Source organism: Rana temporaria, chromosome 1 (genome assembly GCF_905171775.1).
Source record: "Rana temporaria chromosome 1, aRanTem1.1, whole genome shotgun sequence".
NCBI classification, from domain to species: domain Eukaryota; kingdom Metazoa; phylum Chordata; class Amphibia; order Anura; family Ranidae; genus Rana; species Rana temporaria.
The window spans coordinates 449094849-449383206 of record NC_053489.1 but is presented as its reverse complement, the minus strand read 5'-3'; the positions used below and the strand labels follow the sequence as shown (position 1 = coordinate 449383206).

Below are 288358 nucleotides of genomic sequence, written 5' to 3'. Positions count from 1 at the left end.
TTTTTACTTGGTGGGCTCTAGAAAAGCGCAGTGACGTACAACACGTACGACGGCACTATAAAGGGGTAGTACCATGCGAATGGCGCCACCCTTTGGGCTGCTTTTGCTGATTTAGTGTTAGTAAAAAGCGATTTGCACTTTTCAGTCTGTTACAGCATGATGAATGTGCTTACTCCATTACGAACGCTAGTTTTACCAGAACGAACGCTCCCGTCTCATAACTTGCTTCTGAGCATGCACAGGTTTTTCACGTTGTTAAAGCCCACACACGATAATTTTTTTCAAAACACGGAAAACTACATTGTTTAAAACGTCGTGAAAAAATAAAGCATGTTCGAAAAAAAAATTGGTCGTTTTTCAGAACCCGAAAAATGCTCTGAAGCCCACACATGATCGTTTTAAATGACATTTTTAAAAAACGTTGTTTTTTACAACCCGAAAAATGATCGTGTGTACGTGGCATTAGGCCTCGTACTCATGACCGAGAATCTCGTTGTAAAAGAAACGTTGTTTTCCTTGACGAGGTTCTTGTCAAGCTTGACGAGATTCTTGTCAAGCTTTCCTTGCATACACACTGTCGAGGCAAAATCTTGTCGTTCTCAGACGCGATGACGTACAACACGTACGACGGCACTATAAAGGGTAAGTTTGATTCCACTGGCGCCACCCTTGGGGCTGCTTTTGCTAATCTCATGTTACTGCGTGTTAAGAAAAAGTTTGGTGAGAGACGATTCACGCTTTTAAGTCTGTTACAGCGTGACGAATGTGCTATTTCCATTACGAACGATACTTTTACCGAAGGTGCGCTCCCGTCTCATACTTTATTCTGAGCATACGCGGGTTTCTAAGCATACACACAAGCATGTTTCTCATCGTAAACCAGCCCGACGAGAAACACGACAAGGAAATTGAGACTCCCGATGAGAAAAAAGAGAGCATGTTCTCTTTTTTTCTCGTCGAGATCCACGACAGTTTTCTCGATGAAAAACATACACCAGACCGTTTTTCTCTTGTGTACGAGGCCTTAAATCTTAATCCAACTGATTCAGTGCTGACCATACAATATTTTTGCATTCTGTCTCTGACATTATCTAATGCAATTTTATCTGGATAAAAGTGCCCTGTATCTTCCTGTTTAAATGCAACCTACTAAAAGGACTTACAAGATTTGCAGCATGTCTCTGTAATATCTCTGCTTAATGTCTCTGACATAATCCAGTGCAATTTTTATTTCCTGATGAAAATTGCCATGTCGCTCCATCTGCAAAAGCAGCTTGTACAATCTATCTCTGCAATATTTTTGCCTCATGTCTTTGACACATTGCACTGTAACTTTTTTCTCTGTATCAAACATGCCTAGCCTCTCCTCAAATGTGGCCTAGTACAGAAGCTTACATGATGTGCTGAATGTCTCTGACATAATCCAAATGCAGTTATTAATTCTGGTGCCTCATATCTCCCTCTTCAATTGTTATAAAGTTGAGGGAGTTAGCTTTATTTTATTATGACGTGTAATCCTTTCAATAGTTCTGTTCTGTCTATTATTTCAGCCACAACATTGTAGCCTATTACTCCTGGATAAAAAAAAAAATGCATGTCACAGCAGAAACAACTTAAAAATAGATTTGTAATCAAGTTACAATTAATAATATAGGAGTCTGCTGCTTTTTGAAAACAAAGAATCGTGCAATTTAAAAATAAATTACAAACTCTCCCACTTATTACACATGCTGATTAGGGATGAGCTTCGAGTTTGAGTCAAACTCATGTTCGACTCGAACATTGCCTGTTCGCCTGTTCGGCGAACAACGAACAATTTGAGGTGTTCGCGGCAAATTCGAAAAGCCGCGGAACACCCTGTTAAAGTCTATGGGAGAAATCTAAAGTACTCATTTTAAAGGCTAATATGCAAGTTATTGTCCTAAAAAGTGTTTGGGGACCTGGGTCCTGATTTCAAATTTCATTTGATTTCAGATTTCAAACGTTCGAGTCCCATAGACTTTAATGGGGTTCTAAAGTTCACACGAACGTTTGGTGTGTTCGCAAGTTCTGGTGCGAACCAAACAGGGGGGTGTTCGGCTCATCCCTAATGCTGAGCTTAGATATATCCCTTGGTATGACCGTAGTGCAGTTATTCTCCTTTTAACATCCCTTCTCTCATGGAATACAGATACTAACTGGAAAATTTGCTGTTATTGACTTAGCTTTTTGTTCTGAAATCCAACAAGCTTTCTCTGAATATGTACAACACAGCACAGGCTCTTATATCACCCTTATCACCCTATTGGAAGTCCACAGACCCACCATTTGGGGGTCACTGCATTCAGTTAGCAACATGTAAAATTAACCTTCAATAAACAAAAACCCACCCAATATCTTTAAATTGACACGCTTTAGAAAAAGCACATCTTGAATGCAACACAATCTTAACAGAAGATGCAGAAAAACAACTCTAGGGGGTTAGGCACACTTTCTGCATGAAAGGTAATAAAGAAGTTGCCCTAATGGCTCAGTAACCCTACCGAAATCCACTTTGAATTCTGCTCTCAACTATCTAAATTATACAGTACTCAGACTGATACATGGTGGGTCAACCCGTATCCAACATCCTCTTCTCTCCCTCTCCCCAGCTTCCAGATCCAAATTAGAATGGCCTATCTCCTTTGTCCCTGCCAGCCCCTCTAAAAACCGAGCGTTCTAAAAACCGAGCGTTCTAAATACTGAATTTGAACTGTCTTGAAGCTTTTTACATGACTCACGGCCACGTTACAGCTACGAGACAGAGCTTCTGCTGATGAGACGAGCTGCCACATGAGCTCCCCAGCTGATGTCAGAGAGAGATCACGGCTCCTCCAGAAGACATCCATTGGAGCTGTGAAGCGGCCACAAGTCATGTGACCGGCCTGAAGACAGCTCAATTTCAGAATTTAGAATGCTTGTGTTTGAAAATTACTTACATAGTGTGCTATGCCAGCCTCTAATAGAGGGTCTGGCATAGTCTTATATAAATAGGTTAACAGACCCTGGCTAAGTTCACCTTCTGGAACGAGTTACATGTTCACCCATATTTAGAGTTGAACATATAATATGTTCCAGCTCCTGCCACCAGTTCACCAGATCTCAAATTCTGTGTGGCAACGGGAAGGGGAACTTCTGCACTGGAGATAGTCTATTCACACCCACATTATTTTATGGTAACCGTCCATCATAACTAATATGTTGATTTTTAATACCTATTTTTCACAGTTTTATATTTTAATTGTATTCTACTATTATCCTCTAATGCAAAAATGAATTAACAAAATAATAGTTAGAAAATGCATTCTACATACAAACTATGTGATGCCAGAATACAGTGTGGTTGATGCTGTCCTGGAGAATTGTACTGTTCTATAAACCTGCGTATAGTTCAAAGGTGTCTCTGAAGCATTTACATAAGTTTGAAGATATGGTGTTTTCCCTATGTTGTTTCCAAAGTCACACAAAATGAAGGACCCTCTTTTAGGCCAGCATAATGAATATGAGTTGGTGGAGAAGTGGTTGGTCCTATTTTGACTATAGATCTACGTTAAAGCAAACCAGTAATTTTTCCCATGGAGACAAAGGCCCCGTACACACCATAGAATCCATCCGCTGAAAAATCCCAGCAGATGGGTTTCAACGGATAGATCCTATGGTGTGTACACGCCAGCGGATCTGTTTCCGCGGATATTTCTCCCCTGGGATGGATTCCAGCAGATCGAATATTTGCTGACATGCCAAGCAAATCCATCTGCTGGAATCCATCCCAACGGATGGATCTGCTGGTCTGTATAGACTCACCGGATCCATCCGTCCGAAGGGATCCCCCGCATGCGTCGTAATGATTTGACGCATGCGTGGAATTCCTTATATGACAGCGTCGCGCACGTCGCCGCGTCATAATCGCGGTGACGGCGCGACACGTCATCGCCAGAGGATTTCGGCGTGGATTTCAATGCGATGGTGTGTACACTCCATCGCATAGAAATCCGCGGAAATCCTCGAGAGGATTTATCTGTGGAAACGGTCCGCTGGACCGTATTCGCGGATAAATTCTCTCGTGTGTATGGGGCCAAAGAAGCTGGTTCACTGCCCTTTCAACAGGGCAAAGTGCATACTTTCCTTTCCTTCATTCTGCCAATGCTTTCTTTAGCTGCAGGAACAAAATAAAATACCTAATACTCTGGATTATGGGAGAGTATGTGACCTTTCCTCCTATGTGGCAGAGCTGGTGCATGGAGACTGACCACTCTGGCATTGTCAAGTAGCAGCAGAGAGCGTGCACTCAGATTGGGACACATGTTGAAACCTACACAGGTTTGTTCCTACAACCTCCTGCAGTTATGGAGGGGTAAAGGAAAGGTCAGTTTGTCAGTTTGTGAGGCATTAGCAAAGCACAGGTTCACTTTAAAAAGCAGAACTCCAAGCAAACATTTTTTCTTAAAATCTGCTGTGCAGAAAAAAAAAGTTTACTTGCATGAGGTTCATTCCACTTTAAAAATTGCAGCCCTTTCTCTACTATTTACTATGTGAATCATCTCAAGGCAGTTGGGACCAGTCACCAAACAAACAATTGAAAATGCAATACGCCGCCATGGATTAAATGAAATCCTGCAGTGCCCGCAAGGTCCACCTCCTCAAGAAGATTAGTGGGACTTTAAATATCCCAAATAAGAACGGAACCAGAATAAAATTATTTATATATTTTATTAAATTACACATACATTTTTTTTATCATAGACACAATATTAAAAAACATTGATATACGTAAAGAAACTATGCAATCAATACAAAAATATGTAAATCTGATGGATACATGTACTTGTAACTGGTCCTGACTATATTGCATGTAGGAAAAACATCTGAGACTGATCTTGTATCCTCTCCTCTGTTGTTTTAATGATTTGTGATATTAAGTAAGAAACTTTGTACATAACACACTTGCAATATATGTATGGTCCTGGACAAGCGGGGATCCCATGTAACACATAGTACATGTATCCATGAGATTTACATATTTTTGTATTGATTGCAAAGTTTCTTTATGTATATCAATGTTTTTTAATATTGTGTCTATAATAAAAAAATGTATGTGTAATGTAATAACATTTATATTAGGGCTGTGGAAATTAAAGATGAATTCCTCGGTTAATCGTTAATTTTTTTTGATCGATTACATTTCTTTTGATCGGGACTAGTGGTGCAACTGATCATAAATGATCCGTGATCCGAACGGGTCACCAAATGCTGATTGGCACACCACATGATCCACGGAGCTCTGCTGCTGCCTCAGCCATAGGAAAGGCCGCGGCTCCAGCCTAGCTCCGGGAGTGGTGGCCATCTTGGTCCACCCGGCGGCAGCCTATGTGAGCCTAGAGCGACGCGCTGATGTTATCACCCGGCCTCAACTGCTCATGTTCGGCTGGCTTCTCTGGTAAGACTAAGCAAGCACTAATCTTCCTATACAGTGGGGGAGATGTGGACCATATTACAGTGGGGAGATGTCTGTGAATTACAGTGGGGGTGATTGTGTATATTACAGTGAGGGAAATGTCTGTGGATATTACAGTGGGGGAGATGTCTGTGGATATTACAGTGGGGGTGATTGTGGTTTAGACATTAATGGCTGTGTGTTGAGTTATTTTGAGGGGTCTGCAAATTTACACTGTTATACAATAAGGTGACCAGATTTTTAAAATGAAATCCGGGGATATGTTTTTTTTTTTACTAGTAATGGCGGCAATCACCGACTCTCTGCGAGTCGCTGCCTGCCTCATAGCCTGTTAAGTCTTGCTCTCCGGGCCCCGGCTACTACTGGGTGGGGAGTGGAGGAAGATCACTCCTCCAGGGAAGGCAAGAAGATAAGCAGACAGGCGGCTGGCCGGGATTTGAGTCAAGGCAGAAGAACATGCAAGCGGAGCTGAATGGGCATGCGCCTGGAACTGAAGAAATATTCCCTCCGCTCCGACCAGCACATAATAATCAGAAAGGGGCACAGATAATGGAAAAAAAATACAAGCTAGTAGGATCGGGGAGGGGGGTGTAATTCTGATATTTTTTTTTATTCTGCACTGACTGTCTTTGAAATTGTCCCAGCCCCTGTTCAAATCCAATCTTGGGACAAAACCGGGGACAGTGTCCTCAATCCGGGGACTGTCCCCAGAAACCGGGGATGTCTGGTCACCCTTTTATACAAGCTGTACACTCACTACTTTACATTGCAGCAAAGTGTAATTTCTTTAGTGTTCTCACATGAAAAGATATAATAAAATATTTACAAAAATTAGAGGGGTATACTCACTTTTGTGGAAACTGTGTGTATATGTATGTATATACTGTATATATATATATACCTGTAGCACTACCCCCGAAGGAGCTGCTGGTTTGTTTTGGGTGGCATGTTACCTCTGTATCTCCGCCGTCTGGGGGAACTTGATGAGAGTTGTAGAAAAGGGAATGTCCACATGTCTTTTCTGTGCTTTTATTACCCAGCCGGGTAAAAACGATTAAACAGTAGAAAGGTCAAGGGATAGCAAGTAGGAGACAGCAGATTCAGGTGTAACTGCAAACGGGGAAACAGTCCTGCTTCTAACAACACTTTACTTCGCCACTCCAGCCGGAGTGGGTGTAACGCACCTGGACAGGCCTGACAAGCGACCAACATCCAGCCTATCAGATCCCAGGTAGTCCCCCGATGAATGGACAGGCCCCTCCTGGAACACCAGCCTCGTGCTTGGTATCCTTTCGGACAGACTCCTCATCGGTCAGCCTCCTCCAATTGGACAGACAGATTGGGACCCCCTCCAAATTGGGGACCCAGTCAAACAATGGGGCCCGCACAGCAGATCAATTGCTCCGGGCCAACGTGGTCCTGGAACCAGGAACACTGCTAACCACGCACACCCCGGCCAGGAGGGCCATATGCGGGGGTGTCGTGGAATGGCTACCCCAATGGTGGGCGCCACACAAGGAAGAACCCAGAGGCGATGGCGTCTGCCCCCTTTATACCCCTCCACAGCATGCACAGCGAGGCGGCCCACCCCTGACTGGCCGCCAAGGAGAGATACTCATTCTCACTTGACCCCACTGCTGCCACCTACCTACCGGGGTGACGGGAGTCCCCGAGCAAAAGGCTAGCCCACAGTACAGCCAAGCTAGAGCAGAGACCCAAATTTAAACAATCAAACTAATTCAGAGCCAACTATTTCTCTGAATTCTCCCCCTAAATTTAACATAGCAGCTGCTCTGAAAGTAGCCAGGCGATACATATAATTTATATCTGTGTGTATGTGTGTGAAAAACTGCAGTATGTTTATGTGCCTTGTTTTCAAGCAAATGTGTTCTTGCAATTGTCCTTATAGTAATATATAGAAAAACAGTTTTGGTGTTTAAACAACAGTTCACCAGTCTTAGAATGTTGATTAAGGCTTAGAGACTTGTGTTCCTGTTCTACAACTTTTCCTTTCACAGCATATATAATTGTAGTAAATATGCTCCCTTACCAGGAAGTCAGTGAAAGGTTGAAGAATTGCATTCAGGTTCAGATATTGTCCAGGTGTTTGTCTGATGCTGGTCACCCATAATATTTTGGAGTGGTATCTAAACTGCACATTTCTATTCAATTACAGAATAGCACATATCTGTTTTTCACAAATATTTTCTGTCCAATTTCATCCACTTTATGGAAAAGTAATGTATGTTTGGACTAATTGTACAATTCCCTGTCTAGCCAGCAATTTCTCTTTAGTGGCCTGTTCAGTGTCATTCTGAAGTTTTTCTATTAGCAAAACTGACCTGCTCAAGATTATATTGGAAAATTCTCATTATACATGGTTATACATTTAGCTGAAGAAATAACATTTTTGCACATACGATAAGCTGTACCATATTATATTAGGTGCACTAATGTTTTGTTCTCTCCTATTTCCCATGTTCTTTGTTCTCTAATGTTGATAATAATATGCATCTCTCATATTCCTCTAATCTCAATGATTGACTAAATATTTTAAAGTGATAGCAAAAATAATAAAAGAACAGCTGCATCTGTGCTGCATATTCAAACTTCTTTGTAGCAAAGTGCATCTGAACTCAAAAAGTAAAGATTTAGAGCAGCTTCACACTGATCTCCCACTCTATGGTACCTGTGGTTGTTGTGTGGGTAAAGCCTCATACACACGATCGGACGTCAAACAAACTTTCTCTTGGAAATAATGTTTGTGGACAAATATCAATATATCCAAGCACCTCGTCCCAATAATTGATCAAAAAACAATAAAGAAGGGAAGGGTACCTGCGGAACCCAGGGACTATTGATTGGTGCTAGTAGGAAATCAACAACAAGGAAGTATAGAAAAAATTGAAAAATATTTTATTTTTAACAATTAGATATATATAAAACAACATCAATCAAGATGGATAAATGAGATCTCCAATAGAGTATAGAAGGAAGATCAATTGAAGCATTGGCTTGTATACTTGCTCGACATGTTTCGCTCAATGTGGAGCTTCCTCAGGAGCTTAGTAAGCAATGCTAGACATCAAAGAGAACACGAATAATTAATTAACTGTAATCAATACATTGAATATCAAAAATAGATGCACAGATTGAGTGCATAACATTATATCAAAATGCATTTTACATTGAGTGAAACATGTCGAGCAAGTATACAAGCCAATGCTTCAATTGATCTTCCTTCTATACTCTATTGGAGATCTAATTTATCCATCTTGATTGATGTTGTTTTATATATATCTAATTGTTAAAAATAAAATATTTTTCTATACTTCCTTGTTGTTGATTTCCTACTAGCACCGATCAATAGTCCCTGGGTTGCGCAGGTACCCTTCCCTTCTTTATTCTTTTTTGAAACTTTCCCTTGGATTTTTGTCCGAAGGGAGTTGTCCGGTCACACCCATAACATACACACGCTCTGACTTTTACGGCAACAAACACAAACGTAGTGATGTTTTAACGCACTGACGAGGGTTTAAAAGAGGAAGTTCGATTCTCCGGCGTCACCCTTTGGGCTCCTTCTGCTAATCGAGACATGTCAAATCGCATCTCAAATCGGCGGCAATTCTTGGCAATGGCACTGTCCTAATCAGTGCGACGCCGCATCTGCGATTTAAAAAAGTAGTTCCTGTACTACTTTTTGCGATTTCGGGCCGCGATTTACATTAAATTGCGGCCAAAATCGCGGCCGCAAAATCGCGGTAAAATCGTGCATTTTACCGCGATTTTAAATTCGCAGCAGTGTGAACCTAGGCTATAAAGAAGAAGAGAATGTGCGCTGCTTTTCTTGATTTTAGAACTTTCCGTGTCACGAATGTGCTCTTTCAAATACGAACGCTAGTTTTACCAGACAGAACGCTTCCGGCTGGTCTTTGCTTCTCAGCATGCGCGTTTGTACTTTGTCCAAAAGTACGATTGCTTGCTGTACACACGGTCGGACTAGGCACCATTGGACTCTTGTTGACGTAAAGTTTGTCCGTTTGCAGACCGAACTTTTTGTCCGATGAAACCCGAAAAAGTTTGTCCGATGGAGCGTACACACGGTCGGACTATTTTGAAAACTTGCTCATTTTGAAGTTTGTTGGCAAAAAGTCAGACCGTGTGTACGGGCCTTAAGCTGCACTTTGCCACAGACTTCTATTATGTGAGGGGTTTGGGGTGCTATCAGAAAACACATGCAGGACTTTTAGTGCACTTTCAGAAAACACAACAAAACCACAGTGTGTAATAGAAGACTAAGGCCATGTACACACAATCGGAATTTCCAATGGGATAAAATCCGATGGAATTTTCCGTCGGAATTCCGTTTAAATTCCGTTCAAATTCCGACCGTCCAAAACGCGGTAACGTAAAAAAAACACAACAACGAGCCCAGAAATATTAAGTTCAATGCTTCCGAGCATGCGTCGACTTGATTCTGAGCATGCGTGGCTTTTTCTCCGTTGGAGTTCCACACAGACGATTGGAAATTCCGATACGATTTTTTTCCATCGTAAAAAAATAAAACATGTTCTATTTCTGAACTCTAACAGAAAAAAGTCTGATGGGGTCTACACGGTCAGAATATCCGATGAGAAAATTCTGTCTGACTTTTTTCATCGGAAATTCCGATTGTGTGAACAAGGCATATGGCAAAGCACAGCTAACCCACACCAAAACCACAAGTGCACTGAGCTGTGCCTGTGCTGCAGGCAAAGCACAGCGGGGAACTGTGAACCCTCCCCCCCCCCAATTATGTTATGGTACCGGTGCTAGTTAAATTTAAGGGTAGATCAGAGTATAGTTAAACTCTGATCCAGATTGTTAAGTGCAAAACAGGGTCTCTGTCTCAGCTGGGCTGTGCTGCAGGCTATTCTGTTGCGCTGGGGTGTTCTTCCAACCCCAGTGCTGCAGGTGGCAGCAGTGGAGTCAAGGTTTGGGTGCTCTTTCCCAGCAGCCAATCAGGAGGGTTTAACCTTGCTGTGCATGCTGGGGAGGGGTATTTATGAGGCAGACCCCGTTGGTGCTGGGTCTTCTTCTTCGAGTGTGGCACCCACCTTTAGGGTGATCACATCGCGGCGCCCCAGCGTTATGGCCTACCTGGCCGGGGTGTGTGTGCCATGTGGTGTTCCCGGTTCCAAGGCCATGTTGGCCCGGAGCATCTGGACAGCGACGGGGACCCAGTGAGTGACTGGGTTCCCACCTTTGAGGATCCCAAACTGTACTGCTGTTCGGTGGGAAGTCCGTCTGAGGAGCGCCATTGAGAGGCTGACGATCCAGGGGGGCCTCGACAAACCACCGGGGATCGGGGTGGCCGGACACAAAGGGATTGATCACCTGTCAGTCGGTACCTGGGCGACAAGTTGAAGGAGATCCAGGCGTAATTCATCTAAGGAGGGATATCTCCGTGATTACAATCCGGAGAGGGCCTGTGGCAGAGGTATCTTTCTGAGGCTCACCAAGGAGGGTCTGTGGCAGAGACTTTTCCTACAATTGTCCAAGTGATACTCCAGCTTCCAGGTCAGTGAGAGAGGCCTGTCCGGGTACACTAAACCCACTCAGGCTGGAGTGGCGCAGAGAAGTGTTACGCTTGGGAGCAGGACTGTTTCCCTCATCACGCCTGAATCTGCTGTTCTCTCTTCTTCAACTTTACTTTCCTCACCATACGTTTTTACTGTTTTTACCCGGCTAGGTAATAAAGAGCACAACAAAGAACACCTGTTGCGGACATTCCTTTACTTCTACCTAATGCAATACGCATCATTTACCCCAAGGAATTTGGGGGAGCCATGAGGTAAATGTGCCACCCAAACAACCAGCAGCTCCTGTAATGCTACACGGGGAACATCTACAGTAGAAGTGTTAAATGTGCCTAAGCACTACCTTTTGCATTTAATACTCCCTGAAAAATAGCAGTGTATTTCCTGATTATAGATAAGGTTTGGGTTCTCTGCTGTGATGGGTTTGTATTAAATCCTGTAGGAACAAAATTTGTGGTCCTGACACATTAATATCTAAATTCCCGTGAGCAAACTTTTTAAATCGTAATGCACTGCATGGCTTTTGAACTATTGCCAGCAGGCTTAGAAGGACCAATAAGGGGGCTTTTGATAAGCCAACACCCTCACTGTAAAAGAAGGGGGTAGGGGTGCACAAAGCAGCTATAGTATCAATGATTTGAAAAAAAATGGATATGGAGAGTGCATAAACTACATATGGAGAGATTAGTGTCAGTTAGGAAATTTTACTTTTATTTTGATTGCTACCTCTTTGAGCAATAAATGCCTTTGACATCTTTCTTCCCTATTATTGGGGGCTTTTTTGCATACAATTTTTATGTGTGGTCAATTTTAGCTGTTGTTCCGTCCATAGCAAACTTTTTTATTCCTGGCCAGGCTTCCCTTAAAAAAATAATAGATAAGAATGCATTTTTTTTTACAAGGGATGGTATTTTGGGAGTTTCATCTATTTTGGATGTATATTGGGTGTACATTTTTGTTGATATAATTTTAGATTTAAGGGCTCTTTCACACGGAGCGGACCGTTTCTGGGTCCGCTCCGTGTGTCTCCGTCGGCTCAGCGGGGATCCCCGCTCAGCTGTCGGCGGATAGGGCGGTCCCCGCACACAGTGCAGGGACCGCCCTGTCTCAGCTCCGCTCTGCCCTATGGGGAACCTGATGCAGACGGACCGTCTGTCCTTCTGCATCAGTTCCGCTCCGCCGGACGGAAGAATAATAGGGTTTTCTTCCGTCCGAAAACCGGATCCCGACGGACGCGGACGCTAGCGGATGCTCCATCCGCTAACGGACGCGATCCCATAGGGATGTATTACAAGTCCGTTAACGGACTTGTAATACACGGACGAGCGGAGCGGACGTCTGAAAGGGGCCTAACTGTTTTTGCTGGAAAACTAATTTTTTTAACTACTTGCACACATTAAAAACATGCTATGGCTTGCGATAATTACACTACCATACCTGTGGTCTCAATTGACAGAAGTTGGTCAATGGTGGGACAGTTTTGCATCATCAAGAACGGGAAAAAAGAGAGCTGGTTCTCTTTTTTTTGCCGGCAGATTTTGGCAATTTTCCCTTCTGAAAAACTGCGAGGGAGTATACACAGGGCCAGGATTCCCAGCCAAAAGCTCTCCTCGCAGTTTTTCCGTCTGAAAACCTGGTCGTCTGTACGAGGCATACTTCACACAATAGCAGGGTCAATTAGCACAGAGAACAGACAGATGACTGGAGGTGAGGACATTAGCATCTAACAGTATGTGTCCCAACAGTATGAATGAGTCACTCTTACAATTAACCCATTGAGTTCATAATCAACAATCAGTAAATATTTCTTTTCAGATATCCTGGAATATATTGTGGATAATAATTACATAATAATGGACATAGGATGATTTTGGACATAAGAGGGTCCGGGGATGTCCCGGGTGAGTCTGTCACATGTGGTAATGTAAATTCTGGGCTTCTCACTCTTCTCCTTGTGGGACTAGAAGCTGTACCTGAGGCCCAGTGCAAATATAACATTATTAATCAGGATTAAAAATTATGTTATTAACAAACTGTTGATGGCATTTGTTTGCCACCATGAACTCAAACAGGAAAAAAATAATCTAATACTGATGTAGCACTACTCCCGTAGGAGCTGCTGGTTTAGATTTGGGTTTTGCACATTACCTCTAAGTTCGTTGTCAGGGGAAGAAAGTCTATAGAAATTGCAATGTCCACCTGTACCACAGTTCACCTCCCACAAGAAATTGTCACTTGTTAATTTACAAGCATAGGAGTTTCCATGTCTTATTCTTATTTAGGTAATGCCTATACTGTAACAACTTTACACTGTAGGTATAAAACTTACAAATATGTCTAAATAAAGATATTTTGACAAGGAAATTGCAATGTCCACACAAGATGTAAAACCTTCAACTGTTAGGTTTTATTTTTGCTGCATAAAACTTGTGAAGAAAGTAGAGAGTATAGAGAGATGGGGAAGGTTCAGGTACGCGGTACAGAACGCACAAAAATACCTAAAGTTCCAGAATTCGCCACTCTCCCTTGAGTGGGTATTGGTCACCCGGATAGACCCCTCTCACATGGCCTAGCAGCCGGGATGATGCACGAACAGTATGAGAACAGTCTCTGCCACAGACCATCTGAGAATGAAAGATGGATAGTCAGGGATCCTCTGCCACAGAATTTAAGTCCCGAACTTCCAGCCTTACAGTAAAAGAGCCTTTAAGCCGATTCGGCGGGCTGAAGTAGTGGATCCCTTTATAACGAAGTCACTAGGCCTATCCCGAGACATTAGCTTGCTTTTCTTGGTTCCTTTGTTAAGCAGCTTCCCCCACTTGGATGGACAGCTTGGGATCCCCTTTAGAATCATAGGCCCCAGCCAGCATAGCTGGGCCTACTCAATAGAAATGCAGCCTCGGACCAATGTGGTCCCGGGCTGGAAGCACACACACATACCTCGCGTCAGGAGGGCCACGAGGCGAAGGACCCTGAAAAACGGCGCCTTCCCCTTAAGTACCTCGTCATGCACAGCGGGGCACCACTCCCACTGGGCTGCTGCCGAGAAGCGTCACTCAACACACCATGGTTCGCTTGTGTTCCAACATGGGCCTGAGGTGGTAACGCCACCTACGGGCAACAGGGGAAAACCCTATCAAGCACAACCATAGCCAGAACAGAGGCTAATTTCAATGGAATTCAATAAAGTCTGAGCCCACTATTGGCTCAGATGCCCTCTAAATTTAGAATAGCGGCCCAGTCATTGGGAGCAGAGCGCTACACTGAGTAATCACAAAAGAATACCCCAGTGGCCTGCAAGATGCTGCTATATTTACTATATGTGTATTGATAGCAACGGCTTTTACCAAGGTGTTGACAAATCCATAAATAGAGTAATTAAAGAAATAAAAAAGGTTAAAGTGGAACTTCAATATTTTTTTCATTTTCCATCTATAAAATCCTCTGCCCTTGTTGTTTTAACTTTGGGTAGTAAAAACATTTTTTTCTGCCAGTAAATACTTTATACAGTCCACTTCCTGTTTCTTGTCTGTAAAAAGCCTAGGCTTATGACATTGTGCACAGCTCTCTTACGTTTGAGAGAGTTTGCCAGGAAGGGAGGGGGGGTGAGTCATAAGAGGACCAATGAGAGCTGCAGGGATGGAGGTGTGTGTCTGTGTAAATCCAGGAAGTGAACAGGCAGCAGCTTCAGCTGCCCACAGTTAAAATGGTTGCAGCCAGACTTTGTGGAGGGAGATTTCTGCAGAATGTTTGGCAAGTACAGAATCACAATATATATATATATATATATATATATATATATATATATATATATATATATATATATATATATAAAAAATAACATGCAAAGTGGTTGGAGGGAGGTTTCCGAATAGCAAAGATGTTTTTATTACAAATTATGTGAGCAGACAGCAGTTCCTCTTTTAAGGGGAAAAGCATTACTGCCATTTTTAGTTGTCCATGTTATTGCCAGTATTTGTCTCTTTATTCATTTTCAGGACAGCCCTCTTTACTCAAAACCTAACTCTAATTCTAAGTTGGATTAGCTTACATTAGGCTTTTTTTTAGTTTATGTTGCCTTAGAAAAATGTGTTGGTAAATCTTGTTGAAGCAGCAGATAATAGCATTAGGACAATTTTCTTACAGTGCTTGGCACAGCTAGAATCAATATTGATTTACACTACCTTCTCCAAAAAAATCTCTATTTTGCCACATAATAAAATGACAACCTTATTTCTGTGTTTACCAGTTTTTCAAACATTTGTACATATTCTGGCAAGCCTGTTAAATATTTGAAGATGGAGAAGTTCTTAAGTGTTTATGACTGGAAAGAGAACATATCAGTAGTGCAAAGTGGCAGGCGAAGCAAAATACTCATGTCTGTTCTGATTCATGCTCTATGTTGAGAGATGTTTTTAAACGAATATTGTACTGAGAGAATATATTGTCTACAATTGCTGACCTCTCCTAGAAACTCTAGCTTCATAGCTTTATGAATTCAGTACTTTAATCGATGTTCCAATTCAAGTATGTAAATAAGAAACTCAGACTTTATTTGCTGCATGCTTATTCTATGTCAATGACTCAGAAAGTGCTGAAACCAAAGACAGACAGAAAATAACATTTATAAAGGAAGGTCAAAAATTGCAATCTATAGACTTCAGGTTTCCTTTAACCACTTCTTGCACATGTATATGGAGTCCCAATTAAGTGATTTGGCATGGGACTTTATGGATGCATGTTGGGTAGTTCAAATATGTATATAGGGCTGAAAATTATATCATTGAATTCAGAACCACAGAAATCATTCAGAGATCATGGTACTATAAAAATATAAATGTTTAATAATAAATAAATACAATCTGATTGTACAAAAGACACAAATATGAAGATCACAAAAAGGAGAATAACAACACTGTGCAGAAGCTTATATACGTATCCCATGCTATTGGTCCTACATGTTTCGCCCTTGAGGGCTTCTTCAGGGACACATGGATATATATAGCAATCTAAAATAGATAAAAGCTACATGAGTAAACATATAGGGCTAGATTCAGGTAGATTGGCGCATCCTTATTCCGGCGTAGCATATCTCTTTTGCGCTACGCCAACGTAATTTTGAAAAAGTAATGTATTCATAAAGCATTTGCGTGTAACGTTGCGCCAGCGTAACATCAATTTGAAGGCGCAAGCCGGCGCAAGTGTAAGTGGGTGTGCCCTTATGCAAATGATGTGCTGAACTTGGAGCAGTGGATTGCGCCCGGCGTAACACAGACGGAGCATGCGCAGTCACGTGGACTCTTGGTAGCTTTCATGTGAGCATGCTCACAACTACGCCGGCCCAACTTCCTGGGATGCGCCGGCTTACGGAGAGCGCATAAATACACCCAGACATGCGCCCGTCCGGCGCAAAATTACATCCTGCTTTTCCCCCCCCCTGAGCAAGGTAATTTTGTTTGATCTTGAGATGGCACCTCCTCAAGTGGAGAAGGAGAAAAAGAGGAAGCATAATTTCAACCCAGCGGAGATGGAGGTTATGTTGGCGGCACTGACCAAGTACGATGCCAACCTGCATGGTGCCAAACGTAAGGATACCACCAAGGCACAGGTGAGGGCGATTTTGGCCAAGATCGCCCTGGATATTAATGCCATTGGGAATGAAAAACGCTCCTCTGATTACATACAAAAAAAATTAAATGACATGCGGCGTCGGATCCGGGGCAAATTGGCCCTTATTAAAAAGCATGCCAGTGGCACGGGAGGAGGACCAGCCTGTGCAGTGCGATTAACACCTGAGGAGGAGATCATTGCCAGGTGTCTGTCGCAGGAGCAGGTGAATGAATGAATGAATGAATGAATGAAAAAACTTATATAGCGCGGCACATGCGAACTGAATCCCTTCTGGGCGCTGGTTGTTAGGGTCTCATGCCATCAGAAGAGCAGGGTTTTGATCTGCTTTCTCAAAGACAGGTGGTTTTGCTCCAACCGAATACTGGTTGGTAAAGCATTCCATAGCCTGGGACCTTGGAAAGCAAACCTTCTTTCTCCTTTGGACTTGTATTTGGTTTTTGGAACCTTGACCAGATTTTGGTCGGTGGATCGCAGAATGCGGTTGGAATTGTGAGGTTTGATCTTGTCGCATAGATATCTTGGAGCCTTCCCATGGATGCACTTATGTGTCAGGCAGAGTGCTTTGAATGCAATTCTGTCTTTCACTGGCAACCAGTGAAGGGATCTCAGTGAAGGTGAGATTGATTCCCATGATTTTTTCCCAGTCACAAGTCTTGCGGCCGTATTCTGTACGACTTGTAGACGCGCGATTTGGTACTTAGGGAGCCCGAGGTAAAGGGCATTTGCATAGTCCAGTCTGGAATTCACGATTGTTCCCACCACGACTGCTACGTCTTCTTTGGGGATGAATGGAATAAGTCTGCGTAGTAGGCGCATCAAATGGTGCGACCCGCTGACTACTGACCCTATTTGTGCGTCCATTGTCATGAAGGTGTCAAAAGTGACTCCTAGACTTTTGACTTTGGAGCTAGGGGAGATAATTTGTCCCAGAATGGGCGATGGTGTCCAGTTTGTTGCCAGTTGACTCTTCCGACTGGCGTGAAACATAAAGAGTTCTGTTTTAGAGCTATTGAGTTTAAGATAACTCTTAGTCATCCAGTTTTCTATTGAAGAGAGACATTTCTCTAATCTGAGATGATGATCCTTTTTGTTGCAGATGCGAAAATACAGTTGCGTGTCGTCTGCATAAGAGTGATAGAGTAGTTCTTGGCTACTGATAATATCAAAGAGAGGACGAAGATAGATGTTGAACAGCACAGGTGATAGGGGGGATCCTTGGGGGACCCCACATGGCACCGTGCGTTTTTCCGACGTGAAAGATCCCAGTTTCACTGTTTGTGATCGGTTTCCAAGAAAAGAGGAAAACCATGGTAAAGCATCTTCTGCGACTCTGGCAACTTCTGCTAGTCGTCTCAGTAACAATTGATGGTCTACTGTGTCGAAGGCTGCGCTTAGGTCCAGCAGAACCAGGAGACAAGATTCTCCTTCGTCTGCGGCCTCGAGCGCATCGTCCCATATTTTCAGCAAGGCCGTTTCTGTCCCGTGTCCGGGACGGAAACCGGATTGAAATGGATCAAGTAGGTTGTGGGTATCCAGATGCTGTTGCAGCTGTTGTACCACGACTTTCTCCATTATCTTGGAGAGAGCATTTAGACCTGTTATGGGACGGCGGTGAGTTGGGTCCATAGGATCCAAATTAGGTTTTTTCAAGATGGGCAGGATTGTGCCCTCTTTCAGCAGGGAAGGCACTATGCCTTCCTTAAATGACTGATTTATAAGCTGTGTGATTGGAGGCGCCAGGATGTCGGCACATTCCTTCAGTAGCTTGGTGGGAATGATGTCATTGGGTGCTGTGCTGTTCCGCAGGGGGCTGAGCGGAGTATTGTTTTGCAGAATACTTACCCGAATTCTTTCAATTTTGTTGATGAAGAAATCCGATAGTTCATTACAGAACTCTTGGGTGTCTGAAGTGGGGACTTCAAGACATCCCGGATTCATGGTCTGGGTGACCATCCTGAAGAGTTCTCGTGGGCGATTCAAGGCGCTGTTTATCACCATGGAAAAGTGATGTTTTTTGGCTTTGAAGATTTCTTTGTGATATTGTGTTGTTATTGCTTTGTAGATGTTGAGGCGTTCAGGGATGGGACTCCACTAATCGGCACTTGAGGACAGGTAAGTGTGTTTTCACCTCCATTTGGTGTGTAGCATGTGAGGGGGTGGAAGGGAACATGTGACAAGTGTGTGGGTCCACCAACATGTGTTTTTTTTTGTGTCATCCGTAGATGCGCAGGATGAAGCTGGGCCGTCGTCGGCTGTTGTGCGACCCACCACCGCTCAGTCCGACCCCCTTGGAAGCATAGGCTTGTTGATGGAGGGGAGTGCCCATAGGTCAGCCCTTGAGGTTGTTGTGGAGGAGTCCATTGACCTCCACCAGGAGGACTCCATCTACCTAGAGGAGGTTTCCAGCATCCCTGGACTCTCCACCACCTCCCCGACCATCAGGTCTACCCCATCCAGGGAAACCCCATCCAGGGCAACCCCATCCAGGGCAACCCCATCCAGGGGAACCCCATCCCGGTCTTCCCCATCTGGACGGTCCCAAGCCTCTCCTTCTCCCATGAAGGCTCTTAGGAAGACGAGGGTGTACCCGAAGCCCTCCGAGAAGGGCTGCAGGAGGAGCAAGGCCGGCAGACCCGCCATATCGGGGCTATGGTGGGTGACCTGCGACGTGTGGCAGACAGCCTGGCCTCCTCGGCCAAGTCCCAGGCTGCATGTGCAGCGTCATTACAGCAATACAGCCCCGTGAACACGTCCTTGTTGAGACGAAACGTCGGGAGGAGTCGCTCTGACGTCACCGCGTTTGCACGTGTGAGGACCCGGAAGTTCGGGACGCACGCTTTTCCACAGTCCGGCCGGCTGTGTTTTTATGCCCGATATACGTTTATTTTTAAAAGATTGATGTAAGTACGCAATCTGCTGTTTTTTACAATAAATTCCTACATACAGTATTACGCTATTGTGCTCTCCTTGGTTTTCTTCATATGTTTTGGAACTCTACTTTGGGCCATTACTGAGTGGGGATATACACCATTGAGACTTCATTGTGAGAGGAAAGGATTGAATCTAGCCCTGCAGTGGAAATTGGATATCTGTGTTATGCTGATTTTAATTTGACTTGCGGTAAGAGTCAGGCCCGGTACACACGAGCAAACATGTACGATGAAACCGGTCCGTCGGACCGTTTTCACCGTACATGCCTGCCAGAGGGCTTCTGTACGATGGTTGTACTAACCATCGTACAGAAGTCCGCGCGTAAACAATACGCGGGGCGTGTCTGCGTCGTCGCCGCGACGATAACGCGGCGATGACGCGGAGATGTGGGCGGGCCTGCCATTTAAAGGCTTCCACGCATGCGTCAAAGTCATTCGACGCATGCGAGGGACGGCGGGCGCCTGGACATGTACGGTAGGTCTGTACTGACGACCGTACATGTCCGAGCGGGCAGGATTCCAGCGGACGGTTTTAAAACACGTCCAGGAATATTTGCCCGCTGGGAAAAGGCCCGGCGGGCAAATGTTTGCTGGAATTCGGCCCGCTCGCGCCTACACACGACCGAACATGTATGCTGAAACTGGCCCGCGGACCAGGTCGTGTGTACGGGGCCTTAGTGTTACCCGTGGGTGGAGGTCTCCTGTCTTTACTGATCACTACGCCTGTGGATTTCTTTTTGCACCTTGGGATCTACTGCTGTTTTCACTAACATATTTTGGGACTGCTAAAATCTTTTTGCTCTTTTTCATATTTTGTATTTTTATTTTTCTATATATTTTTTTCTTTCATTGCACTATAGTTAATCATGTCATATTGATAGTGCCATGAACATTTATGTCACCACTTCAATTCATTGAATGATTGTCATTTTTTTTATTTTATTGACACTTAATTTGTGTCTTTTCACAATTTTAGAAGCGCGACTCCCTTTTGTTCCATATTTGTCTGATGTTGTATGACATCTTTGAGACGCAGCTAGTTTGGTTAGGTATTGGGGTATGCGCAATAATCTTTTCTGTGTCATTACAGTTGACCCTGACCCTGCATGCTGATCTGGGCAGCAAAAATAAAGAGAGCCTGCAGGATGTCAGCTCCAACAGTGTGGGGATGGTCACATGCATGGTGGAACAGCAGGCCACCACAGCAGTGCTCACAGCGGAGGTGAGCACAGCGGAGGTACTGCTGTACATGCGGAGGGGAGGCAAACCCGGTGGCACCAGCATCTTAATACAACCCGCCAGCTTAGGATGCTGGCACAGACCAACTCTGTGCTCACCCGCCTTGCCATCGCTATGGAGGGCAGGCAGGCACCACCTGCCAGGAGTGATCGAGCAGGGGATGATGCTCCCCCCCTCCCCCCCACCCCAGGCTCCCTCCCGCCAACTGAGGAGCCGGAGCCGTGGCACCCGTGGCACCAGCCTTGGCCCACGGCAGAGCAGATGATTTTTTGTTTTTTTGTGCGATTCTGCTCTGTTTTTTCTTTTCGTATTTATATGCTGCTCAAAGTCTGAGCTTTTTTTATTTATTTATATGCTGCTCAAAGTCTGAGCTTTTTTTTTTTATTTATATGCTGCTCAAAGTCTGAGCTTTTTTTAAAGTTGTAGTTCCTACACAAGGTGAAACTACAGTGTGACTGGTGTATGAATTTTGGGGGGGGGTGTCACTCCTGCCAGCAAAGGGGTGTCACCCTCTGCCGTGTGAATGGTGTATGAATGTACAGCAACATAATTGGAGCCTTGGAGTGGCGTTGTTGCTCCCAAGTCCTGCATGGTGGACACCACAGTGGTGTGCATGCATGCATTCTCCTTGTGCCATGATGAATGTGAGTGTTTTACTGTGGGGCATCTCCTGACTGCTCTTCCCTCAGCAGACCGGGTAGCCTCACTTCAGGGGGGATTGTGGGGTTGGGGGGTCAGGTCATCACGTAGGTCAATCTCCAGGCCCTTTCTCATAGCGTAGTTGTGTAGAATGCAACATGCACCGATGATCTGGCACACAAAGTTTGGGGAATACAACAGGGCCCCCCCCCCCGGACGTATCCAGGCATCGGAAACGGGACTTCAGGAGGCCAAATGTGCGTTCCACCACTGCACGGGTACGTGTGTGTGTGCATCATTGTAGTTTTGCTCTCCTGTGGTTTGGGGATTCCGGAATGGAGTCATGAGATGGGGTCCAAGTGCATATGCCGCGTCACCTGGAAGGGAAAAGACAGGAGGATGTTAGTCGTGCATGTGCCCCTCGTGATGTCTGCATCATGGGGGCGGACAGTCATGCCTGACTCCCATGTCACTCACCAACCAGCCAGCTGTCCCCATACATGTTCTGTTCAAATTCTGTGGAGATGTTGCTTTGACGGTATATGTAGCAGTCGTGGCTGGACCCTAGGTGTTTGGCACGGACGTGCCATATGAGGCATTGGGCATCGGCTATCACCTGTACGTTGATGGAATGCCAGTGCTTCCGATTGCGGTATATGTGCTCTGTGTCACGGGGGGGCCGTAGTGCCACATGTGTGCAATCAATGGCCCCCACGGTGCGTGGGAATCCTGCAATTTGATAGAAATCCACCATTGCCTTATGCCGCATATGCTCCTAGATGGGTTTGTTGATGTGGTGGGACATGCGTCTGAGGATTGCGGGGACAACCTGGTGCACACATCTGCTCATGGTGGATTGTGACATCCCAGCCATGACTCCACTTGTACGCTGAAAAGATCCACTGGCGAGGAAATGGAGTGTTGCCAGTACCTTGACCAGTGGCTGCACTGCATGTGAGCGATGTGTCTTGCTGGTGATGTCATCCTGCAGGGTTGTGGCAAATTCCTGGATGGCATCAGGGCTGAATCTGAAAATGTGAAAGACTTCCTAAAGCGCCCCTGCCCATTGAAATCAAAGCAGTGCTTTGCAGGCGTTTTTTTTTAACCCTTTCTCGGCCGCTAGCGGGGGTTAAAAGCGCCCGGCTAGCGGCTGAACAGCGCCGCAAAAAAGCCAGTTAAGTGCCATTAAAAATAGCAGCACTTTACCACCGATGCCCCCACCCCCCCAGTGTGAAAGAGGCCTTAAAGTCATCATCAAGTGCCATTGTGCGTGTGTGCTAAGCAGACAGGGCCGCTGGTGATCCTATTTCCTCTCTCCCTCTGTACAGTGTCAGAGGCGCTGGAGAAGCAGTGGCGGAGGACTGTATCCATTATGAGGAAACATCCCCTGCACCGCTGCGTGTCCCTAATCATCACAGTGCCACTGCCAGTGATTGTGACCTGTCTGTGTTCCTCTGCGCACAGTCACTGTCTCTGATGTTCCGTTCCACTCTGCCTTTCTGCCCAGTGCTGTGCCCGCACACGCACACCACATGATCCGCCCCCATGGAGGCCACTCTCTCCCTCCTGCTAAGTGCCCATACACCACACGATTCCTCCGCATTTATCGGTGCTGGTAAGGCTGCATTTATGGGTTCTGGTAAGGCCTCGTTTATGGGTGCTGGTAATGCCGTTTTTTTGGGTGCTGGTAATGCCGTTTTTTTGGGTGCTGGTAAGGCCGCTTTTATGGGTGCTGATATTACTGCAATTATGGGTGCTGGTAAGGCCGCATTTATGGGTGCTGGTAAGGCCGCTTTTATGGGTGCTGATATTACTGCATTTATGGGTGCTGATATTACTGCATTTATGGGTGCTGGTAAGGCCGCTTTTATGGGTGCTGATTTTACTGCAATTATGAGTGCTGATATTACTGCATTTATGGGTGCTGGTATTACTGCAATTATGGGTGCTGATGTTACTGCATTTATGGGTGCTGGTAAGGCCGCTTTTATGGGTGCTGATTTTACTGCAATTATGAGTGCTGATATTACTACATTTATGGGTGCTGGTAAGGCCGCATTTATGGGTGCTGGTAAGGCTGCTTTTATGGGTGCTGATATTACTGCAATTATGGGTGCTGATATTACTGCATCTATGGGTTCTGGTAAGGCCTCATTTATGGGTGCTGGTAAGGCCGCATTTATGGGTGCTGGTAAGGCCACTTTTATGGGTGCTGATATTACTGCAATTATGGGTGCTGATGTTACTGGATTTATGGGTGCTGATATTACCACATTTATGGGTGCTGGTAAGGCCGCTTTTATGGGTGCTGATATTACTGCAATTATGGGTGCTGATATTACTGCATTTATGGGTGCTGGTAAGGCCGCATTTATGGGTGCTGGTAAGGCCGCTTTTATGGGTGCTGATATTACTGCAATTATGGGTGCTGATGTTACTGCATTTATGGGTGCTGGTAAGGCCACTTTTATGGGTGCTGATATTACAGCAATTATGGGTGCTGATGTTTCTGTATTTATGGGTGCTGGCAAGGCTGCATTTATTGGTGCTGATATTACTGCAATTATGGGTGCTGATGCTACTGCATTTATGGGTGCTGGTAAGGCCGCTTTTATGGGTGCTGATATTACTGCAATTATGGGTGCTGATGTTACTGGATTTATGGGTGCTAATATTACCACATTTATGGGTGCTGGTAAGGCCGCATTTATGGGTGCTGATATTACCGCATTAATGGGTGCTGGTAAGGACACTTTTATGTGTGCTGATATTACTGCATTTATGGGGGCTGGTAAGGCCGCATTTATGGGTGCTGCTAAGGCCACTTTTATGGGTGCTGATATTACTGCATTTATGGGGGCTGGTAAGGCCGCATTTATGGGTGCTGCTAAGGCCACTTTTATGGGTGCTGATATTACTGCATTTATGGGTGCTGGTATTACTGCAATTATGGGTGCTGATGTAACTGCATTTATGGGTGCTGGTAAGGCCGCTTTTATGGGTGCTGATATTACAGTAATTATGGGTGCTGATGTTTCTGTATTTATGGTTGCTGGTAAGGCCGCATTTATGGGTGCTGGTAAGGCTGCATTTATGGGTGCTGATATTTTTTTTAAAGCCCATAAACTGATTTCTATGTTAGCCTATGTGCCCATGCACACCTGGGCATTTTTGTTAGTGTTAATGAGCTTAGGAGTTTATTGTCTTTTTTCTGAACGCCCGAAATTTGCGTTCAAAGTGCCGTTTTTTGGCAGGGAAAAACGCTAAAAAACAAAAAACGCTCATAAACGCTCAAAAACTCTGGCACCAGCGTTTTTTAGCTTTTTTTATCCATTGGAAAAAAAAAGCTACACTGAACAACGCTGATTAAAGCTATTGCAAAACGCTAAAAAACTTTGAAAGGCTCTCTGCAAAGCTACTGGAGTTTTTTTTATAGCTTTTCTTAGCTTCAGTGTGCATGGAGCCTAAAGAGTTTGACTTGTTGATTTGTCAGCAGTTTTTTTTGTTAAGGTTATCTGAAAGATAGGTTTCAAATGTTTTGACAGGGGCGCAGTTTCAGTGCTTGCCATAGGCGCCATTTTCACTAGATACGCCTCTGCTATCAGCGCAGCCTCATCAGCACACATCAGGGAAGAAGAAATATTTGCAAACATTTATAACAGAAACAAAGAAAAACTGTATTTATTATTATTTATTACCCAGTGGTGATTAACCTCCCTGACGGTATGATTCTGTCTGGAATTACGTACCAAAAGCGGTACAATTATTTGCAAGGAAATTTGGCGTTTTATACTGTAGGCCTGTAATTCTTAGGAATAACTCACTTAAATCTGACCAAACAAGAATCTAATAGGCATCCCGGGTATGACATTTTTTTAAAAACAAAATTATAAATTATAATATAATAAATAATTATAAATAATTATAACAAATAATAATATAATTCTAATAAAAATTATTCAATAATGTAATCAAATCAAAATCACTGAAATTTTCTCAGTTGCAGAATTGTCGCTGTCATTACTTTTATTTTTTTTATGACGAATTTCCCCACAAATCGCTATCGCACAATTCTGCAAGTGATTATAATTTATTATTGCTGTTTTCTAGCTGCTCTAAAACCATTTTTGACATAAAGGGACACTTTTGGTTGCTATGGACAATCTACAGTTTGCAGGCAGAAAGAACAGTTTTTATTATATAAAAGAACATGTAGGGCACTGGGCAGACCACTAGGGACAAGGGGGTGTGTATTTTTTACATACAGTACTGTAATCTATAAGATTACAGTATACTGTATGTAATGTGTTTGTTTACGTTTTTGAATTTGGCGCCGATCTCCGCTCCCGTGCGTCGTAACGTCGCAGGGAACGGAGATCGGCGGCACAGTAGGACGCTGTGTGAATCGAGCGAGGTCCCGCTCGCTCATACAGCGCGGTGGCATCGCTGGATCCAGGAGAAGGTAAGCCAGCGCACGCTGCAGGCTCTGCATATCTACCCCGAGCGTGACTCGGGGATACCGATCGCAGCCTAAAAAACCCACCCCGAGTCACGCTCGGGGATACCGCCAGGCAGGTTAAATACCACTAAAATAAATCTCTATCTGTCTCAAAAAATGATAACATTTTCATTTGGGTACAGTGTTGCATGACTGAGTAATTGTAATTCAAATGGAAAATTGGCCTGGGCAGGAAGGGGGTGAAAGTGCCTGATATTGAAGTGGTGAAACAAAAAACTCCTTAAATTTGCATTACACAATAAATGCTGCAGGGTATTATTTGTCATTAATAATAAATAATGATAATTTAGTGCATTAAAAGACACTTTCTAGGTAAGGGAGGTATCACAGTGCAACAGGTCTGCCCAGGGTTTCCTTTGTTATAAAACCAAGTTCTTTCTGGGAGATTCTATTATAACCTCTGGTCATTTGGAAGGTATAGTCTTGCTGGTAGGTTAGTCACTTATTGCACTTAATTTAACCACTCGCCCACCAGCCGCCATCATTATACTGCGGCAGGTCAGCTTGTTCCTGTGAATCATCATACCACTACGTTGGCTCCTTTAAGAGCTATAGCAGGTGTGCATGCCCGCTCCATAGCAGGGGAGCCGATGCGTGTGGCCGGCGGCCGCCGGACACCCGTGATCACTCCACAGAGAGCTCGAATGGGAATCTGTCAATGTAAACAAACAGATCCCCGTTCTGACAATGATCAGGAACAGCGATCTCTTTCTCCTCCAGTCAGTCCACTCGACCCACAGTTAGAAACACCCCCCAGGGAACACATTTAACCCCTTGATCACCACTAGTGTTAACCTCTTCCCTGTCAGTGTCATTTGTACAGTAATCAGTGCATTTTTATAGCACCGATCGCTGTCTAAATGTCACCTGCCCCAAAGAAGTGTCAAAGTGTCTGATCTGTCCGCTGCAATGTCACAGTCCTGCTAAAAATCGCTGATCACCACCATTACTAGTAAAAAAATATAATAATAATAAAAATGCCTTAAATCTATCCCCTATAACTTTTGCACAAGCCAATCAATATATGCTTATTGCGATTTTTTTTTACAAAAAAAAATATGTAGAAGAATACATATTGGCCTAAACTGATAAAGTTTTTTTTTGGATATGTATTATAGCAAAAAGTAAAAAATATAGCTTTTTTATTTTTTAATTGTCGGTCTTTTTTTGTTTATTGTGCAAATAATAAAAACCACAGATGTATTCAAATACCACAAAGCTCTATTTGTAGGAAAAAAAGGATGTCAATTTTGTTAGGGTACAATGTCGCACGACTGCACAATTGTTAGTTAAAGCAACACAGTGCCTTATCTTAAAAAATGTCCTGGTCACTAAGGGGGAAAATCTTCCGGTACTTAAGTGGTTAATGCATTGAAAGACCTTTCTAGGTAAGGAAGGGATGAAAGTGCAACAGTCATTAAAAGTTCTTTCTGGAGATTCTATCATAATCCCTGGTCATATGTAATGTATAGTCTTGCTAGTAGGTTAAGCATTCATTTAATGCAATAAAAAAAAAACTTTTCTTGGTAAAAATACAAATTATACTGAAAGTGCACTTGGAAGTGCAGTCGCTGTAAATCTGAGGGGTAGATCTGAAATGAGGGGAAGTTCTGCTGACTTTATCATCCAATCATGTGCAAACTAAAATGATGTTTTTTATTCTCCTTGCATGTCCCCCTTGGATCTACAGCGACTGCACTTCCAAGTGCACTTTCAGTGCAATTTCAAGTGCACTTGTAGTGTAAAGTGGATTTTCCTTTAGTAAATCACCCCCATAGTGTATTTCGACTTAACGCCTACATTTTAATTGTGACATGCTCCCATTCCCTCAAAAAAATTACATTTGCTGTTTACATTTTACTTTCTTTTTTCTAAAAATGCACAAAACCTATTGGGGTTTCCTCTTAGATTTGTACTAATCAGAGGGTATATACTGGTGGCGCAGGCAGTGGGAAAGGTATTTCCTCTTTCATTTTTCACATACTTGTTAAGCACATTTTTATTTCATGACAGTGTCACTTTAACCACTTCAGCCCTGAACCATTTGGGTGGTCAAAGACCAGACCATTTTTTGCAATTCGGCACTGCGCCACTTTAACTGACAATTGCGCGGTTGTGCGCCGTTGCACCCAAACAAAATTGACATGACTTTTTTTCCCACGAATAGAGCTTTCTTTTGGTGGTATTTGATCACCTCTGCGGTTTTTATTTTTTAAACAAAATAAGTGCGACAATTTAAAAAAAAAGGCATAGTTTTTTCGTTTTTGCTATAATAAATATCCCCAAAAAATATATAAAAAATATTTGTCCTCAGTTTAGGCCGATATGTATTCTTCTACACCTTTTTGGTAAAACAAATCACAATAAGCATATATTGATTGGTTTGCGCAAAAGTTATAGCGTCTACAATATATGGGATAGTTTTATGGCCTATTTATTATTATTATTTTTTTACTAGTAATGGCGGCAATCTGCAATTTTTATCTTGGCTACGAAATTGCGGTGAACAGAGCGGACACTTTTGACACTATTTTGGGACCATTGTCATTTATACAGCGATCAGTGCTATAAAAATGCACTGATTACTGTGTAAATGACACTTGCAGGGAAGGGGTTGACCACTATGGGGCGAGGAAGGGGTTAAGTGTGTCCTAGGGAGTGATTTTAACTGTGAGATGGCTGGGTTATAAGTGACACTACAGTGATCACTGCCCCCGATCACAGGGAGCAGTAGATCACTGTCCTGTCACTAGGCAGAACAGGGAAATGCCTTGTTTACATAGGCATCTCCCCGCTCTGCCTCTCAGTGACACGATCACGGGACACAGAGTCCACGGGTCCTACAGGCACGGTCACGGAGCTCACGGTGGGCGTGCGTGTCGACTAGGAGGCAGATTCAAAGCAACGTTACGTCATGGGTTACTTACCTCAGGGATAGGAAAAGATGTTTCAGGTGAAGGATCAATCTACCTGAATGGCCTGAATCTACCAGGCCTGCATGCAGCCTGTGTAACCCCCTATGGCCTTTGCTTAGGGCATGTTACCTCTATCTTCCAACTCATAGGTGTCATTAGACCTTTGGGGCATGTGCCCCAGATCTAGGACAACCTATGTACCCTCTCAAGTTGGGGCCCCCCCCCCCCCAAACCAGGCAACACGCATATTTCTTCTTGGCCTCTTGTCTGGCATCTTGACAGTTCTTTAGTGTAGGTAGCGCTGGGAGGAGTAATATCCTTTTAAGGGTTAACTGACCACCACCTTTGAAGAGACCACCAATTAATAAAGCACTGACTACCACCAACATTTAATGGGCATGGATGCACAAAATTAGCAATTGCCAACAAAGGGAGCACTGGCCTGCACAAACAAAGTGGGCACAAACCAACAGAGGGAGCATTAAGGCCTCGTACACACGACCGAACATGTCCGCTGAAACTGGTCCGGCGGACCAGTTTCCGCGGACATGTTCGGTTGTGTGTAGGGACGACCGGACAATTTTCCGGCCGACCGGACAGGTTTCCAGCGGACAAATGTTTCTTAGCATGCTAAGAAACATGTCCGCTGGAACCATGTCCGCCGGACATGTCCGATGGTCAGTATGACTCATCGGACATGTCCGCTGGCCCGAGAACCCGCGCATGACGTCGAAGTGATTCGACGCATGCGTGGAAGCATTGAACTTCCGGGTTTGCGCACGTCGCCGCCAAGTCACCGCGTCGCAACCGCGTCGTCACCGCGACGTCTGTCCGCGGGAAATTTGGCCTGATGGTGTGTACAGCAATCAGACCAAATGATCGCAGCGGACATGTCCGATGAAAATGGTCCGTGGACCGTTTTCATCGGACAGGTCCGCTCGTCTGTACGTGCCTACAACATAAAAGGAGAAATTAACCACCACTATTAAATAGGGCATTAACCACCAATAAATAGGCACACCCACCACAAAAATAAAAGCAGGCACAGAAAACTAGGAATTAGCTTTGGGTTCAGATTGAGCATGGAATCACTGCAAACCAAACCTATTTGCTGTTAGCGGACACGACAAATTAATGCCCGCGGTTTGTTGCTATCTTAACCAACCAACAATATTGCACTTGTTGGCCTCTGAACTTAGAATGGTCAATAATTAGGGCTTTGTTATGTGGCAGCCCCTCGCTTTAAAAAGGCAGAGTTCCCAACAACCAAATTGACGATATGATTGGCTGAGTTAAGGAAAGCATAAGGAGTGATGCTGCTAATGTGCATAGAAACAGATTATTGTAGGGCTTGTACAAACTGGTGTCTTGGGGTGCTTTTACACTTGTGAATACACCCTGCCTGCGATTAACTGCAGGAACTCTACTGGGGGTTTGCTTAGTTAGCTGCAAGGAAGCAAGCCCATTGAAAGCAATGGGAGTCTGCCAGCTCTCATAGCTAATCACACCCACTCACATGTAATTGCTCATGTAGCAATCACATGTAAGCGATCGGCCCTGGGTGCAGATTGCCTTTTTCCAGGGCCAATCACTTGCATTGGATCCCTGCTTGAGAAATTTAAAAATATCAAGACAGTTCATCACCACTGGTCTACAATCATAACAGAGAGTTGTCACCCCATAACACAAAGTGCCCAAACAATGACCCTTTTATTTTACTATCAGCATCTGTTAAAGTTTAAAAATACTTTTTGACTGGCTGTTTTATACTTTGTGATTCACTGACCAGAGTAGGCTTTCTACACTTTCCTTTCATAATGCTAAGTGTTCACTTATTAGTCTTTTTTTAATGTCACACGTGTTGCCCTCTGTTTCTCCACTCATCATTGTAACAAAATAAACTAAACAAGGGGAGTCTAGCAATAAGGCACGACTCTTTACAGATGATGAATAAATGCACTTAGTCTGTTTAATGTCAATTCAGTTTTTGATTTTGTGATATCTTGATACTATGCTCACAAAGCTGCTCCCAGGTAAAGCTCTTTGAAGCTCTTGTTGCCATGCAAAGCATTCCATCTGGCCATCAGATGTGTACTTCTAGAGTTGGCATATATAGCCACATGTGTGTGTACATATGTATTAGGGGAGACAACAGAAGGACCTTCCCACATTTTAGCTGTTAGTTTTCACTATATAAAATGTTCAGTCATCCAGCTAAGTAGAAAGTTAGTTAGGACACAGAACCAGTAAAGAAGCAAATGTGTATGACGTGGGAGTAAAAAGTGGAGTATTATTCCCAATATATACTTTTGTAATAACACTGTTTTCTACCTATATGTGGATTAACTATCAACATTTTACCAGTTCATTGAATGGCTAAAATGTATATAATGTATTCACATTATATTCATTTGAAGTATGTCCCATTTTGTCTAAATATGGCAGTGTCATATCATGTAGTTATTTGAGAAACAGCACTGTCAGTATAAATCAGTTAGAACACTGGAGACTTCAATGTGCTTCATGTTTACAGCATGAGTGGTCATGTCACGTACCTGGTAGAAGAGCCTGATACGTCTCTTAGGCCTCGTACACACGTCCGAGGAACTCGACGGGCAAAACACATTGTTTTGCTCGTCGAGTTCCTTGTGAAGCTGCCGAGGATCTCGACGAGCCAAAATTACCCATTGAACAACGAGGAAATAGAGAACATGTTCTCTATTTCCTCGCCGAGATCCTCGTCGGCTTCCTCGGCCAAAAGTGTACACCCGCCCGGGTTTCTCGGCAGAATTCAGCTCCGACCGAGTTTCTGGCTGAATTCTGCCGAGAAGCTCGGTCGTGTGTACGGGGCCTTACACATCTAACTCGGGGCTCCTGATTGAGTAGACAAGTAGCGCAGGAGTGCAGAGTGGCACGAATGCCTGATGGTCTTGCTAGCCGCAGGGCTGGACAGGATCTCCAAGTCAAGTAGTCGATGGTCATCAGCATGCAGAGTTGCCAGGTAACCGCCGATAAACAGTAAACAGGAACATGCTGTCACTGGAGGCAGGAGAACCACTGGCAGATAGCAGGCAGATGAAAAACAGGCACCAGAGGGTAACAGACAGATGCTTGTAGCTTGGAAATCCAGTAAAGACTGGAACATACACAGGGTTAGACGAGCCAGGTCATATACAGGCAGACAGATCAGGTACAGATGTTGAAGCAGGAGCAAAGTCATGGCACAGGCCAGGTCAGTAACAAATTAGCAGAGTTGCAGTAATGGGCACAGGCAGAAGCAAGGTCAGGGACAAGCTGGTGTCCCAGCACAGGAATTGTCAAGGCAAGCCAGGTCAATAACTGGAGACAGATGCAGAGTAACAGGTTGCAGGTTAGCATGGGAATGCTGTAGACAAGAACGCACTGATCCCGAATACTGGCCCAGTTCAAATAGTATATTTGGAGCCAATATCTTTCACGGGTTGTGCATGCGCATGCACATACCTATAAACTTTCTTAGGCCCCGTACACACGAGAGGATCCATCCGCTGAAAAATCTCAGCGGATCGGTTTCAGCGGATAGATCCCCTGGTGTGTATGTTCCAGCGGATATTTATCCGCGGATATTTCCGATTTCCAGCAGATAAAAATTTGTTAGCATGCTAACAAATCTATCCGCTGGAATCGGCTCCAGCGGATCGATCCGGTGGTCTGTAAAGACTCACCGGATCGATCCGTCCGAACCCGTCCCTCGCATGCGTCGTAATGATTCGACGCATGCGTAGATTTCCTTATATGACAGCGTCGCGCACGTCGCCGCGTCATCATCGCGGCGACGGCACGACACGTCACCGCGGTTGAATTCCGCGCACATCTGGATCCGATGGTGAGTACATGCCAACGGATCCAAATCCGCCAGAGGATTTATCCGCGGATACGGTCCGGAGGACCGTATCCGCGGATCAATCCTATCGTGTGTACCAGGCCTTATGCACATTGGCAAGCATATGTGTACACAAATGCTCATGCATGTGAGCACAAGCTTGTGCACATTGAAGAGCCATAAACAGGAATCTGCCTGAGGGAGGCATTTTGTCTGCTGGCATGCCTTTTCTGACAGGTCATTTTGCACAGAATTCCCCCGGTAGTGACTGGGACAATGTGCAATGTATTCAGAATGTCCCTAATAAAACATTTTTAGTGTTATGTCCTCAGGGGTGTCTTCACATGCTTAGCATGGCTTTAGTAGAGGGTCCCTTATGTGCTGCTTAAGTCCCTTCAGTCAATGCTTTACTTCCCCCAGCATGCAATGGCAGGGACTGGAACATTAAAAGAACAGAAAGCAGCAACTCAAAGTGAAAAAATGATGAACCTATCTCCACGAGCGCTGAGCTCGCAATAGTCCCGCTTGTCTTCTCTCCTAGTCTCCTGTATTCACACTTGCAGCAACGAATGGCCCAGAGAGTGGCAATGGAAGTGAGGAAGAGAGGAAGAGAAGGGCGGCACATCGCATAATCCCGTAGGAACACGTTTATTGTAAAAGCAGTATATAGAAAAACTCACATTTGGCAGCTAAAAACGGTGACATACATCCACGAGCTGCGTGCTCGTCTGCCGACCGTCAGAAAGTGCAATGTCCAGTGCTCCAATCCCAAACAGGGATATTTATGTACTTACACTGTAATATTTGCTACATTTGTGGTTTATGATCTATAGTCGTGACACACATACATCTTATTTTCATTTAGTGGTCCCCTCAAGCTACCCTTTGTTTATGCATTCTGTGCATTCTGATCACATCATTCCCCTTCCTCCTGCACGATCCCCGCCCCTTTGTAGCACAGCGCAGACACCATCACTTTTTTAATTTTATTATATTGTTGTCTATCAGGTAGATCACTAGGGGCCTAATCCTCAAAAAAATGGCGCAACGTAACTTTTTCCATTTAAGTTACACCGCCGCAAAATCTCTAACTAAGTGCCCGATGCACAAAGCACTTACCTAGAAATTTTGAGCGGTGTAACTTAAATCGGGCCGGAGCAAGGCGTTCCTCTTCTCCAGGGGGCGATTACCATTTAAATGAGGCGCGCTCCCGCGCCGGCCATACTGCGCATGCTCGTGACGTCATTTTCCCGACGTGCATAGCGCAAAATTACGTTACGACAGGCTTTGTGGATTGCGACGGGACAATAAAGTTGCGTCGGGTAAAAAAAAAGATACTGCACCAAAAAAAAAAAATTCAAATTTAAAAAAAATCGCGTCGCGAGCAAGAAAGGTCTGTTTTTACAAGGTGTAAACAGTTTACACCTTGTAAAAGCAGCCCTAATTTTGAGTTTGCAAAATTAAACTTACGGAGAAAAAACGAAGCTGAAAAGCTTTGTGGATCTCCGTAAGTCCTAATTTGCATACCCGAGGCGGAATTTCGACGCGAAATGCCCCCAGCGGCGGATGCGGTACTGCATCCTAAGATCCGACAGTGTAATTCAATTACACATGTCGGATCTTCGTCCTAACTATGGGAAACTGATTCTGTGGATTAGTTCCATAGTTAGGACCAGGGATACGACGGAGTAACAGCAGTTACTCCGTCGTATCTTTTTTGAGGATTTGGCCCTAGGTGTCTGCAGCAGTACCCCCCCCCCCCTCTCTCTTTCCCCATCATTTTAGTCCACTGACAGCGCGGGAGTACTTTTTTATACATAGTGCAATGCCATGCTTGGCTGTAGCACCAACAAACATCTCGGGCAGTTTTAACCCCTTCTTGGGCCACTAGCGGGGGAATAAAAGCACCCCGCTAGCGGGCGAAAGGCGTTGCTAAAACGACAGTAAAGTGCCGCTAAAATGAGCTGCGGTTTACCGCCAATGTGGCCGCAGTGTGAAAGTAGCCTTAATTTTTTGGGGTTTCTTTGTTGTTTTTTCACCTGGTGATCTGGCTCATACAGAACAGAACAACTTGTTCTGCAGATATAGCAGTTGGAGGTTTGAGACAAACCCTTTAAAGGGGTTGTAAAGGTTTGTTTTTTATTTTATAAATAGGTTACTTTAAAGCGGATCTCCACCCTAAAGTGAAGTCGCGCTGATCGGCACCCTCCCCCCCTCCGGTGTCACATTTGACACCTTTCAGGGGGGAGGGGGGTGCAGATACCTGTCTACAGACAGGTATTTGCACCCACTTCCGGCCACACTATATGGGCAAAGGACGGGTTTTTTCCTGGCATTCCTTCCGTCCCCCGTTGTATGCTGGGAACACTCGGCTCCCAGCACACAGCGGGAGCCAATCGGCGGGCGCAGCGCGACTCGCGCATGTGCTGTAGGGAACCGGGCAGTGAAGCCGGAGCGCTTCACTTCCTGGTTCCCTCACCGTGGATGGAGGGGGGAGCAGCAGGGTGACGAGCGATAGCTCGTCATCTGCTGCGGACGGCGCTGGACTCCAGGACAGGTAAGTGTCCTAATATTAAAAGTCAGCAGCTGCAGTATTTGTAGCTGCTGTCTTTTAATATATTTTTTTAGTGGCACATCCGCTTTAAGCTAGTGCATTGTTGGTTCACTTACCTTTTCCTTCAATTTACCTTCTAAGGGCTCTTTCACATTGAGCGTCTGTACAGGTCCGCCTGTCAGTTTTTTAGGCGGACCTGTACGGGCGCTCCGTGCTCCTCTATGGAGCCGCGGATGTGACATGCCCGCTGACATCCGACCCGCTCCGATCCGCCAAAGTGTGACTGAGGAAAAACCTACTTTTCCATCCGTCTGGCGGATCGGATCGGGTGAACACGGACAGACGGTCCGTGTTCATCCGATCCCCCCATAGGGGGGAGCGGAGAAAAGACAGGGCGGTCCCTGCACAGTGTGCGGGGACCGCCCTGTCATCCACCGGCTCAGCGGGGATCAACGGAGCGATCCCCGCTGAGCAAACGGAGGTGCGCGGGGCGGATCATTACTGATCCGCCCTGTGTGAAAGAGGCCAAAATGTTTTTTTTCTTTGTTTTCTTTGTCTGAATTTCTCACTTCCTGTTCCTCCTCAGTAAGGTGTTCAGTAAGCTGTTCTATTCGCTCGGATGATGGTGGAAAGCTTACTGAGGAGAAACAGGAAGTGAGAAATTCAAACAAAGGAAAAAAACATTTAGAAGGGAAATGGAAGGAAAAGGTAAGTGAACCAACAATGCACTAACTTAAAGTGGTTGTAAATCCACTATTTGGACTTTTGCCTACAGGTAAGCCTATAACAAGGCTTACCTGTAGGTAAGGAGAATATCTCCTAAACCTGCACGGTTTAGGAGATATTCCCCCCGCAATGCGGGCGGCGCATGCGCAGGGGGGAATCCACGGCTGAAGGACCGGCATCCGCCGGACCCAGCCGATTTTAAATCTCCCGCGCGCACGCGCGGGAGTGACGTCATCGCCGCTCCAGCCAATCACAGCGCTGGAGCGGCGATACCCGGAAGACACGCCGGAGCAAGATGACATCCTGCTCGGCGTGGACCAGGTAAGTGGTACACACCTCGTTCCGAGGTAAGTATTTCATAATAGGCTAGTATGCGGTGCATACTAGCCTATTATGCCTTTTGCATTGCAGGTTTGGGGAAAAAAAAAAAAAAGTGTATGCGGTTTACAACCGCTTTAAAGGAACCTATTTAGAAAATAAAAGACAAACCTTTACAACCCCTTTAACACTAATAGGGGTGCTTACAATAATCAGCTTTATTTTATTATGTAAAACCTTTATTCCAAAAGAAAAAGAACTGGTGCTGTAACTGCTTAAAGCGGAGTTCCACTCTAAAGGAAATGGCGCGATTTAGGGCGGATCACAGTGCCGAGATGTGTTTATCTATGTTGCCATTACAAAGGGGCGCTGCCTGTTGCTATGGCAACTGTACAAACAATCTGTGCTACGGCTGCCATTGAATAGCGCGAGATCGAGAGGTGCATGCTGGTTGCCCAGCATGCACCTCTCCATAGCAAACCAAGAAGACATCGATTGGGCTTCACATGTCCACAGTAAAGATGAAAACGTCCAGAATAGGAGGGAGAACATATTCAGTAAGCGAATTAGATTGTTATTAAATACATAACATACATAAGGAACTGTGCATAAACATTATTGTATGTACATAGTACTAATGCTAGGATCAATAAAAAAAACAATGTAAACACTTTTTAAGATACAAAATTTGTACAACTGATTCATACTGAAACTACTAAATTTAGTCTCAGTATATAGGCTTCAATGACCTCTGGTGAGGTCATAAGCGAGTTAAGAACCCATCAGACCATCATTCAAGAGATATAAATGCATGCACTGCTACAAATCTCTCTATCATGTATAATCTTTTTTGATTATTTTATAATTTTTTCATATTTTTTATTCTTAATTTTAAATCATTTAAACATATCATTATTAAATCTAAGTAAAGAGTAATGTGTTCTACAAGTTTGATCAAAATCTCTACGCTGACATTGTAGATATGCCCTTAACATAAAAAAGTCAAACAATATGTCATAGCTCTGGGGATGTATACAAAGGTGAATATGAATATTCATAAGACAAGTTTCTTTAGTATCTACAAAAAATTATACGTTTGCCAGGTTTTTAGGCTGCCCTCTTGTGGAAGTATTACACCTTTTTTAGGATTGATGCAGAAAGTATTCAGAAAATGTCTGTCTTTTTAGAATCCTTTAAATAACGTCTTCAGTTCTTACATGTAGAAATGTTAAACAGAACAACCAGCAGTGTTTTATTAGATGTGATGTCATTTAAAAACTGACTGAAACAGTTTATCAAAAAGAGTCAACAGGCCTAAACGGATGGGGGTAAGGTAATTCTGGTGTTTTTATATGATTTAACTTCATATAACTCTCAGAAGTCTGGCACAAGAGACTCAGGGTCAGTTTTAAATAAAATGAGACCTGGGAAAAGATCACGAGGGGGGACCATATGCAATATAGCATTACATCACGAGTACCTTCACAGCACTATATTGCTAGAGTTACAACATGAGGGAGGACAGAGGGGGTGAGACGGGAAGTGACATAGAGGGGAAAGAGGGACGATAAAAGAGGGAGTGAGAGAAAAAGATGGGGGGGAAAAGGGAAAGGAGAAAAAAACAGAGAAGACAGAAAGAGGGGAGGGGGAGAGAGATAGAGAAAAGAAGGAGGGAGAGAGTCAGAGGGAAACGGGGGGGGGGAATAGAGATGGAGAAATGGAGGGAGGTAGAGAGAGCAATAGGGAAGGGAGAAAGCGGTAGAGGGAGAAAGAGAAAGAAAGGGGAAGAGTGTTCAAAGTACAGAAGGTGTATTTTGGTTTTGTGTTGCCCTAGGCATGACTAAAGTCAGGCACCAACTTATCTAAATTTGTCCCACCCCTTCCTTCTCAAGTGGTTATTTGGGGTCTCTGGTGCCTATGTGGGGTCTCTGGTGCCTATGTAGGGTCTCTGCTGGCTATGTGGGGTCTCTGGTGGACTGTGGGGTTGTAATCCCCCTGCTAGTCTGCCACAGTGCTCCTCCCAACCCCCCCAGCTAGCCTGCCACAGTGCTCCCTACAAACCCCTCACTAGCCTGCCACACTGCACCCCTCCCCCTCTCGATAGGAGAAGAGATAAAAATCGGAAGGAGAGAGAGATGGGGGACATGGAGAAGGAGAAAAATGGAAGAAGGGGAAAGAGGAGGGGGGAGAGTTGGGTGAGCGAGAGGAAGGGAGAGTGAGAGAGAGAGAGGGGGTGTGAGAGTGGGGGGTGAGAGAGAGGGGGGTTGAGAGAGAGGGATGGGAAAGAGGTGAAGGGAGATAGAGAGAGAGAGAATGGGTGAGAGAGAGGAGGGTGAGAGAGAGAGGGTGAGAGAGACACCCCCAGTGCCCACACTCACCTCCACCTCACACTCCGGCCCTTACCAACTCCATACACCCCCAATGCCCACACTCACACTTCTCCAGAGGAAATTGTCGGCTAGGTGCTGTATAGCTGTAGAAAAGTACAGCCCCCCCCCCCCCCGGGACAGGGAGCTTACCTGAGTTCTGAGCACTTATTGAAGAAGTGTCAGAACTTGTTGTACAGAGTCCAAATACTGTATGCAGGGATGGATCAGGAAGCCCTCTGCAAATGGCTGTGAATCTGTAGGGCATGCCTGTCCTCCTGCTTCCTCCTTCTTCCTCCTTTTCCTTGATGGTAAAACAGTGCAAGGCAGGTACAGTGCCGGGAAGGAGGGCAGGGTCTCAGGTTACACTGGGGATGATTGACAGCTCCACTCAGCCTGCTGTCAGGTCCAGCGTGAAGTCATTTGTGAACAATTGTAACAGCACTGGTGAACAGAGTGAACCACAGCTGCGGTTAGCAAGGATTTCAATGCACTTCTCTATGTGAGAATTCAGTATTGGACCCCAGGCGTCACTCCACACAAACAGGAGTTTGGGGGTTCTCTACATTATCTCTCTCTCACAAAGAAAGGCGTTGAGTTACTAAGGTTGGAAGTATTACAACATGTGACCAGACCTTAGAGTTTAAAATTATAATATACACTTGAAGATTCGAATGCACAACTGTATACAAGCGATTATCAGTATTACATAGCGTTGTGCATTAGGGGACTAAGGGAGAAGATATTAAATACGTCAACCCTTAGCATAAAAAAGTTTAGGTGAACATGTTTCGCAATTTAGGGCATAGGCCCATAAACAAGTAGCACTTATGTCAAGCACATAGTAAATAGGAGTTGTAGAGACAACTAATAGTTGCATACGAGTGGCAAATATAGCTCAGGTAATTTGAGAGTACACGTAGTAAATAGGCATTGTAGAGACAACTAATAGTTGCATAAGGGTGGCAAATATAGCACAGGTAACTTCAGAGTAAATATCCCTTTAAGATATTCCTTACAAACAGTCATAGGCACAACCATCTATCCCAAGTAGTATGTTAATAGCCACAAGCCATAATGAATAACAGCAATTGTTTTAGGTGGAAAGTATGCAGCAGATCTGTCTATAGAACTACAAGTGACACAATTGCTACTTATCTGTTTGCAGGGCTTCAGTGTAGTGACAAGGGATTCCGTAGTGTAGGGTTCCAAGAAGGAAGTTATCTTCTATGGAGGGTCTCCTTGTGGGGGATGGCTTTTAGCATCCGCAGCCACTCTTAGCAAAGCTGGCAGCGCAGCTCCAGGAGAGGGATTTCCTCCAGTTCAGGGATGGATGGTTGCAGGGGATGCCATGCAGTCCAGGGATTGCTGGTAGCTATAGATTGGTTGTAGCCTAGCCGGCTATGGCCGACAATAATAGAACAAGCTTCCTATGGCCTATGAATGCCTTTATAGGCAGGTAACAGGTGCAGTGCATAAGCACTGAATTAAAAAACGCAGATTTGCAGCGCACTTCCGCGTTCCACGGTGGAACTCATGTGGCGCCACTGTGAGTGGAGTGAAATAATTCATCGGGAGTGAAATAAGGGGGGCAGACAAAGAGGGGGTGGGGGGTAGAAGAGATAGAGATGGGTGTGAGAGATGAGGTGAAAGTGGGAAAGGAAAGAGAGAGAAAGATGGGAGATAAAAAGAAAAAGGGCAGAGAGGGAAAAAGAGAAGGGGTGATGGAGAGAGAAATAGGGGAGATGGAGAGAATAGGAGAGAGAGAGAGAAAAGGAGGAGAGAGAAAGAGGAGAGAGAGAGAGAAGTGGGAGAGTGAAAAGAGGGAAAGAGAGAGAGAAGGGTGAGGAGAGAGAAAGGGGAGAGAGAGAAAAAGAGAGATGTATGGGAGAAGGAGGGAGGAGAGAGAAAAGGGAGAGAGAGAGAAAGACGTGGGAGAAGGAGAGAGAGAAGGGAGAAAGGAAAACGTGGGGGAGGGATAGAGAGGTGGGGGAGGGAGAGAGAGAAGGGGGAGAAGGATAGAGAGAGGATTGGGAAGAAGTAGAAAGAGAGAAGGGGAGAAGAGAGAAAAGGGAGAGAGAGAGATGTGTGGGAGAACGAGAGCGAATGGGAGAAAGAGGGAGAGAGAGAAGTGGGGGAAAGAGAGAAGGGGAGAGAGAGGGGGGGGGGAGAAAGATAGTGATAAGGGGAAAGGGAGAGGGAGGGAGGAGAGAGACAAGGAAGAGAGAAAGAAAGATGTGGGATGAAAGAGAGAGAAGGGGAGGAAGAGAGAGAGATAGGGAGAAAAAGAGAGAGGAGGAGGAGAAAGAAAGAGAGAGAGGGAGAGAAAGAGAAGCATGAGAGGGAGAAGGGGGGAGAGAGAGAAGGGATAGGATTGATAAGGGGGAAGAGAAAGAAGTGGGAGAAGGGAGGAGAAAAAGAGAGAGAGAAGGGGAACAGGGAGAGAGAATGGGGAGACGGAGAGAGGGAAGGGTGAAAGGGAGAGAGAAGGAGGAGAGGGAGAGAGAAGGAGATGAGGGAGAAGGAGAAAGAGAAGGGGAAGAGAGGAAAAGAAGTTGGGGAAGGAGAGAGAGAGAGAAGGAGAGAGAAAGAGAGAGGGAAATGGGGGAGGGAGAGAGATAAGTGAGAGAGAGAGAGATGGGGAAAAGAAGGAGAGAGAGAAGGGGAGAGAGGGGGAGAGAAGGATAATAAGGAGAGAAAGAAAGTGGAGAAGGAGAAAGGAAGGGGGAGAAAGAGAGAGAGAGAAAGAAGGGGAGAGAGAATTGAAGAATGAGAGAGAGAAGGTGGAGAAAGAGAAAGGGAGAGAGAAAGAAATTGGGAGGGAGAGCGAGCAGAGGGAGATGAAGAGAAATAAGGGGGAGAGAGAGAAGGAGAGAGGGAGAGAAAGAAGGGGGAGAGGGAGACAGAGAAGTGGGTAAGGGAGAGAGATAAAATTAAGAGTGTGAGAAGGGGGAGAGGGAGGGAAAAAAGGGAGGGAGAGAGGCCAGAGAGGGAGATAGAGAATAGGTAAGGGAGAGAGATAAAAGGAAGAGTAAGAGAAGGGGGAGAGGGAGGGGAAATAGGGGGAGAGAGAGATAAAAGGAAGAGGGAGAGAGTGAAGGGGGGGAGAGAGAAGGAAGGAGGGAGAGAAGGCAGAGAGGGAGATAGAGAATGGGGTAAGAGAGAGAAAAGGGAGAGGGAGAGAGAGAAGGGGGAGAGGGTGGCAAAGAAGGGGGTAAGAGAAAGAAGTGGGAGAGAGATAACAATAAGAGGGAGAGAGTGAAGGGAGAGAGAGGGCAGGAGAGAGAAAGAAAAGAGACAGAGAGATATGGGTTGGGATGGAGAGGACAAGGAGTAGAGAGAGAGGTGGAAAGAGGAAGTGAGAAAGGGGAGAAGGAGTGAGAGAAGGGGGAGAAGGAGAAAGAGAAGGAGAGAGAAAGAAAGAAAGGAGAAGAGCAGTGGCGGCCCGTCCATAGGGGCGCCCGGGCGCCGCCCCCCATCCCACAGTCAGTAAAAAAAAAAAAAAAAAAAAAATTTTTTAAGTCTGTCCCTTTAAGAATTTTTTTTCCCAAAAACGGGCTTTATGTGCTCTGTGTCCGCGCGCCGGACGCCGGGAACAGTGCTGTTGGAGTAGCGCCACGTCTGTGCAATCACGGGATTGCAGACGCGGCGCTACATTGGCACAAAAAATATGCCATTGTGGCGTTCTCCATCGCGCCACTCGCTTCCGGCGCGATGGAGTGTATTGTTATGGCCGGGCGGGTGTATACACTGTCTGTGTGCACCCGCCCCGTCTCTGTGCTCGTTCTGACGTCACTGGAAAAACAGGAAGTGACGTCGGGTCAGCTCGAGCTCAGTGCGCCCGACCGTGGAAGAGGTAAGCCTGCCTGTCTCTACATCGGCGGCCGCTTCACAGCATCCAACCCCTCCCGCTATTTCCACAAACTATTTTCGTATTCGGCGGCCGGCCCCCCCCCCCGCTTATTGAAACATTATTTTCTATTTAATATTCGGCGGCGGCCCCCCCCCGCTTATTCAAACTTTTTTTTTTATCTAACATTTTAATATTTTATTTTATATTAGTTAAATATATTAAGCTTATTAACAGTTTATTTTTTATATTTAATTCAATTTAGCATTAAGTATAAAAAAAGTTTTTTTTTTAATAACTGGGGGGGGGGTGGTCTGGTGGGGTAGTGTTACCGCCCGCTGTAGTGTTACTTGTGCTGTAATGAATTTTTACATAGAAAAGAAATGTTGTTAATAAATGGGTAAATGAATTATAAAAAAAAGATTTTTCCAATAACGGTTATTAAAAAAATCTTTTTTTTATAATTAATTTACCCATTTATTAACAACATTTCTTTTCTATGTAAAAATTCATTACAGCACAAATAGCGGGCGGTAACACTACCCCACCAGACCACCCCCCCCCCACAGTTACTTAATGTGCAGGGAAAATATCGGCCGTCAACACCACCCCACCCCCCGCTTGCAAATTGTCCTGCGACTTGGGACTGGAAAGTTGCAGGATAAGTTGGACCCGATGATTTCCAATGAGAACTGTTCATATCTGTGCAACTTTGAAGTAGTCCCTGCATTACTTTTGTCCCACCTTGATGTGACTTGAGGTCCATAGACCTCCAGAATACATAGGCATTGCTTCAAGTCGCTGCAAAATCGCACCAAAAAATTGTGGCAGAATCTTGCGACTTTCAGGCTAATGCAGTCTGAAAGTTGCACAATTCTACTGCAATTCTGATGTGACTTAAAGGAGTTCTCTGAGCTAAAACTTTTAACCCCCGCTGTGCCCGGGCTGTAAAACTATACAAAATAAACGTTCACTTACCTGCCTACGATCCCCCGTTGTTCCGATATCGCCGTCCCGTTCTCCGGTCCCGGTCTCTTCCACTTCCTGGGGGTCGGTGACTCACAGTGCGCTCAGCCTATCAGCGGCCGCAGCAATGTCCCGTCGCGACCGCTGATAGGCTGAGCGCACTGTGAGTCACCGACCCCCCAGGAAGTGGAAGAGACCGGGACCGGAGAACGGGACGGCGATATCGGAACAACGGGGGATCGTAGGCAGGTAAGTGAAAGTTTATTTTTTATAGTTTTACAGCCCGGGCACAGCGGGGGTTAAAAGTTTTAGCTCAGAGAACTCCTTTAAAGCAATGCCTGTGTATTCTCGAGGTCTACGGACCTCAAGTTGCATCAAAGTGGGACCAAAGTAATGCAGGGACTACTTTGAAGTCGCACAGATATGAACGGTTCTCATTGGAAACGACTTATCATGCAACATTTAAGTCCCAAGTCGCAGGACAAGTAATTCCTGCAGTCTCTGGTAATCTTGTGCAGTATGTCCGCAGTCTCTGGTAATCTTGTGTAGTATGTCCGCAGTCTCTGGTAATCTTGTGTAGTATGTCCGCAGTCTCTGGTAATCTTTTGCAGTATGTCCGCAGTCTCTGGTAATCTCCTGCAGTATGTCCGCAGTCTCTGGTAATCTCCTGCAGTATGTCTGCAGTCTCTGGTAATCTTGTGCAGTATGTCCGCAGTCTCTGGTAATCTTGTGCAGTATGTCCGCAGTCTCTGGTAATCTTGTGCAGTATGTCCGCAGTCTCTGGTAATCTTGTGTAGTATGTCCGCAGTCTCTGGTAATCTTTTGCAGTATGTCCGCAGTCTCTGGTAATCTCCTGCAGTATGTCCGCAGTCTCTGGTAATCTTCTGCAGTATGTCCGCAGTCTCTGGTACTCTTGTGCAGTATGTCCGCAGTCTCTGGTAATCTTGTGCAGTATGTCCGCAGTCTCTGGTAATCCTGTGCAGTATGTCCGCAGTCTCTGGTAATCCTGTGCAGTATGTCCGCAGTCTCTGGTAATCTTGTGCAGTATGTCCGCAGTCTCTGGTAATCCTGTGCAGTATGTCCGCAGTCTCTGGTAATCCTGTGCAGTATGTCCGCAGTCTCTGGTAATCTTGTGCAGTATGTCCGCAGTCTCTGGTAATCCTGTGCAGTATGTCCGCAGTCTCTGGTAATCTTGTGCAGTATGTCCGCAGTCTCTGGTAATCTCCTGCCCATTTCGAGTCCTTCATTACTAACAGTGTCATATTTTAGTTTGTTTGCACCGATCTGTAAGGCTGCGCTATATACCATGATTTGTGATGCTGGGGCTATATACTCTGTGCTGTGACGCTGAGCTGTATACTCCTGACATTGAGTGGAATACAGGGGACGGAGTGGTGGATTATATAAGGGGTGTGGCTTATGAGAAGTGGGAGGGACCAAATGTGGAAGGGCGGGGTATTGCGCCCCCCCATCATAAAACTTCACCAGCCGCCACTGGAGAAGAGAGGGAGAGAAATATTAAAGAGAGAGTGAGAAGGGGAGAGAGAGAAAGGGGGAGAAAGAAAGAAGTGGGAGAATGAGATAGAGTGAAGGGGAGAGAAAGAGAGAAGAATAAATGTGGGGGGGGGGGGGGACAGACAGAATGGGAGAAAGAGAGAAGAGGAGAAAGAAGGAGGAGAGAGAGAGAATTGGGAGAGTGAAAAAGGGAAAAGAGAGAGAGAGAGAGAGAGGGAAAGAAGAGAGAGATAAGAGAGAGTGAGAGAAGGGGGGAGAAAGAGAGAGAAGTGGGAGAAGGAGAGAGAGAATGAGAAAAGGAGAAGGGGAAGGGGAATGGGGAGAGAGAGAGAATATGAGAGGGAGAGAGAGAAGGGGAAGATAAAGAAAAGGGAGAGGGAGAGAAAAAATGGGAAAAAGAGAGAGAAAGGGTGAGAGGAAGAGAGATAATGTCCCTCTGCCCCCTCTCTCTCTCCCTGCCCCTCTCCTCTCTCTCTCTCTTCCCTCCCCCGCGTTCTCTCTCTGCCCGTTCTCTCACCCTTCTCCCCTCTTTCTATCTCTCTCCCTGCCCCCTCTATCTCTTTTCCCCTTAAGCTTTTATATCTCGCTCCCTGCCCCTCTCTTTCTCCCTGCCCCTTTTCTCTTTCTCTCTCTCTCCCTGCCCCCTCTTTCTCCCTTACGCTCCTCTCTCTCACTCCCTGCTCCTCTCTCTTTTCCCGCCCCTCTCTCTCCCTGCTACCCCTCTCTTTCTCCCTGCCCCTTCTCTCTTTCTCTCTCACTCCCTGCCCCTCTCTCTCCCTGCCCCACTTTCTCTCTCCCCCTGCTCCCTCTCTCTCAGTCCCCTCTATCTTCCCCTGTTCCCCTCTCCCTTCTCCTGCCCCCCTCTCTTCCCCTGCCACCCTTTCTCCCCACCCTCTCTTTCTTCCTGCCCATTGCTCTCTCCCTGCTCCCTCCCTCTCTGGCCCTGCTCCCCCTCCCTCTCTCCTTGCCCCCCTCTCTCTACCTGCCCCCGCCCCCTCTCTCTCTCTCTCTCTCTCTCTCTCTCTCTCACTCTGCCCTTTCACTGTCTCTGCCCCTCTCTCTTTCTCCCTGCTCTCTCTCTCTCTGCCTGCTCCCCCTCTCTTTCCATCTCTCCCCCTGTCCTCTCTCTCTTTCTCTGCCCCTCTCTCTGCCAGCACTGGAAATAGTTTTACCCCATTCTGTTTATTAAACTCCTACCTTCTCCTACCTATAGATGTGATGTATAACAGTATAACAAAATGACATTACTAACGTCATCCACTTAAAGTGGTATTAAACTCCAAAGCAAGCATTTATTATATTGCAGCTTACCAATTTTTAGATGTGGTGGCTGCATTAGTTTTATTTTTAGGTTTTCTTTTATTTTCACCTGGTGATCCTGCTAGTACGTCTATTGTTTTTTTAGAAGAACGAGCTGTCTTGCAGATGTAGCAGTTGGAGACTTGAGACAAACTGTTTGACACTGGCAAAGTTGCTTACAATGATCAGTTTTAATTTATTTATGTAAAACCTTTATCCCAAAAGGAAAAAAAATGTTTGCTGTAACTGATTATAAAGTGTGAGCTGGAGTTTGACTACAATTTGTTTAGTGTACCTAAATCTACTAGTACAGCTAACTAGCTCCATGCCCCTCAGACTGCTGTCCAAATGTGTCTCTGTTGCTCCTTCATCCTGAATGGGGGCACTCTAATATAAGAGGTGTGCTACTGAGCAGACCACCAGGTGAAAAAAAGAAAATTAAAAGCCTAAAAAAAAAGAAAATGAATGCAGCCACCACATCTAATTATTGGTAAGCTGTAATATAATAATTTTTTGGTTTAATACCGTTTTTGTTTGTTCCATGATGTTGTTAATATTTGCACTGGATTTGTATTTCTCTCCATTCACAGCCTGAGCCCTTGTACCCTAATGGCTCAAGGTGAGGGGGCAATAAAATATGAGGAAAGAAGGGACACGCCTCCCCTCCTCCCATCCCCAGGTGTCTCTTCTTTAATTGCCCCTACCTTATTATTGCCTGCCTGCTCTGCTGTATATAAGGGCTCCTCGTTATTTTCAGCCTGAGCTTCTGATTGGCTACCCGCAGCTTTTTTTATTATTGGTTGAATCTGAGAAGATATCTCTTTGTCTACTGTAGTCAAAGAGATATCTCAGATTTAACCAATAATAAAAGAAAAGGCTGTGTGCAACCAATCTAAGGCACAGGCTGTGAGTGGAGGAACCCTTTGCATTTCCACAGACACAGTTTAATACTGTACAAGTGGAAGGGACTCAGGGAGTGCTAAAAGTCCACTGGTTATGGGCACAAATGACTTTCCTTGCCCAGGCGCTGACAACCCACACTATGTCAATGATGGGAACAAGCAATACTAGGACCTGTATACTATAAGGTCCCATTAAACAAGGTGAGAGTACAACTGGTGATGTGCGGGAATCATGGTGAAGAGCATATAAGTGAAATTGCAGTTTTGGGTGAAGTGTGTTCCAGAGGAGTGGGGGTGCAAGGTTTTTCTGACAATTTTGGATAAATTAAAACATGGAATACACATGGGCACTGCATTTTTGAACATTTCTTTTCGGATTTTTGGACTAACGGTTTATTTATGCTATATGCACTATATATTAAGTGGGATCAATTTAAGTTCTTCCTGTGCGATTTATACAGATACTATCAAGGACATGTATCAGAGCGTTTATGAAAATGTATATAATAGTGACATTCATGGATTCATTGTTCTCTCTCCCTTTCTCTCGCCCTCTCTCTCTCTCTCATGCAGCCACTCTCTCTCCCTGCCCCTCTCTCTCTCTTTTCTCCTTCCACTCCTCTTTCTCTCTCCCTGCCCCCTCACTTTCTCCCTGCCCCCTCTCTTTCTCCCTGCCCCCTCTCTCTCTCTCCCTGCCCCCTCTCACTCCCTCCCTGCCCCCCTCTCTCTCTCTCCCTTTCCCTGCCCCCTCTCTCTCCCTCTCCATGCCCCCTTTCTCTCTCCCTCTCCATGCCCCCTTTCTCTCTCCCTGCCCCATCTCTTTCTCCCTGCCCCCTCTCTTTCTCCCTGCCCCCTCTCTCTTTCTCTCTCTCTCCCTGCCCTCTCTCTCTCCCCTTGCACCCTCTCTCTCTCCCTGCCCCCTTTTCACTCCATCCCTGCCCCCTCTCTCTCTGCCCCTCTCTCCCTCTCCCAGTCCCCCTCTCTCTCTCCCTCTCCTTGCCCCACTCTCTCTTCCTGCTCCTTCTCTTTCTTTCTCTCTCTCTCTCCCTCTCCTTGCCCCACTCTCTCTTCCTGCCCCTTCTCTTTCTCTCTCTCTCTCTCTCCCTCTCCTTGCCCCCACTCTCTCTCTCTACCTGACCCTCTCTCTCCCTCTCCCTGCCCCCTCTCTCTCCCCCTCTCCTTGCCCCACTCTCACTCTCCCTGCCCCCCTCTCTCGTTCTCTCGCTCTCTCTGCCTGCCCCCACTCTCTCTCTCCCTGCCCCTCTCTCTTCTCCTGCCCCCTCTCTCTCCCCCTGCCGCCTCTCTCTCCCCTCTCCTTGCCCCACTCTCATTCACCCTGCCCCCTCTCTCTTTCTCTTGCTCTCTCTGCCTGCCCCCACTCTCTCTCTCCCTGCCCCTCTCTCCTCTCCTGCCCCCTCTCTCTTCCCCTGCCCCCTCTCTCTCTCCCTGCCCCTCTCTCTTCTCCTGCCCCCTCTCTCTTCCCCTGCCCCCTCTCTCTCTCTTTTCCTTCCCCCTCTATTCCCCTGCTCTCGCTCTCTCTCTCTCATATATACTTTAATTTTAATAATATCATTTTTACTTAATGGCAGTCCTCTTATCCTGAAAATGCTAATTGCCTGGCTGTTCTGTTGATCCAATATTAGTATTTCTGAGTAGTATTTCTGAGTTACTGACCTAAAGCAAGCATTCTATAATTGAATTCTGACTTTATTCTGCCTTTACTTGCTGCATGCTTGTTACAAGCCAGTACTGCAGCCAGAGACAACCAAGCAACTAGCATATGTAAAGAGAGGTCAGCGAATGGCAGTGTCTATATTTCACTCGGCACAGATTTCCCTTAGTACAGCAAATCTGACAGGAATAGCTCTTGTTCATTTTAATCAAGGCTGATGTGTAAATACCAATACAATACGGTAATGGTAATGTAAACACAGTATTTCCTAGTCATCAGATCTAATGTTCAATATTAATTAATTGACATGCCATCCTCTAGGGCGCCAATGGGGGTTTGCAAACTGATTGTTGCTTGTCAGCTAGAATTTTTTTCTTTCTGTACTTAAATATATTTTACATATCCTGGAGTTGTAGCTGGAAGTTTACTCTATAGACGAAACAAAGACATTTTAGAATTATTAAAACATTGTATTTAAATTTTCTGTGGCACTTAGAGAACGTCTCCCATCAGACCCTATCATAGAAAAGTGTGTGACGCACTGCTCAAGTGCATAGTGACACAGAGGGGTTTCCCGGGCTAAAGAGTGTGAAATGAAAGAGGTAACATGTATGCCCTGCAGGTTGAAGAGGGCAAGTCCTGTCAGGTGAATAAGAACAAGGCCTGACCTATCTGAATGTTGGCACAGGAATACAGAAATGGCTGCCAGTGTGTTCCCTCCAAGGTTTAACCCTTAACAACAAGTATTAATAGGACTTATGAGTAGGTGTTACATGGATTTACAGGGATGGGTTCTGAGAAAGTTTACAAGGAGCATAGGGAGGTGATATAAGGATATACCATAGTAATCTGCAGATATATAATTTGATGCTGTGACACATGTTTGTTTATTCATTAAGCATTGGATTAATCAGCTCAAATAATTGATAGGATTATGTTTAGCCTATCTATCTATCTATCTATCTATCTATCTATCTATCTATCTATCTATCTATCTATCTATCTATCTATCTATCTATCTATCTATTTATCCAACGTACTGTAAATAAAACATTTACTCCTTTGCTGTGCGTTAACGCATGTGTGTTAAAACATGTTAACCTGTGCTGTGCTAAGGCAGCCCATTGAAAATTATTGGAATAAAAGGAAATCTAAGGTCACATCATACACTTTCATAATTATAAAATCAACATTGTAATACCAATACAAACAATAGTTATATTTGACAATCCAATATAAGCTTACTTAAAGTGGTTGTAAACCTAGTTACGCCACTTGTACCTACAGTTAAGCCTTATTAGGAGCACGGTTTAGGAGATATTTACCATATATGCTTGCACCAATGTCATTGGTGCCTGTCCTGTAAAGAAACGGCCCTTCACTAGCAAGTGCCATGATTGTCGGCTCCCACATGCATGTGTGGGAGAGACGTCACACGACTCTGGACAGTCACAGAGTTGGAGTCCGTGGCCCCAGAAAGAAGAGGGGCAAAGATTAGTGTGACCACCAGCGTGGAGAACGCAGGTTTTGTTTGACGGTAAGTGCCACATAATGGGCTAACCCATTATGCTTTTACTTTGTAGGGGAAAGCAGGGGAAAAAAGGAAGAAAAACCCATCATCTTCTTTCATGTTGTGAGTTCTGCCTGTCCGCTGGTCATCTCTTTCCACAACTTCCTGGATTCCCTGCATGCTTTGCAGTTTCTCCTCTGTTGTTTACTTTCAATGTTTAAGAACTACATATCCCATGGTACCTTGCTGCCTGCAAGCATTGATTCCTGTACTAACTCTGCCTCCTGAAACTCCTCCTCTCAGCACCTCTGTAGTTTTTATCAGGCAGGCACTGTGATTTTCATGACACAGCAGTGTCTACCGTATATACTCAAGTATAAGCCGACCCGAATATAAGCAGAGGCACCTAATTTTAACAAAACAAAAAAAATTAAAAAGTCTATTGACTCGAGTATAAGCCTAGGGTGTCCATCTGCATGCCTCACTGTGCCTCACTTTGCCTCACTGTGTCCATGTGCATGCCTCACTGTGTCCATGCCTCACTGTGTCCATGCCTCACTGTGCCCATGCCTCACTGTGCCCATGCCTCACTGTGTACATGACTAGACTGATGTTTAATATGGGAGTCTATGGAAGGGGTGCCCGGCTTTGAAAAATTGGTGCTCCCCAGCTGTAGATCTCCCAGACAACAAACTTAGCATACTTGTAGAGAAGAAATGGGGCTACATGTGTGCTAAGTTCCGGGTCCAATGGACCTACGACTGGCTGGTACCGGGTCCCCAAATCACCAGAGAAATTACTGTTTAACATGGGAGTCTATGGAAGGGGTGCCCAGCTTTGAAAAATCGGTGCTCCCCGGCCGTAGGTCCCCCGGACAACAAACTTTGCACACTTGTAGAGGAAGAGTGGGGCTACACCCGGTACCGGGTCCTCAAATTCCGGGAGATCAGGCGCAAAAATGGGGCTCGAAGGGGGCATTTTCAGCACAAAAAAATGTGCTGAAAAACTCAGCTTATACTCGAGTATATACGGTAATCTCAGGGCTTAGTGAATACATGTCACAGAATTTAAGGAAGTAAATGTGTAGGGATCTTCACAAAAGTAATTTACAAACTTCAAGCTTGTTCAAATCTATAGGAGTAGGCTAGAAATATTTAAAATACAATGTAGAAAATATTATATGATTGTAGATTTGATCATAGATGCACTTTAAGGTGATTAAGCTCATAAGAGCACAATGTCCTACCATGAAGTTGTGGCACACTACATCCCAGGTGCTCTGACGTAGTGCATTGGAGTGCATGATGAGCCCTACATTTTTGGATTTTTGGGACTATAGTAATCAATAAAAATTGTAAGGTATTTTTAGCTTTTTTTGGTTAGCATGTTTTTATTAAGGTATCCATAAGATAAAATATAGTTTATTGATTAGAAATAAAATCAGTTTAGATGGTAAAACATTGCACTTGTTTGATACTTCTGCATTTCATCTAGGTATTTTTACAAAAAGTCTGATGAAAGCGGTCAGTGGTATTAGTAATACTGAGAATAAATAAGCTACAACCACTATAGGGGTTATTTACGAAAGGCAAATCCACTTTGCACTACAAGTGCAAACTATGGGGGTTATTTACTAAAGGCAAAGTGGATTTGCCTTTCGTAAATAATTGCACTGAAAATGCACTTGGAAGAGCAGTTGCTGTAAATCTGAGGGGTAGATCTGAAATGAGGGAAAGCTCTGCGAATTTTATCATCCAATCATATGCAAGCTAAAATGCTGTTTTTATTCTCCTTGCATGTCCCCCTTGGATCTACAGCGACTGCACTTCCAAGTGCACTTTCAGTGCAATTTCAAGTGCACTTTGCACTTGTAGTTTGCACTTGTAGTGCAAAGTGGATTTGCCTTTCGTAAATAACCCCCATTGTGTGCATGATATTTTGCATTGGTCCATGCCTGTTACAACATCTCTTTAAGCACGGTATTGACTTGGGGGGTTATTTACGAAAGGCAAATCCACTTTTGCACTACAAGTGCAAACTACAAGTGCAAAGTGCACTTGAAATTGCACTGAAAGTGCACTTGGAAGTGCAGTTGCTGTAGATCCAAAAAGGACATGCAAGGAAAAGAAAAAACAGCATTTTAGCTCACATGATTGGATGATAAAATCAGCAGAGCTTCCCCTCATTTCAGATCTACCCCTCAGATTTACAGCGACTGCACTTCCAAGTGCACTTCCAGTGCAATTTCAAGGGCACATTGCACTTGTAGTATGCACTTGTAGTGCAATGTGTATTTAGTAAATAACCCCCCTGGACTCGCTGATTATGCTAAAAGAATGAACAGCATTAAAAAATAATGCCTATAAAAACAGCAAATGATCTTTAAAACAATATTTTCACACAATTTTCACCAATGATTCACACATTTTTCAATAAAATTTTGTTAAAATGTGTGTGAAATAATTTATAACTAGATTAACAATGATAACGATAACATTTGCGTTTTATGTCTAAAAATAATGTTATCATTTCATTAAAGATTTTAATGCATGGATCTACCTTGATATAATAAGTATGTAATCAAATAGATTTTTCACTAATTTGTATGTATAGATCAATTGGCAAAGATTATCACACTAACTTTCATTCCAGAATACACCTTCTGGTTGGTGTTAACTGTGAGGTTTTATGAGGTGTCTACTGAGGAGGGCAGAAAACAAGTTCTTTTCCAGGTGGTGCTAAAATTACAATAATGAAACAAAATAAGAATTTATGAGCAGTAAAGGCTTACAGTGATTACGTGTCTATTTCATATAAAAAATATATATATAATTCCACACTTGTACAAATTTATGGTATGTAAACTAGAACACTTTGATGAGAAAAATGTTTGTTATAAAATTATAAATGCAATTAAAAAATGTACCCTACTGTGTGTTACAAGTACTGGTACCCTTTAAAATATGCACTCATACAGTGTCCATGCAGTGGCCTCTCAATAAAGTTTCCTTAAAATGTATTGTAATATTTTTGAAAGTAGACTGACATTGTTATCCTGCCAGAGCATAAGGCTAGGTTGACACTAGCCTGCACTGTAAAATGCAGCATTCTCTGGCAGAGAGCTGAGCACCTCATCACACTGCTTGTTTTTTTATTTATTTGAAGTGTCACCTAGTGACACTTCATTCATGCCACCGCTCAGCAACGCAACACACCATGGCACGGTGGCATGCAGTGCCATCCTGTGCAATCCGGAATAATGTTGTACCAGCATTTTGGTGTGAATATGTATTGGTTGAGGTATGAAGGGTAACAACGAAACCATCAACGATCGCGCATACTATCTAAATGGGACTTTGAAAGCACTAAATACAAAATATAAGATTATTGTTAAAATAAAACAATTGTACTTTATTCCATATACAATTGTTTTCTATGTGTTGCATTAACCTGCAATTATCCAGTGCTAAAAACCACTGGTCATCACACATAGTGTGAATGAGCCCTAGGAGGTAAGATGGTTTTATGTGTGCATTACACAGTTTACTGATCAGGTGGGGATGGGGCAGATCCTCAAAGAAATTACGCGGCGTATCTCTTGATACGCCGCGTAATTTCAAATTTTGCGCGTCGTATCTTTGTTTTGGTATCCCCCAAACAAGATACGACGGCATCTGTGTTAGATCGGACAGGCGTACGTCTTCGTACGCCGTTGGATCTTAGATGCAATTTTTCGGCGTCCGCTGGGTGGCGTTCACGTCGTAATCCGCGTCGAGTATGCAAATTAGCTATTTCCGATGATCCACGAACGTACGAGCGGCCGTTGCATTTTTTTACGTTATTTCAGTTCAGCTTTTTCCGGCGTATAGTTAAAGCTGCTATCTGGTGGCGTACTCAATGTTAAGTATGGCCGTCGTTCCCGCGTCTAATTTTGAAAATTTTACGTCGTTTGCATAAGTCATCCGTGAATGGGGCTGGACGCCATTTACGTTCACGTTGAAAACAATGACGTCCTTGCGACGTCATTTAGCGCAATGCACGGCGGGAAATTTTAGGGACGGCGCATGCGCAGTTCGTTCGGCTCAGGGACGCGCTTCATTTAAATGAACACACGCCCCCTACCCGCCCAATTTAAAATCCGCCGCGAGAGATACACTATGCCGCCGTAACTTACGGCGCAAATTCATTGAGGATTCAAACCAAAGCCAGGTAAGTTACAGCAGCGTAGCGTATCTCACATCTGCGCCGGGCGCATCGGAGGTACGTGGATCTACCCAGGTATCTTTAACTAAAGAGAAATAGGATATCCATTTTGCAAGAGAAATGTTCTAGGTGAATGAATTTAAACTCTGCTGGCTTCCATTACTTCCATCATCCAATCAGGTGCAAGGAAAAATGTTATGTTTTTTTTTATAATTTTTTTTATTTCCCTTGCACATGATTGGTTATTCTTTGCAAAGCCAAGCTAAATGAAAATTCCCTTGCAAAAAATACTCAATCAACTGCAAAAAACACAGGGGCAGATCCACATACATCTGCGTGGGCGCAGCGTATGTGAGATACGCTACGCCGCTGTAACTTACTTTGCTATTCTTTGAACCCTGTAAGTTACGGTGGCGTAGGGTATCTCTCGCGGCGTAAGGGCGCGGAATTCAAATGTGGCGAGTAGGGGGCGTGTTTCATTTAAATGAAGCGCGTCCCCGCGCCGAATGAACTGCGCATGCCCCGTCCGTCAAAACTCCCAGGGTGCATTGCTCCAAATGATGTCGCAAGGACGTCATTGTTTTCCACGTGAACGTAAATGGCGTCCAGCCCCATTCAACGGACGACTTACGCAAACCACGTAAAATTTTCAAAATTATACGCGGGAACGACGGCCATACTTAACATTGAGTACGCCACCAGATAGCAGCTTTAACTATACGCCGGAAAAAGACGAACGTAAACGACGTAAAAGAATGCGACAGCCGCTCGTACATTCGTGGATCGTCGGAAATAGCTAATTTGCATACTCGACGCGGATTACGACAGGAACGCCACCTAGCGGATGTCGAAAAATTGCATCTAAGATCCGAAGGCGTACGAAGACGTACGCCTGTCGGATGTAACACAGATGCCGTCGTATCTTGTTTTGAGGATTCAAAACAAGATACGATGCAGGAATTTTGAAATTACGCCGGCGTATCAATAGATACGCCGGCGTACTTTCTTTGTGGATCTACCCCACAGTGTGTATATATATATATATATATATATATATATATATATATATATTGCTTTAGACAAAAATGTTCCCTTGCAAAGGATACTCAATCAAGTGCAAAGAAAAAAATTTAAGTAAAAAAATATATTCATATATAAAGTCAAGCTAAATGAAAATTCCCTTGCAAAGAATACTCAATCAATTGCAATATATATGTATATATATATATATATATATATATATATATTGCTTTAAAAAAAATGTTCTAATTTCAAATGATTCTCTCTCCGTCACTAGGTCAATTGCTTTCATGTAAAATCGATCTGGTTTTATTCTGTGCATATTGGATTCTTCAGTGTAGCATTAAAGTGAATAAGCTAATTTTTTTTTTAAGCATCGATAAGCAATACCTTAAAGCATATATTCCTCTAATAGTCAATTATGTCGCTGATGCACATCAGACATAATTAGGCAATTCTGCAATCCATTAAGCATGTCAATGTCGCTATTGCGTTTGATCTTTAGGATGCATTTAAAAGAAGTCCCATAGTTATTGGAAACGGAATTTCAAGCACAGTGAGTTGCAAGACACATAAGTGGCTCAGGGGTTAAAATGTCATATTTTCTGTAACATGATATTGGCCAGCAGGAGGAGTTAGTGAGAAAGATTAAAGTTGCGGAAAAAAGTCAGGAACCTTACACACACAGATACACACTTACTATACACACACACACACTCACCCTCCCACCTCCAGTCCTCCCTTCAAGAGAAACTCTTTTCCTCCTTCCAGCAAGGTTCTGGGTGGCTGAGAGAAGGAGGAAGATTAAACATTAGACTACTGCTAAAAATAATTAATCCTACAGCAAGGGAGGCTGACAATCCTAAGGAGGAATATTCCTAATGTCTTTGGCATGCCAATAAAACCAAATTACCCAGAAGAAGAAATTAAGAGGGATTTATAATGAGCTTATTACAGGATCTTTTCTATTGATGGCTGAACTTAATATTTGGGGCATTTCTGCAGAGCTTCAATTTCATGTGAAGGATAGATCAGCTTAAGAGGGAGAAGTGAGTGTTGCTTAATGTGTTAGACACATGACATGCCTCCAGAGACACGTATGCTAATCAGCTGCACTTATATAATGAAGCTGCGATAACTTCTGACAGCTCTTGGATGGAAACAGCAGACCGGAGAGAAAAAATTCACTGGATTTACTAGGAGTTACAAGAAGACTAAACAAGGATTTAATATATACCACGAAACAGAATTGCTGATCGGATTTTAAGAAAAAAAAAAATATCCTTGAGATTATTCGGCTTTTATAGAGTCTCGCATCAAAGGCAACGTTAGAGATGATGGGCAGTAAGTGGCTGTCATAATGAGAAGTTTCTCCTTCAAGATTTTATAACCTCTGTAGAGGTGCCCAAGCAACCTTTGCAACTGCTCACTTGACTGTCCCAATGGAAGATACAGACCTATCCAAAGTCACTCCATCTTTATGGCTTGGTGTTTACAATGTTGGATCTGATATAAGTACAGGAGACCCCAATATTCAATAGCAGTCTGGAGGGTCCAGCCTAAAGGTAAGGAAAAGTAGAAGAGAGGCAAAAAAAAAAAAGCACACTGTTCTATTTGAATCTTGTGCTTTCACACTAGGACTATCCTAGCAGCTCTGCAAACAATAAGTTCTGCTTAAGAATGTGTGTATGTTTAATACAAACCATGTCCTAGCTATATATATCAGGTTTCTGTGTGCACGTAATAATTTACAACATGAAAGGACTGAAAAACATCTTTGCATTCTCCAAATATTCAACGCAAATGCTGCTGTCTTAAGAGGATTTCACGTAAAGCTTTTTATATATCAGCCTACAGTGTTGGTCTGTTTGAACTCCAAAAGGCATTGTGGTTTAGGCTGATTATGTGTAGCCTACTATTAATTATTGTAAATCTCATCACCTTGTAACCAGTCTTATAATTACTCCTGACAAAGTGTACTGATTTAGTTGTCACTTGTCATCATATGTTAAACAGTTGTCTTGTTCTGTCTTGTGGCAGCACTTGTGTTCTCAGTAAAAACCCATTTTCTCAATATCTATACATCCCTTACCTACAGTGACCTAGGTGATAATCTTCACTTTACATTACGTAAATTTACTTAAGCGCAAGTATCAGGAAAAAGCTAATTCTACCATGATTTATTTAGTAGAATTTATAACAAATACTTTCTTTTTTTTCATTCAATGACATTTCTAATATTTCTTAAAACTGAACGCAAAGATAATTTAACCAAGATATTGTTATATTTGCCAATATTTTGGAAATAATTCTTAAAGACACTTAGCAGCTGAGCCGATGCATGTGGACTTGTTGCATGCAATAGTCAGAGGATCATACTTTTGAGAATATTGTACATAGTCTGGTAATTTTACTTCATTCTAAGTTTAAAGTCAGTTTGAATTGTGCACAACTTGTGTTTGTATTTTTAATAAGCAACAATGCACTAGAGTGGCGTTAGTATGTACTACAGCTTTGACTTACGTAAAAGTCAGTATTTGCATATTGCAGGTGTACAACAAATGTCATCACTGGCTGTATATGTTTATTAAAAATATAAAAGTTTTCTTCAAATGCGCTATTTAATAGATCTAAAAAATGAAAAAATTATAGATGTTAAAAATTCACATAAAGAAAGTAGGGTATATTTGGGCCAGGGCTAACATTTACACAGATGATATCCCTCTAAATTGAGAGGAGTTTTAGATATTAGTCGCTGTTTTTACAAATGGCAGAGCTGACACAATTTTTTTTTGTGACTGAGTCATACTAAACTGTTTTATTTATTCAGGCAAATCCATATTCCACTCATCAAATAGTACAAACTTGGGAGAGTCTGAATATGTAAGTCATTAAAACCAGCAGATCTAAGTAGATGTCTTGTCACAAAATTGATGATAGCTAGGGAATTAGATGAGACACAATCAGAAGTTCAATGTTGTTAAATGAATAGGCATAAAATACATTTATCACTTTACATACAAGTATGGGTATAGTATAGTATATCCTTGGATATACTATATCCAAGTATATATCCTTGGATAAATCCAAGTATATCCTTGGATAAATGCTGGTTCATCTCTCTATGCTTTCTGCATGGACTTCACCTTCAAAGATTTTATCCTTTAGATATGTTACCAAAATGGAAAGAAACAACATGAAATATGCCATTGAATATGCATAAACTTTGGCTAGTAAAAATTTAAAATGATTCTGCCATATTAAATTTCTAAACCAACCCAACCTGATACACCTGCAATATGCAAATACTGACTTTTACGTAAGTCAAAGCTGTAGTACATACTAATGCCACTCTAGTGCATTGTTGCTTATTAAAAATACAAACACAAGTTATGCACAATTCAAACTGAACTTTAAACTTAGAATGAAAGTAAAACTACCAGACTATGTACAATAATTCTCAAAAGATTACATGTGTTAGGCCAGCTGTTAATATTTGGTCTTGCAACAGTAAAAATTACTTGTTTTAAATGTTGGGTGCCTCCAGCAATGTTCACTGGATCGTGCTCCTACCTAGTGAAAAAAATATTTCCAAATGATAGTGACTGAGTAACTGAGTATCTGAGTAACATACACCTCTGTCCCTATGTGACTGTATTATAGCCAGTATTGGTCTAATCATTTGCCTTAGTGTATGGCTAGCTAAATGTACACTATCGGAAAAACAATTATATATGTACATGTGGTTAACACATTAAATTAAAAAATAAATATATTCTACAAATGGAGCCATTAATATTTTTACCAAGTATAGTATCTTTAACTAGTGAACACATTGTGGCTCAGTGCTCCTATGACTGTATGTGGTATCATTAGCACCTAAAGAGTATGATTAATGGCATTAAGCAGAATAGGGAGACTTTACAGAAATAAGAGATTAGATATGGCTAGCATACAGTACTTTGGCTTATTCCCCTGATAATATTCAAAAACCTAATGCAAAACTAGTCTTGTTCCTGTGTTTTGCAAACCTGTTATGGTTTAAGTTGTAAAAGTCCATCCACTACAGTAAAGGAATGCTAGAATAGCGTGAGTCTGACAAAGTGCATCCAGATCATTTGGATACAGGCGATGTAAAAGGTAGCATGCTTTTGCATCTGTCCTGATAATCTGTAGCAAGAGGACACATTCCATGGAAAACCAGCAGACTCTCAACCGGCCCTCATCTTTAGAGTCAAATTTTAAACAAATGTACAATATCCTCAATGGAAAACATCAATGCAATAGTCATTATGTTACTTAGAAAACCAGCATTGTTATAAGGAAAGTTTAAAACAAATGGACACATTTAAAAAAATCTGTTCCTAACAAGTGTTCACTAGTTAAACAACATAACGTGTTCCACTAAGAATATCAGTATTTGGATTAATGTTAAAGCCCATCTAAGGGAAAATATTTGTGCCACCCCCTTTCCTCCAATCATTTGCATTTAAAATTCCTGAATCAACCATCCTAATCAGCCATGTGCAAATCAATCTGCGTCCAGGAAAAAACATCTGTACCTAACCACAGGTAACCCTTGGAGGTGCAGATAGATGCATACAGATGCTTAAAGCATTGGAGAGCTGCGGCTCCTGTCAGCTTGTCATTAAGTTGTACATGCTGAACACTGACTACTGATCGAAACACCTGGGGTTCCAGCCGCAAGTATCCACAGTATACTGTCTGCATGAATCTGTAGGAGGACACTTTTTCCTAGCTTTTATATATATTTATTCAAAGGGATTAAAGGGTAGTAGGGCGGGGGGGAACGGAATTCCCAGATTCAAGAAATCAGCTTTCAAATTTGGTGCTAATTTCCCTTTGACTACAGCCATGGAGAATAATTATCTGAAGCGCTCAAGTGTATCTAAAATCAAAAACTGAACAATTTATTTTCTATAGGAAACTTCTAGAAAATTAAATGAGCCTACCTTATATACTTTTTGGGCTAGATTCACATAGCCCGCCCTAACTTTGCGGCGGCGTAGTGTATCGTGTTTACACTACGCCACCGTAAGTTAGCGAGGCAAGTACATGATTCACAAAGTACTTGCCTGCTAAGTTACGGCGGCGTAGCCTAAAGCGAGCGGCGTAAGGCGCCTAATTCAAAATAGGCTGAGGGGGCGTGTTTCTATGTTAATTTGTGTTGACCTGACTGAAGTTTTTTTGGAACGGCGCATGCGCCATCCGCCTACATATCCCAGTGTGCATTGCGGCAAAGTACGCCGCACGGGCCTATTGGTTTCGACGTGGACGTAAATCCCTATTCACGGACGACTTACGCAAACGACGTAAAATTTTCTAATTTCGACGCGGGAACGACGGCCATTACTTAACATTACTATTCCAGCCTATTTGATTTAGGCCTAATAATGTGTTACGTAAACGGCGTATCTGTACTGCGTCGGCCGGGCGTACGTTCGTGAATAGGCCTATCTAGTGATTTACATATCTACGCCGACCGCAATGGAAGTGCCACCTAGCGGCCAGCCTAAATATTGCACCCTACGATAGGACGGCACAAGCCGTCGTATCTTTGATAGGTTTAAGTGTATATCTGTTTGAGAATACACTTAAACTTAGGTCGGCGCAGATTCCGAGTTAGGTCGGCGTATCTACTGATTTGCCGGCCTAACTCTTACTGAATCTAGCTACTTGCCTGCAATTCCAAGTATCAGTGCACTATCTCTGTCTAACGTTTCATGGCTGTATATCCGCAGTGGTGGAATCAACTAAGGCATTGTAGCCCATGAACATACTAGTTGTGCGAGATTTGGGGTGAGATTTGGTGATGTCTCTGCTGTGTTGCTCATTGCTTTCCTGAGGAGTTGCTGGAGAGGAGGCTGTAACTGAAGAACTGCAGTGGTTTATTTATTCTGTGGAGCTATGCTTTCTGCTTCTCTCCTACTGCTTCTTGACCATTGCTCAACCAGTCATCGAAGGGCAGTTTTGACACGAGGAAACAAAGCTGTGCTTCTCTACCAAGAAGTACAGATACACAGCTTAGACAAGGCATGATAGGTTAGTAAAAAAATAATGATCAGGGAGTCTATAGACAATGCTGGTGACTGTTTCTCTCCTCTATGTTTGCCATCCTTAGACAACTTTATTAAAACGAGTGCCTCAGAACACTGAGCATGTAGCTTGCATTAGACATGTGCACATTGAAATATTTTGTTTCGGAATTTCGTTTTCGTATGAAAAATACATTTATTTAGTTACTCATTTTTATTTATTTTGTTTCGTTATAAATGCATTTTGTCCAAAAATCCGAATTAATTTGGGTCGAATCTGTCAATTGAAGGCTTATGGTGTCTGTCGAATGTTCTAAGAAGATTTGACGGAGCAGCCAAACTGTACGATGCCGAAATCATACATTCCGGTTGAATGTTCTGCCTACAAGCTATAGAAGAATCTAATGTTGTATGACACTAGTAATAATTATATTTATAAATTATTATTACTAGTCAACTAATATTTGAATTCTTCTATAGCTTATGAGCAGAGCATTTGACCGAAAATGTATGATTGCGGCGTCGTGCAGTTTAGCTGCTTGTCGAATCTTCTTAGAACTTTCGACAGACACCCTAAGCCTTCAATGACAGATTTGACGTTTGTATGTTTTACTCTGCTTCGGCCGAATCTTCGTCATTCATGTCAAATAGTCTAACCCCCAACACTGTCTCTATAATTCGAATAATTTCTCTCTATGGTCGAATCTTTCCTCTCTATGTAGAATAATCTTGGACTAATAGAGTCAAGGTTAGGCACATTCGACCAACAGGTTTGATAGACACAGATCTATATCGAAACTGTTGTAGCCACGAAAACAAAAATAAAGCATTTTTTATGTCAAATGTTTCGGATTTTGGATTCTGCACGTTAGTTTTCGCTTGTTAAAACGAAAATACCCAAAATTCGGATGAAAATGCATTCGGACGAAAACAAATACACATGTCTAGCTTCCATACAGTTATGCAAAACGGTTAGAGATTTAAATAAATCATGACTGAACCTGTACATGTTTGGCAGTGGCTGCACATTGTGCCTGATCACTCAGTTGGCAATTCATCTTAAAGAGGATATGTAACAGGTTTGCTTTATAGAAGCCTATCGATACCTTTGTCCTGCTCCCTACCCCACAACAATCCCCCAAAATTCCTGTGCAAGCCAAAATCTTCTCAGGACGCAGAGCTTGAAGATGGCGGAGGTGGAATTCGGGGACCAGGAGCTTTTTGAGCAGCTGGACGGGGGACGTGAAGCCTCAAGCGAAACATAACGCTTCGACGACACCGAGGACAGTCACTTGGAGCCCGACGGCTTACAGGAGCAGCTCGCCCGCTATGGGGACACAATAGAACAGCTGCGGGCGGAGAATCTAGAGCTCAAGAGAAAATTTTTTTTCGTGGCCAAGTGGCTTATTTGAGGACAAGTTTGATGGACCAATGTTACAGATTCTTTTCATGAATCATGCTATTTCAAAGCAGTTCCGTCAAGAAATTGAGGATTTTGTTTCAGGCCTGCATCAAAAATATGAAGAACAGAAGAGGGCTAACCCTGAAAAAACAACGTTTAATATTAGTCCTCAGCCATCAAGTTTTTCGTTGAAGGAAGATGGGAGTTCCAATGAAGATGCAGATAAAAACGAAGCATTCAGTGTTGTTGGAAGTGTCCTATACGTTACCAAATTTTGTATTGACAAGCTTGGGCAGCCGCTCCTAAATGAAAATCCCCAGTTGACCGATGGATGGGAAATACCAAAGTATCCTAATATGAAGCTTCATTTACACCCACTCATGGGTAATTCTCTTATTGTATTGGATGCTTTTGTTTAAAAATCTAGAACGGCAATAAAATGTAAACCTGTAAAAAAAAAAAAAAAATCTTCTCAGGAATGTGTACGTTTCCCATGGGACAAAGCTTAAACCTAGTGGTTGGCACCAAGCATTGTACTGTGGAAAGCAGGGGGAGCATATTTCCCCATACTGAGAAGTACCAGAGATTTGCTTAGCTCTAGTGGCAGTGGTATCTCGTATCGACCAACGGAAAACTGCGATTGTGTCGGGTCCAGGAGAAGATCATCACCCAGAAGGCAGAAGTTGAGATCAGGATTGGTCTTTTTGGTCACATACAGTAGAAGTAAGAGTGAATGGTAAAGCTGCGGCAGAACAAAAGCATTTTCTGATTAGGATTCCCCTATGTATATCTGGAGGATTGATCGAGTGATTGCTGGAAACTCTTCTTGATTGGAATGATGCCCAGTGCTGTTTATCAATAGCGTTCTGGTGAACGCATACTGGTAAAGGAAGTACACTGGATTCACTTTATATTTTTTTATTTCCGCACTGGGAAGAGTCACTACCAGAGGACTTTTCTTCAATTGCTATAAAAAATGTTATACTTTCATATAAGATACAGGATAGAAATCGGATGAGCAAACTTAAATATACACTATATTGTCAAAAGTATTGGGACACCTGCCTTTACACGCACATTAACTTTAATGGCATCCCAGTCTTAGCTTGCAGGGTTCATAATTATGTTGGCCCACCCTTTGCAGCTATACCAGCTTCAACTCTTCTGGGAAGGCTGTCCACAAGGTTTAGGAGTGTGTCATAGGGAATATTTGACCATTCTTCCAAAAGCGCATTTTTGAGGTCAAGCACTGATGTTGGATGAGAAGGCCTGGCTCGCAGTCTGTGCTCTAATTCATCCCAAGGTGTTCTATCAGGTTGAGGTCAGGACAGTGCAGGCCAGTCAAGTTCCTCCATCCCAAAATCGTTCATCCATGTCTTTGCATGTTCCAGTCTCCATTCCAGTCTCCAAACAATGCAGTTCCAGTCTCCATTCAGTTTTCCATCCCTTGTGTAGCTTTTTTCTTGCTCATAGCACAAAACTAGTAAAGCTAATTAAAACGGAATGAAGACAGATCTTTTGTTTTCCATCTGCTCCCTATTGACTACACTGTAAAAATGCAGAAACCAGCATAAATATTTTGTGTTTTAGAACAGAAGAAAAAGAATGAAAATGTATTGCTAGTATAAATACTATATACATAACAAAAAAAGAGAAAGATTGTCCCCACTATAGCAGTGGGAAACCAAAAGACCAAATGAGTAACACAGCATGCAGTGTAGGTAAAATAGAAAAGATTACCGTATTTATTAAATGATTAAAATTTCTGTAAATTCCTCCATTGGAGGTGACAATTGGAGCACATAAGCAAGATATATATCCAGTTACTACTGCGCTAAACAGTCAATTAATATGGCAACACACATAACAATGCACATAGACAAAAAACGACCATAACACATAAAACACATAAACAATCGTCCAGATGCCACATAGTCTATGCACAGCTGTTCATGCCACGACTGATGTTGTCTAAAGCAATGTATTAAATGTGGGTGTTTATACAAAGAACAATGTTCATCAATAGGTAACATACACTTCCACTGTGATTGAACTTCTTAATGCCAATGGTATAGAACTAGAGTCCCAATCAAGGCTCAATGGAGGACTTTGCGGGATCCTGCACTTTTGCAATTAGAACTATGCAGCTGGGGAAGGAAAGGGTGAAAGAAGAAAGACCATAGGCCACTATGCAATCGACCTCCTAGAGCGATTTAGATTGATGCTGCACATCCACATATCCTTCAAAGCTGCAGTCAATATTCAATATGGAGTATTGAGTAATCAGGGTAGTCCGCTTTCTCACTTCACCATACATGGCATAGCATGCTAGGCAGTGTTGGATGAAAAAGCCAGCTATACAATACCCTCCTGAGACAGTGCCCTCCTCGATTCAGCGTCTTCAAATAGTGGACTCCTTCACTGTTTCTACAATGCCTCCAGTTGTCCTACGGTGTAAGCGCTGAACTGTGCATATATACTCCAGTCCTCAGTCTCATAGCACACTTCGTGCTGCTCAACAGTACACCAGCCTCCCTGGCTCGTGTTGCTAGTATACAATTTTTCTTTCTTTTTTAAAGAACAAGGACTGAAAATGGATTAAAGACCAAAATAAAAAGAAATATTGGCACATACCCTTAATTTTTAATTTTTAGGGTCTCTGAATATCAGTTTGTCATTGTTATGTCCCCCTAGAAGTGTGTCTAACTACTACCCAGTAGAATAAGGAACATGTCTAACAACTCTGGGAGACCTCAATATTGGATCTATCCCCCAACTGAAGGATAGGGATGAGACGAACACCCACCCCCCTATTCGGTTCGCACTAGAACCTTCGAACAGACCGAATGTTCGCGCGAACATTTAGAACCCCATTGACGTCAATGGGACTCGAACGTTCGAATTCAAAAGTGCTAATTTTAAAGCCTAATATGCAAGTTATTGTCGGAAAACGGATTTGGGGACCCGGGTATTGCCCCAGGGAACATGTATCAATGGAAAAAAAAGTTTTAAAAAGTGTTAAACAGGGGCAGACAAATTGGGCCTTGGGCACTGGTGCTGGTGCCACAACACTGAAACCCCTCACAGATACTCTAGTTGGAGCGCAGCAATGAGCCCGCTGTAAAGTATTGCATCAAATTTTTTTATTACACACAAAAAAATTGGGCCTTAGGCACTGGTGCCACAACACTGCAACCCCTCACAGATACTCTAGCAAAGTATTGCATCAAAAATTGTAATTACACGCCCCTGTTTAACGTTGTAACGTGGATTAAGAAGAGTTGCCAGTCAGTAATGATCCCTCTCCTTGATAGCACGAATACGAGGGTCCTTCCGCAGGCTTTGCAGGATCAGGGAGGCCATGCAGCGTAGGTTTGCTGAGGCATTCGGTGTGGAGTCCTCTGGGTCACTGAGGATGACATGATCCGCAGCCACCTCATCCCAGCCACGTACAAGTCCATGGGTTCCTTGGGACTGTAATTGATCCATTGAAGACTGCTGCTGATGCTGAGTGCTAGGCTCCACCTCCAAGCTGACACAATCCTCCTCCTCCTCCTCGTCCCCTTCCTGTGTGATAGGCGGGCACGTAGGAACACTGTCTGGATAAAGGGGGCCTTGAGAGGTAAGAAAGTCCTCCTTTTCCTCCCTCTGTTCTGCCTCAAGGGCCCTGTCCATTATTCCACGCAGAGTGTGCTCCAACATGTGAATAAGAGGGACAGTCTCACTGATGCATGCACTGTCACTGCTCACCACCCTCGTGGCCTCCTCAAATGGTGACAGGACAGTGCATGCATCCCTGATCAAGGCCCACTGGCGTGGGGGAAAAAAACAAGCTCCCCTGACCCAGTTCTGCTGCCATATTGGCACAGATACTCATTGATGGCCCTCTGCTGCGTGTGCAGCCGCTGCAGCATGGCCAGCGTAGAGTTCCACCTGGTGGGCATGTCACATATTAGGCGGTTCTTGGGTAGGTTGTATTCCCTTTGGAGGTCTGCCAGCCAAGCACTGGCATTATATGGCCGTCGGAAATGCACACAGACTTTCCTGGCCTGCTTCAGGACATCCTGTAAGCCCGGGTACCTGCCCAAGAACCGCTGCACCACCAAGTTAAGGAAATGAGCTAAACAGGGCACATGGGTCAGTTGTCCCTGTCGCAGGGCGGAGAGGAGGTTGGTGCCATTGTCGCAAACCACCATTCCTGGCTTAAGCGTCAACCACCTCTGAGCCTGCCCCTGCAGAGCTGACAGAACCTCTGCCCCAGTGTGGCTCCTGTCTCCCAAGCACACCAGGAAGAGGCCACAGAGTAAGAAGAAGAGGAGGGGGTGGAGGAGAGAGGTGTGTCACAACCAGTAGTAGCATTTTGGAGACGTGGTGGTGGAACAACCTCCAACACTACTGTACCTTGTCCTGCATCCTTCCCAGCTGCCAGCAGAGTCATCCAAAGCGCCGTGAAAGATAGGTAACGTCCCTGTCCATGCCTGCGGGACCATGAGTCAGCGGTAATATGCACCTTACCACTGACCGCCCTGTCCAGCAAGGCATGGACATTGCCTTCCACATGGCGGTAGAGAGCGGAATCACCTTCTGTGAGAAAAAGTGGCATTTGGGAACTTGCCACTGAGGTACCGCACATTCCACAAACTCACGGAAGGAGGCAGAATTTACCAACTGAAAAGGCAGCAGTTGAAGTGCTAGCAATTTAGCTAAGCTAGCATTCAACCGCTGGGCATGTGGATGGCTGGGAGAGAACTCCTTTCGGCGCTGCAGCAGCTGGGGAAATTTGCCTGGTACAATCTGCCATTGGTGTACCAATAGTAGATTGCCTGCATGTACTAGGCCAGTGTTTCTCAACTCCAGTCCTCAGGGCACACCAACAGGTCTTGTTTTCAGGATTTCCCTCAGATGAAACTGCTGTGGTAATTACTAAGGCAGTGAAACTGATAAAATCACCTGTGCAAAATAATGGAAAGCCTGAAAACAAGACCTGTTGGTGCGCCTTGAGGACTGGAGTTAAGAAATACTGTACTAGGCTGTGACACACCTAATTCTACACCTTCAGTCCTATCAGTGCAGGCTTCAGAGAGGACTGAGGGTATAGTGGGGTTGGAGATCCCATCTGATGAGGGGCAAGGGGAGGTCCGCTTTGTTCTTTGGTGTGGGTCTTTGAGGTACGCTTGCCAATGAACTGCATGGCAGGTCGACATATGTCTGGTCAAGCATGTGGTGCCCAAGCGGGTGATGTTTTGGCCACGCGAGATACGCTTGGGACATATGTTGCAAATAGCAGTGGTGCGATCTGATGCACTCTTCTCAAAAAAGACCCACACCAAAGAACTTTTGGAATAACGCTGAGACACAGCAGCGCCCTGCACATGCGTAGCTCTGCATTGTGGTGTGCTGCCCTTAAGCTGCCTCGTTGAAGATGTGTCTGTACCTCCTTCTCCTCCTCTCTCCTATCAAGCACCCACGTAGAGTCAGTGACCTCATCATCCCCTCCCATCACTGTAGAAAACCTGGCAGTATGCTGCAGCTGGGGGAACATGACTGCCAGATTGCTGCCCTTCTTGGGCACCCCTCTCTCTGGGCTCATGTTACTGCCTTCCTCTATCTGTGTACCATCATCGGAGCCTTCAAAATGCTGCGCATCCTCATGAAGCATGAACGCAACACTGTGTTCAAACAGTTCGGGGGACACTTCAGGAGGACATGGTGGGGCTAGGGAAGGAGTGAGTGATGCCATTGAGCAGAGGGAAGACGACGCCTTGGCAGCTACTTTGCCAGACAAAGTACCCTGAGCCTAGGTGAGGGAGGATGAGGATAGCTTGGTCATCCACGACCAGCACTGTTGCCTCTAGATGCAGAGCCTGCTTGCTTTTGTGACTCTCTGCCTCCCCTTTGTTGTCCTTCCAGACATACTACTGGCCTGCAGAGGACAAAGGCAGTACACACACCTCGTAGCTTTAGGTGCAAACTACAGAGCACACGTGCAGTGCACACCAAGTAGCTTTAGGTGCACACTACAGAGGACACGGGCAGTACACACCAAGTAGCTTTAGGTGCAAACTACAGAGGACACGGCCAGTACACACCAAGTAGCTTTAGGTGCAAACTACAGAGCACACGTGCAGTACACACCAAGTAGCTTTAGGTGCAAACTACAGAGGACACGGACAGTACACACCAAGTAGCTTTAGGTTTCCAATTACAGAGGACACGGCCAGTACACACCAATTAACTTTAGGTGCAAACTACAGAGCACACGTGCAGTACACACCAAGTAGCTTTAGGTGCAAACTACAGAGGACACGGCCAGTACACACCAAGTAGCTTTAGGTGCAAACTACAGAGCACACGTGCAGTACACACCGAGTAGCTTTAGGTGCAAACTACAGAGCACACGTGCAGTACACACCAAGTAGCTTTAGGTGCAAACTACAGAGCACACGTGCAGTACACACCAAGTAGCTTTAGGTGCAAACTATAGAGGACACGTGCAGTACACACCAAGTAGCTTTAGGTGCAAACTACAGAGGACACATGCAGTACACACCAAGTAGCTTTAGGTGCAAACTACAGAGCACACGTGCAGTACACACCAAGTAGCTTTAGGTGCAAACTTCAGAGGACACGTGCAGTACACACCAAGTAGCTTTAGGTGCAAACTACAGAGGACACATGCAGTACACACCAAGTAGCTTTAGGTGCAAACTACAGAGGACACGGCCAGTACACACCAAGTAGCTTTAGGTGTAAACTACAGAGCACACGTGCAGTACACACCAAGTAGCTTTAGGTGCAAACTACAGAGCACACGTGCAGTACACACCAAGTAGCTTTAGGTGCAAACTACAGAGCACACTGCAGTACACACCAAGTAGCTTTAGGTGCAAACTACAGAGGACATGGACAGTACACACCAAGTAGCTTTAGGTGCAAACTACAGAGGACACGACCAGTACACACCAAGTAGCTTTAGGTGTAAACTACAGAGCACACGTGCAGTACACACCAAGTAGCTTTAGGTGCAAACTACAGAGCACACATGCAGTACACATCAAGTAGCTTTAGGTGCAAACTACAGAGCACACGTGCAGTACACACCAAGTAGCTTTAGGTGCAAACTACAGAGCATATGTCCACTTCACTGCGCATGCTCCGTCCAGGAAATGCTGGGCGTATATCACTACTCCACTTTCCGACCATCATTTGCATAAGGTCACACCCACTTACACCTACGCTGGCTTACGCCAGCGAAATTAAGTTACGCCGGTGCAACGTTAGGAGCAAGTGCATTGTGAATACTGTACTTGCCTCTCTGATTTACGTCGGCGTATTGCAAATGAGATGCGCTACGCCGGTATAAAGATGCGCCAATCTACCTGAATCTACCCCTCTAACTTTAACTGACTAGCCTGCATGCTCTATCTACCTAGAAAAAAAGACACTCTCTCTCTCTCAGACAGATCTCTAACCACCGCCTCAACACACTACACAAGGCCGACCTGCAGGCGGCCTTTTATAGTGTGAGGCGTGTACTAAACCCCCTGAGCCATAATTGGCCAAAACCACCCTGGCTTTGGCCAATTATGGCTCTCCGTTTTTTGCGCGCTGTCATTGGCCAAGCTTGCGGGTCATAGTGCATGTTTGGCCTGACATCAGCCAGCAATGCCGCAGTGAATTATGGGCCGTGACTCTCCACTCGAATTTGGCACGAACGGCCCGTAACATTCATATTTCAACGAACGATAGAACATACGATGTTAGGGTCGAACATGGGTTCGACTCGAACACGAAGCTCATCCCTAGTAGCTAGAGGTTGCTCATAGCCATATGGTCACTTTTTCTAATCTAACCATAATCAGCCAAGACAGATGATGATCATTTTACATCTAGGACTAACTTTCAGAATGTCATTACATTATAAAGAATATGAGTAGTTTATTCCCTTCTTGATCATCTATAGTGAAACAATTACACAATATTTGTTAATTAAAGCACCACCTACGAGGTCTGATGAAGCAGGTGATTTCATGTATTTTGTGAAAGATGGTTTGTATGAAAGATCATTGAAATACCATCAAATCTTTCAAGTATTTGGTTATTTAATACATTTACCCTTCCATATTAGGATGAATTACTGATCATACACAATACAAATTTCCAGTAACTTGAAGTATTATTTCTGTAATACCTAGTATCATCACATATGTATGTGTGAGTGGTGTGTTTAGTAGATAAGACCAATATTGTTTATGAAAAGATTGCTTAAGAAATTGTTCACAATTGGTGTGTGCTGGGAGGACACAGTGCCAAACCGCAGATAATGACATTGGACATATTACTTATTGTACTTTATTGAAGTGTCACAAGTAACATTTCCTTAAATTGTATGCTGCCCCGACATTTCATATTTCTGATATGTGTCTGTTGTACCATGTACTTGATGCACTTGTTTTTAAATATATCCTGTTCTCTTTGTATTTCTTCCTTTGTGTGAAATTTCTGGTGATCCTGCCAGTGGTCCTGCTTTTCTATTTCAAACTGACTACGCTAAGCATAGAAGCACATCCTTCCCAGCATGGTCAGTTTTCTTGCTGTGCTGAGAGCAAAGCCTGCCTGTCCTATAATGGCCAAAACTTGTGCTTACACCCCCTCCTGCACAGATCTTTACAGAGAAGATGAGTGCATTGCTCTTTATCTGCCTCTTGCTGGCATGCCTACCTGCAATCTCCACCCCAACTTCTTCAAGCCCCTAATGCAGCTGAGAACAGAGGTTATGTGATTACTTATAAAAAAAGGAAAAAAGTACTTATAGTGTGTGTGTGTGTGTGTGTATATATACAGTATATGGCCCGGATTCACAAAGCACTTACGCTGACGTATCTCAAGATACGCCGCGTAAGTATAACTATGCGCCGTCGTATCTATGCGCCGTGCCCACAATCTGAGATACGCCTAAAAATAGGCTTCCTACGACCGACGTAACTTGCCTACGCCGTTGTATCGTGGGCGCATATTTACGCTGGGCGCATTTGCCGCTCCCATTGATTTTTTATGCACATATGCAAATGAGGGAGATACGCCGATTCACGAACGTACTTGCGCCCGGTGCATAATATACGCAGTTTGCGTAAGTCGTATGTCCGGCGTAAAGTTATTCCCCATATAGGAGGTACAACCCATGCAAAGGTATGAACCAGGGAACACAAGCCGTCGTATCTTTTGTCGTTTAAGTTGTACGTGAATATGACTAGGCATAGGTTACGTTCACGTCGTAGGCAGTGATCCGACGTATCTTAGGGAGTAGTTCCGACGTGATTCTGAGCATGCGCACTGGGATGCGGCCACGGGACGGCGCATGCGCCATTCATTTGAAGTACTTCTATGGCGCTTGCCCCATCATTTGCATGGGGTCACGCCTCATTAGCATGGCTCAAGCCCATATCCACCTAAGCTTACGCTGAGGAAACCCAGCGTATCTTTAAGAGCGAGTGGGAGCAAGTGCTTTGTGAATCCAGTGTTTGCCTCTGTGCGCTGCGTCGGCGTAGCGTATATTAGATGCGCTACGCCGGCATAAATATGCGACGATGTATGTGAATCCGGGCCTAGATATACATATATATATATATATACTATAAATTATTATTATTATTATTGTTATACAGGATTTATATAGTGCCAACAGTTTGTGCAACGCTTTAAAACATGAGGCAGACAGTACAGTTACAATACGATTCAATACAGGAAGGATCAACAAATGTTTTGCCTTACATTTATATCATTTATATTTAAATAGTAATGGGTTGTTTTACAAAGTAAGGGTTCACATATACTTTACGTTTTTTTCACACAGTGGTGTTGGGATGTGAACCACCTCTACATGCTGTGCTAAACAAAAGGCCTGCATGCAGTACTTTTTTTTCAGCACACACCACCGCAATGCAGTGGTGTGAACTGACACCATAGGAAACAAGGCATATTGCTTTGTCTTTGCATCAAGAGTGCACTAAGCAACGCTGCTTAGCTCATCCCAATGCAACTGGTGTAAATTAACCCTAAATTTGCTGAAAATATTACACAATACAGAATCAAAAGCTCTTAATAAACTGACTATTTTGTCATAAAGACGTTACTGAACGTAGCATCAAAAGTTCCAGGAAAAATTAGAACACGTGCTAAGTTAAAAAATGTTTTACTTTATTTTGGGTTCAGAACATTAATCAGGGATTTAGTGCAGCCTAGAGAAGAGTATGATAATTGGATGAGAAGTTCAGTAATTATTTAGTTGATCATCTCACGCTATATTCGGCCTAGGTTTATATAAATGTATTTATACAAAGAGTTTAAAGGAATGAAAGTTAAGGCAAATTTGTGGCTGTCTCTCGACCAAGTCAGTAAGCCTGGAATACTGCCAGACAGGACAGTTATGCATATGCAGTGGATAAAAATAAAAAAACTAGCTAACAGGTGGTGAACATAACTTTAACAAAGCTATCTTGTCTACCTGAGTTGGGGTTACAGTGGATACACAACACAGAAAACTGAAAATTAATATGATATCATAGTATATTTTATGTATTATATTTTTAATATGTAATAATAGTATTTCAATAATTATAGGAAAACTCTGTTAAAATGGTAAAGCAGTTTTAGCATAACTTTCTGGTTTATGATCATGGTGGACATCATTGCCTATAAAACATATAAAAAGCTGTTTCAACCCAGTAGCCCACAACTATACGTGATTAAGATTAACAATATTTTGTAAATGTAACCTTTAAAAATCCTGTAATGCAAGAAACATTGCCTGATTTCAGAGGTACATGCTAGCTCCAAGGTAGCAAAGATGGGCCTAGTCATCTCTGCAATCAGTGAACTTACTTCTCTAGAAATGCAATATAGTCAGAGGATGGCTGTCCACAATTTGGGGGATAAACCACTCATTCTTGAGCAGGTGATCATATAATCAAATTTATGATCATATTATAAGAAGATTTGAAAGTTTTTTGTGGTATGGTTGTGTATAAAAGATTGTGGTTGTTTTGGGCTCAATGTTTTGAATGTCTTGGACCATTGAACCCATTGTAAAGTCCAAAGGTTGCAAGCCTAAATTCAAATCCCTCTGAAGTCAACAGCATTGTGAATCTGTGACTGAGAAGCTTCACCATAATAACCTGGGGTGAGTGTGTGTAGTGTTTTGGATGTTTTAAATTTTTTGGGGGGAGAGGGTAAACGAACATATGAATATAGATCGCAGTGCATTGATGTCTGATGATTGGCCAAAGCATGCATCTGACCTGCATGCTTTGGCCAATCACAGCGTGCTCTGCTGCAAGAGCCATAATTGGCCAAAGTCAGGGTGTCTTTGGCCAATAATGGCTCAGGGGGACTAAGTCCATGCCACACACTATATAAGGCTGCTTACATAGTGGCCATGTATAGTATGTGACTGTGGACAGAGATAGATTGGGCTAGATTAGGCGGGCAGGTTAGTTAGTTAGTTAATTGCAGCGTATTTAATATATATATATATATATATATATATATATATATATATATACAGTCTAGTATTGTAGTCACGTGACGTCAGAGAGGGTGGCCCCACCCTCGCCTATAAAACAGCTTGGCGGAACGCTTCCCATCGAGGCAGAGTTTTTATTTTTTTCTATTTTTCGAGTCCATCGGCGCCGTGATTTAAGATGGATGGACATCGCAGGACACTTTTTTTTTTTTAATAAAGGAATTGTCAAAAACTGTCTCCTGTCGTTTTTACTTTTTTGACACCTTTTTTGGTGAATGGGTAGGGAAACATAGGGGCATATAGGGGGGGGGGGGGGGGATCTGGGGGCCCCCTTGTTAAACTTGTTGTTGGAAACCTGCTGCTCGGCTGTGTACAATCACAGCCCAGAACTCTGTGTTGACAATCAACACAGAGCACTGTACAGAGGGAACGATCACTCTGTTTCTCTTCCCTGCAGGGATCAGAAACTAAGAGATCTATTAGTAAAAACATCACACTTTACACATTTACACATAGTTAGGCACACATTTAACCCCTCAATTGCCCTAGGTGTTAACCCCTTCCCAGCCAGTGTTATCAGTACAGTGACAGTGTATATTTTTAGCACTGAATACTGTATTAATGTCACTGGTGATTTCAGTAGCACTTAGTCAGTTTCCTCACCAGTGTCAGTTATCAGTTATCGCACCATTAGTAGCATAAAACATAAAATAAAAATTCCAGTATATGTACCATAGTTTGTAGGTGCTATAACTTTCATACACACCAATCAATATACACATATTGGGTTTTTTTAAGTACTAAACTAAGTATTAAACCTCCCCTTGTTTTGTTTTGTTTTTTAAACCTAACTGAAAGAAAAAATATGAAAACATGAAATAAGACTAAAAACAATAAAACACCAAAAAAGCAAGGAGGTGGGGAACCAACAACTAGACCACAATGAAATAAGTTGCTGACACACGCACATACAAAATAGTATAAGATGTGTGAGATATATCCCTATTTTCTCTAAGTGCCCCCAACACACACTGACTGTAAACATAGCAGTTTTTAGTGGCATTATATAGGTTGTCAGAAACAATCTCTCCATAGACGGACTCAGTAATCCCTAGCTGCTCCAGTACTGTCCAACACATAGCGAGTGTAAATATGGTGGTTTTCAGCAATTAGCAGCAGCAGCTATCTCCCTTTGAAAAATTCTGATCTATCCCTATGTTCTCTCCAGGACTGCCAAACATACAGTGAGTGTGTCAATATAGCAATTTTCAGAAATCAGCTTCTAGTTCTCCTGCAAATGCTCTCTGATCTTGCCCTATCTACTCCAAGTATCCTCCAACACACACCGACAAAAGGCTGCTGAGAATGTTCATTTTATAGGGGTGGGGCCGGTGTTGGACTGGGACAGAAATTTGGCCCTGGACTGGCCCACTTTGACAGGTCTCTCCCATGGTGGCCGGACACCCCCCCGGCCACCCAAGCCCCCTCTCCCCCTTCACTAGCCACTAGCCGTTCTACTTTATTAGAGTAGAACAGCTGGTACTGGTACTCTTATAGGCAGTACCAGTGGGGAAGCTAGACATTATTTCACCCGGGGCAAAGAATCAGTTCGGTGCCCCCCTTATGGGACAAGATTAGGCAGAAGTGAGAAACTCCCAGGCCATAGCTGTTGAGTCAGCTGTCTGTCCCCTCCCCCCATGCACCTCTGTTGTCCCCCTACTCCTCTGGTCCTCCCCCTGCTTCTCTGTTCCCCCCCAGGTGAGCGCTGTGGGGAGGGAGAGACAAAGGAGCAGAGGGGGGCGGCAGTCCGCTGTCACTGAAGCCCACCGGGAAACTCCCTGTAGTCCCAATGGCCAGTCCATCCCTGGGTGGGGCTATCATTAACAAAAACTCCCATGATTGGCCCTTCTAAATCTAAAATCTTCTAAACCCGGCCACATTTCAGAGTCATGAAGTCATGAAGTACATTGTTGGTAGTTGTCTGCGCTAGATGTGAATGCCTCCATTAGTTTGCCATTTTCTTGAACCACAAATCAGTTAGTTTTGGGTCAAACTCATATTTTTCCTGAAGCTCATCCCTTTTGGAGTTACTGTATGTACCATTTTAATAAGGATACAGGCGATCCCCTGGTTACAAACATTCGACTTACAAACGACTCCTACTTACAAACGGAGGGAGACAACAGGAAGTGAGAGGAAATCTACCCATAGGAAGGGCAAGTCACTCCTGTAAGTGTTATTATGGGAAAAAGGCACCTCCACCGATGCTTTATCACCAAGGCTTGTTTCCACAACAACCCAAAGTTTTTAAAATCCAATTGTCATTGGGACAGAAAGTGAAGTGAAATCTTCTGAACAGGGGCACAGACAGCTAAACAAACATTACAGGGGTGATAACCCTTCCCTATGTTATCCAAAAAGCTTAAAAATCGTTTTTGTTGGCTGGAATGGACCTGTTCTGACTTACAAACAGATTCAACTTTTAAGAACAAACCTACAGACCCTATCTTGTTTGTAAACCAGGAACTTCAGCCCCAGACCATATTGCTGGTCAATGACCGGGCCACTTTTTGCGATTCGGCACTGCGTCGCTTTAACTGACAATTGCGCGGTCGTGCGACGTGGCTCCCAAACAAGATTGGCGTCCTTTTTTGCCCACAAATAGAGCTTTCTTTTGGTGGTATTTGATCACCTCTGCGTTTTTTATTTTTTGCGCTATAAACAAAAATAGAGCGACAATTTTGAAAAAAAATGAATATTTTTTACTTTTTGCTGTAATAAATATCCCCAAAAATATATAAAAAAACGATTTTTTCCTCAGTTTAGGCCGATACGTATTCTTCTACATATTTTTCGTAAAATAAATCGCAATAAGCGTTTATTGATTGGTTTGCGCAAAAGTTATAGCGTCTACAAAATAGGGCATAGTTTTATGGCATTTTTATGAATATTTATGTTTTACTAGTAATGGCGGCGATCAGCAATTTTTATCGGTACTGCGACCTCATGGCGGACACATCGGACACTTTTGACATTTTTTTGGGACCATTGGCATTTTTATAGCTATCCGTACTATAAAAATGCATTGATTACTATAATAATGCCACTGGCAGGGAAGGGGTTAACACTAGGGGGCGAGGAAGGGGTTAATTATGTTCCATGTGTGTGTTCTAACTGAAGGGGGGTGGGACTAACTTGGGGAAATGACTGATCGCTGTTCATACATTGTATGAACAGACGATCCGGCATTACTCCCCCTGGCAGGACCGGGAGCTGTGTGTTTACACACACAGCTCCCGGTTCTCACTCTGTAATGAGCGATCGTGGGTGCCTGGCGGTGATCGCGCGTCGGGACCAGGGGCGAGCGGGGGGCACGCACACACACACCTATTGGCTGATTCGCGAGATGACGTATAGCTACGTGATTTCGCGCAGCCGAGCCGACCTGCTGCCGTATAACTGTGGCGGCTGGTGGGCAAGCAGTTAACGACTATGTGACCTAAAGCTGCAAAAACAATAAAGTGGTGGCTTAAAGTACTTGTATATTAAGAATTTCTAGCAAAGAAAGTGTTAGCAGTGTGTCCTAAGCATCTCCTAGCTGCCAGGTCTAACAGTATCTTTCACATAAAAAGTTGCTTAGAGAAAATTGATTAATGACTGTTGAGAGTTAAAGCAACACTGTGAAACCACAGTGTGCATAAAGAGACTAGACATACTGAAAGGGTGTTGGATACTGAAGATGCTTAAGTCAAGAGACCTAACATCCAAGGCATGGGTGTTGGGTGAACAGCTACATCTAATTACTCTTTTTTTCCCCTATATTTGTGACAGAGTCCCTTAGAAGACTTGCTTAAAAGAGGATAATGAGGTTAAAGGAGGAGAGTGGTGCTACAATTTATTGACATGTCTGCGGGCTTGCTGACAAATGTATAGCTAATCACAGATCTCTATGTTCAACAAACTTTGTGTCATTTTATGGCATAGCATTGGCTACCCCAGCAGACTCCATCATGTAAGAACATTCTAGGCCCCGTACACACGACCGAGTTTCTCGGCAGAATTCAGCCAGAAACTCGATCGGGGCTGAATTCTGCCGAGAAACTCGGTCGTTGTACACTTTCGGCCGAGGAAGCCGACGAGTTCCTCGTCGAGCCAAATAGAGAACATGTATTTCCTCGTTGTTCAATGAGGAAAGTTGGCTCGCCGAGATCCTCAGCGGCTTCACACAGAACTCGACGAGCAAAACGATGAGTTTTGCCCGTCGAGTTCCTCGGACGTGTGTACGGGGCCTGAGAGGAATGCAGTGAGATGCAGTCAGGGGCATGGGGGAAATATATTAAAGGACAAAAGTGTATTTGTTTACTAAGTCCACCAAATGATGGAAAAGGAATTTCAGCCTGTTCAAGAGGTGAAAGTTTTAGATTTTCTTCCCATTGTGCAACTAAAACGTTCTGACGTTTATACTGTGTGGTTAATGCAATACCTTAGTTGAAGCTTAGAACAATATAGTATGATATAGTGTACCAGTGTGTTACAGGTATTTTCTGCTATGTTCTAAGCTAAACTGTACCCAACATGTGTTTGAAAGCTAAAATTGTTGATGATACTGTAGCTGTGGTGGGCTTTGGTCTCTTCCTCTGAATTTTAACTGAGATCTCTGGCTGAGGCACAAAAAAAAACTGCATGACTAAGCCAGTCTAGTGCAATATGTCAATGACCAGTCCATGGAGACTGTTGTCAAGGCTGAATAGAGAACATAAACACAGACGTTGCTGGATGGTGATGTTGAATGCCATCCAACAGATGCTTATATTAGGAGACACTCTTATTCTAACCTTGAGTATTAACACTCATTTTAAATGTAAAATATATTTTTTTTTAATTCCTGCAGGGATATTTTAAATCTCGACTTGCCTTCCTCATATACTTTGTTTTACTTTAGCAAATACAGTTATGTGCAAAAATGTGATTAAATTTTGACACATATTTATGCCTAAATGCATTCTCTTTTGCCAGCATTTGTCCTCACTATTCCTCAGAATTTTCTATACTGTAGTTTATAGCCACAGGGTTCCAAGGACAAAGACTGGCATGGGAGAGCATACATATGCAGCAGTTCTCACTGGAAATAAACCATAGGATTTATTGTAACTGCTGTGAATCCTCCACGGAATTAATAGTGATGAAATCAACGATTTGTCATGTAAAAATTTAAATGTTAAAACAGGTTTGGGCTGGTGGGTATAACATTAGATACATTATAAATACTTGCTTTTTAAGAAGGCAAGAAGTCTTTCGAAAAATGTATAAAATAAAATTGGTAATGTTGACAATGATTGCAATAAATAATAGAAAACCTAAAATTCCTGATTGGATAAAAATATATATATATATATATATATATATATATATATATATAATATATATATATATATATATTATAGTATTTTTAAAAAGGACAGAAAGACAAAGAGGAGGTTTTTTTTAAATGTTGTTTTAGACCAGCTATGAATGAAGATATCTATCAAGATTTTAGGTATCAAATAAAATAATCAGACAAAAGAGCTGCAAAAAATAAGAATTAAAGTGGCTCTTAAGTCAAGGATTCACGTAGCACTTATGCCAACGTATCTACAGATACGCCGCGTAAGTGTCAATGTGCGCCGTCGTATATATGCGCCATGCCCATAGAACTAGATACGCCTGAAAATAGGCTTCATCCGACCGACGTAAGTTTCCTACGCCGTCGTATCGTGGGCGCATATTTACGCTGGCTGCAAGGGGCGCTTCCATTGATTTACAAATCGAATATGCAAATGAGGGAGAAACGCCGATTCACGAACGTACTTGCACCCGGCGCATTCATATACGCGGTTTACGTAAGTCGTACGTCCAGCGTAAAGTTAAGCCTCATAAAGGAGTAAGTCATGTTAAGTTATGGACCAGGGAACGTCGGATTTTACGTAGTTTACGTAGTAGTACGTGAATAGGGCTGGGCGTAGGTTACGTCACGTCGTAGGCAGTGATTCGACGTATCTTATGGAGTATTTTAGACGTGATTCTGAGCATGCGCACTGGGATGCGTCCACGGTACGGCCCATGCGCCGTTCGTTCGGCCCATCATTTGCATGGGGTCACGCTTCATTTAAATGGATCACGCCCACCGTCCACCTACTTTGAATTAGGCGGCCTTACGCCGAATAATTTACGTTACGCTGGCGCAACGTAGGGAGCAAGCGCTTTGTGAATACTCTGCATTCCTCTCTGTGTTACGTCGACGTAGCGCATACGAGATGCGCTACGCTGGCAGAAAGATGCGCCGATCTACCTAATTCCAGCCCAAAGTGTTTTTACCCAACTGCATTCCCTGCATTCAGGTAAAAAAATGCTCCACAATCTGTCCTAGACACCCCCAACTCCCCTAAACACATACCTGGCTCCAGTCACCACGCCAGCCTTATCCCGGCTGCAGCACCGCTCCTCCAATTCCTGGTCTCACAGGAGACACAGGAAACAGTGGGAACCATTGGCTCATGATGCTAGGAGCAGGGGTGGGGCCTCCAGCATTGTGTGTGTGTCTATAGAAACATACTGCCCAGCTCAGCAGCACACCCACACAGGGGCCTCCTAGCACACGGTTTGCTGAGAAGGCACCCCAAGAAAGGAGAAGTGGACAGCGCTGGCGGGGGACTCCAGAAGAGGAGGTAAGGGATTGCTCTGACTGATCTTTCGTTACAGTGACAGAATGCCAGTCTGCCTATGTAAACAAGGCAGACTGTCATTCTGTCAGTACAGAAGACATGGATCCTTTGTTTCTGTAAAGCAGAAACACAGATCCATGTCTTCCAGTAGTAAAAGCACCTCCCCCACAGTAGTAAAACACTAAGCTAGGCACACAGTTTACCATTTGATCTGCCCTGATGTTAACCCCTTCCCTGCCAGTGTCATTAGTACAGTGACACTGTATTAGCGTCACTGGTCCTTTAAAAAGTGTCAAAAGTGTCAGTTAGGTGTCCGCCACAATATCACAGTCCTGCTATAGGTTGCTGATAGCCACCATTACTAGTAAAAAAATAATAAAAAAAATCCCATACAATTTGAAGACGCTATAACTTTTGTGAAAACCAATCTATTTATGCTTATTGGGATTTTTTGCCAAAAATGTAGCAGAGTACATATCGGCGTAAATTGATGAAGACAGTTGATTTTTTTCCACATTTGTTGGTCTTTTTTTGTTTATAGCGCATAAATTAAAAACCATAGAAGTAACCAAACACCACCAAAAGAAAGCTCTATTTGTGGGAAAAAAAGAACAACACTTTTTTTTCGGGTACCATGTCGCACGAATGCGCAATTGTCAGTTAAAGTGAAGCAGTGCAGTATCGCAAAAGATGGCCCTGTCAGGAAGGGCGCGGTGTAAAACCTTCCGGAGCTCCAGTGGTTAAAGCATAACCTAGAGAAGAACTTACTTTTGAAGCTTTGAGGGGTGTATGGAAACTTTGAAACCAAAACTTCAAACAGATACAGTAACAAGTACAGTACATTCTCTATGAGCATTACGTTTCTAAGAATAAAAAAAAAATAGTTGCATTGTAAAGTTTTTAAAAATGTTTTGGCAGAAAAAGAACGCACTTTAAATCAAAGGTTAAAGCTACTGACTTTTTTAAAACTGGAAGAAGGGCAGTTAGCAATCTATATAAGATTAGAATAGATTAAAGGGGTTGCAAAGTCAGAAGTTTTTTTTATCTTAGTGCATTCTAATGCATTGAGATAAAAAACCTACTGTGTATAGCAGCCCCCCTCAGGCCCTCCTCTAGCCCTCCTAATACTTACCTGAGCCAGCCCCGTTTCTGCAGTGATGCCACAAGTTCCTCTGCTTGTCCTGGGACTCTCCTCCTGATTGGCTGATACATTTGCTCCCACTGCTGTCAATAAAAGTCAGTTAGCCAATCAGGAGAGAGAAAGGCGGGCCGCATCATCGGGGCTCCATGTCTTAATGGACACACAGAGCTAGGAATCGGCTTAGGTTGCCCCCATAACAAGCTGCTTGCTGTGGGGGCACTTGACAGGAGGGAGGGGCTAGGGAGAGCGGAAAAGGGACCCAGAAAGAGAGAATCCGGGCTGCTATGTGACAACCAACTGCACAGAGCAGGTAAGTATAAAATGTTTGTTTTATTTATATAATAATAAAAAAAAAAAAAAATGTACTTTAACAATCACTTTAAGCACCAGGGCCAAAAAACATTCATTGTCATGGCCTAAAGGAATTAAGTTAATTGATAACCCCACTATCTCTTGTATTATTAGACTGTCCTTACACTGTTTGAGTTTTTCATTTAGGCCTATGGACAAAACTAAAATCTAACCAATTACTCCATCCATGCAACACAGTACAGATGGATGAATCCTACTGTATCGCTGAAAGCCGTCACAGGCGGCTGTCAGAATACCCAGACAAATGGCTGTGCATCTGATTGGATGCAGCCACTGTTTGGCTGACAATTTTCCATCCAGGTCAATTCATTTTTCTACTCGAAGGCTTGTTGGCATGAGGGGGCCCATAACTCAAATTATGTTAAATTTGACAACTGGCCCCCAGGTGGAAGAGGCTTGAATACTAACTTTTGTTATAAATTATTTGAAGATATTTTAGGTGATGATAGACCAAGATTATAATAAAGGATATACAATATGGGCCATGGCTAAATCAGAAAAGCGTGGGCATTATTGACATTATTTTTTACATTAAAGTGGGTTAGCTGAGGAATACTTAACTATTGCAGGGGACTTTTTAAACCTACACTAGGAGGTTTCTTTTCCGGGACAAATTTTGCAGCTCCTTCCCGGGGGCATGAGTAATTTCCAAGAGTGACGTTAAATTATCTCTGTTATAGCACATATATCTTTCCAGGTGGAAAGATTATGTGTTATAACAGAGATAATTCAGCTTCACTTTGTATTTGAAGTTACTAAGGCCAGGAGGCATACCACCAGTCCATGCCCATATACATATAGCCTAAAGAATGTACATCTTTTTATACTGCAATATATTGCAATACATCTGTTGTGGCCATATTTTGATATTGATGAAAACTGCCTATACAAAGTGAAGAAGATGAATTATCTCTTATAACAGGGATATGCAATTAGGGGACCTCCAGCTATTGCAAAACTACAAATCCCATGAGGCATAGCAAGACTCTGACAGCCACAAGCATGACACCCAGAGGCAGAGGCATGATGGGACTTGTAGTTTTGCAACAGCTGTAGGTCTGCTAATTGCTTATCCTTGTCTTATAACATACACAGACATATCTTTCCAGCAATATATAAATGCTCCTCCTAACTGTTGTTACCTGTGGTTCTTCTGTTGCTTGCAACTGTACAGTATATGTCACTCACTTCAGGTCAGGATTTCCTGTGATGTAATGATGTGTAGGCACTGGCAGCATATCACTCGGCAGCTTAGCTGGATCCACACAACACAGGCAGGCAGCCAACCACTGAAGAGGAGCGGCGGAACGGCAGAGCAGCCGAGCAGAGCCCCGAGCGACCGAGCCATCTCATCCGATGGAACGCCAGATGTGTCAGGACAGAGAGCAGCCGGAAGACTCCAAAAAAAAAGTCCAGGCACGGGCACTGCAGCTGCAAACTGCAACAACTTCTTGACAATTTCAGGGGGTGGGGCGATTTCCGCCCCTTGCCCCTACCTGCGGACTCCCATGTGTGGATCCTGCATTTATTGTGTACTTAGCATTGCCAGATATTTTATTCATTATTTTATTCAATAAATGGACAGTACAGTAATAAACCCATTAATAAACCCCTCATGCCTCCCGGGAATGAAACCACTATGCTTGAGTTCCTGGATCTGCACAGTTGCTGTGGCCATTATGAAGGTGGTATTTTTGAATCTATTTTGTGTTGTGGGGACTGTAACAGGAAATGCTAGAACATACAAAGCTGGGAAGAGATACCCAAAACTCCCATGTGGACAGGATCAGTGGAGAGAACTATTAAAATGAATTACACTATTGGAGCATTCCATACTGACCATCTAAGATGAAAAGACCAAAACTGACTTGAAAGTTTGACTAATTGTAGGCACAATTTGGAAAGGCTAACTAGTAAAAGATGCACAGGGCTTTATGAAGGGCTTTTGTCATCATTCAAATCAGTCTTGCACTTGGGAGGGTCTACCTAGTGTTCATCAAGAACTCACTTAATCTAGAACTCATGGGTTAAAGTAATCCAGTCATGGTCAAGGTTGCCTTCAGCGAATTATTTACTGTATATACATATATATATATAGTGAAAAGGGTAGCCATTATGAGGTTAGTGTCTGGGTGCTCACGCACAAAGAGATATCCATACAAATCCAAAAAATATATAGAGGTACTCACGGGTCTAATAAGTCAACTTACCATTTCGACATGCAGTTTTTATGATAGATAAGCTGTGCACATGCATTTTTTCATCATGTGCTTGCTTTCAATTGCCCAGATTAAAAAGATTCCACCTGTATCAGCTTAGGGTTTGTCAGTACCCTTTTTTTTACAGCACCATGTTTAGCAATCATTTATTGTTCCTGATGGTCTGTCAATATAATGCCCATATCTTTGCCCTTTTTATTTCTCCATTAGGAAAGAGTGCCCATAGTTGAATGTTGTGGTTGTCTAAACCAGTACTTAAAGACTGTAGTACTGTCATCTCTGCCACATGTCAGCTTGTGCAGTGCTTTCTACAAGACCTCTTTCACCACTCTATTACACTCATCCTATGAACCACTGATGTAGCATCCCATCTCTAGTTTTCACCTATCAATCATTAAGGTTTAATGATGCAAAACGACTGAGAGCACCTAGGGGACACTGTATTCAGTAAGCTCACAAGTAAAACCTTGTTGAAGTTTCAACAGAAGGAAGGTCAACAGAGTCAAACACACTGTACAAAAATTTGCTTTTGAGAAATTCATAAATCCTCAGTTATATCATGTGTCTTGTGAAATGTAAAAAAAATGGCTTGAAAAACGTGGCTTCCTTATAGTGGAAAAAGGGGCTGTGTGGTCGCCTTTTGGAGCCACACAAGTTCTTTGGGGGGGGGGGGGGCTGATTTTAGGTAGAGGGGTTATTTTTGTGTGGTGTTTTTTGGTGATTTTGTGTCTTTCCTTTTTTTCCCTCTCTTCTCTCATCATGATAAATTTCTTGTTGAGGTGACTGACATTATTACAACATACCTCTTAGTTTAATCTTTCTCTGTTGTCAATTGATCACAAAAATGTTAGGGTGCCTTGTTTTTTTGTTATTCATTTGCATCTCCAGATTAGGTATGTTTTGGGACTTGAGACACTCATGGTACTTCCTAGTCTTGAAGAAGTGAGCTATTCGTGAAATGCGTAGACACTGTCGACTGTGAGGGTGTCCATCTTTATACAGTCCTAATTCATTAAATTCTGCATTTTTATTGCATATAATCATTTCATGGTTATTTGTTAAAGGTTATTGCCTTTTTATGATGTCATTTAATAAATCATCCTGTAATTTGTTTAATAAAAAAAAAAATCTCTCTTTAATGGTTCTTCATACTTCCGCTGGTGGCATTAATTTAAAGACCCTCACTCTTGTTGCCATTATTGTGCTCAATATTTTGATGATGCCTACAGGAAACCATTTGGCACATTTTAAAATTCCACTGGTTTACGATTTAAGATTTGAAACTGATAGTAAATATGCTTGATTCAAGCCAAAAGTTTTAATTGGCCCTTGCCCAACCTGAGCACATTTTCTGAATCATTTCTTAAGGTTCTGCTAAAAAGAATAGTGTGTTTTCAATCTGTTCTGCCTTTTCTTTACACAACGCATTTAGTAATTACGCAGGCCTTGCTGTTTTGGTATAAAAATTAGCTTTTGATGTTGTTGTTGTCAGCTATCCAGACCACAGTGTATTTTCCTCTTCAGATGTTATCCTAACAAAAAGTAAATGTAGAAGTGCAAGTTCAAACTGTCTCTATTTCTCTTGTTTATAATGTAACATTATATCAGTAGCAACTTTTAGGGCATTCAGTGGTTTACAAGAGTCATTCTGCTGATAGTGGTTGGGAGAAAACCTTATTTTGTCTGTACTGGGAACATGTATGACAATGGAACAAGTAATTTGTCACTAGGGGAGACCAAAGATAAAGGACTGTGGTATAGGTAATTTCATACTGAAAGCATTCCAGGCCTCTGTGGGTTCCTAATTGGCTATAAAGGAAGACATTGTGATTGTTTATTGAAATACAGCTTTGAAATGATACAGATAACTAAGGACCAAAGTAATGTAAATTCATAGCTGGTTATTTTCAATGATCAATAGGCTGCTAGCAATGCTAAGGTTGGGCGCACAAAAAGGTTTTATAAAAACAATGGGATCATTTTCACAAGGCCCCATAAAACCTCTGTGGGACAGCCTGTTCTTACTAGCACTTGTTTTTTAAGTAAAGTAATACAATTGTGTACAAAGGGTGCATTTGCTTTTTCAGTTAAAGTTTAAAATTGTGTGCAAAGGGACTAAAGAAATAGGCTGTTCAATGAAGTACCCACGCATATAAATATTGATGTGAATTGTGTACAATATATATATTGGACTAATGATGAATTATTTGGGGTATTATGAAATTCCCTGATCTCACAGAATTTCCCAGAAGCAACGGCATATTTTGTAGACATGTGCGTTCCCGTTCGTAACGAATGGATTTTCGTACGAATTTGTTAGTTTTCGTACATTCGTATCAATTCGAACATCCGAAAAGCTGAAAGAACCAAAATACGAAAATTACGGAATTACGAATAAGCAAAATAAGCGAAAATACGAACGTATGATTGGAAAATCTTACTAAAATACGAAACACCAAAAAAGCAAAAGAACGAAAATGACATCTATAACGAACGATTTGCATTCCGTATTTTAAATCCTTTGTCTGTTCGTATTTTCATTCGTATGTTCGTATTTTCATTTGTGTGTTTTGTAAATCCGTTTCTTTGTCTGTTCGTAAATTTGTGTACTTGTATCGTTCTTTCGAATGGGCAGTGTAGTTAGTGAGTGATTACTTAATATCTTAGCCAATCAGCTTATCTCTTTTGTGCTGAGTCACATTGTACAGTTTAAAGCCTTGTACACACGATCGGACTTCAAACAAACTTTTCCGTCAATTTTTGTCTGAAGGGAGTTTGCTGGACTTTTGAAATAGAAAAAGTTTGTCCGATAGAGCGTACACACAGTCGGATTTTTTGGAAAACGCTCATTTTGACATTTGTTGGCAAAAAGTCCGACCATGAGGTCGGGGCTTAAGAGAAAGTATATCTTAACATGGATTAGCCGTGTGTTGCTATGTATTTACTAAAGTAAAAAATTAGGAATCCATTAAACGAAAATTATTATCTAACATAATTACGAATTTTCGAATCAACGAAAATAAATTAGACAGAATTACGAATTATTGAGTATAAACGAAAATAAAACTGTTACGAAAATACGAACAGGTCCGAATAGGAAAACTTGCGTCTTACGAAATTACGAATCTTTACGAATCTACGGAACGAGATGAAACGGAACAAAAAAATACGAAATTTTTTGTTGTGCAGACGAAACGGAACAAAAAAATATACGAAAATGTTTGTTGTCTAATATTTTGGTAATTTTTGACATAGCTTACATAGCTGATCTGAATTACAGGGAACTCATATTAAGGTAAATTGAGTGAATTTTCTGATTTTAGCATTTACGGTGTTGCTGGATAAGCATAAGTAGCTAAATTTCCGGGAATAACATCACAGTATTGAATCCTGTAACACTCAACATGTAATAATTGTATTTGGGTTCATTATATTTGTTATAGCTGGGTCTTCACATTCTCCACTCAGCACCTTTAAAGCACCTGTACTTACTTTGGCAACGCTGTACTTACTTTGGCAACGCTGTTTTTAACATTATATTCCAACCAACTCATCAATTTATAGTAGTGGACCTTTAATTTTACAATGTCTTATGTAAGATATTAGCCATGATGGATCAAACTCAGAGCATTACAACACAACCTCCTCTGTGAATATGAACTATTATTTTATGTCACAATTTGTGTTATGAATGAACTGTTGCTGCATGTTGGAAGAGGCAGGGTAGAGCTTAGCAGGAACAGAACTCCAGCACATCTAGTGTGCATTAGTGCTCACATGAATTCAAGCAGGATTAAATGTAAAAGCAAACATTTATTATATTACATCTTACCAATTATTAGATGTGATGGCTGCATTAGTTTTGTGTTTTAGGCTTTCTTTCTTCTATTTCCATCTGGTTATCCAGCCAGCCTTGCTCCTGTTCCCCTGACGACGTGCTGTGATGAATCTGCTTGCTCCTGTTCCCCATACGATGTGTTGTGATGCAAAAATTGAGAATCATGTCCATCTGGTAAGAGGCTTCATGGTGGTGGTGGGCATTCGTGTATGGTGCACTTCCCAGTTTCCTCACGCGACTCATTACTTGGTGGAATTCCTGTGAGAAGGACTCAATCTCAATATTCACTAGATTTTATATCAAATTTGTTTATTTGATGTATGGACTGGCTATTTTTGAACCAATCACATTTTTTTTTCAAAACTTGTTTGTTTAATGTAATATAGCATTGATAATCACATTGAGTTTATCATAAGTGGTGTACTATTCTTTGTGTATATGTATCCAGCCAGCACGTCTGTTGTTTTTCAAAAGAAGTAGCTCTCTTCCAGGTGTATCAGTTTACAAGGATAAAACAAACTATTTAACACTGGCAGTGGTGTTTGCAATGTTCAGCTTTTATTTACCCTAAAAATAAAAAAATGTTTGCTGTAACTGATTATAAAGTGTGAGCTGGAGTTGACATCAATTTGTTAGTGTGTTTAAATCTGCTAGTACTATTAACACTACCCCCCTACCCCCAACTGACAATGTTGCTGTCTGCTGTGTCCTCTGTGCTCATTTATCCAGAGTGGGAGATTTTGAATACAGGAGGTGTGTTACTGGCCTGATCACCAGGTGAAAACAGAGGAAAAAAGCCTAACAAAAAGAAAACAAATCCAGGCTCCACATCTAATGACTGGAAAGCTGCAAGAACAGTACATTTTTTGTTTTGGGTTTAACACTGCTTTACGTGTTGCAGTATATTTAATTTATATGTCGGTGTCTGCAGAAACTTGAAGTAGTGGAAGTCCTCACGGAAGGTCTTGGCACTTTCATGCTTGATGTTAAATGTCATGTGTGGATGTAACAAAAGACAAAGCAAAAAATAAATAAATAACATAGAGCAGGATAAAGATGACCCCCTACCTTGTTTGGAGAAATGAATGTACCCGATAGAGTTGAGGTTTATCTCAATGTAGCAAAGTTCTGAGCACTTTGACTTGGCTAACAACAGAATACAAATCCAGGTTGCCTTCAGATGGGATGACCAAAGACTGTCTCCAATTGTCCTAAGAATAATATAGATATATTGTGTTTACAAGAAAGTTGCACTACTGGGCACGTAAATACTTGAAGCTTCAAATATTGGTCCACCATGCGTCCCTCAATGTACATGTTTCATAAAAGAAGTGAAGTCTGAGATGGATGGGATAAGAATATCCTAATATATATGACAATCTGAATCTACCATTGAGGGGAAAAAGCCATACTAGAGTTATTACTTCTTGTTATTTTCATTAATTTTTCAGATAAAATGAATTTTCGGATTGTTTTGGTCAACTGTCCCACAAGCACCAATAAACAATGGTAATAAGTACTTAATTTTTTTAATATTAACCTTTGTTAATGACATATGTGATAATGGTGTTCCATTTCCTATGTTTAGTGCTTATCTAAGGCACTACCAACACAAAATAAGTACTTTTCATTTAATTTCTCAGTTATATGACTTAGATAGATAAGCCTATGTGGCCACCCCAATGTTCCAAGTGGCCACATAGGCTAGTCAATTAATTGATTTTTTTTTGCAAACTGAGATGAGATTGCAATGATATAAAAGTATAACTTAAAATTACTTAAAGGGAGTGCAAAGTTTTATAAACTATTTATATACTTTTTACATTTATATCCTTTTTTACATAAAATAGATCAATTAAAGGGAATGCAAAGTTTTATCAACTATTTATATAGTTTTTTTACATTTATATACTGTTTTACATAAAATAGATCAATTTGATTAAAATAATTGTATGTATGTGTTTATGATTTAAAACAGGTTCCTACTGTATATGCAATTTGTATCGATCTAGTTACAGGCATTTTTTGCTAATTTTATACAAAGTTGGGGTTAATTTAGTAAAACTCAAAAACTTAAAAGCTTAACTGAACAACCCACTGGTTGCACTTTACTGCTCTTTCTCAAAATGTACAGCTATGAGTCTGCTAACTAATTGAAAGCAATCTACTCCCTGTGTGGCTGATATCTTATTTCAACAGCTGGTAAACAAGGAGGGTAGTTGAGGTTCAGTCAAATACCCCACCAGTGACAAACAAACCTATACATTTCTATATGTTAAACAATAAGGTGTGAAAGCAAAATGTAAAAGTATAAAAACCACATAAAAAATTACTTTATGGTAAACACTGCAATAATAGCTTAAAGCGTATCTCCACTTTTGTTGAGAAAAAAACATTCCCCTCTGGGTGATCTATCTACAGTACAAGGATTTTAACCAACTTTGTTGCAGATTCCTACCTATTGATATTCTGAAGAAATCCCTGTGTGTTTGTCTGTGCCCATAGGGGAAAGTGAATCTAATGGGAGTGGTTTCATAATTATCAAACAGCTGTGCACATGTGGGGCTCTAATGAGGAAAGCTGCAGGGCCTGCATCCCTTTAGATGTGATTTCCTATTGGAAGTATCTCTTCACAAATTACATTTTTGTTGCAGGTGATGCCTGAAATCTGACTTGTATCTAAAGCCCCATACACACTATTAGATTTTCTGCAGATTTTATCTTCAGATTTACCGAAACCATGTAGTGCAAGGGCCTGGAAACTCATATGCTGCGTACACACGATTGGAAATTCCGCCAAGATGCTCCATCGGACTTTTGCTGTCGGAATTTCCGCCAACAAAAGATTGAGAGCAGGTTCTCTATTTTTCCGACGGAAAAAGTTCCTATTGGAAAATCTGCTCGCCTGTATGCAATTCCGACTTGCAAAAAACATGAATGCTCAGAATCAAGCAGAAGAGCCGAACTGCCTATTGAACGTCATTGATCTCGGCACGTCGTACGTCTTGTACGTCACAGCGTTCTTGACCATCGGAATTTCTGACAAGATTTGTGTGACCGTGTGTATGCAACACAAGTTTAAGCCAACATTCCGTCAGAAAAAAATATACGTTTTTCTTGTCGGAATTTCCGATTGTGTGTACGCGGCATTAATGTTTGACCTCATATGATTTGGTTTTGGTAAATCTGAAGACAAAAATCTGCAGAAAATCTAATAGTGTGTATGGGGTCTTAGTGTAGACTTCTGGGAAAATCAGTGAGCCAATCACACAAGCAGGAAATTATGTCTACAGAACACCTCCATGTAGCCTTATTGCATTGCATTTCTACTCCAGTGATCTACACTAACTTCTGGGTCCTGTGTGGAGAGGCTGCCCTGCTGCATTCGGAACACATGCCGCTTCTATTGGAGTTATCTTTGTTGTTTGATTATACACATTGAGGGCATGGAATTAGGCAAATTAGTGACAAATTAGAAGCAAATCAGGCTGCTTGTCAGATAGCAAAGTCCATGCAACAGTTCTAATGTGTATTTTTGTATCTAAACAAAAGCAGGCATTAAACAAAGACAGATGTGCACAGGTCTGAGACTAAATTACCACTGAAGATGAAACAGATTTCCACTCAAAACTGATCGACAAATAAGAAATGGTCAAGGCAGGGTTTTATTCTTTCGCAGTGCAAATTTAGAGCAGAAGGAGGAATTTATGAATGACACTGCCTAAGTATAATGATTGTCTAACAATCTGTGCTACTTTTCCTGTTCGGCATTGCTTTGCTATGAGCCAAAATTAATAAATGTTCTCCAATGAATATACTTTTGAAAGCTCCCATTACCTTCAGGTGCAAGATCTGGCTACTGGAACAATATGTGTAGAGTCACATGTAAATGTGTAACCATGTCCACTGTTCTTACGAACAGTTTGCTGTTTGCAAGACAAAGGCATAATGAGCTAGTATGCATAGCATACTAGCTCATTATGAATTACTTACCTGAGAACGAAGCCCCCGCAGCGGTCCTCGGACACCTCCGTCGCTGCCATGATACCCGGAGTGACTTGCTGGTATTACTGCTCCAGCGTCACTCCCGCGCATGTGGGCGAGAGACCCGCCACTAACGACATGATGCCGTTAGTAGTGGCAGGCTCAGTGCGTCTGCGTGTGTGATACATTTGCCTATATGTCTCAGTGTACTGCTCCCTGCTAGCCATGGGTAGAGGTAGAAAGGAATTTCATGTGTGATTCATTCCTCTGACAGGTTATTGACGTGCTAATGTCCCCTCACTATTCTAAAGGTTAATTGATCTATTGTGTTGTGTAAAGAAGATCTGTGTTTACCCTTAAAAGATGTGTATTGTATCATCAGGCTAAATGATTAGAGAAGTAGTATGTTAATTATTCTGATTGCTTCAGTGTAGTAATTAACTCCAGTGATGTCTTTATCTAAAGAAACGTGTCTGCATGGTCGGCTCCGACTTGTCTCCTATAATCTGTATGGGAAACCCCACTGTGTGAGGGGGGCGTTCCTAACAGGCTGTAACCACATATAAGCTGAGTTTTTGTGTCAATAAAGTGTCTTGGTTCCAGCATCCAGTCTTGACTCATGTGTGGGGAATCCTGTGATGTTCTTGTATGGAGAGGAGGGAATGCTTGACGGGGATATCATACCGATACCGTCACAGCGTGCCGTTGTCTATGGCGCATGCACCGATTCAGTTCGCATGTGTTGCGCTATATAAGTTTCTCACTCACTCACTCACTCAAAGAAACTCTATATACAAACACCCACATTTCATATAAGCAATACCATGTTAATTCCATTTTGCAAACGATTTTCAATATGTCTAAGACCCCATTCACACCTTCGCGTTTTGTCGCATGTAGCGCAGCGCGAACAAACGCCAGAGGGACGAAAGCAATGAAAGTCAATGGGGATGGTTCTCATCTGCACGCTGATGCGCCTGACGCGCATCGCCTGTAGTCAAAAGAAGTTCCGGACCCTTTTTTGTCGCGCAATACGCGCGATATGCGCGTATTTGAGCGTTTTTGGTTTTCCATTGAAATCAATGTAAAACGCCAGATACGCGCGTATTGCGCGACAACAAGCGTTTGCTACAGTCGTTTCATCAATAGAACTTTCGCCCATGCAGAAGATTAAAAAATCTACCAACATAGCAACAAGTGATGAAAAGATGATAGTTTTTCCTATTGGCTAAAAAAAAAACGTCTAAGTACAAAAACGTCGGACAACGCTGTATGCAAACGCGCATATTAGCATGAATACGCGCGAAAAAAAACGTCGAAAAAAAACGCTGGAAAACGCCGCTATTGCCTACGCCTAGGTGTGAATGCAGCCTAAACCAGCAGCTTTTATGAAAAGAATATCTTGTAATCCTTCAATGAAGGTCCTTGCGCAGGTACTTCCTGATATGGAGTGACAACTTTGCTCCTCTGTTGTCACCCTGGCACATGTGTCTGTATTTGAGACCACAGGTGACAGCGCCAACACATATGGTACAGGATTGGTGCAACATTGTCATTATCAGGTAGTCGGTCCAGAGCAACGAGAACAGCTGCAGTGAGTGCACGGGGACAGAAAACAGCTGAGAGAGATCGACAACTTTGAGGTAAAAAAAAAGCAGAAAAAACAGGTGCAAAATTTATTTTATGTAACGAAACGGATCCACATGTTACGACACAGCCATGTCTTACAGCTGAGCTTCACCCAAAACAGAAAGTTCCGCTCAACCTCCTCCTCTGCCTACAGGCGTCTAGTTTTGTTATTGTTTTCTTCCCCCTCTGCCTGCCCACAACTTTCTGGAACACATCACAGGCCCCAGAAGACTGCAGTACCATTGACAAAGTGCAGCGCGGCTCGTGCATGCGCAGTGGGAAGCCTGGCCTGCACAAGCCTGACCAAGAATTGGTCCAGGTGGGATGGCACTGGATCCCTGGACAGGTAAGTGTCTGTTTAATAAAGGTTAGCAGCTTAAATTTTGGCACATCTGACTGAAGCTCTCTTTAAAGAGGAAGTCACAAACCCTGATGGGGTTACTTCCTCTATGTCTCCCTGCAAAGGTAAAGCATAATGGGCTACTAAGCATCGCATAGTAGCCCATTATGTGACACCTTACCTAAAGTAGAAGCCCGCGATGCCGCCGTCTTCCTCCATGGCAGCGAGCGTCCATCTTCACCCCTCTTCTTCCGGGGGTCGCAAACTCCGGCTCTGTGACTGGTCGGAGTCGCATGCGCGTGGGAGCCGCTTTTAACGGCATGACCCCAGCTTGAACGGCACAGCATGCCCTTTCAAGACGGCGCATGCGCAGAAGAAGGCGTCGCTCGGGGGAAATTGCAAATATCTCCTAGACCGGTGTAGGCACTTTGATCCGCTTGGAGTTGTGGTTGACCCTTTTGGTGTAACAACCACTACATGGTTAATGTTAAAGGGGTTGTAAAGGTTCGTTTTTTTTTTCTAAACAGGTCCTTTAAGCTAGTGCATTGTTGGTTTACTTACCTTTTCCTTTGATTTCCCTTCTAAATGTTTTTTTTCTTTGTCTGATTTTCTCCCTTCCTGTTCCTCCTCAGTAAGCTGTTTTGGCTGACTAACCCCCAGCCAGAACGGTTTGGATGATGGGGGCAACTTACTGAGGAGAAGAAACAGGAAGTGAGAAATTCAGACAAAGAAAAAAAAATAGAAGGGAAATCGAAGGAAAAGGTTAGTGAACTAACAATGTAATAGCTTAAAGGAACCTATTTAGAAAAAAAAACAAACCTTTACAACCCCTTTAATGTTAGCCGTATTGTATGTTTTGTATGTATCAAGTGTTACATTTCTACCATTTGCTTGGTCTAAAAGATCATCAATGTACATGCAGCAATTAGGCAATTATTAAGTGCAAATTAATATCTTTCTTCCACAGGATTATGCTATTATCCTTTTATTTCTGCTTACATGTCCACTTGAACACTTGATGAGGAGCCTTCCCCCCCTCTCTCCCAGCCTAAACCAATGTGGCTGCACCTCTGAGGAGACACCTATGGTACTATAAGCTGTCTGAGGTACAGCTCTGAGCTGAGCATTTAGTACCACTAGAGGTGTGAGCACTGAAGTCGGCCTATCTATATACAGTGGACTTTATTTTTATTTATTATTTTTTGGGTTTTGGTATCACCACCCCTATAGACTTTCATTACACGTGTGTTGTTCTATGTGGCTTTTCTATGTTGGAACGTACAGCATAGACATTTCAGCCTGTGTGACCTTTTTTGTTTTTGTTCACATTTTTGTATCAACTTATATTACTGTGTAGTTGCATTATACAGCCTGTTTCACTGTGTAAACCTGCAATTGGATCCCAAAATGCAAAATTACCCTGTATTACAGGCATCCTCTTTTACTTTTATTATTCCTGATCACTACCCAAGCTGCTAACATAGCCCCTGAACCTGGGTTTATACTACTGCGAACACAGACATTGCATGTGATTCGCACAGCATTGCTGTGCAAATCACATGTGATGTCTGTGCAATCACATATGATGTCTGTGTAAATCACATGTGATGTCAATGCATACAGTTGTATGGCTGAACTTGCATTGGATTTTCAAGAAAAAGTTGCAGGAACTTTCTTTACCCGCACTGGAACTGGGATGCTTGGGTGTTCACACCCATGCGATCCGATTCCTGTCCGAATTCACAGTTCGCACCAATTTGGGGGTGTCATTAACTTTTATGTTGACACCTGCAGCGGTTCGCAGAGGGCAGTGTGAACTGCCTGCAGGGGCAGATGCGATACGGTAACCTTCACTGGAATCATGCTGGTTCCTGCATCTCTACAGTATGAACCCAGGCTCAAGGTGCTTTGCAAATACATACCGTATTTATCGCGGTATAACGCGCTCCCGCGTATACCGCGCACCCCTAATGTTGCCCCGAATCCTGTGGAAAAAAAAGTTTTTTTTGTACTTACAGTTTTGGTGTCTTGCGCGGCGTCCATCGGCGGGCTCATCGCGTCCGGCGTCCGTCTGCGGCTTCGGGTGTCCTCTTCGTCGGGTATGGGTCCTTCTGCGGCTTCCGGGGGTCCTCTTCGTCGGGTACGGGTCCTTCTGCGGCTTCCGGGGGTCCTCTTCGTCGGGTACGGGTCCTTCTGCGGCTTCCGGGGGTCCTCTTCGACGGGTACAGGTCCTTCTGCGGCTTCCGGGGGTCCTCTTCGTCGGGTCCGGCGTCCTTCTTCGACGTCTTTGCGTCCTCCCCGCTCGTTTCCCGCGCCGAGTTTGAATACTGCGCCGACATATACCGAGCGCAGTACACTCGTGTATCGTCGGGCAGGCTCGGCAACTCTCGCGCTGACGTCCTGTACGCTCAGGACGTCAGCGCGAGAGGCGCCGAGACTGCCCGAAGATACACGAGTGTACTGCGCTCGGTATATGCCGGCGCAGTATTCAAACTCGTGGCGGGAAAGCGGGTATCGGCGTATACCGCGCACCCACGATTTTGCCCTGATTTTCAGGGCAAAATAGTGCGCGGTATACGCCGATAAATACGGTACTTTTCTAAAAGTCAACATTTGCATGCGCAAGGCACACTCATGCTGCCCTCACTTGACAGTGCTTGGACCTGGCGATCGATCGCTCACACACTAAGCACTACATTGTGGAACTGGACTTGCAGGGGTCGATTGGAAATACAGGTAGGAGAACTAAATATACCATATTTATAATTAAAGCTATTTTGCCTTTTGTATCAATTGACCCTCCCTCGTAGATTGTAAGCTCCAACGAGCAGGGCCCTCTGATTCCTCTTGTTCCAAATTGTTTCGTAACTGTACTGTCTGCCTTCATTTTGTAAAGCGCGTTGCAAACTGTTGGTGCTATATAAATCCTGTATAATAATAATAATAATAATAATAATAATAATAATAATAATAAATTTGCAGCCTAATGTTATTGAACATGACTTTTCCAATTTGACAACAGCCAGAAAAGTGTTTTGAAAGCTGCAGTAATGTATGATAACATTTTTGCAAAATAGAAAGCCAATTTAGAGCAGATTTTTTTTTTCTTTCAATAAATCTAGTTTATTCTTAAAGTTTCACTTTACAGCTTTGCAAATGCTGCAGTCTATCACAAATGGATTCTACCATCTTGACAAATTATGTAAAACTTAATGAGCTGTTAAGCAATGGGTCAGTGTTTGGCACAGCCTAAACTAGATTGACAGGTTACATAAGCAAGTATACAAATGGAAACAACAGACTTAAAGTATAGGAATTATTTGGTGCTATTGGGGTAATAGTGAGGTATTATAAGGATTATGGGACACAATTTTCTAGATCAGGTGGCGTAATACATGAAGGGTTAAGCAGGCATAATAAAATCATGGCAGACCTTGGCTGGCATAATGTGTGTATTGATTTAAAAGATGTTCAGGGCAGTTCTCACAATAAATGAGCCACATATGTTTGCATTGCTGGGAGACCAAGGCAGCACTTGAACAGATGGCTCAGCTTAGCCGGGAAAAGCCTTCAAATCCAAAACACATTGACAGAGCTGCTCAGAGGGGGCTCAGAGAACATGAGTTCCTCTTCACTGCCCTCCAAATGGTTGAACAGGGCAGGAAGTGAGGTGGCAGGAGCTAAATACAGGTCTAGCAATACATCACTTTGATGAGGAAAACCAAATATTTTATCTGGCATTCAGGGATTTTATCTGGCTCTGACACAATGCACCAGTTATTAGCAATACCCTCTTAAATTAAGATACATAATTCTTTCCAATGGCGCAGTTTATGCCTAACGTATTAATAAAAAAAATATTTATAATAATAATAAAATTATTAATAATTTTTATTTCTGTCATGGTTTTCTTTGTACAAATGACTTAAACAGTTTGGCCAGGTGCATAGTGCCTACCATTATACTATTGGTTAAGCAATAATACATTAAAATTGTTAATAGCAAGGTGGTTTAGTGCACTATTAATATTTACGGAAAAAGATCTGAAGCTCTTTGCGCATATGGTGTGCCTCTTATGTGTATTTTAATTCTTCACTTTCATTTTTAAATGTTGCGTACCTTAAATATATTCTACACAAATCTTGATAGCCTTCTGTGATAAAAGAATCTATCCAAAAGTGATGCTTAAAAGTAAACCTGGTGGTCTGTCTGTAGACCTCATAAATGAGATCTCTCCGCAATTGTTTCTGCCCTGGTTCCAAGCCACCTTTGCATCTCACTCTCTCTGTGATAACCAGGGTCTTCCCATGAATCCTGCATCATTTTCTATAGCAAAAAAATAAACATAACATCCAGTGGGACTGCCTTGTAACATACCATGGCAATAGGTCAAACAATGATCAAAGGAAAGTCTGGATGACAAGCTTGGCTGACACACATGCTGGAGGAGTGTGGGATGTTGGACTGAAGCCTCGTACACACGACCGAGGAACTAGACGGACGAAACACATCGTTTTCCTCGTCGAGTTGTTAGGCTGTCGAGGAACTCGACAAGGCAAGTTTCTCCATTTATGTCGAGGAAAAAAAAGACATGCTCTCTTTTTGACTCGACAGGATCCTCGACAGTTTCCTCATTGAAAAATGTACACACGACCGGTTTCCTCGGCAAAAAAAAAATCCCAGCAAGTTCCTTGCTGTTTTTTGCAGAGAAACTCGGTCGTGTGTACGAGGCCTCAGTGAACCTACCTAGAGCAGCACTGCTTCTTTCTCCCACTAGGTTAAAAAAGTTAAATGTATAATGTTATGTTGGCACTTTAATACACAGTTTTAATACAATATAATATATGTCCTGATTGTCTCCAGATGACAACTCCAACAGAAAAAAAACTAATGAAAATCCATGGTGTTTGAAGATCATTGCAGCAGAAAGACCTTAAGTACAAGGTTAAAGTGTATGTCCAAAATTGTATGTATGTACAAACAATGTAAATATTTATTTAATTTATTTATGCTACTTATATAGTGCCATCAATTTATGCAGCGCTTTACATATATACAGTATCTCTTTTTTGTACAGCTTGTATAACAGTGTAAATTTGCTGTAAATTTGCTGTCCCCTCAAAATCACTCAACACACAGCCATTAATGTCTAAACCCCTGGCAACAAAAGTGAGTACACCCCTAAGTGAAAATTTACAAATTGGGCCCAAAGTGTCAATATTTTGTGTGCCCACCATTATTTTCCAGCACTGCCGTAACCCTCTTGGACATGGAGTTCACCAGAGCTTCACAGGTTGCCTCTGGAGTTCTATTCCACTCCTCCATGATGACATCACAGAACTGGTGGATGTTAGAGACCTTGCGCTCCTCCACATTCCATTTGAGGATGCCCCACAGATGCTCACTAGGGTTTAGGTCTAGAGACATGCTTGGCCAGTCCATCACCTTTACCCTCAGCTTCTTTAGCAAGGCAGTGGTCGTCTTGGAGGTGTGTTTGGGGCCGTTATGTTGCAATACTGCCCTGTGGCCCAGTCTCTGAAGGGAGGGGATTATGCTCTGCTTCAGTATGTCACAGTACATGTTGGCATTCATAATTCCCTCAATGAACTATAGCTCCCCGTGCCGGCAGCACTCATGGAGCCCCAGACCATGCCACTCTCATCACCATGCTTGAATTTAGGCATGACACACTTGTCTTTGTACTCCTCACCTGGTTGCGCCACACACGCTTGACAACATCTGAACCAAGTAAGTTTAGTCTCATTAGACCAGAGGGCATGGTTCCAGTAATCCATGTCCTTAGTCTGCTTGTCTTCAGCAAACTGTTTCCAGGCTTTCTTGTGCATCATCTTTAAAGAGCCTTTCTTCTGGGACAACAGCCATGCAGACCAATTTGATGCAATAACACTGTTATACAAACTGTACACTCACTACTTTACATTGTAGTCAAGTGTAGTTTCTTCAGTTTTGTCACATGAAAAGATATAATAAAATATTTGCACAAATTTGAGGGGTGTACTCACTTTTGTGAGGTACTGTATATTACACATTCACATCAGTCCCTGCCTTTGGAGCTTACAATCTAAGGTACCTAACTCACATTCATATGTACACACATAATATGGCCAATTTAGACAGGAGCCAATTAATCTACCAGCATGTCTTTGGAGTGTGGGAGGAAATGTACACAGTCACAGGGAGAACATGCATATTCCAGGCAGGGGGTGCTGTGGTTGGGATTCTAACCAACTTCCCTAGTGCTACTAAGCAGAAGTGCTAACCACTTAGCCACTGCACTGCCCAATTTATGAATTTCTTTAGTTGTAATATTAGTGAGGAAGGATTTGAACCCCTATTGACTTTTTACTGCTATGCGGGGCTCTGTTAGAAAGATTTCTCCTCATTTATGTCATAGTGGCAACGTTTTTCAGACAGGAAGCGAGAGAAAATATGCACCAGAGACACAACCAGCAATCAAAAGTTGGCAGGGGTTCTAATTTATTACTAATCTGCTAAAATATAATTTCTTAGGTGCATAGTACATGACACAAGATCTTTAGTCTTTATCATGGATTATATGCAGCTGCCTACAGATTATTAGACACTGCCAAAAAAGCTGCTGGGACACCCCCTAAAAACCCATTCAACCCTCAGCTAGCTTTAGTTTTTTGGACCTCTTCTCATGGAGGCTTTCTCTCTTTCTGATGATGATTCCTTTACCAAGATAATTCATCTATCAAGATTCCTGGCTAAACCATAGCCACCGCGGTTTCTACTGCAGTGATTGTACCCAGACCCCAATGGCCTGCAATGTTGCTGTGAGCACTGGATCCTGTTTGGGCACTCACCTTGGCATAAACTTAAGTTAGCCAGTGTGCTTCATGGATCCAGTGCTGTGATATGCCAGTATTAGAACCCTGACCCTAAAAGACACCTTTGGAGGTATACCCATTCTGGAGTCTCAACCCCTTTTAATCTTGCCTGCATGAAAACATCTAGCAGCTATAAATGCAGGGTGGAGGCCCTTTAACAATTTTCTTCCCAGGGTATCAATGCTCTGTGCCATTTGTGGCATGGGGAGAGTTTGCTGCAATTTTACAACCAAGATATTAGAAGTGCCGGAAACTTTTCAAATTGGCACCATTTTCCCCTTCTAGATGTGGGTCTACTGAGACTGCTCTGCTTGCATGGTCAGCCACTGCACCTGCATGATTCTTCTTTTTTTCTGTGCCTGTTCAGCCTAACTATTGGAGTACTTACTGTGACTGCAAGCACTGCCTCTTCCTCTTGCTGGTCATGCCATCATCTCAGTAACACCTCCCAGTCCACAATCCTATGGCACAATACAACAATCCAGCTACTGTATTTACATGGGCGATCACAAGTCTATAGTGCAGATCACAAACACTAGTGAAAAGGGTCAGATGATTACATTGCTAGCTCAGACACAGTCCAGAACTCTGAAGAGGAGGGTAGTTTATTTCCACAGAGCCCTGGTACCCTTTGTTTTGATAGTTACCCCCAGTCTTACTCCCTGCCTTTATCTGGGCACTCTGATGGCCCTTCAGCTTCACAACCTTCCCCCTCTTTATTTTGAGAGGAATTTCATGCCACAATGTCTGATTTCATTGGCAGAATTTTGGGTCTTTCAGTCTCCCCTCCTGCTCTTAGTCTTTCTTTGCTACCCTTATTAATGTATATATTGATGATTAGCTTTAGATCAGCCTGAGTCTGCTCACCCCAAGATCTCCAGTATGGCGTTCCTTAAATTATCTAAACCTGCTAAGACTTTCCTAGCCTACTCATTAATGGAACCTGTCCTATATTCTAACTGGCCTCTTTTAGAGAAGATTTTTACTCCACTTTGCACAGCTATATTCTATTGAAGAAAGTTTCCTGTGAAAGTAGACAGTTTGTGTAGTAAACCCTGCCATCTCTTGTCTGAACAAGACCTCAATAGCCCCTGTAGCAGATAATTCCCTGTTCAAGGACCCTGTGGACAAGAGGTTAAAGGCCCCACCATGCAACCTGCAGTTTTTTTATGACAGTCTCAGACTATTGCTGTTTGAAATAACTCCAGCAACTGCCACTCCACTTCATCCCTATCAGACTTCCAGTTATTTAGAAAGACAGGCTCTACAGGCCATCTAAGTCTGTTTCAAAGCCCTTTTCCCAGTGATGGGAATCCTGCATGTGTCAGAGGAGGGGGGGACTCTGTTGGCATTCTTAGCCTTCTGGCGCGGGGAAATCTTTAATTTTCAGTGTAATTTCCAAGGGCCACAAACTATAGTGTTATATATATTATACTTTCAATCTTGTCTCTCTCCCTGCTAAGATGAACAGATCCTATTGGTGCCATGAAGCAGCTTCTGTCTCAGGGCATCACTACCCCTGTACTAAAAGTGAAACACTTCCGAGTCAAACTTTTTAAGGGTCCCAAACCAAATGGAGTAGTCTGGCTCATTCAAGGTTTTCAACTTGTTTCTGTGGGTATAAAAGTTCCACATGGAAACTGTCAAGTTGGTCATTGCCTCCCTCCTTCTGGGAGACCTTCTGGTTTTATCTATCCTCCCCCTGCTATCTCTTTTTGTGGTGTGCCCTTTCTTTTGATCTGTCTACAAGTTTCACCAAGGTGTTTTCCTGGACTTGGTGGTGTTCTGTGCACAAGGGATTCATGTAGTAGGGTACCAGGATGATCTTGTGCCAACCAACAGCCAAACTCCTATTGCTGTCAACCAATGTTCAGAGGACAGTGCAGACAATGGAGAACTTCAGTTGGATCCATGATAAAACAGGACAGACTGCACCTAAATTAGGAGGCTGCAGATCAGCTGGGAATGAAGATGGCCAAAAAGTTAGAGGGGTTTTTAAACTAGGCAACGGGGGTGGGGGGTGTGGTTAGAGGTAGCGATAGTAAGCATGGAACATATTCCAGAGGGTAGTATTGGCATTTGTGGTAGGGTAAACAACGCATAAACCCAAGGTAAGTATAGTAGCAAGTCATAGTTGCAATCTTGGAACACCCAATAAGAGAATAGTATGCAACCAGTATAAACTACGTGGCATGTTCACCAATGCAAGGAGCCTGGTGGAAAAAATGGGTGAACTAGAGATACTGTTGTACAAGGAGGATTTGAATTTTGTGGGAATTTCAGAGACCTCGTTCAACTGCTGGATTCATGATTCATGAAGAATCATTCTTGCCAAACCAATCTATTAACCTTCTATGAGGAGGTGAATTGCCATCTAGATAAAGGAAGGCCCGTAGACGTGGTATATCTGGATTTTTCAAAAGCATTTGACACAGTTCCCCATAAAGGTTTACTGTACAATATAAGGTCCGTTGTCATGGACCATAGGGTGAGTACACGGATTGAAAACGGACTACAAGGTTGAGTTCAGAAGGTGGTGATAAATGGGAAGTACTCGGAATGGTCAGGGGTGGTAGTGAGGTCCCCCAGGGTTCTGTGTTGGGAGCAATCTTGTTTAATTTGTTCATAAACTACCTGGAGGATGGGGTAAACAGTGCAATCTCTGTATTTGCTGACGATACTAAGCTAAGAAGGGCAATAACTTCTCCGCAGGATGTGGAAACCTTGCAAAAAGATCTGAACAAATTAATGGGGTGGGCAACTACATGGCAAATAAGATTCAATGTAGAAAATTTTTAAATAATGCATTTGGGTGGCAAAAATACGAATGCAATCTATACACTAGGGGGGAGAACCTCTGGGAGAATCAAGGATGAAAAATGACCTGGGGGACCTATTAGATGATAGGTTCAGCAATGGCATGCAATGCCAAGCTGCTGCTAACAAAGCAAACAGAATATTGGCATGCATTTAAAAGGGGATTAACTCCAGAGATAAAAAGATAATTCTACAGCTCTACAAGACTCTGGTCCGGCCACACCTAGGCTATGCTGTCCAGTCCTGGGCACCAGTCCTCAGGGAGGATGTTCTTGAATTGGAGCGAGTACAAAGAAAAGCAACAAAGACAATAAAGGGTCTGGAGGATATTAGTTATGAAAAAGGGTTGTGAGCACTATACTTATTCTCTTTGGAGAAGAGACGCTTAAGACGGAATATGATTTCAATGTACAAATACCATACTGGTGACCCCACAATAGGGATAAAACGTTTTCGCGGACGGGAGTTTAACAAGACACGTGGCCACTCATTAAAATTTGAAGAAAAGAGGTTTAACCTTAAACTACGTAGAGGGTTCTTTACTGTAGGAGCGGCAAGGATGTGGAATTCCCTTACACAGGCGGTGGTCATCAATGGTTTTAAGAAACTATTAGATAAGCACCTGAATGACCACAACATACAGAGATATACAAGGTAATACTGACATATAATCACACACATAGGTTGGACTTGATGGACTTGTGTCTTTTTTCAACCTCACCTACCATGTAACTATGTAACTATGTAACACTGGAACCATCTCACAGCTTAGAGTAACTTGATCTGATATTAGACATAAGATCTTCCTGCATCGGGACAAACTTCTGGTAGTATGAGATGAAATATCTTGTCTCTTAGACCACACCACCTTTTAAATCTGAACTAGAAGACAAAACTTCCTCTGGTGTGGTGTATTACCAACCTGGTGGTGGAGGCAGAGAGGCCCTTTCCTCCAAATACATGGAATGTTCTCATGATGGATGTCAGCCTGTAGGACCGAGTCCTGAATGCCTTTTCAGTACAGGGGACTTGATTGTCCGATAAAGTCTGTCTTGCCATCATCATCCTAGCACTTAAGGTGTTTTAGTTGTCTCTTCACCACTGGACTCCTCAATTGCGAGGACAAACAATGAGAATCTAGTTGGACATTTCCACAGCCATGGCCTTCATCAATCAAGGAAGCACCAAAAGTCGCACTGCACAAAAGAGAACTAATATGATGCTCTGTCTCCTGTCCAATTTCCGGGCATAGCTAATTGACAGGCAAACTTGATCCAGGAGAATGGACTTTACATCAACGCCTATATTTGAGAAATGGGTTCTCCATCTGGATGTGTTTCAAGTCCTTTGTCACAGGTGGGGAATGCTGGATGTGGATCTCCTGCTGTCCAGATTGAACAACAAATTGGACAGGTTTGTCTCCAGGTCCAGGGAGCCTTGGACCTTTGTAGTGGTTGCTGTGGGATCAGTTCATCCTTATCTACACCTTTTCACACCTTGAGATCCTCCCTCATCTGTTGTGACAAGGGCCTGTCAGAGTCAGTCATCCCTGTCCCCTTAAAGGCTAGAAAGTTGACTTGATTGTCCACCAGGCATATTTTGCCTGGAAATTTCACTCTAGGAAGTACTTCATTAAATTAATATCTAATCAGCATCTGCCTTTAAAGTACTCTTGGCCTTGACCATTCTCTTTCAGAGATCATTGACCTCTCATTTCTTAAGCTGGCCATAGAAAGAGCAATATTCTTTCCTGCAACCACAGTTCTTTTTTTTTTATCCCTATCGTTTGCAACAAAGCTGAGGCTAGCTGGGAGTGGGAGGGATATGGGCATTTGGGAATATCCCAATACCTTTTTTTTCCAGTGTCAAAGAAACTATTTCAGACTGTTTTGTTGTGGGGGACTTTCACCGAGTGTCTCTTAAACCAATGTCACCATGACACTAAGTGAGGGGAAATCTCTCTATCAAATTTGCTGGCATACAATGGAATATACTTAAAAGGACATCTGATGATAAAATCAGCGTTCTGTTCAAGAAACCACCTGAAAATTGGTGAGAACTGTCAACAATGCTAAAATTGATCAATTACTTAGCAAAAGTTTACTTCACCTTTTGTTTATGTATTATTAGCTCTAAGAGAACTGTTAAATGAAAAATTAAATAGGAGCTGAAAGATTATATGACTAATGACCTTCAGGTGCTAGCACTGAAAAATTTCATACTAAATTGTTTGTTAAAGCATCCAAGCCTTTCAAAAGTTGTACAGTTTGCAGACTTTTGTGGACTGTTGGTTACTAAGAATATCAAAAGTTTGACAGTGAGATATGAATTGATAAAACAAGTACACCATGTGCCAAATAGAGCAATCGCTCAAAGATCCAGTTAGACCGCAACACTGGAAACCTGAAAACGCCTACATGATCATGAAAAAAATCGTCTCCAGTCTTTTTGTGTTAACTAATACAAACTATATTCCCAAACTATATATAATAGAACTATGAACTTATGAGCTTATAGAACTCATAATAATAACTTGACTTTCACTATCAAAATTAAATTTATATACATTTTATTTTATTATTTGGGATCCCAGAAGACAATGACCTTTAAGTTGCTTTAACAGAATTTACAATATTTAAAGTTTATTACAGTGTATATTTAATTCATTATTTTTATATTTTTATTATTATCTTCAGAACACAATTGAATCCTAAATAGTCACAGTCAAACAAACAAGTTGCGGACCTATTCCAATTGTTTGCTTTTCAAGGCAATCATATGTAAAAAAGCTAACTCGGCCTAACTGGGCAACTAAATGAAATCTATTGGGGTTTATTTTATTCTTTATGGGTTTCTAGTGTTCATTTGTATATTTGCTGATTACAATAACTATGCTATCTCTTGGGATATGCATTTTCAAGTTTATACACATATAAATGGTCTATAGATAAAGATGTTGTCCTCTAAACTTTCTTACATACTGCCATCCAATATGTCCCCATTTAAAGTGGACGTAAACCCATTGATTTAACAGTTTCAAAAAACAGTTACATTTCTAACACGTGCCAGGAATGCTAACTGTCGCACTGGTTGTGCTCTCAACCAAACTGTCAAACCATCCAATGGTTGGTATCATAACTGATCAAATGTGCAGTATCATGGCAGTTGAAGATTAAACAGAGGCTTAGGCCTCGTACACACGACCGAGAAACTCGTCAGAATCCATCAAGAAACTTGGTGGGAGAGCTTTTTTGCTGAGGAAAATGGTTGTGTGTACGTTTTTCATCGAGGAAACTGTAGAGGAACTTGACGAGGAAAAAAGAGAACAAGTTCTCTTTTTCCTCGACGGGAGTCTCAATTTTCTCGTTGTGTTCCTCGTTGGGCTGGTTTTTGACGAGAAACTCGAGCGTGTGTATGCTAAGAAACCCTTGCATGCTCAGAATAAAGTATGAGACGGGAATAAAAGTAGCATTTGTAATGGAGATAACAAATTTTTCACGCTGTAACAGACTGAAAAGTGCAAATCGTCTCTTACCAAACTTTTACTTAACACGCAGTAACATGAGATTAGCAAAAGCAGCCCCAAGGGTTGTGCCAGTGGAATCGAACTTCCCCTGCCATTGTATGTGTTGTACGTCACCGCGTTTGAGAACGAGGAGATTTTGTCTTGACAGTGTGTACGCAAAGCAAGCTTGTCAAGGTCCTCTACAAGCCTAACAAGGAACTCGTCAAGGAAAACGATGTGTCTTTTCCGACGAGTTCCTCGGTCGTGTGTACAAGGCCTAAGATGGCAGCTTCCTTGGCTGAAAACAATAGGAGGGTTTACTTCCACTTTAGGTGTCTGTGCACAAACATGTTCTTAATAATAATGGGTTGATTCTTATTAGCATAAATAGCAAGTCATGATAGAATGTGGCTTACATCAGAAATTTGTAGAACCAGTAAGGAATTTATATAAGAAACTGTAAAATGTTTTATTTGGTTGTAATTGACCAACATACAGTAACATCACCATTTCCACAAAAATTTTAGATGTAAAGGGTAAAATATCAGTTTTGGGTAAAGCCCTATGGGGTTGAGGTTTCTTCCTGCTTTCTTATATATGTCAAGGGTAGAGAAATCTACATACAATCACAGGAAAATAATTTAAGGGTACTTTCACACTGAGGCGCTTGGTGCACTGGCGGTAAAGTGCCGCTATTTTTAATGGTGTTTTACTGTCGTGTTTGCCGCAATTTTCGGGCGCTAGCGGGGAGATTTTAACCCCCGCTAGCAGCCGAAAAAGGGTTAAACCCGCCCGCAAAAACGCTGCTCTGCCCTCAGGCTTTCACACTGGATAGGAAGGAGCGGCTCTTTCAGGGCGCATTGCAGGCCCTATTTTTAGCGCAATAGTGCCTGCAAAGCGCCTCAGTGTGAAAGCAGCCTTACAATTTGTTTAAGGCAAGTAAAACATGTTGTTTTTTGTCACACCACATTTATCCTTATTTTGTAACGGTATGTTGTTACATAATACATGATGTAAAAAAAAAAATACATCAATCTTCCAAGCTAAATCTTTAACAGATTCGTAAACCATCTGAGGTGCTTCACACAGAACGATTTAGAAAAAAATAAAGCACTTTGCAATTTTGCCTTAAAAGGGGAAAAATGTACTCTTGAACTTGAAGATAACAGTCCCTGGGCCAGCATTCCATCTGACTGTTTTTCAGAATTATTGTATTTGATTGTCTAGTAAGTCCTGTGACTTCCATAAATGGATCAGTTACTAAAAGTGAAGGCTTTCTACTCTCAAAGGATAGATCTTTCCAAACAGAGATATAGGATTTTAATGCCAAATATTGTAAATTATGCTTAGTACATCCCTTTAAAATGCCTCTTTCCTATTACAACAGCTTTTCTTTCTAAGTAAAGGCTTCCAACCTCATTAATAGAAGACTTGCAGTTTTTAAACTGTTTCCAATTCTGTTTTTTTGCCCAGTGTAAACATGTCGCCTTGCTGTTAATTGTACATCATTGCTTTCCTGTCAGTATACTAAGCCTAAACATGTTATCTCATTGTTACAGGGTTACATCTGTTACAAACACTAACATCACTCTTTAAACATGCCTCCCATTGTAAACACTAGATGACAGTTGTTTCCAAGATTCTTTAGTTATAATGGGCCTCCAGTGGTTGAATGCAGGAAGCACTTACAAATTCGGCTTTAGAGAAATACAGCTCAGTTAAAAGGCAAAATAATGTTTCACAATTAAAGCAAAAATGCTTAAAAAAGAAAAAAAGAAAAACACCTGTGGTGGAAAATGTAGTTAATATACTTTACCTTAAGTCCTGCCCATGGCACGTAGGCAAGGGTGGCTGCACCAGGAGAGATCCCAGGGAATATGAGTAGCCCAAATCTTGGGAAAAGACCTTACTACATTGTGCTACAATGTGATCTCATGGGACTTGGAGTACTCAGCATTTCCCTAGATCTCTTCGGAATAATGGTGGTGTCACTTTTCAGAGGCTAGAGAAAAGGTAAGTAGCTTGAAAAGGAAAAATGAATCCGCGCTACAGAATTAAAAATATATGTCAAAAGTGTCAGGGAAAAATAAAATTTACAAATGCGATTGAATGCGATTAAAAATATGAGGCAGGAAGTTAAAAAGGTAAAGAGTTAATTAGGTGGCTGCTCCTACAAAATTATCCCACCTGGATGGGTTAATGAATGAATAAGAATTAGTTAGTAGACTCGGCGCCTGCCTAACAACTATGATGCACTTATGCTGGTGTGTAATAGATTGGAATATATGTTGTATGAATACAAATATAAAATAGGGTGATAAATATGTTAATCGCTATGCAAACATGCAGTGAAAGTGTTAATTAAATTAGGTGAATACGTGAAATAATATTTGGGTGCGTGACAAATTAATAAATAATTATTAAATAATAAATATATTTAAATCAGTCCATGGCAATTAAGAAAAAGTGCTTTGTGCTGTATCCAGAAAATCCTGGAGATTGCTAGAAAACTGTGTCCGTGTTCCATGCAGTGACACCTTCTTCTGTGCTCTGATAGCTACCACACTCACCAGATCCAACCCCCCTCTTGGGGTGGAAAGCGTTCACAGTGTATGCCCCTGTGCTGCACTCTGGCGTTTTTTCATTCCCTGTGTTCCACTTTCAATGTCTAACATTAAAGCATATGTGGAGAGAAGCAAGTAGCTTAACTAACCTTTTTTCTCTGCAAGTGTTTTCTTATTTTTTGCAGCAACAGTTTATGATGGATCGGGCATTCATCACTACAAATAGGCAGGCAATAAATTCAAAGTTCGCTTTAAATCACAAAGCACAAATAACTTACACATTTACCCAAAGACAGTACAAAAGTAGCAATCAGCCTAAACGCTCTTTAGTACCTGAAAACCACACAAGCCACGGGGTTGATTTACTAAAGGAGTATATTTTGCACTTAGCTTGGTGAATAAACTGTATTGACATCAACCATTCAATCAACTGCAAAGAAAGTGCCTATTTTTTTTAATTACTTCAAGCATAATTGGGTGTTTAAAAAGAACAGTTGCATTTGTCTAAGTGAAAAATGGACATCTTTATTAAAGAGGAAGTAAACCCTGATGGGTTTTACTTCCTCTTTGTTTACCTGCAAAGGTAAAGCATAATGGGCTACTATGTATTGCATAGTAGCCCATTATGTGTCACTTACCTGAAACCAAAGCCTGCGATGTCCCCGATTTCCTCGTGGGCTGGAAGCGTCCATCTACCTTTTGGGGTCGCGGACTCGGACTCTGTGACTTGTCGGAGTCGCGTGATGTCACTCCCAGTCACGGCATGACCTTTACTGGAAACGGCACAGCGTGACCTCTCTAGGCTTACCTGTAGGTGAAAGTGTGTTGTAAGGGTTTACAACCACTTTAAATCAACCCCATTGTGTCTGTCCAACCCTTGCAGGGGATCATGCTGTCTGATAGCACAATTGCTGCAGTTACAGAGTATGGAAATGTTCTGTTGTGTCAGTGGACTTTATGCTCAGACTTACTGAGCTATATTATAAAATTACACTGAAGAAATCAGGTCACCTATATAGAAACAAACATTCAAAGTTCTGCATGTGCACCTAGCAGTAAAGAATGCAACATAAAATATATAGATAGACGGATACAACATTTTTTCAAACACTATGAGTATGTTTCTTGGCTTTTGTAAACACTAAGAGTGCATAGTGGAATTTATATTGAAAGGTTTAACTCAGTTTAATATTACCATTTTAATATATTACCTCAGCAATATTAGGATAGAATAATTGCACTTTGGTGACAAAATAATAAAGCTTGCTGTAATATCCTTAATATGCTGCATAATAAACTGTTAGTCCAGTAACCTAATGTAACACCCCGAAATAACATTACATCAGTGTTAATCACAGAAGTAATAACAAAACTTCAATACCGACCTAGATTATCACAATTCTGGATTGTTTAATGGTAGAATTTATGATGCCATAAAATTTGATATTGTGCAGGTTGTGACAATTTTGTCTTAAAACCAGAAAAGTTACAACTCCATCTTTTTTTAAGCTGCCTAAATAAGTCTGAGCTAACTGAGTGTGTAAACTAGATTCCAGACCCCTTTGAATGTTATTGTTGGATGTTGAACCCATTTGGCTTGTTGAAACTAATGGGTAATATTTATGCGTTCCTGGGAGCGACCCTCGACCCTGGGTCATAAAACTCCCTGGCTTGTTTTATTTCAGAGACTCTTCGCTTACAGGTGTTAGACACCTGCGATTTGCATTTCATACATTTTAAAGGCCCTGAAATACCATTAGGTGCAAGCTGTTGCCATACATCAATGTCTAATGTTATTTGTTATATACTGTATATTGCTGATCAACATAATCTGTTTCAAGGTTTACTTCAACTTAAAGAGGATTTTCACCCTCCCCCTCCTTTTTTTTTTAAACCCCTACTTACCTGGTGGTGAGTTTTGCTAAGTTTAGATACTCACCCACCCAGCTGATTCAGTGCTGTCCGGCTGAGATACTTTTCTCTTCTCGCAGCGCTCGGTCCTTTGCCCGCCATGTTTTACTGTGATGTCATCACAGCGGCCGGCTGTTCTGGGTTACCCAAGGTTCCATGACACTAGGCCTGCCCCCTTCTCATTTCCACAATTAAAGGCTATGCAAAGTGAGGACAGTGGAATGTCAATCGCCTAAGCGAATAAAGTGCGGGGGGGGGGGGGGGGGCTCAGCAATTAAAAAAATATCCCTAATCGTGCAGGTGACTGGAAGAGGAGTGAAGTGGCAAGATGTAGTATTGGAGGGTAAAGATCCACTTTAATAATATAGGACCACAGTAAGTTGATTGATGCATTAGTTGTGGATTTGGGTTATGCCTTGTGAATTGAATGCATCGCATAGTAAATGTACCACTGTGCACCATGTACCATGTGTAAATCAAAGCCTGCTAATTTCAACAATACAATGTTTCTTGTATTGCTGTAAGCAAGGCCTACAGGCTTATCTAAAAAGCAATTCCAGGCAACAAGTAAAACCCATCAATGAACTAATAATGTATTCCAGCAAACACTACAACTGTGTTAATATATATGTAAACCCTAGCAACTTAGGGCCTAATCCTCAAAAGAGATACGACGGAGAAACTGCTGTTACTCTGTCGTATCCCTGGTCCTAACTATGGAACTGATCCACAGAATCAGTTTCCCATAGTTAGGACGAAGATCCGACATGTGTAATTGAATTACACTGTCGGATCTTAGGATGCAGTACCGCATCCGCCGCTGGGGGCATTTCGCGTCGAAATGCTGCCTCGGGTATGCAAATTAGGACTTACGGAGATCCACGAAGCTTTTACGCTTCGTTTTTTCTCCGTAAGTTTTATTTTGCAAACGCAAAATTAGGGCTGCTTTTACAAAGTGTAAACTGTTTACACCTTGTAAAAACAGACCTTTCTTGCTAGCGACGCAATTTTTTTTAAATTAAAAAAAAAAAATTTGGCGCCGTATCTTTTTTTTTACCCGACGCAACTTTATTGTCCCGTTGCAATCCACAAAGCCCGACGTAACGTAATTTCGCGCTATGCACGTCGGGAAAATGACGTCACGAGCATGCGCAGTACGGCCGGCGCGGGAGCGCGCCTCATTTAAATGGGAATCGCCCCCTGGAGAAGAGGAACGACTTGCGCCGGCCGGATTTAAGTTACACCGCTCAAAATTTCTAGGTAAGTGCTTTGTGGATCGGGCACTTAGGTAGAAATTTTGCGGCGGTGTAACTTAAATAGGAAAAATTATGTTACGCCTGCTGGCTGAGGATTTGGCCCTTATTTTCTTTGATCTATTTTAGTCTGTTGAATATACCATAGAGAGTAACTTGTTATATATATTTGATATGTGCAAAAAATACCAATTGATGCTGCCAGAAATGCAGTAAGCTTGTAATTTCCGACATTGGAAGCATGTGACACATTCCATTTCCTCCGCCTTGAAAGGTCTAGTGCTTGGTGATTGGTTACTCAAGCACCCAGCATTGTCATAAGGTGGTAAGAACCCTCGAGTGATGAATTTAACTTTGTGGAGGCCCCTAGGCAGTTTACATTTTGCACCCTTCCCCTTCCCTCACAGGTTTCTGGAGGTTTCCCATGTGTGCACTCTAGTGGGATAAAATTGAACTAAGTAGTGTGCACGTCGGTCGCCAGATGGAGATGACCATCACTACTGTCCATACACATACGTAGGTTGCACCAACAAACTGGCAGCTGAAGGAACATACGTTTTTAAGAGACAAACTGTAATGTGAACCTACTGTCTATGGTTTATATACTTTAAGTCGGAGGTCAGCAACCTGTAGGTCGCGATCTACCAGTAGAACGCAGACAGGTGACTGGTAGATCGCGCCTGGGCTTGCTGATCCACCATTCCAGAGCATCAAACAGAGTGCAATGCAGAGGGACTACTTGTAATGTTGGAGGTGAAATAGGGAAGAAGAGTCGCATAAGCCAATGCCTCCTCTGTGGTGCTGGTTTCTGTCCCAAGTGGAGGGATACCAACTGCACGTCACCTCTTATGCCGGCCAGCGGTCTCCAGAGTGGTAACAGCAGCATGAAAGAAGAGATCTTCAGGTCAGTGTGAAGTAATACACCGGGCATAATAGTATAGGGCTGCTTTCACACTGATGTGCTGCAGTTTACCCACACCTACATGCAGCTTTCCTGTGGGTTTACTGCTCTTAGCCATAGACTTCTATTACCGTATTTATCTGCGTATACCGCGCACTTTTTTCCCCTTAAAATAAGGGGAAAATTGTGGGTGCGCGATATACGCCGATACCCGCTTCCCGCACTCAGTTTGAATGCCTGCGCCGACATATACCGAATGCAGTACACTCGGCTACATTCGGCCAGGCTCGGCTTCGCTTGTGCTCACGCATAAACGTCACAGAGCGTGAGCACGAGCGGAGCCGAGCCTGGCCGAATGTAGCCGAGTGTACTGCACTCGGTATATGTCGGCGCAGGCATTCAAACTGAGTGCGGGAAGCGGTGATTCGACGAGGAGAAAGCGCGGGAGAAGCCGGGAGGACAGCACCGAAGCCGCAGACGGACGCGGGACCCGACGAGGCCGCCGATGGACGCCGCGCAAGACACCAAAACTGTAAGTACAACATTTTTTTTTTTACAGGAATTGCGGGTCCACATTAGGGGTGTGCGCTATACACCGGAGCGTGTAATACCCCGATAAATACGTATATCCTTACCACCCCTATCTTTATGTGTGAATGCAACTAAGGGCTCATTCACTAGTGCAGCAGGCACTGCTGCTCCTCTGAAAAGCGATCCAAGTGTGTGTTGACAGGTGGTGAGGAGGTGATATGTTGGCTCCTCACCACCTGATTTAAAACCATGATTGCCATGCAATGTACGCGTTTGCGACACTGGTGTGAGGAGGCGACATGCTTCAGGTAGATCTCCACCTCATTAGGGTTGCCTACCCCTGCTGTAAGTTGTTTTTTGGTACACATTAATACAGTATTTTCTCTATAGAATATTTAATGTACATTTTTCGTTTCTTTGAGCTGATTCATTTTTTTTTTTTGCTTTTGCAAACAATTTAAGAAAGCTTCATTGAACTTTTCTTTCAAGATCAAAACAATATTATTTTGATCTGTTGTCACGGGGGCCCCTACTGAGTGGGGTGTATAGGATGTTACCCAATGGCATAACAATGAAATCAAGAAGAAAAAAAAGATGTCCACCATCCAATGTTTTTGGGTGTATTATGTTAAAAGTAATGATAGCTGTTAGAGTGTGGAGATCTGTCAGATGTGAACTCAACATGAACTAATGTTCTAAAGTGCTTACAGCCAAAAGGAAAGGAACATGAATGGAGCTGGACAGGCAAGTGTCACTTGACAGGATCAGCCTATATTTCTGGAGGATAGAGTAGGCTGTCCTAGAAGTTATTTCTATCAGTCAGTTTACAAAATTAATCAGTTGAAAAGCACAAATTGTGTTGGCTAATTTCAACATAAAGGAAATGTATCTGCTCTTGACTTCTATCCAGACTGAAAGAGATTATAGGCATGCAGGAATTCAAATAAGAGTGAAATTATGCAAATTCTTCCTGTGAGCCCTGCCAGAGAATGTGTCTGTCAACGTATCTCAGTCATGCCAATACATGGCTGAGATACAGAATAGGTGTGTACTCTGCTACCCACATTCATAGTGGAAAGTGGGCAATCAGCTATTAACGTACCTACTAGCTGAAGGTGATTCAGGAAGTCTGTGGTGTCCTGAAGATAAAATGGTATTGCTAACTCTCTGGGTTGCGAGCAAGGCCCAAAATTAATGCGAGAGAAAAAAATAAAAAAATACAGAATTTTTGCCAGCCAGTATTAGTCAGTCTGGTGGTCTAGTGGGGTCTCTAAAAATAAAATATTTATTTAATTGGTTATCAGTTGTGCCCTGCTGATGAGCAGATTCAATCTGAGTATGAGGCCTCGTACACACGACCGAGTTTCTCGGCAAAAACCAGCAAGAAACTTGCTGGGAGATATTTTTTTGCTGAGGAAATCGGTCGTGTGTACATTTTCGTCGAGGAAACTGTCGAGAAACTCGACGAGCCAAAAAGAGAGCATGTTCTCTATTTCCTTGACGGGAATGGAGAAAATTGGCTTGTCGAGTTCCTCCACAGCCTAACAAGGAACTGGACGAGGAAAACGGTGTGTTTCGCCCGTCGAGTTCCTCGGTCGTATGTACGAGGCCTGAATCTCAATCCTAATGTACATTAACCACTTTAATACTGGCCACTTTCCCCCCTTTCTGCCCAAGCCAAAATTCAGCTTTTATCGCTGTCTTTTTTTAAAGGCCAATTGCGCGATCATGCTACACTGTACCCAAACAACATTTTTTATAATTTTGTTCCCACAAATAGAGCTTTCTTTTGGTGGTATTTGATCACCCCTGTTATTTTTTTGTTGCTAACCAAATAAAATCTTTTTCTTCGTTTCTGTTATAAAATTCTGTAAATAAGTACGTTTTCTCCTTCACTGATGGGCACTGATGAGGCTGCACTGATGGGCACTGATAAGGCGGCACTTATGGGCACTGATGAGGTGGTACTGATGGGCACTGATGATGGGCACTGGTATGCAGCACTGATGGGCACTGATAGGTGGCACTGATGGGCACTCATAGGTGGCACTGGTATGCAGCACTGATCGACACCCATAGGCAACACAGATGGGCACCAATAGGTGATACTGATGGGCATTGAAAGGATGCACTGATGGGTACTTATGGGTGGCACTGATGGGCACTGATAGGCAGCACTGATGGGCACTAATAGGTGGTACTGATGGGCATCGGTGGGCACTTATAGGTGGCACTGATGGTCGGTATTGATGGACACTGATAGATGGCACTGATGGGCATAACTTATATGGAGGCACTGGCAGGCATTGCTGGTGGACACTGATTGGAATCATATGTGGGCACTGATTGCCATCATATGTGGGCACTGATTGACATCCCTGGTGGCCATGGGTGGCATACCGTGGTCATCAGTGGTGGGCATCCCTGGTGGTCCTGGTGGCATCCCTGGTGGTCCTGGGAGAGCATCCTTGGTGGAGGGCTGCACTAATAATCAATCAGCGCAGACCCCCCTGTCAGGAGATCCGCCGAACAGCTATCATCTACTCGCATCTGTCAGACGCAAGTGAGGAAAAGCCAATACACAGCTTTTCCTGTTTACATCCTGATCAGCTGTGATTGGACACAGCTAATCACTTGGTAAAGAGCCTCCATCAGAGGCTCTTTACCAAGATCAGTGTTGCAGTGTGTCAGACTGACACACAGAACCACTTATTGTCGTGTTGCACGCCCCCACACGCACAGGCTTACTATCCTGATCACATCATATGACGCCCAGGCAGAATAATACAACCACTTTGCGCATATCATATTGCTATATGGCGGGTGGGAAGTGGTTAATGGGTCCTCGTCTAAATCCTGGTAGAAGCCGCAATTGTCTCATAACTTCACTCATTCACGACTACATTGTATTCAGAATTACAGTGGCACCTCCTTTATCAGCAGATTTGATAACAAGGGACTTGCCATCCCCAGTCAACATTCCAGGCAGTCCCCGGGTTACAAACAAGACAGGGTCTGTAGGTTTGTTCTTAAGTTGAATTTTTTGTAAGATGGAAAAGATTTTTTTATGTTTTTTGGATAGCATAGGGAAGGCTTAACATCCCTGTAACATTTGTTTTGCTATCTGTGCCCCTTTTCAGAAGACTTTACCTCATTTTCTGTCCCTAAGACAATTGGATTTTAAAAAGTTTGGGTTGTTGTGGAAACAAGGATTGGTGATAAAGCATCAGCGGAGACATCTTTTTCCCACGATAACTCTTACAGGAGTACATTTCCCTTCCTAGGGGTAGATTTCCTCTCACTTCCTGTTGTCTTCCTCCATTTGTAAGTCAGGTGTTTGTAACCCGGGACCCTCCTGTATTGACTTTATGAGTGAAGTTATAAGACAATTATCTGATTCTAGCATCTACCAGAAGATGGGGTAGATGTACTCACTAGATGGGGAACACGCTAGGGTTAGGGTAACCCTAACCATTAAAGGTCAAATTTATAACCTGATTAAATTAGAAATGACAAGTCCCTTGTTTCATGTATGGGCTGTACTTCAATCATATACTTATATGCGTTACATCTGTTACTTGTGTATAGTTGTGTTTAAGGCAATATTTGTATCCCATAATATAGTATATTCATTTGAACTACCAATTTTTTGCTTATTGACTTCTGGTTATTCCCACTTCTGAGTAGCCCACCTAGCAAGCTGCTTGCTAAGGGGCAAGGGGGGTACACGTGCTGGCTCCATTGACACAGACAGCCGGGCTTTGCCCCGCCCTCTGCTCCCTCTTCATAGAATTTGATTGACAGCAACGGAAGCCAATGGCTACCATATACAGTACCTTTCCTGGCAGATTACCTTTTACGTTTAAGAAGGAACTTCTATTGTTTCTCCCCTCTGTGATGTTAGAAACTGGAAGCAAGGATTTAATCACTTCCAGTTTCAGTTTGTTTGTTTATAAGACAATACCAGCTTGTAAAACATTTGATCAAACCGATCTTGGATTGATCAGATGCTTTGAAAGTCAGAGTAGGGATCTGGGGTTTAATAGACCCCAGATTTCTCCATACAGAGGACCTGTCACCACCCATGCATCCCTTGTGATAGCAATAACGGTCAATCAAAAAAAAGTTTAAAGGTACAATGCTAAAAAGAAAATATTGCAAATAAAAAAAAAAGTAAAGCAAATGATTGTAAAAAAAAAGAAGGAAGTGTGCGCTGACTAGTTATGTAGCAGCTAGCACAGGTGAACCTTCAAGCATTAAAAAAATAGTAAATAGTGTGCAGCGCTTCCTGTACAAAGTGATTCACTTTTTGATTCAACATAATCCAGTCTTATAAAAGTGAATAAAGTCCCATCATGTGTGTCTGTGATTGAAATACATATTCAATAAAATGTGCTTACCAGTAAGTAAAAAAAAAAAAACAAGATGTAAACAACACCAGCTGTGCCTGGAAATGATTCGTCACACACGTGCACCTCCCCCTTTTTATGCACTCACCAGATAATCAATAGTAATACGCCTCTATGCAGTTACTCTGAAGTAGCGAGACATCACATCAAGGTGTATCAGTAGAATGGTGGTCCACAAAAGAATAAAGCACTTGATAAAAAAGCTCACCCATGGGAGACCAAAAATGCTCATATAGTGTAGTATTTTATTTAAAAAACTGACAAAAAACAGCTGCAGCATGATACAAATTAGGGCAAAAAACTCACGTTATGCTGCTGCTGATGCTGCTGCCACGAGAAAGCGGCGGCGACAGCATCAGCACGTCGTGTTTCGTGCTCAAGCACGTTATCAAGGGGCTTGCCTATCCGTTAGGACGTGCTCCATGCAAGTAAATGGTGATCACACCACACATGTGAGGTATTGCCGCAAACAGCAGAGTGAGAGCAATAATTCTAGAACCCCCTGTGTAACTTTAAACTAGTAGCTTGTAAAGGCTGTTTAAGTGTCCCCTGTATTTAGTGTCCCCTACAATTACAATATGTCACTTTTGAAGTGTGACATATTGGGTATCTATTTACTCGGCATAAGATCATCTTTTATATTTTACCCACCATTGGATATAATAATGTGTTTGTGTGCACTAAAATTCATTACACAAGTATTGAGTGACATAAAAAATTGCAACAACAACCATTTTATTCTACATGGCATCGTATATTCTTTACGCTACACCGCCGCAACTTAGACAGGCAAGTGCTGTATTCACAAAGCACTTGCGTCCTAAGTTACGCAAAGCGTAAATGGGCCGGCGTAAGCCCGGGCAATTCAAAGTAGGCTTGGAGTGGGCGTGTTGTATGTAAATAACTAGTGACCCCACGTATTTAACGTTTCTAACGAACGGCGCATGCGCCGTCCGTGGACGTATCACAGTGCGCATGCTCTAAATTACGTCGGCTAGAGATACGCCGAACACTGCCTACGACGTGAACGTAAGTTAAGCACAGCCCTATTCGCAAACGACTTATGCAAACGACGTAAACAACGGAAAATTTGACGCTGTCCCGACGTCCATACTTAACATTGCGTACGCCTCATATAGCAGGGGTAACTTTACGCCGGTCCGACGCCTTACGCAAACGATGCAAATAGATACGCCGGGCGCAACTACGTTTGTGAATCGGCGTATCTACCAAATTTGCATATTCGATGCGTAAATCTACGGAAGCGCCACCTAGCGGCCAGCGTAAATATGCAACTAAGATACGACGGCGTAAGAGACTTACGTCGGTCGTATCTTAGCAAAATTCCGGCGTATCTTGCTTTCTGAATACAGAAAAAAGATACGCCGGCGCATCCTAGAAGTTACGCGGCGTATCTCGAGATACGCCGACGTAACTTCTTACTGAATCTAGCCCATTATGTTTGGGGGTTCTAAGTAATTTTCTAGCAAAAACAATGCAGATTTTTACATGTATGAGAGAAATGTCAGAATTGGTCTGGACTGGAGGTGTAGAAAGTCAGGGACAGCCTGGCAACTGGTATTCTTAGGTTAGCAACAGACCTACAGTAGCTACAGCTTTCCTTTACAGCTAGGGGCCATATTAATACATTTTTTATTGAGCTATAATGGCAGTTAGAAATAAAAATACAACATGCATTTAGTAAATGTATGGCGTTAATGTATTTTAGTGTAGTAAATGAGCCAGTAGTGGCATGGTTCTTATTGCCCCAAGGATCTGCTTATTATCTCTTTTCCTGTCATAATTACTCATCGCGAAATGTATAGCAGAGGAAAAATGTTGGGCATCATACAATGTCCATTTCATAAGACATCAAAGTGCAGGATGTAGAGATTAATATTTTATGGAGATGCCATAAAATAAAACACAATGCAGCCAGATGAAAAAAGCATGAATCAAAACTGACTAAAGCAGAAATTCCTTTTTCTTTTCAACACTTGAAACTTTAAAAAAAAAAAATTTCAACACTTCTAATGAAAAAAAAAAGCTTCATGAACCAAACAATAAATCATTGTAGAATCATGATAAAACTTATCAAGGCTAGTTGTTTTATGTATAATGTTGCTTTGAGGCTACGTTGAATTGTCTTGCATTTTTGCAGTGAACTTGAACCATGCTGAAGTGTAAACATGTGGTATGGTGTGAGCAAGCATTTGGACAGCCTGTTAATCCATGTAAATACCAACATCCTAATGATGAGTACCATAAATCTCCCATGTAATCCTACAAGGCATACCACACGTGGTGAAATCCTCAGCATGGAATTAAAACGTTTTGGAATCCCCAGCTCACTCACGGTGTTCAGCTACAGATGCGTTGGATCCCCTGGTAATCATGAATGAGGATGGAAATGGTAGCTGTTTAGGATATGCCTCTTTACCACACGTGCTAATTCAAAAATGACTACTAATGTAAGCATGCCAGCAGCAAAAGATTTGCTACTGATACATACATGTCTGTTTATAACAGGGCTTCTGCCAATTTAAACATACATAAAACCTATCAAAGTATTTACCATGTGTGCGGAGATCATGCCCTTTCTCTGCTTTATTTGAATTGAACTAAACACAAGGAGGTCCCGTATGAGGCATAGAGCTGCATTTTCCAAACCTAAACCTGTTCCAAAACTACTTTACAGCTTGTCTCACAAGTTACATCAATAACCTCCAGCTATTCCAACACCTGTACATCCTGAATAGTGTGAAGCTTGATTTATGTTTGGGCCTTCAGGTTATTTTTTTTAGTTATTGCATCACAGAAGTAACGCTGCTTTTTTTTTTTTCCTTTTCGTTATGTCTAGCAGCAAAAGAAAGCCTTAATAGCATAATTAATTACTAATAAATGTAGAAAACTTCTTAAAGGAACACTAAGGCTAGGTTCACACTGCTGCGAATTCAAAATCGCGATTGAGACTGCGTTTTTGCCGCGATTTTGCCGTGATTTCGGCCGCGATTTAAGAGACATCTGTGCAGGGTTCAATGTAAATCGCGGCCTGAAATCGCAAAAAGTAGTACAGGAACTACTTTTTGAAATCGGTGCAGCGGCGTCGCACCGATTAGGACGGTGCCATTGCCGACAATTGCCGGCAAATTCCGCCGATTTGAGATGCGTTTTAACATGTGAAATCGCATCTCAAATCATACCAAATCGTACCCAGTGTGAACCTGGGCTTAAGGTTCGTTTTTTATTAGATCAATTGATTGCTGTAAGCTAGAGCATTTAAATATCACTTACCTCTTTTTCCTTTTGACCTCCAAAATACCTCCAAAATACAGTAATCCAGGTTTGAAAATGCCATTTCCTGTCTCTCCTCTTCTTGCTTTCCACCAGCATCTTTGCATGGTGGAAAGCAGAATGTGCTCACCCCCTCCCTATGACTACAGCCCTGCGTGAAGATGCTCTCTTATCCCTCACAGGCATGGAGGCTAAGCCTGCAACAGCAATACAAATTGGTCAAAGTATGCATCCTCAACCTGCTGAGTGGACAGTGAAGAGTCGGCAGTATAGTTATGAAGACTTCCTTGGCTCACTTTGGACGTTCCTTGGCTCATGTTGCCTTTTAGCACATGTCCTTTGCAGGAAGGGGTTGTTTCCCCTTTAACTACCGTATTTGCCGGCGTATAAGACGACTGGGCGTATAAGACGACCCACTAATTTTCCAGCTAAAATGTTGGTTTTGGGATATACTCGCCGTATAAGACTACCCCCTTCCTACTAGTCATGCCTCGCCTCACGGTGCCACCATTACATGCCAGACTGTGCCACTACATGCCAGACTGTGCCCCATTACATGCCAGACTGTGTCCCATTACATGCCAGACTATGCCCCATTACATGCCAGACTATGCCCCATTACATGCCAGACTGCCCCATTACATGCCCCATTACATGCCAGACTGTGTTCCATTACATGCCAGACTGTGCCCCATTACATGCCAGACTGTGCCTCATTACATGCCAGACTGTGCCCCATTACATGCCAGACTCGCTGTGCCCTTACCTTATCCTAAGACATGCAGAATCGCGGCCGTACGTTTTTTCAAAAGCCGCGCCTCCTACGTCTTCTGTTCCGTGATAGGCGGAACAGTCAGCTTCCCAGGAGGCACTGTGTTCAGTGTTCGCCTATCACGGAGGCCCTCTCGTCCGAGGACGAGAGGGCCTCCGTGATAGGCGGACACTAAACACAGGACGAGAGGGCCTCCGTGATAGGCGAACACTGAACACAGTGCCTCCTGGGAAACTGAGTGTTCCGCCTATCACGGAACAGAAGACCTAGGAGGCGCGGCTTTTGAAAAAACGTACGGCCGCGATTCTGCATGTCTTATCATAAGGTAAGGATGTTAGGTTACCGGCGTATAAGACGACCCCCGACTTTTAAGAAGATTTTAAGGGGTTAGAAAGTCGTCTTATACGCTGGAAAATACGGTATACAACCCGTCTTTTGTGAAAAGTCAGGAATTCCTCCATACTTAAAGCAGTATTAACCCCCCCCCCCCAAAAAAAAATATTATATATCGCAGTTTACCAGTTCTTACATGTGATGGATGTATTTGTTTTCTTTTTTAGGCTTTTTTTATATTTTATTTTAAAGCGGATCTCCACTCTAAAGTGGAGTCCCGCTGATCGGAACCCTCCCCCCCTCCGGTGTCACATTTGACACCTTTCAGGGGGGAGGGGGGTGCAGATACCTGTCTACAGACAGGTATCTGCACCCACTTCCGGCCCTACGATACGGGCAAAGGACGGGTTTTTTCCTTCCTTCCCGTCCGTCCCCCGTTGTATGCTGGGAACACTCGGCTCCCAGCACACAGCGGGAGCCAATCGGCGGGCGCAGCGCGACTCGCGCATGCGCCGTAGGGAACCGGGCAGTGAAGCCGGAGCGCTTCACTTCCTGGTTCCCTCACCGAGGATGGAGGGGGGAGCAGCAGGGTGACGAGCGATCGGCTCGTCATCTGCTGCGATCGGCGCTGGACTCCAGGACAGGTAAGTGTCCTTATATTAAAAGTCAGCAGCTGCAGTATTTGTAGCTGCTGGCTTTTAATATATTTTTCCCGTGGCACATCCGCTTTAACCTGGTAACCTGCCCAGTAACACACTTCCTGTCTTAGGCTGGATTCACACTTATGCATTTTTAGTGCTTTTTGCATTTTGCAGATTTGCACTACAGAACGTGTTTCATAGGAAACCATGTTAAATGGACTGCAGTACAATTCTGCAAAATGCAAAAAGCACTAAAAATGCATACAGTAGGTGTGAATCCAGCCTCAGGGAGTCTCCATTGTGGATGGGGGAGTAACAGAAACACCTTTAGACAGCAGCATTGTCAATCTGGGAAGAGGATAGTGTTAGATGCATTAACAGATTTAGATTTTCCCTGCCGATCATTCACAGGAAAAGGCAGAATGGCGGTCTGCCTATGTAAACAAGGTAGACAGCCGTTCTGTCAGAGAGGAAGATGGAGATATAGGGCTGGATTCTTAAAGCACTTACACCGACGTATCTACTGATACGCCGCGTAAGTGCACGGATGCGCCGTCGTATCTATGCGCCTTATTCCTTAAGTAAGATACGCCTGAATTTTGGCTTCATACGACCAACGTAAGTTTCCTATCTTGTGCGCATATTTACGCTGGCCGCAAGGGGCGCTTCCATTGATTTACGCGTCGAATATGTAAATGAGCGAGATATGCCAATTCATGAACGTACTTACGCCCGTCGCAGTAATCTACGCCGTTTACGTAAGGCGTATGTCCGGCGTAAAGTTATTCCACATTAAAGCAGGTGTAAGTCATGTTAGGGTATGGACCAGGGAACAGCCGTCGTATTTTACGTCGTTTACGTAAGTCGTACGTGAATGGGGCTGGGCGTAGGTTACGTTCACGTCATAGGCATTGAGCCGTCGTATCTTAGGGAGTATATGCAACATGATTCTAAGCATGCGCGCGCATGCGCCGTTCGTTCGACCCTTCATTTGCATGGGGTCACGCTTCATTTTAATAGATCACGCCCACTTCCTTCCTACTTTGAATTAGGCAGGCTTACGCCGGCCAATTTACGTTACGCCGGCACAACAAAGGGAGCAAGTGCTTTGTGAATACTGCTCTTGCCTCTCTATGTTACGTCGGCGTATCGCATATGAGATGCGATACGCCGCTCTAAAGATGCGCCGATCTACGTGAATCTAGCCCCTTGTGTTTCTGCTAAGCAGGAACACGGATCTCTGTCTTCCGCCAGTTAGGCCAATCCCCCACACAGTTAGAAAGCACTCCCTAGGAGCACACTTAACCCTTTGATCGCCCCTGATGTTAACTCCTTCTGAGCCAGTGTCATTAGTACAGTGAAAGTGCATTTTTTTTAGCACTGATCACTGTATCAGTGTCACTGTTCCCCAAAAAAGTGTCAAAAGTGTCCAATTTGCTCGCCACAATGTCACAGTCCTGGTAAACATTGGGTACAGCTTCGCATGTTTGTGCCTTTGTCCGTTAAAATAACGCAGTGCCGTGTTGCAAAAAATGACCTGGTCATGAAGGGGGTAAACCTTCCCGGGATGAAGTGGTTAAAGTTGCTGTAAAGGTAGAAGTTTTTTTTAACCTTAATGCATTTTCTGAATTAAAAACCTCCCCCACTAATTCAGCACTCTTAAATACTTACCTGAGCCTATTCTCGATCCAGTGCTGTGCGGGAGAGCAGCGTCTCTCTCTGCTCTCCCTCTCTCCTCACTGGACATGGAGGCAGCATTGGAAATCACAGTCTGCAAGGAGAGAGGGGGCGGGGCCGAGACGCACCTGTGTCCCTGCAAGCAGCTTTTTATGGGGGTATTCAGCGTGGGTGGGGGCGGGGGGATCAAGGAGTGCTGGCAGGGGACCACAGGAGAGGAGGAACTGGGCTGCTCATGTTTTTTGTTTTAAAAAAATTATGTTTACAATCCCTTTAACCACTTAACGACCCGCCCATAGACAAAATACGTCTACAGGGCAGTTCGTTAACTCTGGGAGGACGTCCATGGACGTCTTTCCAGAATTGCGCTCCCGCGCCACCCCTGGGGAGCGCACACGGGAGTCTCCGTGACCGCCGGCACATCACAGATCGCGGTAAATTGCCGCTGATATCGGCCGTTTACCACGTGATCGCTCTGTCGAATGATGGAGCGATCACATGTAAACAAACCGGCGTCATCAAATGACGCCGGTTCCTCCCTCCCCTCTCTGTACCGATTGGTACAGTGTGAGAGGAGAGAGCGGGTGGGCTGGATCTGTGACAATTGCAGTCACAGATCCAGCCATCCCTGCTGAGCCATCCCTGCAATACCCCTGTGCAATACTCTGCAATACTCGTCAATACCCCTGCGCAATACTCTGCAATACCCCTGCGCAATACTCTGTAATACCCCTGTGCAATACGCTGCAATACTCTGCAATACCCCTGCACAATACTCTGCAATACCCCTGCACAATACTCTGCAATACTCTGCAAAACCCCTGTGCAATACTCTGCAATACCCCTGTGCAATACTCTGCAATACTCTGCAATACCCCTGTGCAATACTCTGCAATACCCCTGTGCAATACTCTGCAATACCCCTGCGCAATACTCTGCAATACCTCTGCGCAATACTCTGCAATACTCTGCAATACCCCTGTGCAATACTCTGCAATACCCCTGCGGAATACTCTGCAATACCCCTGCGCAATACTCTGCAATACTCCTGCACAATACTCTGCAATACCCCTGCGCAATACTCTGCAATACCCCTGCGCAATACTCTGCAATACTCTGCAATACTCTGCAATACCCCTGCGGAATACTCTGCAATACCCCTGCGCAATACTCTGCAATACCCCTGCGCAATACTCTGCAATACCTCTGCCAATACTCTGCAATACCCCGGCCAATACTCTGCAATACCCCGGCCAATACTCCTGAAAAAAAATGCGTTTTAACCACTTCCCGTCCGCCGGTCGTCATATGACGTCCTAGACTTTGTGCAGAGATATCTGAATGATGCCTGCAGCTACAGGCATCATTCAGATATCATCTTTTTCAGCCGGCGATAGGCATGTGCATTTAGTTTTTCGGAATTTTTCATTGTTCGGACATTCGGATGCATACGAATTCCCGAATTGCAATATTAATGAATTTACCGAATCCGAACAAACGTTTTCGATTCCGAATCGAAAACCCGCAGACGAAATTCGATCGAAATTCGAAAAAAAAAATTCGATCGGAATTCGAACAAATAAAAAAAAATAAAAAATAAAATTCGAATTGAATTCTAAAATAAATTCTATTCGAAAAGAGACTATTTGTTTTCGAATCCGGTCGAAATATTTTCGAATTCGACCGTATTTTTTGAAATTCGGTCGAAAACGAACGAATTCCGAAAACGGTCGAAATATTTTCGAATTCGACCGGATTTTTCGAAATTCGGTCGAAAACGAACGAATTCCGAAAACGAATTTAAAGCGGTGGTTCCCCCTAAAACTAATTTCTAACAATAGATTCGTAAGACCCGTTACACTGCGGGTAGGCTGGCTTTTTTTTTTTTTTTTTCGTACATACCGAGATCTCCCCGTCTCGTCCCTTGGCGGTGGGCGTTCCTAGTTGATTGACGTTCCTCGGACGGGCGCGTACGTGACGTCACGACTTTCCGAAAGAAGCCGAACGTCGCTGCGCATGCGCCGTATAGAGTCGGCTCTATGCGGCGCATGCGCAGCGACGTTCGGCTTCTTTCGGAAAGTCGTGACGTCACGTACGCGCCCGTCCGAGGAAAGTCAATCAACTAGGAACGCCCACCGACAAGGGACGAGACGGGGAGATCTCGGTATGTACTAAAAAAAAAAAAAAAAAAGCCAGCCTACCCGCAGTGTAACGGGTCTTACGAATCTATTGTTAGCAATGTGTTTTAGGGGGAACCACCCCTTTAACACATGTAACGAATCTAACTTAACGAAATTAATTAAATAACGAATTAAAACGAAACGAAACAAAACAAATTTTTCCCTTTTGCACATGCCTAGCCGGCGATTCTCTACACCATAGGAACTATCATGGCGGCTGTTCCGCCTCTTGATCGTTCTTACAGGAGGCGAAAGGGGACATCCCCCCTCCTGTCACCCGCCGGTACTTCTTCCGACTCACCGCTACAATCGAAGCGAGGATCGTTTTTTTTTCCCAGGCTTCCCAGCCTAGAGGTGAGATGTGGGATCTTATTGACCCCATATCTCACTGTAAAGAGGACCTGTCATGCTATATTCCTATTACAAGGGATGTTTACATTCCTTGTAATAGGAATAGAAGTGATCAAAACATTTATTTTTGGGTAAAAACGTGTCAAACTAAAATAAATAAAGTAAAATGAACAATACATTTTTTTTTTTTAAAGTGCCCCTGTTCCCGTGTGCTCGTATACGAACGCACACGTAAGTCCCGCCCACATATGAAAACGGTGTTCAAACCACACATGTGAGGTATCGATGCGAACATTAGAGCGAGAGCAATAATTTTGGCCCTAGACCTCCTCTTTAACTAAAAAGATGTAACCAGTAAAAATATTTAAAGCGTCACCTATGGGGATTTTTAAGTAGCGAAGTTTGGCGCCATTCCACAAGCGTGTGCAATTTTGAAGGGTGACATGTTGGGTATCTATTTGCAAACACAGTGGATGTGTCAGTAGGGGAATGGACATGTCTGTAGAAAAGTGGATGTATCAGTAGGGCAGTGGATGTGTCAGTGGACCTCCATCCAAAAACCATCAACTCTGCTGAATCTAATCCCATCAAAACTGCTGAGAATGCACTGTGCATTCTACGATGGTCCTCGTGCTGATCATTCACAGAGCAGGTTTAACTGTTCTGCACCTTTTAGGTACAAAAAAATTGCAAAAATGGGTCAATGCAACCCACCAACACCCCACAAATAGACATGGAGATATTAGTTACAGGCTATCACACTACCTTCATACTTATTTCTGTGGCTGAAGTGAGCGCAAGACAATTAAGTAATTATGCCAGGACGGAGCTACAGGGGGAAACTAGACTGAGGTCCTCAACCAGCCCCTGGAAAGCCAAGCTTGAGAAGTCCCAGATTGGAGAGCTTAAGAATGTACAACTGCAGGAAAGTATCAGCTCAGAAAATAAAGAGATATGTGAGGAAGGGGAAGGGCCCCTGGTTCCGCACTCCTCCTGTGGTCGGTGGCTTGGTGTCGCTCAGCTCGCACAGCAGGCTTTTTGCACTGGCTCAGAACTATCTGCACTTGAGACAGGTTACATGCTCGGCCGGCAAAGTGTGAGAGCCCGGAGCTGGGTGTCTTCACAGTCAGAGCTGGCTGTCACGCTTCTCCCCCCTCGAAGCACTCAGCTATAGCTCAAATCATACAGCAACAAGGAGAGCACCATGTTCTGCCCCCCTGATGGCGGCCCTGAAGGGGAGGCAAGAAACTTCATCTGCTTGTTATACTATTGTAAATTTATATTTGCATTTAGGTCAACCCCTAGACCTAGAGTCTAATGCCGCGTACACACGATCATTTTTCGTGTTGTAAAAAAACAACGTTTTTCAGGCTCTAGAAACTTGATCATTAAAACGGCCTTGCATACACACGATTGTGAAAAAAAAATGCTCTAGCAAAGCGCGGTGACGTACAACACATACGACGGGACTATAAAGGGGAAGTTCCATGCGGATGGCGCCACCCTTTGGGCTGCTTTAGCTGATTTTGTGTTAGTAAAAGACGATTCGCGCTTTTCTGTCTGTTACAGCGTGATGAATGTGCTTACTCCATTACGAGCGGTAGTTTTACCAGAACGAGCGCTCACGTCTCATAACTTGCTTCTGAGCATGCACAGATTTTTCACGTCGTTAAAGCCCACACGCGACCATTTTTTACAACCCGAAAAACGACAATGTTAAAAACGTTGTTAAAAAATAGAGCATGTTCGAATTTTTTTTTCCCGTTTTTCAGAACCCGAAAAATGCTCTGGAGCCCACGCACGATCGTTTTTAATGACATTAAAAAGAACGTCATTTTTTACAACCCGAAAAATTATCGTGTGTACGCGGCATAATAGTAATACAAAACCTACATTATATCATGCCTACTTTGAAGTGCAATTGTGTGTAACGAAACCTATTAGACACAGGGTGCTGATGGCAAAAAAATAGACAATGTATTTAAACAGCCAATGTAGTGCATTTAACCCTTCTCCTTGTTTTGCATGGCCTGAAAGGCTGTATGTAAAGATTGCGGCTTCGGCTGTAATGATTTCCATACGACAAATAGAAAAGGGAAAATACAAATAAAGTAGAGTGTTTTTACATTCTTATAAAGAAGTACATTTGTAATGTCTATATGTTTATTTGTACGTTTATAATGTTTTATATGTTTATTGTAATACAGCATTTACAGCTGAGTTTGAACTGGGGACATGTCTCCCTTTGTTCCTCTCAATTACATTGTAAATTTATTGGGCTAGTAGTTTACACAATAAAGATAAGGTTATATATGCTTGCTTTTCAGCTCACATGTAGTGACAAGGACATTGCATTTTCTGGTCAACAGCTATTTTTTGCATTTGCTGAAAATTAATGCAGCCACCACATTTAAGGACTGGTGAGTCTGTTTTGGGGGTTTAACCACTTCTCGCCTGAATGGCGTCCTGGACTTGAAGTGGAGATATCAGGATGATGCCTGCAGCTACAGGCGTCTCATCCCAGTATTTTCTTTTAAGCCAGCAATCCTCTGTAAAGTAAAAGCAATCCTAGTGGCTAATTAGCCACTGCATTGCTTTTACAAGCAGCAGAAGGGGTGTCCTCCGCCATTCTCTGGTGCGATCAGGCAGCGTGAGATTACCGGCTTACCATAGAGCTGAATGGGGACTGGAACATCCTGATCATCTCTATGGTATTAGAACCAGAAGCAACAAGTATTTTGTCACTTCTGGTTTCTCCAGATGTCATCAAAGCCATTATTGGCTTGGGAAAACATCTGGTCACACAATCTTAGTGTGGCCAGATGCTTTTAAAGGCAGAGGTGACATCTGGGGTTTAACAGAACGCTAGATCTCTTAGTAAAGAGTACCTGTACCTACCAGATTGAACAGCCAAGTTGTTACTGGCATTTCCAAAAGTTACAAAATTGCAGTTTTAAGTGCAAGTTTTGGTATTTAGGCTACAAACAAGTACAGTATGAAATTAGCAATGTGATTTAGGGCCCTTTCACACTAGCGGACCGTATGTCCGCATTTTCATCCGTCTGTTTGCGGATGAAAACGGGACATACATGGGTCCCTATGTAATTACGGGTGTCAGCGGATGAACATCCGCTGACACCCGTAATTTGTCCGCCTCCGCAAAGATCCGCATTTGCAGACGGAAGAAATCCTATTTTTCTTCCGTCTGCCGGATCAGATCGGATGAACACGGACATACGGTCCGTGTTCGTCCGATCCCCCATAGGGGAGAGCGGAGGAAACACAGGGCGGTCCCTGCACAGTGTGCGGAGACCGCTCCCTGTCAGCTGCCAGCTCAGCGGGGATTTTACGGAGGATCCCCGCTGAGCAAAGCGGACACACGGAGCGGATCATTACTGATCCGTTCCGTGTGAAAGGGCCCTTAAGGTATTAAGGCAAAAAATGTATTTTCGATATTGTAAGTAGGAAGCTCAGGGACATGATTTAGAAGGGTGAGAAATTTGAATGGGCAGACATACATACATGAAATTTCCTCTCACAGAGACACTGACAGCAGTGTGCAGCAGCGCAGATGATGATGACACCTCACCAACACGACACGTCCGAGCCAAGCCGCAGTTCTGAACCAAGCGTCACAGCCATATAAAAATACTGGCAACCTTTTCCTGTCACTGTCACTTTTTTACTGGCTACCAGTAAAAATAGTGACGGTTGGCAACACTGCTGTCACTGTTTATTATCACAAGGGATGCCTACATTCATTATGATAGCAATAAAAGTAATACCAAAAATTTAAGAGACATTGTAATTATAAAAATAAATTAATAAAACATTTTTTAAAAGGGCACACTTGCCCATCTGCTTACGCGCAGTAGTGAAAACATACATAGGTCAAGCACGCATTTGTAAATAGTGTTTACCCCACATGTGAGGTATCACCCCAAACATTATATCAAGAGCAATAATTCTAGCACCAGACCTCCTGTGTAACTTTAAACAGGTGGGGGCAGATACACAAAGAAATTACGCCGGCGTATCTATTGATACGCCGCGTAATTTCAAAGTTCCCGCGTCATATCTTTGTTTTATATCCACAAAACAAGATACAACGGAATGAGGGATCGATCCGACAGGCGTACGTCTTAGTACGCCGTCGGATCGTAGGTGTATATTTACGCTGGCCGCTAGGTGGCGTTTCCGTCGAATTCCGCGTCGAGTATGCAAATTAGCTAGATACGGCGATCCGCGAACGTACGTCCGGGTGGTGCATTTTTTTTATACGTCGTTTGTGTTCGGCTTTTTCCGGCGTATAGTCAAATCTGCTATAATGGTGGCGTACTCAATGTTAAGTATGGCCGTCGTTCCCGCGTCGAAATTTGATCTTTTTACGTCATTTGCGTAAGTCGTTCGCGAATAGGGATTTGCGTAGAATGACATCACCTTCGTAAACATTGGCTTGTTCCGGTTTAATTTTGAGCATGCGCACTGGGATACCCCCACGGACGGCGCATGCGCCGTTCAAAAAAACGTTGTTTACTTCGGGTCACAACGTATTTACATAAAACACGCCCCCATCACATCGTTTTGAATTGCGCGCCCTTACGCCACCAAAGATACACTATGCCGCCGTAACCTACGGCGCGCATTCTTTGAGGATTTGAAAAAAAAAATAAGTTACGGCGGCGTAGTGTATCTTAGATACGCTACGCCCGGCGGGAATATGCGCCGCGCTACGTGGATCTGCCCCGTAACCTGTAAAGGCTTTTAATGCATCGCCTATGGAGATTTTTCGGTCCCGTAGTTTGGCACCAGCTTACAGGCATATATAATTTTTAAACCATGACATGTCAGGTATCTATTTTCTCAGAACTACATCATCTTTTAGATTTTACTATACAATTGGGCATTATTTTGTGCTTGTATGCACTAAAATGTATTAAGTTGTATTTTTTCCCCAAAAGATTTTAGGAAAAAAATGTGTGACATAAGAAATTGAAAAACTACCCATTTTATGCTATAGGGCCTCTGCTAAAAATATATATACTGTTTGGGGGAGCTAGTAACTTTCTAGCAAAAAATAAATAAATGATGATTTGTACACGTAGGAGAGAAATGTCTGAATTTCCTGTAGGGAAGTAGTTAAGCATGCTTTAATCTTTTAAACCACTTTATCTTCTTTATGAGACTACAGAAGTATAGTATACTGTATTTTGTTGAAACTGAGGATTTGTGTAAACCACAAAATACAAAGAGAATCAATCTTGGGGCACAATTCCTCCCAATGACACCAACAATGGGGCACAATTCCACCTAATGACACCAACAAAGAGGCACAATTCCTCCCAATGACACAAAGAGGCACAATTCCTCCCAATGAAACCAACAAAGGGGCACAATGCCTCCCAATGACAGCAACAAAGGGGCACAATGCCTCCCAATGACAGCAACAAAGGGGCACAATTCCCCCTACTGACACCAACAATGAGGAACAATTTCTTTCTAATTACACCAACAATGAGGAACAATTTCCTTCTAATTACACTAACAATGAGGAACAATTTCCTTCTAATGACACCAACAATGAGGAACAATTTCCTTCTAATGACACCAACAATGGGGCATAGTTCCTCCAAATGACACCAACGATGGGTCACTACTCTTCTCACTGTCACCAAAGATGGGGCATTGTTTACTCCTGCTGATTCAGGGAAATTTTTCTATTTCCAGTGGCCACAGTCCGGCCCCCCTAAAGTCTGAAGGACAGTAAACTGGCCCTTCGTTTAGAAAGTTTGGAGCTGCTCTAAAGTCTCAGTTCTAATCTTGGATACTAGCTGCTTCTGCCACTATACTCATTACTATTTCTCCACACACACAAACTAAACATCTATAAGTTATATATTCCCACATAAAGACTCTAATTTGGACACATTATTGTCGATTTAATAAAACTTGTGTACTCCGAATCGGGTGCAGCTGTGCATGGTAGTCAATCAGCTTCTAACTTCAGGATATGGACTTTGGAATCCTGAATTCTGAGGCTCAGGGAGACTTTTGATGAAAACGAGCCCCCAAGCCTGCAGGGGAGGTCTAAAAAGGAGCAGGAGGAAGTCAGCACCTGTCGGTGAGGTGGCGGAGTAGTTTACAACTGTGAGGAAGTGTAGACTGTCTGGAGACTGAGAAGCTGTTTGCAGCCTTTGCGGCATCCTGAAGCCGACGGCAATCCTAGACCCTGGGATTTGTATATTGGTGGTGAGCCATTGTGTAGTTTTGAATACACTGAACTGTGGACTATGTTTATTTTTGGCTGAGGGAAGAAGTTTTGTTTGTTTCATTTTTTTATTTATTTTTTAACAATAAAGTCTATTTTACTTTTACAAGTGACTGGCTGGTGATTCTGGGCTCCCTGTATTACACATTCCAAAATGTTATAATTTGAACACTTTTTGCCTATACAGTGGGGATCGAAAGTTTGGGCACCCCAGGTAAAAATGTGTATTAATGTGCATAACGAAGCCAAGGAAAGATGAAAAAATCTCCAAAAGGCATCAAATTACAGATTAGACATTCTTATAATATGTCAAAAAAAGTTAGATTTTATTTCCATCATTTACACTTTCAAAATTACAGAAAACAAAAAAATGGCGTCTGCAAAAGTTTGGGCACCCTGCAGAGTTAATATCTTGTACTGCCCCCTTTGGCAAGTATCACAGCTTGTAAACGCTTTTTGTAGCCAGCCAAGAGTCTTCCAATTCCTGTTTGAGGTATCTTTGCCCATTCTTCCTTACAAAAGTCTTCCAGTTCTTTGAGATTTCTGGGCTGTCTGTCACGCACTGCTCTTTTAAGGTCTATCCATAGATTTTCAATTATGTTGAGGTCAGGAGATTGTGAAGGCCATGACAAAACCTTCAGTTTACGCCTCTTGATGTAATCCCCCGTGGATTTTGAGGTGTGTTTAGGATCATTATCCATTTGTAGAAGCCATCCTCTCTTTAACTTCAGCTTTTTCACAGATGGCATCAAGTTACCATCCAAAATTAGCTGAAATTTTATTGAATCCATTTTTCCTTCTACTCGTGAAATGTTCCCTGTGCCACTGGCTGCAATACAACCCCAAAGCATGATTGATCCACCCCCATGCTTAATAGTTGGACAGAGGTTCTTTTCATTAAATTCTGTGCCCTTTCTTCTCCAAACGTACCTTTGCTCATTCCGGCCAAAACGTTCTATTTTAACCTCATCGGTCCACAGAACTTGTTTCCAAAATGCATCAGGCTTGTCTATATGTTCATTTGCAAAGTTCAAACGCTGATTTTTGTGGTGAGGACGTAGAAGAGGTTTTCTTCTGATGACTCTTCCATGAAGACCATATTTGTACAAGTATCTCTTTATAGTGGAATAGTGTACCACAACTCCAGTGTCTGCCAGATCTTTCTGGAGGGATCGTGCAGTCAAACGTGGGTTTTGAATTGCTTTTCTCACAATCCTGCGAGCTGTTCTGTCTGATATTTTTCTTGGTCTTCCAGATCTTGCTTTAACTTCCACTGTTCCTGATGACTGACATTTCTTAATTACATTCCGAACAGAGGATATTGACATCTGAAAACGCTTTGCTGTCTTCTTATAGCCTTCTCCAGCTTTGTGGGCGTCAACTATTTTCAGTTTCAGTTTTCTAGACAACTGCTTAGAAGAACCCATGGTGCTGATTGTTGGGGCAAGGTCAGATGAGTCTAGGCATTTAAAACCTTTGAGATTGACATCACCTGGTCTTCCCAGACGATGTTTGAGAACAATCCATGACACTGGCAGGTCTCAGCTTTGCAAAGGGGGCAGTGCATGCTATAAATTCTGCAGGGTGCCCAAACTTTTGCAGATGCCATTTTTTTGTTTTCTGTAATTTTGAAAGTGTAAATGATGGAAATAAAATCTAACTTTTTTTGACATATTATAAGAATGTCTAATCTGTAATTTGATGCCTTTTGGAGATTTTTCTATTTTTCCTTGGCTTCGTTATGCACATTAATACAAATTTTTACCTGGGGTGCCCAAACTTTCGATCCCCACTGTAGGTCCGGCCTTGGCCCAGCCAAATAGTGTTCAGATCATCTATGATTGTCTTTTATCAATTGACATAAATTTTTTCCAAGCCTCACCTTTTTTGCAGTGCTGTTATTTACATTTGTTCAGCGAAAACAGGAAAAGCACATAAAACATATGCATCTACAATATTTACGTTTAGAAAGAACTACTACATTTTCCAGCATGATACTAGATATAGTATGTGCCCAGTATATTCTTAATGTATTTTACTTAACGCATCAGTATCATAAGCAGAGGGAGAAGAAGACTGCTTGAAATTAGAGAAAAAAGCTGTTTATAGTCAAGGGATTTGTCAATACCAGTGCAAAGTCACTGCCCAGGGCAGGTATGTATGACATATCCACTCTGTGACATAGTTTTATTATCTGTTGATCCTGCCAATAGATCTGCTATTTTTCCATTTCGTATATAAAAAAGTGACATGCACCAGCATTGTTACATTGTGTAGTCTTAGGCCTAGTACACACGAGAGGATCGATCCGCGGAAACGGTCCGGAGGTCCTCTGGCGGATTTTGATCTCATGGTTGTACTGTGATATAAGGATTATTACGACGCATGCAAGGGATGGATTCGGACGGATTGATCCGGTGAGTCTGTACAGACCAGCGGATCAATCCGTTGGACTGGATTCCAGCGGATCGATTTCTTAGCATGTTAAGAAATTTTGATCCGCTGGAAATCCATCGGGCCGAAAAATATCCGCGGATAAATTCCAGCGGATAGATCCTCTCGTTTGTACGGGGCCTAAGTCTTATATGTAGTTTTCAATTCAGCCAGTGTAACACGGTTTCTCCAATGACTTTTGCTGGACAGCTTGACTTTTGAAAAAATAATGGTAGCGGGTGCAGCTCTCAGAATACTTTGTCCTTGTGGGGGGATTTAAAAAGTCACCTTGTTTGTGTGGATGGAGGAATCTATTGGGTTTGATTTTCAACTTGCTGGCTGAACATAAAAAAAAAAACTATATATGGTAAGCTTTAGCACAGGGCAATCCTGGCAATGCATATGTATAGGAGGCAGGTGTTTTATGTTTAAAAATAATAAGATAAGCCTATGGGAAGGGCAGGATTTAAGTTGTGAGTAACTGTACCTAAAGGGTAACCTCACTTTTGTAGGAAAATAAATATCGCAATAACATAGCATATACAATTGCGACACAAGCCATATTGTAAAATAATGTTAAAATAAATTACATTTCCATTTCAATCTGTAGCACTGTAATTTTCTGTAAAATGCAATGCAATATGGCAACCTTGAGGTGTTCTATACACAGATGGTGTAAGGAATGCTCCTCCCAGAAATGCCATTTTCTGCTTGTGTGATTGGCTCACTGATTTACCCAGAAGTCTGCACTAAGATACGAATCAGATTTTGGGCATTCTCATATCCTCCGTTACAACTATTTCAGTTTTGGTGGGGTGATTGTTGCAGTATTAGTGCATTTTCAACATGAACAATTGAGTACTATCCGTGATCCTTTTTTTTATTTGAACTAACATCCAAAATTTCAGAACAGGCTTTCGGGGTGTACTCTCTTCTTCAAAGTCTAATCCGTATACTCCCAAAGAGTTAATCAAGTCTAAAGGGATTCAGATCCTGACACTTTTCTCTTTAGAACCCTGAAAGTGCAACCGCTGATCAATAATGAAAAATCATTCCCATTCACATTCCGCATGGACACAAACAGCCATTTATTTAGAATGACAAAAGGAATCTGCAACAAAGTTTGTTAAAATTCCTGCAATGTATATAGATCCCCATGTCATATGATCAAACATGTCATACATGGTGGAATTTCAATTTTAAATTTAATGTTTTTTATTCAGTTCTAGATATAGGAGGGGATGCTTAAATCAAATTGCAGTTGTTTTTGCTCTTTGTGTGAAGGAGAAGCAGCATATTGTGGAGGTAATTTCTCTCTCCAATCAATATACTTATTGTCAGCACATAAACTGATTGGCTCCTTTTTCTGCGTTTTCTTCTCCTGCTCTGAGTTCTGCTGTATATGGCTGGTGCCAGGACAAATTCAGGTACTTAAACTTTTTGCATTTAAAATTAAATACATTTAATGAAATTATTTTATTACAGGTATTTATATAGCACTGTCAATTTACACGGCACTTCACATTGTAAGCTCCTTGAGGGCAGGGACTAATGTCAATGTACAATATGTACATTGACATTAGTCCCTGCCCTCAAGGAGCTTACAATCTAAGGACCCTAAAGCTTAGTACACACGGGCCAAATGTCTTGATCGCAATGCCCCAAAGGTTACCAGATTTTGGATTAAACTTTACAACCTGATCAATACTGTCTGTTTCAGATCTCCAGAAAAAAAAGTTTTTCCAAAAATTAGATATTGAGATATCTCCAAACATAGGAAAAGACTAGTTTCTTACATAATCTTGGGGGCCAGAATGTAACGGCTCTGATGAACGGGAGTGAACCACAACTCCAATCAAAACAGAGGAGTTTGCTGGTTCTCTACATAATCTCTCTCTCACATAAATCCTGTCACTAGGGAAGGTGCAAGGGCAAAGTTCAAACATTGATTTACATGCATTAATGAATTCTCTGTAGGTCTTTCGATCACCAGTAAAAGCTGCTGGTGGATTTACCTTAGGTTCAGGAGGAAAAGGAGGCAGATTTGGAATTTGCGCAACTAATTCTGGCAGTGTTTGGTTCTCCAACTGCAGAGTTTGTACAGTTTGAGAAAGTGCGTCTACCCTTTGGGTAAGGGTGACAACATGGTTTGCAAGTTCCGCTGGGTTAATTTTAAGGTTCTGTTATTCTGTAACGGCTCTGGTGAACGGGAGTGAACCACAACTGCGGTTAGCAAGGATTTTAATGCACGTCTCTATGTGAGAATTCAGCATTGGACCCCAGGCATCACTCCAATCAAAACACAGGAGTTTTGGGGTTCTCTACATCATCTCTCTCTCATATAGAGGAATGTATTGAGCTACTAAGGCTGGACGTATTACAACGTGCGACCAAAGCGTAGCGTTTAAAAGTATACAATACACATGAAGATTTCAATGCACTTCTGAATGCAAGTGATTATCAGTACAGGACCCCAGGCATCACACCAATCAAGGAACAGGAGTTTGGGGGTTCTCTACATCATATCACTTCAACATAAAGAAATACATTAGGCCACAAAGGGAATAGGTATGAAATACCTTCAACCCTTAGCATAGAAAAGTTTAGGCGAACATGTTCAGTAACTTAGGGCATTGGCCCATAAACAAGTAATAACTTATGTCAAGCATGTAGTAAATAGGAATTGTGATAACAACTAATAGTTGCATAGGAGAGGCACTTATAGCTCAGCTAATTTGAGAGGGTATGTCCCTTTAAGATATTCTACAGCGGACAGCTGAAGACACAGTAAGTAATCCCAGGCAGCAAGTTAGTATTCAATAATGCAGATTTAAATACAGTTCTTGATAAGGGCAACACATTACGGCGCTGAAAGCGCCCGTTACACAGAATTACAAAATTGAAACCAGTCGATAGTGACTTTTGACTATGTTAAACAAAAATTAAACTGGATCATGATTAATGACAAACTTTCTTGTATTCTCAACAAAACCCAAACTTCTTTCACTAAGTTGTGGAACCTCTAGATTCGTTATTTTAAGGTGGACTAGCAAGGTCTTGGAGATGCTGCCCTTAAGGCCTCGTACACACGATAGGTTAAACCGATGAAAACGGTCTGATGGACCGTTTTCATTGGTCCAAACCGATCATGTGTGGGCGCCATAGGTTATTTAACCTTAGGTTAAAAAAAAGCAAACTTGCTTTAAAATGTAACCGATGGATTGCTAACCGATAGATCAAAACCGATCGTTAGTATGCAAAACCATCGGTTAAAAATCCACGCTTGCTCAGAATCAAGTCGACGCATGCTTGGAAGCATTGAACTTCGTTTTTTTTAGCACGTCGTTGTGTTTTACGTCACTGCGTTCTGACACGATCGTTTTTTTAACTGATGGTGTGTACGCACGACGGACCATCAGTCAGCTTCATCGGTTAACCTAGGACAACTGTCCTTCAGACCGTTTTCATCGGATGGACTGATCGTGTGTATGAGGCTTTACTCTTCTTCTCCCCTTTTTCCAAAATTGTCTTCACTTTTTCTTCTTATTGCTGTCTTTATTTCGCATACATACTGCATGCACTGTACTGTATGTTATGTGCCAACTTCATTGTGTCGCATCCTGCATGTTTGCATATCTTGTATGTAATTTTCAATATTATCTGTAATGTGCAGAATGCCATACATCTTTGGCAAATGATAGCTGTCTGTATTTCAATTAGGTATTGGCAGCTTAGTTATAACTCTAATTCCTAATACTGTGTTATGTAGCCTTGACATTTTATTATTACTAGGGTTGTCCCGATACCACTTTTTTAGGACTGAGTACAAGTACCGATACTTTTTTTCAAGTAGTCGCCGATACCGAATACCGATACTTTTTTTAAATGTGTCCCCAAATGCAGCCATGTCCCCCCACATATTGCAGCCATGTCCCCCCACAGATGCAGCCATGTCCCCCCACAGATGCAGCCATGTATCCCCCCATCCAGCCATGTCTCCCCCCCATCCAGCCATGTCTCTCCCCCATCCAGCCATGTCTCCCCCCCATCCAGCCATGTATCCCCCCCATCCAGCCATGTATCCCCCCCATCCAGCCATGTATCCCCCCATCCATTCATGTCTCCCCCCATCCAGCCATGTCTCCCTCCATCCAGCCATGTATCCCCCCATGCAGTCATGTATCCCCCCCATGCAGTCATGTATCCCCCCATGCAGCCATGTATCCCCCCATGCAGCCATGTATCCCCCCCATGCAGCCATGTCTCCCCCCCATCCAGCCATGTATCCCCCCATCCAGCCATGTATCCCCCCATCCAGCCATGTCTCCCCCCATCCAGCCATCGTCTCCCCCCCATCCAGCCATTTATCCCCCCATCCAGCCATGTCTCCCCCATGCAGCCATCGTCTCCCCCCATGCAGCCATGTCTCCCCCCATGCAGCCATCGTCTCCCCCCATCCAGCCATCGTCTCCCCCCATCCAGCCATCGTCTCCCCCCATCCAGCCATGTCTCCCCCCATCCAGCCATCGTCTCCCCCCATCCAGCCATCGTCTTCCCCTATCCAGCCATCGTCTCCCCCCATGCAGCCACCGTCTCCCCCCATGCAGTCATCTTCTCCACACATGCAGCCATTGTCTCCCCCCATGCAGCCATCGTCTCCCCCCATCCAGCCATCGTCTGCCCCCATCCAGCCATCGTCTCCCCCCATCCAGCCATGTCTCCCCCCATGCAGCCATTGTCTCCCCCCATCCAGCCATCGTCTCCCCCCATCCAGCCATCGTCTCCCCCCATCCAGCCATCGTCTCCCCCCATACAGCCATCGTCTCCCCCCATGCAGCCATCGTCTCACCCCATCCAGCCATGTTCCACTTACCTGCATCCCCGCTGCCGCCGACTGTGTAATACGCCGGGAACGTTACAGCTTTGAATCGCTGTAATGATTGGCCCCGCGCTGCGTATAGACACTCCCCCTTGCTCGGGATTGGACAGTTCACCCGAGCAAGGGGGAGTGTCTATGCGCAAATCATTACAGCGATTCAAAGCTGTAATGTTCCCCGGCCGTATTACACAGTCGGCGGTAGCGGGGAAGCGGCGTAACGGCGGCGGATTGCGGCGGTCGGCGGCGGCGGCGGCGGGGGGGGACGGCAAGTATTCTATTTGTGTATCGGGGCAGGGTATCGGCGTCTGAGTACCGCCGAAAAAACTCGGAATCGGTCCCGATACCGATACTAGTATCGGTATCGGGACAACCCTAATTATTACGATACAGTATTACAATTAGATGACTACTTGTTACATGGCCCCTTTTGAGGCCAGTTGTTCTGATGAAAACGTAATAAAACCTAATAAAAAAAATCTAAAATTGAAATTCCCCTTTATTCTTTGTTATTCAACATCTGAAGGCTTAGCAATAAGTCATCCATAATACTATCTTAAATTATATATTTAGTAAGAGCAATATTTATAATATATAATGCTATATTTTTATGTATTCATAGTAAGAATGAGTAATTGTTTAAAAATAATTTTAAACTGTGTTTTTAATGTTAAGACTGTTAGGAGTTACTTCTGTGCGCAGAAGAGAAAAGACGTGGGACTAAAACTTCATGTGAACAGTGTTTTAGGAGAGTAAAAGGGACATGTAGGTAGTTTTTTTTTTTTTTTTTTAATGGTAGCTTTTAGTTCAAGTGGTTGTAAAGGCACAAGGGGCCAGATTCACAGCAGAAATACGCCAGCGTATCTACTGATACTCCGGCGTATTTTCAAATTTGCCGCGTCGTATCTTGATTTGGAATCCTCAAACCAAGATACGACGGCTTTTGGCATAGATCCGACAGGCGTACGGCTTTGTACGCCTTCGGATCGTAGGTGTAATTCTCCGGCGGCCGCTGGGTGGAGTTTGCGTCGTTTTCCTGCGTCGGGTATGCAAATTAGCTGTTTACGGCGATCTACGAAGGTACGCGCGTTCGTTGCATTCTCTTACATCGTCGCTAGTCGGCTTTTCCAGTTGTAAAGTTACGAGTGCTATTTAGATGGTGTAAAATTAGACCATCCATGTTAAAGTATGGCCGTCGTTCCCGCGTTGAATTTTTAATTTTTATATTTTTTTGCGTAAGACGTCCGGGAATACGAAAGAACGTAACGCACGTCGCCGTTCAAAAAACACGTCGGGGCGCCGTAATTTCGCGCAAAGCACGGTGGGAAATTTTCACACGGAGCATGCGCAGAACGTTCGGCGCGGGAGCGCGCCTAATTTAAATGACACACGCCCCATTTGAATTAGGCAGGCTTGCGCCGGACAGATTTACGTTACACCGCCGCAAGTTTACAGGCAAGTGCTTTGTGAATCAAGCACTTGCGCTGAAAAGTTGCGGCGGTGTAACGTGAATGAGTTACGTTACGCCGCAGCGCAGGTACATGAATCTGGCCCAAGGTTTTTTACCTTCGTGCACTCTATACACTCTGTGTGTGGACACTTCAATACAGAGAAGAAATAACAAAATAAAGGAAAATAAATATAGTAAAGCCCCCCATAGAGAGTGGGGGAAACAATTTGGTTCAAGGGGTTAAGGTTACTCTAGGAGTAAAGAACCGGTGCACGGCCGAAATGACTAAGGAAAAGTGGTACAGAGGTCAGGGGTCAGTGCCGCTTGGGTCATTAATTTCCAAAGAGTAATACATCCAGCTGGACCAAATATCCTTGAATTTCTCTAGGTCGTTTTTAACAGTATAGACCCAGCGCTCTGCCTCCATCACTCTGTCCACTTCCTTTTTGCCGTCTTGCAAAGTTGGACATGTAGGTTGCTTCCAAAATTTGGGTAAAAGGCTCTTGATGGCGTTTAAGAGATGTGGGGTGACACTATGCTTATAGAACTTAAAAGAAAAAGGGATGGCCTGAAACAAATAGTAAAGGGGAGTAAATTGAATAGGTTAAAGCGGTTGTAAACCGCATAAACTTTTTTTTTTTTCCCCCAAACCTGCAATGCAAAAGGCATAATAGGCTAGTATGCATCGCATACTAGCCTATTATGAAATACTTACCTCGGAACGAGGTGTGTACCACTTACCTGGTCCACGCCGAGCAGGATGTCATCTTGCTCCGGCGTGTCTTCCGGGTATCGCCGCTCCAGCGCTGTGATTGGCTGGAGCGGCGATGACGTCACTCCCGCGCGTGCGCGCGGGAGATTTAAAATCGGCAGGGTCCGGCGATGCCGGTCCTTCAGCCGTGGAGTCCCCCCTGCGCATGCGCCGCCCGCATTGCGGGGGTAATATCTCCTAAACCGTGCAGGTTTAGGAGATATTCTCCTTACCTACAGGTAAGCCTTGTTGTAGGCTTACCTGTAGGTAAAAGTCCAAATAGTGGGTTTACAACCACTTTAAGTGTCATTTTTTGGATTCAAGGCAAGACTTCTGACCAAAATGTTGGGATCTTGTGACAAGGTCGCCACAGGTGCATAAAGGTGCCAACAATTGCGGTCTGTGTTAGGGAAGTTTCTAGCTAACCGCAAAGGTGTTTTATACCAGCAGGACACAAATTTGTAACTTGATTCCTGAGTCTTAGGCCGCGTACACATGGTCGGTCCAAACCAATGAAAACGGACTGAAGGACCTTTTCATCGGTCCAAACCGATTGTGTGTGGGCCCCATCGTTCTGTTAGGCCCCTTTCACATTGAACTTGTAGCCGTGGTGGCGGTATATCGCCGCTAAAAATAGCAGCGCTATACCGCCAAGATTGCCGCGGGAATCGGCCGCTAGCGGTGCGGTATTAACCCCCGCTAGCGGCCGATAAAGGGTTAATACCGCCCGCAATGCGCCTATAGAGGCGCATTGCGGGCGGTATTGCTGCGGTTTCCCATTGTTTTCAATGGGAAGGAGCGGTATACACACTGCTCCTCTCACCGCTCCAAAGATGCTGCTGACAGGAGATCGCCTCAGTGTGAATGCCATCCGGCTTTCACATTGAGGTAGCTGGGCAGGAGGTTTTCAGGCGGTATAGCAGCGCTATTTTTAGCGCTGTACCGCCTGAAAAACTCCTCAATGTGAAAGGGGCCTTATCCTTCGGTCAAAAATTTTAGAACTTGCTTTAAAATTGAACCGATGGACGCCTAAACCGATAGGCAAAAACTGATGGTTAGTATGCAAAAGCATCGGTTAAAAACCTGCGCATGCTCAGAATCAAGTCGACGCATGCTTGGAAGCATTGAACTTCATTTTTCTCTGCAGGTCGTTGTGTTTTACGTCACCGCGTTGGACTCGATCGCTATTTTAACTGATGGTGTGTAGGCACATCAGTCAGCTTCATCGGTTAACCGTTAACCGTTCTCATCGGATGGACCGACCATGTGTACGCGGCCTTAGAGCTAATCAAGGAGACATGAGATAGTTTTCTGAACCTAGTGGGGTGTAAATTCCAGTCCCAGCTCTGTTTCCCATTCTCGTATGAAATCATTTTTGTTGATGGCCATTTTTGACTGGTGGTATGATTAGTTCTGATAGAGTGCACCGTTTGCTAAGAATCACTACATTTTTAGTGATGAATCCTCCAAAATATTCTCTTCTCAGGCATCATTTCTACAACACAATTGCAGATGATAAGGCTGAAGGGGGTCAACCAGAGCAATACAATGATTTATATGAACCAACATAACTATTACAAAATGTATAAATAGTTATACTATGTTTCTCTCCCTCAAGGACTTCTTGTTTGGTATGTAGCCAAAGAAAATGTTAAATAGTAGAATTGACGATAAATGAGAAAGGAGCAAGGTCTCTGACTGGAAAATACAGACACACACACACACATATATATATATATATAATATTATATATATATTCAAATTTTTGACTTAGTGCTTAAAGACCCCTTGTTCACCTTTTTATTTATTTTTCTAAATTTCAGCTCCCCTATGTACCAATATAGCATTCATGTACCTTTTTTGCAAAAATATCAATGCTTTCCATAAAATTTGCAGACACTTACCTTACTGTCCTCCATCCATGTTTCCAAACATATCTATTGCTTCTGTCTTACTTCCTTACAGACATGACAAAGGAAGGAGTTGACCAGCTGATCTCATTAGCACACACCCTGCATTGTCTACTTTCCCACTCCCAGCTGCACGTTTTTTAAAAAGACATGCAATTAATCAGTGATCACTCTTCTCACTAAATACACAATATACAATCAGATTGCATAATGTATGGCCATCTCTCTACAAGTACATAGGAGGGAGTGGACAGAAACACTCAGCTGTCAAGCTTCGTTCACAACTCTGTATAGTCGGAACTCGCATTCCCACATGCGTCTTTATTTTTTTAGTGAGGGGGGGGTGTTTTAGAGCATTTTCACTCATCACACGTAGGACAGCCCATCCACTCAGAAATCACCCCAAAGAAGCTTCAGAACTTTTTTTTTAGAGTGGAGCCTGGTGTAATTTTTACTGGGATTTCTGATACATCGCATTTCTGAAATGCAAAGAAACGCACAATTTCCTCTTCAGGACCCATTCACATCTAGCCATTTTGTGGCTAGTTTTTCCTTTGACACACATAGGGCAGCCTGTTGATTTCAATGGGCTGTGCTATATGTGGCTTATGGGACATTTTGGCGTTTTGTGGGTTGCCTGTTTTTTACTGTGCATTTTGCAGCATTTGCCATTTGTTTTTCACATGGCAAAATGTGTGTTTGCTTCTGTGTTTGGTGTGCCGTTAACAATTAATGGCACTGAAAGCGCAACTAGTAATTTTAGGTGTATAAATGTGGCCATACACTATACAATATGATTATACAATCTCCTAAATTTATATAATAGGAGGAATTATATCTATATCTATCTATCCAATCACTATATATCCAATCAGGCAGGCTATTGCACTACATAACTGATGGCAGATCTAAAGGAGATTGTACAATCAGATTTTATAGTGTATGGCCATGTTATACACCTAAAATTACTAGTTGCCCTTTTAGTGCCATTAATTGTTAACGGCACACCAAACACAGAAGAAAACAAACATTTTGCCACGTGAAAAAACGAGGGACAAATGATGAAAAATGCACAGTAAAGAACACGCAACCCACAAAAGGCCAAAATGTCTCATAAGCCACATATAGCACAACCAATTGAAATCAACCCTAGGCCCTAGGCATGTCAAAGGAAAAACGAGCCATGAAACCTTTGCTCCCACTATGCTAGATGTGAATGGGTCTTGAAAGTGAAATGTGTGCGTTTACACAAAAGCAATGAGGCTCCATTCACATCTGTGTGTTTCCTTGCATTTCAAAAAAACGCGGCACCAAAAGTTTGCAGTAAAAATCTCCACTCCCAAAAAAGTTCTGAAGCTTTTTTGGGACGATTGCTGTGTGTATGGCAGCCCATTCAGATGGAGGGGCTGCCCTATGTGTGATGAGTGAAAATGCTCCAAAAAAAAAAAATTGCATGTGGGAATGCAAGTTTCTGCTATGCAGAGTTGTGAACGGAGCTTGAGAGCTGGGTGATTCTGTCCACTCCCTCCTACGTTCTTGTAGAAAGATGGCCATACACTATGCAATCTGGTTGTGTATTTAGTGAGAAGGGTGCTCACTGATTGATTGCATTTCATTGGGAGGTTGGCTAATGAAGTCAGCTGGTCAACTCCTTCCTGTGTCATGACCTAAAGTCTGTAAGGAAGTAGGACAGAAGCAATAGATACTTTGGAAACATGGATGGAGGACAGTAAGGTAAGTGTCTGTAAATTTTATGGAAAACTTTGATTTTTTTTCAATAAAAGTACATGAATTCTATATTGGTACATAGGGAGCTGAAATTCAGAAAGTCTTATTTAATATTTTACCCGTCATTAACCTCTTGACCACTAGGCACTTAAACCCCCTTCCTAACCAGATAAAGTTTCAGCTTTCGGTGCTCTCACAATTTGAATGACAATTACTGTCCTTTTTTTTTTACACAAATAGAGCTTTCTTTCAGTGGTATTTAATCACCGTTGCGTTTTTTATTTTTTGCGCTATAAAAGAAAAAATCCTGAAAATTCTGAAAAAAATAATAATTTTTCTTGTTTCTGTTATAAAATTTAGCAAATTAGTATTTTTTCTTCATACATTTTGGCCAAAATGTATACTGCTACATATCTTTGGTAAAAATAAGTACAAATTGGTGTATATTATTTGGGCTTTGTGAAAGTTATAGAGTCCACAAGCTATAGTGCCAATCTCTGAAAATTGATCACACCTGAAGTACTGACGGCCTATCTCATTTCTTGAGACCCTAACATGCCAGAAAAGTACAAATACCCCCCAAATGACCCCTTTTTGGAAAGAAGACATTCCAATGTATTTAGAAAGAGGCATGGTGAGTTTTTTGAAGTTGTAATTTCTTTCCCACAATTCTTTGCAAAATCAAGATTTTTTTTTCTTTTTTTTTATTCACCAAATTTTTATATTAGCAGGTTATTTCTCACACACAGCATATGCATAGTAAATTAAACCCCAAAACACATTCTGCTATTCCTCCCGAGTATGGCGATACCACATGTGAGAGACTTTTACACAGGGTGGCCACATACAGAGGCCCAACATGCAGGGAGCGCCTTCAGGCGTTCTGGAGCACCCAGGCCAATTCTGACATTTCTCTCCTACATGTAAAAATCATCATTTATTTGCTAGAAAATTACATAGAACCCCAAAACATTACCAACTACGTAACTACGTAAAGGAGCAGAAAGCATTAGTTACCATGGGCAAAAAAAATTCTAGATTTTATTAATCATCTCAATTTTATTTTTGTAGTCTATCATTATTACCTTATTTATTTTACTGACAGAGCACTGTAATGATCTGATGACATCTGGGCCATAGATGGGGTATAAATCCAGAGTTTAAAGGGTGACATCTGAGGCATATAGATAAATATCATGATTTCTTCTGGCCAAGATAGTGGTTACATTTTGGCAGCTTCTGTTAGCAATACAAACAATAATTTTATTTGTCAATCCAAAATAATCTTGCTTGAGAAATTTCCTTTCATGTTGAGTTCTGCCTGTCTGCTGCCCACCTTTTTCCACAACTTCCTTGTTTCCCTGCATGCTTTCCAGCTTCTCCTCTTCTGTTTACTTAAAATTTCTAAGGACTATATATCCCATGGTACCGTTCTGCCTGCAAGCAGTTATTCCTGTGTGGACTCCTCCTCCTAAAAATCCTCCTCATCTCTGTAGTTCAGAAGGCAGGCAATTCTGTGACACAGCAGTGCCTACTCACAAGGTATAATGAATACAGAGTCACAGAAATCAAAGAAATAAATGTTTGGGGATCTTCAGAAAGTAATTGTTTAGATTAAGAGGAGTAGGCTATAATTTGTTTTTTAAATACGTGAAAATGAATATACGGTTTTGCATTTTGACCACAGATACAGTATGTATAATAGGGAGAGGCCCACTGCACTTGATAACAACCTGAACTTTGGGATTATGGACATCTTTACATGCTATTATGGTTTAACCGCTTGACGCCAAATCACATACCTGTATGTCATTGGCTTCAAGTGGTTGTACTGGAGAGATGCCTGCAGCCGTTTTTTAGAGCTACCGGTCGGCTTTCTTGTGATAACAACTGATGTAGCTAAATCGCCACACGATTTTTTTTACAAGTAGTGGGAGATATTGCCGTCATTTTGTCACAATTTTAAAGCATGACATGTTAGGTATCTATTTACTCTTGTGACATCATCTTTCACTTTATGCAAAAAAATTAGGCTAACTTTACTTTTATTTATTTTTTATTCATTGAAGTGTATTTTTTCGAACAAAATTGCATTTGAAAGACCGCTGCACATATACAGTGTGACATAAATGTCAGAAAAAGGCCTGGTCTTCAAGTGGTTAAAAAAGTTGCTTTTAGTTCAGTGTTTGGTAATAGTTAATAAGAAAATGAAGTGACAGCTCAACAGAGGTATACAAATATAAGCTGGTATGATCAGCTGCAAATCAATCCCCTACATTTAAATACAACAATACATCTTTGAGCGGTTGTGTTTACTTTAACAGGGGAATAGTGTAGAAAATTTGTCTAGCCATGTCCATATGTATGCATATTTTTCTGATGCATTTTTGTGTAGGATACTCACTCTGCAAATATTTGCCTACCCTTGTAAACCTAGTGAAATATGGAAGAAAAGGATTTGCATTTGATAGCCAAAATTTTCCAGATGCAGCTGAAAAAAGCAATTTTTAATTTCTAAGAAAATGCTGGGATTCCCCTGAAATATACTAAGCAGAGGCTCGCAATAGTATTTATTTCAAGATTGCTGTTTGTTCTGTTTTTCCTTGAGATAACACTCATTTGCACATTGTGGTGCTCTGCTGCAAAATTAAATAGGTATGCAGTGTAGTGCTAAAATAGCTACAGATGGCTTTAGTTTTGATTTGTTTCAAACTAAATTTAGCACGTGGAAGGAACACAAAGTCCTGCCACCCCAGGCCATTTTTAAGTAAATTCATGACACCTTTTACGAAGCAACAAGATCCCACCTAGAAACCAGCAGAAAACATTTCCTATGTTTTATCATTCCCATAGAATCAGGAGGCTGTATCGTGTAAGCCACTGTTAGAAAGAGATAACTTAAAATTCAGACTTTTACAAGGCCTAAACTGTTTACACCTTGTAAAAGTAGACCCTTCTATCCCGCGTCGCTGTCTTTTTTTTTCAAATTTTCTTTTTTCCCGCCGCAACTCGTATTTTTTTTTTTACGCCCGTCGCGATTCTCAAAACCGGGCGCAACGTAAAACCGCGCAAAGCACGTCAGGAAAATGACGTCGGGAGCATGCGCAGTACGTCCGGCGCGGGAGCGCGCCTAATTTAAATGGGACTCGCCCCATTAAATTAGGAACGCCTTGCGCCGGCCGGATTTAAGTTACACCGCTCAAAATTTCTAGGTAAGTCCTTTCGTGGATCGGGCACTTAGTTAGAGATTTTGCGGCGGTGTAACTTAAATGGAAAAAGTTACGTTGCGCCGGGTTTTTGAGGATTAGGCCCTCAGTTACTAACTGACTCAAAAACTATAGCCCTTTAATATCTAGACTCACGCTCCCAACAATAGAGTCCTGAGTGTTGATGCGGGTCCCATAAACCACCAACAGGACCAATCCCTTGAGCAGGGCCGCCATCAGGGCAGTACACCTGTAAGGGGCCCGGAGGTCCCCAGGGGCCCGGATGGCATCCCCCTTTAAAAAAAAAACTCCCCCTTTTTTTATAAAAAGAAATATATATTTTTTAATATATTTTTATTTTATTTTTTATTAAAGGGCCAATTTTTTTTTGTTTAGGGGTACGGGAGTCCCCAGGGGCCCGGAGATCCCCAGGGCCCCGGATGACAACCCCCCTTTTTTAATAAAAAAAATATTTTTTTATTTCTTATATATATATATATATATATATATATATATATATATATATATATATATATATATATATATATATATATATATATATATATATATATATATATTATATGTATTATATTTATTATTATTAAAGGGCCCAGAGGTCCCCAGGGCCCTGGATGGCAACACCCCTTTTTTTTATTAAACAATTTAATGTTTTTTATATTATTTTTTTTCTTTTTATTTCTTTTTGATATATATATATATATATATATATATATATATATATATATATATATATATTTTTTTTATTAAAGGGATCACAGGTCCACAGGGCCCCATGTGGCAAACCACCTTTTTTTATATATAAATGTTTATTTTTTTCTTTTTATTTATATTTTTTTCTTTATTTCTTCTCAATTCGCGGCATGCCCCCCCCCCCCCGCTTCTCAATTTCAGGCGGCAGCACTTCCCCACGGTTCTCTGCTCCAGGGGGCCTGAAGCTGTGTAAGGGGCCCCATAATTCCTGATGGCGGCCCTGTCCTTGAGGGATGTAGTCTTTTAGAAAGAAGAGAACCATATGTCTTTCGCTAGCTCTGTGTTGGTGCACTTGGTGTCCTGTTGGCGAAGTGAACAAGGTGTACAGTGGGGCAAAAAAGTAATTAGTCAGCCATCAATTGTGCAAGTTCTTCCACTTAAAAAGATGAGAGAGGCCTGTAATTGTCATCATATGTATATCCCAACTATGAGAGACAAAATGTGGAAACAAATCCAGACAATCACATTGTCTGATTTGGAAAGAATTTATTTGCAAATATGATGGAAAATAAGTATTTGGTCACCTACAAACAAGCAAGATTTCTGGCTTTCACAGACCTGTATTCTCTTCTTCTTCTTTAAGAGGCTCCTCTGTCCTCCACTCATTATCTGTATTAATGGTACATGTTTGAACTTGTTATCAGTATAAAAGACACCTGTCCACAACCTCAAACAGTCACACTCCAAACTCCACTATGGTGAAGACCAAAGAGCTGTCAAAGGACACCAGAAACAAAATTGTAGACCTGCACCAGGCTGGGAATACTGAATCAACTGTGGGAGCAATAATTAGAAAATGGAAGACATACAAGACCACTGATAATCTCCCTCGATCTGGGGCTCCACGCAAGAGCTCACCCCGTGGGGTCAAAATAATCACAAGAACGGTGAGCAAAAATCCCAGAACCACACGGGAGGACCTAGTGAATGACCTGCAGAGAGCTGGGACCAACGTAACAAAGGCTACCATCAGTAACACGCTACGCCGCCAGGGACTCAGATACTGCAGTGCCAGACCTGTCACCCTGCTTAAGCCAGTACATGTCTGGGCCCATCTGAGGTTTTCTAGAGAGCATTTGGACGATCCAGAAGAGGATTGGGAGAATGTCTTATGGTCAGAAGAAACCAAAGTAGAACTGTTTGGTAGAAACACAACTCATCGTGTTTGGAGGAGAGAGAATGCTGAGTTGCAACCAAAGAACACCATACCTACTGTGAAGCATGGGAATGGCAACATCATGCTTTGGGGCTGTTTCTCTGCGAAGGGAACAGGAAGACTGATCTGTGTACATGAAAGAATGAATGGGGCCGTGTGAGATTTTGAGTGCAAACCTCCTCTCATCAGCAAGGGCATTGAAGAGGAAACGTGGCTGGGTCTTTCAATGACAATGATCCCAAACACACCGCCCGGGTAACGAAGGAGTGGATTCGTAAGAAGCATTTAAAGGTCCTGGAGTGGCCTAGCCAGACTCCAGATCTCAACCCAATAGAAAACCCTTGGAGTTGAATGTTCGTGTTGCCCAGCGACAGCCCCAAACTTCACTGCTCTAGAGGAGATCTGCATGGAGGAATGGGCCAACATACCAGCAACAGTGTGTGACAACCTTGTGAAGACTTACAGAAAACGTTTGACCTCTGTCATTGCCAACAAAGGATATATAACAAAGTATTGAGTTGAACTTTTGATATTAACCAAATACTTATTTTCCACCATAATTTGCAAATAAATTCTTTCCAAATCAGACAGTGTGATTGTCTGAATTTGTTTACACATTTTGTCTCTCATAGTTGAGGTATACCTATGATAACAATTACAGGCCTCTCTCATCTTTTTAAGTGGGAGAACGTGCAACGTTGGCTGCACTGATGGGCACTGATAGGTGGCACTGATGGGAAATGATATGCAGCACTGAAGGGCACCGATAGGCAACACTGATGGGCACTGATTGGCATCACTGGTGGGTACAGGTTGTCATTGATAGGCACACAGCCGATTACATGGTAAAGAGCCACTGTCAGCGGCTCTTTACCCATATCGGTAATGCGCTGTGTCCTACGGACACAGATAACCACTGATCGCTGCTCCATGCTCCCCAAAGGCATGAATGACAGGATGTCATATGACATCCTCCTAGAACTAGTGCGGTCCTACCTGGCTGTCATTTGACTATACAGCGGGCGGGAACCAGTTAAAATGGTGTCCAGGTTGACTTTAGCTAGACATACAAAGCAGAATTCTGGGCAGAAATCCAAAACCAAACAATGAATGCAGTAATATATTTATTATTATCTGTTCACTTTTAATGCAACAAGTTTAAATATATATTTTTTCTATTCATCCCTTTGTAATCTGCTAAATCTGCAGGAGCACTCAGACTGGGAGGGGTAGCACTTGGGCCAGTAATGTGGACTGCATCATCTATTCCAGCTATTTATGAAAAATCTGATTACTATTCTTATGATACAGGATTTATATAGTGCCAACAGTTTGTACAGCAAGGGAGGGAGAGAGTACCACTACAATACAGTTTAAAGCAAGAGGGTAAGGAGGGCTCTGTTAAAAAGTGTGGGCAATTGATACAAAAGGTAATAACTAAGAGGTAAGTAAAGTTCAGTTTTTAGTAAGTAAGAAAGTAAAAGTTCAGTTTTTAGGTAGCGGTGGGATAGGTTTTCCAGGAGAGATCTGCTTTCAAGGATTGCCTAAAGGAGTATAGATTTGGGTAGGGAGCTCCAGAGAAGAAGAGAGGTTCTGCAGAAGTTCTGGAGGCGAGCATGAGAAGAGGTGACAAAAGAGTTAGGCCCCGTACACACGACCGAGTTTCTCGGCAGAATTCAGCCAGAAACTCGATCAGAGCCGTATTCTGCCGAGAAACCCGGTCGTGTGTACACTTTTGGCGAGCCAAATAGAGAACATGTTCTCTATTTCCTCGTTAGTCAATGGGGAAACTTGGCTCGCCGAGATCCTCGGCGGCTTCACAAGGAACTCGACGAGCAAAACGATGTGTTTTGCCCGTCGAGTTTCTCGGACGTGTGTACGGGGCCTTAGAGAGCTGGAGGTTTTGGAAGGAACACAGAAAACGGTTTTGATACAAGATTGAGACACGTTTGGTGATGTAGCTTGTGGCAGAAAGGTGGATGGCATTGTAAGGGTCCTTTCACACTAGCGGACCGTTCGTCTGCTCATTTCGTTAACGTACTTGTAATGAATCCCTATGGGATCACGTCCGTTAGCGGATGGAGCATCCGCTAGCGTCCGTGTCAGTCGGGATCCGCTTTTCCGAACGGAAGAAACCCTATTTTTCTTCCGTTCGGCGGAACGGATCGGATGCAGATGGACAGGCGGTCCGTCTGCAGCCGATCCCCCATAGGGGAGAGCGGAGCAGAGACAGGGCGGTCTCTGCACAGTGTGCGGGGACCGCCCTATCCGCCGACAGTTCAGCGGGGATCCCCGCTGAGCTTTGGCGGACACACGGAGCAGATCCAGAAATGGTCCGCTCCGTGTGAAAGAGCCCTAAGTATGCAGCAGTCTTAATAGATTTAAGGGGGATAGTTTGTATAAACGTAAGCCAAAGAATATGTGGAAATAGGAAGAGATAGCCTGGTCACTGAACACCTTGTCTGGCCTGAGTGGTTAGCAAGGTCACGCCTGGATGAATCGAGCTGAAGCTGCTTTTAAGGCTGCTTTTACCTGCTAACCACTTGGGTCGGGTGAGGTGTGCAGCATTAGGGCTATCTCTTTCAAGGGATATTTTGAAACACATGTTTGAAGAAGACTGTTTTTAAATAACATCTAGTAACATGCTCTCAATAAATATTTGCTATCAAAGCAGAGCAGACCTTGCAGGCCATTTGTGAAATGTATACAAAACTCTGCAAATTATTTCCCTCTGCAGAGCTATAAACTCACTCTGTATATAAGGTGTGTTGCAAAGTGTGAAACATAACAGCAAGACCAGTGCCGAGGGTCATTGTAATGGACAAATTATGTTCATTATTATAGTATACAATTTAAGTATACAATTTAAATGTTTTCTGTGTTTTTTTTCCTGCCATACTTGATGCCCAGTCCTAGATGTACTATTCATGGACATTCATCGTTCATGCTAGTCCTGACAGGCTGGGAGGAACACATTTTAGCACCAAAAATGTCAGCCCTAAATGGCACTCTTGCTGCAACAAATGATTTCATCTGATAAAAAGCAAAGACCTTTGGTATGTGAGGTTTGCACATTTTTGTCAGAAAACGAATGTAGAAAAATGCAGTAGAAATACCCACAGCAATCAGTTGTTTGTGGTAACATGTAGACGCTCAATGGACAATGGAGGGATTTAAAGCAACAACCAACCCCTATGCATTTTTGTGCTTTTTTTAAGTAGTCTTTTTCTTTTGCAGATACAGTGCACAAGTAAACATTCCACACAGATGCATTGTCTGCTACAGATGTGCTATAAGTTATTACCGAACCTGACTTAAAGTGGTTGTAAACACAGAAGGTTTTTTATCTTAATACATTCTATACATTAAGATAAAAAGCCTTCTGTGTGCAACAGCCCCCCTCGCCCCCCCCCCCCTTATACTTACCTGAGCCCCATCTCTATCCAGCGATGGGCACGAGTGCCTCGGCCATCTGAGACTATCCCTCCTGATTGGCTGAGACACAGCAGCGGCACCATTTGCTCCCGCTGTCGTCAATAAAAGTCAGTTAGCTAATCATATATATAGCCAATACATCCAGTACATTTGCTCTGATCTACATTATATATCAGATCTAAAAGATGCACACTTAGTGGTAAATTATAAAAGAGGTATTTGGGTTTATACTATGATATATAAAAAATATTGTGCTGAGGCCTCATACACACGATAGGTTAAGAGGACAACGGTCTGACGGACCTTTTTCATCGGTCAAAACCGATCGTGTGTGAGCCCCATAGGTTATTAAACTTGCTTTAAAATTTAACCGATGGATTGCTAACCGATAGGTCAAAACCGATCGTTAGTATGCAAAACCATCGGTTAAAAACCCGCGCATGCTCAGAATCAAGTCGACGCATGCTTGGAAGCATTGAACTTCGTTTTTTTTTTTTTTTAGCACGTCGTTGTGTTTTATGTCACCGCATTCTTACACGATCGGTTATTTAACCTATGGTGTGTGGGCGTGATGGACCATCAGTCAGCTTCATCCGTTAACCTAAGACAACGGTCCTTCAGACCGTTGTCCTCTGGTTAACCTATCGTGTGTACGAGGCCTAAGTAGACAGCAGCCAGCACAGCAGTTGACAAAATGCAAACAAACAAATATAGATAATGTGCAGCGCTAATGAGAGAAAAAACCTGTACGGCTACAGGGTCAAATATAGAGCCTGTGGCAGCTGTACTAAAAATAATTATGAGTGTATATGATATAATACATATAGTGAAACATAATTCATATAAAATTTGATCAGTACAATAAATGTGTCCATAAAGTGTCCATAAAGTTATTAGGAGCAAACAATTAGTCCATAGAGTGAAAAAATAAAAACAGAGTGAATATATAAATGTTGAAGTTGGATCAAACAAGGAGATATGGTCCTTATGGCATCATTACAGTGGAGTGAGAAATGTTAAAGAAAGCCACCACCAATAGTAGGAAGGCTTACCGGAACAAATGGACTCAGCTGAGCATATGCTCAATGAGTCTTCAAGGCTTGTCATGTATGCACACTGATGTATGAAACATCAACGCCTGTGCTTCTGACCAAAATGGATAATGATCCCTCTGTCCCAAGGATGTCTCGAAACCCGGAAAATAAATGGAAATTTATTAAACACTCACACTTTAGAGTAAAAACAAGCGCTAGTAGGAGTATCAATGTAAACAATGCAATGGCATCAGCAGGGCTCGTTAAGTTAGTAAACCCCTGTTTTTAACACAGACTATTGGACAGGTTAATTCGGTTGGTAAGCAGACTGGTTGGTGAGTTGAGCTGGGAATGTCCTCTGGTCTTGTCGTTCATGCGTTTTGCTCTTCAATGTGCTCCTTACTGTGAAGGTCAGTTATAGGTGGGGGCAGGGGTCATCTCTTTGTTACTGGTGTAAATTTGGTTAGGGGACACACTGGGCACTGGGCATCTTTGCTGCCATTGTACTATGTGCTGGGTGTCCAATGTGCCCCTGTGCCTTTAGGGAGGACTGGGCTACCTCCAGGCCCACCTGCCCCCTATCTATCCATTAGATTGCATGTGCTTCCACTGTGGAGACTCTCATAAATTCAGTAGTGTTAGGACTGCAGCTTACGCATGCGTTTGCACATGTGTGCTAACTAAACCCCTTGTTTTAACGCAGACTGTTGGACAGATTAATCCAGTTGGTAAGCAGACTGATTGGTGAGTTGAGCTGGGAATTTCCTCTGGGTTTGTCTTTAATGTGTTTGCCCTTCCATATGCTCCTTGCTGTGAAGGCCAGTTATAGGTGGGGCAGGGGCCATCTCTTTGTTACTGCGATGCATACTAGCCCATTATGCCATTATCTTGCAGGTTTTTTTTTGTTTTTAGTCTGTGGATTACTAACACTTTAAAGCTTGATAAAAAAAATCAGCATCTTTACATGGCAAGAACGAGTAATGGTTTGTATGAATATTAAAAACCTGTCTGATGCTAACAAAATACCATTGACACAGGCTCTAAAGCAACTCACACATATAAACTTTGAAGTTTAATCATATGGGCTAATATTTTCTTTTTCCAGTGCCACCTTTGTATTTGCTGCTTTCTGGTTCAGTATTTCTATGTGAGAATCTTAGTGCCCATTCACACCCCTGTACTCTGGTAATGTACAGGTAACGCAATTCACATTACACGTTAGTGTGTTAGGTTACCATTCATGTGGTGCCTCAGAAAACATGGTGCAGATCTGATTTTTTTTTGTGCATTGGCAGCCAAAGGAAATACAATTGGTTGTCTTTTTGCACGTTATGTTAGTTAATGCACCATAAAATCTGAATTGGCCCTTAAATAAATTATCGCTTTCAAAAAAAATTTGGGTAGATTTTAAATCAAGTCATTTTTTTACGTGCCAAAAGACTGAATGAAAAAAAAATCCTTTTGCCTTACACTACAATCCCATTTATTGTGTTCATAATATTTCAACACACCTGATTGTTCCACTTTCAATTGTGTTTAAAAAATGGTCTGAAAAGAGTTGAAAAATGCCTAAACAGTCTTATATTCTTAACAGATCGGATTTGAAAACTGATAACTTTGTAAAACCTAAACTGTAATTTCAGAATAAAGTGACATAGTCAAAAACAAAAAGTGCAATGACAGCAAAGATAAAAGAGAAGTAGAATCAATAGATAAGACTTCAGTCACAAACTGTTACTTTTCCCTATTTTACAGGTTTGATTATCTGGTTTAAAATCTGTCTATAAAGGAATTTGTAGGCTTACATTGTTACGTTCTTTTTAAAAAAAATGCCAGTGGCCCAGTTGTCATGGTGATTTAATGGCTTCTGGGGGAACTTTACTAAGGACGAGACACTATAGGCCTTTATTGTCTGCACAATAAACCTTTACTGAATAATAACCGCACTGACAATTATAGGCTGCATGCTGGTCAGACTCATGCAAAAGGGCATCAAACAAACAATTGTAACCCATATACGGTATACAAAACTGATTTTAGTCAAATAAAATGCCCCTCTCCCTTCCACTAATGCCCTAATTAACATACCTGAGGCTGCTCTCACATGACACCACTTGAATCTTCTCCTCTTCTGTTTACTTCATGGAAGGGTCCTTCTTCAGGTTAAACACCCGTCACTGCCTGTGAGACCTGGACACTTCCTATGGAATGTCTACTGGTAGGGTCCTCTCAGGAAAGAGAAGAAGATGACATCATCACAGGGGATTGGCAGGGGACCAGTGGTCTCAGAGCGCCATTGCAGCACTGGCATACTGGAAAAGGTGGCAATGAGAAACTTGGACTTAGATGAGGGGAGAAAAACACTACCAGAATGGGTTGGGGGATGAAAAATAATTAAATAAATAACTACGTCTTTTTTCGACTACTGTGCATCACTCATTACAATATGTAACTTTACCCACTTGTCATCTAAGTGACATCTTTTTCATGCGACAGTTCTTAGAATATTTTTAATAACACACAGAACATAACACCATAATTAAACCATATAATTGTGGGGCTGAACCTGTAAATACAGAAATATTTTATGTCCTTTCGGCAACTTTGAAGGAAACTTGTATCTTAAGAACATGACCACAACTGCAGCTGTAAAAGTTTAACTGTGAAGTGAAGCACAGAAACATGACTAATTTCTACCTCACGCCTGAGGTGTTTAAATTGTAGCAACATCAAGAATGTTGTTAATTTGCAGATGATGCCTGAGCCTGCCTTGAGATAAGCTGCATCAGGGGGTCACTCTTCAAGAATATGAAACCCATCACTGTGGCTCTGGTCACATTGTAAGCTTTAATGCTTTTTTAAGGTGCATTTGAATGTTTTTTGCATGTAAGTTGCTGCAGTGCTTTTTACATATTCTTGCCTGACAAAGTGAAATTAAACTAAAAAAAAATGCTGTTTAAATGGTGTGCTGCATTAAAACTTAATAAAGTACAGTATACATTTAGATTTATAAATTAGCCTGCAGCTCAGTTTCAGGGTCTTGGCAATTTTCTTATAGCCTAGGCCATTTTTATGTTGTGGAGCAACACTTATTTTTTTGTTCTTTGCCATGTTGAACTTCCAGTGACCAGTATGAGAGAGTGAGAGTGATAACACCAAATTTAACACACCTGCTCCCCATTCACACCTGAGACCTTGTAACACTAACGAGTCACATGACACCGGGGAGGGAAAATTGGGCCCAATTTGGACATTTTCACTTAGGGGTGTACTCACTTTTGTTGCCAGCAGTTTAGAAATTAATGACTGCATGTTGAGTTATTTTGAGGGGACAGCAAATGTACACTATTGTACAAGCTCTACACTCACTACTTTGTAGAAAAGTGTAATTTCTTCAATGTTGTCACATGAAAAGATATAATAAAATATTTACACAAATGTGAGGGGTGTACTCATTTTTGTGAGATACTGTAGGCCAGGCATGTCCAAAGTCCGGCCTGGGGGCCAATTACGGCCCGCGTTCTGGTTTAATGCGGCCCCACTGGTAATCTGGATATATATCTCTTTTGTAGCCCCCAACAAATCCCAGAGCATCGTGCATTCAGAGGCTGCATTCATGTAAATGGTGTGGCTGCATTTATGGCAATAGTGAGGCTGCATTCAGAGACTGCATTCATGGCAATGGGCGGGCTGCATTCATGGCAATGGTGAGGCTGCATTGATGGGAACTGACCCTTATTTTGCTTCACAATTTTTTATTTAAAATAAAATAAAATTCCTGAAACTTCCCTTTTGCAATTAAGGTGCGTGTTATACACTAATAAATAGGGTATATCTAAATAACACGCCCAAGCTCATCCTTAGACTCTTAACCACTCACAGCCAAAAAGGCATGAGAATTCTTGTTGGGCAGTGTATTAGTTAATTTGCATTTAATGTTAATGGTTCAAAGAATGTCAGGCAAAATGGTTGGCCCTCACGCAGGTTCACTTTATCAAATCTGGCCCTCTTTGAAAAAAGTTTGGACACCCCTGCTGTAGGCCTTCTTTACTGAATTATAACCGCACTGACAATTATAGGATGCATGCTGGTCAGACTCATGCAAAAGGGCATCAAACAAACAATTGTAACCCATATACGGTATACAAAACTGATTTTAGTCAAATGAAATTTACTTGGCTGCTGTGTATGCTGGGTGTTCCTTACCTCCATACTGTTCCTATTCAGTGGGATAGTTCGTAGTCAGGCTTCTTAAACATGATTTTTTGTAATCAAATTTATATTTTGGTCAGGGTCTTGATGAAGCACAACATTTTGGGGAGATATTTAATGTCACCCTCCTTCCTATCCACCTTGTATATTCAGAGAATGCCTTTTACTCTTTGAAAAAAATACAAGGCAATCTGTAAAGAGAGAAATAGCCAAACGAGTGACCACAGGCACTCGCATAGAACCTGAACATGACCTGAAGATTGCGGTTATCACTGTAGTAGTTTCGACTTCTACAGTAATTTCCAGCTACCCAGTCGTCTATCAGTTATGAGTTATGAGTAAAGCTTACTTACACCGTGCAAAGCTAGACCAATGCAAATATGCAATACAAATCATTCCAGGAGCTCAGCTTTAATGCACAGTAACGTGTTGCATTAACACATGTGCGTTAACGTAATACATAGTCCAAGGCTGGATTCACACTTATGCAGTTTTAATGCTTTTTGCAGATTTGCACTACAGTCCATTTACCATGGTTTCCTATGGAACACCTTCTGTAGTGCAAATCTGCAAAATGCAAGAAGCACTAAAACTGCATAAGTGTGAATCCAGCCTAAATGGACTCCAAATGTGTAGTAAAAAATAAATAAATCTTTTTTTTTTTTTACACTTCTCTGCAAATCGTTGGGTGTTTTGGAGTGAAGACAGGTTCAATTGGCAAAGTGAAAAATTAAAAAATTTTGCTCCCTTTGGGGTTTATTTACTAAAGCTAGAGGTCACAATTCTGCATAGAAACCAATTAGCTTCTAGTTTTTATTGCCAAAGCTTAATTGAACAGAACCCCTTTGTGTCTACAATAGGCCCATACTGTAACTCAATTGTCATGCTGGAAAATATTACAATGCTTAATGTAAAAAAATAAAAATCGAAAACAATTATATATTTTTTAAAGTATCCCCATTGTGCTAAATGATGGTTACATATATGACAGTTATTCCTGTAAGTGGATACCTTTACTTTGTGGTATACTTTCTTATCTGAGGAGCTTTGAAGAATCTTTATATATTTATAGCTGGATTCACATAGACTTACGACGGCGTATCAGTAGATACGCCGTCGTAAGTCCGAATGCAGCGACCGGCGTAAGTCTCCTACGCTGTTGTATCTTAGCTGCATATTTACGCTGGCCGCTAGGGGCGTGTACGTCGATTTACGCCGAGAATATGCAAATGATCGAGATACGCGATTCACGAACGTACGCACGGCCGTCGCATTACCTCTTCTCCCTGACCAGTGAGTCAGTCAGTCAGTCAGATCAGTCAGTCAGTGTCAGCGGTGGAGTAGGGCGCTTCGGACCTTCCGCATACGAGCCTGCTTCCACCCAGACCTGGCAGTCAGAGGCTAGGCAGCTGCTAGGCTAGACGCTCCATGAAACAAGCTCCCTGGAACCTGGAACCAGCATCTCGCTCTCCACGAGGACTCCTCTCTTCCGCAGGTAAGACCCTGCCTCTCAGGGCCTGACATCCTGGGGATCCACTGACGGCCGTCCTTATCAGGGCAGCCGTCACACAGACCCCACACTGCGGCTTTCCATACTACCTCTCGCCGGCATCTATCGCCCGCACGGCCACCCACTTTGTGGTGGTCCCAAATCACCCCCCCTGGGTGTATTTCCGGCGTTTCTGGGTGTTCTTTCACCCCCGCGCCGGCCTGCTCCTTCTCGCGGCCGCCGCACCTTAGGAAAGTCCGCGGCCTACCAGCGCGCCGCTCTTTTTCTCCTTACACTTAATTCCTAAGCACAGTTTGCTCTGGATATTTACCCCCACACCCCCAGAGGCCCCCTGCTCAGCAACTTTATCGGTAAATAGCATTTTTACCAAGCTGACAGCCCCCCCCCCAGCCGGGTCCTGTGCTTTGCCTGGCAGCCATTATTTTGGTACACCCAGCAGCAGTGACACCCAGCTTCCCCCCCCCCTTTTTTTCCCCTCCACAAGCCGTTAGTCTTTTGATCCAGGGTTTTGAGCCGATCGCCTTTAGGGATCAGGAAGGAATTTTTTCCCTGCCGCAGCACATTGGCCAGCTTGCCCAGGGTTTTTTGCCTTCCTCTGGACCAAAAATAAAATCCCATTTTCCCCTGAGCTAGGATTCTCGAATCCTCTCTCACCCTACGCCCGCACCCCAGCCCTTGGTGACTGGCAACAATGGTTAAGTTGCGTTACTCTGCAGAAACCATTTGGGGTCTGAGACAATTCGCTACTACATTGCCTGCCGCCACCACAATAACCTTAAAATCAGATCAACTTTTGAGGTTCGATCATTGATCGATCATCAAATATTTCAATCATTCAACACAGCTCAAGCACATATCATGTGCTTTGCTTAACACTAGATCAGCAGTTAAACACCGATCAGAAATCCATGATTTCTTACTACAATACGATCTAGACTGCCTCTTTATCACGGAAAGTTGGCTGTCAGACGATTGCAACACCATTCTCGAAGAACTGGTGCCAGCAAACTATCGCATCTTAACGGAAAATAGAATAGGGCAAAGGGGAGGAGGACTGGCGGTGATTCATAAGTCGCATATTGCAATCACTAAACCGGTCCTTCAAAATCCTCTTCCTTTCATGGAAACCCTTACGCTTCAACTTCAAGCTCATTCTCAGGAGACCGTTCATATTCTCCTCTGCTATAGGCCCCCTGGGCCCAAATCGCAGTTGATATCAGCATTAACGGAGTTCATTTCCACCTACACCCTTAGCGGTAATCATCTTTTGCTGCTCGGGGATTTCAATTTGTGGGCTAACTCCTCACAGGATCCCATCGCGGATGCCTGCATCAACCACCTGGAAGGATTTGGACTTCAACAACTTATACGCGGACCAACGCATGCTTCAGGTCACACACTCGACCTAATTTTCAGACAAAATCTGAAAATTAATATTGTGGGAAATGAACCTTTGCCATGGACAGACCACCATGCAATCAGCTTCATAATCCCCAGAACTCCATTAGTCATGAAAGTACCCAAGCCGGTGACAATACACTGGGCTAGATCTCAGAGGAAGCTCCACTCGGAACTCTTCAGATCTACCCTGGGAAACCGAATTGGGGCTATTCCTCCTCAGCTAGCAGCCTCAGATACTTTGGATGCCATTAATGCAGCTCTGCTACAGTCAGCCGACTTAGCAGCACCAAAGCGCAAATTTCGCAGCCGGGAAAATAAGTCCAGCTGGTTCAATAACCAACTGTCGCTATTGAAGCAAGAGCGCAGAAGGGCGGAAGCCTCCTGGAAAAGAAGTCCGTCAGAAGACCACCTCAACATCTACAAAGCAGTAACTACGCGCTATCACAAGGAAATTTTCAAAGCCAAAAAACTTCACTTCTCCAGGGTGATTAACAGCGCACTGAATCGCCCTCGCGAACTCTTCAGGATGGTCACCCAGACCATGAATCCTGGATGTCTAGAAGTCCCCACTTCAGACACCCAAGAGTTCAGCAATGAACTATCGGATTTCTTCATCGACAAAATTGAGAAAATTCGGGTAAGTATTCGGCAAAACAATACTCCACTCAGCCCCGTCTTCAATCAAAACAACGACCGAACGCCTCTACAATCAACTAAGTTCACTTTGGAACCCATCTCCATCGATACAACAAAAAAATTCATTGGCCTGCTGCGCGACAGCACAGCACCGAATGACATCATTCCCACCAAGCTACTGAAGGAATGTGCCGACATCCTGGCGCCTCCGATCACGCAGCTTATAAATCAGTCATTTAAGGAAGGCATAGTGCCTTCCCTGCTGAAAGAGGGCACAATCCTGCCGATCTTGAAAAAACCTAATTTGGATCCTATGGACCCAACTCACCGCCGTCCCATAACAAGTCTAAATGCTCTGTCCAAGATAATGGAGAAAGTGGTGGTAAATCAGCTGCAACAGCATCTGGACACCCACAACCTACTCGATCCATTTCAATCCGGGTTCCGTCCCGGACACGGGACAGAAACGGCCTTACTGAAAATATGGGACGATGCGCTCGAGGCTGCAGACGAAGGAGAATCATCTCTCCTGGTTCTGCTGGACCTAAGCGCTGCTTTTGACACAGTAGACCATGGATTGCTACTGAGACGACTAACAGAAGTCGCCGGAGTCTCAGAAGATGCCTTACCATGGTTCTCCTCTTTTCTAGGAAACCGATCACAAACAGTGAAACTGGGATCCTTCACGTCAGAAAAACGCACGGTGACATGTGGGGTCCCCCAAGGATCCCCCTTATCACCAGTGCTGTTTAATATCTATCTTCGTCCTCTCTTTGATATTATCAGTAGCCATGAACTACTTTATCACTCTTATGCAGACGACACGCAGTTGTATTTTCGCATCTGCCACAAAAAGGATCATCATCTAAGTTTAGAGAATTGTCTCTCTTCAATAGAAAACTGGATGACTAAGAGTTATCTCAAACTCAATAGTGCTAAAACAGAACTCTTTATCTTCGATGCCAGTCGGAAGAAATCACTGACAACAAACTGGACACCATCTCCCATCCTGGGACAAATCATCGCCCCTAGCTCCAAAGTCAAAAGTCTGGGAGTCACGTTTGACACCTTCATGACAATGGACGCACAAATAGGGTCAGTAGTCAGCGGGGCGCACCATTTGATGCGCCTACTACGCAGACTGATTCCATTTATTCCCAAAGAAGACGTAGCAGTCGTGGTGGGATCTATCGTGAATTCCAGACTGGACTATGCAAATGCCCTTTACCTCGGGCTACCCAAGTACCAAATCGCTCGTCTCCAAGTCGTACAGAATACGGCCGCTAGACTGGTGACTGGGAAAAAATCTTGGGAATCAATCTCACCTTCACTGAGATCCCTTCACTGGCTGCCAGTGAAAGACAGAATTGCATTCAAAGCACTCTGCCTGACACATAAGTGCATCCATGGGAAGGCTCCTAGATATCTATGCGACAAGATCAAACCGCACAATTGCAGCCGTATTCTGCGTTCCTCCGACCAAAATCTGGTCAAGGTTCCTATAACCAAATACAAGTCCAAAGGAGAAAGAAGGTTTGCTTTCCAGGGCCCCAGGCTTTGGAATGCTTTACCAACCAGCATTCGGTTGGAGCAAAACCACCTGTCTTTCAGAGGGCAGATCAAAACCCTGCTTTTCTGAAAGGCATGAGACACTAACAACAAGCGCCCAGAGGCGATTCAGTTCGCATGTGCCGCGCTCTATAAGTTTTTCATTCATTCATTCATTCATGTATAATACGCCGTTTACGTAAGGCGTTTTCAGGCGTAAAGATAAATCACCAAAAAGATGGCGCAGCCAATGTTAAGTATGGATGTCGGACAGCCGTCGAATTTCACGTCGTTTACGTTGTTTGCGTAAGCCGATTCAGAATGGGGCTGGGCGTAGGTTACGCTCACGTCGAAAGCAAGGAGTATTTGCGACGTGATACTGAGCATGCGCCGTACGATCGGCGCTTCATTTACATGTATGGTAATGAATCGTGAATTCATTACCATACAACACGCTCCCTACCTGCCTATTTTAAATTAGACGTAACTTAGGAGGCAAGTGCTTTGTGAATACAGTACTTGCCTCACTATCTTACGCTGGCGTAGTGCAAATGGGATGTGCTACGCCGACCTAAAGATAGGCGGCTGTACCTGAATCTAGCTGTTAGTGATTATCCTGCACACAGCCCTGAGCTCCAAAATGTATTGATACAAAGACAAATAAGAAGGCCAGTATGGTGGCCTGAGTTTATGGGAGGAGCCCGGAGGGTATTTAAGCAGCCCACTCACACATGCTCTTTGTCGGTTCAGTGTGCAGTACTACACGTCACTGGGCCGACTCTTCCCAGCTCACCTCATGTCCGTGAGTCTGCGCATTCAATCGCATTCGACACCCTCCCGCCCTTCCCTTTTTCTTAGCATGTCCTTCTTCAATTAACTACCCATTACTTACCTTGGGTATGCCCCCTTTTCTTGGCATACTGACCAGACCACCAAGGCACACTTCAGGTCTATTTATGTTGTAAGTCTTGTCGCGTGTTTATGTGATCCACATCTCTCTCGGTCAGAGGGTAACGACCATAAACATTAAAACCCCAAGTCCTCTAGTGATTTCAACCTCTAAGGGCCTTAATAGTTTACCTGAGTAGTACAACAGTCCTTATATACACACTTTAAACTTTCTAGGAGCGTGTGAGTGCATTATGCGTCATTTTTTCTTTGCTTAATAACAACTTGACCTTCAGAAGATTAAGCCCCCTTATTGACCATACCTGACAATTGCGCGGTCATGCAACGCTGTACCCCAAATTAAATGTATGTAATTTTTTTACCATAAATAGAGCTTTATTTTGGTGGTATTTGATCACCACTGCATTTTTTTATTTTTTGCGTTATAAACAAAAAAATACTGACAATTTCTTGATAAATTTAGGCCAATATGTGTTCTGCTACATATGTTTGGTGGAAAAAATCCCAATAAGCGTATATTTATTGGTTTGTGCAAAAGTTATAGCATCTACAAACTATAGTGTATATATAGTAGAATTATTTTATTTATTTAATACTAGCAATCAGTGGTGGCTGGTGATATATTTTTTGGGTGGCAATCCATCCACCGCCACAACCCTCCCCACCCCGGTCGGTCGGGTCACACATAATTATTCGCTATTGTGACACAACTGGATGGACTCAGGGTGCAGTGCTCAGGCTCAGCCTCTAACCATGTGCTTAAAAAAAAAAAACATTGGAATTCACGCGTCCAGCATGTAGATTAGGGGCTGGGCCTTTAGATTAGGGGGACAGCCGCTGAAAGTAATGATAGCAATTAGCGACTTATAGTGGGACTGCGATATTGTGGCAGACAATCTGACACTTTTGACACTTGTGGGAACCAGTGACACTAATACAGTGCTCAGTGCTAAAATATGCACTGTCACAGTAGTAATGACACTGGCTGGGAAGGGGTTATACATCTAGGGTAATAAAAGGGTTAAATGTGTGCCTAACCAGTGTTTATGTGTGTACACAGCATGCTGCTTTCACTAAGGAATGTGATGGACTTTATTTCCTACTTTGCAGGAAAATGAAATCCAGCATGTCCCCCCTGACAGGATGGAGCTCTGTATGGTTTACAGAGCTCTGTCCAGTGTGTCTCCTCACTGATCAGCAGGTACCGACCAACATCCATTGTCTGGCACCTGCTTATCAGCTTCTGCTGTGTCTCATCACAGCAGAAGCAGTGGGCACGCCTTCTACCCGTAAGAGCAGAATCACGTATATATACATGAGTCTGTGCAGAGTGGCTGCCCTATAGCAGTAAATCTACTATGGGGGCAGTCAGCAACTCAATAAAGAGGTTCATTGCACTATTAGGCATGTGCTTCCCTGATCTGTTGTTTTTTGCTTAGATTGTCCATAGTCCTTGTTTTGGCAATTCAAGGGATGGCTGCAAAGACCCTGATATAGTGGTGGCTGCAACACTGGTTAGGAGAATTTTTGGCTGGTCAAACCGAGAGTGAGACTAAGGCCCCGTACACACGTCCGAGGAACTCGACGTGCCAAACACATCGAGTTCCTCGTCGAGTTCAGTGTTGAAGCCGCCGAGGATCTCGGCGGGCCAACTTTCCTCATTGAACAACGAGGAAATAGAGAACATGTTCTCTATTTGGCCCGATGAGTTCCTCGTCGGCTTCCTCGCTGAAAAGTGTACACACGACCGAGTTTCTCGGCAGAATCCAGCTCCGATCGAGTTTCTGGCTGAATTCTGCCGAGAAACTCGGTCGTGTGTACGGGGCCTCATGGTAACCTGGGTAATAACAAATTAGATTTTTGTGATTAAACAGTGGTAAACATCAAACAGGGATTGGTCCCACAAAAAATGATGATCCTGATTGTTGTTTAAAATTGTCCTTATGCTGTTCAAAATAAGAAATTCTATATCATTTCATTTCATTGTGGCCTACCACAACCTGTTACCAAATCACTTAAGTGGCCAGCGCTCTTCAAAAGGTTAAGCACCCCTGTTCTAGAGCAATCCCAAAGGTATGGTATATGCATAGATACATTGGTTTAGGCTGGACCCATATAACTATGTATAAAACGCCATACCTGCAATTCGTGTTTAAGGCCCCTAGAGGTGGAAATGCATTAGTGGACTTGTTTTTACCGGTTTAAATTTGTACCAAACTAGTTTAGAACTCAGGACTGTGGGCAGGATCATCACTACCTATATTTTGCTATGTGGCACAAGGAAGCCTTCCTATTCACAAGCGTTTCCCTGGAAAGCAAGCAGTTTTAAAGTTGGGCAAGTATGCATTTTATTCATACATCAGCTTAACTCCCATTTTCAAAAAGAGTTTATACTGATCTGTCCTTGCATAATAACTGAAAATCATTTATTTTTTCATGGAAGACTTTTATATAGCACCATAAATTTACAAGGTTATATATCTACCTAATACAGTATACCAAATCCAAAACATGGTACTCTTTCTTAGTTGCACTCAACTTTTCTTAGAACTCACATGTTTTAGTTTTACAATCTTGTATTTTGCTACTAGAAAATTACTGTAGAATGTTTATTTTTATATTTGGACTTCTGACGCCATGAAAATAAATAGGATAGTTAGGAGTTGATGACTGTTTTACAGTAATTACTTTTTAATTTATAGCTATGCCATATATACCATCTACAGAACAAGCTAAATGTGTGCATGATTTCATGTTTCCTATATTTGTAAGTGCAAAGTGACAGATTTTCATGTGATTTCTTCTAGCACAGTCTTCTTAAAAATTTTTACGTGGAGCTCTGTACAAGAAGTTGTAGTGACTGCCAAATATGAAGTTTGATGTATACATTAAGCTCAATTAACAAAGCATCAACTCCAGACTAAAGCTGGCCATACACTAAATGAATTTTGTCTGGTTCCTGATAAAATTCTTGAATCTCACTTTGTTAGTGGCCCTGTCGGCACCCTCCTACCCAACATCCTTCAAAGCTAGGCAGAAAACCACTGTACGAACAACATCTGCATCAAATCAAGCACCAGCTGTTAGGATACAGTAGTAGTGGGAGATTTTTCCACTGCTAAGCATGAATGGAGGAATCTTAAAAATTGTTTTGGTTCAGCCAGGATTAGTGTATTAGTGTAGCTTTCAGATTTCAGTGGACTCATCTGAAAAAATCTACCACTTTTCAGAAAATAAGGATACTTATTCTGGTGCATTAACTTGTAAAATTGAGCCTATTGCAGAGAACACATGAATGTTTTTAGCCATGGACAGATGTTTTTTATAAGGCTTCTTTCACACTATGGATTGTATGTCCGTTTTATAATATCCGTTACTACTGTTATTACACCTATTAACGGATGTTTATTAACGGATTTAATAACGGATACATACGGATAAATATTTTACCATTCTTCCTTTATTGAAAACGGATAATGTTTATCCGTATATATCCGTATACATCCGTTATATCATTCCTTTCTAACGTCCGTTAATAAAAACCATTTCACCCTTTCTTGAAGTCCAGCTCCAGAAGTCTTTACTGAGCATGCTCAGTAAAATTAACGTCCGTTAGCATAACGGACATTTACGGAGACATTTACTAACGTCCGTGCGCCATAGACTTCAATGTTAAAATATAACGGACGTTAATATATCCGTTACTTGCAACGGAAAAAAAATTAGTGCAAGACCCGTCACATATTCTGTAATAACTAACGTCCGTACGTTATAACGGACTATTACGGATCTTTACGGAACATAAAAAAATCCTATAGACTTTAATGATATGTTATAAAGGACGTATAACTTCCGTTTTTTAACATTATCTGACGGATTTTAATACGGATTATTGAAACGGATTTATTTTGCAGTGTGAAAAGGGCCTAAGTTGTCAAAAGCTATTATGCTCTACATAATATTACTACCCAAAACTTTAACAATTTTTTTGCATATATTTTTCTTTTGTAAGGTACAAAGGGGATGATCATAAGCAGAGGCTACGTTTAGAGAAAGGAGAAAAGTAAAATAAGTATTGAACACATTACCATTTTTCTAGGTAATTATAAGTATATTTTAAAGGTGGCTATTTACATGAATTTTCACCACATGTCGGTAACAACCCACTCAATCCATACATACAAAGAAGCCGAAGCCAATAAATTTAGAAATTAAGTTATGTGTAATAAAATGGAATGACACAGGGTAAAAGTATTGAACACACTAACTAAAATGTATTTAGTACTTCGTACAAAACTGATCACAGGTGTGACTTTGGCCAATTCTTCCACAAAGTCTTAAAATCTTGGTTCCGTGGGGTTCTTCTATCTGATCTTTTTTTTTTTTTTTTCTATTGGATTCCATCAGGTGATTGGCTGGGCCATTCTAAAAGCATTATTTTCTTTATTTGAAACCAATTGAGAGTTTGCTTGGCTTTGTGTTTGGAATCATTGTCTTGCTGAAATATCCACCCCCGTTTCATCTTCATCATCCTGCCTAATGGCCACAGATTTTTATCAAGAATGTCTTGGTAAGTTTAAAGTTTGTCAATACCGTATGTTGAAAAATAGCCCCACACCATGATGTTTCCTCCTCCAAACCTCTCTGTTGATATGGTGTGTATTATGCAGCCAAAGAGTTCAATTTTGGTCTCATCTGACCAGACTATATTCTCCCAGGATTTCACAGAATTGTCTAAGGCCCTATACACACGATCAGTCCAAACTGATGAAAACGGACTGAAGTTCAGTTTCATCGGTTCACCAATGAAGCTGACTGATGGTCTTATGTGCCTACACAATATCAGTTCAAAAACCGATCGAGCCCAACGCGGTGACGTAAAACACAACAACGTGCTGAGAAAAATGAAGTTCATTGCTTCCAAGCATGCGTCGAGTTGATTCTGAGCATGCCCGGGTTTGGAACCGATGCTTTTGCGTACTAACCATCGGTTTTAACCTATCGGTTACCAGTCCATCAGTTCAATTTTAAAGCAAATTCTAAATTTCTGAACCGAAGCATAACAGACGGTCAGTTTGGACCGATGAAACTGAACTTCAGTCCGTTTTCATCAGTTTGGACTGATCGTGTGTACAGGGCCTAAATGTTGTGCAGAATTTTAACAGAATTTTTTTTGGACAAACAATGACAGTACAGAACATAAGCAAAATATCAAAGAAAGGTCATGCACTACAGTAGATGTCAAAACAAAAGCACCAGAGCGAAAGTAGCACAGAGAGTATTGATTACCCACATACAATAAAATATCAAATAGAGGAAACAGAATATGTAAAAAAAAAAGTTAAATTAGGAGTTTAAACTAATAGGTATCTATAATCCTGCATAGTGACTGCAGGTAAAACAACCAGGATCTCGCAAAAAAAAAGGGAGGAGGACCCATGATCACCCATTCCGAATATTAATATGCAAGATAGAGTCCTACATAGGCCATGGGGGGATTAACCACAAACATCGATCCAGTTCGACCATACTTTATCAAACTTTCCCGGGCAATTTCTGCTCTCGTACGTGATCTTTTACAGTGGTAACACGTTACTAATCGTCTGCTGCCATGAGTCGTGCAGCAAACTTTAAACAAATTTTGAACATGCTTGTTCTTTAGCAGTGGAGTCTTGCGTGGTGAGCAGGCATACAGGCAAACAATTGTACCTGCTAATTCCAGCTCACAAATGGCACTTGGCTCTTGGACAACTCTTCTGATAATTCTTTTCACTCCTCTGTCAGAAATCTTGCGAAGAGCACCTGCTCATGGCCCGTTTGTGGTGTAACTATGTTCTTTCCACTTCCGGATTTCGGATTATGGCTCCAACAGTGGTCACTGGAACATTCTGTAACCAATGCCATCAGTATCTTTTGCAACAATAAGGTTGTGAAAGTCTTGAGAGCTTTTACCCATCATAACATGTTTCTTGAGTGACACCTTGTTATAGGCCATCAATTGAGACTGAACCAGCTGTTATTAGTTTGTACTGAAAAGGGAAAGGATTGCTTTCTAATTACTGATAGATTTCAGCTGGTCTTTCTAATTTATGAAAGTATTTGTTTTGGTTTCTTTGTATGTATGGATTGCATAAATTGTTACCGACATGTGGTGAAAATATCATGTCAATAGCACCTTTAGAAATACATTTACCTTGAAAAATGGTGACGTGTACAATACTTCTTTTACCCTTTAGATCATACCTACTGTATGAAAAATGTTTCCTTCTTTGTTATCTGATGTATACCAAACATTTGGTTCAAAAGAAAGTATCGATTCATATACAGTATGGACAAGTAAGTTTTTTTCTAGACTTTGGATGTTTATCTTTGGCAGTATTCCCTTTATAATTTTCCAAAAGACTCACCTTTGCTGTAGGTTCACTTTCTGAGATGTAATGAAGCTCAAGGACAGACACTGATCTCCAACTATCTGAAACATCATCAGCATTTTGTAAAAGTTAGACAGTTGTATTAACCAAGAAAGATAAATATTGTACTCCCATGTGTAAAAAACATAGAAACTCATAGACATAGGGGAATTGATGAAGGCGCCAGCGTCCTTTTTTCCATGGTTTGTGGCAGGAAGTCCTCTACAGTACAGATGGTCAGAGAGGTAATAGCGCTAGTGCATAGCAGCATAGCTATTGTAAGACAATTGTTTCATTGGTTTGGATTTACTTTGGCCCGGATTCAGAAACATCTGCCTATCTTTAGGCAGGCGTAGCGTATCTCATATACGCTACGCCGCTGTAACTTTGAGAGGCAAGTCCTGTATTCAGAAAGAACTTGCGCCTAAAGTTACGGCGGCGTAGCGTATATTGGCCGGCGTAAGCCCACATAATTCAAAATAGGCTGGTAGGGGGCGTGTTGTATGCTAATTAGCCGTGACCCCACGTAATTGACGTTCTTAATGAACGGCGCATGCACCGTCCGTGAAAATATCCCAGTGCGCATGCTCCAAATTACGCCGCAAATAGTCAATGCTTTAGACGTGAACGTAACTTACGCACAGCCCTATTCGCGTACGACTTACGCAAACGACGTAAACAACGCAAAATTCGACGCTGGACCGACGTCCATACTTAACATTGGCTACGCCTCATAGAGCAGGGGTAACTTTACGTCGGAAAAAGCCTTACGTAAACGACGTAAAAAAATGCGCCGGGCGGACGTACGTTTCTGAATCGGCGTATCTTGCTAATTTGCATATTTGAGGTGGAAATCAATGGAAGCGCCACCTAGCGGCCAGCGTAAAATTGCACACAATTATACGCCGGCGTATGCTAGTTACGTCGGTGGAGGAAGGCTCTTTTTTCAACGTATCTGCCTTTGAGAATCGGCGTAAAGATACGATGACGCAGATTTGAAATTTCGTAAGTTGTATCTGAATCTGGGCCCTTGTCTTTTTTTTATGTTGCAAGGTATGATGGTTTTTGCTTTGTAAATGGCATTGTTAGTGCTGTATTAAATAGTGTGTTTTGGCCAGATTCACGTACGGTGGCTTAAAGTTGTGCGGGCGTAGCGTATGTAATTTACGTTACGCCGCCGCAAGTTAGAGAGGCAAGTGCTGTATTCACAAAGCTCTTGCGTCCTAAGTTACGGCGGTGTAGCGTAAATGTGCGCCTAATTCAAATTGTGAAGAGGTGGGCGTGTTTTATGTAAAAAAAGCATGACCCCACATAAATGACGTTTTGAACGAACGGCGCATGCGCCGTCCATGGACGTATCCCAGTACCCATGCTCCAAATCACGTCGCAAATAGTCAATGCTTTCGACGTGAACGTAACCTACGCCCAGCCCTATTCTGAATCGACTTACGCAAACGACGCAAACGACGTGAAATTCGACGGCGGTTCCAACGTCTATACTTAACATTGACTGCGCCATCTTTTTGGTGGTTTATCTTTACGCCTGAAAACGCCTTACGTAAACGGCGTATCTTTACTGCGACGGGTGAGCGTACGTTCGTGAATAGGCGTATCTCGCCGATTCACATATTCTAGACGTAAATCGGCATACACGCCCCTAGCGGCTAGCGTAAATAGGCCGCTAAGATACGACGGCGTAAGGAAGACTTACGCCGCTCGTATCTTAGCAACATTTAAGAGTATCTCAGTTTGAGCATACGCTTAAATGTAGGATGGCACGGATTCAGAGTTACGACGGCGTATCTACTGATACGCCTGCGTAAACTATACCTGAATCTGCCTATTTGTTTTTTTCTAGATCTGTACAGCTATTTAATTAAATAGAAAAGTTTCCCAATGGGTACCTGCTCTTTCCTCCTTTCTCTTCCATTGAGAAGAGTTTTTAATTTCTTTTCTTACCTGTACCACTATTCGTGAATGGGGGTGATAATCCCATGGTTTATCAGGCTCCCCCCATTTACAGAAAAGAGGACTGGGGATCCCTGCAATGAAGATTTCTTCAAGATTTATCTGCCTGCATGACAAAGGACATTCTTCATTACAGTTAGGTCATTAAAGTGGAGGTTCACCCAAAAAGTTAATTTTTAACATTAGATTGAGGCTCGTTTTGTCAAGGGGAATCGGGTGTTTTTTTTAAAATCGAAGCAGTACTTAAAAATCAGGGACTAATCCATGCTATTAAGACATCTATATGCACAGTGAATAAGTACAATAAGACAATTTCTACATCTACTGGACTTGTTCAGCTATAACGTATTTTTGAATTAAGAAATTCCTCTTGACCTGGTTATTCCCTCCCAAACTTATGTCTAAACATCTTAGAAAGCTCAGCAGCCAAGTTTTAATGGCTGTGAGTTGTTAAACTGTCCTTAAAGTTGACGTTTAGCTAAAAATGATTTTTAGTCTTACAGCCTTAAAGCGGGAGTTCACCCGAAATTTCTTTTTTTAACATTAGATTGATGCTCATTTTGTCAAGGGGAATCGGGACGGTCGCATACATACCGTCACGAGTAGCCGAAAGAAGCCGAACGTTGGTACGGCTCTATACGGCGCCTGCGCACCGATGTTCGGCTACTTTCGGAAAATCGTGACGTGATGTATGCGACCATCGGAAGCCTGTCGGAAGCCTGTCAATCAAATAGGAACGCCAAGTCCCGAAGACCATACCCGGAAGCGGCGGAGAAGATCTATCTCTAAAACGGTAAGCACTGCTTCGATTTAAAAAAAAATACCCGATTCCCCTTGACAAAATGAGCATCAATCTACTGTAATGTTAAAAAACAAAATTTCGGGTGAACTCCCGCTTTAAGGCTGTAAGACTAAAAATCATTTTTAGCTAAACGTCAACTTTAAGGACAGTTTAACAACTCACAGCCATTAAAACTTGGCTGCTGAGCTTTCTAAGATGTTTAGACATAAGTTTGGGAGGGCATAACCAGGTCAAGAGGAATTTCTTAATTCAGTAGATGTAGAAATAGTCTTATTGTACTTATTCACTGTGCATATAGATGGCTTAATAGCATGGATTAGTCCCTGATTTTGTCCTCTATGTATGGCTAGCTTTTCACTGTGCACCATCTCTACAAAATTCCTTAAAACCTTGAAAGAAGGTGGACAAAATTACATTTTAAAAATGAAAAAACAAAGCTTTTGATTGTAAATGGAAAGCAGTTTGTAAATGCTGAAAGGAAACATTTCAATTTTACCAGACTACTTTGTTTTCCCAGTAATAATGACTTAACTTTCCAACTATAATTCATCTGAATAAATCAAAAATATCTGGTCATAGGGCAGTATAGAGAACCTAATGCCGCGTACACACGATCATTTTTCGGCATTAAAGAAAACGTAGTCCAAAAAACTTTGTTTTTCCAACTTCATCATTAAAAACGACGTTGCCCACACACCATAGTTTTTTTTTTAAAATGATGAACAAAGCGCGGTGACGTACAACACGTACAATGGCACTCTAAAGGGGAAGTTCTATTCGCCTTTGGGCTGCTTTAGCTGATTCCTTGTTAGTAAAAGACGTGATGAATGTGCTTACTCCATTATGAACGGTAGTTTTACCAGAACGAGCGCTCCCATCTCATAACTTGCTTCTGAGCATGCGCGAGTTTAAAACGTCGTTTTAGCCCACACATGATCATTTTTAACAACCTGAAAACGATTTTTTTTAAAACGACGTTAAAAAATGCAGCATGTTCGGAAAAAAAAATTGGCGTTTTTCAGAAACTGAAAAACGATGTGCAGCCCACACACGATCATTTTAAATTACGTTTTTTAAAAACAAAGTTTTTTTCATGCCGAAAAATGATCGTGTGTACGCGGCATTAGTCACCATGGATGTCTTTGATGTTAAACTTACCCCCCCTGGCAGTATTCCCGAGTCTGACTCGGGGTTAAATTTTTCAGCTACGATCGGTAACCCTGAGTCAGACTCGGGCTCGCCTCGCTGGATCCACAGGCAGTGTTTACTTACCTTGTCCCTGGATCCAGCGATGCCACCGCGCTGTGTGAGCGAGCAGGTCCTCGCTCGATTCACACAGTGCCTCTGTGTGCCGCCGATCTCCGTTCCCTGCGACGTTACGACGCACGGGAGCGGAGAACGGCGCCAAATTCAAAAAAGTAAACAAACACCTTACATACAGTATACTGTAATCTTATAGATTACAGTACTGTATGTAAAAAATACACACCCCCCTTGTCCCTAGTGGTCTGCCCAGTGTCCTACATGTACTTTTATCAAATAAAAACTGTTCTTTCTGCCTGCAAACTGTAGATTGTCCATAGCAACCAAAAGTGTCCCTTTATGTCAAAAATGGTTTTAGAGCAGCTAGAAAACAGTGATAATAATTTATAATCACTTGCAGAATTGTGCGATAGCGATATGTGGGGAAATTCGTCATAAAAAAATAAAAGTAATGACAGCGACAATTCTGCAACTGAGCAAATTTCTGTGATTTTGAGTTGATTACATTATTGAATAATTTTTATTATAATTATATTATTATTTGTTATAATTATTTATAATTATTTATTATATTATAATTTATAATTTTGTTTTAAAAAAGAAATCATACCCGGGATGCCTACTAGACTGTTGTTTGGACAGATTTAAGTGAATTATTCCTAAGAATTGCAGGCCTACAGTATAAGACGCCAAATTTCCTTGCAAATAATGGTACTGCTTTCAGCACCTTGTTTCTGAAATAATCATACCCCCAGGGAGGTTAATATATTCTTACAATAGTCCTGAATTTCCCTAAGTCGCTGTTGCCAAAAGATTGATTATGAATGAATAAATGTGTACTTAACATAGAACTCTGAACAGGAGAGATCCCAATTTTCTCTATTTCTGTCTATCTTTTATTTTTACTGTAAATGTGTATAGTCTTGAACTGGGGGCTACATGCTGCAGACGTGCCTCTTGATAGTGATATGCAGAAATGACAGCCCTTCTTCATATTTAGAAGTTATAGGACTTTTTGGCTATTCCATGTCTTCTACCTTAACCTCTGAAACTTTTTTATTGAAAAGCCTATGGCGTGCAAAACACAACCCAAAAACTCCATCTGGTGCAAAAAAAATGTGCACACACATAAAGAGTGAAACACAAAAACGTGCAACGGATGCTACGTCAATCAGTCCTCCATGACGAAGGACCTGACCCTGATCCCCTGGGGCGTTAGGCTCCAGACGGGGACTGAGGTACTCAAATGGTCCGAGCAGCCGAAGCCGACACGGACCCCATTCTTTGGAGGGTCTGCCGAAACAGAACCCACCCAAGTACTAGGTGGGGCTCCCCCGAAGGGAGACCCCATGAGAGCAGACAAACTAAGCCAGAAGGCCATGTCCACCCACTCCCAAGACGTTCAGGGCTGGCCCGAGGACCGGCACCCTACTAATCACTCTGTGACAGACGTGACACCAAACAAAAAAATACATAAAGTGACAACACAGGGGTAAATAAAAAGAAAGTGGGGGAGAAGGAAGATGGGAGAGTGAATGGAAAGTGACCATCGTGCAATACGATGGCCGGCCCTCTGGCCAGGAATCAAAAATTCCTCTGGTCCCATCCAAAAGACCCGGCCCTAGAGGCAGGTGTGAAAAGTGTGTTGTGGACACGTGACCAAGGTGCCATACTTGAAGTATCCTCTCAAACACTTGTGCAAATACGGCAGCCCTGGACTGCCACTCCAGGGGCACAATCTCCATAGGCTTTTCAAACAACCCTGACCCACAGCCCAGACCGATGCAGCCCCACCCCAGCCAGGAAGGTATCAGAACAAGTAGGAACCTATGGAGATGGAAGACTCTCCATCGTTCCCATTGCTCCCACCTGTTTTAGTGATTTGAAAATGTTTATATAAACCTTTGTGGGTATAGAGTAGTCAGGATAATAGAGTAATTTTGATTAACTGATCTCTTCAAATTGTAATTTTTGTAATACAGCCTAGATTTTTAATCTTTTATGACTTCTAGTTATAGCAAATGGTGGTTTGTAGCTATGAAAGTATTTTGTAGGGAAATGTATTGAAAATAGTTTTTTTGACCAGGCTTCTGGGGCGGCAGGGGTGGGAGGAAAGTGGTCTTCAGGTTTGCCAATAAAATGAAGTCACATTTTACAAAGAGTTTACAAGGGTTTTATAATATTTACTGGGGCCACTTGGATGTATAGGCTATTTCCTGAAAAAGGAATGTAACATTCATAAAAGCCCATTGTAAATTATTAAAGCGTTTTAATTGTCTAGACTAATGATCACATCTTTCTCCTTGTTTTTATGAATATCTATTAGGATGATTATTTGTGAGTATTCGTATCTGCTTGTCTGTGCATTAAGAAGACCAATTGATCTTTGTGTGTATTTGAGTACAGAAACATAGTTACATAGGGCCAGATTCACAGAGATCGGCGTATCTCTGTGCGGGCGCAGCGCATCTCATATGCGCTACGCCGACGTAACATAGAGAGGCAAGTACAGTATTCACAAAGCACTTGCTCCCTAAGTTACGGCGGCGTAGCGTAAATGGGCCGGCGTAAGCCCGCCGAATTCAAAGTAGGCTGGTAATGGGCGTGTTGTATTGAAATGAATCGTGACCCCATGTAAATGAAGCGCCGAACGAACGGCGCATGCGTGCGTATGCTTCGAATCACGTCAAATTTACGCCGTAGGATACGACGGTTCAGTGGCAACGACGTGAACGTAACCTACGCCCAGCCCCATTCACGTACGACTTACGTAAACGACGTAAAATCCGACGGCTGTTCCGTCTTCCATACCTTTGCATTGGCTGCGCCACCTATAGAGGTGTTTTATCTTTACGCCGGGCATACGCCTTACGTAAATGGCGTAGCTTACTGCGACGGGCACAAGTACGTTCATGAATCGGCGTATCTAGCTCATTTACATATTCGATGTGTAAATCAATGGAAGCGCTCCTTCCGGCCAGCGTAAATATGCACCCAAGATACAACGGCGTAGGAGACTTACGTCGGTCGTATCTTGGCAAAATTCAGGCGTATCTCATTTTAAGAATCAGCGCATAGATACGACCGCGCACATTTGGACTTACGACGGCGTATCAGTAGATACGTCGGCGTAAGTCTCTGTGAATCTGGCCCATAGTTTATAAGGTAGAAAAAAGGCACGTGTTCATCTAGTTAAACCTATGTGTGTGGGTGCATGTGTGTGATTTTTATTCTCTGTCATTTCCCATAGCCCTGTATATTCTACCTCCTTAGGAAGACATCCTACAGTTTTTTGAAGTTGTTGACACTCTCAGCAAGTACCACTTTCTGTAGATGGGAGTACCACATTTTCACTGCTCTAATAGTACAGAACCCCTTCTTGATATAAAGTTAAACCACCTATGTTCTAACCTCAAATTGTGGCCGTGTGTCCTCTTCAAGGACTATAGGGTAAACAAATGAATATAGTTACTGGAGTCTCCTTTGATATACCGTATATACTCGAGTATAAGCCGACCCGAATATAAGCCGAGGCACCTCATTTTACTACAAAAAAATGGGAAAGCGTATTGAATCGAGTATAAGTCTAGGGTGTCCATGTGCATGCCTCACTGTGTCCATGCCTCACTGTGCCCATGCCTCACTGTGTCCATGACTAGACTGACGTTTAACATGGGAGTCTATGGAAGGGGTGCCCAGCTTTGAAAAATTGGTGCTCCCAGCCGTAGGTCCCACAGACAACAACTTGTAGAAGAAAAATGGGGCTACATGTGTGCCAAGTTCCCGGTCCAGGGGACCTATGACCAGCCGGTACCGGGTCCCCAAATTTACCAGAGAAATTACCGTCTATGTAAGGGGTGCCCAGGTTTGAAAAATTGGTGCTTTCCGGCCATAGGTCCCCCGGAAACTTTGCACACTTGTAGAGGAAGAGTGGGGCTACATGTGTGCCAAGTTTGGGGGCCAGGGGACCTACGGCCGGCCGTACCTAGTCCCCAAAAATCCAGGAGATCAGGCGCAAAAAGATGACTTGAGTATAAGCCGAGGGGGGGCATTTCCAGCACAAAAAAAATTGCTGAAAAATGTGGCTTATACTTGAGTATATACAGTAATATTCATATTTGTACATTGTAATCATATCCTCTCTTAAGCGTCTCTTCTCCAAATGGAATACATGTAATCTATGTAATCTATCCTCATAGGTGAGATCCTCCACCCCTTCCCCTTATTAATTTTGTGGCCCTTCTACTTCTTGAATGTATAATTGTTGCATGAGTGTATTTTGCTAGCTTTGTTAGCTGCAGCTTGGCATTGCATTGTATTAGAGAGGCTGTGATCTACAAGCACCCTCAGACACATTTCCTTCACCTCCTAATTTTTGGCATCCAAGTCTATACAGTAAAACCTTGGATTGCGCGCATAATTCGTTCCAGAAACATGCTTGTAATCCAAAGCACTTGTATATCAAAGCAAAATTTCCCTATACGAAATAATAGAAACTCAAATGATCCGTTCTAAAACCAGTTATTCATAGGTCATTCAATTCATAGTCCAGTTTATAGTCCATATAAAAAGATTATAGCCATGTGATAGGTTGTGTAACCATACATTGTCCATCCACAAATGAAAGCCCCCACAAGGGGATTAGAAGCAAAACACAACAGGAGCTAAAGAGTATAAAAGAGAAGAAGTGTAGCAATATGTTGCTAAATGTTGTATCTTCATTAAATGTAACCATATTGCTACACTTAGAGGCGCCACTCTTCTCTTTTTTATACTCAGTTGTGACATGACACTACTTGTATATCAAGACATCGCTTGTATATCAAGTCAAAATGTATTAAAAAATTTAGCTTGTCTTGCAAAACGCTCTCAAACCAAGTTACCAAGGTTTTACTGTACATTTAATTTTTTTCAATATTGAATTTTCATTATGTTAAGAGGATCCACATCCATTATTATTGCAGACCCATATCTGTACGTTAGCCCTTTCAATGCTTATAGCCGGTGCGCGTGCCCGCTGTACGGCGGTTGAGCCGATGCGTGTGGCCAGCGGTCACGATGACCACCGGATACGTGCGATCACGGGCACAAGAGCCAGAACAGGGACGTGTGTGTGTGTAAACATACAAATCCCTGTTCTGTGAGGAGAGGAGAGACAGATTGTGTGTTCCTACTAAGTAGGAACAATGATATGTCTTCTCCTCTAGTCAGTTCCATACCACCACAGTTAGAACACACACGAGGGAGCACAGTTAACCCCTTGATTGCCCCCTAGTGTTAATCCCTTACCTGCCAGTGACATTTATACAGTATTCAGTGCATTTTTATAGCACTGATTGCTGGATAGATGTCAGTGGTCCCAAACATGTATCAAAAGTGTCTGATCTGTCCGCCACAATGTCGCAGTACTGCTTTGAAAATCACTGATCACTGCCATTACTAGCAAAAAAAATGCCATAATTCTATCTCAAAGTTGTAGACGCTATAACTTTTGCACAAACCAAAACTGATGAAGAAATTTGATTTTTTTAAAACATTTTGGGTATATTTATTATAGAAAAAAGTAAAAGATATTGTTTTTGTTTTCAAAATTGTGGCATTTTTTTGGTTATAGTGCAAAAAAATTATGTTTTGTTAATAGTGATATACAGTGAGGATCGAAAGTTTGGGCACCCCAGGTAAAAATGTGTATTAATGTGCATAACGAAGCCAAGGAAAGATGGAAAAATCTCCAAAAGGCATCAAATTACAGATTAGACATTATTATAATATGCCAAAAAAAGTTAGATTTTATTTCCATCATTTACACTTTCAAAATTACAGAAAACAAAAAAATGGCATCTGCAAAAGTTTGGGCACCCTGCAGAATTTATAGCATGCACTGCCCCCTTTGCAAAGCTGAGACCTGCCAGTGTCATGGATTGTTCTCAATCATCGTCTGGGAGGACCAGGTGATGTCAATCTCAAAGGTTTTAAATGCCCAGACTCATCTGACCTTGCCCCAACAATCAGCACCATGGGTTCTTCTAAGCAGTTGTCTAGAAAACTGAAACTGAAAATAGTTGACGCTCACAAAGCTGGAGAAGGCTATAAGAAGATAGCAAAGCGTTTTCAGATGTCAATATCCTCTGTTTCGGAATGTAATTAAGAAATGGCAGTCATCAGGAACAGTGGAAGTTAAAGCAAGATCTGGAAGACCAAGAAAAATATCAGACAGAACAGCTCGTAGGATTGTGAGAAAAGCAATTCAAAACCCACGTTTGACTGCACGATCCCTCCAGAAAGATCTGGCAGACACTGGAGTTGTGGTACACTATTCCACTATAAAGAGATACTTGTACAAATATGGTCTTCATGGAAGAGTCATCAGAAGAAAACCTCTTCTACGTCCTCAACACAAAAATCAGCGTTTGAATTTTGCAAATGAACATATAGACAAGCCTGATGCATTTTGGAAACAAGTTTTGTGGACCGATGAGGTTAAAATAGAACTTTTTTGTCCGGAATGAGCAAAGGTACGTTTGGAGAAAAATGGCCACAGAATTTAATGAAAAGAACCTCTGTCCAACTGTTAAGCATGGGGGTGGATCAATCATGCTTTGGGGTTGTATTGCAGCCAGTGGCACAGGGAACATTTCACGAGTAGAAGGAAAATGGATTCAATAAAATCTCAGCAAATTTTGGATGGTAACTTGATGCCATCTGTGAAAAAGCTGAAGTTAAAATGAGGATGGCTTCTACAAATGCATAATGATCCTAAACACACCTCAAAATCCACGGGGGGTTACATCAAGAGGCGTAAACTGAAGGTTTTGCCATGGCCTTCACAATCTCCTGACCTCAACATAATTGAAAATCTATGGATAGACCTTAAAAGAGCAGTGCGTGACAGACAGCCCAGAAACCTAAAAGAACTGGAAGACTTTTGTAAGGAAGAATGGGCAAAGATACCTCAAACAAGAATGGAAAGACTCTTGGCTGGCTACAAAAAGCGTTTACAAGCTGTCATACTTGCCAAAGGGGGCAGTACAAGATATTAACTCTGCAGGGTGCCCAAACTTTTGCAGACGCCATTTTTTTGTTTTCTGTAATTTTGAAAGTGTAAATGATGGAAATAAAATCTAACTTTTTTTTTACATATTATAAGAATGTCTAATGTCTAATTTGATGCCTTTTGGAGATTTTTTCATCTTTCCTTGGCTTCGTTATGCACATTAATACAAATTTTTACCTGGGGTGCCCAAACTTTCGATCCGCACTGTACACTCACTATATATGGTTTTTCAGTTAGGGCAATTTTCTTTGCTTCCAAGATATAAAGGTCCTGAAAAAGCTAATGTGATGTGAAACGTGTTGACCTCGTGGGATGGTTCAACAAAGATATTGCAGCAAAGATATTTGTGAACAGATACAATATACATGGTCTACATTGCTTTTAAGGGATTCTAATCCCGTGTTATTTTTAATTTGTCCTTAAGTGTTGTAATAACATTTTCTATATCTATGTGTCTGTCCTCTCTAGTACCAGTAAAGTCCAATAAAATGGTTGTTTTGGGTCTGCAATTTAGAATTTTATCTACCATGTAGCTGCCCAACCCTCTATTTTATCAAGGCCCTCTATTAATGATGCCATTTCCAAATGTTTTTCGGGCATAATTTTGTATCATTGGCAAACACACTTTCAGCAAACACTGAAATTGAACTCTTAATTCCAACCTCTATATTATTGATAAACAAATTGAACAGCACTTGCTCAGAGACAAAACTCTGGGATAAACCATTTACAACTTTAGACCAGTCAGAGAATGAGTCATCTATCACCACTCTTTGTACCCATTCATGTAACCAGTTTCCTATCCAAGTACATTCAGTTTTATAAACTCCAACAGAAGGCCTTATGAAAATCCAGATAAACTACGTACACTGTATTTCCATGAACCAATCCCTCACTTACTCATAGAACGATAACAGATTGGCCTGACAACAATGGCCATTCATAAATTCATACTGATTGTCACGTATGATACCTTTATCACACATTTCTGTATATTTATATTCCCACAAATACCTTACATACTATTGAGGTTAGGTTGACTATTTTGTAGTTTCCTGGACATACTTCTGATTCTGTATTGTAAATCTGTACCACATTTGCTCTACACCAACCGATTGGGACCATTCCATTACATCCTATTTCAATGAAGATTTATTTATTTATTTATTTATTTATTTATAAAAAAGAAAAAAGGATTGTTTAAAGGGGTGTTCCAGCCTGTTTTTAAGTTTATTAAAAGTCAGCAGCTACAAAAAGTGTAGCTGCTGGCTTTTAATAAAAAGACACTTACCTGCTCCACGGTTCCAGCGACGCGCCGGCCGGGGCTCCGCTCCTCGCCCCCCCTCGCCGGCCGGCGTCTTCATTCCTAGTGTGGGCACCCGGCAGTGACAGCTTTCGGCTTCACGGCCGGGCACCCACTGCGCATGCGCGAGCGGCGCGGTGCCATCCGATTGGACAGGCGCTCGCCTACAGGGAGGAGCTGCAATAAGGCGATTAAGCTATTCGCCTTACCAGCCCCTCGGCGGAAGGAAGAAGTGGGACAGGAAGTACCACTGCTCCTGAAGCCCCCCCCCCCCAAAAAAAATTACATGCCAAATGTGGCATGTAAGGGGGCAAGGAGTGGATTAAGCGGAAGTTCAATTTTTAGGTGGAACTCCGCTTTAACCATCAATTTTGGGCAGGATTGTGACATGTGAGAACAGCATTTAGGTGGTTCTCTGTTGATCTTGAAAGAATCCATTATCCAAATGTATTATGTATGAAGACAGGCAGTCTAAATGTTTTTACTATAAGTAGGTTAGGGCATCTGGACATGTGGCTTTACAATGTGGTAGGTTACTGTATTAAGGATTTCCACAGCTTTCATGATTCCTTTTGGATAGCAAAACGTAGCCATGTCTGGGCTTGTCAATAGGGATGTCACAATTAACAAGAAATTTGTTGATGAAATGTAATAAAATGGTTGCTGTAAGCCAGATCTCTAATATTATAAAGTTTTACATGATTGTTAGGGAAAATGTCTGCAATATTAAGGGTTTTGTGAAGTCTTTGAGCAAATATTGGATGGTCTTTATTACTTTTTTATAGACAATTTGGCCTAGAATTCAGTGTGCTCTTCTTCACTGAGACTACTAGTTGTAGGTGGTTCTAAAGTCCAACAGTTTTACTTTGCATTTCCCCTGCATTAGGGGGAAAAAAATCCCCTCGAACCCCCCCCCCCCCCCACACACACACACATACACACTCCAAACAGTTACCTGAGCTTGTCAGTGATCCAGCACTGTCCTGGTTGCAGGCTTTCTCTCTTCACTTCCTGGTCTCACAGGAGACTCAGCAGTAGCTGTATTTTATGTTGTCATTTGTTGTTCTGTATGCACATACTATGGTAGAGTAAATATTCACATTCCTTTGTTAGCAGGTTATGTTTGTATTCAAACATGACACTGCACAGGTTAATGCATGAGTTCTGTCTGTAGTCTGAGAACTGGTACTTCCTTTGAAATAACTACATATCCCACAATCTCTCATTCTAGCACTTTTCCAGTTGTGAACTTCACAGTAATTAGATCTAACATGGAGACAGACAGAGCATTCATAGGCACACAGAGAGCTTTCTGGTGCAGCTGGAAGATTTATTTTCATTTACAATAGCACTCTCAAATTTGTAATGCAACACCAGTGGCAGCTGGTGGCATATTTATTGGGGGGGTGGGAAACCATTCACCCACAGCCACTCCCCGGTCGGTTGGGTCACAGGCACCCCCCACTTACTCCATCTATACTTTGGGTGGTGGGCGGCGTCTCCTCCTCTTGGTGCTTCACGACAGCTTCCCCTGCATCTCTTCCCTCCTTGGTGGTCAATATTATCGCTTCTCCTCTCCATCAATCGGTGGACAATAGCGAATATTAATTGACTATTGTCCCACAACTGGGTGGGCTCGCCCACCCTTTTTTAAGCCTATTAGAGCCTCTGGCTCTAATCAAGTGCTTCTAAAAAAAAAGACAGTGCAATCAATGCGTCCAGCACCTCACATGTAGATTAGGGGGCAGACCCATGGATTAAGAGCTGCGGTCTCACCACCTCCACGTTGGTTTCTACCTCCGACCCTGCATTGCGACACATACATTGGAAACCATGTGATCATGAACAGGAAGTTATAGTGTCCCTTTATCAAATGGGGACAAGATAGGTGAATGAATACATGGACATGGGGAAATTGATCAGACATGACACTACATATTGCAACCGCAACGTGTGAGCTTATCATTACAAGGTTAGGCAAACAAACAGCACAGGGAAACAGCACAGGGAATATACTAATACCTCGCTTAAAAAAAATTAAGGGCCAGATCCACGTACAGTGGGCTTAACTTAAATATTGGGATTTAAGTTACACCGCCGCAAAATTTCTACCTAAGTGCCCGATCCACAAAGCACTTACCTAGAAATTTTCAGCGGTGTAACTTAAATCCGTCCGGCGCAAGGCGGGCCCAATCTAATGGGGCGAGTCCCATTTAAATTAGGCGCGCTCCCGCGCCGGACGTACTGCGCATGCTCCCGGCGCGATTTTCCCGACGTGCTTTGCGCGAAGTTATGTTGCGCCGAGTTTTGTGAATTGCGCCGGGTAAAAAATGTTGCGTCGGGAAAAAAAAGAGATGCGGCGGGAAAAAAAAAATAAAAAAAAAAAATTTGACAGCGTCGCGGGAAAGAAGGGTCTACTTTTACATGGTGTACTAACTTTACACTTTGTAAAAGCAGCCCTATCTTTGCGTTTGCAAACTAACAACTTACAGAGACTTCACGAAGGGAAACAGCTTCCAGGATCTCCGTAAGTGCTAATTTGCATACCCGAAGCGGATTTTCGACGAGAAATGCCCCCAGCGGCGGCCGCGGTACTGCATCCTAAGATCCAACAGTGTAAAACTATTACACCTGCCGGATCTTAGGGATATCTATGCGTAACTGATTCTCTGAATCAGCCGCATAGTTAGAAACAGGGATATGACGGCGTATCAGCAGATACGCCTGCGTATCCCTTTTGAGGATCTGGCCCTAAGTGTACAATGCCTTGAAAGATATCAGAAAAGATCATTGGTGTCAGTGGTCATTTTTCTGAGAGATAGAAAAAGCACATTGCTTGAGAAACAAGTTTTGGAGGATCCCTGATTGAGAAAGGCTGCTCTATGCTAATTGTTACTTTTTGAAAGAATCATCTTTCTTAAAGGGGTTGTAAAGGTTTGTTTTTTATTTTCTAAAAAGGTTCCTTTAAGTTAGTGCATTGTTGGTTCACTTACCCTTTACTTCGATTTACCTTCTAAATTTTTTTTTTCTTTGTTTTCTTTGTCTGAATTTCTCACTTCCTGTTCCTCCTCAGTAAGCTATTCTGGCTGACTAAACACTGTTCGGATGATGGTGTGAAGTTTACTGAGGAGAAACAGGAAGTGAGAAATTCAGACAAAGAAAAAAAACATTTAGAAGGGAAACAGAGGGAAAAGGTAAGTGAACCAACAATGCACTAGAAAAAAAAAAAAAAACCTTTACAATCCCTTTAAGCTTTAAAGCCATTGGCCCAGATTCGAGTAGCAATTGCGCCTGTGTAACCATAGGTTACACAGCGCAATTGCTTACTTGCCCCGGCGTTACGAATGCTCCTGATTCAGGAACATCGTAACGCCGACTGCAGCCTAAAATCTGCGTGGCATAATGCTCTTATGCCACGCATATCTAGGCTGCATTCTTGCGATGACCGCTAGGGGGCGCTCCCATTGTGGTCAGCGTATAGTATGCAAATTGCATACTAACACCGATTCAGCATAGTGGTGCAGTGAATAGCACTTTCGCCTAGCAGCAAAAGGGTCGCTGGTTCGAATCCCGACCACGACACCATCTGCCTGGAGTTTGCATGTTCTCCCTGTGCATGCGTGGGTTTCCTCCGGGTACTCCGGTTTCCTCCCACACTCCAAAGACATGCTGGTAGGTAAATTGGATCTTGTCCAAATTGGCCCAGTATATATGTATATATGTGTGTACGACTGTGTGTCCCAAGCGTGTCATGATCCTACGGGGTAAAATGACCGCACCAGCCAAGCAGACTCTGGCTGGAAAAAGCGCCCAGAGGCGATTCAGTTCGCATGAGTTGCGCTATACAAGTTATTCATTCATTCATTCATTCACAATGTTGCGCGAGCCCTGCGTACGCAATTTACGTTGTTTCCGTACGGCGTGTTTAGCGTAAGGCTGCCCCTTCTAATAGCAGGGGCAGCCAATGCTAAAGTATACCTGTCGTTCCCGCGTCGCGACGTTCGAATTTTACGTAATTTGCGTAAGTGATTCGTGAATGGCGCTGGACGCCATTCACGTTCACTTTGAAGCAAATGACGTCCTTGCTACGTCATTTGCCGCAATGCACGTCAGGAAAGTTTCCCGACGGAGCATGCGCTCTAAGCTCGGCGCGGGAGCGCGCCTAATTTAAATGATTCCCGCCCCTTACGGGATCATTTACATTAGGCGCCCTTACGCAGGGCAAGTTTACACAGCGCCCGCGCAATTTACGGAGCTACTGCTCCTTGAATCGCGGGCAAATCGAAATATTTGCGTGGGCGCAGAGAAAAATCTTTGCTCTTTGCCCACGCAAATATTGCTCCGATCTACCTGAATCTGGGCCCCTAATATTAAATGTGATATTTGGAGGACCTTGGAGGTTATTCTGCTACCCTCTCTGGTTATTTAACTAGTCAACCCAGATATTGCTCTACTTGTGAACTATAAGAGAGAATGTGACAAAAGCTTCTTCACTCCTGTTATCACAGTAAGCAAATATAGACTAAGTATCAGTGTTTGTATGATATTCTACAGTAAGTGTTTTTCAATATTCTATTTATCTTTTATCGTCCTTAATGCTTTCCACAGAAATCTGACCTCATTGACACATCCTTGTCTGGATTTTACATCCCACCTCCTAAGATCCTTCCGTTTTCATCGACATCTTCTACAGCTGGCAATACATCTAAAATTAACCCATACATTGCCTTTCTGAACAGACCTTGGCTTTTTTATTTTGCAGTCTATTTTAATTACTTTATAAATAGAGTCAGATTTCATATGGTGTAAATATTTGCAGCCAAGTGTTGTTTACTACTGCTATATTTGGAAGTTGCACAGTGTGCACATTTCTTGCATGTTCAGAAAAAAGTGACCCACTTTACAATGGGTTAATTTAAAAGGCACTGAATTATGTACTCAGTAAGTCCAATTCCTGCTTCTTTACAGCCTCATACTTTACATGGCTCATGTGACATATATTTTCCTGTGGTTATTTTTAGCTTTTGCAATCTAAACATAACTCAGCATTCTTAATACAAGTCCTTGAGTACCCCCAGTAGAGGGTGCAAGGAACTCCCTGCCTGAGTGCTAATGTATTTTACAAATCGGCTAAGCAATTGATTTATTTAGCAGGCTTTAGTTGTTATAAAATACCAAGAATGAAATGCTGCCCCCCCCCCAAAAAAAAAATTACACCCACCAAAATGCCCCCACATCCATTATTTTATATCATGATAACTAAAGTGGACCTATCATGGCTCTATACATGTATATAGGAGTATAAAGAGGACCTGTTATGGTTGTTTACATGTATAGGAGTATAAAAAGGACCTGTTATGGCTCTATTCATGCAATTAGCCCCACAGTGGAGCGGAGAGCAGAACGGGAGGAGCGGCCGGGCGGCAATTAGCCCCACAGTGGAGTGGAGAGCGGAGCTGGTGGAATGGGATGGCGGACGGCAATTTGCTGCCCCCCTGAAAGTGCTGCCTGGTACAATGGTACCATCGGGTCACATGGTAGGGCCAGCCCTGTGCATGTGTGGGTGTGCATGTATGTGTAAATGGTCAGGTTTGTAAACCCTGATGCATAGTTGTGTTCCCTAGATCAAGCCTTGAGCAGAGGTTGAAACCAGCCTGGAGGTGGTGAGACCGCGGCTCTTGAGTACCTGTCTAATGCATTTGTGTAATATATGCCGATTACAAGAGTTTTAAATGTGGGTGGTATAATGTTTAATAAATTAAATTTTATTGGTTTAATGCACTTTTGGAAGCCTTCCTTCTGTTCTTGCATACATATGCTGTGTGATGAGATTCGTCCATCAGAGGATGTTATAACCAAGTGATCACTGATTAACAATTAAAGTGGTTTGTAAACACTGGAAAAAAAAAACCTGTAAGACAAAGTCATAATGAGCTAGTATGCATCGGATACTAGCTCAATATGAATTACTTACCTTAGAACGAAACCCTGCAGTGGTGCCCCCACACCGCTGAGATGGCTGACATCTTCCCCGATGTTTCTTCTGGGTTCGTGGGCTCCTGCGCTATGAGTTGTTGGAGCTGTGATTACATCCCTCTCGAACATGCGTACGGTAGTTTACGACACAGGCTCTGAAGGTCCAGCACGGTAAGCCTGACCTTCACAGCGCATGTGCCAATAAGGTCATTGGCTGCATGCACTCTGAATAGCTCCTAAACTGTGCAAGTTTAGGAGACGTTCACAGTACCTACGGGTAAGCCTTATTATAGGCTTACCTGTAGGTACATGTAAAAAATAAGACTGTACTTCCACTTTAAGCGCCTTTGCCTTTTTATGAGAATGAAAGGCAATAGGATCTGGTAAATACAATCCCATATGGAGTTGATGTCACTGAATCACGTTGGCGGTGGAACATATGATGCAATAAGTCTGTAACTATTCACATGGCAGAGAAATGATCAGTCTGATGGACTCACTGTGAAGATTTGAGTTACCTTAAGGACTGTCTGTTACACGCACTAAATTTTTCACATTTTAATTTTGTTTGTTTTTTCATTTTATTGATTTGTTAATATATTTTTATGTAAAGTATAAGTGCTTTTGACACTATTTACATGTAGTGTTGTCAGACCTCAAATTTGCGAGTGGAAAATTAGGTCTGGCAAGGAGCTGGGCTTCCTGGGAGTGGGAGGGGGGGAAGCGAGCACCGCTGGCGATCAGGGTTAATCGCGAGCCGTTCTCGCAGTGATCGCCCCGATGGCATAGAGGAAGCGGAGAGCCGTGGGATCACAGAACGGTATAGCCCACTGTTACAACTTTGAAACTGTTACAGCATTGAAATTTCCTCCGATCTGCTCGCTCCCACAGCCCCGCCTCCTCCTGACCCCGTGCCTGTGATAGACAACACATCTCAGCATTGGACCCGCATTCTGTCTATTAGAGGTGCGGGGTCAGGAGGAGGCGGGGCTGTGGGCAGAGCGGAGGAAATTTCAATTTAAGTTGAAACAACGTGCTATACCGCTCTGCGATCCCACGGCTCTCCTCTTCCTCTATGCTCTCTGCCATCGGGGCCATATATACTGTAGGTAGAAAATGGTTCAAAAATGCTTGCTTGTTCAACTTTTTAAATAATAGCTCAACTTGATTCTCAGAATACAAAAATTTGTGATTTTGTGGCTGAAACAAACAATTTTCGAAACCTAAGTGGTGGAATCGATCAAAACAGACCAAAAATAAAAACCTACAGTGTATGAGCAGGCTGAAGTTAATCCTGGAAGCACAGCAAAATTCTTTCCACCACCAAACTTTTGTGCAAACATGGAGATTGACAAATCTATATCAAATGCAAATTCTGTTTTGAACAATTTTCTAAGGGGGCAAAGTGAATCGGCAAAGGGGGCAAAGTGAATCTGCAATGGGGGACGGTGAGTCCACAATGGTGAGCACGGTAAGTCCGCAATGGTGAGCACGGTGAGACCGCAATGGTGATCATGGTGAGTCCGCAATGCTGAGCACGGTGAGTCCGCAATGGTGGGGACGGTGAGGCTGCAATGGTGGGGACGGTGAGGCTGCAATGTTGGGGGCGGTGAGGCTGCAATGGTGGGCGTGGTGAGGCTGCAATGGTGGGCACGGTGAGGCTACAATGGTGGGCAAACTGAGTCCGCAATGGTGATCCCGGTGAGTCCGCAATGGTGAGCCCGGTGAGTCCGCAATGGTGAGCCCGGTGAGTCTGCAATGGTGAGCACAGTGAGTCCGCAATGGTGGGGACGGTGAGGCTGCAATGGTGGGCACGGTGAGGCTGCAATGGTGGGCACGGTGAGGCTGCAATGGTGGGCACAATGAGGCTGCAATGGTGGGCATGGTGAGGCTGCATTGATGGGCACAGGTGAGGCTGTGCTGAGGGGAACTGATAAAGTTGTTGTTAATATTTATTTTTGCAACTTAATTCTGCATAAAACATTTCACAAGATAATTTATGAGGGCGTGATTAGCGGGAGAATTAGGGATGGGGTAGGGGTTGGGTGGGGCAACTAGTAATCAATACCATGGATAATATTAAAATACATCAATGGCACATATGATTCTTATGCACATGTAGATACAGTTTGTGTCTCTTTAAACCATTTCCAGAGCATGAAAATAATCAATGCTAGTACTTGAGTTTCATGCTTAGTTAAATCCCACTGATGCTCTGATGCTGGTTGCAGAAAAATGTGTTTCATACAGTTAGGTCCATATATATTTGGACACAATTTTCATACTTTTGACTCTGTATGCCACCAGAATCTAATTAAAATAAACAATCCAAATGAATTTGAAGTGCAGATTTTCAGCTTTAATTCAAGGGGTTGAACATAAATATCAAGTACAAATTTTAGGAACTGCAACCATTTTTATACAATGTTAATTTTTTATATTTTGTTGAGAATCCTTTACTGGCAATGACTGCCTCAAGTCTGGAACCCATGGACATTACCAAAGACTGTGTTTCTTTCTTTCTGATGCTTTGGCAGACTCTAACTGCAGCTGTCTTCATTTGTTCTTTGTTTGTGGGTCCTCCTGCCTTTAGTTTTGCCTTCAGGAAGTGAAATGCATGCTCAATTGGGTTGAGATCAGGTGATTGACATGGCCATTGCACAATATTCCACTTCTTTTCCTTCAAAAGCTCCTGGGTTGTTCTTGCAGTGTGTTGTGGATCATTGTCCATCAGTACTGTGAAGTGCCATCCAATCAACTTTGCTGCATTTGGCTGAATCTGGGCCGACAGTTTATCTCTAAACACTGCAGAATTCATCCCGCTACTTCTGTCTTCTGTCACATCATCAATAAACACCAATGACCCAGTGACACTGGAAGCCATGCATGCCCATGCCATCACACTGCCTCCACCATGTTTTACAGATGACATTGTGTGCTTTAGCTCATGAGCTGTTCCGAGCCTCCACAAAGCTTTTTTTCTTCCCGTCATTCTGGTACAGATTAATCTTAGCTTCACCCATCCAAAGAATGCTTTTCCAGAACTGGTCTGGCTTTTTTAGATGTTTTTTGGCAAAGTCTAATGTGGCTTTTCTATTATTCAGGCTTATAAATGGTTTGCACCCTGTGGTGAACCATCTGTTTTTGCTCTAATTAAGTCTTCTCTTGATTGTAGATTTTGGCAATGATATGCCCACCTCCTGGAGAGTGTTCTTCACTTGTCTGGATGTTGTGAATGGGTTTTTTCTTTACCATAGAGAGGATCCTGCAATCATCTACCACTGTTGTCGTCTGTTGATGTCCAGGCCTTTTTATGTTCCTGAGCTCACCACTGCCTTATTATTTCCTCAGAATGCACCAAACTGTTGATTTGGCCACCCCTAGTGTTGCTGCTATCTCTCTGGATTTGTTTCATTTTTAAAGCCCTACACTGGCCCTTTTCACTTGCATGGACAGCTCCTTTGAAAACATGATGTAGGCTCCCAGCAATAGATTCCAAATGCAAATACCACACTTAGGATCAACTCCAGACCTTTTACCTGCTTAATCGATGAAGAAATAACAAGGGAGAAGCCCACACCTGGCCATGAAACTGTTTTCTTAATTCAATTGTCCAATTACTTTTGGTCCCTTGAAAAAAGGGGGGAGGGTGACTATTCTTAAGAGCTGTAATTCCTAAACTTTTCCTCCGATTTGGTTGTACACACCCTCAATTTTAACCTGAGAGTGTGCACTTTCGGCCCATATCCATAGCTTGAATATGTTTTGGTAAATACCTGAAAAATTTAAATTGTGCCTGTGTCCAAATATATATGGACCTAACTATATATCTTCCTTTTTTAGCCTTTGCCCTGGGACATTAATTGTGCTTTAAAGCTGGCATTTGTTTTTTAAAGATAACATGTATCTAGTAGGCTAAGGGTAGTTAACCTATCCGTGTTTGACAAGAAATGGTGGTTTTCCTATTACGTTATGTGAAATATACTGTTAAAAAACATTTTTGTTTATCAATAAGATTTAAGTTATTTTTTTTTTTCTGCATAGGCCCATGGTCAAAATACCTAAAAATGCATCTGATCCTCACAGATGTGATTTAAAATGTCAAAAGCATTCTCTGCGGCCCCTTTCTGATCTCTTGTTTTCCATCAGCTGTAAAGTAAAAAAATTGTGACAACCTGCAAGACTTCAGAGGTCTGCATCAAGATTAGTCAGAGGATAAAAAAAGCTGTAAATACAATATTCTTTTGTTATCCCTTGTCCAGAATTTGCTCAGAGCAGCAACATGGCTATGAAGTGAAACTTGAGGAAACCTTGAATGTAGATAGGACTAATAATCAATTGGCCCCAGAACCCCAAAGGCTTTTGTGCAACAACAGAGCCTGCACACAGAGTTTATCTTCTCCTGCCATTCCTGTTAACAATGTTGCTGCCATTTCTCTTGTCTAAATGCACAGTATATGCACATTAGTATTCTTGTAACTGTGATCACTTTGAATCAGCTTAGCATGATTTCATGCACACATTTTGGAAATAAAATTGACTGCAAAGCTTAATCACTGTGGAAATGCCTGAGGATTTGCACAGCCATCCTGCACAATCTACATAATATACTGTATATAATATGTGTATAGATAGCTCTATCTAGTGGCCATAATGTGGTATTTTCTTGAAATACTTAAACCAGGAAAATACTGCATTTTGGCCACTAGATGGCGCTGATAAATCATATGTAATACACGTGTTAGACACATTACGGGGATCATTTGCAATGGCTGTGTGAATGTGGAGGCATTGGAACATGGATTTTGTTCTGATAAATAGACCTCTAAGTGTTTTTGGATATGTACTACAATAGATTGTATAAGCACATTTTCTTTCAATCTCAACATAACTAATATTTGGCTCCAAAAGTTTACCCGATGCCCTGTATCTCATTTATAATGTGTGGGCCCCATCGTTTTTTTTCCCATCGGTGAAAAAACGTAGAACCTGTTTTAAAATTATCTGATGGTTAAAAAAACGATATAAAAAAAACATTGTCTGTTGGCAAGTCCATTGGTTAAAAATCCACGCATGCTCAGAATCAAGTCGACGCATGCTTGGAAGCATTGAAGTTCATTTTTCTCAGCACGTCATTGTGTTTTACGTCACCGCGTTCTGACACAAACGGATTTTTAACTGATGGTGTGTAGGCACGACTGATGAAAGTCAGCTTCATCGGATATCTGATGAAAAAATCCATCGGTTCGTTTTCATCGGATGAACCGATCGTGTGTACGTGGCATAAGAGTTAAAGGAAATCTCAATTTGTGTTACGAAACTGACTGCAATACAAGCTATTTTATTTAACCACTTCAGGCCCCGCGCATCGTCAAATGACGTCCACAGATGGGATCACACAATCACGGCAGGACCATAGATCTGTGTGTGTAAACCGATATGTGTTCCCAGTACAGAGGAACACAGATCGGTCTCCTCCCCTTGTGTCCCCTCCCCCTACAGTTGGAATCACTCACTAGGGAACATACTTAACCCCTTCAGTGCCCCTCAATGTTAACCCCTTCCCTGACACTCACAATTATACAGTTATCAGTGCAGTTTTATAGCACTAATCGCTGTATAAATGTGAATGGTCCCAAAAATGTGTCAAAAGTGTCCGATATGTCCGTCGCAATGTCACGGTCACAATAAAAATCGCAGATCGTCGCCATTATTAATTAAAAAAATGCAATAAATCTATCCCCTATTTTGTAGACGCTATGGCCCGGATTCTCATAGATGGGCGTAAAACTCCGTGGGCGTAACGTATCTCATTTACGTTACGCCGCCGCAAGTTTTACAGGCAAGTGCTTTATTCACAAAGAACTTGCCTGTAAAGTTGCGGCGGCGTAGCGTAAATCACCCGGCGCAAGCCCGCCTAATTCAAATTAGCCGGGTAGGGGGCGTGGAGCATTTAAATTAAGCGCGTTCCCGCGCCGAACGTACTGCGCATGCGCCGTCCAGAAAATATCCCAGGGTGCATTGCTCCAAATGACGTCGAAAGGACGTCATTGGTTTAGACGTGAACGTAAATGGCGTCCAGCCCCATTCACGGACGACTTACGCAAACAACGTAATTTTTTTAATTTCGATGCGGGAACGACGGCCATACTTAACATTGGTTGCCCCTCATATAGCAGGGGCAACTTTACGCCGCGCAAACCTAACGTAAACGTCGTAACTTCACTGCGTCGACCGCGCGTATGTTCGATGATTCGCGTATTTAGCTAATTTGCATACTCGACGGGGAAAACGATGGAGGCGACACCTAGCGGCGAAAAAAATATGCATTTAAGATCCGACAGCGTAAGAGCCTTACGCTTGTCGGATCTAATGGATATCTATGCGTAACTGATTCTAAGAATCAGTCACATAGATACGACAGCCCAGATTAGGACTTACGACAGCGTACATGGCGTTGCGCCGTCGTAAGCCCTTTGAGAATCTGGGCCTCTAACTTTTGCGCAAACCAATCAATATACACCTATTGTTATTATTTTACCAATAATATGTAGATGTATACGTATCGGCCCAAACTGTGGAATAAATATGTTTTTTTTATAGATTTTTGGGGGATATTTATTATAGTAAAAAATATTGAATTTTTTTTCAAAATTGTCGCTTTTTTTTTGTTTATAGTGCAAAAAATAAAGACCGTGAGCAAATACCACCAATAGAAAGCTCTATTTGTGGGGAAAAAAGGGAGTACATTTTGTTTAGGAGCAACGTCGCACGACTGCGCAATTGTCAGTTAAAGCGACACAGTGCCGAATCTCATAAAGTGCTCTGGTAAGAAAAGGGGTACATTCTTCTAGGGCTGAAGAGGTTAATGTTTCTAAAATATTATTTAATTGCAATCTTCAGATGCTGTAATTTTCCTCAGTTTTTTTACCCCACTCTTTGAAAGCCAACCCCCCCCCCCCCCCCTCACACACACACACACTTTTCCCATTGGTATTCAGTCTGATCGCACAACATCATGGGTCCTTTCCTTTCTGTGGCATTGCATTCTCAGTGCAGCATAGAACACTACATAACACGGTGGAACCACCCTACACAGCATCCTCCTATGAGTTCATGGTTCTTAGATAATGACCCTCGGTGAGAGGGTCCTTAAAGCCCTGCAGTTACAGAAAGTGTATCAAATGACACTGGGCATCATCCTACTCAGTGCCAACTGGTGCTAAAAGGAAATATGGTGGGGACAGCACGCAGAGATAAGGTAAGTATTGTGGCCCAGGCTGGAAATAGGCTTTAAGTGATATAATTTTTACCATTTTTTACTCTAATCTTAGGGGCTGGTGCTATCTTTGGACCAAACTGTTTCCATTTTCCTATCCCCAAAACTGTTGGATACGCTTGACTTTGTTTGCAAATGGCCGTTCCTTTTTTGTATTCTTTTCCACAGTGCAAACTTTTAGGAAATCCTCTGTGATTATTGGTGATTACATTATCTAATTACATTAGCTGCAGGATACACAAACAGCATTGAAACCACTGACAGGCCCCAGGCAAAGAAAGATTTTTTCAAGGCAAAACCGTGAAACACATTATACACATTATGATACGACAATGCATCTAGCTAAACATTAATTACTGTTTAAGGTTCTGGTTTAATCAATTCATCCCCAAAAAGGTTTTACCCCCTTCCTGACCAAAGCACGTTTTACAATTTGGCACTGTGTCACTTTAACTGACAATTGCGCGGTCGTGCAACGCTGTACTCAAACAAAATTTGCATACTTTTTCCCCCCACAAATAAAGCGTTCTTTTGGTGCTATTTGATCACCTCTGTGGTTTTTTATTTTTTGCACTGTCCAATAAAATAATTTTCAAACTTGTTGAACCTTTGAGCAATTTAGAGACATGGGCCCAGATTCAAGAAGCACTTGCGCCCGGGCAACCATAGTTGCGCGGCGCAAGTGCTTACTTGCTCCGGTGTAACGAGTGCTCCTGATTCAGGAACCTCGTTACACCGAATGCAGCCTAGGATGTGACAAACATAAGCCTCCTTATGCCTTCACATCCCAGGCTGCATTCTTGCGTTGGCCGCTAGGGGGCGCGGCCTTTGTGATCGGCGTGTAGTATGCAAATTGCATACTACCACCGATTCACAAAAGTTGCGCGGGCCCTGCGTACGCAAGGTACGGAGTTTCCGTACGGCGCCTTTAGCATAAGGTTGCTCCTGCTAATAGCAGGCGCAGCCAATGCTAAAGTATAGCTGCGCCTCCCGCTCGCGACGTTCAAATTTCACGTCGTTTACGTAAGTGAACCGTGAATGGCGCTGGACGCCATTCACGTTCACTTACAAGCAAATGACGTCCTTGCGACGTCATTTGCCGCAATGCACGTCGGGAAAGTTTCCCGACGGAGCATGCGCTGTTCGCTCGGCGCGGGAGCGCGCCTAATTTAAATGATTCCCGCCCCCGGCGGGATCATTTACATTAGGCAGCCTTGCGCCCGGCTGCTTAGCATATTGCCCGCGCAATTTACGGAGCAACTGCTCCGTGAATCGCGGGCAAAGCGCAATATTTGCATGGGCGCAGAGAAAAAAATTAGCTCTTTGCCCACGCAAATATTGCGCGATTCTACTTGAATCTGGGCCATGGGGTCCTCTGGACTATTACAAAAAAAGGTGAGCTTTGAGACGGTGCCAAGCTAAAAAAGAGAGCAAAGTTATGCTATATGCAGTTTTCATTCACATTTCTAAATCATGTCAAATGTGACTTTAAGTCCAAAAGCATCATGCTATGAATATTAAATTTTCCTACAAATATAATTTAAGAATCATGAAATATTACTAAATAGAACATTGTGTATGATGTAAAATGCAATTTTGCATGTATTTTGCCTAGGAGGGAACTACAAATACATTCAATTATATACATAAGGTACATTTTAATTGTGTTTAACATATTGTTTACATGTGGAACATTCATTTCTATGGGGCATGTACTTTTCCAAAACTGCAGGTAAAATGAAGTAAACAACAGTTTCCTATAAAACACTGCACCAAAACATAAAGATATAAACTAACACACTGAAAATAAACACACAAAACATTTCATGTGGTTCTAAAGTGTTTTGATGTGCAGCATTGCATGTTAAAATCACTAAGCATAAATGGACCCTTACAGTGTAAAATACTTCCTAGCACACACAAGTGGATTATGGGTCCCTTTCATGCAAAGCATGCTCTTCCCAGTCATATTATGTCTGTGTTATGTAAAACAGATTTATTTTTTTCTTGTTAACAAATAAATCCGCTACAATAAATTTGCAGTTTATAGACATAAAAAGTTGTAATTTCTCTTTGTACAACATGCGTGATTGATAAAGTAACATTAAACAAAATGATGTGCAGTTGAGAAAGCGACACAGCAACAAGATCATTTTAGACATGGGACTGTTTAATAAATATCCTTACAATTGGATGGGGTGAATTGTAAATTGTTTTAAAACTTTACCTCAATGTTCTGCAGAAATAGACTTCTACTGAACATGGAGTTGGCAAATGGTTTTCCATTAAGAGATTATTTACACTTGCTTCGGCTTCAACACACATTAACGGCTAGTATACACTTGCTTCAAAACAAGGCTTCAGACAGGCTTTGTTAAAGCTCTCTAAGCACTAGTCAAAGCTCCTTTCACTAAATAAAATGGTTAGCTTACAGTCCTTTTTACACCTTGCTCTTGCTTTGCTTTGCTTCAGCTTCGCTTCAAAAATTATACCCCATGTAGCTTTAGTGGTGCTTCCATGTTTTACAGTTTTTTTTAAACCTATGTTTTATATGTTTTATCCCACAGATTTCAACGCATTCAGGGTCTACCCAGGACATTGGTGTCAAAAAGTATTACGTTTTTTAATAAAAAAGCACAAAAGAAACTGTTTTCCTTTAGACCAGCCATTCCCAACAAGGGTTCTTCCCGTGGTTGCTAGGGGTTCCTTGAGCTGTGGCAGATGGACCTCCCATTTGATGCTGCCTGCTAAGCTCCAGTGCCAACAGCATTTGGCATCACCAGATGCTTGACACCAATGGTCTTTTTAGCTCTCTGTAAGGTTGGCATTCTGACAACCACTGTTAAGAGGGCGTTTTTTTTCCCACTGGCCACTAATGCAAGGGGAATCTTTCTTTCATTTGACTCACAATGGATTCATTTAGAAAAGGTTCTCCAGTAGTGCCTAAAAATCGTTTTAAGGGACATTCTGGGGTAAAAAGGTTGAAAAATGCTTCTTTAGACTTTCACTACTATTGGAATACCATGTTCCCTCATCTGAACATAGCAAACAGGGGAGTGAAAGGAAGGAGATGACTGTCTCCTCTGACTTGTTCAATTATGCGTGTGTGCTATTGAGCTTTTTTTCACGCTTTTGTTTGACAGAGCAACTAAGAACATATAGGAAATGCAGCCTGGAGCTCTAACTGCTGTGTAGAAAGAATTAAACATGAAACATTAATAAGTGATATTTATATGTAACTCCACTCCGTTGGATTGAATTGAGCCCCTCTATCCTGCCCAAGTGATGACTCCCCCTACTCGGATCAAAGAACACCAACACATCTGTTGCATTTTAAATGGGTCAAAAGTAAGAAGGCAACAATGCCAGAGAGTTACAGTTGGAGGAAAAGCACAACATAGGATATAGTACAACTTAAATAGGTGCAACAGGCTTTGTCTAATGCCGCGTACACACCATCGCTTTCTGCGATGGAAAAATGCGACGCTTTATGTGCTTTAAAAAAACGTCATTTTTCAAACTTCAATTTGAACAACGACGTAGCATACACACCATCGCTTTTTCACAACGCTCTAGCACAGCGCAGTTCCGTCAATCACACACTCCTAAATAAAAACAAAATAGAGATTACTAATCAAATTGGTGACAAAAATTAAAAAATAAAAAAAAAGGTGGACCAATATATATATTTAAAATGTTTAAGATGGAAGATACAACTAAATAACAGAACACAAACATAAACATTATCAAACAAGAAAGAAACTAATTAAAAGCTTGTCATAACTATGCAACAAGATCAGCCGCAACAAACGTCCATTTCTGGGTAGCAGTTAAAAGCAGGGGTTAAAGAAGCGCTTTATTTTCTTGTCTATAAGCTGAAAAACACCTTAACGAATGTGCTGATTCCATTCTGAACAGTCGTTTTACATGAATGAGCGCTGCCGTCCACATCCACAACAAATTGTCATAGATGTCACACGAACACACGACCGAAAACACGAACAGAAAAAGGAATCCAAAACACAGAATGCAAATCATTGACAAAAATTAAAGTAACGAACATGAATTAAACAGAATAACGAACCATCCCGCATGTACGAAAATAAAACGGTAACAAAAATACGAAACGATCGGAATACGAAAAAATCTCGTCGTACGAAAAACGAACGGGAATGAACAGGAAAACGGCCGTCTTACAAGAAACAAACGGAAACGAACCTACGGAACGATACGAAACAGAACAAAAAAAAAGAAAAAAAATTCTGTGCACATGTCTAGCAGACAGTGTAAAAAAATCACACATGGCCTTAAGGCTCCTATCACATTCACCCCAGATGCACAGCAGCCACTCGGTAGCAGCAAGTCCCAAGTCCTCTGTAACTTCCGCCCTGCAACAGAATCAGTAGCATGTTCTCCTGAAACTCTCTCAGCACAGTAACAGCTCACAGCAGCAAATGCTCCTGTACCTCCTTGCAGCCCCATGCTGTATACACAGGCTCTCAGGCTAAACACTCCTTGGGCACAATACTCAATGTAGGTCCTGTCCCTGGACTCACAGTACAATCCCTGAACATACACAGCCACCCTGAAGCTCAGGAGGCAACTTCTCCACATTTCCCAAGCACCCTTCTCTCACTATGGGTCCTGGAAGACTCTCCCTTGCATGTCAGTCATTCTTCTGCTGTCACCTGGTGGGTAGGGCTTATGTACTCACCGGCCAGCCACAGTCCTCATTGACCTGGAGAGCAAATTAAATATCCTCTATCCCCAGGGTTGCTATGAGAGAGAAAACAATGATTGTTGCAAGTATCTTCAGCAGTGCTGGGCATTATTTAAATAGCCCAGTCGATGCCACATGTATTTACCTGACTTAAAAAATAATGCATTACATTGTCTTACCAGCAAGTGTTTCCCACCTGTTTGTTTTACAAAATCCTGATTGCTAATTGGAATCAACTTCTGCTATAAGAGACACTGGACTGTATTTGTTTATTACTAGCTTATCAGTAGACTGTCTTTGAAGTAAAAAAAATTACATATCACTTAGAATTGAGTCCCAAAAGTTGGGTACACAAAACAAGGAGAGACTAATAAAATAAATTTGTATTTCTAAAGTGATTTGTGTCTGCTCATACTTGCTGCTTTCATCTGCTGCACCCTCATATTCATACCATGCCCTCAGAGTTAACAGGTGGGATATGGGTGGTGCCTTTGGCCCCAGGGAAGCTTCTTTTACAAATCAAATACTTTTTAATTATCTTGAAGTATTTTCCAAAGAATGGTGTAAACTTACATAATAGAAATTGTTCATAAAAATAATAACAAACATCACATTAATAAAAAAACATATTTTTTAATAATTAAGTACAGTATTAGATTTATAAAAGCAACTATTTACAGTGCATATTTTTCGATACATTAAATTGTTTTTGATTTTGACCAATAATTCAATTGACCGTAAACCCTTGTTATGGCTATAGTAGAAAAAATATATAAAATCCATAAATGCATTGAAGAATTGTTTATATACCTAATAATAAAAAAAAGGTCTTCTACTTCTGCTTTTTTTTGTGGCTTATCTGGTGACTGTGCCCCATGTTTGTTTTAAGCTCTTGAGCCATGCTTCTACTGTTAATCGTCATATTATTTTGGGTTAACCTCTCCAAGTTCCTTCAAAGGACTACCAGAATGCTGGTCTCGAACAATGATGTATAGCAGATGCTGAAGCCAGTGGCGGCCTGTCCATAGGGGGAGCCCGGGCGCCGCCCCCCCCCCCCTCCTGTAGTCATAAAAAAAAAAAACGGGCCCTTTAAGGCTTTTAAAAATTAGTTTTGCAGCGCCGCGCAAATAACATACACTCATGCATTGCATGAGTGTATGTTATTGTGGCCAGCCTATTCAGATAACCGGACATTGGGCGCCGATTATCTGAATAAGGACAGCTGGTTGGCTGTGCGGAAGTGCCTATCAGAGCCAGCGGCTCTGATAGGCTTTCCCAGTACAGCCCTTCAGCTCCCGGATGTCTTATCCTCGGAATGTAGTGGGCTACGTCCCTTGGATAAGACTGACGGCCGTCTCAGCCAATCAGGTTCACTGATTCTGGTTATCAGTAACCTGATTGGCTGAAGCATCATCGAGGGCGGCAGAAGACATCGAGGGACCGTGGAAGGAGGATGGCGAACCCCAGAAAGGTAAGTGCCGGGCGGGGGGGGGGGGGGTTGGAAATCTGACTGGCAGCATTTTACAGGGCACAGTGGGGACAATTGATGTGGGGACAATTGATGTGGGCACAGTGGGGACAATTGATGTGGGCACAGTGGGGAACAATTGATGTGGGCACAGTGGGGACAATTGATGTGGGCACAGTGGGGACAATTGATGTGGGCACAGTGGGGACAATTGATGGCATGGCACAGTGGCTGCATTTGATGGCACAGTGGCTGCGTTTGGCATGGCATAGTGGTGACAATTGATGAGCACAGTGGTGACAATTGATGGCACAGTGGTGGCAATTGATGGCACAGTGGTGACAATTGATGGCACAGTGGCGACAATTGATGGCGTGGCACAGTGGCTGCCTTTGATGGCATGGCATAGTGGCTGCCTTTGATGGGCACAGTGGCTGCCTTTGATGGGCACAGTGAGGCTGCAATTTTTTTTTTTTTTCATTTGTTTGCGCCCCCCTAAAAATTTTGAGCACCAGCCGCCACTGGCTAGTGGTAATATTCAGCTCACTTTCTGTAGGCCCAGGCTGTCATAGAAGTGTCATCATACAGCTTGGACTCACAGTGTACCTGGACTGTGCAGCATTTAGGTGGGATGCAGGATGATTGACATCCCTGAACCGACCTGAAGACCACTAGAAAAAAAAAATCTGAATAACCTGTAAATTATTCGCTTTCTGTAGTAATAAGCATAGAAAGGTCTGAGATTAAGCGTGAAATATATTTCACTTTAGACACCTTCTCGATCAAACCCTATTCCATGTCTGTGGTACAGATATAATAAAGTGAAGATACTTGATTTGAGTACACTCTAAAAGGCACATAAAATATATCCATCTACCAACTCTAATGTACACACTATACTAGAGCATTGATGAAAAGCTATCAGCATACATTTACTCGTCACACTGAACTGTGGATCACACCCCATATGATGAGAAATATTTAGTCAAAACACAGTAAATGCAGCCAATCATGGGAGAGCTGGAGGGGAGGGGAGGGGGATGTGAATTGTGAACTTTTTATACAGGATGTGCATGTCTCCAGGCTAGTGCACGAGATATGTAAATAACCTGTCACTTGAAGCATGGGGGCGCAACGGACTTAGGTTTTTCTCTGTAAGTCCATTTTATTTCACTGAACAATAAAAAGAGGATTACTCAGAGCTGGATTAACTCTGTGTGGCAAGACTGGGCACAGGTGATAGGAAATCATATTCTCTACATTGTTACATCAAAAAAATAAATACAAATTTTCGGGTTTACATCCACTTTAAAGTTGAAAAATGTTACCTATATTACGATGAAAAAATACTTGTTTATCTAAGAAAACCCGGGGTGGTTTGACGCAAATGGCTGTTGTTAATTACTATGGGAGCTGCTACCTCCACTTGGACAACTACCAAGGTAGAGTCTGAGATAGAGGGTTAAGGAGTAGTGGGTGTGGCACTGCTCTGCTAATTATGTTATATATACAGTATCTCATAAAAGTGAGTACACCCCTCCCATTTTTGTAAATATTTTATTATATCTTTTCATGTGACAGCACTGAAGAAATTACACTTTGCTACAATGTAAAGTATGTGAAAATGTCCAAATGGGGACAGCAAATTTACACTGTTATACAAGCTGTACACTCACTACTTTACATTGTAGCAAAGTGTAATTTCTTTAGTGTTGTCACATGAAAAGATATAATAATATATATATTTACAAAAATATGACGGGTGTACTTACTTTTGTGAGATACTGTCAGCCCAGATTCAGCCAAATGCAGCAAAGTTGATCGGATTGTGCTTCACAGTACAGATGGACAATGATCCAAAACACACTGCAAAAGCAACCCAGGAGCTATATGTGTGTGTGGTTCCCTTTAACCACTTAAGACTCGGACCTTTATGCAGGTTAAGGACCTTGTCCCTTTTTGCGATTCGGCACTGCGTCGCTTTAACTGACAATTGCGCGGTCGTGTGACGTGGCTCCCAAACAAAATTGGCGTCCTTTTTTTCCCACAAAAAGAGCTTTCTTTCGGTGGTATTTGAACACCTCTGTGTTTTTTTTTGCGCTATAAACAAAAATATATCCATCTACCAACTCTAATGTACACACAATTTTAAAAAAAAAAAAAAATTTTTTTACTTTTTGCTATAATAAATATCCCCAAAAAATATATAAAAAAAACATTTTTTTCCTCAGTTTAGGCCGATACGTATTCTTCTACATATTTTTGGTAAAGAAAATCGCAATAAGCAATTATTAATTGGTTTGCGCAAAAGTTATAGCATTTAAAAAATAGGGGATAGTTTTATGGCATTTTTATTAATCATTTTTTTACTAGTAATGGCGGCGATCAGAGATTTTTTCCGTGACTGCGACATTATGGCGGACATATCGGACACTTTTGACACATTTTTTGGGACCATTTTCATTTTCACAGCGAAAAGTGCTATAAAAATGCACTGATTACTGTGAAAATTACAATGGCAATGAAGGGGTTAACCACTAGGGGGCGCTAAGGGGTTAAGTGTGCCCTAAGGGAGTGATTCTTACTGTAGGGGTGTGGCTGTAGGTGTGACGTGTCTGATCGTCGTTCCCTATATATAGAGTGACACTGCCACAGAGAAAAACGGGGAAGGTGTGTTTACACTCACCTCTCCCCGTTCTTCAGCTCCTTTGACCCGATCGCGGGACACCGATCGGGTCCCGTGGGCACGGCCATGGAGCTTCGGACCGGGTCGCGAGCGCGCCGGCGGTAGCACGCTCACGACCCACGTGCCATTCTGTCGACGTATATCGTCATGCGGCGGTCCTTAAGTGGTTAAATAATAAAATGTCTTCAGAGAAAATGCCTAGTGCTCTGTGGTTTTTAATTGCAATGTAATATCTACAAAATATACATAAAAAATATAAAACTACGCATTAGTGTTACCAAAACGTAATCAGTGAAAAGTAATATATCACCTTTACACATTTAACCACTTCAGCCCTGGAAGAATTGGCTGCCCAATGACCGGGTCATTTTTTGCGATTCGATTCGGCACTGCTTCGCTTTAACTGACAATTGCGTGGTCACGAGACGCTGTACCCAAACAAAATTGACGTCCTTTTTTTCCCACAAATAGAGCTTTCTTTTGGTGGTATTTGATCATCTCTGTGATTTTTTTTTTTTTGCGCTTTAAACAAACAATAAAGAGCAACAATTTTGAAAAATACATTTTGTGCTTTTTGCTATAATAAATATCCCAAATTTTAGGCCGATATGTATTCTTCCACATATTGTTGGTAATAAAAATTGCAATAAGCGTATATTGATTGGTTTGCGCAAAAGTTATAGCGTCTACAAAATAGGGGATAGATTTATAGCATTTTGAATTATTTATTATTTTACTAGTAATGGCGGCGATCTGCAATTTTTATTGGGACTGCAACATTATGGTGGACGCATCGGACACTTTTGACACATTTTTGGGATCATTGGCATTTATACAGCGATTACTGCTATAAAAATGCACTGATTACTGTGTAAATGTCACTGGCATGGAAGTGGTTTTATTGTGGGGGCGATCAAGGGGTTAATTGTGTTCCCTCATGTGTTTCTAACTGTTGGGAGATGGGACTGACCTAGACGAAATAACAGATCGGGGTCCAAGCTATTAGGAGAGTTCCTAATAGCTTGGACCCCGATCTGTTATTTCGTGAGTACGATCTGTCATTCCCCAGAGAACAGAACAGGGATTCGTGTGCTTACACACACACATCCCTGTTCTGCCTCTCGTGCCCACGATCACTCGCGTCTGGCGGTCATTGCGACTGCCGATCACGAGCATCAGCACCCTTGCAATGCAGCAGGTGCGTTCACGTGCCTCTGGCGGCGCACACACGTCTGCTAGCCTGCTTAAAGCGACCGACGTGCAGCTACGACGGTTCACGCAGCAAAGCCAAACTGCCGCAGTACAACTGCGGCGGCTAGTCCGCAAGCAGTTAATTGTAAAGTGGCGCATTCTCTTTTAGACCAGAAAGTAATAAAATGGGTAAAAATTTTAAAATTACAAGTTTGTGAGATGTGCAAAATGTCCTTGAATGAGTAATCCGTCCATATATGGTTGAGAAATAAAGTGACAGGTGCTCTTTAATCGTGTGTATCACAAATTAATGCTTGTGCTTTAATTTGTGCTCCACTTATGCTACTGAACTCACTAGAGAGCTTTCCCCACAAGGGGGTATCTCGCATTCACAGCTTACACTGCTGTATAGCAGGACGCAGATGCGAGTTTATATGTGTCTTTTCCTCTCCTTCCCCCTTTAAAATTTCAGCCCCTTCATCCCCTCCACATGTAGAGAGAATTTAAATCCCATAGCACATGTAGCGAGGTATCACCTTTCTTATGTGGTAAAAAGACTACCATCTGTTGATCAAGAAGGATCTCAGCCCCCTCCGGTGGCCAAGTTGTGCAATAGCCACCTTCTATTTACTTTTGCACTGGTACAGCAAGGAACGTTGGGAAACTGAGTACAGGGAGAAAGAGACTCCATTGCCCTGGTTTATTTATAGAATACAATACCCATAGATCAACTGTACAACCCCAGAATGCTTTGCTCCCCACACAGCCTGCTGGGGGAGGTAATTAAAGGAAGAGGACGTTTTGGGCGCGCTCTCTCTGGACCGCCTCTATAACTCAGGAGGACACCTGTGTGAGGTGTCTTCCCGGAAGTCTAGGCAATTTATTGTCTGGGGAACCTATGGCCAGGGAGCACCGATTTTTTTAAAGCCGGGCACCCCTTCCATAGACTCCCATGTTAAATGTCAGTCTAGTCATTGGCACAGTGAGGCATGGACACAGTGAGGCATGGACACAGTGAGGCATGGACACAGTGAGGCATGGACACAGTGAGGCATGCACATGGACACAGTGAGGCACAGTGAGGCATGCAGATGGACACCCTAGGCTGAAGCCCCATACACACTATCAGTTTTCCTGATGGTTTTCTCTTCAGGTTTACCAAAACCATCTAATATGAGGTCAAACCCTAAGCGTTTCAATTTGAATGCAATCAGGCAGGCCCTTGCACCACATGGTTTTGGTAAACCTGAAGAGAAAACCATCAGGAAAACTGATAGTGTGTATGGGGCTTTATACTCGACTCAATACGTTTTCCCAGTTTTTCGTGGTAAAATTAGGTGCCTCGGCTTATATTCAGGACGGCTTATACTCGAGTATATACGGTAAATTCGTCTAGTTAAATTTGTTTAATCCATTTAATTTGTTTTCGGAATGAGTTTTGTTTATTCATATTCGAAAAAATTTGAATTTTCAAATTCAAATTTGGATCGAATCAAAGCATTTTCAAATTCGAATAGTTTTAGAATTCAAATAGTTTTCCAATTTCCAATATTTACAATAGAATAGAAAATAAAGGAATAAAATAGAAAAGTATCTAATAGAAAATAAAAGAGCATAACAGAGAATAAGAGAAAGTAAAACAGAACAAAATAGGATAGAAAATAAAAGAACCGAATAGAAAGGATATGGAATAGGATAGAATGGAATAGAATAGAATACAAAAATAATAAAATTAAATAGAAAGATTATAACCATCTTCTGAAATTCAAATATAAAAGAATAGAATAAAAAATGCAATATAATAGAATGTAAATAATATAAATTGGAATAAAATAGAATAGAAGGGAATATCATAGAATAAAACACAATAGAATAGAATAGAATAAATTATATAACCAATATCCAAAATTCAAATAGAATCTATTTGAATTTGAATTTGAATAGAATAGAATGGAAAAAAATAGAGTAGAATAGAATAGAATAGAAAATAACACAATAGTATAGAAAAACAACATAGGATAGAATAGAATGACTATAACCATCTTCCTATCCTAAGCAATCATTTTTCTTATTCAAATTTGAATTGATTCTATTTGAATTTTGGGAAATGGTTATATTCATTCTATTCTGTTCTATTCTATGCTATTGTTTTTTTTAAATATATTATGTTTCTATTTGTCTATAATTTTTTTTATTTTCTATTCTATTTTTTTTTCTATTCTATTCCTTTGTTTTCTATTCTATTTTATTCTCTTTGGAAATTGGAAAACTTTTCGAATTCAAAAACTTTTCGAAATCGTATTTGCAAACTATTCGACTTCAAAATTCATTTAAAAACGATTCAAATGTTGTCTGAATTTTTTTCCGTTATTTCGGATTCGGTTAAAATCAGTGCTATTGTAATTTGGAAAGTCGTACGTATCCGAATTTTCGAAAAGCAAAAAATTGTCCGAATTTCAATTCGGAACGAAACGACCTGCACATGTCTAGTCCTCGAGTATTGTTTGCTTAGGAAGCTTCACCAAGAATCGGCGGTACTACCAGGTATGTAGAAGAGTGGCACAAAGCTTTCTGAAATCAAGCTTATAATTGTCATCTGTTGGTGAAGTAGCAGTTCATTTAGGCATGGGAGCATTATTAGGCAAATCGTTTTTTTTTTCTGTACAAAGACTGACTGATGCTCCCAAAGACAAGTAGTGAAAGACAATATAAAATTGAGATGCGAAAAAAGGCACAGCATGGTCCTGGTTGTGTACAAAGAAAAGGAGCCGCTGCTCCAGGTGTCGGATGATAACCTGAGGTGGAATATCTCGTAGAGTGCCAGCCCTGGCCCGCCTCCGTGGGAAACTTGTAAGAAAAGAAATGGCTGCACATCCAGGAATTCTGATTGCCTTTTATTGTTCAAAGTGATAACACCAAAGACACCAACGCAAGGTCAGGTAGACGCGTTTCACACAAACATCTTGGGCCAGATTCACAGTGAGAGTACGCCAGGGTATCTACTGATATTCCGGCGTACTTTCAAATTTGCCGCGTCGTATCTTTAGTTTGAATCCTCAAACCAAGATACGACGGCTTCTGGCTTCGATCCGACAGGCGTACGGCTTCGTACGCCTTCGGATCGTAGGTGCAATACTTCGGCACCCGCTGGGTGGAGTTTGCGTCGTTTTCCGCGTCGGGTATGCTAATTAGCTTTTTACGGCGATCCACGAAGGTACGTGCGGCCGTTGCATTCTCTTACGTCGTCGCAAGTCAACTTTTCCCGGCATATAGATAAACCTGCTATTCTGTGGCGTATAGATAGACTTGCCATGTTAAACTATGGCCGTCGTTCCCGCGTCGATTTTTAATTATTTTTTTTTTGCGTAAGTCGTCCGTGAATAGGAAAGGACGTAACGCACGTCGAAGTTCAAAGAATGACGTCGGTGCGACGTCATTTCGCGCAAGGCACGGAGGGAAATTTCAAAACGGAGCATGCGCATTTCAAACGGCACGGGGACGCGCTTCATTTAAATGAATCACGCCCCCTACCCGCCCAATTTGAAATACGCGCCGAGAAATACACTACGCCGCCGTAACTTACGGCGCAAAATCTTCCTGGATTTGAAAATGCGCCAGGTAAGATACGGCGGCGTAGCGTATCTCTGATACGCTGCGCCAGAGCAAATGTCTCTGAATCTGGCCCCTTGTGCTTAATCATTACCAATTAATGATTAAGCACAAGATGTTTGTGTGAAACGCGTCTTCGTGACCTTGCGTTGGTGTCTTTGGTGTCATCACTTTGAACAATAAAAGGCAATCGGAATTCCTGGATGCGCAGCCATTTCTTTTCTTACATGGTCCTGGTTGTGGCTGTGATTTATGCTTGCTCTATTACTATTTTACTGCTTTTATTGTACTGAACTGAGCAGAAATTGCAAGGGCTGCAGTTATTTAATTTAAATATGATGACATATCTTATGCATAGTGATCTACATTGTGGTGACATCTCTTATATAGAAACTGGCAGGTCACGTACACCCTGGATAATAGATCCAATTACTTTTAAATTTATGTTTGACTTTTTTGTTTTAGTTGTATGATTCACTTGGACATTAATACGGTAATATTATATTTTGTGCAGTAAATAACAATGATTTGTATTAAGAGTCTATCCATTTCTGCAAACTCCCACAGTATAGATGGCTCAGTATGTTCACAAACAGGAACTGGGATTAGGTTGATTTGCCTGCCATGGATCAGCTGTACCCTTACAAATTTGGAATGTCTGTTTGCTACAGAATAAAAAAAAAGGGATAGAGTTTAGTTTACATTTGACATGAAAATAGTTTTTTACAATGCTTGTCAGAACTCCAAGAAATAAAAATAAATTAGTTAAGTATTATTTAATTTCCAAGAATCATTTAAGATTGGTTGTTTTGGTTTCCAGGTTTCAAAGCAAAGTTGGACCAGAATACGAACAAAAACTAAATTTAGCAAAATGTAAACACATAGGCCCGGATTCTCAAAGCACTTACGCCGATGTATCTTTATATACGCCGCCTAAGTGCACAGATGCGCCGTCGTATCTATGCGCCTGATTCCTAATGCTAGATACGCCTGAAATGTGGCTCCATCCGACCGACGAAAGTTTCCTACGCCGTCGGTGCCTGTGCGCATATTTACGCTGGCCGCAAGAGGCGCTTCCATTGATTTACGCGTCGAATATGCAAATGACCAAGATACGCCGATTCACGAACGTACTTGTGCCCGTCGCAGTAGTATACGCCGTTTACGTAGGGTGTACGTCCGGCGTAAAGTTATTCCACCTATAGGAGGCGTATGGTCGATGGAACAGCCGTCATATTTTACGTTGTTTACGTAAGTCGTACCTGAATGGGGCTGGGCGTAGGTTACGTTCACGTCGTAGGCATTGAGCCGTCGTATCTTAGGGAGTAAATTGGACGTAATTAATTGTGAGCATGCGCGCGCATGCGCCGTTCGTTCGGCCCATCATTTGCATGGGGTCAAGCTTCATTTAAATGGATCACGCCCAATTCCTTCCTACTTTGAATTAGGCGGGCTTACGCCGGACAATTTACGTTACACCAGCGCAACGTTGGGAGCGAGTGCTTTGTGAATACTGGGCCAGATTCACATATACTTGCAGCGGTGTAACGTATCGTCTATACGTTACACCGCCACAAGTTTTCAGCGCAAGTGCCTGATTCACCAAGCACTTGCGTGTAAACTTACGGCCGTGTAGCGTAAAGGCGTCCGGCGCAAGCCCGCCCAATTTAAATTAGGCGTGCTCCCGCGCCGGACGTACTGCGCATGCTCCATTTTGAAATTCCCGCCGTGCTTTGTGCAAAGTGACGTCATTTTTTTGAACGGCGACGTGCGTAACGTACTTCCGTATTCCCGGACGTCTTACGCAAATAAAAAAAAAAATTGAAATTCGACCCGGGAACGACGGCCATACTTTAACATGGCTCATCTAAAGTTAAGCCATGTTAAAGCAGCCGTAACTTTGCGACCGGAAAAAATTACTAGCGACGACGTAACGAACGCGAAAACCTTCGTGGATCGCCGTAAAACCTCATTTGCATACCCGACGCGGGGAAATGAAGTGAAATCCACCCAGCGGCGGCCGAAGTATTGCATCCTAAGATCCGATGGTGTAAGTCAATTACACCTGTCGGATCTTAGGGCTATCTATGCGTAACTGATTCTATGAATCAGTCGCATAGATACACTCAGAGATACGACGGCGTATCAGGAGATACGCCGTCGTATCTCTTCTGTGAATCTGGCCCATTGTTCTTGCCTCTCAATGTTACGTCGGCGTAGCGCATATGAGATGCGCTACGCCCGCACAAATGTACGCCGCTCTACGTGAATCCGGGCCTTTAGCTTTTTCTAATTTTTGTTTTTTTTCCCCAAATGTATTTTCTTGATTTAGAAAGCTGTAGCTAGTTTTAATATATTTCACATAATTTTTCCATTCTTCTGCCACACGTTTTACTATATTAGCTAACTTTTTTTTAACTTTTTTGATGTTTTTATTTTGTGATTGTATTTTATCTACCCTTTTAATGATTTTTTGTTGTGTTCTGTTGCTTTTTCTTTATTTTCTTCACGTTCATAGTACAGTGACATTCATCCATCCACCTTAATCTCATTACGTGTTTTAAAGGATCTGATGTGAATTAAGCTGTGGAATTTGTGTCTGGATGGCGCCTCCTCTCTGGTAGTAATTAGGCCTGAGATGTTTTGAACTACCCAGAATCATTATTAGGCATCTGCAAAGAAAAAGTAAATAGAGATGTTCAGAATGTTCCAGCTTGTCATTTCTCCACAGGAACAGCCGCAAGTCAGATCACCCTTGTGACCTGTAACTAAAAAAAAGGGATAGGTTTTTTGACTATATTGTAGCTATTGCTGCCATTGAGAACACATTTTGCATGGACTCCTGCCTGTACTATAAACATAAATCTCCTATGTGCCACTGTAATCGTCTTATTTAGCAGATCTTTTGAGAAGTTACACAAAACAAATAACCCATATCTTATTGATGCAAGAAAATATTTTAAATATATTTTGTAGTCTGACACTGTCACATAAACTACAAATTATGGTTGGGCAGACAAAGTTTTGGAAACGGTACGCCAATATTACTCTCGCTGTGGGCGCCACTAGAGAAAACAAGATAACCCAGCTTACCTAAGAGTGCTTGGATCCATTAAAACATATCCATGACTGATGAGTAGGAAGCTACTGTTATAATTCCAGTACAATAATGATATGATAGATATGATAAATGCTGACCCTTTGCATTATTCATTCTTAACATATATTAGTGAAGGCAAAGGCTTCATAGGAAGCACTTAACCAAAGTACTTTTCCTATTTTAGCTTAAGATATATATATCTAAAATATGTACCTAACCCATTGTCTGATAGCTACTACATGGCTGTTACTCAGGCATGTACCTTAAAGTGCGACTCTATTTTCCCCCATGGATAAAAGAGTACAGGGTTGGTCAAGAAGACAGTGGGATGTCCACTCTATTTCCTTGGTTGAGTCCACTTTCAAGAATTGGAGCAGATTCTTTTTTTTTCTTTCTACTGTGATGTCCCATATAAATACAGATGGAATACATCAGGGGTGGCCAACCAGTGGCCCGGGGGCCACATGTGGCCCGCGGAGCCCTCTGATGTGGCCCGCGACCTCCTTCTCTGCAATGGAGGGTTGGCAAGCCCAGATCGCAGGTTTGCCGACCCGCTATACCACATCATCAGTGTTGTGAATGAAGCTGGTGGTAGAGGAAGAAAGCAGCAGCAGAGCCCCATAAGCCGATGCTTCCTCTACAGCGCCGGCTTTTGCCACAGGTGGAGTCTATGGCAAAGTTCAGCTAACCCGCAGAATAGACACAGGTGCACTATGCTGCACCCAAAGTGTGGGTAACCAAGAGCACATCAGTGTGAAAGCAGTCTTAGGCCCTTTTCACACGATCGGCCTGACCAAATGGGACCCTTAGTTCACCTCTATAGAGAGACAGATGTCTGTTTACGCTCACCTACCTCCAATCTGAAAACCAGAAGAGAATTCATACCCTTTCATCTGGGTGGATAGGAGGGCCTATAGAGTAGCCGTGACCTGACATCCGCCCGCTCCGCTCATTGTGGCCCTCGACTGGTTACCAAGTTGCTTAAGTGGCCCTCCCTCTTCAAAAGGTTGGGCACCCCTGGAATACATAGAAGCTGAGATTAGGTCCTAGAAATAGAAAGAAGGTAGTGTATAACATTGCTACCAATGGTCACATATCAAATAAGCAGAAATTGCTCATTAGTCAAGGAAACTCTAGCAACGCCTGGAAGAACCCAAGGGGGTTCCAAGGAACCGTGATTGAGAAGGGCTGGTCTACGCAAACCTTTGAGGTATTTATGTCCCAGTAAATCTTGATCCATTTGAGTTGTTTTCATTTTCATCCCCAAAGTATGCTGAGCAAGAGTTCTGACTTCACTTGCTGCACACTTGTAGTGGTGGAAGGGAAGATGGCCGCTCTAGGTGGAGACATTGGTAATAATCCACCCCACAGAGATCCCAGGTGCAGGCAATGCAATCAGCAAGGCAGGAATAACAAGAATGTATTTCTGGACAGCCGCACTCTCGAACAATAGTTGCCTTTATTTTAAATAGGAACAGCACTATAAGTCACAGCAATCGAACCCCGGACAGCTGGCGCGTTTCACGCTATATCTAGTCATTATGACTAAACACTAGATATAGTGTGAAACACGTCAGCTGTCCGGGTTTCGATTGCTGTGACTTGTAGTGCTGTTCCTATTTGAAATAAAGGCAACTATTGTTTAGGAGTGCGGCTGTCCAGAAATACACACTTGTAGTGGTGCAGTGATGGGAAAGCCAGAAGCAGCCAGTAAATTTGCATTTTCAGAAGCATGGAAGACGATTACCTGATTTACCTGATTTATAAAGCAAGGGATGGCTGTGCCAGGGGTACAATGTCTCCTTTAGTCATTGCATCACATTAACTTTTCTAATCAGACATAACTCACTAAATACATGTAAGTCACACTACAAGGACCCCCAAAAAGCCCCCAGATAAGAAAGAAATACAACTACCCCCCAGCAATTTATTGCCATAATGTATACAGAAGAAGATAAGACATCATAGAGGGATCTCCGCATACATCTGCATCAGCAAAACATCGCACTGCCCAACACCAAGCACACCGATCACATCACACATACAGGGCCAGATTCTCAAAAGAGATACATCGGCGTATCTCCAGATACGCCATCGTATCTCTGAGTCTGGCCGGTCGTATCTATGCGCCTGATTCATAGAATCAGTTACGCATAGATTTCTGTCTCTTACGCCGTCGGATCTTAACTGCATATTTACGCTGGCCGCTAGGGGCGTGTACGCTGATTTACGCCTAGAATATGTAAATCAGCTAGATACGCGAATTCACGAAGGTACGCCCGGCCGACGCAGTACATTTACATTAGGCTTTTCCCGGTGTAAAGTTACCCCTGCTATATGAGGCGTATATGCGGCGTACCAATGTTAAGTATTGCTGTCGTTCCCGCGACGAAATTTGAAAAATTTACGTCGTTTGCGTAAGTCGTCCGTGAATGGGGCTGGACGTCATTTACGTTCACGTCGAAACCAATGGCGTCCTTGCGGCGTACTTTGGAGCAATGCACACTGGGAAATTCCATGGACGTCGCATGCGAGGATTTACATAACACACGCCCACCTCTTCACAATTTGAATTAGGCGGGCTTACGCCGGCCTATTTACGCTACGCCGCCGCAACTTTCTTTTAAGAATACGGCACTTGCCTGTAAAAGTTACAAATAGGATACGTTACGCCCGCACAAAGAAACCCATTCTACGTGAATCTACCCCACAGTGCGCATACACTGCGGGGACAGACACCTCGAACAGCCGGGGGATGTACTGCTCTCACACAGGGCTGTCTTAATGAGAGGGCACACCTGGGCACTGCCCAGGGGCCCCAGCTGAATGGGGGCCCCTGCACTTTTCCCAAAGCAGCTGGTCCTTGAGCCCACACTGCCCTGAAATTGGGGGCCCCATGATGGCACTGAGAGTGATAGATGAAAAGGGGAGGCAGTCCGCCTCCAACCTACTTAATGTCTGTTTACCTGCACTGTCATCATTGTAGGGGCCCCCGAGCATTACTTTGCCCAGGGGCCCATGATGCTATTAAGACGGCCCTGCTCTCACAGGTAATCCTTCGCTTGCGATTTGTTCATCCTGCTGCTCCTCTTTACACCTGGATCACTGTGAGATCCGTACCGCCTCCCCCTCACTGCTGCCCGGTGTCTCCTCCTGCCTGAGCTGCCTCCTCTGGAGCGATCCCGATCCTCAGCTTCACCTCCAACCTCTCTAATAAGTGGCCTCCTCCCCCTTGACAGCTAATAGGATTGCTTCTCCTCTTGGCCAGTCAGGTGACGGGTCTCAGGACCTGCTTCCTAATTGTCTAGGAGGAGAAGAAGGAAGACAATAGTGAATATTAATTTGCTATTGTCACACAACTGGGTGGGCTCAGGCGCAGTGCTCTGAGCCCTTAGCCCACCCTTTTTTGAAGCCAGTTAGAGCCTCAGGCTCTAATCACATGCTTCTAAAAAAAAAACATTGGAATCCATGCGTCCAGCACCTGCATGTAGATTAGGAGCCGGGCGCATGGATTGGGAGGGCGGCGTCTATGCCCCATAAGGGAGGGCTGCCACTGTTTATAACACACTATTCTAGTAGCTGATCTTACATGTTAATGCTCTTGTTTCTTCCCGCAAGATCCACAACTGGAAATACTAGCTGAAGAGTTAAATAATTCCTGTAGTCCAATGTATGGGGTGAATTACTGCATGTATCGTTACTACAGTACAGAGAAATTAAATCCAGGAAAGCATGCTGGCAAAGTCCCTGCTGTGTTTACAAATTTGTTTTTCATCCGTGTTGCTGCGAGGTTTGTTCCTTGCCTCTATTTGTGGATCAAAGGCTTTAATGGGAAATGCCTGATGTTTTTTCCATAATTAAATGGTCATTCCTGCACTGAAGCAACTTAGCAGTGACATGTTTAACGCGGACTTCTGGTACTCCGGTCTACTTAGGATTGAGGGAGTGTTCTGCAAATTGCTCCATCTCTGTAGTAGAAATCTTTAAACCCATGCCACTACATTTTTTTCTAGAAGACAGACTGCAGCTTTCCCTGACAGATGAGGACCACCATAGCAGAAAATTGTGTATGTAGTGAGGAATGAGATCCATCACATTGCCAGGGATTTATTGTATGTGATGGCTAGAATCAGATTCTCCCATCTCCTTTAAGGAGAATTATAGTAACCAAAGAGGTTTGTTAAGGACACTAAATCCCCATCTAAAATCATAGCAAAGTTGGTCTGATGAACATATTGCATGGAAATAATTAATGTGCTATAAACATGATCACCCTTCAGACAAAAACAGACCATTGTTTTAGACTAAGCAGTCTAGTGACAAGAAGTAAAGATATGGCTTAACCACTTAAGCCCCGGACCAATATGCTGGCTAAAGACCCAAGGGGTTTTTACAGTTCGGGACTGCGTCGCTTTAACAGACAATTGCGCGGTCGTGCGACGTGGCTCCCAAACAAAATTGGCGTCCTTTTTTCCCCACAAATAGAGCTTTCTTTTGGTGGTATTTGATCACCTCTGCGGTTTTTATTTTTTGCGCTATAAACAAAAATAGAGCGACAATTTTAAAAAAAATGCAATATTTTTTACTTTTTGCTGTAATAAATATCCCCCAAAAACATATATAAAAAAATGTTTTTCCTCATTTTAGGCCGATACGTATTCTTCTACCTATTTTTGGTAAAAAAATCGCAATAATCGTTTATCGGTTGGTTTGCGCAAAATTTATAGCGTTTACAAAATAGGGGATAGTTTTTTTGCATTTTTATTTTTTTTATTTTTTTTTACTAGTAATGGCGGCGATCAGCGATTTTTTTCGTGACTGCGACATTATGGCGGACACTTCGGACAATTTTGACACATTTTTGGGACCATTGTCATTTTCACAGCAAAAAATGCATTTAAATTGCATTCTTTATTGTGAAAATGACAGTTGCAGTTTGGGAGTTAAACACAGGGGGCGCTGTAACGTTTAGGGATCACTGTGTATGTGTTTACTAGTGTAGGGGGGTGTGGCTGTAGGACTGACACCATCGATCGAGTCTTCCCTATAAAAGGGATCACTCGATCGATGCGCCGCCACAGTGAAGCACGGGGAAGCCATGTTTACACACGGCTCTCCCCGTTCTTCAGCTCCGGGGAGCGATCGCGACGGAGCGGCTATAAACAAATAGCCGCGCCGTTGTCCCGGATCGCTCCCTGACCCGACCTCCGCATGTACCGGGGGGGGTCCCGATCGGACCCCCCACCCACGTCTAGGCAGGCACGTACAGGTACGTTGATGTGCCTGTCCGTGCCATTCTGCCGACGTAAATGTACATGAGGAGGTCGGCAAGTGGTTAAAGAGGAACTGCCGTCTGCTCACAAAATTTGTAATAAAAACATCTTTGTCTTTCTGAAGCTTCCCTCCAACCCCTTTGCATATTATTTTATATATACTGTGATACTGTATTTGCCAAATATGCTGCATAAATTTCCCTCCACTTAGTCTAGCTGCAGCCATTTTAACTGTGGGCAGCTGAAGCTGCTGCCTGTCCACTTCCTGGATTTACACAAACACACACTGTGGAACAGCTCCAGCTCTGCAGCTCTCATTGGCCCTCTTATGACTCACCCCCCTCCCTTCCTGGCAAACTTTCACAAGAGTGAGTGAGAGAGATGTGCATGATGCCATAAGTCTAAGGAGGCCCCATATATGTGAATCTCTTTGTGCTGGGAGCCCAACACAGCGGGCTCCCGACACGGAGACTGGGCTCTCATCGAAAGCCCCCAGTCTCATACTAACGTTCGGAACCCGGGACTCTCGGTTCCAGGCCATCTGATTGCGCTGTGATAGCCTCTGATTGGCTATCCCAGTTATCAGTCACTGTGAGCCCGCCTCTTCTGAATGAAGAGGAAGATACATTGTATCTTTTCCATCTTGCAGGCGAGAAAGATATACACAAACAAGTGTGTTTAAAAAAAAATTGAATAAAGGATAAAAAATAAATAAGAAATAAAGAGAAAAAAATAACAAGATAACTGTTTGCCAGGATTCATGTTGAGGTCAAGGTCTGGGTCAAATGTCACGATCAGCGTATTTTGGGTAGTACGGTAGTTGGGCAGTTAGTATCAGTATCAGTTAAGCCCTGTACACACGATCGGATATCTGATGGAATCTAATTCGATGGATTTTTTCGTCGGATATCCCATGAAGCTGACTTGCATCAGTCTTGCCTACACACCATCGGTCAAAAATCCAACGCGGTGACGTAAAACACTACAACGTGCTGAGAAAAATGAAGTTCAATGCTTCCGAGCATGCGTCGACTTGATTCTAAGCATGCATGGATTTTTGACCGATGGACTTCCACACAGACAATCGTTTTTTTTTCTATCGGTTTTTTATCCATAGGAACATTTTAAAACATGTTCTATTTTTTTTCACCGATGGAAAACAAACCGATGGGGCCCACACACACGATGGGCTTGTCCGATGCAAATGGTCAATCGGTCTGTTTTCATCAGACAAACCGATCGTGTGTACAGGGCTTAAGTGTCAGTTGGCTGGATTCAAGAAGCAATTGCGCCTGTGTAACCATAGTTACACAGCGCAATTGCTTACTTGCCCTGGCGTAACGAATGCTCCTGATTCAGGAACCTCGTTACGCCGACTGCAGCCTAAGATATGCGTGGCATAAGGCTCTTATGCCCGCATATCTTAGGCTGCATTCTTGCGATGGCCGCTAGGTGGCGTTCCCGTTGTGCTCAGCGTATAGTATGCAAATTGCATACTAACGCAGATTCACAACGTTACGCGAGCCCTGCGTACGCAGTTTACGTCGTTTCCGTACGGCGTTTTTCGCTTAAGGCTGCCCCTGCTATTAGCAGGGGCAGCCAATGTTACGTATTATCGTCATTCCCGCGTCGCGAAATTTCAAATTTCCGTAGTTTGCGTAAGTGATTCGTGAATGGCGCTGGACGCCATTCACGTTCACTTTGAAGCAAATGACGTCCTTGCGACGTCATTTGCCGCAATGCATGTCGGGAAAGTTTCCCGACGGAGCATGCGCTCTACGATCGGCGCGGGAACGCGCCTAATTTAAATGATTCCCGCCCCCTACGGGATCATTTAAATTGCGCGCGCTTACGCCGGGCATTTTGCCGGCGCGCCCACGCAATTTACGGAGCTACTGCTCCGTGAATCAAGGGCAGCGCAGTAAATTTGCGGGGGCGCAGGGCAAAAACGTTGCCCTGCGCCTCCGTAAAAAAAGCGCAAATCTACCTGAATCCAGCCCAGTGTGTTTTAGGCAGGATAAAAAAAAAAAGCAAAATGCTCACCATTGTCTCTGGTCCATACTACGGGTATAAACAACATCTAACATACACATATGTGGTATTGCTGCAATCATCAGGAGCAGGAACATTTATTTTGGGTGTTTTTTTGGTGGTAAATTATGGGATTAGTAAGTAATGTACAGCTAAATTTAAAAAACACATATTTTTTTTTTTTTTACTATTTTGGACCAACTTTCCTTTGATAATAAAACACAAAATCAGGAGGTATCTGTTATCATTTACCACCAAAAGAAATCCCAATGTGTCCTGAAAAAACAAGGTATAATCCACCTGGATACACAAAGTAGTTGTGATGATATATGCGGTTTTACTAACACATGTCAAAGTTGCAAAATTGTGCTTAGGCATTAACATTTGTTTTACCCTTAGGTGGGAAGGGATTAAAAAATTACATGTGCAAGCATATAGTAGAAACTATAGAATTTAATTTGATATTTTTTGAGGTTTTCCAAAAGCAAAGAGGCTTTTCACTTTTCAATGGATTTTTTTAACTCTGCTTAGTAAATTAGGTGGAGCTGTGCTGATGTCTGTCTAATGATGTGCATGCAAACGTTTATTTTTTATTTTTCTTGTACACGACTAGGTATTCTGTGAAAAGTGACTTTTCACCATATTCACTAAGTTAAGGAATATTTCCACTGCATAGTGAGAAGCCTATTTGCCTTTTAAACCAACTTTATTGAGCTGGACAATGTTAAAGACAGAGAGAAATGTATTTTGTATTGAGGCCACAGTGGCCACAGTGGACTTATGGTACCATACAGATGCTTGGGATACAGTAGGTAGATTAAAAAGTAAAATTGTATTTAATTTACAACAGCATATTAACCGCTTGCCGACTGCCTCACGCACTTATACATCATCAGCAGAATGGCTCGGGCAGGCAACGTAATGTATATAAACGTTGCTTTGAATCTGCTGCCTCGCAGTCGCACTCGCGCCGCGTTCTCCATGATCGTGCCCATGGGACCCGCGGGACAGGACATAGATCGTCTGCTCCCTCTCATCGGGAGCAGTGATCAGTGTTGTGTCACAGTTAGCCCTGCCCCAACACAGTCAGAATCACTCCCTAGGACACACTTAACCCCTTCCCCACCCCTTCTGGTTAACTCCTTCACTGCCAGTGGCTTTTACACAGTAATCAGTGCATTTTTATAGCACTGATCGATGTATAAATGACAATGGCCCTAAAACAGCGTAAAAAGTGTCAGATGTGTCCGCCATAATGTCGCAGTCATGATAAAAATCGCAGATCACCACCATAACTAGTAGATTCCCTATTTTGTAGACGCTATAACTTTTGCGCAAACCAATCTATATGCGCTTATTGCGTTTTTTTTTAACCAAAAATATGTAGAAGAATACATATCAGACTAAACTGAGGAAAAATATATTTTTTTATATATTTTTGGGGGGGATATTTATTATAGCAAAAAGTAAAAATTACTGTTTTTTTTTTTCAAAATTGTTGCTCTATTTTTGTTTATAGAGCAAAAAACAAAAACCGCAGAGGTGATCAAATACCACCAAAAGAAAGCTCTATTTGTGGGGAAAAAAAGGACATCAATTTTGATTGGCAGCCATGTTGCACGACCGCGCAATTGTCGGTTAAAGCGTTGTAGTGCCGAATCGCAATAGTGGCCCGGTCATTTGGCAGCCAAATCCTCCGGGGCTGAAGTGGTTAAAACACATAGAAAGTTTATTTGTAACAGATCTGTAAGTTCAAACATCTCGGGTGTAACAGAAAAGACTAAAATTACCACTTAACCCAATAACAATTGTGTATTTTGGCATGCTTGACATGTTTTGCGTAAATGTTCGATGCTTCTTCAGGAGATTTTTGCATATATATGATGTTTACAAAATAGAGATCACATATCATACTATTGGAATAAAAATGAAAGAAAGAACATTAATTATAACAATTAATAATAACATGTTATTGTTATGATTAATGTTATTTCGTTTTTTTTTTATTCTTAGTCTTAAATTCTTAAATAAAATTCAACTTTTTTATCTACAGTACCTACTGTATCCCCAGCGTCTGTATGATACCATTAAAGTCCACTGTGGCCTCAATACAAAATACAATTCTCTCTAAATTGACAGGATGAAGGTACCCTTTTTTTACATATTCATACATTTTTAAGACACTTAATTTACCATATTTTTCGCTCCATAAGACGCACCTGACCATAAGACGCATTTAGTTTTAGAGAAAGTCATCACATCTGATCCGCCTGTCACTCAGACAAAAGACAGAGCAGCCCAAGCGGCGGCCACGGTCGTACTCCATTCAACCGCTCAGGCTGCTCTGTCTTCAGTCTGTGGCTGAGTGACAAGCCCAGGCTGGAGATCACCCAGCACTCGCGGGAGACCTGGGATGTCTCTCCTTCTCTCTCGTCTGTCATTATGTAACATGGCGGTGGCGGGGGGGCATTCCTGGTCAGTATTTGCTCCATAAGAAGCAGAGACATCACCACCGTTATTTGGGGTGGAAAAAGTGGGTCTTATGGAGCAGAAAATACGGTCACTGTAAAAGACAGAGTGATCTTCAGACAAACAGGCATGGCCAATGTTTCATTATATTAGAGGTTATGTGTCCTATATATGTCAATTTTTTGGCAGATATCTTAACTGGCTTAATATTTATTTATGCAGCCTCCATAGCTCCCAACTGTCCCTGATTTCGAGGGACTGTCCCTGATTTGGAGCATTGTCCCTCTGTCCCTCATTCCCCCTCACCTGTCCCTCATTTTGGTCTGATTTATATAGTTGTACATAAAATGCCCTTTAATCTTTCAAAAAGGCTTTTCCAGCGCTAAACTTTTCATCCAATTTTTAAATTGCTGCAGTTGTAAATTTTAAAAGCCAATATAGGAAAAGTAATGGTAAAAAAAGAACTTGTGGATTTAATTAACCTTTTTTGGGGTTAATTCTCCTTTAAGGGGGTGTGGCAGGAGGTGTGTCCTATGCCTACATACGCTTTCTAGTAGGTGTCCGTCATTCCCATCTCAAAATGTTGGGAGGTATGAGGCTCTGCACAAACAGTCATTCTGTTTTCAAGTGATGGTATGTCTCTAGCTAGCCACAAACATTTCTAATCAATTCCTCCAACCATGCTCCCCTTGCCAGCTATTGTATCCAGAAGCTGGCAGGACCCAAGGCTGTACCTGAACAGTGTAGCAGCAGGGTATGGCCAGCTTTATTTTTTGTTGATGCAGTTTTCTATATGCATTACTGATCCCCACCTTGGATACTTTGGGGAACTTGCCTTGCACTCACTTGGACCGTGCATTTGAGTCTGAGATCATAGGGCCAGATTCACAGAAGAGATACGACGGCGTATCTCCTGATACGCCGTCGTATCTCTGTGTTCCGGCCGTCCTAACTATGCGACTGATTCATAGAATCAGTTACGCATAGATAGCCATAAGATCCGACAGCTGTAATTGACTTACACTGTCGGATCTTAAGGATGCAATTCTAAGCCGGCCGCTAGGTGGGGAGGCCATTGCGGTCGGTGTAGAATATGCAAATGACTAGTTACGGCGATCCACGAAGATCCGCACATTTGTCACAATCCCGTAAGTCGTCGCTAGTCATTTTTACCCGTCGCAAAGTTACACCTGCTTTAACATGGCTTATCTTTAGATCAGCCATGTTAAAGTATGGCCGTCGTTCCTGCGTCGAATTTTGATTTTTTTTTTATTTGCGTAAGATATCCGGGAATACGAAATGCCGTAACGCACGTCGCATTTAAAAAAAACATTGGGGCGCCGTAATTTCACGCAATGCACGTCGGGAAATTTCCTAACGGAGCATGCGCAGAACGTTCGGCGCGGGAACGCGCCTAATTTAAATGGTGCCCGCCCCATTTGAATTAGGCGGGCTTGCACCGAGCAGAATTACGTTACACCGCCGCAAGTTTACAGGTAAGAGCTTTGTGAATCAGGCACTTACGCTGTAAACCTGCGGCGGTGTAACGTAAATGGAATACGTTACGCTGCCGCAGCGTAACGTATTTCTTTCTGAATCTGGCCCATAGTTCTAGACAAATAGAAAAAACATGAGCATTGAGCAATGGAGATCCCTCCATATCACTGTAAGGTGGGCAACTGTAATAGGGATTTATCTTTTGTTTAAACATAAGATTACAGATAACATGGATGACAGGCTAAAATAAAATATATTTTACTTTAAATATCATTATCATATGATCACAAAAAGTTTAGGTTAATTATAATTGCATGTCACTTTCTGTTCTTGCCCTATGGCTACGTTTATCTCCTTTATACAAGCAGTTTGCATGATTCCAGCTACAAACATGATATTTCAGGCAGCTCCCATGCTGTGTTGTCTGGCTTCAGTTTAACATGTGATATGAGCCATTAAATCAAGATTCCTTTTATCAGCAAAATCTGATCAGAGTGTTTCGGATTATGAGAACCTAAAATCCAAACAAATCATTACTGTCTGTTTTTGGCAATATGTGTGTGTAATATTATCCATTTGTGTTAGTGTACTTGTGTCTGTTTGTGTTTCATATGTTTTTGTGAAACGATTTCTGTGCATATATCATTATGTGTGCTTTTAAAATTGTATTTAACTCATGACTGAATTAAAGGGGTTGTAAAGGAAAACATTTTTTTCCCTAAATAGCTTCCTTTACCTTAGTGCAGTCCTCCTTCACTTACCTCATCCTTTGATTTTGCTTTTAAATGTCCTTATTTCTTCTGAGAAATCCTCACTGCCTGTTCTTCTGTCTGTAACTCACCACCGTAATGGGAGGCTTTCTTCCTGGTGTAGAGAAAGCCTCTTGAGGGGGGAGGGGGCGAGCAGGCAAGTCAGGACACTCTCTACTTTGCAGATAGAGAAAGGAGCTGTGTGTTAGTGGGTATCCTGCTCGCCCCCTCCCCCCTCAAGAGGCTTTCTCCACACCAGGAAGAAAGCCTCGCATTACAGTGGTGAGTTACAGACAGATGAACAGGAAGTGAGGATTTCTCACTCAAATAAGGACATTTAAAAGCAAAATCGAAGGATGAGGTAAGTGAAGGAGGACTGCACTGAGGGAAAGGAAGTTATTAAGGGGGGGAAAAAATCCTTTACAACCCCTTTAACATTTATGTAAGAAAAAGCCACTCATGCCTCTTTGTAACATTCGTTTATGCATTGGTCTAACCATATTAGACCCAAGGTGTGCATTCCTAAAGTGGATGTCCAATCACTAAAATCTCACATAAGCTTTAACATGGTGGATTTTCAATCAGCTGAATGAATTCAGGCTTTTTAAATCTTAAATCTGCTAATTTTATTAAAATAACATCCAATGATCTTGCCCTGAAGGTCCTTCTTCAGGCACTTCCTGTTATGGGGAGACACCTGTTTCCCAAATGTGCGCCGTTGTTCTATCAGATTAGTGCACCCATCAGATCAGCGAACAGAAGTAAACTTCTGTCAGCTGCGCATGTGTTCCACGGGTTCGCTAATCTGACAGAACAGCGGCATCGGACATCTTACTACACCCAGCTTTGGCTTAAATGTCTAAGTAATTTTAGCAATAAAGTGAGTGTGTATAAATAAATATATTATATTGACATCTGTAAAGCTGTTTCGATGTTTAATTTTGAAAGCCTAAAGGCTTAGCGCAGAATAATGCAGGGTGTACCTACATGACCTCCACCACCTTCCTACTGCTTTTGTCCAGCTTCTTTCAAAATGTAACATCAAAACAGTATCACAGATGTCAACAACAACTACATTTATTTGTATACGCTCACTTCATTGCTAAAATTACTCTCAAGACGTAGCTGGGTGTACTGAGGTGTCCACTGCCGCCTTCTGACTGCAGGTGTTCTGTCAGATTAGCAAACTTGGTAGCGGTGGAACGCATGTGCAGCTGATGGAACGTTACTTTCATTTGCTGATCTGATGGGTTCATTAATCTGATCGAACACCTGCACTGTCACCCTGTCACTGCTTTGTCAGTCCTAAGCACTAAGGTGCAGATGATGTTGCAGCAAGTGGATGTTTTAGGGGTGTCCCCTCCCGCCACTTGTCGGTATCTCTTGATCCAACAGTGCGGCTGGCTGGTCCCAGAGGTGATCAAAGAATAGATGCTCTTTGATCTCCTCTATGGCCTTGGAAGACCAGAGTGACGTCATAGCGTAACTTCCAGTCCAAAAAGAAGGTAATTTGTTTATTTTTTTAAGCAGAAGATCAAAATATTTTTTTTTAATCTTTTGCTTTTAAAGGTAAAGGAGAGATCTGGGGTCTTTTTGACCCCTGATCGCTCCATAAAGAGGACCTGTCATTCTTATTTATACCACAAGGGATTTTTACATAAAAAGAATAAAAGTAAAATTACAGGGACCACATATGTGAGGTATTGCCAAGAACGTTAGAGCGAGAGCAATAATTCTAGTATTAGACCTCCCCTGTAACTCGAAACTGGTAACCTGTAAACATTTTTAAAATGTCGCCTATGGAGATTTTTAAGTACAGTCATTTGTTATTATTCCACAAGTGTGTGCAATTTTAAAGTGTGGCATGTTGGGTATCTATTTACTCAGCGTAACATCATCTTTCACATTTTACAAACAAATTTGGGTGTATATTGTGTTGTTTTTTTAAAATACATTAAAGTGTATATTTTCCAAAAAAATTGTGTTTGCAAATGCGCTGCGCAAGTACCATGTGACAAAAAAAAATTGCAACGATCGCCCTTTTATTCCTGGCCTCTGCTTAAAAAAAATGTATAATGTTGGGGAGTTATAAGTAATTTTCTAGCAAAAATACTGATTTAAACTAAAGTGCCAGAAAAAGCAAAAAGTAAAATTTGGTGTTTTTTGTTTTTGTTTGCTATGCTAAGCACACGGGGCACAATGACCCAAAAATAGCTTGTGGTCCTGACGCTGACCATCAGACATATATTGAAAGATGATCATAGCATTGTGTGCAAGCTAATCCATGAGGCCCCACACGACAACGGCGAAACACATCGTTTTCCTTGTGAGGCTTCTCGACAGTTTCCTCGACGAAAAATGTACACACGACCGGTTTCCTCGGCAAAAAAATATCTCCCAGCAAGTTTCTTGCTGGTTTTTGCTGAGAAACTCGGTCGTGTGTACGAGGCTTGAGACTTTATGACCAGTCTAACTAAATGTACTATACGCTATCTACTGTTAAAAAAATGTGATTTCGAAAATGTCCATAGTATGACAAATCAAAGTGAATGAAGAAAGGAATTTTCTTTCAGCACTCTCTATTGTGAATCACACTCTCTCTGGGTACTGCAGTAAACTTTCTGTGACTTGACAACATTTAGGCTCTTGCTGAAGCTCATAAATGGACTCTTTTATCAATTGTTGAACAATATAATAGCAGAACTGATACTTACCGACTCAAGGCAATGGCTCGTCATCGATTGTGGTTCCAGCTTTCAAACTGCTGAGCACTAATGATTTTCGTTGGCTTTTTTGTACTCTGGCTTTCTGGAATGTAACTTTATGTCAGGATTCAAATTCACAGCTTATTCTGTTCCCAGAAATAGCCTTTCACATTGAACCACTTGAAGCTTTGGATAGCTCCTTGGTTAGTCTTTACCGATACCCAGTTTCTGAATTATAAACGTCTTGCATTACCTGTTTACCAGATGATTGTGCTTTTGCTACTATCTTGCTCTTTTTGCTTCTGCTACACTGTGCTTTATTTACTGCTACCCATCTTCCAATGCACTGACCACACTTTATCACTTCCCACTTCAAACCATTTGCTACCATCTTGATCTCTATATTTGCTTCTGCCTCACTCCCATAATGCTACTACTACTTGAGAACCAAACCTTGGCTGTTTATAACCACAAACCTGTCTGTTGTTTTTAAACCTGATCTTAGATCATGAGACTTTATAAACACTCACATGGACTGCATACTGGTCTTTGTAATGCTTATCTTCACACACATACTCAGCAAGCGTGGAATACTAACATGCGTGTCTGGGGTATGTCTACCAAACATTTTAACAACTGCCATAAAATTCTGTCTCCAAATAAATCGAAGTATCTTCTGTGTTATAAATTACATACAAGCATAAGTAAGTATTACAAGCGCCCTGCATCCTCCTCATGTCAGAGAATACATTATACAAACTGAGTAGAGGGGATACCATTAGCCCATGGTTGCATATATTTTATTTGAAATAAGCAGTAAGGTTAATTTGCTGAAGCACAAACATGCATACATTGCTTGCAAAAATAATGAATTCACTTTTATTTCCTTAAGTTATTCAAACAAGCTTATCTGTCTATTATTTCTTGCAATATTCAAGTGCATAGAGCATATGTATTTGGTGATATAATTTCAGGAACACATGTTTACCATCTAAAATAAAACTTTTTAGTTTACTGCAAAGTGCTGTTTGCTGAATACATACACTGTCATACACTGTTAAAAATGCAAGACATGAAGGTGCTCATGACCCCAAAAAAATCGATAGTTATCATTACCTACTCCCTTCCACACATAATATTGAATTGGATATTATTCTTGTGTGTATGAAGGCCCTCAGTGAAGAGACAACATTGCAAAATGCACACTGATATCATCAAGGTGTACCCACAATGCCACAACTCACTGCTGGGTCCACATACTATACATAAAAGAACATGCCTTATTTGAAACAATATGTGTAGTAAATAAAAAATATAAATAATCAGTATAGTAGTACAAATGTAATATCAATAAAATGTTTCTTTATAGTAAAGTAAATGCATTCTTCATAAAATGTTCACTTTTTGATAAACTTCTCGTTGATTCTGGCACGGTCTGATTTACTAAAGTTTTGCTAAATTCAAGCAGCAAATTTAGTGAGGAAATTCTGTGTTGCCTTTGCTCTTCAACATACACTATATTGTCAAAAGTATTGAGACACCTGCACTTACACGCACATAAAATTGAATGGCATCCCAGTTTTAGTCCGTAGGGTGCAACATTGAGTTGGCCCATTCATGTCTATGGGAATGTTTGACCATTCTTCCAGAAGTACATTTGTAAGGTCGGGCATTGATGTCGCAGTGGCTAGCAGTCTACACTCTAATTCATTCCAAAGGTGTTCTAAAGTAGGACCAAAGTAGTGGTCTGAAGTAGGACCAAAGTCAAACCAAAGTAGTGCAGGGAGAATTTTCAAAGTCGGACTGACTTGTGCCGGACCAATTAAGATGGCTCTCATAGGGAATCCATTGATTTGCACACGTCATATGACATGAGCTCCCAATGTCAGCGTGTTTGTTGTACCAGTATGAACCCAGCCTGAGCAAATCAAAGTGTTGCAGATCAAGGTTATAAATTCACTTGCAACAGAATATTCACATAAACTGTCCAAATACCACTTTGCTATTAGCCTTACCTGCTAGTGCCTTATAAATGTTACATGAAAAGTAACCAGCATAGACATTTAGTATATTTATTCATGTGCATGTGACATTATTCTCAATAAAATATCAGTCATTGTGACTTTTATTAGAAGTCATAAGATAAAGAAAAAAGTTAAGAAAAAAAATTGTTGTTTTCTACAATTCTTTGTGCTCACTGCTGACATGATTGTTAGTGTGGGTGTTAAGAAGAAGGCACCATTCAAAACACTCCTGCCCTGAGGGGCAATTCAGCACCATGGACAGTAGCCAGCTCTGGTCTCATTGTGGCTGCCAAAGGTCACATAATACCATGTTGATCAATGAGCATGTTGTCACGTCTCGTGTGACATAGTGCCCTATGCCTGCTTGAGTCTAATCTGTCACGTTGCACCCTCAATCAAGGAAGTTAATCTTCTGAATTCCTTACTGGAAAATGGGGCTTATTACTGTTAATTTACCCAATATAACTGCAGTAAATTAATACGTTTTTTTTTTTTTTTTTTAATGATTCATGTACCTATATGCTATTTTATGCTACTGCACATCTCCTCTTTATTGTTCTGCAAAGTATATCAGAAGTAACAGGGGCCATATATGTATGGATGAGGCAACTCGTTAAAATTTTCACTTAGGGCCAGATCCACAGCCAGCTGCCGTAACTTAAATATTCCCATTTAAGTTACACTGCCGGAAAATTTCTACCTAAGTGCCCGATCCACAAAGCACTTACCTAGAAATTTTCGGCTGTGTAACTTAAATCCGGCTGGCGCAAGGCGTTCCTATTCAAATGGGGCGAGTCCCATTTAAATTAGGCGTGCTCCCGCACCGGCCGTACTGCGCATGCTCACGACGTCATTTTCCCGACGTGCTTTGCGCGGTTTTACGTTGCGCCGGGTTTTGAGAATCGCGACGGGCGTAAAAAAAAATACGAGTTGCGGCGGGAAAAAAAATATTTGAAAAAAAAAAAGACGGCGACGCGGGATAGAAGGGTCTACTTTTACAAGGCCTAAACAGTTTAGGCCTTGTAAAAGCAGCCCTAATTTTACGATTGCAAACTAATACTTACGGAGAAAAAACGAAGCGTAAAAGCTTCGTGGATCTCCGTAAGTGCTAATTTGCATACCCGACGCGGCATTTCGACTCGAAATGCCCCCAGCGGCGGATGCGGTACTGCATCCTAAGATCCGGCAGTGTAAGTCCCTTACACATGTCGGATCTTCTGCCTATCTATTGGAAACTGATTCTGTGGATCAGTTCCAAAGATAGAAACAGGGATACGACGGCGTATCAGTAGATACGCCGTCGTATCCCTTTTGTGGATCTGGCCCTTAGTGACTTGCTTTTTTTATGCTCTGAAATGGCTTATTTAATTATATATTAGATATCTATTAGTAACTTTGAGTAGTTTGAAGTCACAGAATGCTGGTTTTATTTCCCATATTAAATACTTTACAACATGTTATCTAGTGAACACTGTCACTGAGAATGAAATGTCTTTGACAGTTTGTGCTCTTCCTCATTGTCACTTTTCACGTTACTTCTACATGTTGAGAGTTGTCCTGTCCACCAATGCATCTCTCTGACAGGAGATGGATAACAAGAGATTTCTTTGGGGGCTTTAAATACCCTTTCTAGATATGTCAGTCTACAAATATCTACACTGTACTGAACAAGGAAAGATAACAAAAAAGTACATCTGCCAGAGTCTGCTATTGGAATTGCAGTTTCCATTGTGATGATAAATGCATTAAAGTAGTAGACATTCAGTAGTAGCTGGACTTGGCAAAGATGTGTGGTCCAAATGCCAGTGTTTTGTGTATTGTTGATACCCAGCAACAGAGAATCCCGCAGTTGTAAAATATATTACTTAGTGAATGGAAACAGTACACACTGGCTGTGTTTATTAAAATATTAGAATACATTACTACTAACTGTAATACCACTGAAATCACTTTCAGTTGCAAGTGTTTTTGTGTCATAGTATTATTTTATCCCAGTGCCGATCCTGACCTCCCTGGGGCCCTAAGCAAAGTGACATGTCACATTAAAGTTGAGAAGCGGGGGGGGCTGCCGAAAATGACACGTTTTATCCTATTTGATATCAAGTATTCCAAGTGTGAGTTCTGCTGGTTTTCAGTTAGTCGCATAATGCTTTTTGCAGTCTTTCTGAGTGATCATTTAAATAAAAAATTGTAAAAATATTAGAGAGAACAATGATTTTTAACCACTTAAGCCCCGGACCTTTAGGCAGCTAAATGCCCAGGCAAGGTTTTGCGATTCGGCACTGCGTCGCTTTAACAGACAATTGTGCGGTCGAGCGATGTGGTTCCCAAACAAAATTGGCGTCCTTTTTCCCCACAAATAGAGCTTTCTTTTGGTGGTATTTGATCACCTCTGCGGTTTTTATTTTTTGCGCTATAAACAAAAATAGATCGACAATTTTGAAAAAAATTCAATATTTTTTACTTTTTGCTATAATAAATATCCCCCAAAAATATATATAATTTTTTTTTCTCAGTTTAGGCCAATACGTATTCTTCTACCTATTTTTGGTAAAAAAAATCGCAATAAGCGTTTATCGATTGGTTTGCGCAAAATTTATAGCGTTTACAAAATAGGGGATAGTTTTATTTATTTTTTTTGTAACCACACCAAGAATTGTTTAGGTAATCACTATGGATCTTAGAAGCTCACAGATTTAGGAGAGCAACCCAAGCAAAATTTAAAGCTGTATCTATTTATTTATAGCTACTGGTATATAGTATGTATAGCTAAATCTATTTAGGGCAGTGGTTCTCAACCTGGGGGTCGAATGACAATTTGCCAGGGGTCACCGAATCCTGGGCTATTCCTGAAGCCCGCACTGCTTTCCCAGCCTTTTCGCAGCCGATAGAGACATATAGAAGGGAAAGAAAGGAGAAAAAAGAGAAAAAAGAGAAAGTGGTACATCCTAAAATGTACCATAAGTGGTTTTAATACTGTATGAGTGGAAGGGACTCAGGGAGCGATAAATGTCTGTGGGTTAGGGGCACAAATTACTTGTCTTGCCTTGGGTGCTGACAACTCACGCTACGAAAATGTTACTGTTAGGCCCTGTACACACGACCGAACATGTCCGCTGAAACTGGTCCGCGGGCTCTTTTCAGCGGACAAGTTCGGTCGTGTGTAGGGCCTAACGTACCATTTTCCAGCGGACATTTGTCCAGCAGACCGTTTCCCAGCAGACAAAAATTTCTTAGCATGCTAAGAAACATGTCCGCTGGAAACCTGTCCGTCGGACATGTTCGGTCGTCTGTACAGACTTACCGTACATGTCCGAGCGGCCGCCATCCCTCGCATGCGTCGAATCACTTCGACGCATGCGTGGAAGCATTGAACTTCCAGGGCCGCGCACGTCGCCGCGACGGTGCGGCCTCGTCACCGCGTATCGTGTACGCGCAGATTTCTGTATGATGGTGTGTACAGCCATCATACAGAAATCTCCGGGTGGACATGTCGGCGGACCGTTTTCATCGGACATGTTTGCCCGTGTGTACGAGGCCTTAGGGGTCCCCACAACTTGGGAAATTTTATCAAGGGGTCACGGCACTAGCAAGGTTGAGAACCACTGATTTAGGGCATATATATATATCGACTCAGGGCCAGGGGGGGCACCTGCCATTTGTACAGGTGGTGGGGGACACCTATCATTTTTATAGGTGGAGGGGGGTTGTGATGGGAGGGAAATAGGATTTACACTGTATTGGGGGGTGTCAATTCTGTCAAGGATGGGGATTTGGGGGGTGGGAGCCCTGAACCCTGTACTCTAGTACATAGCACACCCCTAAACACTGCTCTCTGTATGTATAGCACCACTGAACCCTGCACTCTGTATGTAGTGCACCCCTGAACCATGCACTCTGTATGTAGCACACCCCTAAGCCCTGCATTCTTTACTTAAGGCACCCCTGAACCCTACACTGTGTATGTAGCGCACCCCAAATTGCACTTTCACCTGTGTAGAAAAGAATCCTTGCACCAGCCCTGCAGCCCACTTTTAAGGTAGGCTAATTTCATATTTTTACAGTGACATTTGTTTTGTTAATCTAAGCATTTCTTATGGGTACAAGAATGCTTTTGTTTTATTTAACTATACCCCTTTAGTCCCTCCTATTGAAAATTCAATTTGGCCATACACACTGTTTGCTGCATTACTACTTTTTATGGGACACCCAAAGGCATTACTATAGTTGCAAGCCTCGCCTCTGCGGCAGATTAGGAAGGGCGTTGCTGGGAAGCAAGAAGAGTGCACAGAAGCAAGCACAGAAGCAAGCCTTGGCTCGCTTCCCTTTTTCCCAGTGGCACCCCTCCTAATCCGCTTTGAATGTGCTCAAACCTCACATAGGCGGTAATCTTATAGGCTTTCTCTTTTGGGTGGTGGGGGGCAGACTTTGCCCCAGGTGAAAGAAAGTCTAGCTTTGCCACTATATTGACTGACTAGGCTTTTAAATTAGACTTTGTGTAATAACTTTTACATTAACATCAATTTAACAACAGTTGATATTTAAAACCAGATTGACAGCACAGAAATTTGGAGAGGGTGAGGCCTCGTACACACGACCGAGGAACTCGTCGGAAAAGACACATAGTTTTCCTCTACGAGTTCCCTGTTAGGCTTGTCGAGGAACTTGACAAGCTTTCTTTGCGTACACACGGTCAAGACAAAATCTCCTCGTTCTCAAACGCGATGACGTACAACACATACAATGGCAGGGGAAGTTTGATTCCACTGGCACAACCCTTGGGGCTGCTTTTGCTAATCTCACGTTACTGCATGTTTGGTAAGAGACGATTTGCACTTTTCAGTCTGTTACAGCGCGAAAAATGTGTTATCTCCATTACAAACGCTACTTTTACCGAAGGTGCGCTTCCGTCTCACACTTTATTCCGAGCATGCGCAGGTTTCTTAGCATACACACGCTCGCGTTTCTTGTCGAAAACCAGCCCGACGAGGAACACGACGAGGAAAAAGAGAACTTGTTCTCTTTTTTCCTCGTCAAGTTCCTCGACAGTTTCCTCAATGAAAAACATACACACAACCGGTTTCCTCGGCAAAAAATCTATGCCACCAAGTTTCTTGATGGATTCTGTCGAGGAAAACGGTCATGTGTACGAGGCCTCAGACAATGCAGTGACTTTACACACTATTGGATTAATTTACTAAATGGTTTACTTTGCAAGGGAAATGTTTACATTGCAAGGTAATGACAGTGGACATTTCTCTAAATGGGATTGAGTATTCTTTGCAAAGTGAATTTTTACAGCATTCACTAAGCTAAGGAAAAATTCCCATGTAAATTGAAATTTCCCTTGCAAATTTAACTGCCTATTTGCCTTTAGTAAATAAACCCCTATATCTGAAGGTCTTCCTTTTTGCAGTTGTGATAGTGCCATGTGCATAGGTATTGGATGAGACAGGTAATTAAACAGTACGACCAAGCATAATTTAAATATACGGCATAAGGCAGGGCTGAGATTTCTTGATTTTAAAAACTGATGAAATAAAAAACTGGCTGCAAAGAATATTAAAATATTCTACAGGCAGGTTGTAGCCATTGAAATTACTCTGAAATTTATTTTTGCTTTTTGACTTTTTAATAGCCTTTACACATTGATAAGAACTCATGTATATAGAGTAATCCTCTCAGTTCAACACTTTCAACCTGGTGTTCGAGCAACTTGATCACTTGTTTGTTTTTACTGTCTGTCTACTACATGAGATGAAAGTCCTATTTACATTATAATATTAACAGGGGCTTGGCAAGAAGAGAAAGAAAAACAAATCTAACACTTGTCATTGCAGGTGAAAAATTATAACTGTATAGTTAATTATAGCTTGCATCTCTGGTAAAGCCCAAGGGTTGTGTGTGAAGGGGTACCTCAATGTGCTATCATGCTAGGTGGTCCCAGGATAATTTTTTTTAACTTAATACCCATAGATATTGTATGCTGATGCTCTGGCATGTTATACCTAATAAAGATATTAGGTATAAGATACCAACATGTTATAACATAACTATTTCTGAAGGATATATAACACTGGTCATCACCATCAAAATCTATGTGCAACTGAGAAACAGTGGAAACCATGAAGCCATGATATAATATATATAATATGTATGTATATATTTATATATATATATATATATATATATATATATATATATATATATATATATATATATATATATATATATATATATTGTAGCATTGGGGGTTGTTAGCTCTCGTGGTAGATGCATTTTTGTGTAGTGAGTCCACACCAAACAGGCATTAATAGTTAAGGGCCTGGTAGCGCACATTTATTAAATAAGGAAAAAAAAAAAAAAAAGTCCACTCAGGAGTCCCACGCAGGGGTTTAAACGTTGTTCAGAAAGTAACTGAAAATACTAGCCCACCTGGCTACTCTTCAACAGCACTGGTACATTAAACCACCAGATCTTCCCGTCCAACAGTCTTGGATGCGTACAGTCTTTGGGCTCCTTAAACGCACACAGCTTCAAGCCCCTCAATGCACACAGCTTCTGACTTCTTGGACACAGACAGCTTGAAGCCCTTCAACGCACACAGCTTTGAGCTTCTTGGACGCACACAGCATCTATCTTCACACAGAGGCGCTCACAAGCAGCCACTACTCCAACTCCACCTTCCTCTCACCTCTAGCCCTTCATTATATGAGCTGTGTGCACCTGGGCACACACCCTGCAGGCTATCTATAAGATCTGGACACAGGATTGGAGATCCCGTCCCACCCACATCTCTGAGGAATCTCCAAGCCACAGAGCCCCTTGTAGAGATAAATAAATTTGAGAAAACTGCCAGAGCAGTTTTCTCTGTTTTAAAATGTAAGCTCTGCAGCTCTGCACTCAGCCGATATGCAGACTCTGTGTCCACTTTAATCCCATCTTCATTGGGACAGAGCCTCGCTCTGCCACAATATATATACAGTATCTCAAAAAAGTGAGTACACCCCTCACATTTTTGTAAATATTTTATTATATCTTTTCATGTGACAACATTGAAGAAATGACACTTTGCTACAATGTAAATTAGTGAGGGTACAGCTTGTATAACAGTGTAAATTTGCTGTCCCCTTAAAATAACTCAACACACAGCCATTAATGTCTAAACCGCTGGCAACAAAAGTGACTACACCCCTATGTGAAAATGTCCAAAATGGGCCCAAAATGTCAATATTTTGTGTGGCCACCATTATTTTCCAGCACTACCTTAACCCTCTTGGGCATGGAGTTTACCAGAGCCTCACAGGTTGCCACTGGAGTCCTCTTCCACTCCTCCATGACAACATCATGGAGCTGGTGGATGTTAGAGACCTTGCGCTCCTCCTCCTTCCAACCTCACATGACTGCACTTGGGCCTGCAAAAGGTAATTTAGCCGTCCAGTGCTGTATTGCGGGACAAGTCAGCTCTCCTGATACCCTGCAAATCTCAATATTTGGAGAAATAATTAAAATAATACATGCCTGCCCTGTCCACCCCCCCCCCCATATTAGTAATGGTTTAAAAATATGCTATTCCTCCTACAAATGTCTATTTCTTTCATCACATCAAAGATTTAATTATTAACCATGATAGCAATCTGTCTGTAGTGAAATATGCACCTCTTTTTTTCCACTATACACTCAAACTTGATTGACCCATTTATTAGGAATGTGTCCTCACACTTTCCTTCTAATTTATCTTCACTCAAATTTCCAGTCCTAATCTCTCCTCTGTTACCTTACTGTTCACTCCCTAAACTTGCACCACAAAAGTCAATATATATTCTAGATCCCAGCATTCTCCTGTAATCCTCAGGACATACGCCAACCACGAGCTACATATAACACATTCTCATAGCAGGGGGGAGGGGGGGATGGATGAAGTCCCAGAAACCTTTTAACGCTGTTGGAAAGGAATCTGTGTGTTGTAAATAGACAGTGAGGGGGCTCTGAAGAATGGCAGTTATCATGAGTCAACATCCCTGTTGGCTGTAATATCAGAACAAGTTCTACCTTAGAACACAAATTCTATCTTTCTTTCAAAGCAAGTGTATTATGTTAACTCTTAAGTATTGTTTTATTTCTATGACTTTTTGACAGACTTTGTTTAAGAACACTAAAAAATGTTTAATGCACATTTCTAATGAATTAGATGTAAGTGGAATCTCTTTTTATAATATATAGGGCCAGATCCACAGTCAGCGGCGCATTATTTCGCCGGGCGTAGCGTATCTAAGATACACTACGCCGCCGTAACTTACTTATTTTTTTCCGAATCCTCAAAGAATTTGCGTCGTAAGTTACGGCGGCATAGTGTATCTTTGGCGCGTAAGGGCGTGCAATTCAAATCGTTGTGATGGGGGCGTGTTTTATGTAAATACGTTGTGACCCGCCGTAAGTTACGTTTTTTTTTAACTGCGCATGCGCCGTCCGTGGGGGTATCCCAGTGCGCATGCTTGAATTTAAACCGGAACAAGCCAATGCTTACGACGGTGACGTCATTCTACGCAAATCCCTATTCGCGAACGACTTACGCAAACGACGTCAAAAATTCAAAATTGGACGTGGGAACGACGGCCATACTTAACATTGAGTACGACTCATTATAGCAGCTATAACTATACGCCGGAAAAAGCCGAACGCGAGCAACGTAAAAAAAAGCGCCAGCTGGACGTACGTTCGTGGATCGCCGTATCTAGCTAATTTGCACACTCGACGCGGAATTCGACGGAAACGCCATCTAGCGGCCGGCGGAAAAATGCACCTACGATCCGACGGCGTACTAAGACGTACGCCTGTCGGATCGAGCCCAGATGCAGTCGTATCTTGTTTTGTAGATACAAAACAAAGATACGACGCGGGAACTTTGAAATTACGCGGCGTATCAATAGATACGCCGCCGTAATTTCTTTGTGGATCTGCCCCACAGTATCTAGTTAGTTACATTTCTTGAGTTCATGTAGTTGGTAATCAGATGGAGCATGTGATATTGTTAGGGTTACTATGTGAGTCTCCAAGAACATAGTTAACAAAGTGGTATAGGTGCAAAATGTATTTTGACTATTGTAATAATTATGTCACTACAAATAATATATATTCCTATTACTTTAGCCCAGTATTTATCAACTTCACCACACAAGTTCCCAGTAGAAGCACATTTTCAGGACTTCCCTATATTTATACGTGTGCAAAAATTTCAGAACCAATTATACTAAAGAAATCACCTATGGTAAATAAGGAAAACCTAAAAACAAGACCTGCTGGGGTACTTGAGGACTGGTACTAAAAAACAATGCTTTATCTGGAATTGGAGCAAGCTCCGAGACATCTACAGTCATCCTAAAAAAAAAACAATGTTTCAATTTAAAGTGGAACAAAAACCAAGTTCGCAAAATTTTGGTGGCAGGCAGGTTTTTATTGCAGAAGAGGCTCTGTTAAGGCTCGTACACACGATAGGTTAAACCGATGAAAACGGTCTGATGGACCGTTTTCATCGGTCCAAATCGATCATGTGTGGGCGCCGTAGGTTTAAATAACCTTTACCTTCGGTTAAAAAAAAGCAAAGTTGCTTTAAAATTTAACCGATGGATTGCTAACCGATAGGTCAAAACCGATCGTTAGTATGCAAAACCATCGGTTAAAAATCCACGCATGCTCAGAATCAAGTCGACGCATGCTTGGAAGCATTGAACTTCGTTTTTTTCAGCACGTCGTTGTGTTTTACGTCACCGCGTTCTGACACGATCGTTTTTTTAACTGATGGTGTGTGCGCACGACGGACCATCAGTCAGCTTCATCGGTTAAACTAAGACAACTGTCTTTCAGACCGTTTTTATCGGATGGACTGATCGTGTGTACGAGGCTTAAGTCTCTTCTCCCAAAATAATTCTTACCTGCCCGCCAGCAATGTTTTCTGTAAATGTTCTCTGCACCTCCCGAGTTAGTTAGTTAGTTAGTTAGTTAGTTAGTTAGTTAGTTAGCTTGTTAGTTAGCTAATCAGGTTGAAAAAAGACACAAGTTCATCGTGTTCAACCAGTGGAAAAAATAAATAAATAAACCTTGATATACACTATTCTATACCCACAGTTGTTCCAGAGGCAAAAAAATTCCAGATTGCACTAACTTCCATGTGCACGTGCAGGAGTTATGTTACCATTGGCCAGCCAATCAAAATGGCTGAAAATGACAATCCCAGAGGAAGATCAGGCGCAGATGTCAGCTGCAGCAATAAAACTTTGAGAGAAATTACGGCGGTTGCAATAAGGTAAATCCCAAAAAGTTCTTCTGGGACCTATCTACCTATTATACCCTTCACTGCAAGACGGTCTAATTACCTGGGGCCTCATGGCTTCTACATCTACATGGCCTCCCAGAAAAAGGCAGGATTGGCTTAAACCCAGGTGAACAGACCCTTGCTGGTCCTTATGTGGTCCTTACTATCTTGGCAATTTTACCTTCTCTGTAGCCACTAATTCTCGGACATATTTGCATTTCCTTCAGAGACGTATTCTTTAATGGTGCGTATGTGAATCAAACTGTACACAATAAACAGCATCAATTCCCCATTTTAATGTTTAAATGACAGTCTCACATCATGATCAGAGTTTTCATTAGGAAATATTTCTCCTAGGCTGCTTACCAGTGACCTCCCCTCCTCACCTTAACTCAATAGACTAGACACGCTCAGTGACTCCTGAGGGAGAACAACCATGCTGGAAGAACTCAGAAACCAACTACACGGCAAAATCTCATGGGTCTACCTCTTGGAGAGATCCAAAATGCAACCTCCCACTGTTCAGGTCTCTTCTGAAGTGTGCCACACAGCACCACGCATGATGATGCTCTCTCTCCTTACCAGAAAAGCCACTAATTTCAGAGAGGGCAAGTCACACAGAGAGCTCCACAATGCAGAACTATTGTAAAGTCACACAAAATAACTAGGTGTTAGGCCCCGTATACACGACCGAACATGTCCGATGAAACTGGTCCGCGGACCAGTTTCCACGGACGTGTCCGACCGTGTGTACGGCCTAGCGGACAGGTTTCCTGGCCTAGCAGACAGGTTTCCAGCGGACAAAAGTTTCTTAGCATGCTAAGAAACTTGTCCGCTGGAAACCTGTCCGTCGGACATGTCCGCTGGTTAGTACGTCTAACCAGCAGACCGAAATCCCGCGCATGCGTCGAATTGATTAGACGCATGCGTGGAAGCATTTAACTTCCTGGTTTGTGCACGTCGCCGCGTCACCGTCACCGTCACGTCACCGCGTTCTCTGTCTGTGGGGATTTTGGTCTGATGGTGTGTACACACATCAGACCAAAATATCCCAGGAGACATGTCCGATGAAAACGGTCCGTGGACCGTTTTCATCGGACATGTCTCCTCGTGTGTACAGGTCCTTAAAGTTTTTAGGTAAAATAGACATTCAATAGACATTTTCCAAAAAACTGTTACGTGTCAACCATTGATTTTTATTCTTTGTGTACCCAGGGTGGCGCACATGCTAAATCGTATCTGATACCAGTAAACATAGCGGTGCTGAGAACATACTTAGCCATTTTTAAAGCCATAAGAAGGCTGACTGCTGTAATGGCAAGAAACAAAGCAGCTGGAAAGTGTTGGGATCTTGTGTAAAGTGCCTGACTGTTCTATTCCAAAATGATCACAATGTGCTTTACCTCGGGGGAGAAAATTAGCAATGAGTTAGTCAAGTATACACTGCAGGAGCTTTGTTACTGTTTGTATTGGTGCCAAATGCCTCTTTGAGAGGGAAAACTCATTCTGTATACAAAGGCTATTTACAGCAAAGCTATGATGAACCTGAGGCCAATTCTCTGTGAAACACATGGTTTTATTAGAAGGGCTTGGTTAGTCATCAAGCAATTGTTAGCAACAAAAAAAAAATCTTAAGAATCCTTACACAACTGCCATGAACATGACAATACAACATTTTGGAAAATAGAAGGAATGAAGCCTGTTGGAGTCATGGAAAGAAGACTGAACATATCAATGGACAACTGCTATAAAATTCTCCATCAATGTCCTTTACTGTACCTGGAGTACCAAGACAATTCCCAGGGGTCTGCCCAAATCATATATAAAATATTGTAGTGTTTAACTGGAAGACAACCAACAGCAAACATTTAGATTTTCATTTCAATATGTTTTTCAAGTTCAAATGTAGCTAATAAAGTAGATGTAGGCCCTAAATGAATGGCATTTCGTTTTCTAAAGCTCTGTGTATCATGAATAACTGCCATTTAAAAAAAAAATGTTTTTTCAGTAGTTCATCCTTTTTTGATGATCTTCTCCAACCTGAGTTCAGACACTTCGGTAAAGATCCACGAAGAACTTACGGCGGCGTATCTATTGATACGCCGTGTAAGTTCTACGATGCGCCGGCGTATCTTTGTTTTGTATTCACAAAACAAGATACGCCTGAATGTGGGCTAGATCCGACTGACGTATGTCTTAGTACGCCGTCGGATCTTAGGTGCATATTTACGCTGGCCGCTAGATGGCGCTTCCGTTGATTTCCACGTAGAGTATGCAAATTAGCTAGATACGCCGATTCTCAGAATGTGCATCCGCCCGGCGCATTTTTTTTACGTAGTTTGCGTAAGGCTTTTTCCGGCGAATAGTTACCCCTGCTCTATGAGGCGTACGCAATGTTAAGTATGGACGTCGGGCCAGCGTCAAATTTTCCGTTGTTTACGTCGTTTGTGTAAAACAGTCGCGAATAGGGCTTTGCGTAAATTACATTCACGTCGAAAACATTGACTATTTGCGACGGTATTTCGAGCATGCGCACTGGGATACCCCCATGGACGGCGCATGCGCCGTTAAAAAAAAACGTCATTTACGTGGGGTCAAGATGAATTAACATAAAACACGCCCACATCTTAGTCATTTGAATTTCGTGCCCTTACGCCGACACATTTACACTACGCCGCCGTAACTTACGGCGCAAATTCTTTGTGGATAAGGAACCTCCGCTCGAAGTTACGGCGGCGTAGTGTATCTGAGATACGCTACGCCGGCCTATATATGCGCCGAGGTACGTGGATCTGGCCCTTCCTGTCTCTCCAGTGCTAGCTGTATGGCATTTTCCAGGGCAGGTTACTGATGGTGAAAACAGAACACCTTTTACAGCATAATGTGTGTTTAAATAGCAACTAGAAACCTATGTGACAGAAGAACAACGCAGAACCAAAAATGGGAGACAGGGACAAAGTTCATTTCAGGATACCATGTTATTATTATTTTTTTAAATTGCAGGTTTAAAAATATAAAAAAAAAATACCTTTGAAATGACATTGGCATGTTAAAGATTTTTATTTTTAGCTATTCATATACTTTTAATGAAAACAATATGATTTTCGCTCTTCCATTTAGAATACATATCATAAAGGAATGCTGCTAATGAAAGATTTCCCAGACAAAAAATAAATAGTGGCGAATAAATATATGAAATGTGATAACTACGCTTAACAAGGCTACAAGCCTAAATGTAATCCTCAACACCTTTTTTCACCCATTTTTTCATTCCTTTTCAATCTGCAAGATTATAACTGCAAACGAGGATGCAGTAATTTATATTGAAATAACTTAATACGCTCTTGTATTGATTTTGTGCCAATTAAAGCGGGGTTCCAACCACAATTAGCATTTTTTAAATGTATGTCCTTTCAAAATTCCTTTTTTTATAATATAAATCCGGTCACTTACTATTTTACAATCCGCCGCCGCTCCGCATAGTTATTCAAAAAAGATAGTTTATAAAACTATGTCCACACCGTTGTCATTTTGCTTGTGGACATTATGAAGCCCACAAACACTTACTTCCTGGAAGTCTTGGATGAGGAGTGATAATTGGGTAGCGCACTGCATCCTGGGAAATTATGATACACATTTCCCAGGAGCATTAGAGGGAGATGATGTCAGAATCCTAGGTGATTCCAAAGGCAGATTTTGTGGGACCGCATAGCAACAGGCATTTCCAGATGAGTAAAAAATAAATAAAAAAATCTTTTTTTTCTTTTTTAGGTCTAATGAGCACAATAATGAAAAAAAAAATTTGGGATGGAAACTCCACTTTAACTGCCCGAAAAACAAACAAACTGTCTAAATGACCGAATTTGGGTTGATTTTTCGTATAGTGTATGGCCAACATAAATATACTAAGGTGTAATAAGCTCATAGGTAGTTAGTGATGTAACAATCTATTATATTATTTACCAAACATTATTACAATGCTTTTTTTTGTCTTATATGTCACAAAATTGTTTACATGGATGCTATTGTCAATTGATGACACATAGAAGTTGTTTTTATCTAAGCAGCTGACATAAATGAAATACCAAAATGTGGGCATTATATAAGAACAAGGCTTTGTATTGAAAATGTAACAATCAGCGTAGGTCATTTCTGCATTTTCACACTTTGGTAGCAGGAGGGCCAGAGGCTACACATTCTGACTCAGGAAATCATGGTGTCATGTTGTGTACAGTGGATGTGCTGGCCGGATGTAATATTTCTGGTGGTACATAGACATACCCTTCAATATAATGTCTTCTTTGTATGCACATTTTTTAGCAAAACACATTCAGAATTGTTTATAATGTGCCATGCAAGTCAGTGGTGTTTATGCCAGACTGAAGAGGTTTAGTCATGCCCTTTGAAAAATTGTACTGAATGAAAAGCTCACACAGGATAAAACATTTTCTGCTGTTTTTGGTTAATGGACAAAAATGGTCTGATCCAATCCAATATTTGTGAGCAATATGACTCGTGAGCATTATCTGTAGTGACTTGGACAGGAGTGGGCAATTAAGGGGTTTTAAAGAGTTGGGAGTATTTTAGGGAACAAGCCTGGGTTCTCCTCACTTCGTTACTGCAGTTTTGATGCTGCAGTGATATCAGGTATGATCTTTCTTTGTACCTTGCAGCCCTTCATATTTTCCTGTATTCTTTTTGCATCCTTCCTATATTTGTTACATAGTTAGTCAGGTTGAAAAAAGTCCATCTAGTTCAACCCCAAAAAAACACCACACAATCCCATATACACAATCCTATACCCACAGTTTATCCAGAGGAAGACGAAAAGCATGACCTAATTTGTTACTGCAGGGGAAAAAATTATTTCCTGATCCCCCGAGAGACAATCGGATATATTCCTTGGATCAACTTTACCTATAAATGTCAGTACCCAGTTATATTATGTACACTTAGGAAAGAATCCAGGCCTTTTTTAAAGCAATCTACTGAGTTGGCCAGAACAAGCTCTGTAGGGAGTCTATTGCCCATTTTCACAGCTCTCTTACTGTGAAGAAACCTTTACTGTATTTGGAGATGAAGGGCCAGATCCACGTAGCGTGGCGCTTTTTTACGTCTGGCGTAGCATATCTCAGATACACTACGCCGCCGTAACTTACAGCGTATTTCCCGTATCCACAAAGAATTTGCGCCATAAGTTAGGGCGGCGTAGTGTAAATGTGTTTTATGTTAATACGTCTCGACCTCACGTAAATGATGTTTTTTTTAACGGTGCATGCGCCGCCCGTGGGGGTATCCCAGTGCGCATGCTCCAAATTAACCCGCAACAAGCCAATGCTTTTGACGTGAACGTAATTCTACGCAAAGCCCTATTCGCGAACGTTTTATGCCAACGACGTAAACAACGGAAAATTTGACGCTGGCCCGACGTCCATACTTAACATTGCGTACGCCTCATAGACCCAGGGGTAACGTTACGCCGAAAAAAACCTTACGGAAACGACGTAAAAAAATGTGCCAGCCGGACGTACGTTTGTGGATTGGCGTAACTAGCTAATTTGCATACTCGACGCAGAAATCGAAGGAAGCGCCACCTAGCAGCCAGCGTAAATATGCACCTTAGATCCGACAGGGTACTAAGACGTACGCCAGTCGGATCTAGCCCAGCTTCAGGCGTATCTTGTTTTGTGGATACAAAACAAAGATACGCCGGAGCAACCTAGAAGTTACGCGGCGTATCAATAGATACGCCAGCATAACTGCTTCGTGGATCTGGCCTGAAATCTCTTTTTCTCTAGACATAAAGGGCCAGATCCTCAAAAGAGATACGCAGGCGGATCTGCTGTTCCGCCTGCGTATCCCTGTTTCTATCTTTGGAACTGATCCACAGAATCAGTTTCCAATAGATAGGCAGAAGAGGGAGAAGGGACTTACACTGCCGGATTTTAGGATGCAGTACCGCATCCGCCACTGGGGGCATTTCGAGTCGAAATGCCGCTTCGGGTATGCAAATTAGCACTTATGGAGATCCACAAAGCTTTTCAGCTTCGTTTTTACTCCGTAAGTTTTAAGTTGCATGTGTAAAATTAGGGCTGCTTTTACAAAGTGTAAACTGTTTACACCTTGTAAAAGTAGACCCTTCTTTCTCGCGACGCTGTTTTTTTTTTTTTTTTGCCCGCCGTAACTTTTTTTTTCCTGACGCAACTTTTTTTACCCGGCGCGATTCACAAAACTCGGCGTAACGTAAAACCGCGCAAAGCACGTCGGGAAAATGACGTCGGGAGCATGCGCAGTACGTCCGGCGCGGGAGAGCGCCTAATTTAAATGGGACTCGCCCCATGAAATTAGGAACGCCTTGCGCCGGACGATTTTAAGTTACACCGCTCCAAATTTCTAGGTAAGTGCTTTGTGGATCGGGCACTTAGGTAGAGATTTTGCGGCGGTGTAACTTAAATGGAAGAAAATACGTTGCGCCGGGTTTTTGTGGATCTGGCCCAAAGAGTTCTCCCTTGTCCTCTGTGACAACCTTAAAGTGAATAACGCAACACCAAGTTCACTATATGGACCCTTTTATGTATTTGTACATGTTGATCATATCCCCACTTAATCTCCTCTTCTCAAGAGAGAATAAATTCAATTCCTCTAATCTTTCCTCATAGCTGAGCTCCTCCATGCCTCTTATTAGTTTGGTTGCCCTTCTCTACACTTTCTCCAGTTCCCTGATATCCCTTTTAAGAACTGGTGCCTAAAACTGAACTGCATATTCCAGATAAATTCTTACTTAAGATTTGTACAGGGGCAAAAGTATACCTCTCTCTCTGGATACTCCATACCTCTCTTAATACAAAAAAAGGATTTTGCTTGCTTTGAAAACCACAGCTTGGCATTGCATGCCATTATTAAGCTTATGATCCACCAAAACCCCCAGATCCCCCCAGGGTGTGTGTCCTATGCCCACATACTTTGCTAATAGGCGTCCCTCATTCCCAGCTCAGAAAGTTGTGAGGTAGGCTGTAAAGTGCAGTTATTGTTTGAGGGCATGATAGCTAGTGGGTAGCAGCAAACATGACCTGAGAAATGTGCACATTCACAGCTGTAATGCTCATAATAAACATATCTTAATATCTTACTAGCTGTTCTAAGCAGATAATAAATAATATCAAGGACAGCAGGCAGCCTGTGTTGTGCTCTTGTGTTCATACAGAGGAGACAGTGTGATTTACTTTGTAGATCATAGCCACAAAAACCCAATAAGTCGCATTAAGGAGATTTATAAACACCCCATCAAACATAGCTGTAACCAATTATTACTGTAGAATGCCTTATTGGTGTCAAAAATTAAAATAGCTTGCTTTGTGCCTGACATTCGATACAATTTATTCTATTCCAAAACTGTTGAGACTTTAACCACTTGCCGACCAAGATATATCTGAACGATGGCTGCAGCACGGATGGTTAGTTCTGGGAGGCCATCATATGATGACCGCCCATGATCGCACCTGCCGTGCTCCCGTTGTGGGGCACACATGGTGCGCCCTGTGATCACAGTGTCCGGAGGAAGACACTACTGATCACAGATTGAGGTAAAGAGACAATCAGAGGCTCTTTACCACTCTTTACCACATGATCAGCTGTGTCCAATCACAGCTGATCACAGATGAAAATAGAAGCTGGTGATCGGCAATCCTTTCCTCATGCTGACAGCATGAGGATCGGAGAAGAGAGACGATAACCGGCTTCTCTAAAAGGGACATTCACACTGATAATCAGGGTACTATCCCAACAGTACCCACCAGTGCTGCCAATGTGTGCCCACCAGTGCTGCCAATCTGAGCCCACCAGTGCTGCCAATTAGTGCCCATCAGAGCCTTCTCCTCAGTGTCACCTATCAGTGCCCATCAGTGCCACCTACCAGTGCCCATCAGTGCCACCCATAAGTGCTACCTGTCAGTGCCACTCATAAGTGCCACCTATCAGGGCTAAGCATCAGTGCCTCCTATCAGTTCTCATCCGTGCCACGTATCAGTGCAGTCTCATCAGTGCCCACCATTGCCTCCTCATCAGTGCCCACCAGTGCCGCCTCATTAGTGCCCATCAATGCAGCCAATCAGTGACGCCTCATCAGTGCACATCAGCAAAGAAGAAAAATTACCTGTTTCCAAAATGTTATAACAGACCATGAAAACGTTTTTTTTTTTTTCGTCATTATTCGTTTATTTAGCAAAAAATAAAAATCCCAGTGGTGATTAAATACCACCAAAGAAAGCTCTATTTGTGTATAAAAAATATACGTTTTTTGCTTGACCGCGCAATTGTCATTCAAAGCGCAACATAGCTGAAAGCTGAAAATTGGCCCTGTCAGGAAGGGGGTAAAAGTGCCCAGTAGGCAAGTGGTTTAAGTGAAACTTTAAAGTAATAACGACAATGAGAAAGTAATAATTTGTATATCATATTTAATGCAGTCTGTCAATAGCCATAACAACAGCAGTTTTTGTTCTACACAGTCCCACTGTAACAATGTTATTACCTGTTGATCCTGCCAATGAATTTCCACTTCCTTTAACAGGGCGAGAATACTGTTTATTATCCAGTGAAATTGCACAATAATAGTGTCACCCTGTGGATAGGGTGACACTAGGTGGCCATTGTTTATTTTTTGCTTATAGCACAACTCTGGACACAGAACAATTGGGCCCTTGATATTGTAAGGGTTACATGTTTGACTAGAAGTGGAGAAATAGGCTGCAATACTCAGGCGCCCTCAATCATTGCGCAATATGTTTATTCAGTATAAAAAAGTGTTCAATATAAAAAACAAGATGCCAACTCACATGTAATTGTGCCCTCCGACTGGCACTAAGTCTATCCGCAAACCAAGTCTGTAAGTTTCACACCGTTCCATGTATTAAAACTTCTTCCCAATGACGCATTGAGCATGCAAAACATGTTGAGGCATAGTGATGCAATGGATATATCAGCTCCTGCCTTTGGTTAATAGACCAGCTGAGAAATGGAACTTAGTCGGTCGGAGGGCACTTTTACATGTGAGTTGGCATTTTGTTTTTTATACTGGACATTTTTATACTGAATAAACATATTTTGCAATGGTAGCATTTTTTTATTACCGGTATATGATTGAGCTAAAGAGGAGTGCATAATAGCACACAGGAGCCCTGGAGGATTGGAGGATCATGTTTATAATGAATGATCAGAGTGTATATAGTATCCCTGGTGAAGTGGTAATAACTTGTATTATTAATGGTTATCTGGTGAGTGAGTAGTTTGGACAGTGGAGGATTGCACCCTATACTGGTGGTGACTAGCATGTATGGCAATGACTTGGGATATTAAATCACAGAACAGAGATTACACATCAGCAATTATATATTTTTGCATGAATTGACGTTATATTTTATTTTTGTGAATTTATTTAAGGGCACATTTTACAGTGGTGCTTATGTGTTTTGCTAATATGATGATGTGATTTAATTTCATTAGCGCGGCTATCCACATTTACATTGGTTTGTTTGATATCTCACATTGTAGTGAAAACACTTTAGCTGGAACTGATAATACATAAACAACCACTGAGGCCACGTACACACGGTCGGTCAAAACCGATGGAAACGGACTAAAGGACCGTTTCATCGGTCCAAACCGATGGTGTGTGGGCCCCATCGGTCAGTTATCCTTCGGTCAAAAATGTTAGAACTTGCTTTAAAATTGAACCGATGGACGCCTAACCGATAGGTCAAAACGGACGGTTAGTATGCAAAAGCATCGGTTAAAAACCTGCGCATGCTCAGAATCAAGTCGACTCATACTCGAAAGCATTGAACTTCATTTTTCTCAGCACGTCGTTGTGTTTTACGTCACCGCGTTGGACTGTTCTCATCGGATGGACTGATCGTGTGTACGCTGCCTAACACAATTTTTGTATCACGGTGACACATTTCTTATATATATACTGTATGTTTTACAGCATTGTACATGTTTACTTAACAAAGAAATACTATCCCTTTCCTAATGCCGCATACACACGATTGGAAATGCCGACAAGAAAACCGTGGATTTTTTTTCCGACAGAATTTTGGCTTAAACTTGTGTTGCATACACACAATCACACTAAATTCCGACCGTCAAGAACGCAGGGACGTACAACACTACGACGAGCCGAGAAAAATTAAGTTCAATGATTCCGGGCATGCGTCGACTTGATCCTGGAATTGCATACAGACAATCGGAATTTCCAACAAGAACTTTTCCTGTTGGAAAATTTGAGCACCAGCTCTCAAATTTTTCTTGGCAGAAATTCCGACAGAAAAATTCCGTTGGAGCCTACACACGGTCGGAATTTCTGACCAATAACTCACATCGGACTTTTCTTGTCGGAATTTCCGATCGTGTGTACGTTGCATTACTCTAGTTTTGGCTGTGACATCTGATCTTTATCCAGCATAATAGTCCTGAATTTAATTAGCAGACAAACTAAATCTAAAAGCCATTGGAAAGTTTACATTTAAAAAAATAAAGCTAAAGCTCTCATCTGCTTACTTATTAACCATTGACAACACAGTTTAATAGTATAGTTTGCGAGCTTATTTTTTTTTATAACACCCAGTATTGTCTCACAAGTTCTAAAAAATGGCAAAACAGAGTGCACAAAAACACTTCAAAACCACAAGCACTAGGACAGTATGTGAGCCTTTGAATAGGCAGCAAACAGAAAAAGATAAAGCAGGTTTTACCTTTTAAAAAATGTGAGTGTATTATATGAAAGACACTAGCTACAAATATTAATCAGTGGCTGGGCATTATGTAAGCAGCTTGGTTAGGCTGCAGTAAAAGAAAGAAAGACAGGTTTTAGCTTGAAATAAACTCAAAAGACAATATCCACAAATATTGTAAAATGATAGGACAGTGTACCTCCATTTTTCTGTATTTTTTGGAATTATTGCAGTGGTTGGGTTGAACATAGCAGAGGCCGGGCACATCTGCAATTGCTGTGCTTTGCCAGCATAATCTGTCCCCTGCAATGAACTAAGCACCCAGTTGTATTTATTTATATTTATTTCATGATAGTCAGGGCACTGAAGTCATAGCTACAAGGGAAAACCTACAGCCATTGCGGCTGCTCATTGCAAGTCAGTCGGGTCACCCACACTCCCCCATGGGTCAGTCGGCCAGCTCCACTCTTACCCCATCAAGCAGGCAGCGATTCCCTCCAGGTGACGGGCGGCACCTTCTCGTGCGTCTCCTCACGGCGGCCATGTGTCTCCTTCCTCCTCTTCCTAGGTGGCCAATAGGTTCGCCTTTGCCTTTCAGGAAATCAGGTGACGGGTCTCAGGACCCGCTTCCTGATTGGCCAGAAGGAGAATCAGTGTGAAAATAGCGAATATTCATTGGCCATCACTGAGCCATTGGCTGCCTGCCTGCCTTTCCACAATGCAAGGACAGGCAGCAGCAAAAAAATGAAATTCTATGGCTAGGGGAAAGCACAGGCAGCAGAAAACATTAAACATAGGATCACGTGGCCACAGACTGCCTGCCCTCTCTCCAAATAAGGACCATAAAAGAAAAAACAAAAAGGGTGAATTCCTGCTTTATTTTAGATCTTCAACAGGGGAGGATTCGCTGCAATGGTAGCTAAACCAGAACCTCATCCCTACTGGTTATGTGATATGATGGGTCCTTAATAATCTGTCTTCCTTACTGCAGAGTGGGTTGATCCTTCTTCAGGTGCCCACACCACTGCCTGGGTGACATAGACACTTCCTATTGCCTGTCAAGCGGCAGGGTCCTCTTAGAGGATTGCACTTGCACAATGATGTCATGACAAGCAGACTGGTCAGCAAGGACACATACTGCAGCCAGTGAGGGACATGGACAGCAGACTAAAAAAATCTGATGATTGTATTAAATGCTTTGCTGAATGATGGGAACTTTGGGGGTGGGGAATTGATATGTATCCAGAAATTGGCTTTCAATTATAAAGTGCATATTGTGTTTAGATTAGCTGAAGCATGCTCAAAACAGATTTTAAAATGTGCCTTAAAGATGCTGATAATATAGTTTTGCCAATGTTTGTAAATATACCTACGCATAGTTACATATGATATTGTACCAATATACATATATATACCGCTATACCACTATATATATACTGACATTGGCATGTGTATCTGTCTTTTGCAGAGTCTCAATGCCTTGATTGTTCTTAAGATGAAGGTATGGAAGAGGACAGCTCCTGCTTTGATGCTCCTCTGTGCTGTGTTGTCTCTACTGGTCTGCACAGAAGTCTTCTTCCGGAGCTGGAAATTCAGTTCAGCCTCATCTCGGTCTGTAACAGGTTTGTCACCAAAAAGACAACGGAGATTCCCAAGAGCTACAGAACGCAAGCCACCAATGATTACCCAATGTAAGAGCAATATCTTCATTCTAATCCAATCAAGTGCTTTAATTTCAATATACAAATCATATATTTTCTTAAAACTTTTTATTTATTTAGGAATAATTCAAAATGTAGTGCTATAAATGAATATTAGAGACCATTCTTCCATTAAACCTTTTGGGGGATGGCGTGCTGATTCAGTACATTTTAGAGCACTGCATCCTCCTTCCGTATCAATGATTTGTGATAAACACAGTCACAACTTTGACAAATGAACATGGCATTCATTTAATGAATGGTGCACTTAGAACTTGGAAGTCAAATGCAAGTTTCCACCTGGCATTGAATGGAAAAAACAATTAACATAGATAGGACTTGGCAGGAACTCCAACTCTGACAGCAAATCTATTATCGTATTTACATTCAAATTAGGTGGTTTACTTCCATATACAAAAACCAGACTGAAATCTCAAACAAGGGCCAATCACCCATCACTTTTGCTTTGAAGATGAAAGATAGCCTGAAGAAGCAAAAGTGCTTTTGAATCACTTTGTTCAGAATCTATACTATAATATTTACAGTACATATTGGTTTAATGCTAGTGCAGTGAGACTGAACTTCTGTGTTTCAGAAATTTTGGTGACCCGGTGCTGCAGCACAAACGGTGTAAAAGTACACAAGTGTGCTTTTACATAAAACAGATTATAAAATGTATTAGCCATGTAGGTTAACCTAAGCAGACCTTTCCTCTTTTCACTAAAAATCATATCAGCATACATCTCTGCAGCACGTTTCTGTGGTGTCAGGAAAGCGATGTTGCGTGCATTCCTGACACACAAATGTGAACCCAGGATAAATGTCTCCAAGTTACATTGGTGGTCAGTGAAATCCTTTCATTTTCACTAGTGGCCAGTGTGAAGGTCCCCCTTACATTGGTGGTCAGTGTAAATCCCTCCTTACATTGGTGGTTACTGTAAATGCTCCTATTACATTAGTAGTCAGTGTAAATCCCCATTACATTAGTGGTCAGTGTAAATCCCCATTAAATGGGTGGCCATTGTAGAAACTCCTCTTTATATTGGTAATCAGTAAACAAATCCAAACTTGCATTTGTGGTCAGTTTCAAATTATCTCTTACATTGGTGGTCAAAGTAGAAGCCCCCTTTAAATTGGTGGGGAGTGTAAACCCCCCCTTACATTGGTGGTGAGTGTAGAAATCCCCCTTTATTGGCTGTTGATGTAAAATCAGGGGTGCCCAACCAGTGGACCGGGGGCCACATGTGGCCCGCAGAGCCTTCTGATGTGGCCCACGACCTCCTGCTCTGAGATGGAATAGAATAGAATACTGTTATGAAAGGTAAGTTTATTACTAAAACCACAGTGTATATATGGGCATATCTGTTCTGCAGTGGTTACTGGGCTGCTGTAATCGGCGCTTGGCACCGTAATGCGTTCCACGCTGGAACGCAGCACGGCAACCGCGCAATGACGTCATCGCCCGGCGCCGCGTGCGTTCCAGCCTGGAATCCAAAAGTGACGAATGCAATTAGCTCTGCATTCGGCACACATGCTGCTCTACTATAAACAGAACGGCGTGTATTATACACACCTTCTATTATTGTCAGCCGTAGCTCGGCCACGCTACAAAGACCAGTGCCATCGATCCCCACGCTGCACATCAACCCAGGCTGGAATTCTATGGCTATCTAGCCACTATCTTAACCACATCCAGGCTGCCTTTGCTGGGGACACCCTTAGGATATCTTCCACCCTGAGTCCCTATATTGCGGAATCCCATTGCTGCTAAACTACAACAACACAGATCCTCTACAAACGGATAAGTAGCCAATGTTTCAAATGTAGTGCATAAGAATCATCTGCTACATAAATTGCATTCAAATCAGCTGCTGTAATCATCTCTTGCTTACTCAGCATTTATATATTACTTGAGATTGTCTGTTGTGTTCTTGGCTGTTACTGTGGAGTATCTTAAATGACATACACTCTCAAATTACCTGAGCTATATTTGCCTCTCTTATGCAACTATCCGTTGCTTACGTTTCCCTCAACTACTATGTGCTTGACATAAGTTGTTACTTGTTTATGGGCCCATGCCCTAAGTTGCTGAACATGTTCGTTTTAACTTTTCTTTGCTAAGGGTTGAAGGTATTTCATACCTACTCCCTTAGTGGCCTAATGCACCTCCCTATGCTTAAGTGATATGATGTAGAGAACCCCCAACCTCCTGTTCTGTGTGGAGTGACCCCTGGGGTTCGGTACTGATAATCACTTGCATACAAGGGTGCATTGGAATCTTCATATATATTGTTTTCTTTTAACACTAGGGGTTGGTCGCATGTTCTAATACGTCCACCCCTAGTAGCTCAATGCATTATTTTATGTGAGAGAGAGATGATGTAGAGAACCCCCAAACTCCTGTTCTGATTGGAGTGACGCCTGGGGTCCAATACTGAATTCTCACATAGAGAAGTGCATTGAAATCCTTGCCAACCGCAGTTGTGGTTAACTCCCGTTCACCAGAACTGTTACAGCTGCTTTCAAACTGATCCGCAGGTGCACAGCAGTTTACCTTTGGGTCCATGTCCGCTCTTTATATGCAGAGCGGACACAGACATGCCATCCACCCGCTCCGCTCATTGTGGCCCGCGACCCGTTACCAGGTCGCTTAAGTGGCCCTCGTTCTTCAAAAGTTTGGGCACCCCTGGTGAAAATTCTCCTATTACATTTGTGTCCGTGTTGAAATCCCTCTTTATATTGGTGGGTGACGTAAAATTCCCTGTTACATGGTGGACAGTGCAAATTCCCCCTCACATTGGTGGTCAGTGTAAATCCCCCCTCATATTGGTGGTCATAGTAAATTTCCCATTACATTGGTGATCAGTTTAGAATCCCTCACTTTGTACTTGCCAAAGATTTCCAGCTTTTCTCTACATGATTCAGAATTTTCCCCAGTGTACTGCCTCCTAACTAATCCCATCCCCCACCACTGACACTGATTCCATCAAAGCCCCAGAATTGCTACTGATCAGTCCAGCCCCCCCCCCCCCGCCCCAGCATTGCCACTGATCCCAGGAGTCCTAGGATCCCTAGGAGTTTTCAGTCTGTTGATGGGTACCCTGGTGTGCAGGCAGTGAGGGGATGATGTGCTGTAACCTTTAGCAACCAATCAGTGAGCAGTAATAATGTGCACTAACCTCTAGCAACCAATTAGTGAGTGGTATGGATGTCCAGTAACCTCTAGCAACCAATCAGTGAGCAGTATTGATGTACAGTAATCTCTAACAACCAATCAACAAGCAGAAGTCATGTGCTGTAACCTATAGCAAATAATCAGTGAGCCATAATGTGCGCTGTAACCTCTAGCAGCCAGTCAGTGAGCAGTAATGATACACCGTAACCAATCGCAATCGCTGTTTGATCTGATTCAGGAAAACGATTTTGAGTCTATCTGCTATTTATTGTATGTCTTAGAGCAGGTGGAGAGCGAGATTGCATGGGGGGGGGGGGGGAGAAAATGTTTGCCCATGGTCCAATCAATATTTAAGATGGCCCTGAGAATCATTAAAAGAGTAGAAAGCCAAGCTTTTTTGACCATACTTCTCATGTTGGTCACAGAAGTGCACTTAGTTTTGGCCTCATGTGACCCAGAATCAAACGATAGTGGGCTATTGCCTGCTATTAGCTGATGAGGCAGAGCCACTTCCGACTCTGGAATAACAATACTGTTGGGATCCACCCAGCTGCCTGATTGACAGCTGTCTCCACCTTCCAATATACGGCTGAGTGCTGAAGTCAGCTGTGCTTGCTCTTTCCTTGGCACTTCAGTGAGCGCTGGAGGAGCTGAGTGGAAAGTGGTGACTGACATGCCCCTTTAACAATTGTCATATGTAGCATATTACCTAATGTAAGGTACAGTATTATTTGTAATGCAAATGTAAAATCTGCTTTCCTCAAACATTATTAGTGTACAAAGTGCCTTGTAATCATTGCTCCTGCCTGGAGCAGTTTCTGTGCCACCTTGATATGCAGCAAATCACAGAGCTACTGTACGCTTCCCATGGTCACCGACGTTGGAAAGATGATCAGAGGGTATTATGCTACAGTAGGCAAAGTTGGCACATTGTCTTGTAGTTCAGCCATGAATTTCTCATGGAGGGCTGATAATTGATTATTATTTTAATGCGGCAGTGTCACCAATGTCAGCCTATAGAAAGAAATTAGGTGCATCCTGTATTCTAAAAGATTTTGTTTTTCTGGCAGGATCACCAAGTATATTTCACTACTAACAGCAGTGCCACAAATAAATATCAGGGGAAAATGCGTATTTGTGGGTAAACACTGCTATATATACATTTTTGATTACATGTATGTAGCGCTACCCCTGAAAGAGCCGCTGATTTGTTGTTGGGATCGGCATATTAAGTTACCTTGGTGTGGTCTAGGGGTGTTGTTGGAGAACAAAGTAGTGAGCGAAGGTCCAGACAGTGAATGGAGGTTTTCCAATGCTTTATTTCCAGGCCAACACGGCCAACATCAACTTCAATGGGAAGAGAAAGGTTGATGAAGAGAGGGAGAAAACTTTGCAGTATCAGTCCTGGATATAGAAAGAGCAATCCTGCTCGCAGTAGTATCAAATTATTGTTCATCGCCACTCTAGCCAGAATGGGTGAAGTGCCCCCGGACAGACCCCTATCGTAAGCCTGGCAGCCGAGGTGTCACTTTAGATTACTGGGAGGAACAGGTCTCTCTCACAGACCTGGCTCTAGGGCCTCTGCCACAGGCCTATTATTTTAAGTGAACTGAATAGATGAATGGAGCGAATCCTCCCAGTAGATTTCAACAAAGGTCACCGGATGACAGCAAAATGTACCTGTCAGCATTCCCGGTCACCAGATCCCCGATTGGTTCGTTCAAGCCCTGTTGGACAACCTGCGTCCGGGTTCTCCTCAATCCGACCCCCCAATCGAACGGCACCCAGCCTGGGATCCTCTCAATAGAGCTGGGGATCCAGTAAGTCACTGGAGTCCCCTTTTACCTTCGAATGAGGTTCTGTGTAGCTTGCAATTTTGGCCAGGTGGGCCGCACTGGCGCCCTGAAAGTGGATGCCGCACCTGGAACCGGGACCCTGCGAAGATTTTAGAGCACATGACATCTGTCACAGATATACTCTCCCCCAGCATGCCCCGCAAGAAAAAAAACTCCTCTGATTGGCTGCTGGGGAAAACGTGCTCTGCCAGAACCCCTCTGGTGCCAACTGCTGGCCAGGGATGGCACCGCATCCCTGGAGTACAGGCTGACCCAGTGGACACTTCTGGAATGGCAGAAAGTCCCAATTTAGTACCGTATTTATCGGCGTATACCGTGCACTTTTTTGCCCTGAACGTCAGGGCAAAATCGTGGGTGCGTGATACACGCCGATACCCGCTTCCCGCGCCGAGTTTGAACTACTGTGCCGTTATACCGAGCGCAGTACACTCGGATACTCTCGCAGTCACAGGACGTGACCGCGAGCGGAGCCGAGCCTGCCCGACTATACACGAGTGTACTGCGCTCGATATATGCCGGCGCAGTAGTTCAAACTCAGCGCGGGAAGCGGGGATCGAGCGGGAAGGATGCCGCAGAAGGACGCCGGACCCGACGAGGAGGACACCACCGAAGCCGCAGACGGACGCCGGACCCGACGAGGCCGCCGATGGACGCTGCGCAAGACACCAAAACTGTAAGTACTAAAATCTTTTTTTTACAGGAATGTGGGTCCACTTTAGGGGTGCCCTTTACGCCGGAGCGTGCAATACCCCGATAAATACGGTAAATTGTGAATGGGAGCAAACTAACTCTCCCACTCCCCACTAACTTTAGCGTAGTGCCCATATTGAAAGCAAGGGGGCGCAACATGTACATTTTAATACATTTATAAAATAATAATCTTTGTGCTCATTGACTGAAGCACCAAAAGTTAAAACATACCGTCTGTGAAGGATATGTCAGTGTAAATCTCCCTGCTTGGTTAAATTGTGGGTTAGAGGTAAATGGATTCATGTGTTACAAGCTATTGACATGTTAATGACCCTTCCTCAGCCAGCTCCCTAGTTCAAATGGTAATTGATTTATTGTGTGTGGGAAGGAGACCGGCCTTACTGTTTACAATGATTAGATAAGTGGCTCATGTTAATTATTCTGATTGCTTCATTGTGGTCAGGCTGTTACAACTAGTATTTAACTCCACTGATGTCTTTATCTAAAGAAACGTGTCTGCAGGGTCGGCTCCGACTTGTCTCCTATAATCTGTATGGGAAACCCCACTGTGTGAGGGGGGCGTTCCTAACAGGCTGTAACCACATATAAGCTGAGTTTTTGTGTCAATAAACTGTCTTGTTCCAGCAGTAAGCTTGGCATGTGTGGCTTTCTGGGCGATTCCAGGGATATCCCTCCTCGTGGACTATTGGGGTGATTTTCGTTATGGGAAGAAGGGAACGTTGACGGGGATATCATACCGATACCGTCACAAATTGGTGGCAGCAGTGGGATCTTCCCTTCTACTCTCCTTTACACCCGGATTCCAAGCAGACACTGGGAACAGTGAATGGAAGGCTGCTACACCCTGCTTAAAAGAAATACACTGAAAGAACTACTGGAAGTTCGTGGAAGGATTGCTAGCAACAAAACCAAGCGCGTCATCATAGCAGAATTAATGGAGCTAGACCAGGAGAACGGGATTGCAGCAACGCCAGCAGTACAAGAGATGGAGACACCAGTGATTCAGGAGGAGTCACCAACCAACAAGCTAATGAGAGAGAAGCTAGCGTGGTTCGGCCCGAACCCAACGCCGGATGTGGTGCTGAAAGTGATGGACATGTTGGTAAACGCAGAGCTACAGAAGGCTAAAGAAATAAGAGACGCAGAGCTACAGGAGGCTAAAGAAATAAGAGACGCGGAGCTACAGAAGGCTAAAGAAATAAGGGACGCAGAACTACAGAAGGATAAACAAATAAGGGACGCAGAGCTACAGGAGGATAAACAAATAAGAGACGCAGAGCTACAGAAGGATAAACAAATAAGGGACGCAGAGCTACAGTTAAAACTGGCAGCAGTCCAACAAGCAGCCGCACCTTCTACGAACAGTGAGTACAGCACAGCAGACGCAAGAAAGATTCCGTTTAGCGCTTTTAAAGCTTTTGATGAAAAGGACTGTGAGATTGATAACTACCTGGCGGATTTTGAGCGACAATGTAACCTGCACCGAATAGCTAGAAGAGAGTGGGTTGCAATATTGTCAGGCAAACTGTCAGGCAAAGCTTCTGATGCTTTCCGGACCATGCCAGATCAGGATATCCATAGCTACGCCCGGGTTAAAGAAGCGCTCCTGGCTCGTTATGCAGTAACCCCAGAGTCCCACCGACAGAAGTTCAGGGACTCACGCAAAACCACGAAAGACTCTTACGCAGAATGGGCATGCCAGCTGTCCCTGTCGGCCTCTAACTGGGTTAACAGCAGCCAGGCCACCACCGCAGAGGACATTTTGCAACTAATGCTCCTGGAGCAATTTTACAATCACATCCAGACGGACGTCAAGGATTGGGTGAGAGATCGCAGGCCCATGACTCTACCAGAGGCTGCGAAGTTGGCAGATGAATATGCGGATACTCGCAAGACAAACCAGGTCACACCACGGGTACAACCCCCACAACCAACGGCGCCCTCACACCCACCAGCCGCTAGATACCAACCGCCTAACAGACCGATGACATATAGCCCTCGCTACCCACGCCAGGAGGACAACGAACAACGCTGCTTCCGGTGCAAACAGTTGGGTCACTTCAAGCAGAATTGCCCCATGAATGACAACACCAGGTCAAATTGGTCTCAACCTGGGTACCGCCCACCAGCAGCAGCCCATTGTGTAGACTCAGCTTGGGATCCCCAGGAGCTGGGTCAGGAAGAACCATTGGGCACCCCTTACGAAGCCCTCATGGTACAATCTGTTATTACGGACAACAGGGAACACCATTGTCAGCTGGTCATGGGCGACAGCCATGAGCCGGAGGGGCCTTGGAGGGAGCTGGGCAGAAAGAGGCACCGCCAGCTACCCTCCAAGAAGAAGAGGTCCTGGAAGTCATATAAACAGCGGACCTGGGAGGAGAAGAAGCGACTGGAGGAGAGGGAGTCGCAGCGGGCGTCCCAGATGCGGGCCGAGATGTTCGCCAAGGGCCCACCGGTGGCCCCTTACACCACCACCCAGTTCCTGATGATGAAGGACCACGTGGAGAGCCTGCAGGACATGAGCAAGCAGGAGCTGATCCGTGAGTACATAGAGCTGGAGGAGTGCATAAGCCGCATGGAGGAGGAGAACAACCACCTGAGGTCACAGCGGGCTGACCCCCCCAGGCTCCATGAACTGGAGATGGAGCTGGAGAAGCTCCAAGAGGAGAACCGGCGGCTGCGGAGGGAGCAGGGGGTGGCTGACCTCATGGGGCTCTGAGTCCCCTTCCCCCCCCCCGGACTCTGAGCACCAGTGCTACAGCATTCCAACAAATATAACTTTTTCTTTTTATGAATCTCCTGTGATTGTCACTTCAGAGCCATAACCTGCCCCCTCCCATAGCGGCACACCTAGACGGCGGCGCACAGACCCATTCGCTGTCTTCACACTGACTTCTGGTGACTTTGCAGATCGCACAAAGACTTGGGGACTGACCGGCGTGTGATCTGACGACCCGGTGGCATACCTGAGTCGGAAGCAGTTACCAATGGAGGTCAGTCACGCCAAACGGAGTTAACCTCGGACTAAAAGCTCTGAACCCGTCAACCCTACTGGACCAGGGAAGGTCCAACCGGGTTTGCCGGAGCAGGGAGAAAAAGGGGGGCCATTGTGAAGGATATGTCAGTGTAAATCTCCCTGCTTGGTTAAATTGTGGGTTAGAGGTAAATGGATTCATGTGTTACAAGCTATTGACATGTTAATGACCCTTCCTCAGCCAGCTCCCTAGTTCAAATGGTAATTGATGTATTGTGTGTGGGAAGGAGACCGGCCTTACTGTTTACAATGATTAGATAAGTGGCTCATGTTAATTATTCTGATTGCTTCATTGTGGTCAGGCTGTTACAACTAGTATTTAACTCCACTGATGTCTTTATCTAAAGAAACGTGTCTGCAGGGTCGGCTCCGACTTGTCTCCTATAATCTGTATGGAAAACCCCACTGTGTGAGGGGGGCGTTCCTAACAGGCTGTAACCACATATAAGCTGAGTTTTTGTGTCAATAAACTGTGTTGTTCCAGCAGTAAGCTTGGCATGTGTGGCTTTCTGGGCGATTCCAGGGATATCCCTCCTCGTGGACTATTGGGGTGATTTTCGTTATGGGAAGAAGGGAACGTTGACGGGGATATCATACCGATACCGTCACACCGTCTGTAAAATTATTACCCAATGTGCAGCGCTAAACTCCACACAAAACCTGTGTCAACACTCTAAACAACAACCTGTAGCAGTCCTGTCTGCACTGAATGTGTACAGCGCTGGCTGGTGGCTGGGACGGGGATCGTGGAGGCTCTGTGTTGTGATGTTGTCATCACTTCCAGGATTCAGGCTGGCGGGCGGTGCTTCGCGATCGGGACATGCGTGTCCCTTCTTTAGGCTTGATCAAGCCTAAAGAAGGGACATGCATGTCCCGATTGCAAAGCCTCCACGATCCCTGTCCCAGCCGCTGGCCAGCGCTGTACACATTCAGTGTAGACGGGACTGCTACAGGACTCAGATCTCCACCAGCAGCTCGTGATGTACACACTTCACCAGGACTAATGCGATTGAAACACATTTAACCCTTGACATGCCCCATTATCTTTACTCAAATGTGAGTGTTTTTAATCCTTTTATATTAAAGATGTTTTAAATATGCTGCACTTAGAGGGCGCGTTCTCTTTCTTCTTGGTTGTTCTCAGAGCCTCTTCTAGCTTTTCGGACTGGCAGCCATCTACTAACTCAGCAACTTTCCTGTATACCTCCTTACATGGACTATATACCATATATGGACTTATATAGATATTAACCCCTTCCCTGCCCATCCACTTTCCACTTTCCATTTATATATTTTATTGTTCTATTTAGACAGCTATATCCAGAGTGCGCCATATCAACCCACAGTTTTTAGAAAAGAAGTGATAACTCTCCTTCCCAAAATTGAAATGAAATCCCAATGTGCACATTTAATTCTCCAACACATCAGAGAGGTTAAAGATGGACCTTAATTTAGGACCTTTAAATTATAAAAATGGCTGTTCCCTTTAATGCCATGATCAGCTGGACACCTGGCACACTGGTTCTTCTTATATTTATTTCAGTACACATATGTAAAATATGGGATCCATTAAAACTGCTTAATTTATGTATAACTATTGAAAACCTACTTAATAAATAAATGTATCTAAATTAATAAATCCTTTCACCCTTACAATAAATACAATTAAAGGGGTTGTAAAGGTTCATGTTTTTTCACCTTAATGCATCCTATTCATTAAGGTGAAAAAACATCTGATGATTGCCGCCCCCCCCCCCCCCCCCCTTCGTTTTACTTACCTGAGCCCTGGAAAATCCCGCGTTGTGAACTCGCTCTTCCTTTGCTTGGTTTTCTCGGCTCTTCATTGGATAGATTGATAGCAGCGCAGCCATCGGCTTGCGCTGCTGTCAATCAACTTCAATGACGCAAGGGCCCGGGGGCGGAGCCAAGTCCTGTAGTCGGCGGCTATGGACACCAAATACAGGACTCCGGACCGTGCCTGCAAGGTAACCCCCTTGGGAGAGCGCTTCCCAGAGGGGGTTATCAGAAGCAGGGAGAAGCCAAGACAGCCACCGAGGAACCCTAGAAGATGAGGATTGGGGCCACTCTGTGCAAAAAGAGCTGCACACACATTATATATATATATATATATATATATATATATATATATATATATATATATATATTATATATATTAGCAATTTCATTTCATTCATTGTAATGGTGATTGGATTTATTTTTTTAAACACTAAAAACAAATACATTTTTTAGTATATTTTGTATCTCCCCCATGTTGCACATATATATATATATATACATATATATATATATATACATATATATATATATATATATATATATATATATATATATATATAAACAAGTGGGTGACTAAAGCGCTAGCCAACAGTGAAAATTAAAAGTGACCAGTGAAAAACAAAATGCTGCTCAAATCTAAAATGTGCTAACAACAAATAAAGGTCTGAATAAAGAATGATGAGCGCAAACTAAAAATCTAAAAGTGAATATAAAGACAGTCCATAGGGGACTGATAGCAATCAATAAAGATATGCAGTGAATTCAAAATTAGTGAAATAACCCAAAACTGATAATAAATCCAAAAATAAAAGTCCAAATATATAAATCAAAGTTTGGATAAATCAATCTGGTGTGCCAGTGATAAACAAAACTTCTGCACTTCGGGCATCAATGTGGACAATCTTGATAACTCTTTGCTTAGCCTGGGCTCACAGAGCACTTACCTCCAGACACTAGGTCATGCGTATCAACGAAATCCTCCCAAAACTGGAACAGAATCCAAACAGTGGGTAACTCGTGTTGCACGGAATCTTCCCAGTGCTGAGATAGAGTCGAGGGGCGTTTTCTGTATCCAATACCAGTATCGGTCCAGGCGCAGCGAAGTCGACTCCACAGGATAGCCACAAGGTGTATCAAGAGCAAATGTAGACATAAAAAGCTATGCAATGAAGTATGCAAGCACTTAAAATTTAATAAAGGTAAAAATGTGCTTACATTGAAAAAACGAATAAAACGCCAAACAGCGGCACTTCCGGTGGACGGTCAGGGTGTCACGTCACTTCCGGTCACGTCTAACCTTATGCATTACGTCACGACACGTGACTTCATCAGTCACTCAGTAACCTCTGATGAAGTCACGTGTCGTGACGTAATGCATAAGGTTAGACGTGACCGGAAGTGACGTGACACCCTGACCGTCCACCGGAAGTGCCGCTGTTTGGCGTTTTATTCGTTTTTTCAATGTAAGCACATTTTTACCTTTATTAAATTTTAAGTGCTTGCATACTTCACCATGAGAGCTTTTTATTTCTACATTTGCTCTTGATACACCTTGTGGCTATCCTGTGGAGTCGACTTCGCTGCGCCTGGACCGATACTGGTATTGGATACAGAGAACGCCCCTCGACTCTATCTCAGCACTGGGAAGATTCTGTGCAACACGAGTTACCCACTGTTTGGATTCTGTTCCAGTTTTGGGAGGATTTCGTTGATACGCATGACCTAGTGTCTGGAGGTAAGCGCTCTGTGAGCCCAGGCTAAGCAAAGAGTTATCAAGATTGTCCACATTGATGCCCGAAGTGCAGAAGTTTTGTTTATCACTGGCACACCAGATTGATTTATCCAAACTTTGATTTATATATTTGGACTTTTATTTTTGGATTTATTATCAGTTTTGGGTTATTTCACTAATTTTGAATTCACTGCATATCTTTATTGATTGCTATCAGTCCCCTATGGACTGTCTTTATATTCACTTTTAGATTTTTAGTTTGCGCTCATCATTCTTTATTCATATATATATATATATATATATATATATATATATATATATATATATATATATATATATATATATATATATAAAACACTCCTAACTGGGCTGGAAACAAGGTTGGCTCGCCACTCTGGGAGCTCTGGTCTGTTCCATCGATCCAGGACATCATCCATCCAGGGTCTTCTGCTGAGGATTATTGGGTCCCAACGATCAAGTTTGTGGTTCTAACTGCACAGAGTCTCCAACCAAGTTGAGCTGATCCACTTTGAGATTTCCCATGCCTACATGATCTGCTGTCGCTGACAGGTAGATCCATTGGTTCTGGTAAGCGCAATTCAACTATTCATTTAGTTGGAAGGAATATTGTTTCCCATGATGATCTACGTGGCTGTGCGTTTAATAGGAAAGACCATAAAATGACTGTTGCTCACAAATCAACCCCAAGCTAAAATATGTATTTAAAAAGTAGGCAAAATACAACAAAAAAATCCAGCTGAGGGGTTACATGCTAAAGGAAAAGCAATCTCTTGTTGCTTTACAATATTTAATCCTTAAAGGGACTATTGCGTTCAATAAAAGAAGAAAGATGTTATCTCATCACTATAATACACAGAACTCAAGCACAGTTCGCTAAATTATAGGGATGCACCGATATATCGGCGGCCGAAAATAGCATTTTTAGGTCCCTGCCGAAACACAGTAAAATTGCGATAATGAAGCCGTGGGCGGTACCATTTAGTTTACAAGGGGGCGCAGTTCTTATGCAAACGCAGACCCCCAGACACACACGCTGGCCGCCAGACCTGTACATAGCGCGTGCAGCGGCAGTGGCAATGAACAAATTGTGTGCCGACTGCCGATCGCGCTCCACTGAGTCCTCCTAGCTCCTATTTCCTGATTTTTGGACTCCCCCTATGGGGGAGTCTCTTGGTTTAGTCCAGCGGTGTGAGCGGCGTGACGTCACGGCCGGAGGCGAGGGAGGACTCGGAGCGCTGGGCATGGAGCTGTGTCGGAGCCTGTGACACAGTTAGACTAATCACACTGCCTGCCTAGGAGGAACCTAGCAAATGAACTCTGCTAAAAAAAGTAAGCACTAACAGCACAGAACCTATAAGAAATGAAGTTTGAACTTTATTCATGTTAAATGGCTGGATTCAGGGGCGGGGAGGGGGGTTAATAGTTAACTAACTGAGGTGACCAGCACTTTCTTAAAATGTATCTGCCATTTTTTCACAGTGGCACAGTGAGGCTGTAATTGATATTTTTTGGTAGTCAGATAAGGTAAGCATGGCTCAATAACACACACACTTTTTTTTTTAAACATTTGTGTGTTATTGAGCCATGCTTGCCTTATCTGACTACCAAAAAAAACCATTAATTGCAGCCTCACTGTGCCATCACATACAGCCACGGTGCCATCACAGGTTGCCACTGTGCCCATCAAACGCAGCCACTGTGCCCATCAAATGCAGCCACTGTGCCCATCAAACGCAGCCACTGTGCCATCACATGCAGACACTGTGCCATCACACGTCGCCACTGTGCCCATCAAACGCAGCCACTGTGCCCATCAAACGCAGCCACTGTGCCATCACATGCAGCCACTGTGCCAACACACGTCGCCACTGTGCCCATCAAACGCAGCCACTGTGCCATCAAACGCAGCCACTGTAACCATCAATTATTATTGCCACAACGATTGCCGCCAAAAAATTTAAATAGGGGGAAAACAAAGAAAAGTCATTTTCGTTTTCTGTTTCGGACTGAATTTTTTTTTTTTTTTTTCGGTTTCGTTTCTGAAATTTCCATTTCGGTGCATCCCTTCTAAATGATCTAATCCACTAAACCACACAAATCTCTCTCTATTGAACACTCTCCCCTACCTTTCACTATCATCAACTCCAACACACTGTGGTTGATTTGCTAAAACTGAGAGTGAAAAATCTGGTGCAGCTGTGCATGGTAGCCAATCAGCTTCTAACTTCAGCTTGTTCAATTAAGCTTTGACAATAAAAACTGGAAGCTGATTGGTTTTTATGCAGAGGTGTACCAGATTTTGCACTCTCAAGGTTCAGTAAATGATCCCAACTAAGACTACTAGGTTGATTTACTAAGAACAAACAGAATGTTTACTTTGCAAGGGAAAATGCACTATACAAGGGAATTTTCCCCAGAGCTTAGTTAGTGAATGTTTGTAAAATTTCACTTTACAAGCACTACCCAATCATGTGCAAGGAAAATTTAAAACACAGCATTTTTTGAATGATTAGATGATGGAAGTCAGCATAGCTTCACCCCATTCACTAGGATCTGGGGAAAAATCCCTTGCAAAGTGCAACTTCTCTTGTAAAGTGAACAGCCTAATTGTTTTTTTTTTTAATCTACCCTAATAGCTACTTTCAGCCTCCCATTCCCTTCCATCATAGTGGGGTTATTCACATCCAAGAATGTGTTTGATGCTGTGTAGATGTTGGCCAGGGTAAAATGTGTGCAGGTCAATATTATTGTATTGATTGAATATTTTTGTTAAGCGTTAAATCACATAAGTATCAAAACGCTACCCGGCGACGGGACCAAGTGCCATTCGCCGTACATACAATAACAACAGTAAAATCACATACATCAAAGCTGTTAAAACAGAAAAACATTAAAACATTAAAAAGCAATAGCATAAATCAGTCTCTATCCTTCACACAGTTGCATGGAGCTGTTACACATGAGAAACTTCTGTCACCACTGTGAAGCACTTCAAATCTTCAGTAAGAGCCCACCACCATAATCTCAAGCCGCTTACCAGATACACTGAAAGATAGAGCAGTCGACTATGACCTAGCCGCGGCCTTTGGGGAGACAGCCTACTCCCTGGATATGAACCAATCACTTGTTCCCACAGATGTATCAGCATACCACCATACGAACATGTATATAAAGATATCGGGACATAGTGTAATTCCGCCAGGGAAGGTTTATTAAAACCACATAAAGTATATAAAAAGGGTATTCACATATTGAAAGTACAAAACGAGCGTTAAAATTGTTTGTTGCCGGCCGGCGAACAGATGGAGCGAAGCCCTTCCTCCAGAACGCGATGACGTCACCGCACGTCCTCCCAGACGCGTTTCGTCATTGGACGTTGTCAATGGGATAGGGCGTGACGGTGACTCATCCCTCTTAAATGCAAGATGCCGTGGACGCCATTTTAGTCAAGGGCAAAAAGCCAGTACCTGACCCGGTGTACTATCCAGAGCATTCGGATTGATGATAGCAAGAAAAAAACTTGCTGCGAGACCCATCGCTCTTAATGTGTGGCGGACAGACACTGCCGCACACACATAGTAAGTGGGTCAATCAAAACATATCAGTGTTAATTACAAAACAAAAAAGGTTTAGGAAACCAGTATAGTAATCCAACCAGGAAGTAAATCACTATTACAGGCATTATCCTATTGGATTCCTCTGGAGTGACATCTAGTGGTTAACAACAAAAATGTCAACAAAAATTCAAATTAAATTAAGTAAATATGGTTGAGGGCCTACTACATATTAATAGCTGTTAATTCAAGAGGCCTTACGGAATAAGGATCATCAACCAAGCCGTTGCCATATTTAACCCCTTCTTCTTTTCTACTATTTTTGCTAGTGCTCCGGTACCTAAAGCTGCTGCCTCCCATTATTGTTTTGAGTTGATGTGATTCTGGCTATCACCAACTACCAATTTTCTTTGACAAGCGCAATTTTTTTTGTTTTATAATAGCATAAATCAGATAAAAATAGAAAAAACAGTAAAAGAGCCCCGAGAAGAAAGAACCCCTGTCACCCCGTCAGTTTCCCTGTCGCACAGCCATCTACCCAGCCTCAGTCTACAGAAGGGTTTTCAGTCCCTTCCAGAACTGGAGCAGGTTTGAGGTCTGCCTGAGAGCCAACGGCAGGAGGTTCCACTCTCTAGGTCCCAACCTCGAGAATGCTCTGCCCCCCCACTTTTTTAATCGAAACTTTTGGGCCTCCAGGCGGAATTGAGTGGCCGCTCTCAATGAACTGCCAGTGAGATGTCTTGTCAATTTCGACTGGAGGTAAGTAGGACCAAATTTATTGAACGCCTTAAAAACTAAGATTAAAACCTTGAATCTAAAACGCTGCCCCACAGGCAGCCAATGAAGGGCTGCCTGGTGCCCAGAGGTCGGGCAGTGGCCTCTCAGATTGAGGGCTAACCTGGTAGTGAGGTAAACCAGCCAGCAGCCCGTTACATCAGTCCAGATGCGGAAATAGAGAACTTGCTCTCTTTTTGGCTCGTCGAGTTTCTCGACAGTTTCCTTGACGAAAATGTACACACGTCCGGTTTCCTCGGCAAAAAAATATCTCCCAGCAAGTTCTTGCTGGTTTTTGCCGAGAAACTCGTCGTGTGTACGAGGCCTAAGAGCGTGCACCACAGCGATCCTGGCCTGATCAGTCAGATAGGGCAGAAAGGGGTTAAGCAGCCGCATTTTAAAGTGGCAAGTTTTGACCACTTGGTCCACGCGTGGGTCAGCACCAAAATTCAAAAAATATTAATTTGAGCAAAATTTGAAAATTCTAATCATATCCCTGTACCTCTTACAATAGGACCGGAATTAAGGGAAATCTCCTTACAAAAGTAACTTTATAATGGACATTACTATTATAGTGATGGTGGTCAAATCTGGAGAATCAGCTTTGCCCAAATATTTGCATGTGTATCTGTCTGTTCTATTAAGAACCACCCAGTTTAGAAATCCCAGCAATGGTGATTCACAAACTGAATACTTCTCTACAGATTGGACAATGCATATAAAAAAAATGCAATAGATCAAAGCTTTGCCTGGCTTAAGAATTGATTTGCTCACTACTAGTTACTGTTCTTGATTATCGAAAGTGTTTTACGAATGTTTTGAAAGTGTAGAAACCCAATATGCTGTGAAGATATTATCCAACCAGTCATGTAGTAAAGAACCACATCAAATTACAGTGAGTCTCCTTACAAACAACCACTTGGTCTACATCTATCTGCTCCCCAGGCCCTATCTGGTGGTTTTAATTTAAAGAACATTGGGAATGTTCTCCTGCATTGCAGGAAACAGTGTTCCTTTGATCAAAGGTATCATACCCCTTTCATTGACATACAGACCCTTAACCCTTTCTTAGACATTGATACCCACAACAGTTTACTTCTCAAATTTCTTGCCTTAAGAATTAAGAGAATGTTAAGCTACCCAAAAGAAATTACAGGGTTAAATACTTTACGTAGTTCGTTGCTGCAATGGTTTTATTCACAGATGTCACTTTACAATCCAATTTCATTTTACACCTGGGAGTAATAAATGAAAGCTAATATTTTTTTATGCAGCGTATCTGCATATGTCCTGGATAATAAATTCTGTATTTTTATGACACTGGTATAAAATGTTTGTAGGATCTGCATATTGAGGTGTTAAGTTGACACCAAGAGACATAGCGGAGTACTTAAAAGGGTAATAACCTGAGTTATAAGGAACTGTAACATTGAGCAATGGTAGAGGTTAAATAAAGGCATTACAGTAAATAATAGTGTGAGTTGTAGAAAGAAGTTATAAAAAGCAACTCTGTTATGCAGATGGTTTGTGTGTGGCATCAGGAAAAAAGGGTGTTTAAATACAGGGGAAGGGACTAATAGATACAAAATGGAAAGAGAAATTGAAGAGCAAGGTTATTGCTCTAAATGTTTTATTATGATGAACTCTAAAACTGAGTTCTGTTTGCTTTGGATAAATGCATGATTGCTCTTTATAGTACCTAGGAAATGATGTGCTTAGATCAGTATTGCTTATCTGGCAGTATAGGGACTTCATGCATGCCTTCACTACACCCAAACCAACAGTACAAATTAACCGGTTAAGACCCGGACCGTTATGCAGGTTAAGGACCTTGCCCCTTTTTGAGATTCGGCACTGTGTCGTTTAACTGACAATTGTGCAGTCGTGCGACGTGGCTGCCAAACAAAATTGACGTCCTTTTTTTCCCACAAATAGAGCTTTCTTTTGGTGGTATTTGATCACCTCTGTGGTTTTTATTTTTTGCGCTATAAACAAAAATAGAGCGACAATTTTGAAAAAAAAATCAATGGGGCAGATCCACAGACAGAGTACGCCGGCGTATCTACTGATACGCCGGCGTACTTTCAAATTACCCGCGTCGTATCTTTGGTTTGAATCCTCAAACCAAGATACGACGGCATCTGGGTTAGATCCGACAGGTATATGTCCTCGTACGCCTTTCGGATCTAAGATGCAATACTTCGGCGTCCGCTGGGTGGCATTCACGTCGTTTTCCGCGTCGGGTATGCAAATTAGCTATTTCCGATGATCCACGAACACAAAGTTTTTATTTTTTTTTGCGTAAGTCGTCCGTGAATCGGGATGGACGTAAGTCAAGTCTAAGTTTAAAAAATGACGTCCTTGCGTACTTTCAAATTACCCGCGTTGTATCTTTGGTTTGAATCCTCAAACCAAGATACGACGGTATCTGGGTTAGATCCGACAGGTATACGTCCTCGTACGCCTTTCGGATCTAAGATGCAATACTTCGGCATCCGCTGGGTGGCGTTCACGTCGTTTTCCGCGTCGGGTATGCAAATTAGCTATTTCCGATGATCCACGAAAATACGCGCGGCCGTCGCATTCTCTTACGTCGTCTCTAGTTGGCTTTTTCCAGCGTTTAGTTAAAGCTGCTTTTTTGCGGCGTATAGTTAGATTTGCCATGTTAAATTAGCTATTTACGATGATCCACGAACACAAATTTTTTATTTTTTTTGCGTAAGTCGTCCGTGAATCGGGATGGACGTAGGTCACGTCTAAGTTTAAAAAATGACGTCCTTGCGTACTTTCAAATTACCCGCGTCGTATCTTTGGTTTGAATCCTCAAACCAAGATACAACGGCATCTGGGTTAGATCAGACAGGTATACGTCCTCGTACACCTTTCGCATCTAAGATGCAATACTTCGGCGTCCGCTGGGTGGCGTTCACGTCGTTTTCCGCGTCGGGTATGCAAATTAGCTATTTTCGATGATCCACGAACATACGCGCGGCCGTCGCATTCTCTTACGTGGTCTCTAGTCGGCTTTTTCCGGCGTATAGTTAAAGATGTTTTTTTGCGGCGTTTAGTTAGATTTGCCATGTTAAGTATGGCCGTCGTTCCCGTGTCGAAATTTGAATTTTTTTTTTTTGCGTAAGTCGTCCGTGAATCGGGATGGACGTAAGTCACGTCTAAGTTTAAAAAATGACGTCCTTGCGACATCATTTTGCGCAATGCACGCCGGGAAATTTAGAAACGGAGCATGCGCAGTTCATTTGGCACGGGGACGTGCTTCATTTAAACTAATCACGCCCCCTAACCACGTTGCACGACCGCGCAATTGTCTGTTAAAGCGACGTAGTGCCCCAAGTCTTCTCCTCTTCCTGTTTGGGTGATTCTCCGGGTGTCCATGTCAGAGCCTGCATGATGTGGATACCTCTTAATGGTTGTCCAAAAGTGGGGATCTCTCATGATCCAGAAAAGTGGGATTTCATCAGAGAGGTTCAGCAGAGGTCTGGAGATCGGGGGGGGGGGGGGGGGGGGCAGCACAGCTCTGAAGATCGGCAGTCTTTTGCAGTCCTCCCATCCAGAGCCAGCAGCAATGAGGGACCTGGTGGTGGACTTAGGTACAGTATCTGGCTTCACAAGTTAAAAAATGAAAAAAGTACAATGGGCCAGAGGGGGAGGTTTGCTCACTGGAAAAGTAACCCTTGGGGAGAGGGTTATTATCTTTAAATATCCCCATTCCAATACAGGTTCCTTTCTTCATTCATAATTCACTTAAATCAGTAGGTACATGTGTCATATGCTTAAAAGTGTGCTTTTATAAGCACCATATCCATTAATAACCCCCCCTTTTCACTAGTTATACCAAGTGAAAAAAAGGGGGGGCGGTTTAGGTGTTTAGGTGTTTGATCAACTGGCAATATGAATTCAATATTCTGCAGCCATGACCAGCTAGCACATATCATTCTTCGCACCATTTTCTTCTTTTATTTTCTTTTTTAAGTGGGGAAAACAAGGGTAGTATCATTTATGTTGTTATGTGTGACACACGTTAGAATCTTACCCACTTGTCATACCCCATTGTTATGAAAAGTTTGCATCAGATTCAGACCTGCTTTTTAGATGTGTTCATCCATTTTACCCATTTTCTATCACACTAGGTTCATTACAAAGTATATATCATGGTATTACAAAAGGAAAACTTTTTAATATGATTTTTTAAGATTCACATATGGTATGTAAGTACTAGCACCTTTATATAATCTGCGCTTCCCTGTTTTAAATAGGTCTTGGCCCGGTACTTTTTTTTTTTTAACAGAAAGGTGGCCCATTATCTTTTACAGAATAAATATTGACTGTTCTCTAATAAATAAATATATATATTTTAAATAAAATACATGTTTTTTATCTGATGTTGCATCTCAGTGGTGTGTATCTCCTGCAAACTCTTTGCAGCTGCTTCTGGCCTCCATGACTCCAGTCCAGTGATAGCTGCATGCCATTTTTCAGGGTGGGTTTTTGGATGGTGACAATAGAGGACCATGCCTGCATAATATAGGTGGAAACTGCCACTTCATCAGAAGCCTGTGTGTCAGGGTGACAAGCACAGTAGAGAGAGAGGGACTGAGCATAGTCAGCCTATAGCGCAGGACGTGCATGAAGAATGACTGTCATGGAAGGAAAACCATATATTATTTTAATAAAAGCAGTAGATTTAAAAACACACTGAAAATGACTATTCAAAGTCTATTAACAATTTAAAGCTTATTTGATATTTTAGTGACTTTAGTTACATATGCTCTAATCTTTTCTCTTCTTCTTTTGGCTATAGTGTTGGCTCACGTTGCCAGGAGGTAGTCTATGAATGTCCTCCCGTGATCACGCTGCCCGCGTGCCCCCAGTGTCCTGATTATCAGTGCAGACCCAACATTGTCCACAATTGTTGCCAATCTGTACCCATCAATGCTGCCAATCAGTACCCATCAGTGCTGCCAATCAGTGCCCATCAGGGGTGCCACATATCAGTGCAGCCTCAGTGCCCATCAGTGTAGCATATCAGTGCCTATCAGTGTAGGCTCAGCAGCACACATCAGTGAAAGAGATAAATTACTTATTTTGAAACTTTTATGACAAAAACTAGAGAAAAAAAATAACATTTTCTTTATTTTTTTGCTTGTTTAGCAAAAAAAAATAAAAAAACACAGTGGTGATTAAATACCTTTAAAAGAAAGCTCTGTCTAAAAAAAATTATAACAATTTTCTTTGAGTACAGTGTTTCATGACCGTGCAATTAACATTCAAAGTGTGACAGCGCTGAAAGCTGAAAATTGGCCTGGGTAGGAAGAGGGTAAAAGTACCCAGTAGGCAAGCAGTTAAAGGTAAAAACAAGTTTGTCAAACAGGCAACATCATGTCCCCCTTCCCACCCTTGCTCCCACTTCTGAACAATCTTCTCTTCCCTCTGGGCCTAGAACAACCTGGGGAGTTTTCTTGGTGGACCTAGCACGGTTTCACATATGTATGCCACTTCCTCACGTACCGTTCCTTCCCTTCCTGGCCCTCTATCGAAGAAACCTCTGAGGCCCCGTACACACGATTCTGCCAAGAAACCAGGCCGTGTGTACACTTTCGGCCGAGGAAACCGGCGAGGATCTCGTCGGGCCAAATAGAGAACATGTTCTCTATTTCCTCGTTGTTCAATGGGAAATTTCGGCCCGCCGAGATCCTCGGCGGCTTCACAAGGAACTCGACGAGCAAAACTATGTGTTTTGCCCGTCGAGTTTCTCGGACGTGTGTACGGGGCCTTATGCCGCGTACACACCATCACTTTATGTGATGAAAAAAAACGACACTTTCTGTGAAGTAAAAAATGACGTTTTTGAAACTTCAATTTTCAAAGACGAAGTTGCCTACACACCATCGTTTTCTCACAATGATCTTGCAAAGTGAGGTTACGTTCCACCACGTTTTACCATTGAAGCTTGCTTCATAAGTAGCTTCTGGGCATGCGTGGATGAAAAAACGTCTTAGAAAACGACGTTTTTTGCTACACACGGTCAATTTCTGTGAAGTAAAAAGTGCACTTTTGAAAAACGACACATAAAATTGAAGCATGCTTCAATTTTTTTTGGTCGTTTTTTACAAGACATAAAACGACGTTTTCCCCCACACACGGTCAATTAAAGTGACGTTTTTAAAAACGTCATTTTTTTTCATCACATAAAGTGATGGTGTGTACGCGGCATAAAGCTCTGTCCTTGGAATGTTTCCAATTCCTTCAGCTTCGCCACTGGCTGACCACTCTATGGAGCACCTCCACCTTCCCATTCCTTTGAGCACATCTGTTCATACTCTCCTGGGGCCTCAGGTACTCTCTCAACCAATTATTCTTCCGGTTGGTTGTATTTTTACAATTGTAAGAGGGTACTGATATTTGTTTGCCACAAACATGTCTTACCCTTTTCCCAAAACAGTATATTGATTCCGGTAGAACTAGTTCCTGTAAAAGTGAATACCATATTTTCATGGATGCTACAGTACAAACAATTTTCCAAGATAAAGAATAAACCTCTAATTTTCCAATCACAAGGAGTGCCTTTTTTTTTTACTGATAACCTTAAAGGTAACATATAGTCTAGACCAGCTTAATGTAAATAGTCTTATCTATATTTGTAATTGTATTTTTAAAACCATGTATGGTTTTGTAATAATATAGATTTAAGGAGTGGGAATTGTGCGTATTACATACAATATGCAGGCTTTGTTTCCTGTTGTGCTTTACAATTGTCTATTTTTGTACTGTATTAAAAATTACCTCTTATTTTGTATGCTTAGTAAATTGAAATTAGTGCCAGCTGCATGGATGGGAGTCCAATGTATTTTTATTTACCATGAGAGCAAAAAAAGTAGCCAATGCACTCCGGGGGCTTTTCCAATCCCCCCTCATTAGGACAGGCCCTCTCTCCAGTTTTCTGCCCTATATCACCGGCAGCCTGGATGTGGCCGAACATAATGACATCAACAGATGTCACATATGCAACAAATAGTTTTTTCTGACATCACAGATGAGTGTCAGTGGGCAGGACCAGGAGTGTATAAAAGAGTGGTGTGGAAAATGTCAGTGACCGTTAAGACTAGCACTGCAGCCACTTCATCCCGTGGCCATCTTGGAATCGAGCCAAACACCTTCACCAGGCGATCATTGGAACTATTATCCCTGAAGGGAATAAAGCTTGTTATGATCTTTCTGCTAATGCAGTAAGGTGAGCGACCAATTTATATGGCTGGTAAAGACACAAAACACATTACATTATGCAGTTCACATTGTCACAGTGGTGGCTGAATTATTTATTAGATTTTTTAATATTGTTATAAATTTTGAGTGGCTAAATTTTTATGCATATTTTTCTTGTACATTAGCACAGTGGATTGTTTCTTACTACGGTACATATTTGGTCTATAGCAGTGATGGCGAACCTTGGCACCCCAGATGTTTTCGAACTACATTTCCCATGTTGCTCAACTACATGGCAAAGTGCATGAGCATCATGAGAAATGTAGTTCCAAAACATCTGGAGTGCCAAGGTTCACCATCACTGATATAAAGCATTTATTTTCTGAGTTGCACTGCGGTTATTTTAATTATTTAGATCTAAATACCTACCAAAATCCTTACCAGTACTTCACCGACAAATCTTTATTTTTTGTGCTTGAGCCCTGGTTCACACTGGGCTGCGAGAGTGAAGCCGTGCGAGTTCAGCTGAACTCGCACGGCTTCACTCCCGCTGGCAGTCCCCATTTCGGCCGCGATTTAAGAGACATCTGTGCAGGTTTCTGCACAGATGTCAATGTAAATCGCGGCCCGAAATCGCAAAAAGTAGGACAGAAACTACTTTTTGAAATCGGTGCATTGCCGCAGATGCGGCGTCGCACCGATTAGAACGGTGTCATTGCCGACAATTGCCGGCAAATGCCGCCGATTTGAGATGCGATTTCACATGTGAAATCGCATCTCAAATCGAAGCAAATCGTACCCAGTGTGAACCTGGGCTGACTCTGTTAGTTGAATACCACCATTTTTTTGTAGTGTGGATTGAGTGGGAAAGGCTTAGAATCTCTGGTACATTTTATTGATTGTGACTGATTAGTGACATTCTATCCTAAAACTTAAAACAAAATATGTTTTGGCTGGTGTAATAATTTATTTAGCTAACACAGAAAGAAAGGGTGACTAAAAAGTCTGGGATATATGTCCAGAAATTTAAATTTGGTGAATCAGTATCAAATATGGTGCAATTAACTTAGGCCCAGTTCACACTGATGCGATAATCGCTCTGACTTTGGAGCACTTGTTGCATCAGAAGTCGGACCCCGTTGAACCCCATTCTGTGCAATGGAATCATTCTAATCGTTGCTACTTGAGACACTCCAACTTAGAAACATTTTCCTGCACTACTTTGGTCCGACTTTGGTCAGACTTGCATTGACTTCTGTTAAAGAAATTGCATGCAAGTAGTGCTGAAGTCATGCTGGGGTCTGACTTCAAAGTCGCAAGGAAGTCACGCGACTTTAAAGTCATGGGCAGTGTGAACCCAGGCTTATATCGTATTCTAAAGTTGTGAGAGAAATGTTAGAAAGTTTCAAAAGTTTACATAAAAGGCACAATATTTTCTTTATGATAGTGGTATTACTTATTTGGTCACTCATTATTTACTCTAACATTTATTTTCAGACACTGCTCTTTTCGAAAGCTACACTCAAGGGGAGATACGAGAGCTTGTATCTACTCTGGTAGAAAGGTACAGCCAGTCCTTGCATTCTGGAGACGACCCAAAAAATGTACCAAGGATGAAGAGAGCACGTGTGCGAAAACAGCCATGCATCATCAAGGAGCTGGAAGTCAGAGTCAGCGAGTTGGGACTGGGATATGTATCAGACGAGACAGTCCTATTTCGCTATTGCAGTGGTACATGCGAAGCTGCTGTGCGCAACTACGACCTCTCTTTACAGAGCATTCGAGGAAAAAAGAAAATAAAAAAAGAGAAAGTAAGAGCAAGACCTTGCTGCAGGCCTCTAGCATACGATGAGGATATTTCTTTTCTGGACTCCAAAAACCATTACCATACTATCAAAGAAGTTTCAGCTAAAGACTGTGGCTGCGTCTGACAAATACTGATAAACAAAAGAAAAATAATGCGTATGTCCTATCTCTGCTGTTTTTGTCACCTGGAAACAGGAGATCGCAAGATTTATCATTTCTACCTCACTTAATTATATAGAATGAAGACCTGATTTTGTAATCCAAGCAAATGGTTTTCAAAAAATCAAAACAGCTTGATGGATTTGGAGAGTTGAAAGTCCTCTGCAACATATGCAGAGTTTGGTTACCTTGGCCCTTCTATTTTGTGACATTTCTGTGCAGTAAACACAGAGAAATTAAAAGGGAATAAAGTTTTGAGCTGCATGTGGAATCTCCTTCCTTGTTACTATGATAAATGAAATACCAGTTTGCTTTAAAGGCTGTCTAGCCAGTTCATCTTCCAATAGCCACTTTCAAAGTTTCAGGGCTTTATTTAACCAACAGAATACACAATTTGCAACTTTGCAAACAGAGTGGGGACCGTTGTATAACATATTAAGCAGTTATTGTTATCTGTGCCAAAAATCCTAGCTTTTTTCACTTTAAAAGTTTGTGACTTGTTGCTAGTGTGCATTTTACTATGCAGTTACAACAGCCTAATCAATATACAGACGACAGGTTATCAACAATATTTTATTATATATGTGCACGTTTTTCCTGTAAATGTCGTTGAATGCCTATTAGTATGGGGTGAATTTTTTCCCATAAGGGTATTATTTATAAGTGTTATGAAGACCTTTCACAGCAGGCCAGGGTTGGTTATAACAGAGATATGACCTACTCTATTATCGTCGCATAGTCATGATGAAAGTTGATTTCTACATGCTAGAGATATGTATAAATACAAATGATGAGCTATTCTAGTACAAAGATGTTGCAATTTACCCAGAATCCATTAGATGTGGCTTAACAGAAAAGTTAGGAACAATCATTTTGTCCCATAGATGCTTAAACTCTCTTTTAAAGTCCACCCAAAACAAATGGTTCCATATTTGCTGGAAAAAGTGCAGAATGTAGTCCTCTGCTGTAATTGTAACTCACATGCTTGCATATTTATAGGTTTGTGACCCTATATATGTTTGTAACATCAGCAGTGAGATCCATTAGCTCTGTCATCTGTCACATCCTTGGCAGACTTTGCTTAGCAGTAGCATCATTGTGCCCTGCTTGCCCTAGTAGAAAATACAGTAGGGGGCCAGGTGAAAACACTGGCAAAAGCTGCATTTATTATTTCCTGGACACCTTATTTATTCTAGATAAAATGTTGTTTTCTCAAATAGAAAGTCGAGTCTTTAGGATTATGTGCAGTATTACAATTTACAGTTACAGCTAGCTGCATCTATATTTATAGCTATAATTAATCCTCTTACCATATAATGGCTAATATTTTCTAAATCAATAAAGCCTTTGTTTAAATGGCAACGACACTTTCCCATTGATAAAGCTGCAGACATACATATATGGAATATAATACAAACAGCTTAAAAGAAATTATTTCGATATCTGCATCTACTTTCTAGTGTATAAGAATTACAGTACAACAATAAATGTGTTGTTGAGTACAACTCTTTTTTTAAACATTAGAAAAAATATGTTTAAATTTAACCAATTATAGGTATTCATCCTAGCATGCTTGCACTGGTTTTATGCTCTTTGGAAAACTAAAGTTCAAAAGTGATTGTATACCAATAGCCACAAGTTAAATTATATGAATATTCAAAACCTATTTTTAGTTTTGGATAGAGTATGGCTAAACTCCTGCCAGTGAAGACTAAAGCCTGGTACACATGTACCGAAAGTCAGCCAGTACAGCAGGAACCATTTGACTTTCAGTACATGTGTACCCATATCTGTTCAACAGAAGCCGGTCTAACACCTGGCTTCTTCGAACAGTCTTGCTGGAAAACCATCAATTCAATCAGCACTTGCAGCCAATGGGAAGTCCCCCTGTCAGAATACAATAGCACAATGGGATAGATCTAGATTTTTACTATTCAAACTGCTGGTCGAGCAAAAAAAAAAAAACTGAACATGTATACCCAGCTTTAGACAGTTGTCCAAAAACATGTGTTCCCGTTGGAAGATTTTACCTTAACTATTGTTCTGGGGACAACCCAAAATTTTAGAGTTGTCAGAACATGCTTTCCCATTGGAAGATTTCCCTTTACTTATTGTTCAGGGGGACAACTCTAAAATGTTGGATTGCTCATCACATTCTATTTCAGTGACAATGGTCACCACAACAAATAGAGGGGCGAATCTGCCCAATTGGGACACACATAGAAAAAACGAATTGACAGAGGGTCAAAACTGTAGTTTTGTCTAGAGATACATTTATAAGTGATTAACTTTTAAGCAATAATGTTTTATTAAGTGAAAAGTATGCATAGTAACTGAGCTTATACACAGAAGCCATGTATGCTAGCACTTTCCCCATCCAGGTCTAAACTGCTGAACCTGATTATAAGCCTTATCCATAGGATTTAAATGCAACTAAAAATTGAACTTTAACGCACATTTATAAAGTTAAATCACAAAATATAAGATTAAGGAAAGGGATGGTCGGCACTTAGGGTGACATCCAAAAAAATGTTTTTCTTTATTTATTAAACATGTACAGTGCTGTAAAAACAGCAAAGTACTAACGTCTGAAATGCGTAGGGTGTTTTTACAGCAATGTACACGTTTACTTAATAAAGAAATACTATTTTTTGGATGTCTTCCTGGGTGCCAACCATCCCTTTCCCTTTTCTGGTAATTTGGACATGTCAGCAGCCTCAAGGTTGTTACGTTAGAAGGTTGTAGCACCTATACACCTGTTTTCCCACAAATATGAGATACTAGAAATTCAACATGAAGTTTTAAAAACACAAAAACCAAAGTTAAACTGCATGTAAGCAGAAAAAAACACTGAAAAATATATTAAAATATATTAAAATATATTAAAAAAGAAAGAATGTTCATTTTGCCAGGATAAAGTCTCTTTTGCTATCTACATTTTAGCCTTAATAGCATTTCTTGCTTTTTCACATCTTTTTCTGCTTCTCTGCAGCCACATATGCTCAATAGTACAGTCCAATTCCTCTCTGTCCATACGTTTGGCAATACTTTGTTCAATCCACCTTCTAAGACCCCATACACACTGTTAGATTGTCTGTAAATTTTTGTCTTCAAAATTACCAACACCATGTTGTGCAAGGGCCTGCCTGATTGCATACAAATTGAAACTTTTAAGGTTTGACCTCATATTATATGATTTCGGTAAATCTGAAGACAAAAGTCTGCAGAAAATCTAATAGTGTGTATGGGGTCTTACACTTTCTGCTTATATTGTTGACCATCTGAGATCTCCTCTGTCCATCTGTCTCTTTCAGTCCACAACACTTTTTATCCACTTTGTTAATCTCTGTTTAACTCATTCTACACATATCTAATGCCTCATCTCTTCCACCTTCTGTGACTTTTGTGCCCACAACATATTGTCCACTTACCCACTATCCTTCCATTTCTTACATATGATCATTCTGCTTCAGTCCAATATTTTCCCTCTCTGACACTTTTGCACACTCTCACATGCAGTTTATGCAATATCAGATCTTTTTAGACAGTCCAATAACTATAGCTGTAATGTTCTGGAGGGGTCTCCTATTGAAGATCTAGTCAGCTTTCAACCGATGTTGGGGAATAGATCTTGTGAATACTCATGTGCCCTTGCCTGTATCCTCCACCAGCAGAAATAGTTTGGTGCACCACTTAGAATAGCTAGTCTAAACTTCAGAGGGAAAAAAAAGTAAAAGCTAATATTAATGATAAAAAAAGATGAGGTGATTGATCCTGATAGATTTCATATTTTCAAAGATACTGCGCTCCACTACAGGTATTTGAGCCCGGTACTGGCTCACAAGTGGTTTGTTCTCCACCTTCACTTTAATAGTGGAGACAAGAGAAACAGATTCACCACAAAATCAAAGCCATTGTTAAGGATTTAATGAAGGATTCACTGTAAGACAGACCACCCCTCAAAGGACAGAGTTTTAGATGGTCTGTCTTGTGCGGGACCATTTAATAAATCCTCAATCAATAGCCTAGTGCAAGACAGATCAACTGAAATGCCACTGTCTGAAAGAGAGAGGCGCATTGGACCATTTACTAAATTCTTATGGCTTTTATTTTGAAGTCCACCTTCCTTTCTTTTTTTTATGCTAAATGATCGTGATAGTTGTTTGCTTAATTACTGTGTGTAAATAAAAAGAATACAGTCATACCCATTTACTAAGGCAATTGCAATTTTAGTTTAATGCATTCAAATTAAAAGATGATACTTTCCTTTTTAAATCCTAACTGCTGTTTGCACTGCCTAATAAATAAATTCTAATATTTGACCTACTGATGATTGGCTTCATGTCACTTCTGATTAAACCCCAAAAAACAAAGAAACATACAAAAAATCGAATAACCTTCCATATTGGCCTTTCTTCTAATGATATCAGAAAACGAATGAGGATTTTAGGTACTTTGTAGGATTTGGCAGGGATTTCTAGTTAAGCACTTGGTAGGCAAAACACAGTAAAAGCTCTTATTGTTTCAACCTGTTTTGATCTCTGAATTCATGTTCTCACTGGGGTTTACATTTCTATGCTCTGAAACAAGTTCTGTTTGAGCCTGCCCCTGAAGATAGTGAGATCATGATTCCACAGGTAATGGTCACCCTCTAGTGGATTTAATTATAAAATGTTATAAACATGATTTTTGCCTGTTTAATGTCAATTTACAAGTAGAATAATGCTTACTACTGAATCGAAAAAAGGTATAGAACAACTCCAGCTGACTAAGTATCAGAAGTGGGTTCAATTATTACCATAATTTATTTATGCAAGGCAAAATTCTTTGGTAGGAACATTTTTAAAAGTTACTGTTAGATGCATATAAATAGGGGAGCAAAGCATTTCATTATTTAAGTTCAATCATTATTCTTTCATTATTTCAGTATTTTAGGACCATTATTGTGTATGGAGGATATTTCTCTTAGTCCACATTTTATAGTCTTCATCCCAACCTTCCTGCAAATGGTGCTGTAAAGTTTAAATAAAGCCAAGCTAAATGCAGAATAAGACATGTCAAAGTTCAGCTGTGCCATGCTATTCGACTGTGTGTGCGCTTTCTTCTGGGGTCATTTCTCATCCTCTTCTTTTCTAGTGAGGTCTGTAGGGTGTAGTCCATGATAAAGTAGACTATATTACCAAAAGTATTGGGATGACCGCCTTTACATGCACAAGAACTTTAATAGTATCCTAGTCTTAGTCAGTAGGATTCAATAGTAAGTTGCAGCTATAATAGCTTCAACTCTTCTGGGAAGGCTGTCCACGAGGCTTAGGAGTGTGTCTATGGGAATGTTTGACCAGTCTTCCAGAAGCAAATTTGTGAGGTCAGGCACTGATGTGGATGAGAAGGCCTGGCTTGCAGTCTCCGGCTTCTAATTCACCCCAAAAGTGTTCTATCGGGTTGAGGTCAGGTCTCAATGCAGTCCAGTCAATTTCCTCCACCCCAAACTCGCTCAACCATGTCTTTATGGACCTTGCTTTGTGCACTGGTTCGAAGTCATGTTGGAACAGGAAGAGGCCATCCTCACAAAGTTGGGACCATGAAATTGTCCAAAATGCTTTGGTATGCTCATGCCCAACCCCAACCCCACACCATAATCCCCCCTTCACCAAATGATTTGGACCAGTGCACAAAGCAAGGTCCATAAAGACATTGATGAGCGAGTTTGAGGTGGAGGAACTTGACTGTGAATCACTCCAAGGAAAATGTGAAGTATACAGTGTTCAGCATATATGAAATCTACACCTATCATTCAAAGAAGTGAATCACCTAGGTGCACCTCCACCATATGGTATGAGATGGCTGCTTACCAGAGGAAGTGGACTATAGATTATAAGAGTCATGAACGCAGTATGGTGGGATATCCTTTAAAGCAGAAGTCATCAACCCCTTCTTGTTTACAGCAAAATGGAAGACCTCAATATATTTCCTTTATTGCACAAACAAGGTCCATAAAGACATGGATAAGCAAGTTTGGAGTGGAGGAACTTGACAGGCCTGCACTGAGTCCTGACCTCAACCAGA

At 42.4% G+C, this 288358-nt stretch overlaps 1 protein-coding gene across 1 annotated transcript; it reads left to right on the top strand.

The window, feature by feature from the left end:
• Positions 1-56185: 56185 nt before the first annotated feature.
• On the top strand, positions 56186-287631 carry NRTN (neurturin). The gene is made up of 3 exons (XM_040327416.1): positions 56186-57253; positions 256221-256443; positions 281825-287631. The coding sequence occupies exons 2-3, from the start codon at positions 256248-256250 to the stop codon at positions 282256-282258; spliced, it is 630 nt and encodes a 209-aa protein (XP_040183350.1). The 5' UTR covers positions 56186-57253; positions 256221-256247; the 3' UTR covers positions 282259-287631.
• The last annotated feature ends 727 nt before the right edge of the window (positions 287632-288358 follow it).

What these genes read in the sequence shown, in the direction of transcription:
- NRTN (XM_040327416.1), top strand. Translation starts at nt 256,248, where the DNA reads ATGAAGGTATGGAAGAGGACAGCTCCTGCTTTGATGCTCCTCTGTGCT. An exon ending in GCCACCAATGATTACCCAAT is followed by an intron (nt 256,444 to 281,824) that starts GTAAGAGCAATA and finishes ATTTATTTTCAG; the next exon opens with ACACTGCTCTTTTCGAAAGC.